General features: G+C 34.5%; 4 protein-coding genes across 6 annotated transcripts; 3 read left to right on the top strand and 1 right to left on the bottom strand.

The window, feature by feature from the left end:
* Positions 1-6,771: 6,771 nt before the first annotated feature.
* LOC137403968 (circularly permutated Ras protein 1-like) lies at positions 6,772-48,523 on the bottom strand. Of its 2 annotated transcripts, none has more exons than XM_068090111.1 (14): positions 48,425-48,523; positions 45,113-45,293; positions 44,187-44,432; positions 43,319-43,492; positions 36,968-37,176; positions 32,213-32,359; positions 30,610-30,761; positions 27,108-27,323; positions 24,783-24,974; positions 23,861-23,979; positions 22,470-22,805; positions 22,192-22,327; positions 21,380-21,563; positions 6,772-7,170 (listed from the first exon to the last, which is right to left on the bottom strand). In XM_068090111.1, exons 2-14 carry the CDS (start codon positions 45,276-45,278, stop codon positions 7,051-7,053), a joined length of 2,397 nt encoding a protein of 798 aa, XP_067946212.1. In that variant the 5' UTR covers positions 45,279-45,293; positions 48,425-48,523; the 3' UTR covers positions 6,772-7,050. The 2 variants fall into 2 exon arrangements, with proteins under 2 accessions (XP_067946212.1, XP_067946213.1); XM_068090112.1 differs by lacking the exon at positions 48,425-48,523 and adding an exon at positions 46,112-46,126.
* A 340-nt stretch (positions 48,524-48,863) lies between these two features.
* LOC137403971 (alanine--glyoxylate aminotransferase-like) lies at positions 48,864-70,997 on the top strand. 2 transcript variants are annotated; one of them, XM_068090115.1, is made up of 11 exons: positions 48,864-48,963; positions 50,998-51,169; positions 52,914-52,992; positions 57,184-57,297; positions 57,485-57,546; positions 61,924-62,024; positions 65,162-65,232; positions 68,619-68,802; positions 69,571-69,736; positions 70,248-70,330; positions 70,587-70,997. In XM_068090115.1, exons 2-11 carry the CDS (start codon positions 51,008-51,010, stop codon positions 70,744-70,746), a joined length of 1,182 nt encoding a protein of 393 aa, XP_067946216.1. In that variant the 5' UTR covers positions 48,864-48,963; positions 50,998-51,007; the 3' UTR covers positions 70,747-70,997. The 2 variants fall into 2 exon arrangements, with proteins under 2 accessions (XP_067946216.1, XP_067946218.1); XM_068090117.1 differs by lacking the exon at positions 48,864-48,963 and adding an exon at positions 49,099-49,117.
* A 4,900-nt stretch (positions 70,998-75,897) lies between these two features.
* LOC137403551 (alanine--glyoxylate aminotransferase-like) lies at positions 75,898-113,432 on the top strand. The gene is made up of 10 exons (XM_068089503.1): positions 75,898-76,018; positions 78,932-79,010; positions 96,125-96,238; positions 96,431-96,492; positions 100,619-100,719; positions 102,647-102,717; positions 111,025-111,208; positions 111,994-112,159; positions 112,670-112,752; positions 113,009-113,432. The coding sequence occupies exons 1-10, from the start codon at positions 75,929-75,931 to the stop codon at positions 113,193-113,195; spliced, it is 1,137 nt and encodes a 378-aa protein (XP_067945604.1). The 5' UTR covers positions 75,898-75,928; the 3' UTR covers positions 113,196-113,432.
* A 3,152-nt stretch (positions 113,433-116,584) lies between these two features.
* LOC137404002 (alanine--glyoxylate aminotransferase-like) lies at positions 116,585-156,137 on the top strand. Its single transcript, XM_068090158.1, has 11 exons — positions 116,585-116,673; positions 118,621-118,792; positions 121,750-121,828; positions 138,845-138,958; positions 139,151-139,212; positions 143,340-143,440; positions 145,347-145,417; positions 153,730-153,913; positions 154,699-154,864; positions 155,375-155,457; positions 155,714-156,137. The coding sequence occupies exons 1-11, from the start codon at positions 116,612-116,614 to the stop codon at positions 155,970-155,972; spliced, it is 1,353 nt and encodes a 450-aa protein (XP_067946259.1). The 5' UTR covers positions 116,585-116,611; the 3' UTR covers positions 155,973-156,137.
* The last annotated feature ends 47,243 nt before the right edge of the window (positions 156,138-203,380 follow it).

Below are 203,380 nucleotides of genomic sequence, written 5' to 3'. Positions count from 1 at the left end.
AACAAAGAAAATAACACATGGAAAAATTATTTGTGATTCAGTAAATCTCTGTAATTGAAAGACTGAACAGCAAACAGCGGATGTTAGAAAATGATTGGGAGTTACTGGAAACAGATGAAATTGATAGTCAAATGATTAGGATAGTCGCATGATATTTAACCATTGTGTTTTGATGTAGCCACGGCTACTCACTACATTTGCAACCTACCCATGACTAATGATGATAGCTGTCTGTACGAGAAAAGAGCTTCAACACTTTTTTTGACACTTTTTATTTTCCTATCTTACTTCACCGCTGATGGAATTCATTCATAACAAACAACCATCCTGACACCCTACTATTTGAAACTGTTTTGTATTTACAACAAACTTTTGGCACCTGCCATGCTAAATAAGACGTGCTGTTTATTTTGCTTAAGGAACGTTTCAGACCAATGTCGGCAATATGGTTGACTTTCCCATCAGGACCATTACCACAGATACCTTGACCCATTGACCTTATCTTGCAAGTAGTATCATTCATATGCATTTGGTGGTCCTTGTGTTTTGCAACCTATTAAATAAAAGAGATGTTTTGGCTAGATAACCTATTATTGTTGCATAACAATTTGGAACTCAATTGGCTGTATAAAGTAGTATGTAAGACAAAGTTTTTCTAAGCAAATGGCCTTCATAGAGAATATTATTGCTAATAAATTTACTTGTGCTCTTTATTGAATTATATGATTTATGAGATGCACTCCACTTTACCTGGAACTGCCTACAAACACTGGGTAAATACATTAACATTTACAAAGACATTTAACTAATGAAAAGATGAATGGATTAGTTATAAAACTTATTATCATATCTGAATAAAACATAGGCAAAATAAACATAATACAATTATATTGTTTGTCAATTAGGGAAAATACATTAGAACCCACTTTTCATAGTAAAAATGGCTCTTGAAAGATTTAACTATGCTCTATACAGCTTATACAGTATTGTTAGCTCAACCTACTGATTTCAATTGTGGTGAAAACAGTTTGCGTATGCACTATGCGACAGTAGTCCTTTCTACAGGAGTGGTAGTAGTAGACTTCTTTTGCCATGAAGTTTTTTGTGGTAGTGATATCACAGTTGAATCATTCCCCAACTGAGCTGTTTCAATTGACCCACCAGTAGCAATTATATTCAAATCATACGGTTTGACTACAGTACACACCCTCTTACAACCAAGTACATGGTTGTGGCAGATGAACAATCTGGTAACAGAATGCAGGAATTTCTATGAAATAATGCATTAACTTCTAGCTTGGTTAATCATTTGAGTATTGACTAAAGGGTAGAGTAAATGAGTTTGCAATTTGTACACCTTGGTTTCTTCAGGTGGTGTGAGATTCTTTACAGCTTGAAAAGCACATGGATTGATATATTGGCTATTGGATATAGAACGCCATCCAGCATTCCGTATTTTCATGAGTAAAAAATGCGAGTTGTCGCGAGGCTGAACGAATACTGGGAATAGACCAAATTCTCAACTGCTATTGATACAATCAAATAGCTGCCGTATTAGAAATTACCAAGATTTGGGTCTACAAGTAGGATTGGCTGATTTGTCGAAATGCTCAGCCTAAGAAAAATTTTTCTTTTGTATTTTTACTCACCACTTGATAGCCAAGTAGGGTAGCTTTAGTAGGACACTGAATTATTAATCACTGAGCCAAAAAATGCTAAAAGTGGTAAGCTACCATAGACCCCATTCTTTGCCACCTGTTGATACAATAATAGTGTGTGGATTATACGTACTACGTAGTAGTACTACTACGGGTACTATACTGTTATGTAGTACTACTACATAACAGTACTACTACATAGCAGACTACGTATAGTCGTACTACTACTACGTAGTGCGACTATACGTATACGTAGTCGTACGTATTAGTATACATCGGCTAGTATACGTATACTATACGTATACTAATCAGACGTAAGAGACACCTGTATATGACCCCAGCATGAGTTCTTCACAAAATAATTCACGTAGTCAACTGCACTACTGCAAGCGAACGGTAACCAATGACAAACTCAGGGCATACAAAATTTTAATCAAAACAAAAAAGCATGACAAACAACTAATTCAACACGTTGTGCTGAAATAATTACATGAAGAAAACTGTCGGATATATAAGGATATATAACTCTCACAACTCGTAGTTGAAAGTTTCAAAAAACGGGTTTCTTGTAGATGTGTAATCAGAAATTATGAAACACAATATCTATGCATGTACACTTGTTATATTTGATATCAGCCATGTACAGATAGACAAAGAGAATAACAAGTTACAGCACCATTGTAAATTTCATAACAGACTGCCACAGTTACAGCATCTACAAATTCAGGAGATGATATGATCACCATTACAAGCCAACTTCTATATTCAACCTACCCAATGTACTATTAGGACATTAAAAACTTAGCCTAAGGATGTTTCAGATAATCACAAAAATATTGTAGTTATAGCCCAGACTATAACAACTTGTGTCATACGATATCAAGATCTCAAGCCCGGACCATAGTAACTTATGTCATACGATATCAAGATCTCAATCCCGAACCATAGTAACTTATGTCGTACGATATCAAGATCTCAAGCCCGAACCATAGTAACTTGTGTCATACGATGTCAAGATCTCAAGCCCGGACCATAGTAACTTGTGTCATACGATGTCAAGATCTCAAGCCCGGACCATAGCAACTTGTGTCATACGATGTCAAGATCTCAAGCCCGGACCATAGTAATTTATGTCATACGATATCAAGATCTCAAGCCCGAACCATAGTAACTTATGTCGTATGATATCAAGATCTCAAGCCCGGACCATAGTAACTTATGTTGTACGATATCAAGATCTCAAGCCCGAACCATAGTAACTTATGTCGTACGATGTCAAGATCTCAAGCCCGAACCATAGTAACTTGTGTTATACGATGTCAAGATCTCAAGCCCGGACCATAGTAACTTGTGTCATACGATGTCAAGATCTCAAGCCCGAACCATAGTAACTTATGTCATACGATATCAAGATCTCAAGCCCGAACCATAGTAACTTATGTCGTACGATATCAAGATCTCAAGCCCGAACCATAGTAACTTGTGTCATACGATGTCAAGATCTCAAGCCCGGACCATAGTAACTTGTGTCATACGATGTCAAGATCTCAAGCCCGGACCATAGCAACTTGTGTCATACGATGTCAAGATCTCAAGCCCGGACCATAGTAATTTATGTCATACGATATCAAGATCTCAAGCCCGAACCATAGTAACTTATGTCGTATGATATCAAGATCTCAAGCCCGGACCATAGTAACTTATGTCGTACGATATCAAGATCTCAAGCCCGAACCATAGTAACTTATGTCGTACGATATCAAGATCTCAAGCCCGAACCATAGTAACTTGTGTTATACGATGTCAAGATCTCAAGCCCGGACCATAGTAACTTGTGTCATACGATGTCAAGATCTCAAGCCCGGACCATAGTAACTTATGTCGTATGATATCAAGATCTCAAGCCCGAACCATAGTAACTTATGTCGTACGATATCAAGATCTCAAGCCCGAACCATAGTAACTTGTGTCATACGCTGTCAAGATCTTAAGCCACGACCATAGTAACTTATGTCGTACGATATCAAGATCTCAAGCCCGAACCATAGTAACTTGTGTTATACGATGTCAAGATCTCAAGCCCGAACCATAGTAATTTGTGTCATACGATGTCAAGATCTCAAGCCCGGACCATAGTAACTTGTGTCATACGATGTCAAGATCTCAAGCCCGGACCATAGCAACTTGTGTCATACGATGTCAAGATCTCAAGCCCGGACCATAGTAATTTATGTCATACGATATCAAGATCTCAAGCCCGAACCATAGTAATTTGTGTCATACGATGTCAAGATCTCAAGCCCGGACCATAGTAACTTGTGTCATACGATGTCAAGATCTCAAGCCCGGACCATAGCAACTTGTGTCATACGATGTCAAGATCTCAAGCCCGGACCATAGTAATTTATGTCATACGATATCAAGATCTCAAGCCCGAACCATAGTAACTTATGTCGTATGATATCAAGATCTCAAGCCCGGACCATAGTTACTTATGTCGTACGATATCAAGATCTCAAGCCCGAACCATAGTAACTTATGTCGTACGATATCAAGATCTCAAGCCCGAACCATAGTAACTTGTGTTATACGATGTCAAGATCTCAAGCCCGGACCATAGTAGCTTATGTCATACGATGTCAAGATCTCAAGCCCGGACCATAGTAACTTGTGTCGTACGATGTCAAGATCTCAAGCCCGAACCATAGTAACTTATGTCGTACGATATCAAGATCTGTGTCTGGTACCAAGCTACACAAGACCTGGGATTATGATTAGAGATTACACATGATGAAATTTCCGCTAACGGAAGATAACAGTCAGAAGTCCCCAATACTAAAAGATTCACAATCACAGACATGAAACATACAGTTTCACTCCTGGACACTAAGGCTATGTCTTAAACAATATAAAATAATGAATATTTTTCACTCATAATCTTCTTTCAATACAGCTTCATCATGGTAGACAGACGTGTCAGCAAAATGAGCCAAAGATTCGATAACCAAAAGAACAAGAGGGTGACTATATTTTATATCTCTTTAATTTTACTTTTTATTCTTATAATTTAATCTAAAGGTAAAACTATTATAACTGTTTCTTATTCTTAAAATAAACATAGGGTTATGGGAGAACCCCTTGACATTCTTTACCTTAGGAAGTTAATTTCCTTTAAAACTGTAGTTCTAAATTGCAGCATCTGGGAAGGTCAACTGTAAGATCTTAGTTACATTAAACAACAAGATAAAATAAATAAAACAGTCAATAAACACGATCAGACTTTATCTAGGAGCTATTAGCAATAACTACTTGAAGCAGCCCATCTGTGTTCAATAAACTAAGCCATTATCAATACGTTGTAGGATAACCGGTAGAATAATCCAGTTTTATCAATCACAAACACAACACACTAAATAAATCTTTGTCTGTTGTTTGTCTGTACAATTATAGCAATAGTTTTGGCAACAGAAAATGTGCTTCATACTGGATTTGAACTCTCAAAAATTGCAGCTGCAATGTTGCATTCCTTGTGAGTTCTTCTCGTGGTTGGATACGGTGTTTGCAACCACAAGGTTGCAAACACGCGCAGTAATATGCATTCTTATCATTCTTGTTATGGTATCTATAGTACCTTTATTGCTAAATGAGGATGCACTTTTATTAATAATTAATATTAAATTTAAAGTTTGTTTGGCTTATTAAGTTTTTTTTAAAGCCATTTTAAAAATCATTATGCCCTACCTATGTTTTCAAATTGTAATTCGAAAATTCTTTTCAAAATTTTGTCGCAGAGACTGGTCTCTGGTTAAACATATTTATCTTATTTTTTTCTATATAAATTTTTGGGCGAATTTAGTTATGATTACCAATGAAGCGACTGACATAACATCGCAGCCAAGCTGCATAGACGGAAGAGAACAACTCCCTTTCAGTGCAGCTGATGCATCAGGTGCAGTGCGTATTGTGACAAGATGTTGTTTAGCTCGCTCCGCTCGACGAGGGACAACTCCACAAAAACAACAGCTTGTCAAGACGGGCTAACCTAATGGCAACAGTTGATGGCGGTCAAACCCAGTTGGCATCAAGTAGCTTTTTGTAAGCTTGGTGGCATTGGTGTCATTTGACAGTAGAAACTAATTTGAAGCTTCAAGACACCAATTTCTTAAATTCTTTGGTCCAATTTATTTTGGAGAGCAAGCTTTACATTTCTGAAAGTCAGTTTGTCACCCTGATGTCCCACAACCTGAAAGTTTGTTTTTCTCTAATAAGTCGTATACATATTCATTTTTGTTGTGTTGTTTAGGAATTCATACACAAACAAGTTTGTAGTCTCACAGGGCAGAAACATATCGGTCTTTATGAACCTATTCATTACAGAATAAGTTCATAAAGATTTTACTTGATTATTATACAAAGAAATTGCCATCAATCTATAATGAACATTAATAAACTGTCTCTCAGGCATTGTTCACACTAGTACCTTGCTAGTTGGGGAGCTATGATAAACTGTTAAGTCTAATAGCTATAAGCTATAGCTACTACACTTGACAAGCTATAGCTATATGCGGAACAATTGTTTTGCTAGTGCTTTTGCCGATGCTTCGAACAGGCAGCGTTTATTATAGTAAATACTATAAATCAATATAATTTATCACGATACAACGTAAATCAATACTACTGTGAGGTGTGAATTCTTACACTTATATAAAGTCATATCATGTATCTATTACATGTATGGTTAGCTTGTTTAACAGCTGAACCATTGTTTCTACTTGGAGTAGTGTCATGAACTTGTGTACCCACCCAGAAACATATGCATGCCAGCGAATAATGTTCTACGCATGCCACCTTTGCTAATTTCTTACATCTTCATGGCACCACCATCACATAAAACTTCAATCTAATAATGAACTTTACAATGTACTAAAGCAACTAAGTCTTTAGTACATAATCTGTAGAGGTATTCGTGTAGTCATCCCAAAATGATGACTGATCAACCTGATCATAAACATTCAAGTACACAACAATTTACATATTTTATAAGTTTTTATTATATATCGAAAAAACTCATATTTCTTGTGCAAAAAAGAACCGCTATCACGCCTATTGTCTAATGTATTTTTACAATAAAGCTAAAAATATCAATCACTTACAAACAGAAAAATTTCAAATTCATTTCAAATGGAATTTCAAATTAGGTAAGATATTTTCATAAGCAACTTAAGATTGTGACATAATGCAACGGAAATATTAATCAAAAATATGAGTAATTATATTGTTATGAGTGATAATCTAACACAATGAAGCCACTACAAAAAAGTTAGACCGCAACCATTAGCAATATTAGCGAAATCATCAGCCACAATATGACAATGGGAGATAACTGCATGCCTCAACTGCTGCTGTTCTTTTTATATTTATAGGCGCCTTTTAGTCTAGCGTAGTAAGCCTGTGCCTGGCTGTCAGTCACCATGTTGGATTGGACCTGTTGTCCTGGAGGTGCCCGGGAAGGCTACAAATAAACAAAGAATCAGGGACACGATGTTCACCGTCACAGCTTTGAAAAAAGAAGGTGTGAACTACGTGATACGAGTCTATTGTGTCTAAGACAATCAATACCCTCAACTCCAAAATCTAAAGCGGTTAAGCATGTGAGCCAGGGTAGTTGGTATTTTGCAGAAAGTTGTAAGTAGGCAATATGGAGTTAAGAGAAGTAACCAAAACAGTAAAAAATTGCAGGAAATAGGTAAGAGTGCTGACAAGTATTTCACAAACCTGCAAAAATGCAAGAAATGCACTTTAAATCCCTAGTTATAATATCATATTGTTATAATATGCCTCAGAAGGTAAATATTTCATAAGTGAGTAAGGTAATTGAGAAATGTGTAACATTTAAGATTTGCCAAATGCTTTCCTTGTAACTTTTGGCAGGAATTCAATAAAGCATACAATATACATGTACTAGCTGTGCCACCCGGCGTTGCCCGTGTAATAGAAGAGTCTTTCGACAGAAAATTGATTTGTATTTAACATATAACAACATTAGCCATTCTAACTTTCAAACTACATATCATGAAAGAAGTGTGTCGTGTAGTTGAAATAAATTAAGAGAGAAATAAAAACAACTGTTAAGGTTTGAAAACTTAGTCAAACGACTGTACCTTTCAAGCTAGTAGCCTGGCATATTGCCAATGGAAACTCTACTAAGCTAGTTAATAAGGTTAGGCTTCCAATGACAGTAAGAATTCCATGAATTTCCATGAAATTCCATGAATTTGAGTCTCTATTGTTGTCAAGCTCAGCTGTTATAATAATAGCTATAGCCGGATTTCCAACCGACAGACGGAATTCCAACACACGAACTTTGAGAAATATATATAGATGACACAAACTTATACAATCTTGCAAATTGAGAGTTGTTATCATGTTAACATGTTTCATGTTTTCATGTTTTCATGACTCCTTTTCATGTTAAATGTACAAAATGCAGAGCTCAAGGCTTGTGCATCTTTTCACTAAAATATGATTGAATTATCAAAAATAGAAAGTCTAACGAACTATAAAAATAAACAAATATAAAAGCTTTAGGCAACTTGAAAAGTGACCTAAACAGATGCGACAGACTGATTAGGCCAGGAGACATGTGGACTAGCAACGCTGACAGGTATGACCACTCCAACCAAACACAGGTAAATAAGGAAGAGTGATGTAATCACTGTGTTTATCTTTTGCAGGATGCTTCATTTTTTGGTAAAGGTAAGCATGGGGGCTTTTGTATTTAAACCAGGTGATAAGAGAATAAATAATTCCTGAACACTGATGGTTATTCACATATACCTATAAATTGTTGTAGTCTTACCACAAGCTAGAGCAAAACGACGAAGACTTTTCCTCCATCCAAGTTTTAATAGTGAACCACACTTGTGACAATCCGAATGGAGAGTGAAAGAAATGCAGTCAGAAAAGATGGGTGTTTTGTCGTCTGGGTTTTTTTTGCCCAGAACAAATGTTTTTAATACCTAAGTAGTGTCATTTAAGGTTGTGACCTTGACACGAATAAAAGGTGTCTCAGAAAGAGCAAGCGTGAGAAATGAAGGAAAATTGAAGACTGGTGGAGACATGGCAAGACAGAGTAAGAGAGAAAAAGAGCCATATACAATATGCGTGAGTTGGTTAACAACCAAAGTAGTACAGTTTATATACATCAGCATGAGCTGAAAAACCAACCTTGCGAAACACACAGAGTCTGAACTGTTAGAAACAAAAGCGGTTTTCCTTTGTATGTAATAACTTCAAATTATACAACAAATAAAAACAAAATACTTGTTACTCCTAGCAAATAAAATTGGGTGAGACGTGTGTTATGTCGTACTGACGGGAAGCACAATAGGCCACAAATACTATACAAACAAACGGACCAACATACGATAGGCTTTTCGCGTCTGCAAACATATGCTGTGAAGTCAAAGCAAAATGTCTATTGTAGAATCTTTTGTAAGACGAAGCTCTGCTGTAGTGGTTGGTTCAGCCAGCACAGATATAAGCTCATGAAGAGAAATGGAGAGAATAATATGATGCTACTAGTGTAAACCCATTAAAAGGGTTAAGTTTGTTGGTGATCCTTTATTCAAAAGCTGTCATAATCTGTAACTTGTTTGTCTCAATTGATCAGTGTGAGTGGATTGCTAACAGTAGTAATACTATTTTGTCAAGAGGTTTTTAACAGTTATTAATAAATTCTCATCACCACGCCATGGTATTATTTTGAAATGAAAAACAATGATCAATAGATGATACTATTTTTATTCGGAAGTAATGCAGTCATACGAACTGCACCCTCAACCAATGTTCAAAGGGTATAACGAGGTGTGATTATGGAATCTGACAATTACCAGGAATAGAAAACTTGTAAAAAGAGATACCGGTAGTGCCATAATAAAAGATTTGATGAATTTTAAATGGCGCCATTAATCTCGATAGAACAGGACAAAAACAGCCAATAGAAAGAAGAGAGTACATGTAATACGAAAGTGACCAACATACGAGGACGGAAGGAAAACTAACAATGGTGGTTTCATTGATACACAAACATGAGACCATAAACACAATGAGCATGAGATTAGAAAACCATGCAACAGAAAAACTGGAAGATAAAAAATATGAGATTAACTGGTAGGGTGCACAAAGTGGTAGGGTATGAACAAAATGAAGAATATGGAACTACATGAATTGCGCAGTCAGTTGTTAGTCGTGAGGTCAATAGGTCATCCAGGTGAGAAAGATTTACCAAACAATAATACGCAACTGACACATGGTGTATGAACTCACCTCGAAAGACCTATTAAGGTTTTGGGTACAATATGGAAGTGTTTGCTGCACATAACCTGTATTTGGGGAGAATGTTTGTTGAGGACGACTTGCAGTCACCTGTGCGCAATGAGAGGAGGAAAAGACGGATTCAATGAGAAATCAAAACCAAGTCAGCAATAGGAGAGAACGGAAAAATGTTTTAGGAAGCGATGGGAACTAAAACAGTCTCAGATCTGATGTTAAATCAGATACAGATGTTACATCAGATACAGATGTTGATGATCAAATGTTGATGATTAGACGTTACATCAGGTACATCAAAATTATTTTCCTCAAGGTAATTATTGCAATGAAATAGGGGATACACCAATAGTAAACACTCTGAACTAAGCAGTACCGTAAAACTTCCATATGAACGCCATGGCATTCTATATTTCAACCCTTTCCCTAGAGTGGTGTTTAATTAGAGGTGGTGTTCAAATAAAGGGTGGCGCTGAATTTTTCGCTTTGCTCATCAAAACTTTTGGTCACTAAATTGAACCCTTGACGGACAAAGCAATGCTAATGCTACCTATATTTTGCATTTTCTTTCGGGAAAAGCAACTTTAATGCCTATCAGGTTCAGCATTTTTACTAAACCATTTTCTACATACGCGTATGTCGAAGTATCAGACAAAGTTGAGCAAGGAACTACCTTGATTATAAAATATTACCGTGGTACCATTATTAATCATTTTGATGGTATCGCTTTTCAAGTTCTAAAGAAAAACCGTTAAGTTAAGGTGTTAGAAAACGGACATAAAAGTTTTAATTTTCAAAGACATTTTTAATGTTTGCAATTTAAAATATGTCATAAAAATGACTACGATTACGCCGTTTGGTGTTCCTGAAAAGTATTTTCATCGTTCATCAAAACGCTTTCAAGTTTTCAAGTAAAATTGTAAACCACATTATGGACGAATCCGAAAACAGTGGATACAATTTAGACCTTAATGACTTCAAATCGGAGTGTAGTTCTGATGATTGAGGCAATCGATCTTCTCAAGTACACATCACTAAAACCATGGCAACCCCTACAGAAATGACAACAGAATTAATTGTTATTGATGTAACGGAGTCATTATTAGTACCATTTTGTGGACATTTCTTTTGATCACTTTCTATTATGGGTTTGTAAAGATCAAAGAATGCCAGAGTGGTGCTCAAATAGAGGTGACACTTAATTAAAGAATAGCGCTGTATTTTTAGCCATCATGTAGTAAAGTTCTATTAAATATGACATTCAAATAAGGTAGCGTTCAAATAGAGGTTATACGATAGATAAGCAGAGAAGAAACTGTCCAGCAGAATCAATAAAAATAATTTGCTCAATAAATGCTTTAAGCATACCGATTAGTAGATACTTTATACGGTGAAATTAAGTCAACATATTTTGCTTCTGGAAAAATATAGCTCATGGACTGCCAAAAGAAATTCATTGTGTAAGTCAATACGTTATGGTTGCTAATCGTACAACGTAGCAGAAAATTGGTAGTTGAAGACTGACAGATGGCAAACAAGAGAGATGAAATTTTTGAACCTATTAGAGATAAGTTCGAAAATTCACTACAACCACACAAAGTGAGCGATAGAAGGGGAGAGGTAATAGAAGTGCTGATAATTTGTTTGATTGTTTTCAATAAAAAAAGGTAGGAAAGCGACATGTAATGAATCAAAGATGTTTTGCGGAGAAACACTCAAATGTGGTGGTATTAACATTGACTATTTGGATGATTAACATACAAGGACTACAGATAGTAGGTTAAATAAATTGGTGCATGTGTTGACTTGACAAAAGTTGACTCAAAACTTCTTTATAGAACTGGAAACTAAGTTTACAAGATGCGTAAATGCAAAATACTTATACGAGCATCACAAGAAGTTATATGATGTTAAAATGATCAACAAATGAAATCATGTTAAGAATCTAAGAAAATTATGTTGAAAGTCAGATGATGCATAAGTGAAAGTGCAACAGTTCCAAATGCTCTCAAGTACGAGCTGTTACGGCAGGCAAACAACTGGCATGATTTGAGCCTGACAGTCGGAGAAGTTATCAGTTGTGTGCCAATTCAGAAAGTTCAATGAATGATAGGAAGTTGAAAACAACAACTTAACAAAACAGACCGCCGAAGAATATGACTCGTACACTCCCTGTAAATCCAAAGAGCTGAACCGAAAAGGCACCAACCGCTAAGCATATAAACATAAATAAACTAACACCTCAGTGTTCGGTTATAAATTCAGCTAGACAGTTGAGACCACTGTAGAGACGAGAACATGTGAGATACATGTGTAGTTGGTAAGAACCGATAAGAACAAAGCAGCCATAAGAAGTCAAGGACTTGCATGGTCGAAATTATACGTACCAAATTATCTGGATAACTGGCAGCACAGAGATACTGACAATGAGACGGCTGTAAACATGCCAACACAAATTACTACACACCAACTCCTCCATCGACTGCTAAACTATATACAGCAAGCCAGTGCTCTCAGGGTAATTCTAGCAAATATATGACATCAAAAATTCAAGTACAGATACAGGTTGACGTGAGATGTCACTAAATAAGAAGTGCTTTCTGATGCAAGTAATCTTGATCGAAGAACAAAACAATCGACGGATACAGCAGTGTGCAGAATAAACTAGACCTCTTTGTTGGAAAACTAAAATTCTCATTTATAAAATTGTTACACATTCAGAATAGAGTCATTAGCCATAAATTATATAATACGGTAATCCTCATTTTGTCCCGATTTCAAATATTTAAACAAAACAACTGTAAAATTCTTTCTGATTGATTATGTAGGCTGAATTCTAAACATTTTAATTTTTAATGGTTGAAGATAGCAATCTGTACAGATATGATCACACCAAATACATTTCTATTTGCTTATTCCAAGTCATATACAAGTGTATGACATATATACATAGGGACACACAGACAAAAACATGGATGCAACAGAAAAGAAATGCTCAGCAGATAACATGAACTGTTTGGAATCCGCCATGTACATGTGATTACTAATTGGAAAGTTTTCATTCTGATAATGGAGTCAAATGATTGAACAATTACAGCTCGAAACACTCAAATAGAAGTTCATCGCTATGGTAGCAGAATAAACTTTCTGCAGTCTCGAAAGCCTACACAAAGACGAGACAAATGAGCATGTGAGATAGACGAAAATTAGAGAACATGAGCTTGTTAGGAGAATGTGACAGTCTCATGACAGTCTAATGACAGTCTAATGACAGTCTAATGACAGTCTCGTGCCAGTCTCGTGCCAGTCTCGTGCCAGTCTCGTGACAGTCTCGTGACAGCCTCGTGACAGTCTCGTGACAGTCTCGTGACAGTCTCGTGACAGTCTCGTGACAGTCTCGTGACAGTCCCGTGACAGTCCCGTGACAGTCTCGTGACAGTCTCGTGACAGTCAAGTGAAAGTCAAATGACAGTCAAGTGACAGTCAAGTGACAGTCAAGTGGCAGTCAAGTGACAGTCAAGTGACAGTCAAGTGACAGTCCCCCGACTGTACTGTGACAATCCTGTGACAGTCATAGATTTTCTGCGATAGACAAGTGAAGACATGATACTTGTAGTAAGTTGGTGTGAAGGCGCTGCATCAGCTGACTGCATCAACAGTGTGCTATGCTCAAGAGGATGTACATGCCCAAGACGTAAGAATCACACTCACCTTAGCTGACTCAATTAGGTAGGACGAACGATGATCAGACTGCAAACATTTGTTTATTTGAATCACAAAAGCTGCAACTAGATTTAACAGAAGAACTACATGTAGCTTCCTAAATGAGTAACTACATGTAGCTTCCTAAATGAGTAACTACATGTAGCTTCCTAAATGAGTAACTACATGTAGCTTCCTAAATGAGTAACTACATGTAGCTTCCTAAATGAGTAACTACATGTAAACTGTAAGACCAAAGTCTAGACAGTGACAAGGCTGCAATCGCTAATGAACGCTTCCTTGGCTTCGTGATAAAAAGTCCATTTTCTATTTACATATAGAGATAATTGCTTGAGCTGGTACAAGCAGTGGTAAAATATCTCGCTATTTTTCATGGGTTCTTACATTCTACCAACACAAGGTAAAGCTGGCAAATCTTATAAAAGTTACTTATTGAAAGAATACCCTTTATATCGACTTTTCGTCCGCAAAAAGAAAAAAAATTAAGTTAAACACATGAAGAGAGATGATACGTGAGAGAAAAGAATAATCACTAGCGGAACTGGTAAAAACCACCCAAAGAGATGAAATAAATACCAATCAGGTGTGTAGATGGTGAAATATCGTTGCAGAAAGAGCAGCACCTAAGATATAATGACCGCCATGTGTAAGCCCAGATATACATGCCTTAAACATCGGAGGTTACGTGATTTGCATCTGACGGTGAAATGCCTGCAAGTGTTTGTCTCTGTATAGTGTAAAGCTGCGGCTTGACTCCTAGCTATTCATCTATACAACGCCAGAAAATTCAAATGATGATACGATAAGATTCGTTAATGTAAACAAATGTTGACAGAATGAACTCCTTTAACTTTTTCAAAAGCACCAAAGAAATCAACAACTTGTTCGCGGTATCCATACCACTTGAGTGTTCCCTCTCATCTATGTTGACAGTTTCTTTACTGTTTACCAGGTCATTGGAACCATCGCTAACTCTGATCGCTAACTCGCTAACTGTAATTAATCCCATCACTTGAAATTTTACTGTTTCAACTTCAGTTGGTTTTAAATTTTGGCAGTTGAAAGGTCACCGGTCAGGAAATAGTACAGTTAAACCTTTTAATTTAAGTTCTTTGACATGGAATGTATAAGTTGAGTAATTACGAGGCTCAACAAAAAACTTCTAGATTTGACCTCTATAATTTTGCACAACATGACAGTATTGTAAGTGAAACTCAAAAACAAAAAACAAAATTTTAGTAAATTTAAACTACATATCGTGTCTGTTAGAGTAAGTTAAGCTTACTTACTCTAACATGAAACCCACCATTACTAAACTTACACTTCTGTCAACATGCTTTTAATATGCCAATAACGATTTTTTTTCTTACATTATTAATTTTAAGCCTAGTTGTTTATATAAATTGATATAATGTAATATAAATAATTACTTTATAGATAATTCAATTAATAATTAATAATAGATAATTAATATAATTAATTAATATTAATCACAGTTCTTTTGCTTCATATGGACTTGGAAAAATACAATGTATTCCTACAATAATATTTTTTTTGACAATTAATATGGCAGATTGTATGACAGATCGTATAGACTATTGTATGACAGATCGTATAGAATAATTGTATGACAGATTTATATATACAAATACAACACATCAACTAGACCCACTCAGTGTGTCGAGGTCTCACGGTATATCGAAACGGAAACAGGTTTTTAAAAGTACAAGAAATGCTTCATCTAGTCACCATCGACAAGCCATATTGCCCAAATACAGATGATACGAATATTGATGGCAGGAAGTCTTGGCTAATGACAGCTATAACAAACATATACATGTACATATGCATGCAATTTGCAAATAAATGGATAGTGAAAACTAGTTTTTAGCATTTTGAAAGCATAACGACCATGCTTGTTAAGCCTGGTTTCCATATGACAGCACAATGATCGTGCGCGGCGTAATGATCGTGCGCAACGCATTGCGTCGGATGCGATGCAGTGTTTCCATAGCGCGCGCGTAGGCGTCATGCTTTTAGGAAAATGTGGGGTTTTCCAGCTAAACGTTTTCGCTTTCGTCATTTCTGATTTACTCTTTCGTATGGGAGACAGAATTCTTCGCGGTATAAACATCATGGTGACACGCAGGCGGAGGCTTCTACTTTTGCTGTACCTCAGGAGAAGGATGCGCCGTAAAATCAACGCACTCAGAAGAATGCCCAGGAAACATGCATTTTGGATACGTGGTTCACTCAAAAAAAGGAAACAGCTTGGCCAGTACCATACTCTTTTTAAAGAGTTGAAGGAAGGAGATCGGGAAACCTTTTTCAGGTGAGTTGCGTGCGTCAGTACGTGTGTGTTTTCTTCTTTTTCATACACGCACGTGATAATAATGATAACGGTAATAATAACATTATCAATGCTGACGTACATACATACTCTAGTATCAGTTAAAAATCTCCGATGTGTTTATTGTTGCTTATCATCGTTGCTCAATTTGAAGATATATGAGAATGACACCTGAGCGATTTGACCACCTGCTCAGCTGTGTCTCACCATATATGAAAGCAAGATTCTGCCGGAGTCGTGAAGTTATCTCCCACGAGGAACGCTTAGCAATTACACTTCGATACCTTGCAACTGGTAAGCTGGAACATGATGCCTTTGATGTATTTGTATTTTATATTTATGTATTTTACTGCTGCCTAACAGACTACAATCGACAAATCTCGGCCATTCATTGTTATACACTTAAAAACATGCTTACCCAGTCTTATTCAATTAATTGTGTTAAAGATAATTGATTACGTTTAGGGCAATGGTATTTGTTGCAGGAGATTCTCAGCAGTCTCAAAGCTTCAACTTCAGAGTTGGACGCGCAACAATTTGCAAGATCGTTCGTGAAGTCTGTCAGGCTCTGTGGGACTCTTTGAAAGATCGCTATTTAAAGGAACCACAGAGCAGAGAGGACTTTACACTGATTGGAGACAAATTCACTTCTGAATGGAATATGCCAAACGTTATAGGAGCATTGGATGGGAAACATGTGGCTATTGAATGTCCTAGTGGAGGTGGCTCATTATATTACAACTATAAACATTTTCATTCCACAGTTCTTATGGCTGTCTGTGATGCCGATTATCGCTTCTTAAGTGTGAGCATCGGTAGTTATGGCAGCGAGAATGATGCTGGAATTTTTAAACACTCATCATTTATACGAAAGTTTGACCATGGAGTACATGATCTTCCTCCACCCACACAGCATGGTCAGTTCTCTATCCCATACTATTTGGTTGGAGATGAAATATTTCCACTTACCAATTGGCTCATGAAGCCATGGCCAGGCAAAAATCTGAGCCAAGAGCAACAAGTGTTTAATTATAGACTCTCAAGAAGTAGAAGAACGATAGAGAATGCATTTGGAATACTGTGTGCACGATGGCGTATATTCCGCCGGCCAATCCGTGCAAAATTGGATTTGGTAGACCTGATTGTCCAGGCTTGTGTTTGCCTCCATAACTACCTGATGCTCACCGATAATGCTAGCTACAAACCAACAGGCTTTGTTGATAGCTACAGCGATACGGGCGACTTGGTCGAAGGCGATTGGAGAAAAGAAGTAACAGAGGGTGGTGGTGCCTTAGGCAGACTCAGACCACGACCCCTCAACCATACATATACTGCAAAGGAGATCAGGGAATGCCTCACAAGATATGTTAACTCGCCAGAAGCAGCACTTCCATGGCAAGTACAGCTTGTCACAAGCACTGGGAAGCGGCAACATGGTGATACTGTGCAATGAGTTCACATTTCTTGTTCACTTAATTCAATCTGCGTGTCAAGTTATTTTTTATTCAATGTTTTTGAACTGTCATGTGACACTATATTATGATGTAAAACAAGTTGAAACAATACACCACAATGAATTCATCACAATACATGAAGTCACCACAATCAGACTAACTCTATTAGGATGTATATACATATTTATATATGTGTGTGTGTATATATATATAAGCGTGTGTGTATATACATATGTGTATATATATATGTATAATAGATATATGTATATATAGATATATGTATATATAGATATATGTATATATAGATATATGTATATATAAATATATGTATATATAGATATATGTATATATAGATATATCTATATATACATATATATAGATATATGTATATATAGATATATGTATATATAGATATATGTATATATAGATATATGTATATATAGATATATGTATATATAGATATATGTATATATATAGATATATGTACATATATATATATATTTATACATATATATTTATACATATATATGTGTACATATATATGTACATATATATTTATATGTATAAATATATATATGTATAAATATATATATATAGTTATATGTACATACATTTACATACATATCTACACATATGTATATTATCACACATAAACATTATATAGAAGCTCTAATATTATATATGCTTCTAAAGCATTTGCATGAACTGGCTAGTTTCTCCACTCCACTGCTGCTGCTCTTGCTGTTGGTACGCAGGCTCCGCAAACTCAGCGTCATCCAAAATTCTCAGGATGTCGAGTTGTGCTCGGCTTTTCACCCGTCCTTTGAGACGTCGAAGCTTTGGCACAATGCTCATAGCAAATAGTTTATCCTCATCTTCCTCTTCTGGTTTTTCAAGAGCCTTCAGGATTTGTTTATCGATCTACAACAATGAACCTCAAATAATACATAAGAAACATAAATAAATAATAAACATATAAAATAAATAAGAAACATAGATGAATGAGTACAATTTAGCAGTAACAGATATTTCAATATGGACTACCTCATCTGCCTCACTCTCCAACTTGCTAGCCTTCGACCATGGTCGTTTTCTAGAAGAGGTATATTTCGGTTTAGCAACTGGACCAGATGACGGAACAGTTGATGGAGCTGATGGTGAAACAGGTGATGGAGCTGGAGCAGATGATGGACCGGGTGATGGAGCAGATGATGGACCGGGTGATGAAGCAGAGGATGGGTCAGGGGATAGAATAGGTGATGGAGCAGATGATTCAGATTGCGCCGATGTCACAACTCCTCTTTGTTTGATGTGCGTGAAGAGCCATCGATATTGCTCATATTCAGAGTCTTCACATATAATGTCTTTTAGTCCAGACCCAGAAGGCCCTGCTCTTGCTCTGACATATCTATGGAAAAGAAAATAGTAACAAGTGACCACAACCATACTTCAAATACATATACTTTTATTTTACTACATTCACTAACTCACTTAGCTGATACACTTCCCTACCGTACGTGAACGCCTTATTTATTATTAGTATTACCAAATAATAATACATATACACAAGTGAAAATGAAACTAATTATTTTGAATCATTGTCACGCTTTTTTCGCATCGATTTTGTTGTCAACAATTCCTAGTAATCACCCAGCATGCCCTGTGCTAGTGTCAACATGTTAGAGTTCATGTCATCATCTTTCACTACGAAATTTTATTAATTTTTTTGGTCTCACCTTCCAATCCTCGTTCGGAACGAACGATAGCATTTCTGGCACATTGCCACCGATGATTTCATTCTCTCTGCCACCTGATTCCACGCATTTAATTTAAGTCTCTGGTTTCGAAAGCACTGGCTAGATTTATCATATATAGCCGGATATTCTTGAATTATTGAGAGCAGTTCAGATGTATTCATTACTGCCCCGCTTTCCTCTCCAATGTCTACGTTTTCCTTCTCCATTTTTACAGCTGTGTATTCCACTACGCTGATTTCTCGTAACCAATATTTCTCGACCGTTTGCATTGTGGGATAGGTTGAAAAGGTCGCGCGGTGTATTGTGGGATATCTCATCGCACGCACCCATCGCAAGGATCCATTCTGTTGGATCTTTGCGATCAGCGTACGCACGTCGCGCGACCGTCGCGCGTTGACGTTTCCATATCACAACTGGCCTACGCACGACGTCGTGCGCCTTGTTGCGAGCCTTGCGATGGCATATGGAAACCAGGCTTTATTTCCGAACACTATTGGATAGGGCTGGAGCGGACAGTGACAGCAGCGGAACAAGTACAAATACTTCCAGTTAGACCTAGAGGGTAACTCTGTGAATGTGTCTGGGGAACTTAAGTTAAAACAGTTTCAGTGGCCGACATAAATAAGACGATACTAAATTATCCAATGAGAATCGACACCTTTAGCCAATATAAAATTCTTAGCTACTAATCTGCATATGATAACCATAGCATTTTATGTATGGGATCTATGAGTGGGTTATACGATATAACTTTTTGCAAACGCCCAGCACGTCTAGAACTAGTTTTTCTAGCAGCCTGGCAGACAATACAATAATATAACGCAATAAAACAAACATGAAAGTTTAACATGAATGTTTTAAAAGTGGTTTGTTTCATCAATTTCGCAAAGTTTCTTCCAAAACCTTTTTAAGAAATCAAAATAGCTCGAGTTCCTTGACTAGAATGAAATACAATTATATGCGTGATTTCATGTAAATATATATGAAACTTGGAATCCAATCTAACTGCGTATAGCCAAATTAGTTCATCGATCAGCCCAGACACTCCCAAACGGAATACCTCTTGACATCTTGTCTAAAATAGCTCGCTAGACACCTTTGTCTAAAATACCTCTCGACATCTTGTCTAAAATACCTCTCGACATCTTGTCTAAAATACCTCTCGACATCTTGTCTAAAATACCTCTCGACATCTTGTCTAAAATACCTCTCGACATCTTGTCTAAAATACCTTTCGACATCTTGTCTAAAATACCTCTCGACACTTTTGTCTAAAATATCTCTGTAGACACTTTTGTCTAAAATATCTCGCTACACACTTTTGTCTAAAATAGCTCGCTACACACCTTTGTCTAAAATAGCTCGCTACACACCTTTGTCTAAAATAGCTCGCTAGACACCTTTGTCTAAAATAGCTCGCTAGACACCTTTGTCTAAAATAGCTCGCTAGACACCTTTGTCTAAAATAGCTCGCTAGACACCTTTGTCTAAAATAGCTCGCTAGACACCTTTGTCTAAAATACCTCGCTAGATACCTTTGTCTAAAATATCTCTGTAGACACCTTGTCTAAAATAGCTCGCAAGACACCTTGTGTAAAATATCTCGCTAGACACCTTTGTCTAAAATATCTCTGTAGACACCTTGTCTAAGATATCTCTCTAGACACCTTGTCTAAAATAGCTCGCTAGACACCTTAGTCTAAAATAGCTCGCTAGACACCTTAGTCTAAAATAGCTCGCTAGACACCTTAGTCTAAAATAGCTCGCTAGACACCTTAGTCTAAAATAGCTCGCTAGACACCTTAGTCTAAAATAGCTCGCTAGACACCTTAGTCTAAAATAGCTCGCTAGACACCTTAGTCTAAAATAGCTCGCTAGACACCTTAGTCTAAAATAGCTCGCTAGAAACCTTAGTCTAAAATATCTCTCTAGACACCTTTGTATAAAATATCTCTGTAGACACCTTTGTCTAAAATATCTCTCTAGACACCATTGTCTAAAATAGCTTTCTAGACATCTTCGTCTAAAATATCTCTCTAGAAAAGACCTTTTGTCTAAAATAGCTCTCTAGACATCTCCCTCTAAAACAATAGCTTGTGGACTGACCATTCCTGCCGAGGCGATGTGGCATGACTGTAGAGTGAAGCTATCAGTTTGTAAGTTACTCGGTCTAGGCATGGCTTTCTTCTTTATCACACGATTCTGCTGAGCGACGAGATCACTGAGGTCATCCAAGTCATTCAAGTACTCTTCTGTTTCTTCAATCTTTGAACCGGGCATATCACCAACTCTGTGACAAGAGTCAAATTTTACTAACTGCAACATTAGCTCAAAGAGATTAATTAATTTTTAAGCAACCTTGGCAACCAACAACAAGCGTGAACTACTGGCCAATATATAACAGTGGGTTGTAACAACCAGGATATTCTTGCATAAGGTAGAAATTGAAATACCGGGAGTTGCATGCTCTCTGCAACAAGAACAACCAAATTCATCAGACAAATCTATATTTGATTGTGATGTCGGCACCGGTGCTAAAACAAACCTAACGACTTCACACACTTTTATGGTTCTTAAAACTCTGAAGCTAGTTTTTGTAAAATTTATCTAGTAGCACGTTTCATTTATCATTTTTTGTTGTCATTAGGTGCAAAAATTGTCACGGTGCCAACTTACTGAAATGCAATATGGCCTCACCACTAAGGCAATTATCAAACCAGATGCGAGCGACCAGACAAACAATCCAAACATGCTAAACTCTCCAACTATTTTACGATGCTATCGTCTGCATGTACCGAACTCATAAGTGAGAAACAGCACCATCTGTGACTGACCACTAACAGTGCAAATATTTGTATCAAGGTAAGGAGGCTTCTTACACCAGGAATATAAGCTAAAGAGGAGCGGTAGATACATACGCTGATCCAACTTGGTAACGCCTAGCCATTTTTTTTTTCGTTTGAATAAATCCTCGGGCCTGCTGTACATCTCCTGAGAGGGCCGCATTGCTGACCATGTTTGAAGTGACACTGGCAACTATGTTCATGTTCATTTCTGCAACAGAAGAAAAACACTACTATAATAATGAGTATATTATATACATGTATTAATATAAAGTACTAGTAACGGAAATACTAAATATGAAACTCCGTCAAAGAGATGATAAAAGAGCTATACTTGTCCGTCACAAACTGACCTGCTTCAGCTGTCGCCCTATCATCTGTCGTTTCTCTTAAGTTGCTTATAACCCGCCGGTACTTGCCACCAGACCTCGTGGTAAACTCCAGCTGAACTTGAAAAGGCAATGAAGCAGCATGATCAGCAGTTACCTCAGAAACGGGTTCAGCTGTTATATTACTTTCTGCTTCATCAGGCTCGGATGCTGCAGCTGGTGCAACTGTTACATTTTCACCTTCTTGACCAGCTGCCGATGTAGGTCCGGCATCACCAGTGCTACCGGCAGCCGTTGCGTTGTCCTCACCACTGTCATTGGCTTGCTGGTCCTCAGCATCGATAGTCATAGGCTGCTCATCTACATAAAACAGTGCACATGCGTTCAGTATTTTTTTGAGGATTAGACAGAACTTGACTAAATCTTATAATTGTTACTTGACATTCCAAACTTGAGCGACTATCTTTTACCACCGTAAATACCTGCTGAGATATCGTTTAACGCACAAATAAAATAATATTGACGTAAGTTAAAAGTCATGAAAAAAACGGATAAAAAGATTTTAACACTGAGGCTTAGTTTTGGATATATGCAAGACCGGTTAGTTCCGGTTATAAACTGGTTAGCTAAGCACAATTGCTTTTGCCCTAAGTATCATCTGAAGCTATAGTTTTTTCACATTGTTTCAAAGACGGGATGTTAGAGGTAAATGAAGAAACAATGATTGCGGTACACCGAGTCTGATAGAGTGTATATTTGGTATAAATAGCAACAAAGTTTTAATGTAAAGCTTTTTTGCTGAAAGAGAAAGCTTTCCAGCTCGTCTATTTTAAGCCTTCATTACTAAGAATGTCAATCTGTGTCATTAGAAAGCAATGTTTTATCAGCAGCCATTGTTTATTTCTCAGTCAATTAGAAGTGCCCTCAGTACTTCAGCGATATCTCAAGAACTAAGCGTGCAATCAATTTGAAACTTCGGAATTATGTCGAAAATGTATTATGTACATAAATTTAATAATAATCTATATATATATTTCTCAAAGTATGTTCGTGTGTCGTATGTCTGTGTGCATTCCGGCTATAGCAATTACTAGAATAACTGCAGCTGGACAACAATGCTGACGCGATGTCATGGAGTACAGTCATTAGAAGCCTAGCAGCTTACTGCAATTTTCCATTGGCAACGTGCCAGGCTAATAGCTTGGAAGTTAGTTGTTTGACAAAGTTTTAAAACCTTTACAGTTTTCATTTTTCTTTTAATTTATTTCAACTACACAAAACGGTAAATGTTGTTATATGTTAAACACAAATCAATTTTCTGTCCAAGGACTTTTTTATTACCCAGGCAACGCTGGGTAGCACAGCTAGTCCTACATAAACTAAGTGCAGACCAAAAAAGCAAATTGAAAACTAACTTTCATTAGACAGGGTTCGAACTCCAAATTCTACGACTATCTCAGTGTCGGCTGAAACATTTCCCATCTCTTTTACTTGGGTACTTTTCTGTTCCGTCGTCTGCAGATCTCTGATATATCTGCAATCGAAACCCAAAAAGATAGACAATCAGTGGATATTTCTAGACGTATTGAGAATCATGAGACAAAGAGCACAATTTTTGAAAGCGTTCTAATTTTTTAATGGTGCTTTGTTAGCAATAAAAACAGCTTCGGTATAAGTTATGTTTTACAAAAAGGATAACTAAGCAAGTTTATTCATAGAGGATTTATATTTCCCAGCAATTCTCTCACACTTTACAAATGTGCCATGATTAGTATGATGGAACTTGCTCGAAAAGATATATTAAAATTGTACAGACTTCATTTGAATAGCCAACAACTTTCCGCTTCAATCATTATTATGACAGTTTCAAGCTTTTCTAACACACTTACTATTTGACTTACCTATAAGTATCTGCTGACAATCAGAAAACTAAAAATGATGTTAAAGATGATTATTTTTTCCTTTTACCGAGTAACAAAAAACATCATTTTCGGAGATGATTACTAATAGTGCCTATAAAAAATTAAAAATAGTGTACATATTGGGACAAAAAAATACTCAGATGGGAGGCAGAATTACTGTTTTTCGGATTCGAAGTTATAAAAAACCTTTACTATAATAAGAGCCATGTCTGTCCATGCTACAAATGTTGGGAAAAACGACTGCATTACATAAGAACCAAGCCAGGATGTTTGAGCTGCCAGCTAAGTGCTACCACCCGCCCACTCGACTACCATTCAACAATGAGCATACTTGTACACATAGCTATTACATATGATTTCTCAGTTCAAACTCAGCTGTGAGTAAATATAATAGACGGGTCTTAAAAATACTCACAGAGAATGGTCCAGTATGATGCTCACTGTCACGTCTGTAGCCACAACCTTGCTAGCTAGAATGTTTCCAAACTGAGTAGCGATATTACGAGGGTCGACGATTTCAACAAAGCCACCAGTTATCTGAGCGACGAGCCCGAGGTGGACGAGTCGACAGTCTGTTCCTTCTAAACTGATCACTGATACCGTAACACTGAAAAGACACAAAAGTTATGCCAGATCATTTGCTAAAACATTAGGTTACTCATATGGATAAAACAGCATTTACGTAGACTGTGAAATAACCCTTTTGTTGTGAAATAGACTTAGAGCCCACTTATGGGTGTAAATCAATGGTTACAAACACCCACTATATAAGCGACCCACTGGCAGCGACCCACTGGCAGCAAGGAGGACTAGCTCAGTGCAATCGTTTATCTGATAGTAAAACAGATAGAGGAGAATATTCACAGAAATGCACAGCCAGTGAGGTTTGTCCTGTATAGCCATGATCAGGTATTGACAACTTCTAATTTACCGACACATGATAACTTCTGTAGAATCCATTTTGTCAAAACTCCTAATACTAACATACACTGTTAACAGTCACGCTGGCAACAGTCATGCTGTCAACAATCAAGCTGTTAACAATCAAGCTGTTAACAATCAAGCTGTTAACAGTCATGCTGGTCACAGCCACACTGATAGTGATAGTTCTAATAATAGCAAACATTCTCTTACATAAACTATGTGTTTCCTCCTTCCTGCTGACAAACTGAAACTGTATTCTGATATACCGGTAGCGCAGCAATAATTTCACTATAATTACAAAATAAGGCGCATAGGTCTTGTCAAGTTCAAGGAACTTTAGATGCCAGTCTATTTGGTTCAAATCAATCAGTTTGCAAATTTCTGATATTTGGCAGAAACATCGTGAATAACATGGCCTTGCCCTGATCAAATGATACTTCAGTGACTATATTGTGTGGGCACACAACTCTTGAAATGTAATTTTTTATCCATATGCATACAACGAGTTTGGCGTGAGTTTGGTGCTAATCTAAGCTTAAACCATAACTGCCACGAACAACTTTTATCGTATTTACTAGGTAAATCAGACACGCTGATTCCGATTTTGTAATCAAAATAAAGATTAGGCCACTAACCTTCAGAGTAATGAAGGATTTTTTATAGCGTTTTAATATCGGTCTCGAAAACAACACGATCGGCATAACAAGCTCCGCCCATAAATACGTGACGTAACCTAGCTTTTTAGGAACAGAAGTTACGTAGGGATGTTTAGACCGATTTAGAATAATAGAGATGGGTGTTTTAAAATCCATTAATATCTAAATCCAGCCTTAAAAATAATATCAGTCTTTTCTGAAAAGTAGATAAGCTATTTAGCATTGCATATTTAAAAAGCGCGATAACAACGCTAACTTGTGATAAAACCGAGCTTTTGAGCTCATTTTTTTGGCTTTCAGCCCATTTAAACATCATGTAACAAGCGGCGAGCAATTTTAAATAGTTTATATACCTTTCATTCAAAACTGAAATTATTTTACAGGCTGGATTTTGATAGTAATGGGTTCTAAGACACCCATCTCTATTATTCTAAATCGGACTAAACATTCCTAACTTCCATTTCTGAAAAAGCTAGGTTTCGACATTTATTCTTTTTGACATTTGAACTATTTAGTTTTATCTCGCGAGCACCTCCTGAGTTAAGAAAACAAAGAATTTCTCATGTTGATGACATTATAGCCAATTCAGATTCAGATTTTAGTAATTACAAATAAATAAATGTGTAACAGATTCACATCATTGACAGTTGACGCGTGCACTTTGTCGCTTTTAAATTTATAGCTTCACAAAGCTTTAGCAAGCCATATAATATAATGAAGCTACATTGAAAATTTTTGCATAGTTATGTTTGCAAAAATGTTGGAAACATAAATAACATAACTTTGAGTGATCTATCTACTACTGACTTGTCTGTCTAATCATACCACGATATTCAGAAGATAGATTTTATTCCAATTTAAATACGTCATTGCCCCAAATTTCAGCATATTCTTCTATCGTTTGAGGTTTGTTTGAAAGCAACTTATACAAACTGCTATCTTTCTGCACTGGGTAGGTTTAAAATGGAAAGAATCACATCAAATAGAAGCTTGATGCCTTCAGCTTATATTGATATTACTTCCAATTGCATCACTTCAATGGAGTAAGTTCATCATCAAGGAAAATAATGAGTCTATGAAACTCTGTAGCCACAGAGCTAAAGCTAGCTTGACTACACCTGTGGTATGACAGGGTCACAAAAGTAATTCAGACGATTTACCTTCTGCTTTTAGCGTAATCACCGAAGCTCTTATAAACCATGCGTGACCTCGATATGTCCTCCTCATCCTGACAATTATCGTTAGGAAGTTCTCCAAATCCCTGGTTAGCGCAACCATCTGTGCATATTATCACTTTCGATCCACTTATGTTGGAGGCTAATGAGATACCAGATAACAAACCAGGGCCAAGCGCTGTGCATCCTCGTATGTCCAAACTGAAACGGTGTTAGGAAAATCATCAACCAAACTTAAGCTCTGCATACACTGGTCAATAATCAATAAGATTTTAGCAAAATCTTGATCAGCCAATATACTTCGAAAAAAAATTGCTACACTGATCGAATAGCGTCAAACTGCACTTTGGTCTTTTTTTGCAACAATTCTAATATTTTGTGCTAAGTTTTGACAGCCCCCTAAACAATACGACAGATGATAGGTTTCATGCAAGTTTGCTGTGCTGGAAAAAACCAGAACTAAGCAACTCTATATATCATTTTATCCACAAGTTGTGAAAAATTTTAAATATGTAATTGAAACGTTATATATTTCAATTTCTTTAGTTTCTTTCAATAAAACCATGACACATGTATCGTGCTGCAACAAAACTTTAATATGACATCGAAATGTTTTGATTCTAAATTTAACATGACATTTAACAGTTGACATGACATATCTTTAGATCGGATACACTTAGAGGGTTTTATGAAGGAAATCTGGGAAAAAATTGAAAAGCTTATTTTGTCAAGCTAACTACTATTTATGTACCGCAAGCCGCGTGGTACGGCGCAGCGTTTGCATAGAGCCACATAGTGAAGCTTTAGTGGGCTTCGCAAAAATATTTCTGATTAGCGAATATATAATTAATAAGCCTATTATATCTGCACTTCAACAAAAGAAAAAATTATCTGCATGCATTGAGCCGATAAAAAATGTTTGCAAATTGTAAAGTTATGACAATTTATATGCGCCTTGCGAAATATTAGGTTTTACTGAAATATGTAACAATGCCACGACAAAAAACATTAATTTCATAGTGCGGGTTAATTCTACAGATAATATTCAATCCTACAGATAATATCGTCCAAAGTCTTCGCTAAAATATTGAGTTTCAAAACTCATCTAGTTCCTGAGACCCAGCCTCTCAAACACTCACCTGCAGGCTAATTGAAAATCTCAAAAAATCAAAGGCATTGCTTGGGCTTAATACAAGCTTTGAAAAAAAATTGTGTTATGTATAAATTAATAAAAACGAGTGTATAAACTATGCAACTTATATTAAAAACATCGCAATAAAAAATTTTGTTTTACCTTCATGGATAAACAAGACTCATGTCTGACCCCCCCAGTGTGCTTTGCCGATGCTCGCACTAGCATTTTACAACAATTTTTAATTCTCTACTAGTGTGCTTTAGCCTGATCTCTACCCAAACCAATCTATGAAAGAGTTTATGTTTATTATCCGACTCACTTTATCAGTATGTTTTAGCCTGAGCTCTACCCAAACCAATATATGAAAGAGTCTATGTTTATTATACCGTACAGGATTAATTTATTTGCCGAGTTATATTTCGCGAAAATTGAAATTTCATGCATATTCGCCGATTAATTTATTCACGGCTGAAAACGGTCACTCTCTAGGAAGAGTTAACTCTATTGCGGATAGCAATAGAGTTAACCATACGCATGCACACATTGCGTGTTTCGTTTTCTATTTAGTTTACAACTACGAGTCGATCGTGCTAAGCTATAAATTTTTTGCTGCGTTCAGAAGTTTTCACGAATACTCATCGATTTTGAGGCCTTTGATGAACCAAAGATTTGTGGTAAGCAATGAGTTTTTTCAAAACCATTTACTAAATTAGTTGAATTTTACTTTGGTTCTTCGGTAAAACGCAATATTTATTTTTTCCATCCCTACCGCTTCGTTATTTGTTTTAGTGTGAAAGAGAGATCTTTCATCATAAACGAAACCAAAATGACTGCAAGGGTGGTAGATGTCATTCTTAGAAGATTACCAATCATTCAGGGAGATCTTGAAAATGAGGTAGAAGTGACTGCAGCTGCTAACGAAGAGAATATATATGTTTTAAAAAAGGAACAAAAACGCCTTTACGAACACAAATCTTTGGCCAACCGGCAGAACTTTGCAATAGTAAGCCACGAGGAGAGTTCTGATGATAACTTCCTTACCAGTCATGTAGTAGCGAGAGAATCGCCTTTAACATCTACCCAAGACCGTGACAGCGACAGGGCTGCTATTACCAAAATAACGAGTCAGAGAGCACCATGACACGCTAGTATTCACTTATCAAGAGTACCAGTTTAATTTTATTGCTAGACAACCGCCATATGGACTAAACTGTTTATATTTACTCCATTCATCGTTTGTAAAATTTTATTTGTATTTGAAATATTTTATTTGTACACTCAAGTTTGTAATAAATTATAATATATCTATACATAAAATAAAATATATAATTTAATCATGTTTGCTGCAGCGATATCAAGGAGTTGTTGTCGATGAAGGGGGTCTAGATTGACTGGTTGCTTCTCTGCCAATATTCCTGCCTTGATGAATATACTACTTGTCTCTAGTTTTCGTAATCAGAGTAGGTTGTTTCATTCTCAATCTGCAGTAAACACAAAAAAAGAAAAAAATATTAATAAGTGTTAAGGAAGTACAAAACAATAGCTGAAGTATTTAATGAAAGCGATCAGCTTTTAAACAAAAGAATTAACTAGTGCAGTTAAATATGGAAAAACGTATCTTCACTGCAAATCAAATACATACCATAATGTCCAAATCAGAATCATGATCGTCCTCAACTTCGGTATTAGAGATTGATGGAGTTTATTTCAATGTAAAAAGACTAGGAGAGATTTTTTGCTATGCTGAAGCCATGCCGAATAACTTGTAAAAACCTTGAATAATTTAGTAAAGTTTGATGCAATGGCAATAAAACTCGAAGCCCGGCGATGATTTTAAAGAAGTTTTGGAACTCTGCTACCTTTAGTACTTCTACTTAGTGGCTATTTTTGCAATGACGCCATTCTGCATATCTTGTGACAACCTTGAATAATTTTGTAAAGAAATGTGATGCATTGGCAATGGTGTTAACTCAAAGCCCAGGCAATGATTTTAAAAATGTTTTGAAACTCAACTACGTTTAGTATTTATATTAAAAACCAGCCTAGCGGCTAGTTTTCAATTTGATGCAGTAGTTATTCTCTCTTGTGATTAAAAATAGAACTAATTATTCACAGAATTTTATAATTCGCGGAGTTGCCTGTTCGCGAAATCGCGAATTTTTATAACCAACAAATATTTTCATCCTGTACGGTATGACTCACTCTATCACTATGCTTTAGCCTGAGATCTATCTAAACCAATATATGAAATAGTCTATGTTTATTATATGACTCACTCTATCAGTATGCTTTAGCCTGAGCTCTACCCAAACCAATCTATGAAGGAGTAAGAGTAATGTTTATATGACTCACTCTACAAGTTTGTTAGTCAGAGCATCAAATGTCTCACTGATAGGTCGAAGAGGGGGAAAATCAGTTGCAACTGCTTTCAAAACTTCCTGACTTGCCATCTCATTCTCTCTGAGAGTTTTCGGGACAGTGGTACCGTCCCCATACACAGTCACCTAAACAATGCAGAATCTAGTCTATTTGCACATGCGCTGTAGTCCACGAGAATATTGATTAACCTCAAGTAAATCAATACATTGTCAATTGAGAGAGAAAAGCAAACATTCCATAATCTGAAATACAATGGCAGCTAAAATCACCATGTTTCTATTGCGCGGATGATGCCAATTTGGAGTTGTGTGCACATTGAGTTACCACTTATAATCTTGTTCCAATGGACGTTCACATGTTGCGGATTAACGCAGGAATTTTGTTAAAAAGAGGAAACTTAAGCCAGAGGTCATAGCGGAGCACTCGTGTCTCAAACTAAACAAAATAGAAATATTCTCGAAAGAAATGGGAACAACTTGACGGGTGAAAAATGTTTAAAATATAATAGCTTGCACAGATTTTCTTGCATATCATGCTCGAAGTCCCAAGTCCACTTTTCGTAAACATAAAACATTAAAAAAAACTTTGTAAATAGCCAAACTTGCTCGACTTGAGTTTTTGGCGCTTCCATCTTGCAGATTGCCTTGTGAATTACCCAAACTTGTGGATTACCGGTGACATGGAAACACAATGAATGAGACTGCAGGGTATAAGAATACATATGTAGTGATCTTCCGTCTAACCGAAAGCCATTACATGAAAGGTCGTGGTTCAGACAGGCATCGAAGATGCCTTCCTGCATGAGTCACTAGGTAGTGAAATATTACATAGTGTCATAGAACAGACAAAGCCAACTCAACTTTTACAGCATATTCAAAGAGCACTCATGATTAAAAACAGTTGAAAGAGTACTTTTCAACATTTCAAGTAAAATATACAAATAATTAAATGTCTACTCATCAACACTACAACAATAAACAATGCAAAGTATCTTAACTCTTTCACTACCGCATCAAAATCTTACCGAATAAATATTCTGCCAGAATTAAACAAATTTTTCGAAAAGCCGATATACCACTAGTAATTAAGCAGTATCTCGAGAATAAATGCAGATATCGTTTTACTGTAAAATGCATCTTATTCAAAACAAAATTTTCTACAAGATAAGTATAAAGTGACTTTCTTCAAAGTTTTATTTGCGTTGAACGAACGCGGTGTGTTTATCCTTGCCATGACGATAACGATCTGGTTTTGATGTTTGGAAAAATAATTAAAAATGGAATCGTTGAACCAAACAATTTTGTTACATTAGATTGTTTGGTTAAATTGGCAACAATTTTAAGGATCTTTCACTGGAGACAAATTTTGATTCGTCTAGCTAATGTGTGGGCTTCGTAAGGAAAAGAAAAGTGAAACCTTATTGATAAGCCGATGCATCGGCTTACGGTAGCGAAAGAGTTAAATAACGCATAACCAGTTCATAACATGCACACTTGGCGAGACAACTCCAACACACAACTAAGGGATGCTCCTTATATACACACTTAGAAAGACAACTCCAAGCAAAGTGACTAACCGCAGATCCAAAACTGATTAGGCCAACTCCGACATTTGGGGTTTCTTCTCGAATTTGTCGAATTTGATGCTCAGCTGCTTTTATGACGGCTTCAAGTCGAGAGACGAAGGTCCTGGTACGAGTGCCAGAGGAAGTCACGATGTCATTCTAGAAAAGGAGGGTACAAGCTAGACCATAATAACATTGGTAAATGCATCCAGTGTCTAGCAGTCAAACCTCAACAACTACATTCGCTTCATATATAAAAAGCGTATTACATTAAACCGATATTCCTTTAAAAATATACTGAATTTTATTTAATTTGTTTTACAACTAGAAAATTTAATATACTTTCAGTAAATACATGCGATGTTCCAACAAATGCATTATAGTATCTATGTGCAAAATAACTGCACAAAAGTAAACTACGTTAGAAACAAAATCAATAAATTAACTAATGATAGGTTTTTATTGTCACTTTGTTTAATATTGAAAACAGGCAAGAAAAGCTGCAGCCTTAGTGATACAGAAACATATATGTCTGTAGGTAGAGATGTGTAACAGAGATTTGAACCTAGTCGATTTTATACAATACTAGCGGTACAACACGGCGTTGCCAGAGTAATAAAAATGTCTTTGGACACAACATTTATTTGTATTTAACATATAACAACATTTACCATTCTAACATTCAAACTACGTATCATGAGAGAAGTGTTTTGTGTCATTGAAATAAAGTAACAGAAAATAAAAACGAATGGTTTTCAAACTTTGTCAAACAACTTTTAAACTTCATATCATGAGGAAATTGTTTTGTGCAGGTCAAATAAATTGGAAAAAAAATAAAACGAATATAAAAAGGTTTAGATGTAAATATGATATAATTAGCAAGTAATGGTTAAATAAGTCTGTTTTGCTACGATTACAATAAAAGATGATTCGGTAATGATACAATTAATACGAACTGAGAAAACAAAATAAAAACCCTGAGTATGTAGTATCTACAATATATATTTCTCAAAGTATGTGGATCTGTGTGTCATTCCGGCTATAGCGCAATAGCAAGATAATGTTGAGGTTCTCCCCACAGAGACAATATAATTGTCCGCGGGAGAACAATTGGCCTTAACCCAAGATATAGTAATTGAACCATACGGAAAAAATTTTTAACGGGGGCATCGGAACGCGTATCCGCAATGGTAAAATAAAATTGGTACAGCGTGCGCTATAGCCGGAATCACAGATCCACATGCTTTGAGAAATATATATATATAGATGAACTTTAAATTAACATATATTGTTTACATTTACAATATTTGATAATTTATTTGTTCCTGCTGCTTCCAAAGATTTCCGGCGTTTACATCTTTGAATGCCTTTTCCTGCCTTTCATACACTAAGTACTAGATTATTATAACAACTTTGTTCATTGCCTCAAAAATTTATTTGAAGATTTTATCAATTTTCGTTAAGTCCAGCCAAAAGTTGAGCCTTATTTTTTATCATTTTACTATATTATATATATTATTTTTTTACTTTTTATTACTAGCCCTAAGCCTTTTTAGGAAATTTGAAAATCAAAAGAAACTATACTGGTGATGTTTAATGCTATGTTGATTACCACAATATGAAGGACGACCGTGTACTTGTCTACAATTTACAAATTTTTTGAGAAACATATGCTGGAAATTACTGTGAACCTTGAGCCAAATATTAGTTCAAGGGTTCACACCGTATTTTAAACATTTTTATATTATTGTAATACTAAGTCGAGATCAGATCATACCTAGCTATAAGAGAGACTACTTTAGATGAGAAGATCATCACCCTGATGTTACAACCAGATGAGGCAGGCTCATATACCCTTATCAGTAGTCCAAACACTCATTAGTGCTAATGAGACAGTCATTTCCTTGGTGAGTCACAAATACTGTTGCTGCCGGATGAATTATTATTCAGTTACACACAAAGAAAAAACGCTGACATCAGAGTAAACAACGTTATTTGCTGATGCTTTTCGTCGTTCAACTTGTAATTACCTCATTTTTGTAAAACCCAAAAATGACGATATCCAGACAATTGTTAGAATGTAATCTGTAATCTGATTGGCCAACATCAAGCACTACTTTTATGTACTGCAATACAAGGCTACTATAAGGCAATGTCGTGAGACTTTGCTTCAACTGGTTTCAGAATGTGTTTAGGTTTTAAATCTAAATATTTGCACATCCAAGAAAAATGTGATTTAGCTAGTCTGTGTGAAAATTGATAGCTTCATTAACTTTGGTCCAATCAAATGCCTTCAGCCAATGAACATGCCTTGTTGATATTGGTACAAGTAGGAAGGACTTATGAGGGGAAACCAAAATATTTCCAGATAAAAAAGAAAAATCCTCTGTACGATGTCAGTTATCCTGCAATTCCATTAATTGCTACGTAAATATTTGGACAGTGCGCAGGAAGAAGGCGGTGCTATCCATTGCCGACATGCATATTTTTAGGAGTTGCTCTATCCTTGTGTACCAAGGATATTGTCTGCAGTAGCTAAAGGTACATACAGGCATTTAAAATCCTCAAAAACAGCTGACCATTGGGCAGTTCCACTAAATGATACCTGAATGTCAACTAAAGCCCTAGTTCTGTACAAATATATGTAAGGTAAATCTGTGAGCATATAAAATTAATTTATGAACAAACACCCTCAAATATATTGGTATGTTGCACATACCCTTAAATGATGTGTTTATTCAGAGTAGGTAAGTCTTCATTTAGAGTTTTATGAAAATGCATCCCTGAATTTTTATGATAAGAATTATTTTAGTATTTATATTAGATATTATATAGTACATACCTATAGAAGACTATTTAAAAAACTGTTTTTAAACAAACTAGCCGAATGCTGGACCTTGTGCGGTGATTAGAAACCAGTTTGTAAACAGTTGCAGGTAATGTAGTTGCCTGCCACTTGCCATTAGCCTGGCACATTGCCAATTACTAATTTGAGTACAGACCTTTTTGTATTGCTAAACTTACTAATAAGAGCCGTGAGAGCAAGCTTTAGCGACGTTGCGTAACGCAGAATGTTATGTGTATTTTAATCTAAATAATGACTCATACGCCTAATGAATTCATTGCATCTCGCGTAGCCCAATTGGTAAGATTATCGCTTGGTGAATGAAAAGATCTAAGATCAAATCTAGTACAAAGTGGATAATTTATTCTTAAATTTTAATTGCTGTAGCTGAACAGACGGAATTACAGACTTTGAGATTTATATATAGGATTGAAAAAATGCCTTTGCATTCAAAATGTTAATACTGGACCAGCGAGGTAAATACATAACATAGAGATTAGTTTGACTCGCATAAATGCCACACACGAAGCACTCTTCTTAATAGCTTGCAAGGAAGTATATATGACTTGCTGTAAAAATTTAAAATGCACAGAAGATGCCAAAATCCTTTGCCAATTTCAAATTCTGCAGATCTAGCCAAGCTGAATACAGATGAAATCCAATTGCTCGCATGAAAGCAGATTTTTAGTAATGTAAGAACCTGGACTAACAGACAAGATAGAGTTTATTTGACAGCTGCTATTCTGTAGTCACTCACCATCCATGGGTCAGTACAATTATATCATAGACTACAGGTGTAGCTACACACGCCGATGAAATAGGTCCTTTGCATAGCTAGCGGGCAATGTCAAGAAAAAAAAGATGCATTTGTGATGGGCTGAAATAGTTGACTCAAGCGCATATACTCTCGATACTGTTGGTTATTTCCTGCGCAATCTAGTCTAATTTGCGATTCCTTTTCAAACATGAAAGCGGGGATTAACACAAACAACCAGTTATATATGGATAAAGGTATTCTCAATCCTGACAGCTACACCAGGGCCACTAGTATAAATTGGAATTGCTTGTAAAACCTTTCAAACAATTTTTTTCATGTTTATATATTAAAGATGAACTTCCAGAGTTTTTGTACATTTTATCTGAAATTATCATCATTTTTCTATCAATTGCGATTGTTTTTGATGTTTCAGGTGATCTGACTGCCAGAATGTTTCAAGATTAAAATCGACAAAACTTGATCACAGTTAAAAAGCTCACAAGAAAAATACGTGCAGAATGACGTCACTAGTTGCTATAGTTGATATCAGCTATTAAAGTTGCAGTGTTACACGGCTTTATTCCGTTCGTCTGTTTCAATTTCAGACATAATAATCGAGATTGCTTGATCTGAGTGTTTTCATTGCGATCAAGTTTTAACAATTTTAATGTTCAAACATCCTGGCAGTCAGATCACCTCGAATAAAACATAGTCGCAAATGATAGAAAAATATCGATACTTTCTGATAAAATCGATTAAAAAATTTAGGGAAAGATCATCTTTGAAATGTTTAGTTTGATTTGAGCCATAACTGAATTATTTTTCTACTGCTGATTTTTATTGTATTCACGTAGCCTTATTTCAACGAGCAAAAATCTAGCTATGAAACAGCTGCACAATAGTTATTACTTTTATAAATAGTCAATAATTTCATAATAGATAATAGATAATAAATACGTTGATCATATTTCAAAAAACGGTAATAAAAATCCAGCAGACACTATGACCTTCACTGCTTCACAAAACCAAGGTTAATGCTGTTTGGTGGGTCAATTTGTCAACGCGTATCGTTCGGTAGTGTCGGTGTGTGTAGCCAGGCCTTTACAAGTGATTAAAAAATAATCAAGCAGACAAACAGTATCTATCATTGACATATTAAACTAACCTCCATAGTGCACCCCATACTGCCACTGATGTCTATGACAAACACAACATTGTGGCGCTCTTCCATCTTCTGCTCTTTACCCTCGGTGGGCGGTGCGAGGAGCTCATAGGTGATATCATCCGTCTCAGGTTTAGTCCAGCCGACTACGTCGACTTCTCGGTTGAATGACCGACAGAAGTCGCACAACCAGTTATTGATGCCTTCTTTAACTGAAAACAGCAAAACTAAGATTAAACCTTCGTACTAAAAGTGCACATATTGACAGCATTTGCTCAGGCAGCATTTGCTCAGGCAGCATTTGCCCAGGCAGCATTTGCTCAGGCACTGTATATACACAATCTTTGTAAACATGACATTTTTACAATCGGCATTTGTACAAATGAGATGTCGTGAGAGGTCATTTTTAAGAAGCCGTCTGTGCAAATGGCATGTCTACCGACGGCTTGTTTCAAACGACATGTGTACAAACGGCATGTGTACAAATGAAAATTTATACCAATAGAAGTGGACCTTGTAGAATGGAAACTTTCCGGATTGATTTTAGATTTAGTAACATTTTTAAACAGATGCCTGTTAGAAAGAACTATCGTCGATATCACCCCACATCAGTATCAGCATCGATCATTGTTGCCACTCAAAACAAAGTTATCTGCTAGATAATAGTACTGCATGGTCATAAATTGAAGTTGTATACATTACTAGCAACATAGTCTTATCACAAAGATAACACCAGATGTTGACGTCGAAACATTGCCAAACGTTAGCTCTAAAAAGGATAGGCTTTTACATAACTAACTAACAGATGTGACTTCTGTTAACGTATCAGTTGCGTCAAATATTTGGCCCAGAGGGAAGTCAAACACAACTTAGCCTTAGATCTATTTCTCTCAATGCTACGATAGTGCATAACCTCCCCCAAACCACACAATAACCATGAATAAATATTCAATTCATATGATTCTACGTCTAAATTTTATGAAAGAAAATGACTTGAAAAAAATCCTGTTTTTATAGAAATTATGAAAAGATTTTCATTCCTTTATATTCTATTTATAATTAAATACAATAGATGCCTAGTTATTGTAGCCCAAAAGTGTTAGAATCGTTACAAAAATCTTAGTCTATAAGTTTTACAGATCTGTCAGATTAACGTACCCTAACCGACTGGTAATATTCACCCTCGCGCATCACCAATCAACGTAAAATCTGACCAGCGCATGTGTACCACAATTGTGTATCCCCTACGTTTTGAGGATATAAAAGCAGCGTTTATTTCTAAAACTCTTGTCGGTCAAATCACCTTCAGAAGATAAACATGTTTTATGTAATATCATACACAACAATTCAATGATAAAGTATTGAGACTCTGCCTCAATTGATTTTAAAATGTGTCTTGCTTTTAAATCCAGATATCTGACCATACAATACAGTACAAATGTTTGAACTCCTTTTTAACTGGGTAAAACATACAAAATTTTATGAACTTTTGATAGCATTTAGCAACTTTGGTTGAATCCAAGGCTTCAGCAAATGAACATGTCTTGTTGATCTTGATAGAAGTAGGAAGCTATTTTGGGAAAACAATCCAACACAATATCAAATAAAAATTCCCCTTGTAAGATTCATTTAAGGTGTAATTTAATCAATCGATGACACGGTGATATTTGGACAGTTTGCAGGAAAAAGGGGGTGTTAGTCAAAGCTGACACGAATATCTTTAGAAGTTGTCCTACCTTTAAGCGTGTACAAAAGAATTGTCGCCTGTAGCTAAAGGTACATATTTGAATTAGTCGAGGACAGTTGACTATTTGGCAGCTCCACCAAATGCTTCACTTATACACATACATGAATAGGATAGATCTATGAGCATATAAAATAGATCTATGAACAAACACCCTCAATTATTTTTGTAGGCTAAACTTAACTTTAACTTGTGTATTTGTTTAGATTAGCTAAAGGCTGGTTCAGACTATAGCGCTGTATGTTCGTTTGTCCTATCGACCATTATTGGTCGATTCTATGCGCTGTAAAGCGGATACATTGTCGCGGCAACGTGGATACTTTGAAAAAGGTGACAGCTGTTAAACATTCCTGATAGGTCGCCGAGCAATGACGACCTGTGAAATGTGTACCAGACCACTTCAGCGATGGTGATTGGCCTTCGGGGATTGCTTGATCCATATTTTATTTTGTGACAGTTGTTGCGGGACCAATATTGTAATGTTTCCGCGATGCATCGTATAATGATAATGCTGTGAACATTTCGCCTATGTAAACACAGATGCATTTCTGATAGTGTGATCATTGTTATTACAGCCGATCCCCCAAAGTATTGTGTGATTTAACACTGAAATACATCGTGTGAAGCAGCCTAAGTATTAATTTAGAATTTTAACATACACCTAATTTTAAAATTTTTGAATTTCATAAAGGCTAACAAAAATATCTAACAGGTTAAACCACAACAGACCAAAGATTGCAGCAATATGATGTAATATCTTCGGTTCACAGCTTTCTTTATGTCTCTATCAAAAACAGAACTAGTCCTGACCCATGCAATCAGTGCTAGTATGAGAGGCTGTCATGAATTACTCTAATCAAAAAGGATGTTATCTGTAGCAGAAGTAATGTTAGATTTGAAGCTGTCATTCAGGAATTTTCAAAATCACTTGTTCTTTGCGTATGCTCGAATACCAATGACTTGCATGCAAGAATGGACATGATTCATGAATGACACTGAAGTGCTCTACTTCCTATTCTGTTTTAGCTACTGATTTAGGTGAGAGACATCCCACATTTGGTGTTTAGCTACTGGTGTTTATCTCACCATTGTTTTAGCTACTGATTTAGGTGAGAGACATCCCACCAATGCATTGGTAGCTACACAGATCAAGGATGCATACAGACGGTTTATCCTTCAACTGGAATCACTATCTTTTTATCATGAGAACAATTCTGCAGTTTTGCTTGCATATTGAGCAATCACCAATGTTTCCTCATTTTTATGAACAAGACCGTGATTGACATTTAATGCTTCTGAAAAGTTCTATCAGAACTAGTCAATGAGATGTGGGTGATACAAAAAGTTTAATTATGGTGAAACCTCTATTTGAACGCCACCTTTATTTAAGTGCCCCCTCTATTTGACCAACACTCTAGGAAAAGGGTTGAAAAATACACTTGATTGCCACTTTGATATTCTTCGATCTTTATGAACCCACAATAACACAAGTGATCAGCAGAAAAATGTCCAAAAATGGTGCTAATAATGACTCGGTAACATCATTAACACTTGTCTTTCATGGTTGCTGTTCGTATCGAAGTCCATTTTTTAACTATAAAGCTTACGGTTATTTTTTGAAAACTTTGAAAGCAACGCCATAGATATGATTAATAACTGCATCTGGCTAATAGTAGTCCCTTGTTTAATGCAGACTTGACACTTTTGTGTGTGAAAATCTTTTTAGCATTTTTGATGAAATCTGTACTTGAGGCTAACATTTTGAATCTAAGTTCATTGCACTTTATTGGCGCCAGAGGTGTATATTCTAAATGTCAACACAGAAAAATTTTTGCTCTGCTAAAAAATTGTTCGGACACTAATATCGACTAGTTCAGCTCTGCAGATAAAGAGTTGAGGTCAGAACCCACTGTGAAAAGTGTTGAACAACCTAGACAAATATAAAATGGTTCCACACGAAAGTAACAATCGGATTGCAACTGGTCGAGCAAACAATGCAAACGTTCTTGTTTGAAAAATTTTAATTTGTGTTTCTACGCGTATTATAATTATGGTTTGTTTAGGCTACTAGTTTTTGAATACATATTTGAAGCATTTGAAAGATTATCATAACTTGTAAACATGCATATTTATAACATATTATTTGATTGCATCATTGCGGTTATATACATTTGGCTTAAAATGGATCGACTCAATCCTCTAGTGCACATAAAAAGCCAGTCAGGGCTGTTAACTGTAGCAAACATCAATGAGTGCAATGAGCTTTTATGTAACACTGTTAAATATTAATATAAAATAAAAATATTTCTTCAAGTTTAGAATGGAATAAAAAATTGAAAGCTCCAACAAACTGAAATGCAGACATAAGATCCTCGTAGGTTACAGCAACAATATTATTATCATTGTAGGTTAACTGCAGCAACAAATAGCAACTGGTGGAGACATGTATTAGCTTGCCGGGTGTATTTATTTAAAGATCTACGACAAGTTGGACGTAAGTTATAGCAGATTTATTGCACATAAAGGGTTAATGTCACTCTGCTCGAAGGCGAGTGCAAAATATAGGCGACATTCGCTTCGGCCGTCAAAGGGTTAAATTTACCTTCCAAAAATTTTGATGAAGTGTTTAAAAATACAATGCCACCCTCTATTCAAATGCACCTTTAATAAAATGCCACTGCAGAGAAGGGTCGAAAATGGCGCTCCTCCATGGTGTTCAAATAGAGGTTTTACGGTATGTGTCAAACCTAGCAGTGCCCGAAAGAAAACTTGGCCACTTCGAAAAACGAAGATGTTGAGTACATTGCACAAATGGGCAAATTTACAGAGGTAATGAACAACTTTACAGAAAATTATTACAAACATGAGGTCGATTCGATGAAAATGGTGGATTGGTTTATAAAAATAATTCTATTATAAGTACAGGATTACAATTTTCTTTGTTTTCAGCATAATCTCTATGCAAGGAAACACGTCTGCCATTGAGATACCAGCATTTGAATGCCTCCAGCATAGAAATATTTAGATTGACCTTCCTGGGATCTTAACCTCGTATATTGATTCGTACCCATGTGTATATAGTGAAAACATTAGCTAATGAAGAATCAACATTACATGTAAAACTATGACATGCTACTGAGTGAATGCATTGAAACTTCTCAGTGGTGCACTTATGATACTAAATAACTTGCTGTGAAAGAACTGCAAAAGTCAGGCACTAGATGCATATAGGAAAATGCTATTCACTCATATATACAACCGATTAATATTTTATGTTTATGGCAACACACAAAAGCGAGATGTAGATGAATAAGCCATACAAAGGATATGACCCCAGCAATGGATAACATAGACTTGCCCATAGTTGCCGTTTCCATGGTGCGCAGACAAGAGGGTTAGAGCATTGAAAATATTTTTATAACTACATTTTACAGATGTGAGTTGAAATCACAGAAACATCATAAAACACGCAAAATGTCTGTGCTCCAGATGTGGAGGTAATTTCATCTTCATGTGTACAATGATAAAAACCAACCTGCACCTATTTGTGTGTCTCTCGGCCTTATGAGATGCAAATGAGCGCGGATGTTAGTCAGTTATGATAATAAATGCGAATAAACAATTACATTTCTAGGTGATGCTCTAGGGAAGACAATGAACATTACTCAGAGCTGCCATCACCGTTTTCATTGCCTGGATGATGCAGATTTGGAGCAGGGCGCACATTGAGTTACCGTGAGATAAGTGTTTCAATAGACATTGGTATGTTACGGATTAATGCGCACGCTTTGTTAAAAAAATAAGGATTTCTACACTAGAGGTCACAGCGACACATTTGGAACTACTCAAACCAAAATATGGACGACTCAAGAGTGAAAAATGTTGAAAGTGGAATAGCTTCGTGAGATTTTCTTGCGCATCATCCACAAGTACCGTTTCCATCTTTCACAAGCATGAAACATTAGATAAAAATTTGCGAGCAGGAAAACTCTTGACTTGCGGAAGTTTGTCATTTCCATGTTGCGGATGACGCAAACTTGTGGATGAATCGTGTCATGAAAACAGTGAATGTTGACAGCCTTGTACAAGGCTACATGGACTGACTATTTGTATAAATGTTCAGCACTGAAACCAACGCGCAAGTCTTTCACAGCAAAATTTCCAACAGTCTCTTGAAAATAACAAAGAATTAGGACACAGCAACATTGTGGAATATACATTGCATCTTAATACAGTCAAAACTGATAAATGAAGCGACATTGAGTCATGCCAATTTGAAATTTTGGCAGAGATAAAGCTGAAAGTCAGTTCAGACTTAGTTACTGTTAGCTGATAAATGTCAATAGAGGCATACAGCATGGTTGAAAAAAAAACCAAAACTTTATTTCCTAAATAAAACAATGTTTTTGCCGAAACAAACAAAATTTTGTTTTGAAAAAAATAACAAATTTCTTTCAAAACAATCTGATTGTTTTTTTAAATCTATTATTATTTAAATCTATGATCTATTGGATGCAAATAAGCATAAATATTGTTTGTACCAACAGCATTTTCTCAGTGTTTGTACCGCCAGCATTTTTGGAAGTACATGTATACAGACCAAGCACTACCTTGAAATTTGCTGAAGGCCGTCACAACACCCTTGCAATCTCTGCATTCCAGTATTTTCTTCCCAACTACTGGGTCCCTTGGAATGACATGTTCACCTACGCTGACAGTAAACAGGTTTGGGTCTGCCTTCCTGATTTTTTTTCGGTGTTTTGGTGCTGCTGGGGCTACTGGGGCTAAGCAAATATAGAACAAACAATAAAGATCATAGTTTTTGGTCTAACATACACTATATTTATTAGTACATGTATATCTACCCGCAGTAAATTTTATCATTTCTACTTACAAAACACAGTTGAATGACTTTTCTATTACTGCCCTATTTATAGATTAAAGTTCAACTTACACAAAGAGTTAGTAGACTTTATCAGAAAGTATCAGTATTTTTCTATCATTTGCAATTGTTTTGATGATCAGTTTTTTATGTTTGAGGTGATCTGACTGCCAGGATGTTTCAAAATCAAAATTGATAAAACTTCATCGTGAATAAAAGCTAAGAAGAAAATCACGTGTGAAGTGATATCACTAGTTCATTGCAAGAGTTGATTCTAGCAAGTGCATTCAAGTGGCAGCGTTACGCGTCTCTATTCTGTTGGTCTCTTTGCAACTATAGATGTCACAATCGCACTTGGCTTAATCTGAGCGTTTTAACCGCGATCAGGTTTTATCAAAATTAATCTTGAAACATCCTGACCATCAGATCCCCTCAAACATCAAAAACAATCGTAAGTGATAGAAAAATACCGCTACTTTTTGATAAAACCTACTAACATTGTGTAAGTTTATATGTAAGGTCCCTTAAGATGTCAAAACATCTTATAAAGTTTTTAGAATACGAAAAAGCTACACGAGACAATGTTGAGGGTTTACCTTTCGGTGGGGGCCCGCAGTCGGATTGATATCGTGAAGGTGAAGATATGCCATCAGATGATAATCGAGGTTGGGGCAAGCAGTCGGATTGATACCGTGAAGGTGAAGATATGCCATCAGATGACAAACGAGGTTGGTACAGACTGTCGGATTGATATCGAGATCCTGCCATACGAGATTTCTTCTTTTTCTTCTTTTCCTTGGACTGATTGCCTCTTGTAAAGACTTTCCTAACCTTTACCAAGGCTAATAAATATAAGAGAATTTTCATGTTAGAACGAGTTAAACACTGCAATATTTATGCTAAAAACATTGCGTGATCAAATGTAGCTGAGAATAAATAATTCGATTTAACTATGCCAAATCTTTGTTTAACTTTACTTGAAGATATTTTCTTTCACTTTAATTCAAGATACTTCATGGTTTGTGTCCTCGTTTCTTACTGGACAGTTACAGGTTCTCAAGTCGTGTCAACTCAATTTGATATGAATAAATTGCATATAACATTTAACAATTAAATACTTTGAGAATATCAATATGCTAATAATGTCAACAATAAAACACCTGGTATCTGTTCTCTTAGCAGCTAAAGGTATTTCGAAAGTTTTCTGTTAAACTATTCGTTTTATTTTAGTGCTGTTGCCCTTTTAAAGAAACCTATCCTTTCCGATCCAACTGCAGCGTGTTCAACAATCCCGGCCAGCTTTGTGTAGCAAGAGTGCTAGATATAGAAACAATGTGCCAAAACACTTAAATAAGGCAGAACGTGAAAGCGGTGGCTGTTGGCAGAGAAAACATCAGCAGAATTTATCTCAAAACAGACTTACAAAATATTTACAGACTTTTTGTTACAGTAATGAGAACTTCATGTGATTACCGATGGAAAGGTGAACTAATAAAGAAGCGTAAACTAATGGACTTCTTACTGTTTTTCACTGAACTCCCCATCCCTGCTGATGCTACAAAGCCAAACCCCTCTTCGTCTGAATCATCGGAATAATCTTCCGCGTCAAAAGATGAATCTGAATCCTCCGACACACTCTCCTCATCAGAGTGGTCATAGCAGTAGACTTTTTTTGAACCGAAATTCATGCTAGATTAGTGTTCCTACAAAGTAAAGCGTAGTATGTAGATTGATAGTAAGTAAAATCTAAGGACACAACGCAAAAATGTTTTTTACATTCTAATGATGCAATGAATGAGGATTTCGGAGACTTTAAGATTCATAGAGTGAACCTATAGTATTTTGTAAAATCATCATTGAAAAGGCTGGCAAAGCATCGATTTCAATTTTTATCCATACCAGTAATCTGGCAGTCAGTGTGCTGTGAGAGATCGTTAGGTGTAGTAACTATACGTACAATTATTCTGGAAAGTAATTAGTGTTGGTTATTTTACTGAAAGTGACACGTTCGAAACCGTCACGATGCAATCTTTTTTCTCTACTTCACTGATGGACACCCCTTTCTTTACATTAGAGATTTTCTCCCAAAGTTTTTAAGTAGACAGTACAAACTTGCACTGTATTTATCGACTGCCCCTAGAGAGCTGTCAGTTCAATTTGTTTGTACTAAGCTTCTATAATCAACTGCAAACAATCGAGATAGCAGCAACGCCCTATCTTTCCAGTAGTGAAATTTACAAGTGATAATTGAGCAACTCGACCTTCTAGACGACACTATTATTCTTAATTTCCAGAATAGATATCTGAGCTCAGGCATTGATTTTCATGTTCACTATGCTAACTCAACGCATTGTGTTAATACAAACATGCAAGTTATAAGTTGTTCTAGCTGTGATATGTGATCTCAATTTTGACCATCTCCGAGGGTTTGAACAAAGGAAGCTGTGCTCACTTCTCATGTTCCATTACAATCAAATTGTAGTTAATAGAATATTGAATTCAGACGCTGTAAGATACTAACTCATATTCGCTGTACTTTTGTGGCAGTGTCACATTCACTGAGTTTCCATGCTTTGAGTAGATTCAGAGATAACCTCTGCCAAAAGATTTTCACCCTAGTGTTTCAACGATTCGGAGTTGCAGTTTATCGATGTACTCTTCAAAACAGAACTTGTTAATGTAGACCCACTTTCGAGTCACATTCACTTTTAAACTCACGCTTCATACACTTGTTGCACCGACTCACCTAGGATACTTGATCAGAACTTTCTTAATTATTAATAAAATATAGTATCCCCCTATATTACAAAATGGCAACAGAATTCACAACCGGCTCTACAATGTTACTTCAAAGGTAGCATGGACGACAAAAACTTTTTTATGCTAGAAAACCTAAGTCTAGGAAGAGGTTGGCAAGGAAGGTTGGCAAGAGTCTAGGAAGGTGTAGTGGGCAGCTGCACAATCAGTAGATTCAGTTATTTAATGAGTGAAGTAATAATATAGATAATAATATAATTATCTCATAATCGTAGTATGAGCAAGCTATTGTTGGCAGTAGTAGTTATAATATACCCGCATGAGAGTGTGATGAAATGTGCTGAACTCCTTTTACCTCCATAGGTAAAACCGAAGCTTAACAACTGGACAGAGCTTAACAGAGTATTATTGATTTAAATCTATCCGTGGCGAGCGTTTCTGTTATGTCGAATAATGGTCTCACTGCAAATGCTTTCATACACATTTGCGAAGGAAAATGGTGTCGAACCTGGTCAGATTTTACTGTTTTTCTGATTTGGAGTAGAAGAAACTCCTTTTGAAGCCTAGAAACCCAGTAAATAGAAACAGCAAACCCTGAAAAGCATACTGCCTACTTACATGAGTATACTTCAATCTTTTAAAAGCAGAATTACTAAACTTTTAAACTAAGGGGACCTATACTAAGTAGCTACTTCGAGTTCATGCTATTGTAAGTCTGTACAAATAAGTATTGTCTATATATAAACAATGAGTTCAGATCCGGTGCGATGCAATATTTTTTGTAGGCCTCAACCCTGGTTCTAACAGAAAAACGTACAGACATGGCCTTTTATTAGAGTAAAGATTTTTACTAGTAGGTTTATTCTGACATGACACTCCAGATTAGTTGACCGCATTATATAGCTCTGAAGGTCATATTAGTGCACCTTCCGTTACATAAATGCATGAGTACTGTATTTTTGTCATAGTTTAAAAAGTTTTCACGCTGGTAGTCATGATTTAGGCTATCTAGGTCTTGGGCACCAGTTTGAAAACTTGCCCTGTCGTCATAAGGTATCTGAAAGAGTAAGGCAAAGTACGTTCATGTTAGGTCCTTGTAACAAATTTGAGTATCTTCGGTAATCATTAACCCAACTGTGCTCAGGCAAATCACTTTTGCTCTGTTACTTTGCAATGTTTTCAATAACAAACAGCCAATTCTGGACTTCACATAATATCAGCTTACTAAAGTTTTGCAGTAACCTACTAGTTAAGTGTTGATGTAATTAAATCGACAGGAGCGCAGGTGAATGCCCACCCCTCCAGAGATCAACATAGAAGCAAGATGAATGCTTTCGGTTCTCTAGCTTTCCTACCATGCACGGTGTGCAATGTTTATTAACGTACAATTCATAACACGCACGCGGTATACACATCTATTGTGATGGTTATGGACTAAATTGTGCAGTTTTGAAACAGTTAATCCAGCACAGTATGCCAATACTTGCAAGTGCAACGTGCCTTTTAATGCTGAAGGAACAGTCATACAGACTAACCGTAATACAGGATAGTCCTAAAGGCTTTATAATAAAATATGAAAATATACAAAAAGTGTATTTACCAGAGGTATCATTAACAATTACAATTCATCAATGTAGTATAGTTCTGAATCAATGAATTTTAAGTGATACCTGCTAACAAAGCGAAAACTGAAATCTAGTACAATGCAGACAATAAAACGATAAAAAATGCACCAAGAACCATATGCGCTAAACCAACCTTTAAATAAACAAGCCATTCACTAATTTCTTGTCTTTTTATGCATGAGAGTTGAGCTAAATAGGTATCTATGATGTTTGAGGGCTTGATTTTTTAATGATTCAAAAGGCATAATTCGAATAACAATCATTTATAACAATCAATTAACAAGTCACTTCTCAAATGCAAGTAATACGTGTTCCACTTTTAGACGACCGCTGAGAATGGCACAACAAATGTCACAAAAGGATAGGAGTAACGTTGACTTGCAAAGTCATAAAATCCAGGCGTGTACCAAACAGACAAATTTATGTTACTAGAAAATTGACAGTCTTACTACCTATTATCTTGCCGTCAGTAACTCGTCTTTTTATCGATTCACGATTTTGCAAAAGTTGTCTTGGGTTGTTGTTTATTTTAGCTCTATATTCAGTTCCGCCATATCGCGTCGATTACGCCGCTTCTGATTGGTCTAATAGTAGGAACTCCAACCATAGGGAAAATCCCAAGTATGTCTTTAGATTTGTAACTTATACACAATAAACTCTGAGTATTAAAGAGGTCATTTACTAAGTACTCAACTATTTGCCGAGGCCCAAACGAGCGCCTACCGACTGACGAGGCTTGTGCTTGAACCGAAAACGTGATTGAAGAAAATGTAGCTGTGACAATTTTACTTTATGCACATCTCGGGCGCTGGCCATCAAGTTTATCAAGAACGAAAATAGGAAATGCTTGTTTTACACATGTTCTGCGCTAATCAGGCGTGAGAGGTCAGCATATATGAATAAAACTTCACTCACGAATGACACTACCAGTGAGACAAACGTATAATCGATTAACCAGTCGAATCGCTTACATATACGCCCATTGACAAGGGTATGTGTTTTAATCATCAATTATGCTTCGCTCAAAAGGTTACTGTGCAACTGTAAAATGTTATTCTTACACGAAATCAAAAGTTAGCTGGCATGTTTATGAGAACACTACAAATTAGTAGAACAAAAATATGTTTTGGCTTGCGCACAATAAGGTAAGTGGTCACCAAAGACAGTGAATGGTTTCATAAAAAACTATCATTAGTTTACTTACCTATGCTCTCTCAGCTACCTTACGAGAAAGAACTCACTGTCAAACTGCAACAGAGACAAAAATAAACAGCTCTTATAACTTATTTTAGCTACCAGAAACTTTAGCTTAAAAGCTGTAAGCTTAGTCAAACTGTTGCATTAATAGCTAATTGTGGTTGGCTATAATACCATGACAAAAAACTTTCAGTGAAGCATGCTATTTTAAAAAGTATGTTCTTTAAATTTCACATTAGAAAAGGACGATAAGTGCTTTTGGCATCAGGACCTTTTATCCTACAGGAATGGCATTATGGCAACTGTGCTGATTGTAGGCATATGCTGTACACGATTTCTGCTCAGTGGGCAGAAAATCTACATTTTTAAGCCTGTTGTTGCTAATCTCTAGCTTACAGCAATGATGCTTTATTTTTTAGATCGATTCCATATTTATGTAATATTTTGTTGTGATTGTTTGCAAAGAATGGCAACTACTTATGCTACATGGATAGAAAGATAAACTACATTGCATTTCAAAAACCACATCAAAAATTTGCAACTTTTTTCTAACCTCAAACTGGTTGGCTGCTTTTAGGGTTCTTTTTAAGAATAAAGCTTAAGATGGTGATATCCTTTATACTATTTGCATTAATATTAATGATATATGTGATGTTTTTTGCAAATTATTACACTGTTGGTTTCTCTAAAGTTCTACCACAACATGGACCCAGGGCTGTTACTAGAATACGTCACACAGTAAAACTAACTGCAACTTTTTTTATTCCTCGTGCCATATTAGTGTATCAGGAATAAATTCGCTGATCCAATAATATTGTCTTGCTATGTTCAAGAAGTTAAAAAAATTAGTGCAAAATTGTCAAATAACTTCAAAGACTTCTCAGCTATTACTGAATGACATTTAGTAAAGGAGCATGATGGTTGAGCACTGAATTTTTTTGATCAATGATTTAATGACATTAGGGTATATGCACTTAAAACAACTAAACTTGAGAAAGTAATTTGAGTTACGATTTGACAACATCTTGTGTTTACAAACTTTTAATTAAACAAGTTCAAAGAACTAAAGGTTATCATTGGCAGAAATAACGAGCTACTTTGGTTTCTGTTGTAATATTTTTAGTAGTTTTTGTAGTAATACTTTTCAAGCTTAGTAGTTCCTAGTTTCAATAATCATTGTAGTTAGTAGTTACTAGTTTCAATGGTCATTGTTGTTAGTAGTTCCTAGTTTCAATAGTCATTATTGTTAGTAGTTGCTAGTTTCAATAGTCATTATTGTTAGTAGTTCCTAGTGTCTATAGTCATTATTGTTAGTAGTTACTAGTTTCAATAGTCATTGTTGTTAGTAGTTACTAGTTTTGAGTCATTGTTGTTAGTAGTTACTAGTTTCAATAGTCATTGTTGTTAGTAGTTACTAGTTTCGATAGTCATTGTTGTTAGTAGTTACTAGTTTCAATAGTCATTGTTGTTAGTAGTTACTAGTTTCGATAGTCATTGTTGTTAGTAATTATTAGTTGTTAGTTACTAATTCTTAGCGTTAGCAGTTTATAATCCTTGCAGTCTTTATTTTTAGTAACTATAAATGAGGTTTGTAATTGTCAGTGGTCTTTAGTATTAATAGTGATTAGTTTTAGTAACTATATGCATTAGTAGTTATCACTCTTATTAATTACTTGTGTCAACAGTTGTTAGTGATAATAGTTACAAGTATCAGTGGCACATACTCTTAGTACTGTTGGCCTGCTAATCTTGGTTAGCTACTTTCGCTAAAGTAACTAACCCAATATAAACATTTGTTGATCAGTTTCTTTGTGTACTTGTACTGCAGTTGCTCCAGGATGCATTACCAGTCGGTCTCAGCTGCTCCAGAAGTCCTTCTTAGACCTATTACGGTGCCGCACAAGGTACTCATGGGGCCGGGACCATCAAGCTCTTCTCCCAGGGTTCTTGCTGCTGGAAGTCTACCCTTGCTTGGACACCTACATAGTGAGTTTGTGCAGGTAAGAAGCTCACTCATTCCATCATCAATGTGTAGCAGCTGGTTGTTGTTGATGTTAAGATACGAACATTGGTGCTTCATCAATCCTGGTACTTCTATGTTTTTTCTTGTTAACTAAGAATAGTGATCAATAAGAAGTTATAATCGATACCTTCATGAGCTAGATGCGACCTATGTTTACAAGGATAAATCTGGTCAAATGCATCTGGTCAATGTGATAAAATTTTGGAAGAAGACAGTTCCAAAATCTTCTTAGTTTTAAGATTACAGATAAATGACCCTTTGCGTCGAATGGGTTAAGTTGCAAACAGTGTTATTCTGAGTCTAGATTAAAATTAAAATAGCTAAAAGTAAATGCTGAATTCAACTGAAATAAGCAAAGATTTTAACAAAAACGAGCTTGGGTGTGGCAGATTCAAAACGCCTTTCATTGCACCATCCATTTCTAGATGTGTGACAGTTTAACCATGGTTTAATATATATACAGAGTAGGCTTTCATTGCGATTGTTTTTATGCTGTTTGTTTTTAAGGTAGAGAAGAACACTGTCTCTTCTGCATAAGCTATTTTACCTGTCGATGACTTGTCGCATTGCTCAGAGGGAAAAAATTTTAAAAAAGGTTTTCCCTCTGAGACTATTTTTAAAAAAAATTTTCAAAAATATTTTCATTGACAGTTTTACGAAACTTATTTTTATAAAATGTAAATTAGTTTATCAACTTGTAAAACGTTGCTGCTTTGCCACAATAACACCAACAACATTTTAAAACCATTATTATCTCAAGCTCATGAGTCTGTAAAGTTATAGACTATTTAGGAACTACATTGCGTTTCTATTTTTTTGTGAAATTCGTTTTGTTAGTTTTATAGGCAAAGTTCTAGGTTGGTTAGTTCTATTGACAAGGTTTAAGAAAAAATAACTCTAGTTAAATAAGCAGTATTTATCCTCATCGTAAGCTAATAGTGAACAATAAACATGTTTATGAATAAACACATTAATTGTATAAAGTCTGAAATCTTGACATCAATATTCCAATTTTTCCTTGAGTCTGTTCTCCGGTGTATCTGCTGTGTTTTAATTCAATGTTCCCGCCATTATTCTAATCACTGATACAAAAACTGAGTGTGTTTCAACATACCTGATGTTTACAACAAAATTACATATTAGCAGCCTAGACTAATATGAATTTACATCCATCATTATTATCTTACAGGTTCTCTATATGTACCAGCATGAGATTGTCAATAATATCTCTCCTAAAACCACCAACTATATATAGATAGGTATTGACTTTATTTACACTAGTAAATGCCTTTCAAAGTAGATCATTAAACAAAAAAGTAAATTATTTGGGTTGAAGAAGAAGTTCTTTTTGAATAACTTTGTTCTATAGTATAAATTGGCAAGTTGTTGGTATCTAGCATAGGGTGAAATGGTCTTTTAGAGAAATAGAAATGTAATGGATGCTCAAACAAATTGGAGATGGAATTTTAGTATTTTAAACAGCAAATATTTAAAATCACTTTTATCATCTCGGCATTAGAGCTTTTAAAAGCCGGTTGTAATTGTCCATATCAAGCATAACCCTAAAGCGTAATTATTCCTTTATCAGATTGCGGTATAAAGTGATACCAACCGTTGTTCATATCGATATGTGTTGAATTAACCGAAGCTCTATTTGCAACTTTGGTAATTGTATATGGCGGTGGAAATTATTCAACTCCTGCCTCTCTGTTTCTCCACAGATAATGGATGAGTGCAAGGCAGGGATACAGTATTTGTTCCAAACTCAGAACAAGATGACACTCGCTGCCACAGCAACTGGTGAGTTGCTCAGAGCCTGTCCAATATGATCTGAAAATTTGTCATGTTTGAACTCGTCTTTAGTCGAAGATGCGTATACTGTATTCTGGTTCACCAGGTCTATCTTTACTCTGCTTAAAATGGCTGGTTTGAATAGCAGAACTATCTGCACCTTCGTGTTCACAATGAAATGAGTATAATTTTAATTCATTCATAGGTTTTTTTGGAGACATAACAGAGTTTTAGCGATATTTAATACAAATCGTAATGCAAGAATCATTTCTCAAATATATAAACTCACAAATATTATTTTTCTTTAACTCCATAAATACCTTTCATCAAAATACTAAATAAAAAAGTTTTAAATTTTCTGTTTTTAACCTTTGCAACTCAGTTTGTAATATTTTACATGAGAAAATAAAATACACTACAAGTACCTGGCATCAACATTATTTTTAAATATATAACTATGGGTATATCTCTATCTCTATGGGTTTTTCTACCTCTAGTAGTCTTAAGTATTAAGTGGGGAATAGACAAATATAAGACAAAATTCTATTTACAATATATAGCTTATTGTTAAACAAATATAAAGTATGTACTATTGGTAAGCCAGATATATGCCCGGGATTCCTTTTATTATCAATCAGATAACCAGCAGGTGGGTGTTTAAGAAGCTGGATCTTAGGAACCAGATGGAATTTTTGAAACCAAATATTTTTATTAACTTTTTAGCATCTGGTATTTTTTACTGAAATCAGCTCAAAACCAGGTATTTTACGCCTTGTGTGTGACTTGCAACAGACATGATAAACAGTCAACTAAAATACGAGCACACGCTTTGAATGTAAATAAAAGAAAACGTTATTGTTGCCATGGTTACAAAAAACTTCTTGAAACGGTCTGTTTCTTAGTCTGTTGTCAAAAGATTGATTGTCTAGTGGCTAATCAAAACAACTTTCAGATTGTCGAAGTTCAGAAACATACTCAGTGAAAGGTTGTTTTCATCTGCAACTAATAAAGAGAGGTATGGATCAGCTATGGAATATAAATCTATTATTGTGACCTACTGCACAGGATACCAAATATTTTTCTATAGGCTCAACATATCTCCAAGCATTTTGCATCTAAAATCACCAAGGATGGTCGTCTGCGACGTTATTAGTTTATTAATAACTAGCAGTAAGCCCAGTGATGCCTGGGATATCTTTTATTATCAATCAGATAGACTGCAGGTGGATGTTTAAGAAGCTGATTCTCAGGAACCAGATGGTGTGTTGAAACCAAATATTTTTAGTGACTTGGCAGAAAGCACAGAGTATATGCGTGTGAAGACCTGACAGAAGGCACAGAGGTGTGCGTAAAAGTTTGGCTAAAATGGCACAAACATGTGGAATTTTTGTATGGAGTATTTGCTTAGAGTGACAGACCCACGCAATAGAAAGTGGGAGTTACTAATATAGATATAGAAACAGCTACCACTCGCTAATATAGCTAATTGTTGAATACACAAATACCATTATTCATAATTAGTTCTGTGAATAAGTAGTCCAGTAAGGTTTCAAGGTTGCATTCTGAACTTCTAGTTTTATGAATCATAAGGCATCTATATTTGTAAGCAGCATATTCACTTTATGTTCATACTTTTAAGAAAAGGGTGAAATATTTCAAGCTTTGAAGTGCGTTTGTTAGTCACAAAAGCTATTAAATATATAGAACACTTTCAGCTCCCCTACGTATACTCTATGTGCTTGTCGTAAAATATTGGAAAAATACGTATCATGGAATGATATGTGCGATAAACATAGAGTTATCCATAAACAGAGAGTTATCCATAACTATAGAGGTATCCATAACTATAGAGTTATCCGTAACTATATAGTTACTTGTAACTGCAGTGCTATAGTTACGGGTAACTATCTTCTACATACTGTTTTCACTGATGCGTTGCAAGTAGTAACTATTCTATAGATTCACGAATGAAACATAGAGTTACCTGTAAAGCATAGAATTATAAATATACATAGAATTATTAATAACTACAGAGTTATCCATACCTATAGAGTTATCCATAACTATATAAACATAGAGTTACCTGTAAAGCATAGAATTATAAATATACATAGAATTATTAATAACTACAGAGTTATCCATACCTATAGAGTTATCCATAACTATAGATTTATCCATAACCATATAGTTATCATAATGATAAAGTTATCCATAATTATAGAGTTATCTTCTATGTGCTGTTTTCACTGATGTCTTGCAAATAGTAACTATTCTATAGAAGATTCACGAATAAAACATAGAGTTATCCATAAAACATAGAATTATCTATATACATAAAGTTATCCATAACTATAGAGTTTTCCATAACTATAGAGTTATCTTCTACATGCTGTTTTCACTGATGTGTTGCAAATAGTAACTATTCTATAAAAGAATCACAAATGAAACAGAGTTACCTGTAAAACATAGAACTATCTATATATATAGAGTAATCAATAACTATAGAGTTATCTTATACTTGCTGCTTTCAGCAATGTGTTTTAACTAGTAGCTACTCTAGCGAAGACTCGCGAATGAATCCAGTGCATAAACTGAATGCATTTGTTATAAGGCAATAGTTCAGTTCCTTAGCCTAAAACATTGAAGTATTCATAAAGATCTCAGGCAACGCTTTTCGCTCATGTACTGCCAAGCATGCACTTATTCATTGTCAAGAGACTCTTTCCTCTTCTCTTACCCCAATGAAGGCCAAACTACTGTTTCTCCTTAAACTATAGATTTAACCATAACTATAGAGTTATAAATAACTATGGAGTTAACCATAACTATAGAGTTATAAATAACTATAGAGTTATCAATAACTATAGAGTTATCCATAACTAGAGAGTTATTCATAACTATAGAGTTATCCATGACTGTAGAATTATCCATTACTATTGAGTTATCCATAACTCTAGAGTTATCCATGACTACAGAGTTATCCATAACTATAGAGTTATTCATAATGACAGATAACTTTATTGTTGGTTTCTCCTTAAACTATGAAGAGTGTGAGATATGAGCCAAAACTTCTAATGAGTATCCCAATTGTGTGCCCCATATGTGTAGATAGAGAATCCAACAGTATTCTAATAGAAATGAGATCACATTGATGTAAAACTGAGGATGTCGGGTTTTGTGGGTTGGAGCTAACAAAGATGCTCATTTAAGGTTATAGTAACATAATCATGCCTGGAACATCTCAGAATGACAGAGAACTATAAACAACTAGGTTATCAAGGTATTTAGATGGCCGTCATTGAGTTGCTGCCTTAGCTGACTCAGTATTGTCAGTCCTTATGTATAGTGAATGATCTCTTTGTGCTTATGTCTTCATCATGAGAATGTCTCCTTGATCTTTATCTTGATGGATGTTGAGATGAAGATGTTTGGCTCATTCAAACATTTTCATAGACGTATATTCATGTCTTTTTCTCCGGATTGTCGACCAATGTGGACCAGGCTTTTCAATATCTTACTGAATTGGTAGCTCTATGAAATAATGCACAGTAGTTCTATGAATTCTATGAAATGATTTTGTATTTTACACAACTACTTACAGCAGATCATGTTTTGTAGTAACAGATCTACAAAATTATAACCGTAATGTCAGATTATAATTAGTAACAATCTACTAATTATAATTTGACAAGTATAATTAGTAGATTGATGACAATATGCTTTGACTATTAAATCATTGATTATACGATCTACATGTTTGTTCAATGGCTATCACTACAACCACAAATATATAAGCCTTTCAAATTCATAACTACTCATTGTGAAGGTTACATGTAGCTATACAACTATACTTAGCTATAAAACTATACTTAGCTATACAACTATACTTAGCTATACAGCGAAAGCTACGAAAAAGATGTTTTGTAGCGTGTTTGCTTTTTCATATCGATACAAAAAGAAGAACCACTTTACTATGTTCTAGAAGTGTGATGTTAAGCTTGTTGTTGGAATATATATGTATATGCCTATATATATTAATTTATTATTAATAATTTACTTTAAATAAAAATGTTTTCTAAATCATTCCACACAATAAAGAAAAGAAAAATAGGGATATTAAATAAAATTTTCACCTTAGCTATGTCACTGATGATATTGCCAAATTACAAATTTTATGGGTACAATATCTTTGTTGTGTAGGACATGGAGCAATGGAGATGGCATGTGGTAACATGGTGGAGCCAGGAGACAAGGTGCTCGTGGCAACTAACGGAATCTGGGGCAGTCGCTTTACTGAGATGGTTCGGCGACACGGTAAACTCTTTGGTTGTTTTTTGAATCTTTTGGTTTTTTGCCTCTCTGAACCATAAAATGGCTGCATCGCAAAGCACAAAGTTACGGTATATATCCATACTATTGTACTCTTTACCATGGCACACTGAGCAATGCATGAATAGGCTAATTTTTGTCTCTGTGAATGATAAGTTCATGTTTGTTTTAGGTGGATGCCCTGTAATCATTGAAAAACAAGGAAAGGCTTTTACACATGATGAAATTGAAAGGGTATGAAAATAACCAAACTTTAGACCACTTACTAACTCCTGTTTGTTCAGATGGTTGTATCTTTAGCAGGATTACATTCACACTTGGTGTGAAACTTCTAGCACTACTCCACTACCTTACTCTACTACTTTTATATAACTGCAAAAAAGTATAAGAATTTGTCAAATTAAAGCATGTAAGTCACTGATACTGAAAAATGGGTTCACCAGCATTCTGATGCGCTGTACAAAGATTATTTACAAGAGCAAAAAATGAGCAAAAAACTCATTTGCATCAAAGAAAATTGTAAATATAAAAAATCGATGTAGATAAATAAAATCTGAATTATTTTGGATTTTTTTTGGAAAAAAAATCATAATTTTTTTCTGATTAAATTTTAAATGTTATGTGATCAAAACGATCTGAGTTAAATTTGCTAAATTGAACCAATTCAAGTTAAAATTTACTTGGAGCTGCGTAGTGCTTTGCTCAAAAGTTTATTCACCATGTGAAACCAATTTTATCCAGTTTTAAGCACATTTAATTGTATAAGTTATATCACCCACTTCGAAACTGCTGCTTTATATTTAGATGCCTGCAATCGCTGTAGAAATCATGAACTGAATTTATAACATATACCCCTAATTCTAAATTTTAATCATAGCCACTTTGTAGCATAACGTCTGGCCTCTTGCTGAGTAGTACAATCAATATAATCAAACCATTGAACTTTAAACTTCATAAAGAATGTTTATTTTTGTATTTAGAGGTCTGAATACATTTATCACACTATATACGCTGGCTCCCTGCAATGGGCATCAAATATGTCTGCTTATCATCTATATTCTACTTTCCCTTGAAGCACTCCAACTCTTATCTTCTCTGTAACTGACCAGCTGGCATCCAAATTACTCCACATTCTTAGTATGCCTGGTCAAAGAGCGAATAACACCACTAGAGATAATCTTAAAATGCAAACTCTCCAACACAAAGAGCCCAGGCTTGCCACATTAGAAATTGGGGGTGTGTTGAGGAGAGATTAGGGGATGATGGGAATATCAGCCTGCTGTCGGTGTTTGTTATGCTTTACTTGACAGCCTGGTGTCACAGGTTAACTGGTTTCCCTTCATTTGCTAATACATATTGTATTTAGTTGACAAGGTCTGGCTTCTAGATTATTTTAAACAATACTGACAGTGATCTGACCTAAGGAGCACAAATTATGTTGAAGTAGATAGGAGTGAGCTGTAACTTTCAGCATGTAATTAACATGCTGAAACATCAGCATTCAACGAAACAAAATTATCTTTTGTTTTTGTAAAATTTATTCTTCAAATGCTTTTCAGGCAATTTATAAGATATTTGTTGAAAAATCAGACAACAGGGATGGCTTGATAGCAAGGTTCTTTGCAGGCAGTTGGAGTCAGCCACCGACCATACTGGCAGTATAACTATGCCTCTTTCCAGCGACTTATCAGTTTAAGTCTAGATCATGTTTTTGGCTTCCCATTGCTAGAATGGAATTGCTGACATACTGCATACTGCTGGCTACCGCATTCTAGTGTGCTACCTCTACACTCCTTGCTCTTAAAGAAATAAACATCTATGATGAAATAAAAACATATCAAAAAATTCCTTATTGCAATACAACTTTCAACATCTTGGTCTTTTTGAGACCAATGCGAAGTCCCGTCCACTTTTCAGTGACATCATCAAATGTAGAAATTGACCAATTATTTGTGATGAATAGCTGCAGCAGTCACGGTGTGAGTTAATTATAAAGCACCTTATATGCGTAAGTACACTCTTTAGTGCTGAAACTATTTTAAAATCTTTACAAATATCACCTTTCATGTGATTGCGAAAAGTTATTTGACGCAGAGTGTGACTAGCTTGTCTTTATTTTTGAATATAACCTTTAATGATCCTATATTGAACTATGGATTGCATGTGAGGCAAACTACACTGATTGTTTTAAAAGTCTATAATGCAATTTGATTTGGAAGATGCGTTACAAGGTCATATAAAAGTTACTTCTTAAATAACGTGATAGTGATAGAAATGATAGTGATAAAAATTATGTTTCCTCCTAGAAATTTGACATTAAAAATTTGTTCAGGGAAATTTGCAAACGCCCTGATTACTTTCCTGGTGTCATCTATTGTTGAGTGCTTTATCTGGAAGTGGCGATTCCATTGAAGAGAGGTGTCCTGTTCAGTTTACGAGTTTGTTCTTGTTACTGTAAAAAAAACTACAAAGTTATTAACCAACTTCCAAAATTAATTTTTAAATTAAGTTAATAATCGAATCTTTTGTAACAGCCAGAGTCAAATATTAATCAAATATTTGCAAAAATATGAGTAGAACCATGTTTTTAGTGTAAAAATATTTTGAAATACAGATTTTTTTTAGTTTTGGTTAGTTACGGAGTTGCCTTCTCAGCTTATTAGACAAAAGATAACTCCATTCTAGGAAAGCAACACCCACCGCATCTATTTGTACATCAATATATAATATTCACTTTTAAAGCTGTCTTGATTCTAGATAAACCTTGAAAGACTCGGCTAGAATTAGCTGTTACTCATCGTTATGAATCATATGTTACAATTCACATGTGTTTTGGGGTTTGGGTTTTTGTTGTGTGTGTAAGAAGAGAAATACAGAGTTAACCAATCAGCTTGTATTATTCATTTTCTGTAAGTTTTTAGTGATGTATTCAATTTCTTATTACTATTAAAACAAAAATTATAACACACCTTCATTTTATATACATACTAGTACCCTGATATATAGTGTACTGTGAGAGATTGTCAGGTGTGCTGATAAAGCACAGATAATAATTAGCTGGACAATTTCCAATCTGCCAGAAGGCGATGATGGGCTCAGGTATCAGTGTGTGGGTTTACCAAGCCGAATGCTGCAAGTGAGAATCCTGTAGGATGCAATCTTTTTTCATAACCCTCAACCTTGGATTCAGGTGGACGGACATTTATTATAGTAAAAAGCTAACTGAATGCCTGGCATTGCACGAGTGATAAAAACTTATTTTATGCTCAGGAAGTTTATTTCATATGTACAACAGTGTATAAAACAGAAACACAACAAAAATATACAACATTTACCATTCTAACTTTTAAATGAAAGTCGTTGTTTATTTTTGTGAGTAGCCAATTCATAATTCAACTATTTAACAGCCCAAGGCATAGCTAAAACGTATTGTTGAAAAACAATACGCATCTAGCTGGAAGTATCACAAATCTCAACTACGTAAAATTCATCTACCAGTTGTTTTTTGTAAAAAAAACTAAAAAGACAGATAGTATTTGACACATTAAAATATTCTCTCAATTACTAGCACCATTTTGAATAGTTACAGTGAACGGTAATGCACTTTGGAGTTATTTTGTCATGCTCATAATCAAATCAGTTTATGTAATTTTTAGACCAGCACCGCTGTCCGTGCTTTGAAAAATATAGGACTAGCTGATATTCGACGTTGTATGGGTAATAAACAACATTTACCATTCTAACTTTTAATTGATGGTGTTTGATTATTTCTGTGTATATCCAGCCAAAGCATAATTCAAATACATATATTTGAAAGCTCGAGACATAGCAAAACACTTCTCACTTACTATGCTACACATTCACACGGTAAAGCAGCTCATAAGCAGTGGCAGATTATGTAGTGGTCATAGACTAAGTTCCATTACCCAATGAACTTACGCAACGTAAGCGAGTAACTTCAGGTAGTCTGATTTTATACTATAATAAGAGCTGTGTCCGTCCATCTGAAGGCAGCAATAGGAAAAAAGGTGGCACCACACAGGAGTCAAACCCATACATTTGACGGATACACTGATATGAAGCCAAGCGCGCTACTACTATGCGTTGCAGCTATCTTGCTACGGTTTTAAATAATTGCGCTTATAATCATTACGCGTCGTGGTCTGTCATCTAATCATGGTCTTCTAGTGTGCTAGTAGTAATCAATAGCATTTTTGCAAGTGCCGAAAGTCTGGGCACATATTTTTCTTTTGCGCCATTAAAGATTACCAGATGTAATAACTATGTCCACAATTATTCTATAGTATGGCAAGATAGCCTTGCAGTGTGATGGTTTGTGCACCTCTTTGCAAAAGTGGCGTTACCAATTTCAATGCAAAGCCATTTTTTGGGGCATATTTTATTTGTATAGCCAGATGGATGGAAGAACGGATGAAAGTTTTTTAATTGGTTGTTTTCCATTTCATTGCCAGTTTTTTATAATTTGTAATTTTACGGGAGGTGAGGCAATGCCACTCTCCTCCATTTGATCTAATATACTGCCGTTGGTGTTGGCGTTGGCGTAACATCCAGTAATCCAACACAGTAAGTACATTGTGTAATCCATTGTAGGCGCTGGCAGTTAACAAGCCTCAACTGATGTTTATCACCCACTCAGAATCCTCATCTGGCCTCCTCCAACCCGTCACCAACCTCGGACACCTTTGTCACAAGTAATATTAGCTAGTCATCTACTGAATATCTACAGTACGTGTGAACTCTAAAAGTCTGATCTAGCACGCTTAAACTTAGCGATGCCCGCTGAAATGAGAAGTTACCGGATTTTAAGTTAATAGCCAGTAATGAGTTGTTAATAAGGTAAACTTAACATGTTAATGTTAACATTAATAGGTTAATGTTTACTGATATTTTTGGCATGTCTTTATGCCCGCAGACTGTTATTTCTGGTTTAACTACTGTTCTTTAAAAGAATGACTTCGTGAACAACTTTTGAAGGCAAACACTAAGGCTTTTTATTGAACTCTAAGAGTGGGGAAATGAACTAGGCTAAATTTTAACATTTGTAAAATGACAAAAATATCTACTGTTTTTATGTAAATTTAGAGTATTATATGTCATACAAAAGGAAGTTGGTAGGAAAGCTGACGTCATGCCTCCTCTATCACAGAGCATTTCTTTTGGGCCATAGCCTCTAAAGATTGATTTACAGCATATACAGTAATACTTCAACTTACGAGTGCTCCAACGTACGAGAAACTTGAGATACGAGCCAGCTTTTAAGCAAGTTTTAGCACTAACATACGAGCCATGTTTGAGATACGAGCACTTGAGTCAGTTGCCAAGTATGCCGGAGGTGTTTTATGAGAACAGCATCACTCTGTATTTTTCAACTGCTCAGGTTATACTGTTGCACCGTGTTTTTTGTGCACAATTTTCTGTGCAGAGTTATGTGAATTAAACGTACTGTGCGTAGACCAAAAGTTTGCCAGTAAAATGAAAGATAATACAAAGAAAAAGCAAATGATAACAATTGATATTAAACGGAAAAATATTGAAAAATATGTGAAATGTGTATGCGTGATTGAGCTAGCTTGGCAATATGACAGAAATACATTCATAATTATCAAACAGAAGGATTATATTCAGGGCATTTAGTTCGCAAAAGGACTAACCATAGTTTCTAAACGGTGCAGCGATCTTCACGACCGCTGATAGCATTGGACAAACAATTGGCCGGTGACAGCGTAACTGAAACGATGCTATGTGAAAAGGCCGGTGCTATCTATCCAAACTGTTTAATAGACATTCGGACAAGCTGGCTAGTGGTCGTGCATTAACCATTTGTGATGACACCTGTGTTCGTCCTAATCGCAACATGTTGCAAGGGCGACAAAGGCAAACGTCCTTAGATAGGTTTATCTTAAAACGGCCGGCTAGTCGTGAAAGCGAAAAAAAAGGAAAAATTTCTCGCTAACCAGCGAGAAACTTCAAACTATGAACGCCGAAGAAATTTTAATTACGTTTAGTTGAAAATGAAAGTTTGCTTTTAGGTTTGCTTCTAAGTTTGTCCTTTAACACTTTGATAAAATCCAAATTTATCAAAGTCAAATGTTGTAACAAAGGATAACTTATATCTCCCTCCCTGGCAAATGCGAGTGTTAACTGCTATAATAATTGTATGTATTTAATTTTACATCTTAATTAATCACATTTCCTTGCATTATTTTTTATTTGTTGCTTTTTGAAAGCATGTAGTACGTAAGGACAACAACCAACATGTTCTTTCTGTTACAATATCTTATTTTGAGTGTTTTATTTGCTTTTTTTAGAGTATGGAAACCAATCAATATATATTTAATTGTTCTATATATAAATGAATTGCTCCAACATGCGAGTAAATTGACATACGAGCTCAGTCTCGGAACGCATTAAGCTCGTAAGTTGAAGTATGACTGTAACAGTCTGTCGGACTGTCACCTCAGCAATTATTCATAGATTATGTGCACCGTAAACTGAGGACTCACTGAGGCAACATGGATATGTCAGACGACAGTTCAAATGCCAAACTTTCCAGATATTTTGCCGAGCATCCACGACCATCTGTGTGATGTGCATCACTTCCTCAATGGTGATTGGCTGTTGCAGCTTGTTTAATCTATACTGTGATGTAATGTGAACCTGTCTTAAACCAAAGGGAGGGCATTAAGGTTCTCAATGAAATTGACAGATAGGTGCAAACAACTCCTCATAGGAGAGCAATGTGCAAATTTTTTCAACGGTGCTTTTTAAATGTGCCTGTTGACTCGTATCATCGAACCATAAAATGGAAGTGTTTAAAGATCATTGCAGAATTCTGGCTAGAACCTAACAAGATACATTAACAACCTATACACTGTACTTGTCGGACTATTAGCCGCTACTTTTTTTTGATGATTTGAGTCATGCGACTTATATAAGGGTGTGGCTGTTCTGTGGCTTTTTCTTTGACAGCTAGGGCGCATTAACCAGAATCTCTAGTTAGTGCGCCCTAGCGGTGAAAGAAAATACGAAACAACCCCAACGGTACTGTTTCGTTAGGCACTAGGTTAAAAAGCGTCGGTTAATAAACGGCGTTCGTTGTAAGCAGCAAAGTAGCAGCCGCGTTAAAAAGCGCTGTCCTGAGTTCTGCGGCCTATACAAAGGTGCGGCCTATGTATTGTTTTATTATCGTTTTTTAGAAAATGAAGCAGATGCGGCTTATATAGGGGTGTGGTTTATAGTTCGAAAAGTATGGCATGTATTTCTCAAATTTTGTGCGTGTCTGTGCGCAACTATGTATGTCCAACTATAACTATTAAAATCTTAGAATAGAAACTTAGCATTCTGATAGATTTGGACTCACGGAAATCGCAACTGCAAGTTTAAAGTCCATGCACTTTACCACTGAGCTATACAAGGCGTATTGATCTAAGGCGTTATCATATACCGTATAGCGTATGCACACACTAAATGACATTGTTTGAAACTATGAATTCTATTAACTCTATGAAACACGATGCTTTTTCGTGCTTAACGGATAGTTGTTTATTGATTTACTGGATTAATTGTCAATTGATCATAATGTTATTGTCACAAGTTTCACGGTGTGTTAGAATAACTAAAAAAATACGAAACTCTAACTGCACCCATTTTTTACCATTTTCGCTCTAATTCGTAAAATAGTTTTTCAGCTTGTGTAAAAGTGTAGAAGAGTATTATTGTATGCTGGAGACTAGCAGGTCATCAATAATGTTCTTATAATCAATAATAATCAATAAGAATACTTAAAGTATACTTTGTTTCTGTTCACCATTGAATCCTTCTTTGACAGGTACAACTGTCTTCTTATAGTAGATTCAGTGGCTAGTGCTGGAGGAGTACCATTGTTCATGGACAAATGGGGTAAGTACGGGCATGGTTCTATGCCTCCCATACTTACAATTGGAATGGCTGGTTTTCACAACTGACATTCACCACTTTGTAGATTCAAGTCTTTTAACTATGTACCAGAAGTTCAAAAGTTCAGATTTTGTTGTAATCGAATCATAGCAAGGTCTTTTGCTCTAATATGAAGTGAAAATGCTAATAAAAAGAAGCAATATTTTGGTGCCCTGAGAAAATAAAAAGAGTTCATATTTAATTTTACTCAGCCTGAAACATAGATTTGTGAATGACTGCGACTTTTAATTTAATTTATATTATTTTAATTTAATTAATTTTATTTATATTTAATTCTACTCAGCCTGAAATATAGATTTTTTGCTAAAATATAGGTTTGTGAATGGCTGCAGCTTTTAATGTCAGTAATCTACCAGTCACTGATGTTTGGCTCTAATTAATGCACATCAGTAACTGTGGTGAACAGTTACTCTTTACAACTCATCCAAGCATCTTAGCATTCAAGCATCTGATTCAAGCATTTGGTTCAAGTATATGATATTAACATCTGTTTAACTGTAGATAATTTTCCTATACTCAATCAAATATTATGCAACATATGTTGTACTTATTAGGAATCTATATTTTCAAAAATACTAAATAGCAGCAAGTTAAACAATATAAGAATGCGTATATGGGAGAGTTGAGGCTCTACTTGAGGTAAATGACTTGTTTTACTTCCTATTAATATTTCAGGCAATATGACAAATAACCGGACTGATTTTTAGCAAATTTTTAAAATGACTAAAAATTTCAGTCATTTTACAAACTGACTGATTTTTCACATTGACTTTAACATATATAAAGCTAACACTTTCCAAAGTCTGTGTTAAGTCAAACTGTTATACAGTGAACTTTGAATATATTGGTATGATTGTTGTTATATTTTAGGTACTAGCGGATAGGGGGCTAAGCACAGCCTCTCCAGTATGTTATGAGAACCTCTGCTATCAGTTTTGTGTGCGCATTAACCCTTCTTACTGGATTATGTGTTATCTTCCTCACCTATCACTAATTCATTTTCTGTTTAACGTAATATAGTCTCTTATTAGCTAATAGGGTAATATAATAATATATTCCCCTACAAGCTATGGAGACTATGGTTGGAGGGGAAAAGCTACCAACTGCTGACCAAGCTACCAACTAATGTAAAAGGTTAATCTCTGTACTGGCTATTCTCAAATTTATGCGAACAGCCTTCAATTAGTTAACACGTTAAAGTCTAGTTTTGCACATAAAAGCAGCTCCACTGATCATATTAACAACTTTCCACCGACTGTTACAAACCTAGAGTTTCACAATTCTCTTTTACCTGGAAATCATTTCGAAGCTTTAAGCTTGTAGAATTCAATGAAAGAACAGAAATAGGAAAGAGTCAGTATTTTTTCCACTCTCTCACAAAATTGATTTTTTATTAAAGGTAACTGAAGAGACATAATTGATTATGTACACCGAGTCTGATAGAGGGTGTATATTTGATATGTACACAGAGTCTGATAGAGTGTATATATTTGTTATGTACACAGAGTCTGATAGAGTGTGTATATTTGATATGTACACAGAGTCTGATAGAGTGTATATATTTGTTATGTACACAGAGTCTGATAGAGTGTGTATATTTGATATGTACACAGAGTCTGATAGAGTGTATATATTTGTTATGTACACAGAGTCTGATAGAGTGTGTATATTTGTTATGTACACAGAGTCTGATAGAGTGTGTATATTTGTTATGTACACCGAGTCTGATAGAGTGTATATATTTGTTATGTACACAGAGTCTGATAGAGTGTGTATATTTGTTATGTACACAGAGTCTGATAGAGTGTGTATATTTGATATGTACACTGAGTCTGATAGAGTGTGTATATTTGTTATGAATAAAAAACACCTAGTTTTAGTATAAAACTCACTTTGTTGAAGAGAAGAAGCTTTTTAGTTTAGTCCATCTTTGAGCTTTTATTACTAAGAATTCTAATCAGTGTGTCATTAATAATTACAGTCCGGCCAACAGCCATTTTTTATTTTTTTTGTCAGTATGAAATGCTGACTCGCTGATTGAAATGCCCTCAGTGTTTTGGTGATATCTAGCAAACTACCAGTCTAATTAACTTGAAGCTTGTGAATTATACTCAAACTTATCACACACAGGGACAAAAACTTCATAATCTCAACTTATCTTGAAATTGAGAAAGCCAAAATTAATATATGCAGCCGAGTTTTCTGAAGCGTCGAATCAGGTACAAAAACAACCCCAAATTATTTCGGGCTTCAAAGAGCTCAATGAGATCTAACAACCAACTTTGATTTTGTATCATTATCTAATTGAGGTGTTGTAAGTGTGAGTTTAACTGTATAAGTAACTTCCAAACCTCTCCACAGGCTGACAGGCTATATGGTTGAAAATCACCACAGTTGGTCTCTGGTTGCAAAACATCAAAGGAACCAAAAACTGGAAAGTGGATTGTGGCTGTTCTTCATAGTTTTTGTGTGTTTTTGACCCGCAGTAGAAGCTTTGCTCCTAACCCTCCTATTACCTGAATCCCTTCATTCCAGTGTTGTTATTTAGCAGTTTATTGCAGTAGTAGCTGAAAGGCTGGTCACGCAGCAAAACTGTAGAATCTACTGTATTAGCAAGCTGAAGGGCTGGTCACACAGCTTTCTTTGCAATGATATCGTTTCAGGGATAAATGACTGAAACAAAATCTGAAAGTAATAGTTATGTCCAAATAGGGTCAGTCAGACACAACTGACCTTCTAGTTTTGCTGAATAATATAATATATTATATTTAACAGTATTAACAAATACATTGTGGTTTTTTTGTTTCCTACGGGTGATTTATTTGCTGAAAAATCAGATTTACTTGATAGCTGCAAGGAAAAATTTAATTTTCTGAGAGGTTACTACTTGATTGTAAGCATATTTTCAGTTTGTTTCTTTACTATAACTTCATCTCATCCTTTAGTTGCTGAAAATGTCTGCATTTTAGTGTGACAACTCCTGAAAAATATACTGTAAAATAAAAATTAATACCTCCTTACAGGAATGTCACTCATTCATTTCCCTATTAGCTTGCTATCTGCTTCTCCAACGTTCTTCTCCAAGTAATCAAATGGATCCTTTTGTGATTTATTCAGACCAAAAGCTGAAATTATGCAGAGTATCTTTGGTGAACACAAATAGTCCTGAACAATCTCTGACATAATCTCTAATGTTTATGTGAACATGTGTCAAGTACCTGCAGACTATTAGCATCTGTAGAAATGACTTGAGGTATCTTGGCACTGTTGGTAAGGTAATTATGAAGAAAGGTACTGAGTAGTTATAATAACTTCTTTTCACTTCTCAGGGATTGATGTGCTGTACACGGGCAGCCAAAAGTGTCTGAGTTCCACTCCAGTTCCCTCTCCAATCTCCTTCAGCGACCGAGCCTATCAGCGTTTCCTCAACAGAAAGTCTAAACCTGTCTCATACTATTTTGATCTAGAAGCACTGGCCAACTATTGGGGGTGTGACGGAGCACCCGTAAGACGGTTAGTCACAGCTCTGACACTCCATGAACTCAATGAGATTTTTTGAGTCCGTTTAGTAGAGTTCCTTATAACCAAGCTATAAAATTACACAAAAATATAATGATGAGCAACCATAAAACCATTAGTCCTTGCTGAATTTGCTGCACTGATCACAATTGTTTTAATATACATGTATAACTTAACCCATAGCATCCAGTATGCCATGCGGCATGGCCAACATAACAATAATTATTTGGCATCATGTGATAGATCTCATTGAGTCAAATATTGCTGGCAGGACTCGTGTGACCACCAAGAAACAGAAACTTTGTTACAATATACCTCTTCATCCATTCATATTGAGTAGATTTTATACCTTCACTTCTAAAGTGTTAGCCTTTAGCTGAGGTTACGCACTCGATTCAAGTTTTTTATAATTTCCCTCATTACCATTTATTAGGCTAAGTTTCATGGAGTAGGAACTTGTAAAAGAGGGCTTTAATGTAGCTGTGGGTCATTTGAAGGTTTGAAAGATGCGTGAAACTGAAGCTTTAAGTTAAAAGCAATATATAATTTATTACTGCTCAAACATGTACAGGAGCCCTTTTTTCTCTCAAACTGACCAAATATCTAAATCTTTTCTTGCGGAGACAAAAGTGGAAATGGTATTTAATAGACTATTAAATTTTATTCTATAAAATTTAAGTTATCTCACAAGATATCTGACATATAACTGATATTATTAGCTTTTCTAGATTCTGGTATCCTTGGTTGAAATAACTGTTACAGCTACCATCACACCGGTGCAATAGCAGCCATGTACTCCTTAAGAGAAAGTCTGGCTGTCTTAGCAGAGGAAGGTCTTGTCAACTCTTGGAAGCGACACGCAGATTGTGCAGAGCGTCTTAGAAATGGAGTACGACGTCTAGGCTTGGAGTTGTTCATCCCTGAACCTGTAATCATTTAATTTTCGTATTCTTCAGCAGCCAACATGAAATTTTACCTTCGCTTTTTATGAAACTATTCTTTGCTGCTTGTTTTATTCTTTTGGATTTTTGAAACTCTGCTGGAGTTGTCAATTAGTTTGTGATAGACATATTTAGAGGATGCTGAGCAAAGATTGGCTTATAATTCTCTACAACATAAAGCCTGTGGTCCATTCTATTATAAACTACAACTCTGGCGGTACCTTGCACCATTAAAGATGGTCCTGTTTAATGACCATATGCATGGTTATTCTATTATGAAGCAAGATGATCGAGTGGTCCAGTTGATAACCCGCTTGGTTGTGAAAAAGAACATCTGAGTTTGTTTCTTGTATCAAGCGATCTTTTCCCGCATGCTCTTAGTATGACTTGAGACGGTTTGATGGATGCGGCTTTCACTATAGTAAAGATTGTAGGAAGCTGTGTCAGTATGATGGGTTAATATGAAGTTACTTTCTAATCTCATTTTATGTGTTTTAGGATCACAGGCTACCAACGATACTAGCGATTGTTGTACCTCCTGGAGTAGATTGGAAAGCCGTTTCTGCACATTTCATGAAAAAGTAAGTGCTGTTCATCAGTCATTTTAAGTTTTGTCAATCAAGATCAAATTTTGTCAATCTTGAAGCATTCTAGCAGTCAGATCACCTCAAACATCAAAAACAATCGCAAACCTTAGGAACATATTTATAATTAAAAAAATTTATTAAATTTTTTGCAAGCTCGTCTTCAAGTCTGACCCACATTAACTAAAACAAATGATAAGTTATAAAGGGAAATGTTTGATTGAGCAAAATGTTCTACGTGTCTATTGAGCAGGTATCGATTGGAAGTGAGCGGAGGTCTCGGTCCAACCGCAGGCAAGATATGGAGGGTAGGACTCATGGGCTACAACGCTACTCTTCAGAATGTAGATAAATTCCTTCAAGTCTTCCAAGAGTCTCTTAAACTACAAGGCTACTCTCCCAGCCGGCTCTAGCAAACACCCAACAAACTCTTATTTCTGACAAATTGAAACGCTCGAAGCTGATAAATTAGTAATAAGTTTGATTTTTATTGTTGCCATTTTGTTTTATTAATAAGGTAGAGAAATGCCGAGTGTAGTTGGTCTATACTTTACTCTGCTTTTGAATGCATCTATTTACATTAGATAAAAGTATTACTTGTGTAAACATTCTGTTCGAAATCAATTTTACAAGTATATTGAATATAGATGATTTTTAATAAAAAATTTCAAGCATTTGCATGAAAATATTTATACCTTCTTTCATACGTGAAATTGGTGTTTGTAACTGATGTAATCAAAGTTGATCAAAGATCAACTTTGATTAAATTACTACCTCAATAGAATATAATAATATTATTAACTTATATTACATTATATAAAAGTATCTTTATTCCTCCTTGAAGTCATATAGCTCACTTGTCGAATACTTGCAATTACAGTGCATCATTGCCATACAATTTTAATTTGTTCCAGTGTCGACATGGTAAGACAAAAATGTCGTCTAGAGGGGTATAAAAACCCATAGTAATTATATAATGCAAACACCCCCAAATGAAAATATTAAAATATATACGTTTTGTGCATATTATAAATTAGCAACACAATACTATGTTAACCTTAGTAACTATAGCTACCTACAATAACTTTAGTGTGTTCAGTGGTTACTAACTGCAATAAAATGTACCATTACAATGTACTAGGTGCAGTACGTATCATGGGGAGCCCTTACTTTTGAGGGAGGTGTATAACACAAATGTTGAAATTAGCTTCAATGAATTTAGCTTACAAAACGCATACTTAAAACTAAGTTTTAGTATGTATTTTAATAACCTAAGCTTCAACTTTTTCATCGGCTAAAATTTTATCACTTGTTTCCGGTTTCGTTTTCATTACAAGTTATAATGGAAAGCAGTAAAATGAGAGAACGAGCATATTATCTATTTCACGCGTTGTGAGAAGGATTTTGGCAAATAGCATATCAGCATATTCGATATTTTGGGATACTCAGCACAAAGACTGTCAAATTTCAATTTCTTGAAAATTTTTGTTGATATTGTATGGCGTAGAAAAATGTCGTATGGTAGGGACGAAGAATCACCATGTTCCACATTGTGAGATGAATAAACTATAACAGGTATTCGTAACTCGGGGGCGCTTTATACTTTGTAACCAGGAAGAAAGACAAGCAATTATGGCATCACTTTTATATGGCTATAAATATTACTAAATTAGCTATTACTAGATGCTTTTTCCACAAGTTGTTCTCTCTTAATGAATGGTTAGCATTCTGATGCCACCGAATGGAACAGAACATTCTAATTCTGCGGTTAAACGATGACTCTCCATTCGAGCCTCCATTGCGGCCGTACAAACTATTTACACTGTACATTACCCTTTTCTATTTCTCATCTTTCCATTGATTCTTTATTAACGTGTAATCTGCTAACTACTACGTTAAATTTCAATTTTTCACTTTTCATTTAGTTTTTGCATATGCACTCCAGCAAATCAACAAATGTTATTTTACCTTAAATTACACTGTGGTAGGTGTTACGTATTTTACCTATCCTTATGCTTACATTTTTGGTATTTCCCATTTCATTTAAAGATAAATCTTTTTATTTAGCATTTGTATGTACCATAAGTCTTTGGATAAAGCTTCAACTATTCAGCTTTCAGCTATTTAGATCTTAGGCCACAGTTTAAAAACTTGTCCTGTCGTCATAAGGTATCTGAAAGAGTAAGGCAAAGTACGTTCATGTTAGGTCCTTGTAACAAATTTGAGTATCTTCGGTAATCATTAACCCAACTGTGCTCAGGCAAATCACTTTTGCTCTGCTACTTTGCAATGTTTTTAATAACAAGCAGCCAATTCTAGACATCACATAATATCAGCTTACTCAAGTTTTGCAGTAACCTACTAGTTAAGTGTTGATGTAATTAAATCGACAGGAGCGCAGGTGAATACCTGCCCCTATAGAGAATAACATAGAAGCAAGGTGAATACCTGCCCTTATAGAGAATAACATAGAAGCAAGGTGAATACCTGCCCCTATAGAGAATAACATAGAAGCAAGGTGAATGCTTTCGGTTATTTAGCTTTCCTACCATGCACGACATGCCATGTTTATTAACCCACAGTTCATAATACGCATGCAGTATACTAATCTATCGTGATGGTTGTGGATTAAATCGTGCAGTTTTAAAACAGTTATTCCAGCACAGTATGCCAATGCTTGCAAGTGCAACGTGCCTTTTGATGCTGAAGCAACAGTCATATAGACTAGCCATAGTAAAGGATAGTCCTAAAGACTTTATAGGCCTAATAAAATATAAAAATATACAGAAAAGCGTATTTACCAGAGGAATCATTAACAATTACAATTCATCAATGTGGTATAGTCCTGAATCAATGAGTCTCAAGTGACACCTGCTAACAAAAAGAAACTGCAAAATGATTTTGCAAAAGTTGTCTTGGGTTGTTGTTTATCTTAGCTCTTTAGATATTCAGTTCTGCCGTATCGCGTCGAGAACGCCGCTTCTGATTGGTCTAATAATAGGAACTCCAACCATGGGGAAAATCCCAAGTATGTCTTGAGATTTTTAACTTCAACGAAATAAACTTAAATAAGTATCAGAGAGATCATTAGCTACACGCCCAACTACTTGCTGAGGCCCAAACGAGCGCCTACCGACTGACGAGGTTTGTGCTTGAACCGAAAACATGATTGAAGAAAATGTAGCTGTGACAATTTTACTTTATGCACATCTCGGGTGCGGGCTATCAAGTTAGTCAAGAACGAAAATATGAAATGCTTGTTTTACACATGTTCTGCGCTAATCAGGCTTGAGAGGTCAGCATATATAAATAAAACTTCACTCTCGAATGACACCACCAATGAGACAAATGTATAATCGCTTTACCAGTTGAATCGCTTACATATACACCCATTGACAAGGGTATGTGTTTTACTCATCAATTATGCCGCGCTCATAAGGTTGCTGTGCAACTTTAAAATGTTATTCTTACACGAAATCAAAAGTTAGCTGGCATGTTTATGAGAACACTACAAATTAGTAGAACAAAAATATGTTTTGGCTTGCGCACAATAAGGTAAGTGGTCACCAAAGACAGTGAATGGTTTCATAAAAAGCTATCATTAGTTTACTTACCTATGCTCTCTCAGCTACCTTACGACGAAATAACTCGCTGTCAAACTGCGATAGAAAAAAACTAATTAGCTCTTATAACTTATTTCAGCTACCAAAAACTTTAGCTTAAAAGCTGTAAGCTTAGTCAAACTGTTGCATTAATAGCTAATTATGGTTGGCTATAATACCATGACAAAACACTTTCAGTGAAGCATACTATTTTAAAAAGTATGTTCTTTAAATTTCAGATTAGAAAAGAACGGTAAGTGCTTTTGGCATCAGGACCTTTTATCTTACAGGAATGGCATTATGGCAACTGTGCTGATTGTAGGCATATGCTGTACACGATTTCTGCTCAGTGGGCAAAAAATTTGCATTTTAAGCCTGTTGTTACTAATCTCTAGCTTACAGCAATTATGCTTTATTTTTTAGATCTATTCCATATTTCTGTAAAATTTGGTTGTGATAGCTTGCAAAGAATGGCAATTACTTATGCTACACGTTAAAAGAGAGAGAAACTACATTGAATTTCAAAAACCATATCAAAAATTTGCAGCTATCTTTCTAACCTCAACTGGTTGGCTGCTTTTAGGGTTCTTTTTAAGAATAAAGCTTAAGATGGTGATAGTCTTTATACTATTTGCATTAATATTAACGATATATGTGATGCTTTTTGCAAATTATTACACTGTTGGGTTCTCTAAAGTTCTGCCACAACATGGGCCCAGGGCTGTTACTAGAATACGTCACACAGTGAAACTAACTGCAACTTTTTTTATTCCTCGTGCCATATTAGTGTATCAGGAATAAATTTGCTGATCTAATAATATTGTCTTGCTATGTTCAAGAAGTTACAAAAATTAGTGCAAAATTATCAAATAACTTCAAAGACTTCTCAGCTATTACTGAATGACATTTAGTAAAGGGGCATGATGGTTGAGCACCGAAAGTTTTTGATCAATGATCTAATGACATTAGGGTATATGCACTTGATACAACTAAACTTGAGAAAGTAATTTGAGTTACGATTTGACAACATCTTGTGTTTACAAACTTTTAATTAAACAAGTTCAAAGAACTAAAGGTTATCATTGGCAGAAATAACAAGCTACTTTGGTTTCTGTAGTAATATTTTTAGTAGTTTTGTAGTAATACTTTTCAAGCTTAGTAGTTCCTAGTTTCAATAGTCATTGTTGTTAGTAGTTACTAGTTTCAATAGTCATTATTGTTAGTAATTCCTAGTTTCAATAGTCATTATTGTTAGTAGTTCCTAGTTTCAATAGTCATTGTTGTTAGTAGTTACTAGTTTCAATAGTCATTATTGTTAGTAGTTCCTAGTGTCAATAGTCATTATTGTTAGTAGTTACTAGTTTAAATAGTCAATGTTGTTAGTAGTTACTAGTTTTGATAGTCATTGTTGTTAGTAGTTACTAGTTTCAATAGTCATTGTTGTTAGTAGTTACTAGTTTCAATAGTCATTGTTGTTAGTAGTTACTAGTTTCAATAGTCATTGTTGTTAGTAGTTACTAGTTTCAGTAGTCATTGCTGTTAGTAATTACTAGTTTCAATAGTCATTGTTGTTAGTAGTTACTAGTAATTATTAGTTGTTAGTTACTAATTGTTAGTGTTAGCAGTTTATAATCGTTGCAGTCTTTATTTTTAGTAACTATCGATGAGGTTTGTAATTGTCAGTGGTCTTTAGTATTAATAGTGATTAGTTTTAGTAACTATATGCATTAGTAGTTATCACTCTTAGTATTTATTTCTGTCAACAGTTGTTAGTGATAACAGTTATAAATATCAGTGACGCATACTTTTAGTATTGTTGGCCTGTTAGTCTTGGTTAGTTACTTTTACTAAAGTAAATAACCCAAAAAGAAATTATTTCTTGATCAGTTTCTTTGTGTACCTGTACTGCAGTTGCTTCAGGTTGCATTACCAGTCGGTCTCAGCTGCTCCAGAAGTCCTTCTTAAGCCTATCACGGTGCCGCACAAGGTACTCATGAGTCCGGGTCCATCAAACTCTTCTCCCAGGGTTCTTGCTGCTGGAAGTCTACCCTTGCTCGGACCCCTACATAGTGAGTTTTTGCAGGTAGGAAGCTCACTCACTCCACCATCAATATATAGCAGCTGGTGGTTGTTGATGTTAAGATATGAACATTTGTGCTTCATAAATCCTGGTGCTTTTATGCTTTCTGTTCTAAACTAAGAATACTGTACTAATCAATAGGAAGTTATTATTGATATCTTCATGTAGTAGCGACCTACATGTATGTTTACAAGGCAAAATAGTTGTATGCATCGGGTCAATGTGATGAATTTTGGAAGAAGACGGTTCCAGAATATTCTTAGTTTTAAGATTACAGATAAGTGGCCATTTGTGTCTAATGGGTTTAAGATGCAAGTGGTGTTAGTCGGAATGTAGTTTAAAAGAAAAAAATAGTTAAAAGTAAATGCTGAATTCGACTGAAACAAGCCAATACTTTTTCAAAATTGAGCTTGGGTGTGGCAAAGTCAAAATGCCTATCATTGGACCATTCATTTTAGAAGTTTCCCTATTTAACCATGGTTTAATGCATATAGTGTGGGCTTTTATTGCAATGATTTTTATGCTGTCAATTTTTAAGGTAGAGACTAACACTGTCTCTTCTGCATGAGCTACATGTATATTACCCGCCTATGACTTGTCGCACTGCTCAAGGGGAAAAATTTTTACGAACGATTTCCATCTGTGATTTTATAAAACTTAATTTTATGAATTGTCAATTAGTTTATAACAACTCCAACAACATTTTAAAACCATTATTATCTCAAGCTCATGAGTCTGTGAAGCTGTCATAAAAAAATTTAGGAATTGCATTGTGTTTCTAATTTTTTGTGAAATTAGTATATGGTGTGTATTCTATTGACAAAATTTAGGAAGATATACCTCTAGTCAATGAACAGTATTAATCTTCATCGTATTTCTCCTTGAGTCTGTTCTGCAGTGTATACGCTGCATTTTAATTCAATCATCCTGCCATAGTTTTTATCACTGATGCAATAACTGAGTGTTTTTTATCTGATGTTTACAATAAAATTACTATGTTACAGGTTCTCTATGTACCAGCATGAGATTGTCAATAATATCTCTCCTAAAATCAGCAACTATATATAGATACCCTAGGACACTTATGTATTCGCCTCATCTAACTTTCGCATTTTCGCGGTGTTATACTCTCGCGAAAATTTCATGTGCGAAACTAAACTTTCATAACAAATGAGCAAAAAAGCGAAACTAAATAGCTTTGTTCATTGATACTGTAGAATTGAATTTTATAACGACATTTATTTTAACGTTTTTAACGACCACTATAGCATCGTTAAAATATAAACCAACAAAATAATTTGACTGTCAAAATAGATTACATTATTAATTTACAATTAATTATGATTATTTTCCCTTTAAGAATAATTTATAATGATAGGAGTTTGATGTCAATGCACACGCATTAGTAGCGTTATCGTATGTTGGGGACATCAATCAATGCAGTGAGCACCGTGTGTTGAAAGAAAATAAGACACACTGACACTCACAGTACTACACAAGCAGCATGGCTCTGGAAAGGTTTGGATTCACCACCGACACCTTTTCAATAACTTGTAATTTTTTGAGATTTGTTTTGTTTTAGGTGATGTGACTGACGAGACGTTTTTAAATTAAAATAGGCAAAACTTGACCACAGTTCAAACGCTCAGAAAAAAGACATCTTTTTCTTTTGAGCGTTTTAACAAAGATCAATTTTGCGGATTTTATTTTAAGTTCATTCGAAGGCTTTTACGCTTTCGATGGGACATGGCCAAGCGGGTGTTTAATAAAACTTAATCTTTTGCAAACCTTTATAAAAGTCGTTAACAAAAATATTTTGCCTCTGATGATGATAATAATGATGCCTAAGAATTACTAGAAGTTGATGTTTGTCTCTATGGCTTGGAATGAAGTGATATTCTACAGCGATAAAAACCGTGTCCATGGCCATTGGGCAAATAACTTTTCGAATAAATGATGTTGAGGTCGAGTTATCTGAAGCAATTTGTCATTGCGTTGGAACTGACCAAACAAATCCGTTCGAGTTAACCTTGTGTTTGAGATGAAATGTTACATTTTATCCGAAGGCGAGTTATCCGAGTTGGACTGTACTTACCGTAAAAAATTCCCAAAAAGTTGGGGCGGCTCAGCCGGCCAGCCGCCCCAGTGAAAACGGGCTTGTTGATAGTCGAAGAAAAAAATGGCAGCAAGCGATCAAATTGCATTATCGACCTTGCCCATACCATTCTACCTGCGGTTCACAATTACAAACTAGTCGCAAATTGAAATTTGTTTTTATCGGTGAACTGAACCTGAGGAATTTAATTATGTTTGTTCCACTGCATTTATTTTCACATCACTATATTTTCACGCTCATCAGAGCTGCGAAATTAAGTTGCTGTGAAATTTTACTCTGTGAGCTACTCACGAAACTAAATACTAGTGAAATATAAGTGTCCTAGGGTAGGTATTAACATTATTTACACTAGTAAATGTCGTTTAAAGCAAATTAGACCATCAGACAGAAAAGTAAATAATGTATACTGAAAATTTTTTTTTGCACAACACTGCTCTATAATGTAAATTGGCAAGGTGTTGGTATCTGGCATAAGGTGTAATGATTTTTTGGGGAAGTAGGAATGTAAGGAATGGTCAGACAGATTAGAGATACGATTTGAATATTTTAAGCAGCAAATATCTAATAACGCATTTAGCTGCTTTGCATTAAAGCCTTAATTTAAAGTCGTATCATAACTGTTTATATCTGGTAGCATGACCCTAAACTATAATTTTTCCTTTATCAGTTTTCGACACAAAGAAATACCAACCATCGTGCATATCGATATGTATTGAAATAACCGAAGCTCTATTTGCAACTTTGCTAATTGTATATGGTCATGGAAATTGTTCAACTCCTGCCTCTCTGTCTCTCCACAGATAATGGATGAGTGCAAGGCAGGGATACAGTATTTGTTCCAAACTCAGAACAAGATGACACTCGCTGCCACAGCAGCTGGTGAGTTGCTCAGAGCCTGTCTAATATTGATCTGAAGATTTGTAAAGTCATCAAGCTTGAACTCCTCTTTAGCTGATGATTGGTATACTGTACTCTGATTCACCAAGTCTATCTTTACTCTGCTTAAAATGGTTGATTTGAATAGCAAAACTATCTGCACCTTCTTGTTCACAATGAAATATGGAGGATTTTAATTCATTCATAGGTTTCTGGAGAAATAACAGAGTTTTAGCGATATTTAATACAAATCGTAATGCAAGAATCATTTCTTGAATATATATATATATATATTATATATATATTATATATATTATATATATAATATAATAATATATATAATAATATTATATATATATTATATATATATTATATATATATTATATATATATTATATATATATATATATATATATACTCACAAATACTGTTTTTCTTCAACTCTATAAATGCCTTTCATCAAAATACTAATTAAAAGGTTTTAACTTTTTCAATTTCAAAGCTGCAGTTCGGTTTGTGACATAATACATGGGAAGATAAAATACACTACACATGTACGTTCCTTGCATCAACATGATTTCCAAATATATAATTATGGGTATAGGATTATTCCTATCTCTAGTAGTCTTAAGTATTTGGTGGGAAATAAAAGATATAATTTTATTATATAATATATATAATAATATAATATATATTATATATATAGTATAATATATAATATATATAATATAATAATATATATAAATATATATTTTATTATGTAATAAAAGCTTAAAAGGCTAACAAATATAAAACAAGCACTATCAGTAAACCTGTGATGCCTAGGATTTCTTTTATTTTCAATAAAATAGTCAGCGGGTGGGTGTTTAATAAGCCGATTCTCAGGAACCAGATGGTGTTTTTGAAACCAAACATTTTTAGTGACCTGCTGGAAGGCACTGAGCACATGTGTGAGAATTTTGGATAAAATGGGACGAAAGTGAGAAATTTCTGTATTGAGTATTTGTGTACAGTAATAGACACACACTATAGAAAGTTGGATTTACTAATTTCCATATAGAAACAGATATCAATCGCTAATACATCTAATTGTTGAATACACAAATGACAATAATCATAATTAGTTTTGTGAATTGGTATTCCAGCAAGATGTCAAGGTTGCATTCGTAACCTCTTGTTGCATGAATCCTAAGGCACCAATATTTGTTAGCAACACATTCACTATACGTTCATGTTGTTAAGAAAAGGGAGAAATATTACAAGCTTTATAGTGCGTTTATTAGCCACAAAAGCTGTTAAGTGTAGGACACTTTCAGGTCTCCTATGCATACTCTAGGTGCTCATCGCAAAATATCAGAAAAATACGTATCATGGAATGAGGTATGCGATAAGCATTGGTTTGGCCCTATATGCATATCCATAAACATAGAGTTATCCATAACTATAGAATTATCTTCTACAAGCTGTTTTTACTGATGGGTTGCAAATAGTAACTATTCTGTAGAAGATTCACGAATGAAATATAAAGTTACCCGTAAAATGAAGAATTATCTGCATAAATAGTTTTCCATAACTATAAAGCTATCTTCTACATGCTGTTTTCACTGATGCTTTGCAAATAGCAACTATTCTATGGAAGATTCAAAAATGAAACATAAAGTAGCCTGTATAACACAGTATCATCTATATACATAGAGTTATCTATAACTATAGAGTTATCCTATACATGCTGCTTTCAGCGATGTGTTTTAAGTAGTAAATACTGTAAAGGACGGAGATTTGTACATATCGATTGTTTATACTTATTACATTCATATTAGTGGTAGAACTTGCCTGACTGTATAGACTTGCCCGAACTTCCCTTGTATTATGTAATCTCATATTTATCATACGTGTGTACTCTAAAGGCGCGGTCACACGAGCACCGAACCGACGTAGGTTCGGTTCGGAGGCTGGTTTGGTTCGTGGCACATGTCACACAGCATCCAAAGTCACTTCGCTTCCTAGATACCATATGTATAGAAGCAGGACACGGTTTCATTAGTAGTTTTTATGTATTTGAGTTAAATATTTCTATTGTACACAAAAAACTTTGAGGAACAATTATAAATTATAATTACACAGCAGATTTTTCAGAAAATCGTTCAGCTGCTCAAAATAAATCACTCGATACAAAGATTTTGCCAACCCTTCCCATCAACATAATTATATTTTTTTATTAACATTTGAATGTTTTTCTATGCTGAGTACATAACAAACAAAAACAGTCTTTATCATAGCACTGTGGTTTTACATAAATAAATCAGTCAACGATACTTCATCAGGATGAATATGACACATTACTTATATTCTACACAAAAGAAAATCACAACCATTACCTTACATTTATGCAAAACTGAAGTGCAACATCCTACATTTATGCAACACAATCACAAGTCCGGTGAACCTTGTCGTAAATTGCTTCGTGTTGTTTATTTAGCAAAATAAAAGTATCGTCCCATTTCTTTTTTAACTTTACTCACACGCACGTAAGGAGAAATGTGACGCGTGCTCGCTAGAATTCTAGAATTTTAACCAGCCAATAAGAGCAAGGGTTTGGCCACAAAATTTCGAGCAGGACCGAAATGGTTCGTTTTGGCCAGAAATGTCTTCGGCCGAACTTTTTACAGCCAAGAACGACATCGTTTTGCGTCATTCAATTCGGTTCGGTGCTCGTGTGACCACGCCTTTATATAACCTGGTGCAATTCTTTTGTGACATAAGTTGAATAGTGGGCGGAGTCATATCGCTATATAAGCCAGAGCAGGAAGTAGTATAGTAGGAGCAGATCTACACACATTTGCACTTAAAGTTGGATTTTGGGTACATTTTAGCCCGAGAACCTCGGAGAATGGTGTTGTCTGATGGAAAGTTTGGGGGGGTAGGTGTGTGAGTGTTGGGAGCTAAGGTTATGAAGTTTGAGAGGAATTGTGGGAAGGATGCGGTGCTGGTCGAGAGGAATTGTGGGAAGGATGACGTGAAGAGGGCGATGGTTTCGGGTTTCGATGCGATGGGTTTGGGGTTCGGGTGTCGACGAGTTGAGCGATCGATCGTCGAATGGTTGGGGTTGGGTTGGCGACCGGTGGGGTGAACGGTGTTATGTCGTTTCAGTTGAATGAACGCTGATGTTGGACGAGTTCGGGCGTGTCTATTCGTGGAATCGGTTAAGTCTCCCTTCGTTATAAAACTCTTTAAAGATGAGTAATAAGAAAGGGGAAAGTCGAATGATTTATTCATTATGAAAAATTTCTTTTGAGAAGACATGAAGAGTCTTTATAGAAAACTAGATGATATAATTCAAATTTCTCCAATACTATTTATTAGTTTTGGATTTTTTTCGGTTAACGGTGAATTTTTACGAAATATAATTCAATTAGAACATAACCCCTCGGATTGTACTTATGGTATAGCTAGTTATGAAATTATTCAAAGGTTGGGAATTACTGAACGACTTGTTCAATGGGCTAATCCATCTTCACGGTTAGCGAGATATTGTGTAGGCAACTCAGCTCGTTCAAGGTTTTGTGGATGGAGAGCATTGCCTATTAAGTTTGTTTGTCATCATCCACAATTTGAAGAAAATAATGGTAGATTTACAGCTCCAATTAATACTTCCACTACTCGATCCACCATCAGAACTACACACACATCCAGAATTCCTACCACCACCACAACTACACTCGCTACCATCATTCTAGCAAGTGGAATCACAACTCTTCCATCATCTGAAAATCTTAAGGAAAATATAACTAATATCCCATTTGTACCAATAGCCTTAAGATTATATAATCCGAATAATGAAGAAAACGCTGATGTTGGACGAGTTCGGGCGTGTCTATTCGTGGAATCGATTAACTGTCCATTCACTATTTATAAGTTAAGAGTTTTATATATGAACATTATATATCATTGAGAAGTTCAACTAGAAGGAATATAAAAATATATAAAATTATGGAAACTATTCATAAGGATAATTCTAAAGTTTACAAATCTTGTGAAGAAGAAAAAGATAATACAGATGGATTAGTTGAAGAGGCTGTATTATTACATAAAAATTTTGATAACATCACTAAATCTACATCAAAACCGCTTCGACAAAGTTTGCTTCAATTTTTTGGAGTGGTTTTAATATTACTTGCAATAACTGTAGCTTCATCTTTGATTGAATATTTTTTTATTCGGATTACAGGAGAAAAGATGAATGCTACTGTGAACTATGTAGAAGTATTTTTTCAAAATCTTATGAATAATGAAAGTGTGATTTTTGAAACATCTCCTCATCATTATAATTAGTTGAAATGAAAACTTCAATGTTAGTAATTATCAAAACATGGAGAAAGACGGACTACAATCAATTGATGTGAGGTTACATTCTCCTTTCACATCTATGATAACAGGACCAACAGGATCAGGAAAAACTCAACTCGTTAAACGGTTGATTGAACAATCTCAATTAATATCTACCCCTTCTCCAATCGAAATTATATATTGCTATGGAATATGCCAGGAAGCTTTTGAGGATATGAAAGGAGTGGAATTTCATGAAGGATTGAAAGATCCGAGTACTTTTCCCAAAGATGGAGAAAATAGATGGATGATCATTGATGATCTAATGGAGGAATTATCATCAAATATCAAGATGGCTAACAATTTGTATACTCGGGAAAGTCACCATCTAAATATTAGTATTTTTACTATTACACAAAACTTATTCTTTGGTAAACTTAGAACAATTTCGTTGAATAGTCACTATTTTTTTATAGGAAAAAACCCCAGGGATTCTACATCAATCACATTTTTAGGAAAACAAGTTTTTACTGGGCAAGTTAAATATTTTCAGGAATCCTACCGAGATGCAACATCTTCACCATATTCCTTCATGAGACTGGACCTCCGACAAGAAACTGATGATACAATGAGAATTATGGGAAATTTCCCTCATGTTGACTCTACGCCTATGATTATTTATAAGCCTAATTAAGCAAACGATTTTGATTGGTATTCCATAATTAAATAAAACAAGTATATATTCCAAGTTCTCTTTAAATAATCACCATACTGCTTCTGTATCTTCCTCTGACTGATTACTATAACATCACTAAAATTATCACATAGATATGGCTGAAACAAAAAGAATTCAACGAAATTTACTAACTTTATTATCTCTAGTTGGAGATTGTATTTCTTCTCAACAATCAATTATTAAAAATGCTAAAACAGATTTAATTTTAGCAATTATTGATTGTGTGAAATTACTCATTAAAAGAAAAGAACGACTAACTGATGCTCAGTATAAAGCTTTGAGTCGACAAAGTACGAACATCGCTCGACTGATTAGTCCTAGAACATCGAATTTGGAAAGGAAACAACTTTTGCAAAAAGGAGGGTTTTTATCGGCTTTACTAGGTCCGATCGCGGGTGCTATACTCCCAGGATTAGTTGAACCATTGCTCGGAGGATTGTTTAAACCACGAAAAAGAAGATAATTAAGTCATCATGGATAATTCTCCACTTTCTAAGAGAATGAAAAAAAACAGAGTAATTCTGCAAATACTGAACAGTCTTACCGATGAACTTGCAAGTTCTGCTTTACCTCATATGAAAGAAGAAGTAATTAGAACATTACTTGAAATTGTTAAAAATATTATATATGGGAATGTACCTTTAACGAAAAATCAATACCATTCTCTGAGTCAACATAAAAAGGAGTTGATGAATATTATCGATGAAAACAAACCGCTTAAATATAAACGAAAGATTTTGCAAAACGGAAGAGGATTATTGAAACGGATTATAAAGCCATCCCTCAACTTGTTTTAATCATTCAGCAGGAAGATGAGCTTTCCTAAGTACACAAAAATTTTTTTTTGGTTTCTGAAGACGAGTACAAAAGGAACCAATTTAAAAGTCAACAGGATTAAAAAATTATCAATGATGGCTATAGTTCGTCACTTCGTTTGAATCCATTAAAAAATCCAAGAGTAAGTAAGGTTAAGGAGACCAGAGATAGGATGCGTCAAATTAATAACGATAACACTATTTCAGACAATAACAAAGTTAATTTGTATGCAGCTGAACTTCAAAATTTTTTAGATGAAATGAATTCAATTCGGAGTTATCCAATTCAACAGTCTCCGACTATTCGAAAACCGATTTCAATGATGTCACAAACACCTTCAGTTCCACAAAATTCAAAAGAAACTCTAAAGAAAGATACACCTGAATTACCCGAAGATAATTCGTCTCAAGACTCTACAGTTTTAAAAGATTCGCCAAAAAAAGAAGACACATTATTACCACCGAAGTTAAACGAAGAAGAACCATCGTCAAATTCTTCTAGATCTTATTCCATTTCTTCAATAGTTGAAGACTTCGGTTCGAAACAAGATCAAATTAAAGCGAAAAAACTTCTGGAAAAATTGGAAAAGTCTGGAAATTATGATTCTTTAACCGGGAAAATAACAGGATCTACAGGAGAGATTAAACCTGAGAACTTACGAAATCTTCTTGAAAGAAAGATTCGAGTTAAAGATAGTTCAATTGTATCTTCTCCCTTTTCTCCAAGTTCATTTGAGAAACAATATAACTTATTTGAAAAAATTATCAAGGAGTCGAACTCGAATTTATCAAATAAATCAAAATCCAATTCGAATAGATCGTCTTCACGAAAACCTTATGTAGGAACAAGAGGAAAATGGACGACTTACTAAATGAATTCTATTATACCCCGGATCTACCATCTTCATTAGGTGGAGCACGAAAACTGATTGAAGCACTTCGGAGAAAAGAAAGCGAACAAGAAGTTAGAGATTGGTTAAGTGGTGAAGATGCTTATACGTTACACAAACAAATAAAAACGAAGTTTAGAAGAAGACCTACAATTGTTGCAGGAGTTGGTGAACAATTACAGGCTGATTTAATGGATGTTAGATCTCATCGAGCTGAAAATGATGGAATTACATTTTTACTTACAATGATTGATGTTTTTTCAAGAAAAGCATGGGTAGAGCCTCTTGTTAACAAATCAGGTATATTGGTAGCAAAAGCCTTAAAAAAGTATTGGATGGAACTAATTGTAGAGTTTTTCAAACAGACAAAGGAAAAGAGTTTAATAATCGAGATGTCAAAAAAGTTTAGGAAGAAAATAAAGTAAAATGGTTTACATCTAAGAATGAGACAATTAAAGCTTCCATCATAGAACGATTCAACAAAACATTACGGATGAAGATGTATAGCTTCATGACATATTCGGATGAACGTAGATATATTGATGTTTTACCACAAATGGTAAAAGCATATAACAATACTATTCACACAACATTAGGAATAAAACCGAATGATGTAAATTATGAAAATCAAGAAAGAATCTGGAATAGGATTTATGAAAATGGAGAATATAGTTCTGACAGTACTCCCAAATTCAATATTGATGATTACGTTCGTATTAGTAAAGCTAGAACAGCTTTCGAAAGAGGTTTCACAATAAATTGGACGGTTGAAGTTTTTCAAATTACAGAAGTACTTGATTTTGAAAGACCGATTATCTATAAATTACGTGATTTGGCAAACGAACCGGTTGATGGAACTTTTTATGAAGATGAACTACAGAAAGTAAAAAAAACCGCATTTTTTCGAATCGAGAAAATTCTCAAATCTCGGAAACGAGGAAGAACAAAGGAAATACTCGTTAAATGGATGGGATATCCTGATTCATTCAATAGCTGGGTCAATGAAAGAGATTTTGTTAAATAAAAGAGGATGATAAGGAATTGAACTTCATTGAAAGAATTGAAAATGTCGGAGTTCGTAACTCTTCCTTCTGATGCTAGTTTTAGTGACTTTCCTAAAAATACTAATTCAAACTTTACAGTTAGACTAGCCAGATATGTAGATTTTACAGAAGGACAATGGGAAGTTGCTCTAAAAGATATATCGTTTTTAAATAATTGGCCAATTGTAGTAGAAGGGATAATAAGCATCACAAAAGCGGAACTTAATGGGAGATTTCGTCGTTTCGACATAAAAATTGGAAATGGAAGATACGAAGATATAGATGAAGTAATTCAACGAGCTCATGATGTTTTAAAATCCTTCAATCTCCATCCAACTATAGAATTCGAATACGACAAAATATCCAACAAATCTATGTTGTATGTAAGAGATTCGAGTGTTCAGGTTTCGTTTTCACAAGATTTCGCAAATATCTTAGGATTAGATCCGAAGATAACTTATAATGTGGGAAAACACGGAAACATCACATCTCCGGATATCAACTATGGATTTACATCATTATACGTATATTCATCAATTGTAAGTAACAGACTCGTTGGAGATGCAAATGTACGATTGTTACGAGTTGTCCCAGTAAGTGGAAAGAAGTTCTCTCGAGTTTATACAGAATTCAGTCAAGCGCATTACGTTGAAGTAGATAAAATTTCTACTGATGTGATAGAGACCCTTATAACAAGTGATGATGGAGAAAAAGTACCATTTGATGGAGGGAAGGTTATACTAACGGTTCATTTCAGAAAGAAACAATGAATTCCATATTAATTCCATATACTCCAGAAGACTCAAAAAACTTTTACATTCAATATTACATGTCTAATCAAACAGGAAATGGCGGATTGACACCATATAAAGGAAAAAGAGTGATGGGAAATGGACGACTATCAGGAATATTTAAAAAATTAGCAAAAGCTGTTGCGCCTCTAGCAAAAAAAACGGCTATCTCATTAGGGAAAAAAGGGTTAGATGCTGCATCCAATTATCTTAATAACATGGTAGAGAGACCAAAAGAAGAAGAAGAAGAAACAGATGAAGTAGTAATTCCAAGAGTTAGAAAACCTGGGAAAAGAAAATTAAATAACCGTAGCAAACCTGCAAAGCGACGGAGAAAAGCCACTCCAAATATTTTTTAAAATTTGAAATGTTTTATATATTATTATCTCAATATTTTTTAGTTCATTTCATTGACATACATCAATAGTGAAAGATGAGTTCTGGAGAGATTGGTTCAACAGGTTTAAAAATATCGGGTTCTCCTTTTACGATAAACGAAAGTTTGGGTATATTTGTTGTTCTGGGCACACATAGTTCGGTGGAGCACGGATATTATAGTGAATTAGGTCCGTCACGACTCAGTGAATATGGACCAATTGAAATTGAAATACCTGGAGATGTAGATCACTATATCGATTTAAGTAATTCATATTTGCAAATCGAAGGAAAAGTAGTCAAGGACGATGGTTCCAATTTAGACAATGCTGTTGCTAACGTAAATGTTGTACCAGGGGATGCGTTTTTTCATTCGCTAATCAAAACAGCAACATTCAAAATTAATGGATCCGTTGTTGAACATTCAAGTTATTATCCTATGAGATCGTTCATAGAAACCCTTCTCAATAATAGCAGAGAAGCAAAACAATACCAATTAAAAGCAGAAGGATGGTTTCAAGATGATAATCTTGCAAAAGATGGTGTGGATTTCGATAATACTGCGACTACAGCAAGAAAGAATCTTATTAGAGGATCAAACACATTTGAGTTTTTTGGACGACTCCATCTTAGCATTTTTCAACAGGAAAGATATCTCATTCCAGGATTGAATTGTATATTAGAACTAGACCGAAGTAAACCAAGTTATTGTTTGATGGCAGCAGCAGCTGCTCCTGGAGGAGGGGGAAAAGTAAAGTTGACGAAATGTGTACTTCATCTTCGAAAATTAAAAATCAACCAAACAATTCAGCTTTTACATAACGAAAAACTACTTAATGGTGTTAATGCAAAGTATCCTCTTTCTCAGGTATACACCAGATCTTATAATGTGAATACTGGATTAACCCATACTCAAATTAAAATTGCTGATAACACACTTAGACCAAATTTAATACTTGTTTCACTTTCATCACACGATGGAGAAAATGGATCATACAATCGTAATCCTTTCAAATTTGGTCATTACGATGTGAGTCATGTAAAACTACAAATTGATGTACTACCTTTTGGAAAACGATATACTCCAAATTTTGAAAATAGAATGTATACTCGACCATATGTACAACTTCTAAATGCAATGGGAAAAGATCTTTCTTCTGAAGGAAGTGGAATTGGACTGACTGAATATGAAACTGGACTTGCAATATACGCTTTCGATTTGACAGGAGATCTCTCATCCGAAGGTTTTCATTTATGGAGACATGTTTCACTAACAATCGATATCGGTTTTCGGGTTGCAACACCAGAAAATGTCTATCTTAATACATATATACAAAAAGATGGAATGATGGAAATCGCTTCTGACTTTAGCGTTCGACTCAGTGGTGGAAGCATATTCTAAGGATGAATACAGCAAATATTTTCGATGTTCTTTCCCAAGATCACATGACTAATAATCATTTTTTTGCTGTCTGTGCAAGAAATGAATTTAAAGAACAATTTTTATCGAATGAAGGAATATATATTTTTAACACACACTATTCTTATCAACCAGGAGAACACTGGATAAGAGTTATTCGAACAAAATCCGAAATTAATTATTTCGATTCAACAGGACGAGATCCTTCAACATATCCAGATGTCGCTCAAATCTTAAAACTTTCTGGAATAAAGTTAATTAAATGGAATGATGTTCTACTCCAAAGATTTCTTTCAACAACATGTGGAGATTACTGTCTTCTCTTTGCAATATTTTGGAGCAGAGGATGTTCAATAGAAGATTTTCTAACAGTTATGCTAAAAATTTCTGAAACAGATACACGAGATCATGTAGTTCGAAAAACTATACTAGATAGATATGATTGGAATGGAAAAATTAGTAAAAGTCTTAATAACGAAGAAAATGAAGGTGTTGACAATGTACATATTCAAGGAACTTCCCAAATTGTTAAATTACTGGAAGAACTGACATAAATTTTTTTCTATATTTTACAATTGAATATACATATATACTTTATATCGAAATAAACTTGGTAACAAATACAACCGAATATTATTTACTTTTTTGATATAAGTTTTATATATTGATATACTCACGCTGAGTTGGAGCTATCCTCAAAATAATCCACATATTAATCCATGTATGCCCCTTTACTAGTTCATCATCTTCATCTATTTACTGGTCGAGAGACTGTTATGGAATGGTTAAGCCAAACCAAACAGGAGAATTCCATAGGTAAACCTAGGAAAACAATCAGGTCGAATGCCAAGGCGCTTGTCCACAAAACAGCCTGAACACAGCGACACTCAACGAACTTAATCGCGAGTAGCCGGCTAACAGAATTCTAGCTGAAGCATACAAGCCTTATGGTATCAACGCTCGATCGACCCAAATTCTCAAGTCTGTATATAAGTAGGCATCAAGAGATGGTTAAGGAGGCAGAATATTCCATCAGATCATGCAACGCTTATATAGTGAATTGAAAAATGATGGGTGTGTCCAAAGGAATTAATGAGGTGAAAATAGTAAACAGATTTTCGCGAAATTGAATTTCGCGAAAGTTGACTATATAATATATATGATGTGAAATTTCCCGAAATCCAATTTCGCGAAATTCACTTTTGCGAAATTCAATTTCGCGAAAGTTGACTATATAATATATATGATGTGAAATTTCGCGAAATCCAGTTTCGCGAAATCCAGTTTCGCGAAATTCACTTTCGCGAAATTGAATTTCGCGAAAGTTGATTATATAATATATATGTGTAATTTCGCGAAATTGTAAGCATAGAGGAATGTTTTGTAATCTATTTATAAATTTTCATTAAACTCACTCAAGCGTTTTACAGACGTTCAACTATATAAAGCAATCGAGAACGAATCATTATTATCATAACACTCTTCATAAGCTAACAGAATTCTGAGAAGGGTAAAATGTCAGAATGGAAATGTACAGATAGTTGTCTTCAAATTTGGGCTACACCATGGGAATATTGTAAACACGAACTACTTTCCTGTACATGTGGACATGTATATGATGGATTAGCACAATGTGTACATTGGTAGGTACATTTTGAAATTTTAAATTCTAAAGTTTTATATGAATATATAATTATTCATTTTATATACATCATCTTTTCTCAATTTTCAATGGTTTTTCAAAAAATTAAACAGGTATCAAGAAGATGGTAAGGAAACTGATGAAAAAAACAACTCGAAAGAAACAAACTCTCAAAATAGTGAAACGGAGTTGCAATTGGATTTACCATTGGATTATCCTATAGACAGATTACCTTCCTGTACATGTGGACAAGACGTATACGATGGCTTAGCTCAATGTATGTTTTGGTAAGTAGATTTTGAGAATTTTAAAACCAAAGATATATAGTTATCCATTTATTTCATCCTTTCTCAATCCTCAATGTTTTATATATTTAAACAGTGATGATGCAAAACAAAAAGAAGTTGATGAGAAAAGCGAGTCAAGCAACACATACTTCTATCTCGATAAGAAAGAATTACAATACTCTGAAGTGACAAGCTCTTCAACTCCACAGAAAACTGGCAATTAGTATTTATAAGAAAGAATTTTTTTGAATGAATATATATGCAAATCAATAGAACCTTTAGAAATAAAATCTTCATCTCCAAAGATGGAGAATTTATATTTTATTGTATATTTTAAGATACTTTTATTAAAATAAAATCAATACAATATTCACATATCATTTTCATTGTGGAATAAAAATTTAGGAAAGCATGAAAATTAGATTACAACTTTAGCAGCAGCATGTGATTATGATAAAAAATTTCGACATCCTGTAATTTGTCTACAGAAAAACTTTCATTTCCATACTCTCTTTCTTTATTACTTGGATTATATAATCTTAAGGCTCTTGGTATGAATAAGATATCAGTTATATTTTCCCTAAGATTTTCAGATGATGTCTGAGTTGTCATTCAGCTCACTGGAATAGTGGTAACGCCCGTAGTTGCAATGTTGGTAGGAATTGTGGAAATGTGTGTAGTTCTGATGGTGGATCTTTCTACAGAAAAACCTTCATTTCCATATTCTCTTTCTTCATTATTCGGATTATATAATCTTAAGGCTATTGGTACAAATGGGATATTAGTTATATTTTCCTTAAGATTTTCAGATGATGGAAGAGTTGTGATTCCACTTGCTAGAATGATGGTAGCGAGTGTAGTTGTGGTGGTAGTAGGAATTGTACTAGCGAGTGTAGTTGTGGTGGTGGTAGGAATTCTGGATGTGTGTGTAGTTCTGATGGTGGATCGAGTAGTGGAAGTATTAATTGGAGCTGTAAATCTACCATTATTTTCTTCTAATTGTGGATGATGACAAACAAACTTAATAGGCAATGCTCTCCATCCACAAAACCTTGAACGAGCTGAGTTGCCTACACAATATCTCGCTAACCGTGAAGATGGATTAGCCCATTGAACAAGTCGTTCAGTAATTCCCAACCTTTGAATAATTTCATAACTAGCTATACCATAAGTACAATCCGAGGGGTTATGTTCTAATTGAATTATATTTCGTAAAAATTCACTGTTAACCGAAAAAAATCCAAAACTAATAAATAGTATTGGAGAAATTTGAATTATATCACCTAGTTTTCTATAAAGACTCTTCATGTCTTCTCAAAAGAAATTTTTCATAATGAATAAATCATTCGACTTTCCCCTTTCTTATTACTCATCTTTAAAGAGTTTTATAATGAAGGGAGACTTAACCGATTCCACGAATAGACACGCCCGAACTCGTCCAACATCAGCGTTCATTCAACTGAAACGACATAACACCGTTCACCCCACTGGTCGCCAACCTAACCCCAACCATTTGACGATCGATCGCTCAACTCGTCGACACCCAAACCCATCGCATCGAAACTCAAAACCATCGCCCTCTTCACGTCATCCTTCCCACAATTCCTCTCGACCAGCACCGCATCCTTCCCACAATTCCTCTCAAACTTCATAACCTTAGCTCCCAACACTCACACACCTACCCCCCCAAACTTTCCATCAGACAACACCATTCTCCGAGGTTCTCGGGCTAAAATGTACCCAAAATCCAACTTTAAGTGCAAATGTGTGTAGATCTGCTCCTACTATACTACTGCAGGAGTTGTACTGGTTTGCTTGATATCACCCGATCATGTGTATGCATGTTTCTAAGCTATCATAAATAAAACTACTATACTCACAGAACTGATTATATTGACACTTGCCTGGTCGGCTCAACAGTTGCAGAAGCAGGCTCATTCTAAACGTCAGATGGAACTGCCAGGGTGGCTCTATAGGGCTAGGGATTGATCCACAGCTTTAACTGGACCTGATCTGGTATGCCATGACATAAGAGATCAGGTCCTAGAGCGAGCTGCTAGTGGATCTAGACTTGCCTGATATAGGGACCAAGAGGGCAGGCCAGATTGGTTTCGGAGTAAGCCTGACTACCAGGTACTTATCGTGGACTGACTTGACAACTCTTGGGCGCGTCAAGCAGGCCTCAGATAAGGCATACCAGTAGCTCAGGTTACGTCTCCCTTGTTAGTGAAGTAAAGCTGACTCAGCTACCGGAGTCAGTCCTTTACAATACTCTAGCAAAATCTCATAAATGAATCCAGTGCATACACTGAACGCATTAGTTCTAAGGCAATAGTTCAGTTCCTTGGCCTAAAAACATTGAAATATTCAGAAAGATTTTAAGCAACACATTTTGCTCATGCATGGCCAAGCATGCACTTATTCATTGTCAAGAGACTCTTTCCTCTTCTCTTACCCCAATGAAGGGAAAACTACAGCTTCTTTTTAAACTATAGAGTTATCCATAACTATAGAGTTATTCATAATGATAGATAGCTCTTTTGTTGGTTTTTCCTTAAACTATAACTAGTCTCAGATCTGAACCAAAACTTCTAACGAGTATCCCAATCAGGTGTCCCATTTGTGTAGATAGAGAATCCAACAAAATTTTAACAAAAATGAGATTAAATTGATATAAAAGTTGTGTTGTAAGTGCCAAATATGTGGAAATGTGATTACAAGCTCTTAAAAGCTCAAAAACGAAAAGCCGCCATAGATTGGAATCTCTTTATTTCGATGACGTAGCAACGAAATTTGGTTATCATCTTGTCACGTATGTTCTCCTGTGAATTGAAAGGCCAATACAAAGCTCAATATGAAACTTATCGTAGTACTAGTTTATGACAAACACTTCGGGTTTTTACGAAGAGCCCGTATCAAATATAGATGCTCGCTACTTTACAGTTTTGTTTCGTCCTGGTCTAATCGGCAAGTCGTAATCGGATCATGTGACCCAATACTTTGCAAATAATTTCTGCAGCACTTTTTGATTATCACAAGTGACCAACAGGCTCGTCATGATTATCAGACAATGATATGTACTCCTTCAAGCTAAGTCTAAAAAATTGAACAAATTTTTACGGTAAGTTATAAGATATCGCTGCTAAAAGTGACAGCATTACGATGACGATAAAACAGACGTGTAAGAACAATAGACATAGTTTTGTTGAATGCGTGAAGTATATTTGTGAAAATATTTTGACGAATAAGGTTGCAAGAAAGTGTAAACAGAAACCATCTCTCACAACTACATCACATTTGAGCCGTTTTGCAAAGGGAATCCAAACTACGGCGGTCTCGTGTTGCTGCGATTTTCTGTTCGTTTTTTAGCTTTTAAGAGCTTGTAATCACCTTTCCACATATTTGGCACCTACAACACAACAGAGTAAGACATGGTGAATCTTTTCATATCAAATAATGGTAGTGGGAATTTTTTTGCAAGTCAACCTTTAAGGCTATGATAACATAATCTTATCTGGAACATATCAGATTGACAAAGAACTACAAACAATTGCATTGAGCCGGCGATGCTCAAGGTTTCTGTCATTTTAATCTAAGTGTTACATGACAACATACCATGAAAACATTCATTGAGGGCAATGAAGATGATGCAGAATTATAGAGTGAGATTCTAGAGCACCATTGCTTCCTGTCATGAAGATTTCCTGTCAAAGGGAAAACCGAGTTTAGTGTTTACAAATATGTTTAGTCATTCAAGTTACTTTTTAAAAAGTTGTTATAAATTTGAAAATCATGTAAAAATCATATCCTTAAATGAGTGTCATTTGAGGATATGCTTTTAAAAGAATTTAAAATCCTTAAATGAAGCTCATTTAAGGCTGTGATAACATAAGCATATCTGGAACATCTCAGAATGACAGAGACCTATAAACAACTGGGTTATCAAGGTATTTAGTTGGCCGTCATCGAGCTGCCGCCTTATTTGACTCAGTATTGCAGTTTTTATGTATAGTGAATGATCTCTTTGTGCTTATCCCTTCATCATGAGAATGTCTCCTTTACCTTGACCTTGATGGATGTTGAGATGAAGATGTTTGGCTCATTCAAACATTTTCATAGACTTATATTCATGTCTTTTTTTCTGGATTGTCGACCAATGTGGACCAGGCTTTTCAATATCTTACGGAGTTTGTAACTCTATGAAATAATGCAAAGTAATTCTATGAATTCCATAAAATGATTTTGTATTTTACACCACTACTTACAGTAGATCAGGTTTGGTTGTAACAGATCTCTCAGTTATAATTAGGAGATTCATGACAATATGCTTTTACTAGTAAATCTGTGATTCTACAATCTACTTGTTGACCTGAATGCTTGTTCAATGGCTATCATTACAACCACAGATATACAAGCCTTCCAAATTCATAACTACTCATGCATTGTGAAGGTTATGTGTAGCTATACAACTATACTTAGCTATACAACTATACTTAGTTATACAGCGAAAGCTACGAAAAAGACGTATTTTAGCATGTTCACTTTGTCATATCAATACAAAAAGAAGAAACACTAAACTATGTTCTAGAAGTCTGTGATGTTGAGCTTGTTGCTGGAATATAAATATATTAATTTATTAGTAATAGTTTACTTTGTATAAAAATGTTTTCCAAATTATGCCACATAATAAAAAAAGAAAAATAGGGATATTAAATAAAATTTCCTCCTTTGCAATGTCACTGCTGATCTTATCAAATTACAAATTTTATTGGTACAATATCTTTTTTGTGTAGGACATGGAGCTATGGAGATGGCATGCAGTAACATGGTGGAGCCAGGAGACAAAGTGCTCGTGGCAACTAATGGACTCTGGGGCAGTCGGTTTACTGAGATGGTTCGGCGACACGGTAAATTATTTGGTTGTTTTTTGTATCTTTTGCTTTTCTCGGTTAGCCTCTCTGGACCATAGTATGGCTGCATTTAAAATGCTAAGTTACATCAAATATCCATACTATTGTACTCTTTACCATGGAACACTGAGCAATGCATGAATAGGCTAATTTGTGTGTCTGGGAATGATAAGTCCATGTTTGTTTTAGGTGGATGCCCTGTAATAATTGAAAAACAAGGAAAGGCTTTTACACCTGATGAAATAGAGAGGGTAAGAAAATGGCCAAACTTGAGACAATTTGAAACAACCTGTTTGTTCAGCAGGTTGTATCTCTAGCAGGGTTTCATTCACACTTGGTGTGAAACTTCTAGCACTACTCCACTAACTTACTCTACTACTTTTATATGACTGTTGAATGCAAGAAATATAAGAACTTGTCGAATTAAAGCATGTAAGTCACTGATACTAAAAAGTGGCTTCACTAGCATTCTGATGTACAATGCACTACACAGACCATTTGCATGAGCAAAAATGGGCAAAAAATTTAACTGCATCAAAGATAATTATAAATATTTAAAAAAATCGACGTAAATCAGGAAAATCTGTTTTCTTTTGGACTTTTTTGAAAAAATCATGATTTATTTTACTGATTAATTTTTGGAATGTTACATAATAAAACTGAGCAGAGTTATATTTGCCAGATCTGAATAAGCCAAGTTTAAAATTTCCTTGGGCCTGCGTAGTACTTTGCTCACAAGTTTATTTACCATGTGAAACCAATTTTATCTAGTTTTAAATATACTTAATTGTATAAGTTACATAAGCTGTAAATATAACACCTAAATATATAGTTTATATTTAGGTGCCTACAACTGCTGTAGGAGTCATTTTCATATTTTATAAAAGCATTCTCCGAATTTATAACAAATACTCCTCATTCTACATTTCGTTCAGAGCCACCTTGTAGCATAGCCTCTGACCTCTCGCTGAGTAGTACAGCACAATCAATATAACAGAACTATTGAACTTTATGAAGTAATATTTATTTTATTTATTTGGAGCTCTGAATAAATTTATCACACTATACAGGCTGGCTCCATGCAATGAGCATCAAATACATGTATGTCTGCTTATCATCTATATTTTACTTTCCCTTGAAGCACTCCAACTTTTATCTTCTCTGTAACTGACCAGCTGGCATCCAAATTACTCCACATTCTTAGTATGTCTGGCCAAAGAGCAAATAACACCACTAAAGATAATACTAAAATGCAAACTCTCCAACACAAAGAGCCCAGGCTTGCCACATAAGAAATTGGGGGTGTGTTATGGAGAGATTAGGGGATGATGGGAATATCAGCCTGCGGTCGGTGTTTGTTATGCTTTATTTGACAGCCCGGTGTCAGAGGTTAACTGGTTTCCCTTCATTTGCTAATACATTTTGTATTTAGTTGATAAGGTCTGGCTTCTAGATTATTCTAAACAATACTGACAGTGATCAGACCTAACGAGCATAAGTTATGTTGAAGTAGATGTGAACTGTAACTTTCAGCATGTAATGATTCAAAGAAACAAAATTATCTTTTTTTTCGTAAAATTTATTCTTCAAATGCCTTTCAGGCGATTTATAAAATATTTCATGAAAAATTAGACAACAGGGATGGCTTGATAGCGAGGTTCTTTGCAGGCAGCTGGAGTCAGGCTCCGGCCATACTTGCAGTATGACTATGCCTCTTTCCAGCGAATTATCAGTTTGAGACTAGATCATGTTTTGACTTTCCGCAGCTAGAATTGAACTGCTGGCATGCTGCTTTGCATTCCAATGTGCTGCTACCTCTACACCCCTTGCTCTTAAAGGAATAAATATTCATGATGAAATAAAACGATATCAAAAAATTCATTAATCCATTACAACTTTCAACATCTTGGTCTTTTTGAGACCAATGCGAAGTCCCGTCCACTTTTCAGTGACATCATCAAATGTAGAAATTGACCAATTATTTATGATGAATAGCTGCAGCAGTCACGGCGTGAGTTAATTATAAAGCACCTTATATGCGTAAGTACACTCTTTAGTGCTGCAACTATTTTAAAATCTTTACAAATATCACCTTTAATGTGATTGCGAAAAGTTATTTGACGCAGAGTGTGACTAGCTTATCTTTATTTTTGAATATAACCTTTAATGATCCTATATTGTACTATGGATTGCATGTGAGACAAACTAAACTGAATGTTGTACAGTCTGCAATATTGCGATTTGATTTGGAAAATGGATTCCAAGATGCGTTACAAGGTCATATAAAAGTTACTTCTTAAATAACAAAGACGAAGAAATTATATTTCGTCCTAAATGATTCGTAAAATTTTGGTTTGAACTAGAAATTTGTGATGGAATTGGGCAAAATTCCTGAGTACTTCCTTGGTATCATCTATTGTTGCAGGGTTTATCCGGATGTGATGATGCCATCGAAGTGAGATGTTCTATTCAGTTCACCATTTTGTTCTTGTTATTGTAAGAATAAAACTATAAAATTATAAAACAACTTCTAAAATTAGTTTTTTAATTGAGTTATTAATCTGAATCTTTGTAACAGCCACCATCAAATATTAATTGGATATTTGCAACAACATGAATAGGATCGTGTATTTAGTGTAAAAATATTTTGAAATACAGATTTGTTAGTTCTAATTAGTTATGGAGTTGTCCTCTCAACTTATTAGACACAGATTTCAGGATGACTCCATTATAGAAAAGTGACACTGTTAAAGACATCACGCCTATTTGAGCATCAATAAATATTAGTCACTTTTTAAGGCTGTCTTTGATTCTACATAAACCCTTGAAAGACTCAGCTAGGCTGTTACTCATCGTTGTGAATCAAATGAAGATTGCAGATTGAACCATAAGTTACAATCTGCATGTGTTTTGGGGTTTGAGTTTTCACTGTGTGTAAGAAGAGAAACACAGAGTTAACCAATCAGCATGTATCATTCATTTTCTGGAAGTTTTTGCGATGTATTCAATTTTTTATTATTATAAAAAAAAATTCACAATTTGCAGTTACTGTACATACTAGTACTCTGGTAGTCTAGTGTACTGTGAGAGATTGCCATGTGTGACGATACAACACAAAGAATAATTACCTGTAAAATTGCTGCCATGCCAGAAGGCAGTGACTGGCTCCAGGTGCTGACATGCCAAAAGGCAGTGATTGGCTCAAGGCGCTGACATGCCAAAAGGCAGTGATTGGCTCAAGGCGCTGACATGCCAGAAGGCAGTGATTGGCTCAGGTATCATTGTGTAGGTCTATCAAGTTGAATTTGGCTAGTGGAAATCCCATATGATGCAATTTTTTTCATAACTCTCAACCTTGGCTTCGGGCGGATGGACACCACATTTATTATAGTAAAAAGCTAGCGGAGTGCGCGGCGTTGCACAGGGGATAAAAAAGTTTTTGCACAGAAAATTTATTTCATATGTACAACAGCAGCATATAAAACAGAAACACCGCAAAAATATACGACATTCACCATTTTAGCTTTTAAATGAAAGTTGTTGTTAATTTTTGAGTGTGTCTAGTGCATAATTCAACTATTTAACAGCTCAGAGCTTAGCTAAAGCGTATTGCTGAATAAGATTTCTTACATACTATGCTACACATTCACATGCTAAAGCAGCTTATATAGCAGATTATGTAGTGGTCATAGACTAAGTTTCATTACCGAATGAACTTACGCAACGTAAGCAAGTAACTTCAGATAGTCTAAATTTATACTATAATAAGAGCTGTGTCCGTCCATCTAAAGGCAGCGATAGGTAAAAAGGTTGCACCACACAGGAGTTGAACCCATACATTTAGCGGATGCACTGATATGAAGCCAAGCGCACTACCATTATGCGTTGCAGCTATCTTGCTACAGCTTTAAATAATTGTACTTATAATCATTACACGTTGTGGTCTGTCATCTAATCATGGTCTTCTAGTGTGCTAGTAGTAATCAATAGCATTTTCGCAAGTGCCGAAAGTCTAGACACATATTTTTCTTTTGCGCCCTTAGATTACCAGGTGTAATAACTATGTTCACAATTATTCCATAGTATGGCAAGATGGCCTTGCAGTGTGATGGTTCGTGCACCTGTTTGCAAAATTGGCGTTACCAATTTTAATGCAAACCCATTTTTGGCGCATATTTCATTTGTATAGCCAGATGGATGAAAGAACGGATGAAAGTTTTTTAATTGGTTGTTTTCCATTTCATTGCCAGTTTTTTATAATTTGTAATCTTACGGGAGGTGAGGCAATGCCACTCTCCTCCATTTGATCTAATATACTGCCGTTGGCGTAGCATCCAGTAATCCAACACAGTAAGTAAATTGTGTAATCCATTGTAGGCACTAGCAGTTAACAAGCCTCAACTGATGTTTATCACCCACTCAGAATCTTCATCTGGCCTCCTCCAACCTGTCTCCAACCTCGGACACCTTTGTCACAAGTAATATTAGCTATTCATCTACTGAATGTCTACAGAACGTGTGAATTCTAAAAGTCTAATCTAGCACGCTTAAACTTAGCCATGCCCGCTGACATGAGAAGTTACCAGATTTTAAGTTGATAGCCATTAATAAGTTAATGTTAATGAGTTAACATTAACATTTTAATTTTAACATTAACATTAATAAGTTAATGTTTACTGATATTTTTGGCATGTCTTTATGCCCGCAGACTGTTATTTCTGGTTAACCTACTGTTCTTTAAAAGAATGACTTCGCAGACAACTTTTGAAGGCAAATAGTAAGGCTTTTTATTGAGCTCTAAGAGTGGGGAAATAAACTAAGCTAAATTTTAACATTTGTAAAATGACAAAAATATCTACTGTTTTTATGTAAATTTAGAGTATTATATATCATACAAAAGGAAGCTGGTAGGAAAGCTGACGTCATGCCTCTTCTATCACAGAGCATTTCTTTTGGGCCATAGCCTCTAAAGATTGATTTACAGCATATAACAGTTTGTCGGACTGTCGCCTCAGCAATTATTCATAGATTATGTGCACCGTAAACTGAGGACTCAACGAGGCAACGGGGATATGTCGGACGACAGTTCAACTGCCAAACTTTCCAGATATTTCACCAAACACCCACGACCATCTGTGTGATGTGCATCACTTCCTCAATGGTGATTGGCTGTTGCAGCTTGTTTAATCTATACTGTGATGCAATGTGAACCTGTCTTAAACCAAAGGGAGGGCATTTAGGTTCTCAATAAAATTGACAGAGAGGTGCAAACAACTCCTCATATGAGAGCAATGTGCAAATCTTTTCAACGGTGCTTTTTAAATGTGCCTGTTGAGTCATATCATTGAACCATAAAATGGAAGTGTTTAAAGCTCATTGTATAATTCTGGTTAGAACCTAACAACATACATTAACAACCTATACACTGTACTTTTCGGACTATTAGCCGCTAATTTTTTCTGATGATTTGAGTCATGCGGCTTATATAAGGGTACGGCTATTCTGTGGCTTTTTCTTTGACAGCTAGGGCGCATTAACCAGAATCTCTGGTTAGTGCGCCCTAGCGGTGAAAAAAAACAACGAAACAACCCTTAATGGTACTGTTCCGTTAGGCACTAGGTTAAAAAGCGTCGGTTAATAAACGGCGTTCGTTGTAAGCAGCAAAGTAGCAGCCGCGTTAAAAAACGCTGTCCTGAGTTCTGCGGCCTATACAAAGGTGCGGTCTATGTATTGTTTTATTATGGTTTTTTGGAAAATGAAGCAGATGCAGCTTATATAGGGGTGCGGTTTATACTCCGAATAGTACAGTATGTATTTCTCAAATTTCGTGCGTGTCTGGGCGTGTCTGTGCGCAACTATGTATGTCCAACTATAACTATTAAAATCTTAGATTTGAAACTTAGCATTCTGATGGATTTGAACTCATTGAAATCGCAACTGCAAGTTTAAAATCCATGCACTTTACCACTGAGCTATACAAGGCGTATTGATCTAAGGCATTATCATATACCGTATAGCGTATGTACACACTAAATGACATATTGTTTGAAACTATGAATTCTATTAACTCTATGAAACACGATGCTTTTTCGTGCTTAATGGATAGTTGTTTATTGATTTACTGAATTAATTGTCAATTGATCATAATGTTATTGTCACAAGTTTCACGGTGTGTTAGAATCAATAAAAATAAATACGAAACTCTAACCGCACCCATTTTTTACCATTTCCGCTCTAATTCGTAAAATAGTTTTGCAGTTTGTGTAAAAGTGTACAAGAGTATTATTGTGTGCTGGACACTAGCAGTCCATCAATAATGTCCTTATAATCAATAATAATCAATAATCAATAAGAATATTCAAAGTATTCTTTGTTTCTGTTCACCATCAAATCTTTCCTTGACAGGTACAACTGTCTTCTTATAGTAGACTCAGTGGCTAGTGCTGGAGGAGTACCATTGTTCATGGACAAATGGGGTAAGTACGGGCATGGTACTATGCCTCCCATACTTACAATTGGAATGGCTGGTTTTCACAACTGACATTCACAACTTTGTAGATTCAAGTCTTTTAACTATGTACCAAAAGTTCAAACGTTCAGTTTTGGTTGTAATCAAATCATAGCAGGGTCTTTTGCTCTAATATGAGTGAAATGTTATTAAAAAGAAACAATATTTAGGTGCCTAGGGAAAACAGAAAGAGTTCATATTTAATTCTACTCAGCCTGAAACATAGATTTGTGAATGGCTGCGACTTTTAATTTATATTATTTTATTTTAATTAATTTAATTTAATTTTTTTATATTAATTTATTTTAATTTAATTAATTTTAATTTATATTTAATTTTACTCAGCCTGAAACATAGATTTGTGAATGGCTGCGACTTTTAATTTAATTTATATTATTTATTTTGAATAATTTAATTAATTTACTTTTTTATAATAATTTATTTGAATTTAATTAATTTTAATTTATATTTAATTTTACTCAGCCTGAAACATAGATTTGTGAATGGCTGCGACTTTTAATTTAATTTATATTTTATTTTGAATAATTTAATTAATTTACTTTTTTATATTAATTTATTTTAATTTAATTAATTTTAATTTATATTTAATTCTACTCAGCCTGAAATATAGATTTTGTACTAAAATATAGGTTAGTGAATGGCTGCAGCTTTTAATGTCAGTAATCTACCAGACACTGATGTTTGGCTCTAATTAATGCACATTAGTAACTGTGGTGAACAGTTACCCTTCACAACTCATCCAAGCTTCTTAACATTCAAGCATTTTGTTCAAGCATCTGGTTCAAGCATCTGGTATTAATATCTGTTTAACAGTAGATAATCTTCATATTCTCAATCAAATATTACACATCATATGTTGTACCCATTAAAATCTATATTTTCAAAAATACTAAGTAGAAGCAAGTTAAACAATACAAGAATACATATATGTGATGCTCTATTTAAAGTTAATGACTTCTTTTACTTCCTATTAATATTTCAAGCAACAAGACATATAAATGGACTGATTTTTAGTATATTTGTAAAATCACCAAAAAATTTCAGCCATTTTACAAACTCACCGATTTTACACATTGACTCTAACATACATGTATATAAAGTTTACACTTTCAAAAGTTATGCATTGAACTCTGAATATATTGGTATGATTGTTGTTGTATTTTAGGTACTAGTGGATAGGGGGCTATGCACAGCCTCGCCTGTATGTTATGAGAACCTCTGCTATCAGTTTTGTGTGCACATTAACACTTGTTACTGCATTGTGTGTTATCTTCCTCACCTTTCACTAATTTATTTTTATGTTTAAAGTGATATAGACTCCTATTAGCTAGGGAGACTATGGTTGGAGTGGAAAGCTGCCAAATGCTAGTGATACAACGCTAATGTCAAGCTCATTAATGTAAAAGGTTCATTTCGGTACTGACTCTTCTCAAATTTTTGCTGACAGCCTTCAATTAGTGAAAGTTTTCTAGTCTGCCTAGTGGTGTACATCAGGCCCGTATTCCCTGGGGTGGCTGGCCGGCTGAGCCGCCCCAACTTATGGGAATTTTTCACGGCTACGTACAGTCAAACTCGGATAACTCGCCCTCGGATAAAATGTAACATTTCATCTCAAACGCAAGGTTAACTCGAACGGATTTGTTTGGTCAGTTCCAGCGCAATGATAAATTGCTTCAGATAACTCGACCTCAAAATCATTTATTCAAAAAGTTGTTTGCCCAACGGCCATGGACACGGTTTTTATCGTTGTGTAATATCACTTTATTCCAAGCCATAGAGACAAACATCAACTTTTAGTAGTTCTTAGGCGTCATTATTATCATCATCAGCGGCAAAATATTCTTGTTAACAACTTTTATAAAGGTTTGCAAAAGATCAAGTTTTATCAAACACCCGCTTGGCCATGTCCCATCGAAAGCGTAAAAGCCTCAGAATGAACTTGAAATAAAATCCTCAAAATTGATCTTTGTTAAAACGCTAAAAAGAAAAAGATGTCATTTTTCTGAGCATTTTAACTGCGGTCATGTTTTGCCTATTTTAATTTAAAAACGTCTGGTCATTCACATCACCTAAAACAAAACAAATCTTAAAACATAGAAAAATGTTGATACTTTCCGATAAAATTTTTTAAAACTTTACACGAGAGGCCCGGCTAAGGCCCTACATGAGAGAAACCTGTTGGGGGCTTACACCGCTTCCCTCTCTACACCCTAGGTGTTCATAACTAGTCGCCTAACATTAGCCGCCCCAACTTGCAACCAGTGAATACAGGCCTGCTTTTCCAAAAGAAAAAGCTGACAGCCTTTTGCTGACAGCCTTCAATTAGTGAAGTTTTCAAGTCTGCCTAGTGGTGTACATAAAAGCAGGTCCACTGCTCCTAAATCATATTAACAAATTTTCACTGACTGTGAAAACACTTAAAGCTCCACAATTCTCTTTTAACTGGATATCATTTTGTAGCTCTAATCTTGTAGAATTCAATGAAAAAAACAGAAATTAGAGGTAGGTAGTCAATAATTTTTCCCGCTTTTTCCTAAAATTGATCTTTTAAAGGTAATTGCAGAAACGTAATTGATTATTTACACCGAGTCTGTTAGAGGGTGTATTTTTTTATGAACTAGTTTTAGTAAAAAACTTGTTTTGTTGAAGAGAAGCTTTTTAGTTTAGCCTATTTTTTGAGATTTTATTACTAAGAAGTTTTATCAGTTGTGTTATTATAATTAATTATAGTCAGTGTGTGATTAAAAACTACCGTCAGGTCAACAACAATTTTTATCCATTTTTATTTTTTGGTCAGCATGAAATGCTGACTTGCTGATTGAAATGCCCTCAGTGTTTTGGCGATACCAGTCTAATTAACTTGAAGCTTGTGAATTATACTCAAACTTATCACACACAGGGACAAAAACTTCATAATCTTAACTTATCTTGAAATTGAGAAAGACAAAATTAAAATATGCAGCCGAGTTTTCTGAAGCGTCGAATCAGGTACAAAAACAACCCCAAATTATTTCGGGCTTCAAAGAGCTCAATGAAATCTAACAACCAACTTTGATTTTGTATCATTATCTAATTGAGGTGTTGTAAGTGTGAGTTTAACTGTATAAGTAACTTTCAAACCTCTCCACAGGCTCACAGGCTATATGGTTGAAAATCACCACAGTTGGTCTCTGGCTGCATAACATCAAAGGAACCAAAAACTGGAAAGTGGATTGTGGCTGTTCTTCATAGTTTTTGTGTGTTTTTGACCCGCAGTAGAAGCTTTGCTCCTAACCCTCCTACCACCTGAATCCCTTCATTCCAGTGTTGTTATTTAGCAGTTTATTACAGTAGGTAGCTGAAAGGCTGGTCACGCAGCAGAACTGTAGAATCTACTGTATTAGCTAGCTGAAGGGTTAGTCACACAGCTTTCTTTGCAATGATATCGTTTCAGGGACAAATGACTGAAACAAAATCTGAAAATAATAGTTATGTCCAAATAGGGTCAGTCAGACACAACTGACCTTCTAGTTTTGCTAAATAATATAATATATTATATTTAACAGTATTAACAAATACATTGTGGCTTTTTTGTTCCCTACTGGTGATTTATTTGCTGAAAAGTTAGATTTACTTGAAAGCTGCAAGGAAAAATTTAATTTTCTGAGAGAGTACTACTTGATTGTAAGCATATTTGCAGTTGGTTTCTTTGCTATATAGCTTCATCTCATCCTTTAGTTGCTGAAAATGTCTGCATTTTAGTGTGACAACTCCTGAAAAACATATACTTTAAAATATAAATTAATACCTACTTACAGGAATGTCACTTCATTCATTTCCCTATTAGCTTGCTATCTGCTTCTCCAACGTTCTTCTCCAATTTTGTTTGTTTGTTTATTTTCATCTATAATATAGCCACAAAAAATAATATGAAGAGTGTTTCTAACAGTATAAAAAGACAAGAGAAATAAAAAAATAAAAAAAAGTCACTCCAGGGAAGGTAATGATGAGGTCCCTGTGCGCAATAGCAAGGCTAATCAAGGCGCGGAACCTGAAAGTAGAGTCAGCAGATGTATGTCTAGTTGGTTTAGTCATCTGGTTGTCTGAGGTAGTGCTTCAGTTCATTTTTGAAAGAATTAGCATTTACAATTTTACGCAGTGTAACCGGTAGTAGATTCCATAGCAATGACTCTTGATAATCCAAACAACATTGACCAGCTTTTGATTTAAACAATGGTATTTTTAGGTTTATGTGTGTTTGACGAGTAGCTAAATGTGTTATCGTCCTGTTATTGTTTGTTTCGTAAAATGTGTTGTGTGCTTTTATCAGTACTTTGTATTTGTATAACTTTTTGATAGTTAAAATTCTATTTAGGTTGAATAGCGGATTAGCAGAAAAATCATAAGCTTTCTTGTTAATTATTCTGAGTAAACGGTTTTGAAAAACTTTAATTTTGTTTAAGTAGCAGTCTGGAGCATTTCCCCATGCCTCAACACAATACGAGAGTTTGGAATTGATGAAGGAACTGTACAGAATTAGCAAAACATCCTTAGAGAGGTACTGAGACAATCGAAAAAACAACCCAGCATAAGGTCTAAAGTCTTTTAACAGTTTGGATATATGATTTCTCCAATTCAGCTGAGGGCCAATAAGTACTCCCAAAAATTTTATATTGTCAGATTTATTTATTGCATGACCTTAATTAGTAGGGATTGTTCAATAAAGTAGTACAAGTTCTGTGGGTTTTTTAATAAAATGTAGCAAGTTTTGTTGAAATTAATTGTTAGTTTATTTTGGTTGCACCAACTCTGAAGGCTTTCTAGGTCTTTATTTATCAAATGCATTTGCTTGTGAAGGTCTTTGGATTAAAAAAAAAGATTAGTATCATCTGCATACAATATTGGTGAAAGTACTTTTAATTGACATGCTAAGTCATTAATATATATTAGAAACAAAGTTGAACCCAATACAGATCCTTGAGGAACACCACATTTTATTGATTGTGGTGTTGAAAGGGTAGTATTTATTTTTGTTCTTTGACTCCGATCTTTTAAGTAGTTTTCTATCCATTTAATAGCTGTTAGTTTGAAACCAATAGACTTCAATTTTAATAACAATATATCATGGTCAATGGTATCAAATGCTTTGCTGAAATCTATAAATATACCAAGAACACAATTTCCCTTGTTAAAAGCTTGGAATGTTTTGTTTGTAAAAGAAATAATTGCATCTCTTGTTCCAATACCTTTTCTAAAACCAAATTGATTAGAGTACAGAATGTTATTGCGTTCAAGATAGTCCATGATTTGGAAATTTATAAGTTTTTCTGTTATTTTGTTAAATATCGGAAGAACTGAGATAGGCCTATAATTTTCACATTTATTTATGTTTCCTTTTTTATACAGAGGGTTAATTTTTGCAATTTTCATACCATCTGGAATAATTTGTGTAGTTATGCTTTCGTTTATGATGCGGGAGAGTATACAGCTTAAAGAATTAGCATTGCGTTTAATAACTTTGCTTGTAATACCATCTAAGCCATTCTTTTCGCTTAAAGAATTTATTGTGTCTGTAATCTCTTGTCTGGTTACTGGATGTAATTCAAAGCTTGGATTGTAATAGGGTAGTCTGTAGCTCAAAATTTCAGTTGGAAGCTTTTTTGCTAGTGAGGGTCCAACGTTAGTAAAATATGTATTTAGTTCATTAGCTATTTCTATATCTGAACATATTAAATTGGAAGCGTTGGAAATAGCTTCAAGTTGGGTTGGCACTCTGCAAACTTTTGATGTTGATTTGTTCAATATTTGTGTGTTAATTACTTTCCAAGTTTCTGAAGCATTGGAGCGATTGTTAAAACTGTCCTTGAAATAAGAAAATTTTGCATTCTTCAATTTGGTTGACAGTTGATTCTTGAATTTGTTGTATTTAAATTTTAATTTTGTATTAAGATGAGACTTAGATAACTAGCGGTAAATATTGTATTTCTTTTTAATTTTATTCAGCAAAGCATTGGTCAGCCAAGGTTTGGTATATTTGAATCTCTTGTTCCCGAAGGACCCAGACCTCTCAAGAGTGCATTTTGCTATCAGATTTTGAAGTGTTTTAATAAAAAGAGTGTAATTTGTGCTGAGACATTCAGAAATGAAAATATTATCTCAATTTGTATTTGTTATATATTGTGCTAATTTATCGTAATAAATATATTGTTTATTTGTGGTTGAAAAGTTACTGATTTGATTGTTAAAATTAGAGTTTTTTGTACTTATGTAAAAAGTAGGTAGATTATCACTTAAATCACATTTAATAGTTCCTGAAAATATGTTGTTTTCCATTGTGTTTGTTAAAATATGATCTAAACAGGAATGCTTTTGCTTTGATAGTCTTGTTGGAATTGTAATAGTGTTTTCAAAATTATATAAGGAAATTATGTTTTTATAGTTTTCACTTGCTTTTTTATCTAGATAATCAATATTGATATCACCTAAAATGAGGTACTTAGACTCTGAGGTAGTTGCAAGAAACTGGTCAATGTCATTTAGAAATAAATCAAGGTCGGAACTAGGCCTATGATAAATTATAATTACTGTAAGGAAATGAACTGAAGCGCCCCCAACCAGTCTAAAAGCGTGTACGTCTGCCCCTCTCATTGTGATATCCACCGTCTCAACAGCCATGCCACACCGCACATAAGCCCCAGCACCACCGCCCCTGGAGTGTCGCTGCGTACCTGAGAAAAAAGTAATTCTGCAATGTAAAATTTGAAGCTTCATTCTCGTAGAACCAAGTTTCAGTAACACATATCACATCAAAACTAGTGTTAATTGTTGAAAGAAAATATTCAAAGTCGGTAAATTTATTCTTTAAACTCTGACAATTAAAGTTCAAGACATGAAAACTATTAGTGGGTAACCGAAGCTGGTTGAAAGAAAATACAGATTGTGGTACACAGTCTACACAAAACTCTGCCATAAATACATATAAGCATCAGTAATAGAAACAAATCATGATTACTGTGAAGCTTCCAAATCACCCAAGTCACTTTGGGTTCTTATCTGAACAGCATCTGATTCAGGAGTTTTACGTAGGTAAATTCTTTGATTGAAAATCCAAATAAAGCGGAAGTTTTTGTTTGTTTTAAATTTTCGAGCTTTCCAGAATAGTTCGTTTTGTTCTCTACTTAAAACTTCGTTGATGTAGATTCTGTTTTTCTCTTGAAATCCTAAGAGTGAAGTATCAATAATATTTTTTCTGTATAATTGAAAAAAATTGTCTCGTTTAGTTGTCTGAATGAATTTAACAAGAATTCTGGGAGTCTGTCTAATCCTATAAATATTGTCAATATCTTGTGTAGGGTTGATGTCATCAAGTTTTGCTACCTTCAAAAGTTTTGAAAAACCTTCCAAGTTCTTGCCACTTTTAAATGGAATTCCGTTCAGCTCTATGGCTTTAGCTATGTTGAGATGTTCGTTAGCTTCAACACGCATTAGCAAATTATTATGTGTGGTTGATTGTTGCATTTTTGTTTTAGCTGATTCGAGTTCACTAACTTTAGATTTGACATTGTTGATCTCTTCTTGAAAATTTTCTAGCGACAATTCATATTCAGCTTGCTTGTTCTCAATTATGTCCAAACGTTTGTGTATTTTGGCGACATCCGATATCAGCTGAGTTAGTTTTAAATCAATAGAAGCAAGAGTGATATGGTCTCCAGAGTGTGAAGCAGATTCTCCACGTTTTGGTCCCATATTGAACAGAAATGTAATGGAAGACTTACCAATTTTAGGGGGTTTCACAGTTAACACCAATTACGCCCCCCTATTGCAGTCCTGTGCTTGAATTCTTTCTCTTGTGTTCTGCAGTTGGTAAATACTGTATTCTGTGAACGCCTTGATAGGGTATATATCAGCGGTCGAGTATGTGTATTGTGTGTTGCGTATATAGAAATATAAGCTCTTTGCTGGCAAATGCTTAATCCTCAGGAGCTCTCAGAAACACTTGTGCACAGCTCAACTGCTAACTGCTCGAAGTAATCAAATGGATCCTCCTGTGATTTATTCAGACCAAAAGCTGAAATGACAAAGAGTATCTTTGGTGAACACAAATAGTCCTGAACAATCTCTGACATGCAAACCTCTAATGTTAGTCTGAAATTGTGTCAAGTACCTGCAGATCCTTAGCTTCTGTAGAAATGACTTGAGGTTTCTTGGCACTGTTGGTGAGGCAACTATGAAGAAGGGTACTGAGTAGTTATAATAACTTGTTCTCACTTCTCAGGAATTGATGTGCTATACACGGGCAGCCAAAAGTGTCTGAGTTCCACTCCAGTTCCCTCTCCAATCTCCTTCAGCGACCGAGCCTATCAGCGGTTCCTTAACAGAAAGTCTAAGCCTGTCTCATACTATTTTGATCTAGAAGCACTGGCCAACTATTGGGGGTGTGACGGAGCACCCGTAAGACGGTTAGTCACAGCTCTGGCACTCCAAGAACTCAATGAGGTTTTTTGAGTCTGTTTAGTAGAGTTCCTTATAACCAAGCTATAAAATTACACAAAACTATGATGATCAACCAAAAAATCATTAGACCTGAGTTCTTGCTGAATTGGCTGCATTTATCGCAACTGTTTTAATATACATGTATAACCTAAGCCAGAGAGCATCCAGTATGCCAGTATTCAGTATGCGGCACAGCCAACAAAAAATTGTCCCCCGGCCTCGGGTGATAGATCTCATTGAGTCAAATATTGCTACAGCACTTGTGTAACCACCAAGAAACAGAAACTTTGTTACAATATACCTCATCATCCATTCATATTGAGTAGATTTTATACCTTCACTTTTAAAGTGTTAGCCTTTAGCTGAGGTTACGCATTCGATTCAAGTTTTTTATAATTTCCCTCATTACCATTTATTAGGCTAAGTTTTATGGAATAGGAGCTTGCAAATGAGGGCTTTAATGTAGCTGTGGGTCATTTGAAGGTTTGAAAAATGCGTGAAACTGAGGCTTCAAGTTAAAAACAATATAGCCTACAATTTATTACTGTTCAAACATGTACAGGAGCCCTTTTTTCTCAAACTGACCAACTATCTAAATCTTTTCTTGCGGAGACAAAATTGGAACTAGTATTTAATAGACTATTACATTTTATTCTATAAAATTTAAGTTATCTCACAAGATATCTGACATATAACTGATATTATTAGCTTTTCTAGATTCTGGTAGCCTTGGTTGAAATAACTGTTTCAGCTACCATCACACCGCAGCAATAGCAGCCATGTACTCCTTAAGAGAAAGTCTGGCTGTCTTAGCAGAGGAAGGTCTTGTCAACTCTTGGAAGCGACATGCAGATTGTGCAGAGCGTCTTAGAAATGGAGTACGACGTCTAGGCTTGGAGTTGTTCATCCCTGAACCTGTAATCATTTAATTTTCGTATTCTTCAGTAGCCAACATGAAATTTTACCTTCGCTCTCTGTGAAACTGCTCTTTGCTGCTTGTTTTATCCTTGTGGATTTTTGAAACTCTGCTAAAGTTGTGAAATAGTTTGCGGTAGACATATTTAGAGGATGCTGAGCAAAGATTGGCTTATAATTCTCCACAACATAAAGCCTGTTGTCCATTTTATTATAGATTAAAACTCTGGCGGTACCTTGCACCATAAAGGATGGTCATGTTTAATGACCATATGCATGGTTATTCTATCATGAAGCAAGATGATCGAGTGGTCCAGTTGATAACCTGCTTGGTTGTGAAAAGGAACATCTGAGTTTGTTTCTTGTGTCAAACGATCTTTATCCGAATGCTCTTAGTATGACTTGAGACGGTTGATGGATGCGGCTTTCACTATAGTAAAGATTATAGCAAGCTGTGTCAGTATGGTGGGTTAATATGAAGTTACTTTCTAATCTTAATTTATGTGTTTCAGGAGCACAGGCTACCAACGGTACTAGCAATTGTTGTACCTCCCGGAGTAGATTGGAAAGCCGTTTCTGCACATCTCGTGAAAAAGTAAGTAGTATTCATCAGTCATTTTAAGTTTTGTCAATCGAGATCAAGTTTTATCAATCTTGAAGCATTCTAGCAGTCAGATCACCTCAAACATCAAAAACAATCGCAAACCTTAGGAAAATATTTATAATTAAAAAAATTTATTAAATTTTTTGCAAGCTCGTTTTCAAGTCTGACCCACATTAACTAAAACAAATGATAGGTTATAAAGGGAAATGTTTGATTGAGCAAAATGTTCTATGTGTCTATTGAGCAGGTATCGATTGGAAGTGAGCGGAGGTCTCGGTCCAACCGCAGGCAAGATATGGAGGGTAGGACTCATGGGCTACAACGCTACTTTTCAGAATGTAGATAAATTCCTTCAAGTTTTCCAAGAGTCTCTTAAACTACAAGGCTACTCTCCCAGCCGTTCTAGCAAACACCCAACAAACTCTTGTTTCTGACAAATTGAAACGCTCGAAGCAGATAAATTAGTAATAAATTTGATTTTTATTGTTGCCATTTTGTTTTATTAATAAGGTAGAGAAATGCTGAGTGTAGTTGGTCTATACTTTACTCTGCTTTTGAATGCATCTATTTACATTAGATAAAATTATTACTTGTGTAAAAATTCTGTTCGAAATCAATTTTACAAGTATATTGAATATAGATGATTTTTAATAAAAAATGTCAAGCATTTTCATGAAAATATTTATACCTTCATTCATACATGAAATTGGTGTTTGTAACTGATGTAATCAAAGTTGATCAAAGACCAACTTTTGATTAAATTACTACCTCAATAGAATGTAATAATATTATTAATGTATATTACATTATATAAAAGTATCTTTATTCCTCCTTGAAGTCATATAGCTCACTTGTCGAATACTTGCAATTACAGTGCATCATCGCCATACAATTTTAATTCATTCCAGTGTCGACATCGTAAGACGAAACTGTAGTATAGAGGGGTATAAAAACCCATAGTAATTATGTAATACAAACACCCCCCAGTAAAAAAATTAAAATATGATATACGTTTTGTGCATATTATAAATTAGCAACATAATAGTATGTTAACCTTAATAACTATAGTTACCTACAGTAACTTTAGTGTATTCAGTGGTTACTATCTGCAGTAACATATGTAACATTACGATGTACTACCTGCAGTGCGTATCGTGTGGAGCCCTTACTTTTGAGGGAGGCGTATAGGACAAACGTTGAAATTAGCTTCAAAGAATTTAGCTTACTAAATACAATAAACTAAGCTTCAACTTTTTCATCGGCTAAAATTTTATCACTTGTTTCCGGTTTCGTTTTCACTACAAGTTATAATGGAAAGCTGTGAAATGAGAGAAAGAGCATATTATTTATTTCACGCGTTGTGAGAAGGATTTTGGCAAATAGCATATCAGCATATTCGATATTTTGGCATACTCAGTCAGCACAAAGACTGTCAAATTTCAATTTTTTGAAAATTTTTGTTGATATTGTATGGCGTAGAAAAATGTTGTATGGTAGGGATGAAGAATCACCATGTTCCACATTGTGAGATGAATAAACTATAACAGGTATTCGTAACTCGGGGGCGCTTTATACTTTGTAACCAGGAAGAAAGACAAGCAATTATGGCATCACTTTTATATGGCTATAAATATTACTAAATTAGCTATTACTAGATGCTTTTTCTACAAGTTGTTCTCTCTTAACGACTGGTTAACATTCTGATGCCACCGAATGGAACAGAACATTCTAATTCTGCGGTTAAACGATGAATCTCCCTTCGAGCCTCTATTGCGTACATACAAACTATTTACACTGTACATCACCCTTTTCTATTTCTCATCTTTCTATTGATTCTTTATTAACAAGTGTAATCTGCTAACTACTACATTAAATTTCAATTTTTCACTTTTCATTCAGTTTTTGCATATGCACTCCAGCAAATCAACAAATGTTATTTTACCTTAAATTACACTGTTGTAGATGTTAAGTATTTTACCTATCCTTTATGCTTACATTTTTTAGCATTTCCTATTTCATTTAACAAATAAATCTTTTTATTCAGCATTTGTATGTACCATAAGTCTTTGGATAAAGCTTCAACTATTCAGCTTTAAGCTATTTAGATCTTGGGCACCAGTTTAAAAACTTGCCCTGTCGTCATAAGGTATCTGAAAGAGTAAGGCAAAGTACGTTCATGTTAGGTCCTTGTAACAAATTTGAGTATCTTCGGTAATCATTAACCCAACTGTGCTCAGGCAAATCACTTTTGCTCTGCTACTTTGCAATGTTTTTAATAACAAGCAGCCAATTCTAGACATCACATAATATCAGCTTACTCAAGTTTTGCAGTAACCTACTAGTTAAGTGTTGATGTAATTAAATCGACAGGAGCGCAGGTGAATACCTGCCCCTATAGAGAATAACATAGAAGCAAGGTGAATACCTGCCCTTATAGAGAATAACATAGAAGCAAGGTGAATGCTTTCGGTTATTTAGCTTTCCTACCATGCACGACATGCCATGTTTATTAACCCACAGTTCATAATACGCATGCAGTATACTAATCTATCGTGATGGCTGTGGACTAAATCGTGCAGTTTTAAAACAGTTATTCCAGCACAGTATGCCAATGCTTGCAAGTGCAACGTGCCTTTTAATGCTGAAGCAACAGTCATATAGACTAGCCATAGTAAATGATAGTCCTAAAGACTTTATAGGCCTAATAAAGTGTGAAAATATACAGAAAAGCGTATTTACCAGAGGTATCATTAACAATTACAATTCATCAATGTAGTATAGTCCTGAATCAATGAGTCTTAAGTGATACCTGCTAACAAAAAGAAACAGAAATCTAGTACAATGCAGACAATAAAACGAAAAAAAATGCACCAAGAACCATATGCGCTAAACCAACCTTTAAATAAACAAGTCATTCACTAATTTTTTGTCTTTTTATGCATGAGAGTTGAGCTAAACAGGTATCTATGATGTTTGAGGACTTGATTTTTTCAATAACTCAAAAGGCATAATTCGAATTACCAATCATTTATAACAATCAATTAACAAGACACCTCTCAAATGCAAGTAATACGTGTACCACTTTTAGACGATCGCTGAGAATGGCACAACAAATGTCACAAAAGGATAGGAGTAACGTTGACTTGCAGTCATAAAATCCTGGTGTGTACCAAACAGAAAAAATTATGTTACTAGAAAATTGACAGTCTTACTACCTATTATCTTGCCGTCAGTAACTCGTCTTTTTATCGATTCATGATTTTGCAAAAGTTGTCTCGGGTTGCTGTTTATCTTAGCTCTTTAGATATTCAGTTCCGCCGTATCGCGTCGAGAACGCCGCTTCTGATTGGTCTAATAATAGGAACTCCAACCATAGGGAAAATCCCAAGTATGTCTTGAGATTTTTAACTTCAACAAAATAAACTCTAAGTATCAGAGAGGTCATTAGCTACGCGCCCAACTATTTGCCGAGGCCCAAACGAGCGCCTACCGACTGACGAGGTTTGTGCTTGAACCGAAAATGTGATTGAAGAAAATGTAGCTGTGACAATTTTACTTTATGCACATCTCGGGCGCTGGCTATCAAGTTTGTCAAGAACGAAAATATGAAACGCTTGTTTTACACATGTTCTGCGCTAATCAGGCTTGAGAGGTCAGCATATATAAATAAAACTTCACTCTCGAATGACACCACCAATGAGACAAATGTATAATCGCTTTACCAGTTGAATCGCTTACATATACACCCATTGACAAGGGTATGTGTTTTACTCATCAATTATGCCGCGCTCATAAGGTTGCTGTGCAACTTTAAAATGTTATTCTTACACGAAATCAAAAGTTAGCTGGTATGTTTATGAGAACGCTACAAAGTAGTAGAACAAAAATATGTTTTGGCTTGCGCACAATAAGGTAAGTGGTCACCAAAGACAGTGAATGGTTTCATAAAAAGCTATCATTAGTTTACTTACCTATGCTCTCTCAGCTACCTTACGACGAAATAACTCGCTGTCAAACTGCGATAAAAAAAAACTAATTAGCTCTTATAACTTATTTCAGCTACCAAAAACTTTAGCTTAAAAGCTGTAAGCTTAGTCAAACTGTTGCATTAATAGCTAATTATGGTTGGCTATAATACCATGACAAAACACTTTCAGTGAAGCATGCTATTTTAAAAAGTATGTTCTTTAAATTTCAGATTAGAAAAGAACGGTAAGTGCTTTTGGCATCAGGACCTTTTATCTTACAGGAATGGCATTATGGCAACTGTGCTGATTGTAGGCATATGCTGTACACGATTTCTGCTCAGTGGGCAAAAAATTTGCATTTTAAGCCTGTTGTTACTAATCTCTAGCTTACAGCAATTATGCTTTATTTTTTAGATCGATTCCATATTTCTGTAAAATTTGGTTGTGATAGCTTGCAAAGAATGGCAATTACTTATGCTACACGTTAAAAGAGAGAGAAACTACATTGAATTTCAAAAACCATATCAAAAATTTGCAGCTATCTTTCTAACCCCAAACTAGTTGGCTGCTTTTAGGGTTCTTTTTAAGAATAAAGCTTAAGATGGTGATAGTCTTTATACTATTTGCATTAATATTAACGATATATGTGATGCTTTTTGCAAATTATTACACTGTTGGGTTCTCTAAAGTTCTGCCACAACATGGGCCCAGGGCTGTTACTAGAATACGTCACACAGTGAAACTAACTGCAACTTTTTTATTCCTCGTGCCATATTAGTGTATCAGGAATAAATTTGCTGATCTAATAATATTGTCTTGCTATGTTCAAGAAGTTACAAAAATTAGTGCAAAATTATCAAATAACTTCAAAGACTTCTCAGCTATTACTGAATGACATTTAGTAAAGGGGCATGATGGTTGAGCACCGAAAGTTTTTGATCAATGATCTAATGACATTAGGGTATATGCACTTGATACAACTAAACTTGAGAAAGTAATTTGAGTTACGATTTGACAACATCTTGTGTTTACAAACTTTTAATTAAACAAGTTCAAAGAACTAAAGGTTATCATTGGCAGAAATAACAAGCTACTTTGGTTTCTGTAGTAATATTTTTAGTAGTTTTGTAGTAATATTTATCAAGCTTAGTAGTTCCTAGTTTCAATAGTCATTGTTGTTAGTAGTTACTAGTTTCAATAGTCATTGTTGTTAGTAGTTCCTAGTTTCAATAGTCATTGTTGTTAGTAGTTACTAGTTTCAATAGTCATTGTTGTTAGTAGTTACTAGTTTCAATAGTAATTATTGTTAGTAGTTACTAGTTTCAATAGTCATTATTGTTAGTAGTTACTAGTTTCAATAGTCATTGTTGTTAGTAGTTACTAGTTTCAATAGTCATTGTTGTTAGTAGTTACTAGTTTCAATAGTCATTATTGTTAGTAGTTACTAGTTTCAATAGTCATTGTTGTTAGTAGTTACTAGTTTCAATAGTCATTGTTGTTAGTAGTTACTAGTTTCAATAGTTATTGTTGTTAGTAGTTACTAGTTTCAACAGTCATTATTGTTAGTAATTATTAGTTGTTAGTTACTAATTTTTTGTGTTAGCAATTTATAATCGTTGCAGTCTTTATTTTTAGTAACTATCGATGAGGTTTGTAATTGTCAGTGGTCTTTAGTATCAATAGTGATTAGTTTTAGTAACTATATGCATTAGTAGTTATTACTCTTAGTATTTATTTGTGTCAACTGTTGTTAGTGATAATAGTTATAAGTATCAGTGACGCATACTCTTAATATTGTTGGCCTGTTAGTCTTGGTTAGTTACTTTTACAAAAGTAAATAACCCAAAAAGAAATTATTTCTTGATCAGTTTTTTGTGTACCTGTACTGCAGTTGCTCCAGGATGCATTACCAGTCGGTCTCAGCTGCTCCAGAAGTCCTTCTTAGGCCTATCACGGTGCCGCACAAGGTACTCATGAGTCCGGGTCCATCAAACTCTTCTCCCAGGGTTCTTGCTGCTGGAAGTCTACCCTTGCTCGGACCCCTACATAGTGAGTTTTTGCAGGTAGGAAGCTCACTCACTCCACCATCAATATATAGCAGCTGGTGGTTGTTGATGTTAAGATATGAACATTTGTGCTTCATAAATCCTGGTGCTTTTATGCTTTCTGTTCTAAACTAAGAATACTGTACTAATCAATAGGAAGTTATTATTGATATCTTCATGTAGTAGCGACCTACATGTATGTTTACAAGGCAAAATAGTTGTATGCATCGGGTCATTGTGATGAATTTTGGAAGAAGACGGTTCCAGAATATTCTTAGTTTTAAGATTACAGATAAGTGGCCATTTGTGTCTAATGGGTTTAAGATGCAAGTGGTGTTAGTCGGAATGTAGTTTAAAAGAAAAAAATAGTTAAAAGTAAATGCTGAATTCGACTGAAACAAGCCAATACTTTTTCAAAAATGAGCTTGGGTGTGGCAAAGTCAAAATGCCTATCATTGGACCATCCATTTTAGAAGTTTCCCTATTTAACCATGGTTTAATGCATATAGTGTGGGCTTTTATTGCAATGATTTTTATGCTGTCAATTTTTAAGGTAGAGACGAACACTGTCTCTTCTGCATGAGCTACATGTATATTACCCGCCTATGACTTGTCGCACTGCTCAAGGGGAAAAATTTTTACGAAAGATTTCCATCTGTGATTTTATAAAACTTAATTTTATGAATTGTCAATTAGTTTATAACAACTCCAACAACATTTTAAAACCATTATTATCTCAAGCTCATGAGTCTGTGAAGCTGTCATAAAAAAATTTAGGAATTGCATTGTGTTTCTAATTTTTTGTGAAATTAGTATATGGTGTGTATTCTATTGACAAAATTTAGGAAGATATACCTCTAGTCAATGAACAGTATTAATCTTCATTGTATTTCTCCTTGAGTCTGTTCTGCAGTGTATACGCTGCATTTTAATTCAATCATCCTGCCATAGTTTTTATCACTGATGCAAAAACTGAGTGTTTTTTTATCTGATGTTTACAATAAAATTACACATTAACAACCCTAAACTAATATGAATTTACATACATGATTACTATGTTACAGGTTCTCTATGTACCAGCATGAGATTGTCAATAATATCTCTCCTAAAACCAGCAACTATATATAGATACCATAGGACACTTATGTATTCGCCTCATCTAACTTTCGCATTTTCACGGTGTTATACTCTCGCGAAAATTTCATGTGCGAAACTAAACTTTCATAACAAATGAGCAAAAAAGCGAAACTAAATAGCTTTGTTCATTGATACTGTAGAATTGAATTTTATAACGACATTTATTTTAAAGTTTTTAACGACCACTATAGCATCGTTAAAATATAAACCAACAAAATAATTTGACTGTCAAAATTTATTACGTTATTACTTTACAATTAATTATGATTATTTTCCCATTAAGAATAATTTATAATGATAGGAATTTGATTTCAATGCACACGCATTAGTAGCGTTATCGTATGTTGGGGACATCAATCAATGCAGTGAGCACCGTGTGTTGAAAAAAATAAGACACACTGACACTCACAGTACTACACAAGCAGCATGGCTCTGGAAAGGTTTGGATTCACCACTGACACCTTTTCAATAACTTGTAATTTTTTGAGATTTGTTTTGTTTTAGGTGATGTGACTGACGAGACGTTTTTAAATTAAAATAGGCAAAACTTGACCACAGTTCAAACGCTCAGAAAAAAGACATCTTTTTCTTTTGAGCGTTTTAACAAAGATCAATTTTGCGGATTTTATTTTAAGTTCATTCGGAGGCTTTTACGCTTTCGATGGGACATGGCCAAGCGGGTGTTTAATAAAACTTAATCTTTTGCAAACCTTTATAAAAGTCGTTAACAAAAATATTTTGCCTCTGATGATGATAATAATGATGCCTAAGAACTACTAGACGTTGATGTTTGTCTCTATGGCTTGGAATGAAGTGATATTCTACAGCGATAAAAACCGTGTCCATGGCCATTGGGCAAATAACTTTTCGAATAAATGATGTTGAGGTCGAGTTATCTGAAGCAATTTGTCATTGCGTTGGAACTGACCAAACAAATCCGTTCGAGTTAACCTTGTGTTTGAGATGAAATGTTACATTTTATCCAAAGGCGAGTTATCCGAGTTGGACTGTACTCACCGTAAAAAATTCCCAAAAAGTTGGGGCGGCTCAGCCGGCCAGCCGCCCCAGTGAAAACGGGCTTGTTGATAGTCGAAGAAAAAAATGGCAGCAAGCGATCAAATTGCATTATCGACCTTGCCCATACCATTCTACCTGCGGTTCACAATTACAAACTAGTCGCAAATTGAAATTTGTTTTTATCGGTGAACTGAACCTGAGGAATTTAATTATGTTTGTTCCACTGCATTTATTTTCACATCACTATATTTTCACGCTCATCAGAGCTGCGAAATTAAGTTGCTGTGAAATTTTACTCTGTGAGCTACTCACGAAACTAAATACTAGTGAAATATAAGTGTCCTAGGGTAGGTATTAACATTATTTACACTAGTAAATGTCGTTTAAAGCAAATTAGACCATCAGACAGAAAAGTAAATAATGTATACTGAAAATTTTTTTTTGCACAACACTGCTCTATAATGTAAATTGGCAAGGTGTTGGTATCTGGCATAAGGTGTAATGATTTTTTGGGGAAGTAGGAATGTAAGGAATGGTCAGACAGATTAGAGATACGATTTGAATATTTTAAGCAGCAAATATCTAATAACGCATTTAGCTGCTTTGCATTAAAGCCTTAATTTAAAGTCGTATCATAACTGTTTATATCTGGTAGCATGACCCTAAACTATAATTTTTCCTTTATCAGTTTTCGACACAAAGAAATACCAACCATCGTGCATATCGATATGTATTGAAATAACCGAAGCTCTATTTGCAACTTTGCTAATTGTATATGGTCATGGAAATTGTTCAACTCCTGCCTCTCTGTCTCTCCACAGATAATGGATGAGTGCAAGGCAGGGATACAGTATTTGTTCCAAACTCAGAACAAGATGACACTCGCTGCCACAGCAGCTGGTGAGTTGCTCAGAGCCTGTCCAATATTGATCTGAAGATTTGTAAAGTCATCAAGCTTGAACTCCTCTTTAGCTGATGATTGGTATACTGTACTCTGATTCACCAAGTCTATCTTTACTCTGCTTAAAATGGTTGATTTGAATAGCAAAACTATCTGCACCTTCTTGTTCACAATGAAATATGGAGGATTTTAATTCATTCATAGGTTTCTGGAGAAATAACAGAGTTTTAGCGATATTTAATACAAATCGTAATGCAAGAATCATTTCTTGAATATATATATATATATATTATATATATTATATATATATTATATATATTATATATATAATATAATAATATATATAATAATATTATATATATATTATATATATATATATACTCACAAATACTGTTTTTCTTCAACTCTATAAATGCCTTTCATCAAAATACTAATTAAAAGGTTTTAACTTTTTCAATTTCAAAGCTGCAGTTCGGTTTGTGACATAATACATGGGAAGATAAAATACACTACACATGTACGTTCCTTGCATCAACATGATTTCCAAATATATAATTATGGGTATAGGATTATTCCTATCTCTAGTAGTCTTAAGTATTTGGTGGGAAATAAAAGATATAATTTTATTATATAATATATATAATAATATAATATATATTATATATATAGTATAATATATAATATATATAATATAATAATATATATAAATATATATTTTATTATGTAATAAAAGCTTAAAAGGCTAACAAATATAAAACAAGCACTATCAGTAAACCTGGTGATGCCTAGGATTTCTTTTATTTTCAATAAAATAGTCAGCGAGCGGGTGTTTAATAAGCCGATTCTCAGGAACCAGATGGTGTTTTTGAAACCAAACATTTTTAGTGACCTGCTGGAAGGCACTGAGCACATGTGTGAGAATTTTGGATAAAATGGGACGAAAGTGAGAAATTTCTGTATTGAGTATTTGTGTACAGTAATAGACACACACTATAGAAAGTTGGATTTACTAATTTCCATATAGAAACAGATATCAATCGCTAATACATCTAATTGTTGAATACACAAATGACAATAATCATAATTAGTTTTGTGAATTGGTATTCCAGCAAGATGTCAAGGTTGCATTCGTAACCTCTTGTTGCATGAATCCTAAGGCACCAATATTTGTTAGCAACACATTCACTATACGTTCATGTTGTTAAGAAAAGGGAGAAATATTACAAGCTTTATAGTGCGTTTATTAGCCACAAAAGCTGTTAAGTGTAGGACACTTTCAGGTCTCCTATGCATACTCTAGGTGCTCATCGCAAAATATCAGAAAAATACGTATCATGGAATGAGGTATGCGATAAGCATTGGTTTGGCCCTATATGCATATCCATAAACATAGAGTTATCCATAACTATAGAATTATCTTCTACAAGCTGTTTTTACTGATGGGTTGCAAATAGTAACTATTCTGTAGAAGATTCACGAATGAAATATAAAGTTACCCGTAAAATGAAGAATTATCTGCATAAATAGTTTTCCATAACTATAAAGCTATCTTCTACATGCTGTTTTCACTGATGCTTTGCAAATAGCAACTATTCTATGGAAGATTCAAAAATGAAACATAAAGTAGCCTGTATAATACAGTATCATCTATATACATAGAGTTATCTATAACTATAGAGTTATCCTATACATGCTGCTTTCAGCGATGTGTTTTAAGTAGTAAATACTGTAAAGGACGGAGATTTGTACATATCGATTGTTTATACTTATTACATTCATATTAGTGGTAGAACTTGCCTGACTGTATAGACTTGCCCGAACTTCCCTTGTATTATGTAATCTCATATTTATCATACGTGTGTACTCTAAAGGCGCGGTCACACGAGCACCGAACCGACGTAGGTTCGGTTCGGAGGCTGGTTTGGTTCGTGGCACATGTCACACAGCATCCAAAGTCACTTCGCTTCCTAGATACCATATGTATAGAAGCAGGACACGGTTTCATTAGTAGTTTTTATGTATTTGAGTTAAATATTTCTATTGTACACAAAAAACTTTGAGGAACAATTATAAATTATAATTACACAGCAGATTTTTCAGAAAATCGTTCAGCTGCTCAAAATAAATCACTCGATACAAAGATTTTGCCAACCCTTCCCATCAACATAATTATATTTTTTTATTAACATTTGAATGTTTTTCTATGCTGAGTACATAACAAACAAAAACAGTCTTTATCATAGCACTGTGGTTTTACATAAATAAATCAGTCAACGATACTTCATCAGGATGAATATGACACATTACTTATATTCTACACAAAAGAAAATCACAACCATTACCTTACATTTATGCAAAACTGAAGTGCAACATCCTACATTTATGCAACACAATCACAAGTCCGGTGAACCTTGTCGTAAATTGCTTCGTGTTGTTTATTTAGCAAAATAAAAGTATCGTCCCATTTCTTTTTTAACTTTACTCACACGCACGTAAGGAGAAATGTGACGCGTGCTCGCTAGAATTCTAGAATTTTAACCAGCCAATAAGAGCAAGGGTTTGGCCACAAAATTTCGAGCAGGACCGAAATGGTTCGTTTTGGCCAGAAATGTCTTCGGCCGAACTTTTTACAGCCAAGAACGACATCGTTTTGCGTCATTCAATTCGGTTCGGTGCTCGTGTGACCACGCCTTTATATAACCTGGTGCAATTCTTTTGTGACATAAGTTGAATAGTGGGCGGAGTCATATCGCTATATAAGCCAGAGCAGGAAGTAGTATAGTAGGAGCAGATCTACACACATTTGCACTTAAAGTTGGATTTTGGGTACATTTTAGCCCGAGAACCTCGGAGAATGGTGTTGTCAGATGAAAAGTTTGGGGGGGGGGGTAGGTGTGTGAGTGTTGGGAGCTAAGGTTATAAAGTTTGAGAGGAATTGTGGGAAGGATGCGGTGCTGGTCGAGAGGAATTGTGGGAAGGATGACGTGAAGAGGGCGATGGTTTCGGGTTTCGATGCGATGGGTTTGGGGTTCGGGTGTCGACGAGTTGAGCGATCGATTGTCGAATGGTTGGGGTTGGGTTGGCGACCGGTGGGGTGAACGGTGTTATGTCGTTTCGGTTGAATGAACGCTGATGTTGGACGAGTTCGGGCGTGTCTATTCGTGGAATCGGTTAAATCTCCCTTCGTTATAAAACTCTTTAAAGATGAGTAATAAGAAAGGAGAAAGTCGAATGATTTATTCATTATGAAAAATTTCTTTTGAGAAGACATGAAGAGTCTTTATAGAAAACTAGATGATATAATTCAAATTTCTCCAATACTATTTATTAGTTTTGGATTTTTTTCGGTTAACGGTGAATTTTTACGAAATATAATTCAATTAGAACATAACCCCTCGGATTGTACTTATGGTATAGCTAGTTATGAAATTATTCAAAGGTTGGGAATTACTGAACGACTTGTTCAATGGGCTAATCCATCTTCACGGTTAGCGAGATATTGTGTAGGCAACTCAGCTCGTTCAAGGTTTTGTGGATGGAGAGCATTGCCTATTAAGTTTGTTTGTCATCATCCACAATTCGAAGAAAATAATGGTAGATTTACAGCTCCAATTAATACTTCCACTACTCGATCCACCATCAGAACTACACACACATCCAGAATTCCTACCACCACCACAACTACACTCGCTAGTACAATTCCTACTACCACCACAACTACACTCACTACCATCATTCTAGCAAGTGGAATCACAACTCTTCCATCATCTGAAAATCTTAAGGAAAATATAACTAATATCCCATTTGTACCAATAGCCTTAAGATTATATAATCCGAATAATGAAGAAAACGCTGATGTTGGACGAGTTCGGGCGTGTCTATTCGTGGAATCGATTAACTGTCCATTCACTATTTATAAGTTAAGAGTTTTATATATGAACATTATATATCATTGAGAAGTTCAACTAGAAGGAATATAAAAATATATAAAATTATGGAAACTATTCATAAGGATAATTCTAAAGTTTACAAATCTTGTGAAGAAGAAAAAGATAATACAGATGGATTAGTTGAAGAGGCTGTATTATTACATAAACATTTTGATAACATCACTAAATCTACATCAAAACCGCTTCGACAAAGTTTGCTTCAATTTTTTGGAGTGGTTTTAATATTACTTGCAATAACTGTAGCTTCATCTTTGATTGAATATTTTTTTATTCGGATTACAGGAGAAAAGATGAAGGCTACTGTGAACTATGTAGAAGTATTTTTTCAAAATCTTATGAATAATGAAAGTGTGATTTTTGAAACATCTCCTCATCATTATAATTAGTTGAAATGAAAACTTCAATGTTAGTAATTATCAAAACATGGAGAAAGACGGACTACAATCAATTGATGTGAGGTTACATTCTCCTTTCACATCTATGATAACAGGACCAACAGGATCAGGAAAAACTCAACTCGTTAAACGGTTGATTGAACAATCTCAATTAATATCTACCCCTTCTCCAATCGAAATTATATATTGCTATGGAATATGGCAGGAAGCTTTTGAGGATATGAAAGGAGTGGAATTTCATGAAGGATTGAAAGATCCGAGTACTTTTCCCAAAGATGGAGAAAATAGATGGATGATCATTGATGATCTAATGGAGGAATTATCATCAAATATCAAGATGGCTAACAATTTGTATACTCGAGAAAGTCACCATCTAAATATTAGTATTTTTACTATTACACAAAACTTATTCTTTGGTAAACTTAGAACAATTTCGTTGAATAGTCACTATTTTTTTATAGGAAAAAACCCCAGGGATTCTACATCAATCACATTTTTAGGAAAACAAGTTTTTCCTGGACAAGTTAAATATTTTCAGGAATCCTACCGAGATGCAACATCTTCACCATATTCCTTCATGAGACTGGACCTCCGACAAGAAACCGATGATACAATGAGAATTATGGGAAATTTCCCTCCTGTTGACTCTACGCCTATGATTATTTATAAGCCTAATTAAGCAAACGATTTTGATTGGTATTCCATAATTAAATAAAACAAGTATATATTCCAAGTTCTCTTTAAATAATCACCATACTGCTTCTGTATCTTCCTCTGACTGATTACTATAACATCACTAAGATTATCACATAGATATGGCTGAAACAAAAAGAATTCAACGAAATTTACTAACTTTATTATCTCTAGTTGGAGATTCTATTTCTTCTCAACAATCGATTATTAAAAATGCTAAAACGGATTTAATTTTAGCAATTATTGATTGTGTGAAATTACTCATTAAAAGAAAAGAACGACTAACTGATGCTCAGTATAAAGCTTTGAGTCGACAAAGTACGAACATCGCTCGACTGATTAGTCCTAGAACATCGAATTTGGAAAAGAAACAACTTTTGCAAAAAGGAGGGTTTTTATCGGCTTTACTAGGTCCGATCGTGGGTGCTATACTCCCAGGATTAGTTGAACCATTGCTCGGAGGATTGTTTAAACCACGAAAAAGAAGATAATTAAGTTATCATGGATAATTCTCCACTTTCTAAGAGAATGAAAAAAAACAGAGTAATTCTGCAAATACTGAACAGTCTTACCGATGAACTTGCAAGTTCTGCTTTACCTCATATGAAAGAAGAAGTAATTAGAACATTACTTGAAATTGTTAAAAATATTATATATGGGAATGTACCTTTAACGAAAAATCAATACCATTCTCTGAGTCAACATAAAAAGGAGTTGATGAATATTATCGATGAAAACAAACCGCTTAAATATAAACGAAATATTTTGCAAAACGGAAGAGGATTATTGAAACGGATTATAAAGCCATCCCTCAACTTGTATTAATCATTCAGCAGGAAGATGAGCTTTCCTAAGTACACAAAAAATTTTTTTTGGTTTCTGAAGACGAGTACAAAAGGAACCAATTTAAAAGTCAACAGGATTCAAAAATTATCAATGATGGCTATAGTTCGTCACTTCGTTTGAATCCATTAGAAAATCCAAGAGTAAGTAAGGTTAAGGAGACCAGAGATAGGATGCGTCAAATTAATAACGATAACACTATTTCAGACTATAACAAAGTTAATTTGTATGCAGCTGAACTTCAAAATTTTTTAGATGAAATGAATTCAATTCGGAGTTATCCAATTCAACAGTCTCCGACTATTCGAAAACCGATTTCAATGATGTCACAAACACCTTCAGTTCCACAAAATTCAAAAGAAACTCTAAAGAAAGATAGACCTGAATTACCCGAAGATAATTCGTCTCAAGACTCTACAGTTTTAAAAGATTCGCCAAAAAAAGAAGACACATTATTACCACCGAAGTTAAACGAAGAAGAACCATCGTCAAATTCTTCTAGATCTTATTCCATTTCTTCAATAGTTGAAGACTTTGGTTCGAAACAAGATCAAACTAAAGCGAAAAAACTTCTGGAAAAATTGGAAAAGTCTGGAAATTATGATTCTTTAACCGGGAAAATAACAGGATCTACAGGAGAGATTAAACCTGAGAACTTACGAAATCTTCTTGAAAGAAAGATTCGAGTTAAAGATAGTTCAATTGTATCTTCTCCCTTTTCTCCAAGTTCATTTGAGAAACAATATAACTTATTTGAAAAAATTATCAAGGAGTCGAACTCGAATTTATCAAATAAATCAAAATCCAATTCGAATAGATCGTCTTCACGAAAACCTTATGTAGGAACAAGAGGAAAATGGACGACTTACTAAATGAATTCTATTATACCCCGGATCTACCATCTTCATTAGGTGGAGCACGAAAACTGATTGAAGCACTTCGGAGAAAAGAAAGCGAACAAGAAGTTAGAGATTGGTTAAGTGGTGAAGAGGCTTATACGTTACACAAACAAATAAAAACGAAGTTTAGAAGAAGACCTACAATTGTTGCAGGAGTTGGTGAACAATTACAGGCTGATTTAATGGATGTTAGATCTCATCGAGCTGAAAATGATGGAATTACATTTTTACTTACAATGATTGATGTTTTTTCAAGAAAAGCATGGGTAGAGCCTCTTGTTAACAAATCAGGTATATTGGTAGCAAAAGCCTTAAAAAAAAGTATTGGATGGAACTAATTATAGAGTTTTTCAAACAGACAAAGGAAAAGAGTTTAATAATCGAGATGTCAAAAAAGTTTTGAAAGAAAATAAAGTAAAATGGTTTACATCTGAGAATGAGACAATTAAAGCTTCCATCATAGAACGATTCAACAAAACATTACGGATGAAGATGTATAGATTCATGACATATTCGGATGAACGTAGATATATTGATGTTTTACCACAAATGGTAAAAGCACACAACATTAGGAATAAAACCGAATGATGTAAATTATGAAAATCAAGAAAGAATCTGGAATAGGATTTATGAAAATGGAGAATATAGTTCTGACAGTACTCCCAAATTCAATATTGATGATTACGTTCGTATTAGTAAAGCTAGAACAGCTTTCGAAAGAGGTTTCACAATAAATTGGACGGTTGAAGTTTTTCAAATTACAGAAGTACTTGATTTTGAAAGACCGATTATCTATAAATTACGTGATTTGGCAAACGAACCGGTTGATGGAACTTTTTATGAAGATGAACTACAGAAAGTTAAAAAAAAACGCATTTTTTCGAATCGAGAAAATTCTCAAATCTCGGAAACGAGGAAGAACAAAGGAAATGCTCGTTAAATGGATGGGATATCCTGATTCATTCAATAGCTGGGTCAATGAAAGAGATTTTGTTAAATAAAAGAGGATGATAAGCAATTGAACTTCATTGAAAGAATTGAAAATGTCGGAGTTCGTAACTCTTCCTTCTGATGCTAGTTTTAGTGACTTTCCTAAAAATACTAATTCAAACTTTACAGTTAGACTAGCCAGATATGTAGATTTTACAGAAGGACAATGGGAAGTTGCTCTAAAAGATATATCGTTTTTAAATAATTGGCCAAATGTAGTAGAAGGGATAATAAGCATCACAAAAGCGGAACTTAATGGGAGATTTCGTCGTTTCGACATAAAAATTGGAAATGGAAGATAGGAAGATATAGATGAAGTAATTCAACGAGCTCATGATGTTCTAAAATCCTTCAATCTCCATCCAACTATAGAATTCGAATACGACAAAATATCCAACAAATCTATGTTGTATGTAAGAGATTCGAGTGTTCAGGTTTCGTTTTCACAAGATTTCGCAAATATCTTAGGATTAGATCCGAAGATAACTTATAATGTGGGAAAACACGGAAACATCACATCTCCGGATATCAACTATGGATTTACATCATTATACGTATATTCATCAATTGTAAGTAACAGACTCGTTGGAGATGCAAATGTACGATTGTTACGAGTTGTCCCAGTAAGTGGAAAGAAGTTCTCTCGAGTTTATACAGAATTCAGTCAAGCGCATTACGTTGAAGTAGATAAAATTTCTACTGATGTGATAGAGACCCTTATAACAAGTGATGATGGAGAAAAAGTACCATTTGATGGAGGGAAGGTTATACTAACGGTTCATTTCAGAAAGAAACAATGAATTCCATATTAATTCCATATACTCCAGAAGACTCAAAAAACTTTTACATTCAATATTACACGTCTAATCAAACAGGAAATGGCAGATTGACACCATATAAAGGAAAAAGAGTGATGGGAAATGGACGACTATCAGGAATATTTAAAAAATTAGCAAAAGCTGTTGCGCCTCTAGCAAAAAAAACGGCTATCTCATTAAGGAAAAAAGGGTTAGATGCTGCATCCAATTATCTTAATAACATGGTAGAGAGACCAAAAGAAGAAGAAGAAGAAACAGATGAAGTAGTAATTCCAAGAGTTAGAAAACCTGGGAAAAGAAAATTAAATAACCGTAGCAAACCTGCAAAGCGACGGAGAAAAGCCACTCCAAATACTTTTTAAAATTTGAAATGTTTTATATATTATCTCAATATTTTTTAGTTCATTTCATTGACATACATCAATAGTGAAAGATGAGTTCTGGAGAGATTGGTTCAACAGGTTTAAAAATATCGGGTTCTCCTTTTACGATAAACGAAAGTTTGGGTATATTTGTTGTTCTGGGCACACATAGTTCGGTGGAGCACGGATATTATAGTGAATTAGGTCCGTCACGACTCAGTGAATATGGACCAATTGAAATTGAAATACCTGGAGATGTAGATCACTATATCGATTTAAGTAATTCATATTTGCAAATCGAAGGAAAAGTAGTCAAGGACGATGGTTCCAATTTAGACAATGCTGTTGCTAACGTAAATGTTGTACCAGGGGATGCGTTTTTTCATTCGCTAATCAAAACAGCAACATTCAAAATTAATGGATCCGTTGTTGAACATTCAAGTTATTATCCTATGAGATCGTTCATAGAAACCCTTCTCAATAATAGCAGAGAAGCAAAACAATACCAATTAAAAGCAGAAGGATGGTTTCAAGATGATAATCTTGCAAAAGATGGTGTGGATTTCGATAATACTGCGACTACAGCAAGAAAGAATCTTATTAGAGGATCAAACACATTTGAGTTTTTTGGACGACTCCATCTTAGCATTTTTCAACAGGAAAGCTATCTCATTCCAGGATTGAATTGTAAATTAGAACTAGACCGAAGTAAACCAAGTTATTGTTTGATGGCAGCAGCAGCTGCTCCTGGAGGAGGGGGAAAAGTAAAGTTGACGAAATGTGTACTTCATCTTCGAAAATTAAAAATCAACCAAACAATTCAGCTTTTACATAACGAAAAACTACTTAATGGTGTTAATGCAAAGTATCCTCTTTCTCAGGTATACACCAGATCTTATAATGTGAATACTGGATTAACCCATACTCAAATTAAAATTGCTGATAACACACCTAGACCAAATTTAATACTTGTTTCACTTTCATCACACGATGGAGAAAATGGATCATACAATCGTAATCCTTTCAAATTTGGTCATTACGATGTGAGTCATGTAGAACTACAAATTGATGGACTACCTTTTGGAAAACGATATACTCCAAATTTTGAAAATAGAATGTATACTCGACCATATGTACAACTTCTAAATGCAATGGGAAAAGATCTTTCTTCTGAAGGAAGTGGAATTGGACTGACTGAATATGAAACTGGACTTGCAATATACGCTTTCGATTTGACAGGAGATCTCTCATCCGAAGGTTTTCATTTAATGAGACATGTTTCACTAACAATCGATATCGGTTTTCGGGCTGCAACACCAGAAAATGTCTATCTTAATACATATATACAAAAAGATGGAATGATGGAAATCGCTTCTGACTTTAGCGTTCGACTCAGTGGTGGAAGCATATTCTAAGGATGAATACAGCAAATATTTTCGATGTTCTTTCCCAAGATCACATGACTAATAATCATTTTTTTGCTGTCTGTGCAAGAACTGAATTTAAAGAACAATTTTTATCGAATGAAGGAATATATATTTTTAACACACACTATTCTTATCAACCAGGAGAACACTGGATAGGAGTTATTCGAACAAAATCCGAAATTAATTATTTCGATTTAACAGGACGAGATCCTTCAACATATCCAGATGTCGCTCAAATCTTAAAACTTTCTGGAATAAAGTTAATTAAATGGAATGATGTTCTACTCCAAGGATTTCTTTCAACAACATGTGGAGATTACTGTCTTCTCTTTGCAATATTTTGGAGCAGAGGATGTTCAATAGAAGATTTTCTAACAGTTATGCTAAAAATTTCTGAAACAGATACACGAGATCATGTAGTTCGAAAAACTATACTAGATAGATATGATTGGAATGGAAAAATTAGTAAAAGTCTTAATAACGAAGAAAATGAAGGTGTTGACAATGTACATATTCAAGGAACTTCCCAAATTGTTAAATTACTAGAAGAACTGACATAAATTTTTTTCTATATTTTACAATTGAATATACATATATACTTTATATCGAAATAAACTTGGTAACAAATACGACCGAATATTATTTACTTTTTTGATATAAGTTTTATATATTGATATACTCACGCTGAGTTGAAGCTATCCTCAAAATAATCCACATATTAATCCATGTATGCCCCTTTACTAGTTCATCATCTTCATCTATTTACTGGTCGAGAGACTGTTATGGAATGGTTAAGCCAAACCAAACAGGAGAATTCCATAGGTAAACCTAGGAAAACAATCGGGTCGAATGCCAAGGCGCTTGTCCACACAACAGCCTGAACACAGCGACACTCAACGAACTTAATCGCGAGTAGCCGGCTAACAGAATTCTAGCTGAAGCATACAAGCCTTATGGTATCAACGCTCGATCGACCCAAATTCTCAAGTCTGTATATAAGTAGGCATCAAGAGATGGTTAAGGAGGCAGAATATTCCATCAGATCATGCAACGCTTATATAGTGAATTGAAAAATGATGGGTGTGTCCAAAGGAATTAATGAGGTGAAAATAGTAAACAGATTTTCGCGAAATTGAATTTCGCGAAAGTTGACTATATAATATATATGATGTGAAATTTCGCGAAATCCAATTTCACGAAATTCACTTTCGCGAAATTCAATTCCGCGAAAGTTGATTATATAATATATATGTGTAATTTCGCGAAATTGTAAGCATAGAGGAATGTTTTGTAATCTATTTATAAATTTTCATTAAACTCACTCAAGCGTTTTACAGACGTTCAACTATATAAAGCAATCGAGAACGAATCATTATTATCATAACACTCTTCATAAGCTAACAGAATTCTGAGAAGGGTAAAATGTCAGAATGGAAATGTACAGATAGTTGTCTTCAAATTTGGGCTACACCATGGGAATATTGTACACACGAACTACTTTCCTGTACATGTGGACATGTATATGATGGATTAGCACAATGTGTACATTGGTAAGTACATTTTGAAATTTTAAATTCTAAAGTTTTATATGAATATATAATTATTCATTTTATATACATCATCTTTTCTCAATTTTCACTGGTTTTTCAAAAAATTAAACAGGTATCAAGAAGATGGTAAGGAAACTGATGAAAAAAACAACTCGAAAGAAACAAACTCTCAAAATAGTGAAACGGAGTTGCAATTGGATTTACCATTGGATTATCCTATAGACAGATTACCTTCCTGTACATGTGGACAAGACGTATACGATGGCTTAGCTCAATGTATATTTTGGTAAGTAGATTTTGAGAATTTTAAAACCAAAGATATATAGTTATCCATTTATTTCATCCTTTCTCAATCCTCAATGTTTTATATATTTAAACAGTGATGATGCAAAACAAAAAGAAGTTGATGAGAAAAGCGAGTCAAGCAACACATACTTCTATCTCGATAAGAAAGAATTACAATATTCTGAAGTGACAAGCTCTTCAACTCCACAGAAAACTGGCAATTAGTATTTATAAGAAAGAATTTTTTTGAATGAATATATATGCAAATCAATAGAACCTTTAGAAATAAAATCTTCATCTCCAAAGATGGAGAATTTATATTTTATTGTATATTTTAAGATACTTTTATTAAAATAGAATCAATACAATATTCACATATCATTTTCATTGTGGAATAAAAATTTAGGAAAGCATGAAAATTAGATTACAACTTTAGCAGCAGCATGTGATTATGATAAAAAATTTCGACATCCTGTAATTTGTCTACAGAAAAACTTTCATTTCCATACTCTCTTTCTTTATTACTTGGATTATATAATCTTAAGGCTCTTGGTATGAATAAGATATCAGTTATATTTTCCTTAAGATTTTCAGATGATGTCTGAGTTGTCATTCAGCTCACTGGAATAGTGGTAACGCCCGTAGTTGCAATGTTGGTAGGAATTGTGGAAATGTGTGTAGTTCTGATGGTGGATCTTTCTACAGAAAAACCTTCATTTCCATATTCTCTTTCTTCATTATTCGGATTATATAATCTTAAGGCTATTGGTACAAATGGGATATTAGTTATATTTTCCTTAAGATTTTCAGATGATGGAAGAGTTGTGATTCCACTTGCTAGAATGATGGTAGCGAGTGTAGTTGTGGTGGTAGTAGGAATTGTACTAGCGAGTGTAGTTGTGGTGGTGGTAGGAATTCTGGATGTGTGTGTAGTTCTGATGGTGGATCGAGTAGTGGAAGTATTAATTGGAGCTGTAAATCTACCATTATTTTCTTCTAATTGTGGATGATGACAAACAAACTTAATAGGCAATGCTCTCCATCCACAAAACCTTGAACGAGCTGAGTTGCCTACACAATATCTCGCTAACCGTGAAGATGGATTAGCCCATTGAACAAGTCGTTCAGTAATTCCCAACCTTTGAATAATTTCATAACTAGCTATACCATAAGTACAATCCGAGGGGTTATGTTCTAATTGAATTATATTTCGTAAAAATTCACCGTTAACCGAAAAAAATCCAAAACTAATAAATAGTATTGGAGAAATTTGAATTATATCACCTAGTTTTCTATAAAGACTCTTCATGTCTTCTCAAAAGAAATTTTTCATAATGAATAAATCATTCGACTTTCCCCTTTCTTATTACTCATCTTTAAAGAGTTTTATAACGAAGGGAGACTTAACCGATTCCACGAATAGACACGCCCGAACTCGTCCAACATCAGCGTTCATTCAACCGAAACGACATAACACCGTTCACCCCACTGGTCGCCAACCCAACCCCAACCATTCGACGATCGATCGCTCAACTCGTCGACACCCAAACCCCAAACCCATCGCATCGAAACCCAAAACCATCGCCCTCTTCACGTCATCCTTCCCACAATTCCTCTCGACCAGCACCGCATCCTTCCCACAATTCCTCTCAAACTTCATAACCTTAGCTCCCAACACTCACACACCTACCCCCCCCAAACTTTCCATCTGACAACACCATTCTCCGAGGTTCTCGGGCTAAAATGTACCCAAAATCCAACTTTAAGTGCAAATGTGTGTAGATCTGCTCCTACTATACTACTGCAGGAGTTGTACTGGTGTGCTTGATATCACCCGATCATGTGTATGCATGTTTCTAAGCTATCATAAATAAAACTACTATACTCACAGAACTGATTATATTGACGCTTGCCTGGTCGGCTCAACAATTGCAGAAGCAGGCTCATTCTAAACGTCAGATGGAACTGCCAGGGTGGCTCTATAGGGCTAGGGATTGATCCACAGCTTTAACTGGACCTGATCTGGTATGCCATGACATAAGAGATCAGGTCCTAGAGCGAGCTGCTAGTGGATCTAGACTTGCCTGATATAGGGACCAAGAGGGCAGGCCAGATTGGTTTCGGAGTAAGCCTGACTACCAGGTACTTATCGTGGACTGACTTGACAACTCTTGGGCGCGTCAAGCAGGCCTCAGATAAGGCATACCAGTAGCTCAGGTTACGTCTCCCTTGTTAGTGAAGTAAAGCTGACTCAGCTTCCGGAGTCAGTCCTTTACAATACTCTAGCAAAATCTCATAAATGAATCCAGTGCATACACTGAACGCATTAGTTCTAAGGCAATAGTTCAGTTCCTTGGCCTAAAAACATTGAAATATTCAGAAAGATTTTAAGCAACACATTTTGCTCATGCATGGCCAAGCATGCACTTATTCATTGTCAAGAGACTCTTTCCTCTTCTCTTACCCCAATGAAGGGAAAACTACAGCTTCTTTTTAAACTATAGAGTTATCCATAACTATAGAGTTATTCATAATGATAGATAGCTCTTTTGTTGGTTTTTCCTTAAACTATAACTAGTCTCAGATCTGAACCAAAACTTCTAACGAGTATCCCAATCAGGTGTCCCATTTGTGTAGATAGAGAATCCAACAAAATTTTAACAAAAATGAGATTAAATTGATATAAAAGTTGTGTTGTAAGTGCCAAATATGTGGAAATGTGATTACAAGCTCTTAAAAGCTCAAAAACGAAAAGCCGCCATAGATTGGAATCTCTTTATTTCGATGACGTAGCAACGAAATTTGGTTATCATCTTGTCACGTATGTTCTCCTGTGAATTGAAAGGCCAATACAAAGCTCAATATGAAACTTATCGTAGTACTAGTTTATGACAAACACTTCGGGTTTTTACGAAGAGCCCGTATCAAATATAGATGCTCGCTACTTTACAGTTTTGTTTCGTCCTGGTCTAATCGGCAAGTCGTAATCGGATCATGTGACCCAATACTTTGCAAATAATTTCTGCAGCACTTTTTGATTATCACAAGTGACCAACAGGCTCGTCATGATTATCAGACAATGATATGTACTCCTTCAAGCTAAGTCTAAAAAATTGAACAAATTTTTACGGTAAGTTATAAGATATCGCTGCTAAAAGTGACAGCATTACGATGACGATAAAACAGACGTGTAAGAACAATAGACATAGTTTTGTTGAATGCGTGAAGTATATTTGTGAAAATATTTTGACGAATAAGGTTGCAAGAAAGTGTAAACAGAAACCATCTCTCACAACTACATCACATTTGAGCCGTTTTGCAAAGGGAATCCAAACTACGGCGGTCTCGTGTTGCTGCGATTTTCTGTTCGTTTTTTAGCTTTTAAGAGCTTGTAATCACCTTTCCACATATTTGGCACCTACAACACAACAGAGTAAGACATGGTGAATCTTTTCATATCAAATAATGGTAGTGGGAATTTTTTTGCAAGTCAACCTTTAAGGCTATGATAACATAATCTTATCTGGAACATATCAGATTGACAAAGAACTACAAACAATTGCGTTGAGCCGGCGATGCTCAAGGTTTCTGTCATTTTAATCCTAAGTGTTACATGACAACATACCATGAAAACATTCATTGAGGGCAATGAAGATGATGCAGAATTATAGAGTGAGATTCTAGAGCACCATTGCTTCCTGTCATGAAGATTTCCTGTCAAAGGGAAAACCGAGTTTAGTGTTTTCAAATATGTTTAGTCATTCTAGTTACTTTTTAAAAAGTTGTTATAAATTTGAAAATCATGTAAAAATCATATCCTTAAATAAGTGTCATTTGAGGATATGCTTTTAAAAGAATTTAAAATCCTTAAATGAAGCTCATTTAAGGCTGTGATAACATAAGCATATCTGGAACATCTCAGAATGACAGAGACCTATAAACAACTGGGTTATCAAGGTATTTAGTTGGCCGTCATCGAGCTGCCGCCTTATTTGACTCAGTATTGCAGTTTTTATGTATAGTGAATGATCTCTTTGTGCTTATCCCTTCATCATGAGAATGTCTCCTTTACCTTGACCTTGATGGATGTTGAGATGAAGATGTTTGGCTCATTCAAACATTTTCATAGACTTATATTCATGTCTTTTTCTCTGGATTGTCGACCAATGTGGACCAGGCTTTTCAATATCTTACGGAGTTTGTAACTCTATGAAATAATGCAAAGTAATTCTATGAATTCCATAAAATGATTTTGTATTTTACACCACTACTTACAGCAGATCAGGTTTGGTTGTAACAGATCTCTCAGTTATAATTAGGAGATTCATGACAATATGCTTTTACTAGTAAATCTGTGATTCTACAATCTACTTGTTGACCTGAATGCTTGTTCAATGGCTATCATTACAACCACAGATATACAAGCCTTCCAAATTCATAACTACTCATGCATTGTGAAGGTTATGTGTAGCTATACAACTATACTTAGCTATACAACTATACTTAGTTATACAGCGAAAGCTACGAAAAAGACGTATTTTAGCATGTTCACTTTGTCATATCAATACAAAAAGAAGAAACACTAAACTATGTTCTAGAAGTCTGTGATGTTGAGCTTGTTGCTGGAATATAAATATATTAATTTATTAGTAATAGTTTACTTTGTATAAAAATGTTTTCCAAATTATGCCACATAATAAAAAAAGAAAAATAGGGATATTAAATAAAATTTCCTCCTTTGCAATGTCACTGCTGATCTTATCAAATTACAAATTTTATTGGTACAATATCTTTTTTGTGTAGGACATGGAGCTATGGAGATGGCATGCAGTAACATGGTGGAGCCAGGAGACAAAGTGCTCGTGGCAACTAATGGACTCTGGGGCAGTCGGTTTACTGAGATGGTTCGGCGACACGGTAAACTCTTTGGTTGTTTTTTGTATCTTTTGCTTTTCTCGGTTAGCCTCTCTGGACCATAGTATGGCTGCATTTAAAATGCTAAGTTACATCAAATATCCATACTATTATACTCTTTACCATGGAACACTGAGCAATGCATGAATAGGCTAATTTGTGTGTCTGGGAATGATAAGTCCATGTTTGTTTTAGGTGGATGCCCTGTAATCATTGAAAAACAAGGAAAGGCTTTTACACCTGATGAAATAGAGAGGGTAAGAAAATGGCCAAACTTGAGACAATTTGAAACAACCTGTTTGTTCAGCAGGTTGTATCTCTAGCAGGGTTTCATTCACACTTGGTGTGAAACTTCTAGCACTACTCCACTAACTTACTCTACTACTTTTATATGACTGTTGAATGCAAGAAATATAAGAACTTGTCGAATTAAAGCATGTAAGTCACTGATACTAAAAAGTGGCTTCACTAGCATTCTGATGTACAATGCACTACACAGACCATTTGCATGAGCAAAAATGGGCAAAAAATTTAACTGCATCAAAGATAATTATAAATATTTAAAAAAATCGACGTAAATCAGGAAAATCTGTTTTCTTTTGGACTTTTTTGAAAAAAATCATGATTTATTTTACTGATTAATTTTTGGAATGTTACATAATAAAACTGAGCAGAGTTATATTTGCCAGATCTGAATAAGCCAAGTTTAAAATTTCCTTGGGCCTGCGTAGTACTTTGCTCACAAGTTTATTTACCATGTGAAACCAATTTTATCTAGTTTTAAATATACTTAATTGTATAAGTTACATAAGCTGTAAATATAACACCTAAATATATAGTTTATATTTAGGTGCCTACAACTGCTGTAGGAGTCATTTTCATATTTTATAAAAGCATTCTCCGAATTTATAACAAATACTCCTCATTCTACATTTCGTTCAGAGCCACCTTGTAGCATAGCCTCTGACCTCTCGCTGAGTAGTACAGTACAATCAATATAACAGAACTATTGAACTTTATGAAGTAATATTTATTTTATTTATTTGGAGCTCTGAATAAATTTATCACACTATACAGGCTGGCTCTATGCAATGAGCATCAAATACATGTATGTCTGCTTATCATCTATATTTTACTTTCCCTTGAAGCACTCCAACTTTTATCTTCTCTGTAACTGACCAGCTGGCATCCAAATTACTCCACATTCTTAGTATGTCTGGCCAAAGAGCAAATAACACCACTAAAGATAATACTAAAATGCAAACTCTCCAACACAAAGAGCCCAGGCTTGCCACATAAGAAATTGGGGGTGTGTTATGGAGAGATTAGGGGATGATGGGAATATCAGCCTGCGGTCGGTGTTTGTTATGCTTTATTTGACAGCCCGGTGTCAGAGGTTAACTGGTTTCCCTTCATTTGCTAATACATTTTGTATTTAGTTGATAAGGTCTGGCTTCTAGATTATTCTAAACAATACTGACAGTGATCAGACCTAACGAGCATAAGTTATGTTGAAGTAGATGTGAACTGTAACTTTCAGCATGTAATGATTCAAAGAAACAAAATTATCTTTTTTTTCGTAAAATTTATTCTTCAAATGCCTTTCAGGCGATTTATAAAATATTTCATGAAAAATTAGACAACAGGGATGGCTTGATAGCGAGGTTCTTTGCAGGCAGCTGGAGTCAGGCTCCGGCCATACTTGCAGTATGACTATGCCTCTTTCCAGCGAATTATCAGTTTGAGACTAGATCATGTTTTGACTTTCCGCAGCTAGAATTGAACTGCTGGCATGCTGCTTTGCATTCCAATGTGCTGCTACCTCTACACCCCTTGCTCTTAAAGGAATAAATATTCATGATGAAATAAAACGATATCAAAAAATTCATTAATCCATTACAACTTTCAACATCTTGGTCTTTTTGAGACCAATGCGAAGTCCCGTCCACTTTTCAGTGACATCATCAAATGTAGAAATTGACCAATTATTTATGATGAATAGCTGCAGCAGTCACGGCGTGAGTTAATTATAAAACACCTTATATGCGTAAGTACACTCTTTAGTGCTGCAACTATTTTAAAATCTTTACAAATATCACCTTTAATGTGATTGCGAAAAGTTATTTGACGCAGAGTGTGACTAGCTTATCTTTATTTTTGAATATAACCTTTAATGATCCTATATTGTACTATGGATTGCATGTGAGACAAACTAAACTGAATGTTGTACAGTCTGCAATATTGTGATTTGATTTGGAAAATGGATTCCAAGATGCGTTACAAGGTCATATAAAAGTTACTTCTTAAATAACAAAGACGAAGAAATTATATTTCGTCCTAAATGATTCGTAAAATTTTGGTTTGACCTAGAAATTTGTGATGGAATTGGGCAAAATTCCTGAGTACTTCCTTGGTATCATCTATTGTTGCAGGGCTTATCCGGATGTGATGATGCCATCGAAGTGAGATGTTCTATTCAGTTCACCATTTTGTTCTTGTTATTGTAAGAATAAAACTATAAAATTATAAAACAACTTCTAAAATTAGTTTTTTAATTGAGTTATTAATCTGAATCTTTGTAACAGCCACCATCAAATATTAATTGGATATTTGCAACAACATGAATAGGATCGTGTATTTAGTGTAAAAATATTTTGAAATACAGATTTGTTAGTTCTAATTAGTTATGGAGTTGTCCTCTCAACTTATTAGACACAGATTTAAGGATGACTCCATTATAGAAAAGTGACACTGTTAAAGACATCACGCCTATTTGAGCATCAATAAATATTAGTCACTTTTTAAGGCTGTCTTTGATTCTACATAAACCCTTGAAAGACTCAGCTAGGCTGTTACTCATCGTTGTGAATCAAATGAAGATTGCAGATTGAACCATAAGTTACAATCTGCATGTGTTTTGGGGTTTGAGTTTTCACTGTGTGTAAGAAGAGAAACACAGAGTTAACCAATCAGCATGTATCATTCATTTTCTGGAAGTTTTTGCGATGTATTCAATTTTTTATTATTATAAAAAAAAATTCACAATTTGCAGTTACTGTACATACTAGTACTCTGGTAGTCTAGTGTACTGTGAGAGATTGCCATGTGTGACGATACAACACAAAGAATAATTACCTGTAAAATTGCTGCCATGCCAGAAGGCAGTGACTGGCTCCAGGTGCTGACATGCCAAAAGGCAGTGATTGGCTCAAGGCGCTGACATGCCAAAAGGCAGTGATTGGCTCAAGGCGCTGACATGCCAGAAGGCAGTGATTGGCTCAGGTATCATTGTGTAGGTCTATCAAGTTGAATTTGGCCAGTGGAAATCCCATATGATGCAATTTTTTTCATAACTCTCAACCTTGGCTTCGGGCGGATGGACACCACATTTATTATAGTAAAAAGCTAGCGGAGTGCGCGGCGTTGCACAGGGGATAAAAAAGTTTTTGCACAGGAAATTTATTTCATATGTACAACAGCAGCATATAAAACAGAAACACCGCAAAAATATACGACATTCACCATTTTAGCTTTTAAATGAAAGTTGTTGTTAATTTTTGAGTGTGTCTAGTGCATAATTCAACTATTTAACAGCTCAGAGCTTAGCTAAAGCGTATTGCTGAATAAGATTTCTTACATACTATGCTACACATTCACATGCTAAAGCAGCTTATATAGCAGATTATGTAGTGGTCATAGACTAAGTTTCATTACCGAATGAACTTACGCAACGTAAGCAAGTAACTTCAGATAGTCTAAATTTATACTATAATAAGAGCTGTGTCCGTCCATCTAAAGGCAGCAATAGGAAAAAAGGTTGCACCACACAGGAGTCAAACCCATACATTTAGCGGATGCACTGATATGAAGCCAAGCGCACTACCATTATGCGTTGCAGCTATCTTGCTACAGCTTTAAATAATTGTACTTATAATCATTACACGTTGTGGTCTGTCATCTAATCATGGTCTTCTAGTGTGCTAGTAGTAATCAATAGCATTTTCGCAAGTGCCGAAAGTCTAGACACATATTTTTCTTTTGCGCCCTTAGATTACCAGGTGTAATAACTATGTTCACAATTATTCCATAGTATGGCAAGATGGCCTTGCAGTGTGATGGTTCGTGCACCTGTTTGCAAAATTGGCGTTACCAATTTTAATGCAAACCCAATTTTGGCGCATATTTCATTTGTATAGCCAGATGGATGAAATAACGGATGAAAGTTTTTTAATTGGTTGTTTTCCATTTCATTGCCAGTTTTTTATAATTTGTAATCTTACGGGAGGTGAGGCAATGCCACTCTCCTCCATTTGATCTAATATACTGCCGTTGGCGTAGCATCCAGTAATCCAACACAGTAAGTAAATTGTGTAATCCATTGTAGGCACTAGCAGTTAACAAGCCTCAACTGATGTTTATCACCCACTCAGAATCTTCATCTGGCCTCCTCCAACCTGTCTCCAACCTCGGACACCTTTGTCACAAGTAATATTAGCTATTCATCTACTGAATGTCTACAGAACGTGTGAATTCTAAAAGTCTAATCTAGCACGCTTAAACTTAGCCATGCCCGCTGACATGAGAAGTTACCAGATTTTAAGTTGATAGCCATTAATAAGTTAATGTTAATGAGTTAACATTAACATTTTAATTTTAACATTAACATTAATAAGTTAATGTTTACTGATATTTTTGGCATGTCTTTATGCCCGCAGACTGTTATTTCTGGTTAACCTACTGTTCTTTAAAAGAATGACTTCGCAGACAACTTTTGAAGGCAAATAGTAAGGCTTTTTATTGAGCTCTAAGAGTGGGGAAATAAACTAAGCTAAATTTTAACATTTGTAAAATGACAAAAATATCTACTGTTTTTATGTAAATTTAGAGTATTATATATCATACAAAAGGAAGCTGGTAGGAAAGCTGACGTCATGCCTCTTCTATCACAGAGCATTTCTTTTGGGCCATAGCCTCTAAAGATTGATTTACAACATATAACAGTTTGTCGGACTGTCGCCTCAGCAATTATTCATAGATTATGTGCACCGTAAGCTGAGGACTCAACGAGGCAACGGGGATATGTCGGACGACAGTTCAACTGCCAAACTTTCCAAATATTTCACCAAACACCCACGACCATCTGTGTGATGTGCATCACTTCCTCAATGGTGATTGGCTGTTGCAGCTTGTTTAATCTATACTGTGATGTAATGTGAACCTGTCTTAAACCAAAGGGAGGGCATTTAGGTTCTCAATGAAATTGACAGAGAGGTGCAAACAACTCCTCATATGAGAGCAATGTGCAAATCTTTTCAACGGTGCTTTTTAAATGTGCCTGTTGAGTCATATCATCGAACCATAAAATGGAAGTGTTTAAAGCTCATTGTATAATTCTGGTTAGAACCTAACAACATACATTAACAACCTATACACTGTACTTTTCGGACTATTAGCCGCTAATTTTTTCTGATGATTTGAGTCATGCGGCTTATATAAGGGTGCGGCTATTCTGTGGCTTTTTCTTTGACAGCTAGGGCGCACTAACCAGAATCTCTGGTTAGTGCGCCCTAGCGGTGAAAGAAAATACGAAACAACCCTTAACGATACTGTTCCGTTAGGCACTAGGTTAAAAAGCGTCGGTTAATAAACGGCGTTCGTTGTAAGCAGCAAAGTAGCAGCCGCCTTAAAAAACGCTGTCCTGAGTTCTGCGGCCAATACAAAGGTGCGGCCTATGTATTGTTTTATTATCGTTTTTTGGAAAATGAAGCAGATGCGGCGTATATAGGGGTGCGGTTTATAGTCCGAAAAGTACGGTATGTATTTCTCAAATTTTGTGCGTAACTATGTATGCCCAACTATAACTATTAAAATCTTAGAATTGGAACTTAGCATTATGATGGATTTGAACTCACGGAAATCGCAACAGCAAGTTTTAAATCTGTGCGCTTTACCACTGAACTATACAAGGCGTATTGATCTAAAGTGTTATCATATACCGTATAGCGTATGCACACACTAAATGACATATTGTTTGAAACTATGAATTCTATTAACTCTATGAAACACGATGCTTTTTCGTGCTTAATGGATAGTTGTTTATTGATTTACTGAATTAATTGTCAATTGATCATAATGTTATTGTCACAAGTTTCACGGTGTGTTAGAATCAATAAAAATAAATACGAAACTCTAACTGCACCCATTTTTTACCATTTCCGCTCTAATTCGTAAAATAGTTTTGCAGTTTGTGTAAAAGTGTACAAGAGTATTATTGTGTGCTGGACACTAGCAGTCCATCAATAATGTCCTTATAATCAATAATAATCAATAATCAATAAGAATATTCAAAGTATTCTTTGTTTCTGTTCACCATCAAATCTTTCCTTGACAGGTACAACTGTCTTCTTATAGTAGACTCAGTGGCTAGTGCTGGAGGAGTACCATTGTTCATGGACAAATGGGGTAAGTACGAGCATGGTACTATGCCTCCCATACTTACAATTGGAATGGCTGGTTTTCACAACTGACATTCACAACTTTGTAGATTCAAGTCTTTTAACTATGTACCAAAAGTTCAAACGTTCAGTTTTGGTTGTAATCAAATCATAGCAGGGTCTTTTGCTCTAATATGAGTGAAATGTTATTAAAAAGAAACAATATTTAGGTGCCTAGGGAAAACAGAAAGAGTTCATATTTAATTCTACTCAGCCTGAAACATAGATTTGTGAATGGCTGCGACTTTTAATTTATATTATTTTATTTTAATTAATTTAATTTAATTTTTTTATATTAATTTATTTTAATTTAATTAATTTTAATTTATATTTAATTTTACTCAGCCTGAAACATAGATTTGTGAATGGCTGCGACTTTTAATTTAATTTATATTATTTATTTTGAATAATTTAATTAATTTACTTTTTTATAATAATTTATTTGAATTTAATTAATTTTAATTTATATTTAATTTTACTCAGCTTGAAACATAGATTTGTGAATGGCTGCGACTTTTAATTTAATTTATATTTTATTTTGAATAATTTAATTAATTTACTTTTTTATATTAATTTATTTTAATTTAATTAATTTTAATTTATATTTAATTCTACTCAGCCTGAAATATAGATTTTGTACTAAAATATAGGTTAGTGAATGGCTGCAGCTTTTAATGTCAGTAATCTACCAGACACTGATGTTTGGCTCTAATTAATGCACATTAGTAACTGTGGTGAACAGTTACCCTTCACAACTCATCCAAGCTTCTTAACATTCAAGCATTTTGTTCAAGCATCTGGTTCAAGCATCTGGTATTAATATCTGTTTAACAGTAGATAATCTTCATATTCTCAATCAAATATTACACATCATATGTTGTACCCATTAAAATCTATATTTTCAAAAATACTAAGTAGAAGCAAGTTAAACAATACAAGAATACATATATGTGATGCTCTATTTAAAGTTAATGACTTCTTTTACTTCCTATTAATATTTCAAGCAACAAGACATATAAATGGACTGATTTTTAGTATATTTGTAAAATCACCAAAAAATTTCAGCCATTTTACAAACTCACCGATTTTACACATTGACTCTAACATACATGTATATAAAGTTTACACTTTCAAAAGTTATGCATTGAACTCTGAATATATTGGTATGATTGTTGTTGTATTTTAGGTACTAGTGGATAGGGGGCTAAGCACAGCCTCGCCTGTATGTTATGAGAACCTCTGCTATCAGTTTTGTGTGCACATTAACACTTGTTACTGCATTGTGTGTTATCTCCCTCACCTTTCACTAATTTATTTTTATGTTTAAAGTGATATAGACTCCTATTAGCTAGGGAGACTATGGTTGGAGTGGAAAGCTGCCAAATGCTAGTGATACAACGCTAATGTCAAGCTCATTAATGTAAAAGGTTCATTTCGGTACTGACTCTTCTCAAATTTTTGCTGACAGCCTTCAATTAGTGAAAGTTTTCTAGTCTGCCTAGTGGTGTACATCAGGCCCGTATTCCCTGGGGTGGCTGGCCGGCTGAGCCGCCCCAACTTATGGGAATTTTTCACGGCTACGTACAGTCAAACTCGGATAACTCGCCCTCGGATAAAATGTAACATTTCATCTCAAACGCAAGGTTAACTCGAACGGATTTGTTTGGTCAGTTCCAACGCAATGATAAATTGCTTCAGATAACTCAACCTCAAAATCATTTATTCGAAAAGTTATTTACCCAACGGCAATGGACACGGTTTTTATCGCTGTAGAATATCACTTCATTCCAAGCCATAGAGACAAACATCAACTTTTAGTAGTTCTTAGGCGTCATTATTATCATCATCAGCGGCAAAATATTCTTGTTAACGACTTTTATAAAGGTTTGCAAAAGATCAAGTTTTATCAAACACCCGCTTGGCCATGTCCCATCGAAAGCGTAAAAGCCTCAGAATGAACTTGAAATAAAATCCTCAAAATTGATCTTTGTTAAAACGCTAAAAAGAAAAAGATGTCTTTTTTCTGAGCATTTTAACTGCGGTCATGTTTTGCCTATTTTAATTTAAAAACGTCTGGTCATTCACATCACCTAAAACAAAACAAATCTTAAAACATAGAAAAATGTTGATACTTTCCGATAAAATTTTTTAAAACTTTACACGAGAGGCCCGGCTAAGGCCCTACATGAGAGAAACCTGTTGGGGGCTTACACCGCTTCCCTCTCTACACCCTAGGTGTTCATAACTAGTCGCCTAACATTAGCCGCCCCAACTTGCAACCAGTGAATACAGGCCTGCTTTTCCAAAAGAAAAAGCTGACAGCCTTTTGCTGACAGCCTTCAATTAGTGAAGTTTTCAAGTCTGCCTAGTGGTGTACATAAAAGCAGGTCCACTGCTCCTAAATCATATTAACAAATTTTCACTGACTGTGAAAACACTTAAAGCTCCACAATTCTCTTTTAACTGGATATCATTTTGTAGCTCTAATCTTGTAGAATTCAATGAAAAAAACAGAAATTAGAGGTAGGTAGTCAATAATTTTTCCCGCTTTTTCCTAAAATTGATCTTTTAAAGGTAATTGCAGAAACGTAATTGATTATTTACACCGAGTCTGTTAGAGGGTGTATTTTTTTATGAACTAGTTTTAGTAAAAAACTTGTTTTGTTGAAGAGAAGCTTTTTAGTTTAGCCTATTTTTTGAGATTTTATTACTAAGAAGTTTTATCAGTTGTGTTATTATAATTAATTATAGTCAGTGTGTGATTAAAAACTACCGTCAGGCCAACAACAATTTTTATCCATTTTTATTTTTTGGTCAGCATGAAATGCTGACTCGCTGATTAAAATGCCCTCAGTGTTTTGGCGATACCAGTCTAATTAACTTGAAGCTTGTGAATTATACTCAAACTTATCACACACAGGGACAAAAACTTCATAATCTTAACTTATCTTGAAATTGAGAAAGACAAAATTAAAATATGCAGCCGAGTTTTCTGAAGCTTCGAATCAGATACAAAAACAACCCCAAATTATTTCGGGCTTCAAAGAGCTCAATGAAATCTAACAACCAACTTTGATTTTGTATCATTATCTAATTGAGGTGTTGTAAGTGTGAGTTTAACTGTATAAGTAACTTTCAAACCTCTCCACAGGCTCACAGGCTATATGGTTGAAAATCACCACAGTTGGTCTCTGGCTGCATAACATCAAAGGAACCAAAAACTGGAAAGTGGATTGTGGCTGTTCTTCATAGTTTTTGTGTGTTTTTGACCCGCAGTAGAAGCTTTGCTCCTAATCCTCCTACCACCTGAATCCCTTCATTCCAGTGTTGTTATTTAGCAGTTTATTACAGTAGGTAGCTGAAAGGCTGGTCACGCAGCAGAACTGTAGAATCTACTGTATTAGCTAGCTGAAGGGTTAGTCACACAGCTTTCTTTGCAATGATATCGTTTCAGGGACAAATGACTGAAACAAAATCTGAAAATAATAGTTATGTCCAAATAGGGTCAGTCAGACACAACTGACCTTCTAGTTTTGCTGAATAATATAATATATTATATTATATTTAACAGTATTAACAAATACATTGTGGCTTTTTTGTTCCCTACTGGTGATTTATTTGCTGAAAAGTTAGATTTACTTGAAAGCTGCAAGGAAAAATTTAATTTTCTGAGAGAGTACTACTTGATTGTAAGCATATTTGCAGTTGGTTTCTTTGCTATATAGCTTCATCTCATCCTTTAGTTGCTGAAAATGTCTGCATTTTAGTGTGACAACTCCTGAAAAACATATACTTTAAAATATAAATTAATACCTACTTACAGGAATGTCACTTCATTCATTTCCCTATTAGCTTGCTATCTGCTTCTCCAACGTTCTTCTCCAATTTTGTTTGTTTGTTTATTTTCATCTATAATATAGCCACAAAAAATAATATGAAGAGTGTTTCTAACAGTATAAAAAGACAAGAGAAATAGAAAAAAAAAAAAATGTCACTCCAGGGAAGGTAATGATGAGGTCCCTGTGCGCAATAGCAAGGCTAATCAAGGCGCGGAACCTGAAAGTAGAGTCAGCAGAAGTATGTCTAGTTGGTTTAGTCATCTGGTTGTCTGAGGTAGTGCTTCAGTTCATTTTTGAAAGAATTAGCATTTACAATTTTACGCAGTGTAACCGGTAGTAGATTCCATAGCAATGACTCTTGATAGTCCAAACAACATTGACCAGCTTTTGATTTAAACAATGGTATTTTTAGGTTTATGTGTGTTTGACGAGTAGCTAAATGTGTTATCGTCCTGTTATTGTTTGTTTCGTAAAATGTGTTGTGTGCTTTTATCAGTACTTTGTATTTGTATAACTTTTTGATAGTTAAAATTCTATTTAGGTTGAATAGCGGATTAGCAGAAAAATCATAAGCTTTCTTGTTAATTATTCTGAGTAAACGGTTTTGAAAAACTTTAATTTTGTTTAAGTAGCAGTCTGGAGCATTTCCCCATGCCTCAACACAATACGAGAGTTTGGAATTGATGAAGGAACTGTACAGAATTAGCAAAACATCCTTAGAGAGGTACTGAGACAATCGAAAAAACAACCCAGCATAAGGTCTAAAGTCTTTTAACAGTTTGGATATATGATTTCTCCAATTCAGCTGAGGGCCAATAAGTACTCCCAAAAATTTTATATTGTCAGATTTATTTATTGCATGACCTTAATTAGTAGGGATTGTTCAATAAAGTGGTAAAAGTTCTGTGGGTTTTTTAATAAAATGTAGCAAGTTTTGTTGAAATTAATTGTTAGTTTATTTTGGTTGCACCAACTCTGAAGGCTTTTTAGGTCTTTATTTATCAAATGCATTTGCTTGTGAAGGTCTTTGGATTCAAAAAAAAGATTAGTATCATCTGCATACAATATTGGTGAAAGTACTTTTAATTGACATGCTAAGTCATTAATATATATTAGAAACAAAGTTGAACCCAATACAGATCCTTGAGGAACACCACATTTTATCGATTGTGGTGTTGAAAGGGTAGTATTTATTTTTGTTCTTTGACTCCGATCTTTTAAGTAGTTTTCTATCCATTTAATAGCTGTTAGTTTGAAACCAATAGACTTCAATTTTAATAACAATATATCATGGTCAATGGTATCAAATGCTTTGCTGAAATCTATAAATATACCAAGAACACAATTTCCCTTGTTAAAAGCTTGGAATGTTTTGTTTGTAAAAGAAATAATTGCATCTCTTGTTCCAATACCTTTTCTAAAACCAAATTGATTAGAGTACAGAATGTTATTGCGTTCAAGATAGTCCATGATTTGGAAATTTATAAGTTTTTCTGTTATTTTGTTAAATATCGGAAGAACTGAGATAGGCCTATAATTTTCACATTTATTTATGTTTCCTTTTTTATACAGAGGGTTAATTTTTGCAATTTTCATACCATCTGGAATAATTTGTGTAGTTATGCTTTCGTTTATGATGCGGGAGAGTATACAGCTTAAAGAATTAGCATTGCGTTTAATAACTTTGCTTGTAATACCATCTAAGCCATTCTTTTCGCTTAAAGAATTTATTGTGTCTGTAATCTCTTGTCTGGTTACTGGATGTAATTCAAAGCTTGGATTGTAATAGGGTAGTCTGTAGCTCAAAATTTCAGTTGGAAGCTTTTTTGCTAGTGAGGGTCCAACGTTAGTAAAATATGTATTTAGTTCATTAGCTATTTCTATATCTGAACATATTAAATTGGAAGCGTTGGAAATAGCTTCAAGTTGGGTTGGCACTCTGCAAACTTTTGATGTTGATTTGTTCAATATTTGTGTGTTAATTACTTTCCAAGTTTCTGAAGCATTGGAGCGATTGTTAAAACTGTCCTTGAAATAAGAAAATTTTGCATTCTTCAATTTGGTTGACAGTTGATTCTTGAATTTGTTGTATTTAAATTTTAATTTTGTATTAAGATGAGACTTAGATAACTAGCGGTAAATATTGTATTTCTTTTTAATTTTATTCAGCAAAGCATTGGTCAGCCAAGGTTTGGTATATTTGAATCTCTTGTTCCCGAAGGACCCAGACCTCTCAAGAGTGCATTTTGCTATCAGATTTTGAAGTGTTTTAATAAAAAGAGTGTAATTTGTGCTGAGACATTCAGAAATGAAAATATTATCTCAATTTGTATTTGTTATATATTGTGCTAATTTATCGTAATAAATATATTGTTTATTTGTGGTTGAAAAGTTACTGATTTGATTGTTAAAATTAGAGTTTTTTGTACTTATGTAAAAAGTAGGTAGATTATCACTTAAATCACATTTAATAGTTCCTGAAAATATGTTGTTTTCCATTGTGTTTGTTAAAATATGATCTAAACAGGAATGCTTTTGCTTTGATAGTCTTGTTGGAATTGTAATAGTGTTTTCAAAATTATATAAGGAAATTATGTTTTTATAGTTTTCACTTGCTTTTTTATCTAGATAATCAATATTGATATCACCTAAAATGAGGTACTTAGACTCTGAGGTAGTTGCAAGAAACTGGTCAATGTCATTTAGAAATAAATCAAGGTCGGAACTAGGCCTATGATAAATTATAATTACTGTAAGGAAATGAACTGAAGCGCCCCCAACCAGTCTAAAAGCGTGTACGTCTGCCCCTCTCATTGTGATATCCACCGTCTCAACAGCCATGCCACACCGCACATAAGCCCCAGCACCACCGCCCCTGGAGTGTCGCTGCGTACCTGAGAAAAAAGTAATTCTGCAATGTAAAATTTGAAGCTTCATTCTCGTAGAACCAAGTTTCAGTAACACATATCACATCAAAACTAGTGTTAATTGTTGAAAGAAAATATTCAAAGTCGGTAAATTTATTCTTTAAACTCTGACAATTAAAGTTCAAGACATGAAAACTATTAGTGGGTAACCGAAGTTGGTTGAAAGAAAATACAGATTGTGGTACACAGTCTACACAAAACTCTGCCATAAATACATATAAGCATCAGTAATAGAAACAAATCATGATTACTGTGAAGCTTCCAAATCACCCAAGTCACTTTGGGTTCTTATCTGAACAGCATCTGATTCAGGAGTTTTACGTAGGTAAATTCTTTGATTGAAAATCCAAATAAAGCGGAAGTTTTTGTTTGTTTTAAATTTTCGAGCTTTCCAGAATAGTTCGTTTTGTTCTCTACTTAAAACTTCGTTGATGTAGATTCTGTTTTTCTCTTGAAATCCTAAGAGTGAAGTATCAATAATATTTTTTCTGTATAATTGAAAAAAATTGTCTCGTTTAGTTGTCTGAATGAATTTAACAAGAATTCTGGGAGTCTGTCTAATCCTATAAATATTGTCAATATCTTGTGTAGGGTTGATGTCATCAAGTTTTGCTACCTTCAAAAGTTTTGAAAAACCTTCCAAGTTCTCGCCACTTTTAAATGGAATTCCGTTCAGCTCTATGGCTTTAGCTATGTTGAGATGTTCGTTAGCTTCAACACGCATTAGCAAATTATTATGTGTGGTTGATTGTTGCATTTTTGTTTTAGCTGATTCGAGTTCACTAACTTTAGATTTGACATTGTTGATCTCTTCTTGAAAATTTTCTAGCGACAATTCATATTCAGCTTGCTTGTTCTCAATTATGTCCAAACGTTTGTGTATTTTGGCGACATCCGATATCAGCTGTGTTAGTTTTAAATCAATAGAAGCAAGAGTGATATGGTCTCCAGAGTGTGAAGCAGATTCTCCACGTTTTGGTCCCATATTGAACAGAAATGTAATGGAAGACTTACCAATTTTAGGGGGTTTCACAGTTAACACCAATTACGCCCCCCTATTGCAGTCCTGTGCTTGAATTCTTTCTCTTGTGTTCTGCAGTTGGTAAATACTGTATTCTGTAAACGCCTTGATAGGGTATATATCAGCGGTCGAGTATGTGTATTGTGTGTTGCGTATATAGAAATATAAGCTCTTTGCTGGCAAATGCTTAATCCTCAGGAGCTCTCAGAAACACTTGTGCACAGCTCAACTGCTAACTGCTCGAAGTAATCAAATGGATCCTCCTGTGATTTATTCAGACCAAAAGCTGAAATGACGAAGAGTATCTTTGGTGAACACAAATAGTCCTGAACAATCTCTGACATGCAAACCTCTAATGTTAGTCTGAAATTGTGTCAAGTACCTGCAGATCCTTAGCTTCTGTAGAAATGACTTGAGGTTTCTTGGCACTGTTGGTGAGGCAACTATGAAGAAGGGTACTGAGTAGTTATAATAACTTGTTCTCACTTCTCAGGAATTGATGTGCTATACACGGGCAGCCAAAAGTGTCTGAGTTCCACTCCAGTTCCCTCTCCAATCTCCTTCAGCGACCGAGCCTATCAGCGGTTCCTTAACAGAAAGTCTAAGCCTGTCTCATACTATTTTGATCTAGAAGCACTGGCCAACTATTGGGGGTGTGACGGAGCACCCGTAAGACGGTTAGTCACAGCTCTGGCACTCCAAGAACTCAATGAGGTTTTTTGAGTCTGTTTAGTAGAGTTCCTTATAACCAAGCTATAAAATTACACAAAACTATGATGATCAACCAAAAAATCATTAGACCTGAGTTCTTGCTGAATTGGCTGCATTTATCGCAACTGTTTTAATATACATGTATAACCTAAGCCAGAGAGCATCCAGTATGCCAGTATTCAGTATGCGGCACAGCCAACAAAAAATTGTCCCCCGGCCTCGGGTGATAGATCTCATTGAGTCAAATATTGCTACAGCACTTGTGTGACCACCAAAAAACAGAAACTTTGTTACAATATACCTCATCATCCATTCATATTGAGTAGATTTTATACCTTCACTTTTAAAGTGTTAGCCTTTAGCTGAGGTTACGCATTCGATTCAAGTTTTTTATAATTTCCCTCATTACCATTTATTAGGCTAAGTTTTATGGAATAGGAGCTTGCAAATGAGGGCTTTAATGTAGCTGTGGGTCATTTGAATGTTTGAAAGATGCGTGAAACTGAGGCTTCAAGTTAAAAACAATATAGCCTACAATTTATTACTGTTCAAACATGTACAGGAGCCCTTTTTTCTCAAACTGACCAACTATCTAAATCTTTTCTTGCAGAGACAAAATTGGAACTAGTATTTAATAGACTATTACATTTTATTCTATAAAATTTAAGTTATCTCACAAGATATCTGACATATAACTGATATTATTAGCTTTTCTAGATTCTGGTAGCCTTGGTTGAAATATCTGTTTCAGCTACCATCACACCGCAGCAATAGCAGCCATGTACTCCTTAAGAGAAAGTCTGGCTGTCTTAGCAGAGGAAGGTCTTGTCAACTCTTGGAAGCGACACGCAGATTGTGCAGAGCGTCTTAGAAATGGAGTACGACGTCTAGGCTTGGAGTTGTTCATCCCTGAACCTGTAATCATTTAATTTTGGTATTCTTCAGCAGCCAACATGAAATTTTACCTTCGGTCTCTGTGAAACTGCTCTTTGCTGCTTGTTTTATCCTTGTGGATTTTTGAAACTCTGCTAAAGTTGTGAAATAGTTTGCGGTAGACATATTTAGAGGATGCTGAGCAAAGATTGGCTTATAATTCTCCACAACATAAAGCCTGTTGTCCATTTTATTATAGATTAAAACTCTGGCGGTACCTTGCACCATAAAGGATGGTCATGTTTAATGACCATATGCATGGTTATTCTATCATGAAGCAAGATGATCGAGTGGTCCAGTTGATAACCTGCTTGGTTGTGAAAAGGAACATCTGAGTTTGTTTCTTGTGTCAAACGATCTTTATCCGAATGCTCTTAGTATGACTTGAGACGGTTGATGGATGCGGCTTTCACTATAGTAAAGATTATAGCAAGCTGTGTCAGTATGGTGGGTTAATATGAAGTTACTTTCTAATCTTAATTTATGTGTTTCAGGAGCACAGGCTACCAACGGTACTAGCAATTGTTGTACCTCCCGGAGTAGATTGGAAAGCCGTTTCTGCACATCTCGTGAAAAAGTAAGTAGTATTCATCAGTCATTTTAAGTTTTGTCAATCGAGATCAAGTTTTATCAATCTTGAAGCATTCTAGCAGTCAGATCACCTCAAACATCAAAAACAATCGCAAACCTTAGGAAAATATTTATAATTAAAAAAATTTATTAAATTTTTTGCAAGCTCGTTTTCAAGTCTGACCCACATTAACTAAAACAAATGATAGGTTATAAAGGGAAATGTTTGATTGAGCAAAATGTTCTATGTGTCTATTGAGCAGGTATCGATTGGAAGTGAGCGGAGGTCTCGGTCCAACCGCAGGCAAGATATGGAGGGTAGGACTCATGGGCTACAATGCTACTTTTCAGAATGTAGATAAATTCCTTCAAGTTTTCCAAGAGTCTCTTAAACTACAAGGCTACTCTCCCAGCCGTTCTAGCAAACACCCAACAAACTCTTGTTTCCGACAAATTGAAACGCTCGAGGCTGATAAATTAGTAATAAATTTGATTTTTATTGTTGCCATTTTGTTTTATTAATAAGGTAGAGAAATGCTGAGTGTAGTTGGTCTATATTTTACTCTGCTTTTGAATGCATCTATTTACATTAGATAAAATTATTACTTGTCTAAAAATTCTGTTCGAAATCAATTTTACAAGTGTATTGAATATAGATGATTTTTAATAAAAAATGTCAAGCATTTTCATGAAAATATTTATACCTTCATTCATACATGAAATTGGTGTTTGTAACTGATGTAATCAAAGTTGATCAACGATCAACTTTGGTTAAATTACTACCTCAATAGAATATAATAATATTATTAATTTATATTACATAATATAAAAGTATCTTTATTCCTCCTTGAAGTCATATAGCTCACTTGTCAAACACTTGCAACTACAGTGCATCATTGCCATACAATTTTAATTCATTCCAGTGTCGACATCGTAAGACGAAACTGTTGTATAGAGGGGTATAAAAACCCATAGTGATTATGTAATGCAAACACCCCCGAGTAAAAAAATTAAAATATTATATACGTTTTGTGCATATTATAAATTAGCAACATAATAATATGTTAACCTTAATAACTATAGTTACCTACAGTAACTTTAGTGTATTCAGTGGTTACTATCTGCAGTAACATGTAAAATTATGATGTACTACTTGCAGTACGTATCGTGTGGAGCCCTTACTTTTGAGGGAGGCGTATAGCAAAAACGTTGAAATTAGCTTCAATGAATTTAGCTTACTAAATACATACTTGAAGCTAAGTTTCAGTATGTATTATACTTTTTTATACTTTATATTATACTTTTATTTCAGTGCATTATACTTTGTAACCAGGAAGCAAGGGCAAGCAATTATGGCATCATTTAATAAAGCTATAAGTAGTATGAAATTAAAATAAATAAATAAAATAAATAGTATGAAATTAGCTATTACTAGATGCTGTTCTACTAGTTGTTCCTTCTTAACGACTGGTTAACATTCTGATGCCTGTGAGTGGAATGAAACATTCTAATTCTGTGGTTGAACGGTGACTCTCCTTTCAAGCCTCCATTGCGTACGTACAAACTATTTACACCTTACTTTACCTTTTTCTATTTCTCATCTTTTGATTGATTCTTTATTAATAAGTGCCAACTACAACATTAAATTTTAATTTTTCATTTAGTTTTTGCATATGCACTGCCGCAAATCAACAAATGTTATTTTACCTTAAACTACACTGTGGTAGGTGTTATGTATTTTACCTATCCTTTATGTTTACATTTTTGGTATTTCTCATTTCATTTAAAGATAAATCTTTCTATTTAGCATTTGTATGTACCATAAGTCTTTGGATAAAGCTTCAAGTATGGCAGGTATTAAGTCCAACAGCCGGTACTGCTGTATATGCTCAAAACAATGTAATGGCTACCATACCTGTAATATCTATACATTCATGCTTATTTTAATAATTCTAAGAATAATGGTATAGTTATTTTTCTTTAGTTTTTTTTTGACAGATTTTAAAACGCCATTGTAACTCTGATTAAGGTTGGTTAGAAATTGAAATTTTTTTTTCTATAAATGTTATGTAAACATATAAATACGTTTTGCATTTTATTGAAGTAAAACTATTTATAATGCATCAATAAACAGTGAAAAGTGAACATTCAATTGAGTAGAAAACAGCCGATAGTTTTGAATTTTAAAAGTACTATAAATACATGAATAAAAGCTCCTAAAATATGGTTTCGTTATAATAAAAGTTGTTTTTATAGCTGATTGAATCTAAGCAACATTTCAAAAAATTTAGAACAAAAGTGGTGGTAAGCTTTGGCAAAATTTTTTTAAATTTTAATAATTTTAAAGCTAAAATGCAATGCAAAGGATAGCAGTAGTTTTTATTGAAAGCAGCAAGGTATGATGTCATTTGGCAGCGGCAAATAGCCAACTGCTAAACATTCTGGTGAGCAAAACACTCACCTGCTACCCGTACTTTATATAGGCTCATTTCATAAAAAGTTTGATAGAGATCTTCAAGAGTATTTCTCTCAAAATCAATAGACATGGAGTTGGAACCCATTAAGGCTTTTCCTCCTTCATGGCGGGTTTCTTAAGTAGTCTCTGCACGGAGAAGTTGCAGACGTACTCGTTAAGCCTCTCCTATGAATAATGAGATTTTGCAACATGAGAATTTCTGATCAGTACCAGAACCATTCGAGACAGAGTGATTAGCTTTGAAAGCATGTTTCACAATCGTCAACTGAACTAAAATGCAGAAAAAATTTGCATTTGAATTTTTGGGAAGCTAAAACTTAACAAAAAATATTTATCGGTTATATATCACATGATGCTGGCGATAAAATTCATTCATTCTAGACTTCTCTTTAGAATGTAAAGGACTCTTAAGCCCTGTGGTAGGTATCACCTGCTTAACTCAGGCATCCTCTGGTCTGTTGCTTCGAACCCCCAACCAAATACTGAAAGAGATGCTCTAGTATATTCGCTCTATTTCAGCTCAAAAGATAATAACAACTATTACAACATGGAGCGTTACAACAATGATGACCAAAATGTTAAAGGTCAATGAGCTCAACTCTGATAACTTTATCTCCAAGAAAGCAGCGTTTACAGAGTAAGATCTTGCTCATAGCAGTGTGGATTTTACTGTTTTGCAGAAAGCCAACCTTGCTAATACTGATATGATCAAAGAAACAAATTACAACTTGTAGTTAGGAAGGCTTCCGAAAAGCTGTGAATCTTTTGTACTGGCTTGGTAATATCCAACTGACTGTTCTGCAGCCTACAGAAACTCTTTGGTTGATATTCAGTCAACACTAAACAAGGAAGCGAGGAGCGATTCATGCAATTAATGCTTGTGTCTCAGATTTAGCTGCTGGTGCAGACGATATGGATGGATTCTGCGATATGCTAGAAGAACCATCGATAGTTCTGAACAGATCAGCATACTGGGAGATCTTAATTTTATGGTTGGTGCTGATTGTGGTAGCTAGCCTGGATAATTTTTTGTGCCATTAAAAATAACAAGATTGGTGAGCATTGTTTGCCACTCTATTGCAAAAAAGCTTGTTGGTCTCCAACATGTATTTCCAGGAAAACCCTACAGAACAATTTCCTGATTTCATTTTTGCTAAAGGACCTGGTATTAGTTAAGCTTAGTAACTACAAGTGTAAAACACAGCAGAGAAGTTTTTAACGCGCAAACATATCAGAGCAACTATTGCACCACAGATGAAAGGTTGGTGATTTCAAAGTTAGATCTCGAGCCAAAACCTCATCTCAACCATCAAAATAATTACATCAAAAGATGGAAACAACACTTGTGAATTTTGCGCAAGAAATGTTGTGCAAGCTATTTCATTTTGAAATAGTTTTAAAATTTCAGTCATTTTTATTATTTGAGCAATTTTGAATGTGCCAGTCTGACCTCTCACTTAAAAATAATTTTATTTTTAGCCCTGTCATACTCTGTATCATGTGAATGTCTATTGAAACAATTATCGCATGATTACTCAACATGTGCACCACTCCGAATCTGCATCATCCATGCCATTAAAATACAGCGACTGAGATGCAAGAGCTGTCACAACAACAACACAGTCAGATTTATATCAGTAAAGAATGGACAATGTCAGCACCAAGTGAACTTTTAGTTTAGATGTTTATAGTTAATGCGGTACAGACAAGGATAGTCCTACTAACTTTACATAATAACATAACCGTGGTACTCATACCAATATTCGAAATTGCCCTCTTGTGATATGCTCATTTAATTGTGGTGATTATCTTTATGACTTTTACAATATTCTAGTTTTTCAAATTGTATATTTTTACCTTGTTTTATATTTCATGTTTTACCTTTTTATTATATTATTTATTAGTTGACCAAGACTGTTTTATTTCATTGCTTTTATTTTTAATTATGGTTTTCATAGCATTGATATGAATCAACATATATTTTTAAAGCATTCCATGGTCTAATGAACTAACTGCTGAAAACAAAAACGGTTTATTAACAGAAGAAAAGATTGTGATACTGTAATAGATGCAGATGACTGGGCTCAGGGCTGAAAATGGCCTACCCGGTCAATAATTTTTTATTGAAAAGACATCAGCTATTTTCTCACTGCATTGACTGAAGCTGGGATTCTGGTTCATAGTGCTAGATCGTTGTCTCATTACAAGTGATAATATTCCTAAGAAACCCATCACATTTCGTTTTTTATCAAGAAATATTCTCAATTAACTCTTTGCTCTCAGGGCTTCTTAATAGAATGTTTGGAAGTCAAGCAACAGTTAATTGCATGTACGCCAAGTTCTCATGAATACTTTTCCGGGCTAATCTAAAACACTAGATTTCTTTTTCAGACATTGCACTGTCAATCCTTTCTAAAAGTGAATAAGCTCATTAACTACTTCAATCATAGGAGAGGTTTTCACATCAAAAGGTCTATAAGATCTTTCCTGACCAACAATGCTTGTCATGATTTTTCTAAACAAATTTTTGTCTATTTGTTGACATTTTATAGGTAAAAACTATTCACTGCATAAATATTTACTTTTTTTAAGTAAATCTCACTAGGTTTATGCCCTTTAGCTACCAAATGTTTAATAGGTGGTCTATGTTAATTTTTGGAGCATGTATATTCATAGTCCATTTTGAAAAACTAAAGAAAGCTTAAAAAAGATTCACATAACCACATAATCACCAACAAAGGATATGAGCCGTCAGTAAAGATGATATAAACTTTAAAAAAATTATGTTTTGACTTACAATGTATCTCACTTAATAATTTTATCCATCTTATTTTTTAACTTACGAGTTGGTTTTGTCTCTGTAGATAGCAGATACCAAATGTGGTTGTAGAGTTCTTATGCTGTCTTAAATAACACTCAACAAAAGCTTAAGGTTTCAAGGAGCGCATGTTATCTAAAATTTTGAAACTTGTGTTCCCTGAGACACACTTCATGAGAATTTCTTTTTACATTAAGTGTGTCTCAGATTATTTCCTAACTATATGTGCATTGAGAAAATGCTCGAGAGACACTTAAAGGTTGACTTGCAACAAAATTCACATTACAGTTATTTGGTATCAAAAGATTCACCATGTCTTACTCTATTGTGTTGTAGGTGCATAATATGTGGAAATGTGATTACAAGCTTTTAAAAGTTCTAAAACAAACAGTTCATTGCAGCCATCACGAAACTGCCCTACAACATAGCAAAATAAAACGTGGTGAATCTTTTGATACCAAATAACTGTAATGTGAATTTTGTTGCAAGTCAACCTTTGTTGTGACAAAAATTCTACAAGCATATCAAATTCATTTAAAGCATTGTGTTTACAGATGGCAGATATTATCTTTCAAACCATTTTGAGCAATCACCATTTTTAGTTTAGCTAGGAACTGAGATTGAGTTCAACTACAAAGCAGCCAAATAAAATATTTCTTACTATACAGTTATACATGTATAGTAACTATACATGTAGTCAACTGCATACATAGTCAACTGCTGAGGCGAAAAATTATTCAATAGATAAAAATCAACTGTTGATTTTTATCTATTGAATAATTTTCCGCCTCAGCAATTGTGTTACTTCTATACTTTCATTTAAAATGCCAAATGAGTGCGAATCTTACGGGCTTTAGATTTTACTCGAATCACAAGATACGCAAGCTAACTGATATCAAAAATATTTACGATACTTTGTATCTTACCTTCTATGACTAGTTGTGTTTCTGCATATTATTTTTGTAACATGATTTACTCATTGCAATCATTTAAAAAAAACATTCTCAGCTGAATGTGAAAGTGTGGCAGTTTAGTAGAAAAAAAACAAATGGTTTTTTTCAAACTTGTTCGGCAAAGATATCAACAATAAAATCTTAGATCAATGTCTATCTATAATTCTAGCTAAAAGCTTAAATTCCCAATACATATAAAAACATAATTTTTCATCATCATTTACCTCATTGCTTTGCTGATGAGCACTCTATAAAAGTTTGAAAAAGAATTTGTGATCAGCTTTGGTTAAAATATCATACAGGCGACTCGAGTTCTGTGATTATTGGTACCGTCTGTATTGTGATCAGTTCTTATTTACGAATGTCATATTTCAGGGTTTGTAGATGTAACTATGATTAAGTCTAACTAGTGTCATGAGAAAATATCTTGAGCAGTATTATAGAACTTCAAGAAAATATTCATTAGAAATGAATGTTTCCAATCATCAGATTATGGCAGGTGCAGATGTTATTTACTGGCTTGCCATTTTTTGTTTCTATCTAATAACAAATCAATTGCCATATATATACATGTATGCTTAATATAATACTATAATACTTACTATAATATATATATATATATATATTTGATAATGCAATTGTTGGCATAAAAAGAACTGACCTTGACCGCAATATAGCAATTGAGCCTTATAAAAAACCAAAATTAGAAGTTCAATAAAACACCAAAAAACATTGCGTTTCATAGAGCTAATAAAATTCATAGAGTTTCAGATAATGCGTCATTTAGCATGTGCATCTGGTATGCGGTATATGGTAACGGCTTTGATTACTATGCCTTATATAGCTCAGTAGTAGAGGGCTTGAAAAAAAACTTGCAGAGAAAAAATTTGCTGAGTTCGAATAAATCAGAACACGGATCTTTAGTTCTAAGATTTTAATAGTTATAGCTGGACGCGCACAATGACAGATACTAAAGACGAACTTTGAGAAATATATAAAAATAAATAATAATAATATAATAATATATATATATATTCATAAAATTCATAAAAGTGCTCTGTATGCGCAAAAACTATTTCACTCTAAAACATTAATTTTGTTTTAGGTAAATTTTAGTTAAAATAGTTTATGGAAGCGCAATTTATTGTGCAAGAACTTTATTTCATGAATTTTGTATATTTGCAGTAATCTAACTGTAACCCAACATAATTGCAGTAATCTAACTGTAACCCACCATAATTGCAATAATCTAACTGTAACCCAACATAATTGCAGTAATCTAACTGTAACCCAACATATTTGCAGTAACCTAACTGTAACCCAACATAATTGCAGTAATCTAACTGTAACCCAACATAATTGCAGTAATCTAACTGCATGTAACTGAACATAATTGTTTGAAACCTTGGCTGTATTTTCCCCAAAAATTTGCAAAATATGATTTAGATTGCTTTAAATGTGAAAACCATAAACAACGCAAAACTTGAGAAATAAAGTTTGCTGTTTAGGGACTTCCCAGCCTTTAAGAGCCCTGAAAATAACCACCTAAGAAATTAAAAGTATTGTTTTTCAAACAGTGATTCCAATCGTTGCTGGATTCAACTGCTTGATAAAATATGAGCTCCATATCTATTCAAGAGATAACTGTTTCATTTATTTTTTCAAATAAGACTCGAACAATCTATTTAAAAATCAAAATAAAGTGAACCAACAATAATGATCTTTGATGATATTATAATTTGTAGCAAAACTACAATAAACTCACAAATTGCTGTTGCAATCTAACATATATTTTAGGTTTTCCCAGATGAAAGAGTTACGAGTACTGATCCTGAGTGACAACAAATTTGCGAAGTTTCCTTCAGTCCTTCAGCACCTACACAAGCTGAATACTCTTAGAATGGATGATAATTCTAAACTTGAGGAAATTGGCAAAGAGATCCTTGAAATTAAAGATTTTGATTATTTTATGTGCTATGACTGTTCAACTTTGGTCGACCCTCCTTACTCTGTCTGTGTAATAACATAGACGATATTAGAGAGCACTTCATGGAACTACAAACTAGTAAAGGCGAAAGCAAAAGTGGCTGATAGTATTGAAGCGGATGTAAAAACGTTAAGGATAATGGTACATCTATATTGCTTGTACTATTCCTATGTTCCGCTTTTCTTATGATAAATGTATATGCATTCAATTCAATCCGTGGATACTGCACTCATGGGTGGATTAGTAGTATAACTTAGTGTGATGCTCTAGCCTTCTTCTATTTAAACTGTTTCTTCAGTTTTGACTAGAAATACAAACTCTGAATAAGAAATGCCCCCTTAAATGTCAACCTGCGGTTTGGTGATGCCGCCCCATGTATGCGTGTTCAGATGACTGCTTGCATCTGCTAACGAAGAGTCGAATGGTATCTTAGGCACTCTTGCATTTCCTCCTGATATAATGTGTTACACTATATTAGTGTTTACTCCGTATTACTTTATCATTTAAAATTGTTATCTAAATAGCAATTATTATATTATTTATAAAAATGGAACCATAATATTAATAATATTTATGTTAATAATTAATTTATAGAGTACAACACTTCGTTAAAAAACCTCCAATTTTTTTCAGATTACAACTAATTTTAGTAAGTATATATTGTTTATATTCCATAAAATATTTTACATACAAGGTTATTAGTTTTTTAAATGTTAATTAATAAAAATTCTATCAGTCACAATAAGAGTTAATAATTTCAATTATTTTATTTGGTAAAAATACACTGTTTAAATGTTATTTAATAAAAAAAATAGACTCGTTGGTCATCGAATACGTATATTGTGGAAAGCTTCTTCGAATAAATTTATTTTTTAATTAAATAATGGATACTGTGTTAATTCCTACACATCAGCTAAACAATAATTTATTTTCTATATGACCGTGTTCATAAATATTAATGGGACATTTAAAGTTATTTGATGCAAATTCTACATACACATTTGTTCCCATTATAAAGTTCTTTGAATTAATTAATGCAGTATTTCCTTGATTTTTAGATAATTTAGAGATTACCGCTTTCAAAATAGAAACTACAGAGCTATGAAGTGCAACATACGTAAATGATGGTAGATCACAAAAGTTGTTTTTGTGTATCAAGTTAGTTCATAAAACTTTTGAGAGTTGGCTGAGTTTTAAAGCATAAGACTTTCAATGAACATTGACGACAGATGCAAGTGGTTTGATTAACTTTGAATTTGGCTTTATCTAATTAAATGTCTTAAACAGCTATCCTGGAAGATATAAACAATGCGACACTACAACCTTTTATGGTGGGACATACCTGAACATGATTTACAAATAACAAGCTACTTAAAGAGCTATGTACATATTATATAGTGTAACTTTAAAACACACGTAATTATACAAGATAAAGGGCATAATACTATTGTTATTGATTATGTAGTACATTGTAATGACAAAATATGGTAAAATAATAAAAATACATGTTTGTACTAAAACTATTGAGTAAAGGAAAAAATGCAGCAGCTATTTACAAAGTAACAGGTTTTACTGGTAGAAACATAGTAGTAAAACTATTTAATGTGTTGCAAGTTTTCTGTAAAAACATACTGTTCACAGTTATATAGACTAGGAAGGATCTTAAAAAGTTAAGACACAACAATTTCAGATCCTGGCTAACCCGACCGTGTGTAATTCTATGAAGATCTTTTGCAATTAAATTGTGAATAAGCTGCGTACCTTTTAGAGTTATCATATTTTCCCATCGCTAGTTCAGATAGCCTTTTTTTACTTCCTCAGGTTTTACTAAAACAACTGTAGCAGTTGAGCTTTCACATGATTGAGCAAAGTTTTCTGCGTTGTTCACAACAGTTTACACATATTGCGATGCACCAATATTTTCAAAATGCCTTCCAAACCATCCACTGGCCCGTTTCCATGAGAGGTAGCAAAAACTTCCCTTTAAAATTATCAAGTTCATGGGCCACCTTAAACCAATGTAGATTAGTAAACATGAAACAGATTTTAAACTGTGCTGCCGAGCCATCTGGAAATATGCGGACGGAAGTTATGCTTTCATTTTCAGATTTTATCATTAATATCAGCCTGTCAACGTACACATAAACTGAATACTTATTATGATTTACTGTAGGTAGTCACTGACAAAAAATGCTACGGATTTCATTTACAGCCCACGTGCAACGGGTTAACAATATAACCTGTTTGTATGCTCAGTGAGCAGCTTTTGTTTCATCTTTGTGATGAAGTGTTTGGTAGTTTTCACTAAAATCATCTTGCACAACTGCATCATTTGGTACCAACGTTCATTTTTATTGTTCATAATGTGAGGCTTGCACATCTTCATTGTAACAGTAAGAAAAGTATCCCCTGCTTCATGAATCAATCGAACAGCTCATCAACTGAACCTTCATGTGTCCTTTTTTGCATCTTTTTGACAACTGTTTCCCGCTGAAACCAAATTACTTGCATGTCCACATTGTCTATGATAACTAAATAAAAATTATTTACTGACTTACGATCACTACACTGAGTATCGAGCGTGTGCACACACACTTTGTTAGTAAGGTAACAAAAAATAGTGCTGGCTAATTTACAACCACTATATAGCCAACTAAGGTTCTTAGTTACCATAAAAACACACGCCAATATATTCACATGTATTGAGCACACACAAACATGATGAGGCATATCATCTATAGGACATACTTGCGCAGGTCTAAGCTCAGCAAACTTGGTTCTACCTCTAGGGTTTGTGTCGTTGTAGTCAGCCTTGTAGAGCTCATGTGTCTCACTGATTTTATTGATAAAAAATTAATGGCACTTCTGAACCATTTCTCCATTGACACACTTACAATATTTCATACCCGGAGCTTGTCGAGATATATCATCTCTTAAATAGAAGGTTTGGGCCTTCTCATCAGTTTCATTAGCAATTGGCTGCCTGAGACGTCTCTCATCAGTGTTTTCTTCTTCAGCTAACTGCACTCTAACATGAAGGGTCAGCATGCACACAGCTTGTCTAGATCTACTAGGACTGTTAGATAGAGCTTTCTGCTTCTTTTGGCAGCTTTACCTTTTGACTGTCTGTTTTTAAAAGCAACAGCTACAATAAAAATGTAGCACATGATAATTATTTATTGTACAAATTCTAAAGTTCTCAACAAAAGCTGCCAAATATAAAAATGTACATATAATATATCATGGATAAATGTAGAAAACATCAGCAAATAATGTAAAATCTACATATTATACAAAAGATTAATTTCAAATTAATGTATAATAATAGTAAGTTAATAAATGTATTTAATGTATAACAGTACTTACAACTTGGTAGTTTTACAGTTAGCACTTTTTTCTTTTCGCTAACGTTTATGCTCTCTCTCTCTCCCTCTCTCTCTCCCTCTCTCTCTCCCTCTCTCTCCCTCTCCCTCTCCCTCTCCCTCTCTCTCTCTCTCTCTCTATCCCTCTCTCTCTCTCACTCTTTCTCTCCCTCTCTCTCTCTCTCTCTCTCTCTCCCTCTCTCTCTCCCTCTCTCTCTGGTCTGGTATTCACGTTTTTCTTCTATAACTTTGTCTGACATGTTTTCCTTTTGCTTTCAGCGATATCTTTTTGAAGCAGCTGCTTGGGCTGATAAAATACTGTCTTAGTGTTGTCGTTAGCTTTTATTTTAAAATTGATATTGCTTTGTACGCTCATTATGAGTCTTGGTCATGTCGTTGCTGAGTCGACTTTACACTGAATACTGATGTAGGTTGTTTCCAATTATGATTTATATTTGATAGCGTTATTGAGTGTAGTTGCTTTTCAATTTTTGAAGTCTAAAGGCTAGTAGAAACACCTCAAAGATGAAGAAAGTCCATGATTGTACTTTAAACGTAATGACACGTCACAAAATCTTGCATGTCTAAACCAGAGGTTCTTAACCAGGTGGAAATTCTTACTTAGGGGAGGTCATCCGGGTTAAAAACTTCCCCTGGGGAATTGTACTATTTTTCTAAAATTCCCCTGGTTGGGAATTTTCCCTGGGGAAATTTTTTATCTATTTCTAGAACTAACACTCTAACTAACAAGCATTCATCTCAAAAACATCCAAGAACCGAATAGCAATGGAGTGCAATACCTTTAACTCATATAGTATGGTGTGTTCAGTCATTTGCAGTGCCCCATCATTCACAACAGCCATTAAATACGGCAGCTGGTAAAAAACTGTATTTTATGAATACTAGGAATACTATTTCTACTTTGCATACACTTTTTTGCTTTATTCACAAATTGAGCTGATTATGTAAACTTAAACATGTTTTTTTGGAAATTTCTACCAGTGCCTTTTATAATGGTTCCTATACATTTAAAATGCAGATATCACAGTGTTTGTTTACATATTACCATATACATATTCAAAGAACCATCAATTAATTAAGATTCAAATTCAATGTTATTTAGGCACAACAAAAACAGTCATGTACAATAATGCTGTTATATATTTGTCATTTAGGCTTTTTATATAAAAAGCTTTTAAGATTAATAACAAAATATTAGAAAAATTGTTTGATGAAAAAGCATTTTTTGATGGATAAGTCTACATGTATATATTGAAAAACTACTATAATAGCTATGTAGGCTGCCTGACATAATCCACTACTGGAGCAACTAAAATTTCATTTGCCATTTTAAATATAGGCTTTAGAGAAAAAGGCTACCCAAACTAAAAAAGTTAATTTTTTATTATTTCTCCACGTGACAGGTTTTGTTTATATTCTGTTAATCTGTTTATTCTGTATAGTATGGTACTTGCTGGTAGTTCATTTAATAATAGTGAAAGTAAAGAGTGAAAGACAAATTTATTGATTTTTACTTCGGCTGCTTAATCTAAAACTCTTAACTGAAGTAAACAAGCAAATCGTTAACTTTGTAGATGCAAATTTCAAATTGACAACGGACACACCCAGCCCCTCCCTAAAACAATGCAACTGCATATTATATGTAGATCTAGATTAACACAGCAACCACCCTAACACTTTAATTCAATTCACTTATATAAGCATGAACAGACGGCTAAACACACTGTTATTGTTGAAAAATTAATTTGACAAAATGAAACAACAAAACTAAGATGCTCTAAACGAGCAACAATAACAAACAAAAATCCCATAAACAACACAAAACAATTATAATTACACTTATTAGAGAGCTATGACAAACTGAAAAACTGTATTTAATTTTTGAATTTATTTTTGTAACTGAAAGATAAGTCAAATGATGCACTTACAGCAATAGATAGTGAGTAAATTGGACATATCATTACTTCACAACAAGATACGTACTGTGTTAGATATAGATAGATATACTGTGTTACGAGCAAACATGCTGAAAACCTGGCTTCCTGACACCCGAGACATTTAAAAGCTTACTGGCCATTCCTCTTATGTAATGGAAACACCACAGAGATTAGTTTCTCCGCTGGTATTGCAAATAATTAAGTCCGGTGATATGTAAATGCAATGCACTGAATCTCATCAGAGCCCTTTATGTTAATAATACCAATATTTCTACTTGTAAGAAAGCTCTGAATGTCTGCACTACTGTTTTACCAATTACTCCACGTTACATCAGCCACAGCATCTTATTTAGAGCTCATCGTCTGACTCTAAAGTCATAATATTTGTATTCTATCTAAATCAATGCAGTGATTTTAAATAGTTATCAAGTTGATAACTTTTTCTTTACGAAAACATATTATATCAGATGAAGTGATTGTGCCAGAGTCTCAATCCTATACTGCTGCTGCTGAGACTCACTTATTGAAGGGCCTTTGCAAAATTCTTCAATTTAGATTTTTTATAACAACCTTTTGTGAAAAGTATTCAAAATGGCTGCTCATAAAAGTTCCTGCTCTGCTTAAAAACTTGTTTGCCGCAAATATCGATTGGTTCGGTAGTTAAGATTTCAGATCAAAAGACAATGTAAAAGGTATTGAATGCCCATAGGTAGTTGAAATACGCCAAAATAAAATCAGCAACCAGATCGCAACTTGTACGAGTAGTAAATACCTGTTTTTGCTGCAAACTGTAGTAACCTTGAATCAGTACCGGGAGTCTATAAACAATATTATTAAATATATTTATGAAGCCGAAATATGCGTTCAAATTTAAATTACTAAATTATATTTGCTAGCTCTGCCAAATTTTAGCAGAGTCTATAAGACCTTATAATGTTGACTTTGTAAAATACTATCAGATTGTAGAGAGATTTCCTAATTGTATCAATGTTTTTTTATTTAGAGAGCTAAGGAATTTTCAAGGTAAGCTGTGGCAGCTGCTATAAAACCACTTCTGAGATTCAAATTACGCTGTGAATTGTCATGACCAGCTGTGCACACTGAACCAATGCACTCAGTACCGAAAGGGTTAAAGGAGCTTTCCACAACAACATTGTATTTGCAAAACTATTTAGTTTCAAACTATGCTTTTAAAAAGTTATTTATTGAAGCCTGCTTCTTTGTGCGAAATGAAGTCATAGGTTCACAGCATTTTAGTTGTTAAATTGTATGAGATTCAAATGGCTGTTATTCAATAGTCTTAAAAGCAATTCATAACAAGGCTAAGAGCTCAAACTCCGACATAAACAAGTACAGTGCACATGAGAACTTGGAAGGAGGAAGTTTTTCATTAGGATTAAAGCCTTTGTACCTAGTAGTCTTACTCTACAGTCTGTAATAGAGTAGACTGTGAAAATATGTTCAAAATGCTGCTTGTGTTGTCAGTAACCTTGCTGCTAATTCTAATATCACATTCAACAGAAGGTAAGTCTGTAAGCAACATTGAATAATGATGTGTAAGATATACACTTGTTTTATAATATATGTAAAAGTGTTTTGACCAAAGCAAATCCTTACTACAAACTTATTCTAATACAGTCATACCTTGACAGCCTAATGAATTCAGAGACTGATTCTGGTATCTCTAATTAGTTTTCTTATATAAAATGACTTAATAAAAGCTAATTTAGTTCTATTTTTTAAAGCATTTTATACAAAAATGGGATATTAATTTGAATATAATTCGTCTTTAATTACGCTAATTCTTACACTCTCACAAAGTAACCAATATGTATCTCATGGTTATATCCGCAATAGACTATACCATTATTATATACAATACTATTTGAATATCTTACTTTTGAGAAAGTTGTAGCGGCTCACAGTGGTGTGAGAGACTTGATGGCAACGCGTTCAGTTTGCTCAATGTTTGTGGCGATAGGTAATATAGACTAAGTTTAGCCTAAGAGAAGTTAGGTTGCTATGTACACATTTAAAAGGTAGTTATTAGCTTGTTTTTGATTGATACTATATTTTTGTTTAGCGTTCACCCTCACTTTTAGCTGGCCTTTTCATAAATTTGTGAAACTGATGAGGAAGACCGAGCAGCATCCCAACTAACCATTTTACATTCCCAGAACGTTCGAGGGATGTTCCTAAAAGTCCAAAAAATGTTTCATTACGACATTGTCACAAGATTATTTGTAGACACATTTCATATAAATACAGTGCACCCTCGAGATACGATGTTAATCTGTTCCAAGGCTGGCATCGTATGGTGGAAAAATCGTATCTCCGGGTATAGAAACCATTGTAATTAGTAAATGAAAAAAAAAGGTAAAAATCGTCCAAAATTTTATAAAAATGCTGTACATATTGAAAATTAGTGACAAAATAGTATGTTAACTTTAGTAACTATAGTTACCTACAGTAGCTGCATTGTATTAAGGGCACCTAGTGATTATAATCTGCAATACTGTAAAATTGTAATCTGTGTACCAAATGCAGATCATACGGTAACAAATTAAGTTCTTACCTTCAAAAGGTACGCATAACATAAACGTTGAATTCACTTCAAATAAATTTAGCTTGCCAAAATGATCCTTAAAACCAAGTTTTAGTATGTATTTTGAACTATTTTAATGAATTTCAACTGCTATCACGAAATTTTATCCTTCGTAAGTTTCTATCTTTACTATCATCATAAAATTTAGCGTGTCTGGTTGAAACCTTTTTCAACCAGAATTCAATAAGAAAGGCTAAGCGATGCAGTTATCGAAAGCAGCCTCTCACACACCTGACCATTTAATGGCTACCGAAAAGAAATTTGAAATTTTATTTACTATATCTTGTTTTAATAATAATTGCAAATGCTGATTGGTTGCGATCATATTCTTTCACAATGTTAATAATACGGGGGCCTTCTTATTTACTACATCCAACTTTGCTGACATAGAAATCATTTTTCCTTTGTTTTGTAACGTTTTTATCGGTCTCAGATTCCATAGCTAACGAATTAAATGTAGATACTTGTAGTTATATACGTATGCTGACTTAAAAGTTTATAGTAAAATATATAATAATGCTACAAATGAATATTTGCTCTCGCTTGTGTATTTTACACAAAATTTTCCACGCAGAATGCTGACATGAGAGAAGTAGATCAGCTTGTCTCTTCTAAACGTTCTGAAAATGTTTTCGACAAACTATATTTTGGTGTTTTTTATTTCGACGTGCGTTATGAGCACACTGACCGCTAAAATTTAACTCGGGCGAAACTTTTCTCAAAATCGTATGGTGAAATAAAATTCGTATAGCGAGGTGAATATATCACAATGTTTGACTTCGTAAAGTGAAAAAATCGTATATCAGGGTAATCATATTTTGAGGGTGCACTGTATAGCAATTCTGGCCAACTGGTGGCTGCATATTAGAGCCTTTTCATATGCTAACATTTTATATTTGTCTTGCATCTGCTGACAAAATTTGCTCAGAACTTGCCTCCTAGCTACAATAACAGTAACAGTTTTTGTACGCTTGGGCACTCGTTTGTTGAGGCATGACTGCGTAAATAAACATCACCGCATATCAACTCATTATTCTGTTTAATTATACCCAACATATATTGACAAAGAATTGCCTGACATTCATCGATTTAACCATGGAAAATTTTCTATCAAAATGAATTTTACTTTTCTCCAAATTATAAAATGTTTTAAAAGATTATAAATTAATGAATTGGCAAACTAATAAAACAATAGCCTAAAACTTTTCCTTAACATAAAAAAGTAAAATAATGTAATATTTTTTAGTTTCAGAGCTCTCACATTTTGCTACTGTACAGCAAACACTAAAACTCAATTTACAAGTTGTCTTTTTCAGCTTATTTTTAATGTTTAAGTTTTTAGCCTAAGTTAAACACTCACAATAATGCTGACAGCTTTTGTTACATAAAAGTAAATTTACATATATATGATGGTGTACGCACTAGTAACTATAAACTGTTTTAGGTTTGTAATAAAAACAACATCCATTCCGATTAACTTCTTACTATTAAACATGAAAAACTTTCTCAAACAAAACTCACATTGCGATAATTTTGAGATTTTGTTTACCTACTTTATTTCAGCAACAATCTACATATAAAAAACGATTGCAAATTTGTTGTTTAGATTCAAGAGGGGAAAGTTCATTAAATATACAACGATCTAAGTTGTTTGTTTTATACATATTAGTCAACTTTAAATGAAAATTTTGTATGTGTATTCATGAGGAACCACACACATCAAAAATTAATAATTAGCTGTCAGTAAATTTACTTATTATTCATTATATTTTGATGCATTGTTTCATACAAATTACCAAATAATTAATCAAAATTTCAAAAAATTGAAATTAACTCAATATCAATAAAGCATGATTTTTTGTTAAAATAGTTTGGTGAACATTTTTTGAATTACAATATATTTAGTGGTAAGACCACTAAAGTGTATTTACTGTCTAATCCAGTACAACTGTTCCAGCTATTCAAATCTAATTAAATTGTCATTATTTACCTTTAGCAAACTCATTTCATGCATTGAACAGAATAGTGCTGGCTATCAGAAATATATATAGTATACTAAAAACCCATTCAATAGGAAACAAATCATGTAGAAATAATAACTTGCTATAGAGAGCAATTTTCTCTGAGGAGTCATAACAGTGACACAAAAAATATGGTTAGCTAATAATAAATTAACAAATTTTTATAAAAAACTTTCCTTTTTCTGAATAAATTTGTGTAACAATTCAAGTGCACAAACGACATGAAAAGTAAATATCTAGACAGAAAACAATTACATCATAACCCACCTTGAAACTTTCAGGCATTCTCAAATTACAAAGTCAAATAAACACTTAATTCATGGCTGTTGATTCTTCAAAAAATTCAATAGAGAAAGTTAAATGACAGCCTCTAGTGTAAATTTGATAGAAAGATTACTATATTAACATATCCCACTCCCATTAAGTTCTTAACAGGTGTTTTAACGCCTGTTCTACTATGTGCTACTATTTGTAAGAGCTTCCTTATATTATTCAAAGTTTTACTGAAATGTTCAATACGTTTAAGATTCAGAGGAAATCGCAAAATAATTTAGTTAAACTCTAGTAACAGTTAAAAAGGTTTAGTGCCCCAGCTGCCAAAAGTACTGCAATATTTAGGTTGGTTGCAATACCCTTAGTATTTGTAGTTTATGTAATTAGATTAGTAATTTAAGATGCTCTACTGCAAAAAGTACTGATGTCATTGCTATAACTTACACAATTTTTAAGTATACGTTAGTAGCAACGACCTTTAATCTGTAATCACCTATACATTTCCTATTATCTGCAAGCGAAATCGCATGCTTCTTCCCAGTACAGAATGGTATTGGCAGGTGTTTTTCAACTTTTTTACAGGTCGCTGGAGTCTCGCGCTATCAAAGAATGCTACACAGAGTGGACCAGCAGGATCTTTTCCAGCTAGTAATGCAGTTGATGAAAACGCACCTACGTATTCACTGATTGCACCTAGCAATTACTGGTGGTCAGTAGACTTGGGTGCAAAGTACAGCATAGGAATCATATGGGTGCAGGTTCCTACTGCATTCGGTGAGTTGAATTAATTCAATTTTGAAAGTAAAACATATCATCATGATCGTATATTTGCTGCACCAAACTGCCTTGCTTCACATAAAAAGATTATTTATTCTATTTAAATGGTAGACATTAACTGAAGAAGTATACATGCTATCAATGGATGAGTGAGAAAACATTAATTTGCTGCTACCTTTTATTTAGCAGATTATTGTTTTATATTGTTTCTAATGCTGTGAAGGTCTTTGCTTTTGTTAACGCTGTCAATTTTATGCAAATGTTGTTGTTAATGTGGTCATATTTTAATAGATGCTTTATTTCCTGTGCACACGAAATGTTTAGATTGAAAAAAAAAAGTTAAATTAGGAAAATAAGGATGTTTGGCCGGTAACATATTTACAGTTGCAATGAAAACCTATGAAAAACTACTTGCCTTTTTTCAAGCTGTATTTTGATTGCAGCTGGAATGAGAGTGATGGAAGTTTGAAACAGTTTCAATAGATTTTAAAATCGATCTGAGTAGTCATTAAATATATTAGCTGAGTTAGTCAATACATTCTTAAACGTGAACAATAAATTTTTAGTTGTACTATATGAGGTTTTTGTGATACGCTGCCAACTTATTAGGTTAGTAGTATAAGGAATTGAATTAGTGTCATTTTTCAAGAACTTGAGTTTGAGTTGGACAATTTGATTAATAATTATTATTTGATTATTTGATTATAATTCAAATACCATGAGCAAAAAAACTTACTGCTGAGATAGCATGAATATGCAACAGCAAGCAAAGGTACAAATTTTAGGTATTTATGTTTTTACTTAAAAGACTAAATTGAGTCTAGCCACACGTCTTTGTATATTAAAATTATTAGCATTAGGTAAAAAGCATAATCAATTAAAATCTTTTATAATATTCAGTGACAAGCATGCGTAGAAGTCTTGCAGAAATAATGTTCTATTATAATAAAAGTACGGCGTTGTAACCATTACATAATGTAAAATAAAACTCATTTAGGACTTTTTTCTTTATATCAATTCCTCATTTTGGGCTTAATAGTCTGTTTCATTGTGATTTCTAAGATGTCATATGTAGTATTGTGTTCCCATACTGTACTGTACTTGATGCTTGTCCAAATGAAAAATAGAATAACATATATGGCATTTTACTTTTGAAGTTTTTGCATGTTAGAACATTTAAAAACTGGTAATAAATATATAATGGTTTTATGGTTTTATTAATACCGAAAATATCATAAAATATAAACAAGAAAAAGCTCTCAGTCTTTAAAGGCTGGTTCAGTTTTGAATAGGTTTAATAGGTAATTATAGTCATAATAACCATAGTATACCCGCGTTTCACCATATTTGTTCTTCTGTCAAGAATAGAAGAATATTTTAAAAGTAGTAAGTATTGCCTAAATTTGTCTCACTACCAACTCTTTACATTGCATCATGTAACTGTTAACAGTTTTTCATAAAATTGTTATGACTATATAATTTACAGGCGGCTTGTTAACTGGTGTGAGCCTTCTTACCTCCAATCAGGTACAGCCAGCAGTTCCCTCCTTATCCTCAAATGACTGGACACAAGTTAACTATAAGGAATCGTATGAACTTGTTGAAGATCATCACTTTGATCCACCAATAGAAAGGCAACATGTTGCTATTATAAACTCTAATCCAGCTGGTTTTGCTCTTGCAGAAGTTGAAGTTTATGGTATGGTGTTTTACTTTGGAAATCTCCAGATCTCTTACGCATTTTAGTTTGTTTTATTTTATATCATCAGTTCAGATGGGTGACACCTCCAAAAACAAATTCTAATCATACAGTAAGCAACTCGAAAAGTCTTGATTTCACATCCATAACCTCAGAATGAATATCTCTAAATGCCGACAGGCGTGTATTCAAGAAGACTTTCTCAACATCCTTTTATTTATTCACGAACTTGTGTTATTGTAACAATTTTTCAGATTGGGTAAAAACAACATAGGCTAGTCTGTACAACTACTTTAAAGTAACTTTTGTTCTTAGCATTTTATGTCAAAGGACAATGTGACAAAAGTAAAAATCTAATTCCTAAATATCACCACAATGTATAAAGGTTATATTATATAATATGTTTCATTATAAGAGCAACGAGTTTTAATGACTGGTATGCCAAATTCATAAATAGGTTTTTTAACGATTCTTTGCTGCGTGTCATGAAAATTACAAAACTTGAAGTGAACATGTAACTGTAGTTATTTTTGTAATAATCCACAGCAAATTAACTGCATTGAAAAGTGTTTTGTAAGTAGTTACTATCCAGATTTATAAACAATTTTTACTGAAGTTTCTAAAACTTTTGATTTGATAAATCAAAAATGTGATTTTTTATTTCAGTTTTTTAAGAACTTGGCAGTTAACAAAATTGTTAGCTACCCTTTTTTGATTGATATTAAATATGCTTTATTTTACTTTATCACATTGAGCAAGTTTTATATATAATACTATGCATGTAATTTAGAAATAGATTCATATTATGTTTAAAGTTTTCTTGTTATTGGTTTTATTAAAGTTTCTATGCAATGGTAAATCAATATTTAAATTGAAGGAAGTTTTTTAGCAAGTTCCTTAGGGTTTTAAGGAATGTTTTTTTCTAAATACTTTACAGTAGAAGTCATGTTTCTGCCATTGGCAGAAAAGATTGGCGGGATTTGCTTGACCGCTCATTGAAATTTTATTCCAGTAGAAGTATTAGAAATGTCCTGGTTGTTTAACTCTACCTGACTTAAAAAAGACTAGTTTTTTTGCTAAATGAAACAAATAATATAATTTTTTAGTTAAAAATTAAAAGCCGTCAATTTGGGCAAAGAAGTATCTAAAGCTGTGGATAGTCAAGTTTTCTTTCCTTTTCGTGTTTTATGTCTCCAAGTTTCTATGTTTCTGTACTATTTGCTGCTTTATTGTTTACAATTTCAGAGTATAACTATGCTAGGGGTAAAACTGCTGATCAATCAACTACCAAGTACTCCTATCCAGCCTCTCGTGCAGTAGATGGAGAACTGAGTAAATATTCCTCAACATGAATAAGAGAAAACAGCTGGTGGAGAGTAAACCTGGGCAGACAAATCTTATTCAGGGCTGCAAGAGTCATTGTTAGAGCTGGTTTGTGTCAAGTTGATGGTTCTTATGCTGACTGTTGTGAGTATTTGGTAATGTGTCCCCAAAAGTTGGAATTAAATGTTAAGCAAATATTTATGCGGTGCAAATATAATTTAGTTACATATTTATTTTAAAACGGGGCTTATTAAATGGAAACTTGAAATTGTTTTAATGTGCCATGAAACGTTTTCAAGTAGGATTTAGTTTTAAGCTTGTATTATATTACATTTTAATACTAACTTGGATGACAACTATTTTAAAAAAACCAAGGCTACTTTTACTCACATATCTTGTTTTCCATTCAAGTATTTTTTCTGTATGTTGGACGTTAGCAAACTTTGCTTAAACAAATAGTAATTGTAACAGCATCAGTATAACATTTATGAAGGCTCATCATATTTAAGATAAAAAATATGCTAAATCTAAACTAAAATTATATTTTAAACAATGAACCCTATTTTATTATTTGATTGGAATGGTTAATTGTCATCTGAAAGTTGGGTTATTACTGATTGGCAATGCAAATTTAGGTACTGATTGTTCTGTATTAAACATAATTTACTCATATTTTACAGAGTTTAAATTTGTTATAGCAAGAAAAACTTTTTAATGAGAATGAGTCTATAAATTCAATCACACACCGTTTAATTTAAAAAGAGTATAATATGGGAGTGTTTGATTTTGAAAAATTAGAAATAGCTTGGTGTGCTAAAAGGTATGCTATGCAAAGGTATGCTACGCAAAGTTATGCTACACAAAGGTATGCTACGCAAAGTTATGCTACACAAAGGTATGCTACACAAAGGTATGCTACATAAAGGTATGCTACACAAAGGTATGTTACACAAAGGTATGCTACACAAAGGTATGCTACACAAAGGTGTGCTACACAAATGTATGCTACACAAAGGTGTGCTACACAAAGGTATGCTACACAAAGGTATGCTACACAAAGGTATGTTACACAAAGGTATGCTACACAAAGGTATGCTACACAAAGGTGTGCTACACAAATGTATGCTACACAAAGGTGTGCTACACAAAGGTATGCTACACAAAGGTGTGCTACACAAAGGTGTGCTACACAAAGGTATGTTACACAAAGGTGTGCTACACAAATGTATGCTACACAAAGGTGTGCTACACAAATGTATGCTACACAAAGGTATGCTACACAAAGGTATGCTACACAAAGGTATGCTACATAAAGGTATGCTACACAAAGGTATGTTACACAAAGGTATGCTACACAAAGGTATGCTACACAAAGGTGTGCTACACAAATGTATGCTACACAAAGGTGTGCTACACAAAGGTATGCTACACAAAGGTATGCTACACAAAGGTATGTTACACAAAGGTATGCTACACAAAGGTATGCTACACAAAGGTGTGCTACACAAATGTATGCTACACAAAGGTGTGCTACACAAAGGTATGCTACACAAAGGTGTGCTACACAAAGGTGTGCTACACAAAGGTATGTTACACAAAGGTGTGCTACACAAATGTATGCTACACAAAGGTGTGCTACACAAATGTATGCTACACAAAGGTATGCTACACAAATGTATGCTACATAAAGGTATGCTACATAAAGGTATGCTACACAAAGGTATGCTACACAAAGGTATGTTACACAAAGGTATGCTACACAAAGGTATGCTACACAAAGGTGTGCTACACAAATGTATGCTACACAAAGGTGTGCTACACAAAGGTATGCTACACAAAGGTGTGCTACACAAAGGTGTGCTACACAAATGTATGCTACACAAAGGTGTGCTACACAAAGGTATGCTACACAAAGGTATGCTACATAAAGGTGTGCTACACAAATGTATGCTACACAAAGGTGTGCAACAAAAAGGTATGCTACACAAAGGTGTGCTACACAAAGGTGTGCTACACAAATGTATGCTACACAAAGGTGTGCTACACAAAGGTATGCTACACAAAGGTGTGCTACACAAAGGTATGCTACACAAAGGTATGCTACACAAAGGTGTGCTACACAAAGGTATGCTACACAAAGGTGTGCTACACAAAGGTATGCTACACAAAGGTATGCTACACAAAGGTGTGCTACACAAAGGTGTGCTACAAAAAGGTATGCTACACAAAGGTGTGCTACACAAAGGTGTGCTACACAAAGGTGTGCTACATAAAGGTATGCTACACAAAGGTGTGCTACACAAAGGTGTGCTACACAAAGGTGTGCTACATAAAGGTATGCTACACAAAGGTATGCTACACAAAGTTATGCTACACAAAGGTATGCTACACAAAGGTGTGCTACACAAATGTATGCTACACAAAGGTATGCTACACAAAGGTATGCTACACAAAGGTGTGCTACACAAAGGTATGCTACACAAAGGTGTGCTACACAAAGGTATGCTACACAAAGGTATGCTACACAAAGGTGTGCTACACAAAGGTGTGCTACAAAAAGGTATGCTACACAAAGGTATGCTACACAAAGGTGTGCTACACAAAGGTGTGCTACACAAAGGTGTGCTACATAAAGGTGTGCTACACAAAGGTGTGCTACATAAAGGTATGCTACACAAAGGTATGCTACACAAAGTTATGCTACACAAAGGTATGCTACACAAAGGTTTGCTACACAAAAGTATGCTACATAAAGGTATGCTACAAAACTAATACTTTGTTACTAATACTAATACTTTCTATAATCTATTCTTTAGTTAGATGTATACAATTTGTGAAATATGGGTGAATTGTCTAATCCATCTTAAAATATTCTGAAACTCACTCTTTTGGCTTTCTAGGAAAGAAAAACTATACTTAACTTGTTAACCTAACGACTGTACAGCAACCGTCATATTGTTGGGTTGTATTGACAGAATTTCTATTTTTTCATCACATTCTTTTGGTTTAGAGTCACTGAATTTCGTTCCGTTTTGTCCGTTTTACTAAAAAGCAAGGACTATGATCTAAGAAACATAAATTTTATATATCTAATATAATTTAAAACAAAAATATATATTTGCTATAACGAGAGTAGTGTCTGTTTGTCCGCCTGTCTGTTGAGAGCCATGGTTAAATGCTGGATAAAATATGGCATTTAAAAAAATCAAACCTACAAAATTCAGTTTGTTTGACCGAAGATCAAATGCCTGCACCAATAAAACGCCTTTGGGTATTTCTGAATTGCTGTGCAGTTGCTTATTATCTGTGCTTTATTGGTCCACCTGAAATTTTGTTAAGGCACAGTATGCAAGGGCAGTAGAATAGATAATAGAAATAACTCTATAAGCCTTTTTTCACCAAATTTAGTTGCTTTTGCTTGTTTTTAGTAAGCAGTGCTCTGTAAATTAAAAGTTAGAAGCAAATTTTGATTAAATTTTTACACAATTTTTGAAAGCTTGTCTACTTTATAATTAATTTAAATAAATATACTTGTAAATACTTCAATTTGTAAATTAACAAACTAATGAACAAAATTGACATATTGTAACACATCATGCAGCTGTATAACTAATCAATGCATGTACAAACATGATTTGTATAATCATTGCAAAAAGATTAACTAAATTTTTGTGTTAGCTTTATTATGGCCAAATCTAATTTGGTTTCTTTTGTTCTTAGCAAGAAGTATTCTGTAAATTAACTGTTTGAGAAAAAAGGTTGGGTAAAAATTTACATTTACCTTATGGAAGCTTTTTCAATTCATAGTTATTTTAGATTGATACACTTGTAAATACATTGCTTTATTAGTTAAGAAATATTGACCAAAAACCTGAAATTCAAAAATATCTGGCTCCTGGACAACTAGTCTAATTTTGTATAGTTAATAAATGTATTTTGTAGCTACTCGGCTCTCTAATGTCCACTTTCTGACTAACCCAACAAACACCAACTCTAATCCTAACAAAGACAGCAGTGATGACTAGAACATCTGCTTTTACAGTGAAGCATCCCTAGGAGAGGAATATACAAGATCATGTGACAGAGGAACTACCAATCCTCTCACTAGACAGTTCAGTATCTTCAGCAGTGCTAACACTCTCATAGAGCTGAGAGAAATAGAAGTCTATGGACACGGTTAGTCACTACAGTTATTACTTGGCAGTCTTACTAGTGTTCCAAAAACTCTTGAATGTACAGTAAAATAAACTGGGTATACAATATAAAAAAATGGTACAAGTATGTTTAAAACTCTGCAGACTGTTTAAAGGAAATTTACAAGGTCTCCAACAGAGATATTTTATTTTTGGTAATGTTGTTTTTCGAAACAGCTAGCAGATAACAAGAAGACAATCACGCGCAATACTAACTTGCCCTACATGCCTAACTTGAATATGTTATCTAGAGATCTCCTCATAGTCATTTGTCCAACTGTTAACCACATCTAGGAAGGCTTTTTTAGCTTTAAGATCTCATATTGTGCCGGTTTATACTTACATGTAGTTTTTATTACTTTTTTTACAAATGTCACACTGATAGTATTAATATCGTTAAATTATATGAATATTTAATCACATTCATTTTGGGATAAAAAATTTTTATTAACGTTAATATTGAATGTTATCACCAATATTTTATCGCTTTCTACATAAATTTGCAGAACTCCCACAACTCAGTGAAGATATAGATATTAAAGAAGAACAAGTGACTATAACATCTATCAGTATATCGTTTCTTCAGTGGAATCAGCTCATGGTAAGCGGTCTGCCACCCACCGAGTAAGAATCCATAAACATTTTCTAAAATATTAGATTCGTAACTTAACAAGTATGTTAGTTCAAAGGTACAATAAGTTTGTTATCACGCATAGGAAAGATATTATGTAATACATAGCAACATACCGCAATTTTGGTGTCTTCTTCTTGTTCAAAAACTAGTTAGCGTAGTAACTTATGTTGACACAATAGCATGGTTAAAAATTAAACTGAGATATGTGAATAACCACTAGAAAGCAGGAGTTTTCAAAGGCACCTAATAACTTTTCAAATTGTTATTCGATGGGAAACTTTGATCTGACTTTTCTCAACAAGAAGCAACTTACTCAATCTGCATTAAAAGGTAATTCATACCTTTAAAGTTTACTTGATGCCATTTTTAATCTTTATTTATTTATTACGGGCAACATATTTTAAATATTTTGCTTTTGTTAGTATTTACTTTTTATTAACTTGCTAGCTGAAATGCCTACAACATGACAGTAAATTCATCAGCTAAAAATAGAGTGAGTAATAAGCATTCACCATGAGAATTTGATTTCATCATGTGAGACTTACTGATCTATCTTAAAAAGAATCAATTCATAGTTGAGAGTTTGGTGATTAAGGAGAAATCTAACGCTAAAAGTATTCTGACATTATTTAGTAAAAAAGACTTTGTTTTAGTTAGTAAAGGTTTAATGGAAGTAAAAAGAAGTTTTTTAACCCAAAACGATTCAAAATTGTGCTTTTCATGTAAAAAAGTCAAAAATCGGAGTAAAAAATAAGAATCAACAATATTCACATCCTCTATAGTCAATGTTTTTATTTTTAGTTCAGTAAAAAGTCATTTCTAATTATTCTAATCTTTTTTGTTTAGCTTCCACCTAGATTCATTCATTCATCATTCGACCTATGCAACCTGTCAAAGCTTACCATTTTTTATAAATATAGAAATTAATCAAACGATCTTTAGATAATCTAATTCCTACTGTCCACTTTTAAAATATGTATATATAACTTCAATTTTTGACATTTTGTAACATTGTGTGCTGCTGATATGAGGTTAATTTGTTGAGGTCTCAGTTAAACTCTAAGTAATAATTTCGATATTATTTTTCACAGGTACAGAGTTACAACAAATGAAAACATTTATACTCAAACTGTAGTACACCAAGCAGGTATACAGAGACTTACTGTGAATTTTACTGGACTTGAACCTGGAGTGCCATATACTTTTAATGTATCATGCTCAGTACAAGGAGTACAATGTCAAGGGAACCAATATTCTACAGTGATATCTACTCAGTGTGATGGTAATAAATTCCGGTTTCAGTTTGTTTATCATTTACTATAGTTTTTCTTCCTAACTAGTAGATACTTTTGAGAGCTTTTATAATTTACATTTTTAAAGCAGTAAGTATAATTACAAGTTATTTGATCTGTAACACAATATCTGTATTGTGTCTGTTTGCTGAACATGTTTCAAATGCAACAAATAGCACAACCTAATAGCAACCTTTTAATAATTACTTTAAAATAAAATTACTTTGCCAATTTGCTTAAAAACTGTAACTATATAAAACGCTCACCTCTAACTCAACTTAAATTTACTCATTACTGTTTAATTCTTTCAGTTCACACCATTTCTACATTGCTCTTTTTATGCATGAACCAAATTTTACATTATTCCTTAATGACAATATTTCAATTGATTTTTTGGCTTACTGCTTATGCTAAATTGTTTCATCAACTGTTGGTTTGATTTCGTGTTAAACATAAAAAAAGTATTTAAAATTTTTTTCCTTTTATATCAATATTTTTGGAAAAAAATTTTTTTTTGTTAGTTTTCCACATCCACATAATACCTCACTTTCTGTAAGAATTCTTTTTTTTAAGCACAATTTAAAAATTCAAATCGGTTATACAGGTCAACAAGAAGTTTGAATCTTATTGTAGTTCCTGATATGCCAAGTTTACTCACTTTCACATCTGCAACAGTTCAGAATATGGAACGACAGAGGTGGAAGTACAGTGCATCATGGGATGTAAGGATACTTTAGTTCTGCAAAAAAGCATTAAACTAGATAATAATTATTTCTACCAATTTTGTTTCAGCCTTATTAACCACCAGTCAAAATTTTATATTGCAGTCACAAGGTAGTTTCTGGTTGCCAAAACTAGTATTGCTTATTATTTAATTCCTGTGTATTTTATATCTAGTTTTCTTAATACACGTAAATATGATAACAATTGATAAGCAGAACTCTTTGTTGTTCACCGATGCCCACCTATAAGTTTTAATAGAGATCAGAACTACACAATGTATGTGCTATAATGCTACAGACATCCATTTTAGCGGGTACATGTTTAGTCTACTGGTTTCAAAGCAGAACTATTAAAGTTCTTTGACTGGTAAATAGTTATTCTAATCACTGATAGTGGGAGATAGCTAATTTACAGCAATGGTATTGCTGGTTATTATTTATTTTTATTGTACAATGTATATATAGTTAAATATATGCAATGTTATCTTTTACTTATGGTAACTGACAGCTACTAATAGTTATTGTTAGGCAATGGTATTATTTACTTCTCTTTTAGGCACCTGCCAGAGCCAACTGTGATGAACAAATTGAGTACAGCTATAAGTTGAACAACGCTGCTTTATCAGAGAAACAAATAGCAAAAAACGCAGTATTCTATCTGGATGGAGATGAAAGCTTTATGTTTAGCGTCAGAGCAGAAAACTCCATTGGAACTTCAGCATTTCAAATTGGAACTGATCACTCGGGAGTCCTGAGTAAGTTTGTACCATGAAAATAATTGGTTTAATAATTTAACTTAAATTTGATGAAGAAAGCACCATAGTTGATGAAGATCTATGTTGACATGTTTTAAACAATTGTTTTTATTTGGAAATTGTTGATAGCAATTTTGACTTAATTGACTTGTCAAATGTACGCTGTAGTTATTAGCTAGTTGTGATGGAATACTTAACAATATACACTTTGAAAAATTATGGCCCTGTAGTTATAAAGCTAGGAATGTGGCGGTTTATGGCATCTGACATCAACAATTTATTCAAGTAACACAAGTCACTCAAATTAAACTGTTTTATTGTTAATTATAACAGTCAAAGATGGCTAAGTTCGTTTAAAATTAACGTATTGTCTCAGTAGTTGGTGTGACAGATTTTAATGATTAGTTGTTACTATCTGTACCAATGATTAGCCAAAATATCTAACTGAAGACATTGTTTAAGATCATCCATAATTAAAAATCTTTGTCTGATGACTCAGTGTTAAACTTATCTCTGTAGAGCCCCAATTTAAATCTAATCAGCTGGATATTACTGCGCTGAACTCTACTTGTATAAGACTGAATTGGACTAAACCAGCTTATCCCGGAGGAACCATAACACGATATGAGGTGTCTTTACGCAAAATTATTAGTTAAAAATTTGCAAGATCATTTTTAACACTGTTTTAAATAATAATGTTCAAAAACATATAACATTCTGTTAACAGCATAAATGTGATGATAGAATATGGCACGGTGCAGGTCTTGCAAGATCAGCAAAACTATGTGAATACCAACCATATACCTCTACACAGTGTCAACTGAGAGCAAGGAACTCTAAAGGCTATGGGAGGTCAGATGTCGTCATGGCAACTACTCACTGTACAAGTAAATATTTTTTATTATATTTCGTTATCTAATATTGAAATGTTATTCGTGAAGTATTTCAAGCTAATATTATTGAAATACTAATAGCTAATCTTAATTTTAAAAAGCATGTTTAGTTAAAACTGCATGCCTGAATGATTTGTAAAATAAGTATGTGTCGTTGAACTTGTTATTAAAATTTGACAGTCAAACCAAATTGTGTATTATGAAAGGCAGTGCTATATCAGTGGAGGTCATAGGTTAAGTGATGGCCATATTGCAAAGATAATAATTTAAAGAGGTGAACCGATGTAAAATTAAACTAGTTTGAAAACTTTTGAATATCCCTCGCAGGTCCTGATATGCCAGGTTTGGTAAGGTTCAATTCTGCTGAAGTAGAAAATATTGGACGCCAGAGATGGAGGTACAATGCATCATGGGAAGTAAGTGTGTCTGATCATTTAAATATATCATTAAACTAGATTTGTAGATGTCTGTTGTGTGTATATTATTATTTATAAACACCTTAAATAGAGAGAATTTTTGGCCTAGTGGTCTAACACATGTAACCCGCCACACACAGGTTGTGGTTTAACTCCCAAAAAAGGTTGCTGGCTGCTGAGCCATTGCATGTGCAACTACAGTCTTTAAACCCGCACAGCTCATGCTAAGCAAACATCATATATAATACTCAAAATACAGCTCATAGATTGCTAATATATATATATATATATATATATATATATATATATATATATATATATATATATATATATATATATATATATATATATGTATATATATACATAATTATATATGTACATGTATATATGTATACATAATTATATATGTACATGTATATATAAATCTCAACATTATTCTGGCAGTCGTCTGCTCAGGTTTGGCAATGAAGTCTTAACGACGAAAAATCACAAATTCCCGACACGGAGAATTTCGCTAATTCTGGAATTTGTGTCAAATTTATAAGCAGACTTGCTATTTGAATGTTAGTAATTTGCGAATTGAATGCTGACATCCAAATAGCTAGTCTACTAACAAAAGTGTACAACCACAAGGCTAAGCGTTTCTTATCGCATCCATCACTCTTACCATATACTTTTTGTCCTTTTCAGGATTGCAAACAATAAGTGATTAAATAATACCACCTCGGGTGGCAATGCCCCAGTTTTGAGAATGTTTTTTAGTCTCATGAGCCTTGCAATATGCGTATGAACTTATTTCAAATTTTTCCGCCCAACAATATCAATAAAGATTTTTACCGAAATTAAAATTTTGCAGTTGGCTTGCAAATTAGAACAAAATAAAAACGCCAATCTTTCCAAAAACGCGTTAAAGAAATATGATGATACGAGATCCAATTACATCCTCTGAAATGCACTAAAATTTCTGTAGGTAACTATAGTTACTGTGATTAACGTATTCTTTTGTTACTAACTTTCAATATGTCTAGTACATATAAAAATTTTAATGATGTTGACCTGGGAGTATTCGCTTAGATAATTACTATGGTTTTTTATATTGCTCTATACAATAGTTCCTCCTTATGACTCCAACACTGAAACAAAATAAATCAATCATGTAACTGTATACCAAGTAGTATTTTATATTGAAATGCTAACAAAACAAACTTTATATATCCATTACTTGCTTATTATTTCACATTTACATTTAAACACCTTTTACAGCTGTTTTATTTTCTTCCTAATTCATTTCAACTGCAAAAAACGTCTTTTTTCATGATATGAAATTTATAAGTTACAGTAATCTAGAAAAGTTTAAAAGTGTTTACAGTCTTTTCGTAATTTGTTTAAATTGCACAAAAAACTTTGCCCATAATATAAAGTTTGAAAGCAAACATGGTAATTGTTGTTATATTCTAAATGAAAATAAAGTTTCTGTGCAAAGGCTTTTTATTACTCCAGCGAAGCAAGGCGTTTAGTTGGTTAAACTGTATTTACTATTAATTGGGTATTTTTGAATTTTATAATGGTAGTTATTCTTGATTATCACCAGTTGCAACTGTATCAGCCATATGTAATAAAAAAAGTTTGTAAACAGATCATATATAGCTCATCAATATTATGGATTCTCTAGCACGGTGCAGTTTACGGTTGACAGCATAACCTTGCCATCGAATAAAAATTTGAAAATTTTTAATTGGCATAATTATTACCTAATACCTTTCTGATTTCAGCTTTGCAAATATTTCTAATAGACATGATTTCATGTAACTCAAGGATCACAGTCTTTTTCTTAAAAGCACTAGATGGTTAAATGTCTCTTAACCTTTAGTTAGACAGTTCAAAATAGGTTTCCAGCAATTGGCCCAAATAGCGCTACATCTTTTCTGTTATACTAATCTTGTACCTGCTCTTGATTATGGAAGCGGAGAGTATTGTCTTCTGACTCAACTCCACATTAGTCGCTTTCCAGAGGCTGATGGAGCCAGTACTACAGGGTCTGCACTGGCAAACACTATTGCTCTAATTAGATGACATAATGGTCATCACACAAGGTAATGATACTCACCTACATCAACAGGAGGTGTTCCAGCAGCTGAAGGGAGCTGGAAACAAACTCAAGCAGGTCAAGTGTAAGCATTTCTAGTCACATATGCTTTCTCTGGGCTATGTGGTCAGTGCTGAATGAGTGGTTATTGCCCTGCCAAAACGAAGGTGTTTGGAAAATGTCTAACCCCTAAAGGGCTCAAAAAGCTGCAAAGCTTCTTGAGCTTCATAAGGGTCAAGAATCTTCACAGCTTCCTGATTATTTTGGGCGTCCTTTTCAAGATGTACCAACAGCTACTATCATCAGTACATCTCGAGCTTTGCTGCCACGTAGCAACTCATACATAGAGTAACAAGAGAAGGCGAAAAGTGGGCATGGGGTGAAAAAAAGCGGATGACCTTTGATGAACTAAAGGAAAGCTTTTCTTTGGCGCTCATCCTGGAATACGCAATCTAAGTCAGCTGTACATATTAGATACTGATGCAAGCGGGTGCAGTGTGGGCTGTGTCATCTCATGTTCAGGATGGAGACAAGCCAGTACTTCAGCAAGACTTTGACACAACATAGATGATTTACTATTTTCCAAGGACAGAGTAGTTGACTGTAGTCAAGGTAGTGAAACACGTCCAGCCATGTCTGTGGGGACGAAAATTTCTACTCTGCACTAGCCACGCTTCACTTTGTTGGTTATGTAAGATAAAAAACCATTCAATCAAATAGTCACATAGCTAGAAGTCTTGGAAGAGTTTAAGTACACTCTAAAATACCAAGCTGAGCTGTGCCACAAAAATGCTAATAGGCTGAGCAGTGAGAATGTAAAATCATTGAGCTGAGGGGTGGCATAACCACTCAAAAGGAGCTTGCTGTCTAAAGAAAAACCTCGCCGAGTAGACTGGAGGGAAATCCAAGAGCTAGGTAAGGAACTGTCAGAACCGCTCATGAGGCAGCCAGTTCTATGAGCTAACTTGTTGCCGCTGTGGCAGCTGAGGAGTTGACTCACAGCCTTAAGGTGACGACAACAAGGAACTGGCCCAGATGCAAGGTGCATGTGGCCACCATGTATCTCGCCCTTTTGCAAAGAGATTACTTGACCAGAGACTAATTGAAGCTAGGAGGTCAGGACCTTTGGCAACAACACATGACTCAGCTGTTTCTTCCAATATGATCGGACAGAGTGCAGGATGCTTTGACACCCCTACATACTCTGCCCTGATATTTTGCAGGTTGCCCACCAGTGGTGAAAGAAATGACCATATGGCTAACCTGCGCTTTGGCCCAATCTGGGGCAGGAAGGACAACCATCCGTCTGCGGCTGATATGGTATTGGCCAGGATTGACAGCCTCGATGGAGAGGCTGGTCAAGAGCTGTGTATATGCCAAGCTGCAAAACACTGTGAGATAAAGGCAGAGGCTGTGCAAGACTTTCCTGGCATAAGGTGGTGATAGACTTGGTAGAGCCATCGCAAACAACAAGAAAGGAGAACTAGTGAATAATGGTGTTAACAGACTATTTTACTCAAGGGCAGGATGCTCTTGCCCTTTTAGAAGCCATGGTAGCAGAAGTAATTAGTATCATATATTAAAGAGCCTTATGCTACATTGGCTTGCCTGAGTAGATTCACACAGATTAAGGGGTGCAATGTAAGTGTTAAATAGTGACTGAACTGAGCCAGCTCCAAGGTTTTAATACAACGCACATCGTCCCATATCTTCCCCAGGCTACTGAAATCATAGGAAACAACAATCAGTCACTAGGAGACATGCTTCTCGCACCACTGCTGACTAGAGGTCAAGAAGAGTAGAGAAATTTTTCTCTAGATTTATGATGGCACACCGAAACATATGCCATTTGGGAATAAAGAAAAAGTCAATACGTTGATGCTCAAGTAAGAGTTGCGACTACCCAACCAATTGGATTACTACTCCCTACTATGGAGGCTCAATCGACTAGCTGGTGGAGTTGCTTCAGAGTTTGGTAGAAGTTTCTTCCAACCTCAGAGAAGATCAGATAGAGAAAACGCAACAGGATAAAGAAGAATCACATTATATAACCAAATGATGTGGCTCTTAAAGTATAACCACTTGAGTACAGCGGCAAATAATATAAATATTTGCTATATATTGGAGTACAATTGCAAAATATATATATTTATCATGGTACTTAAGTGGTGTGATTTTTGTTGAACAGTAAAGGAGCGCTGTAGTTCCTTTTACAAAAATACTTTATTTACATACACTGTAATTGGTTTTTTAAGACAGCTCCATATTAACTCTTTCCTTTTCTAAATAATTTTGACCGTCATTTCCAAATATTCATGTTGTAGACACCTCAAAGAGCCAACTGTGGTGGTGAGTTAGATTACCGTTACAAGCTAAATGAAGGCACTTTAGCAGCTAAACAGAAAGAGCGAGAAGCAGTGTTCTACGTTGATGGAGATGAGAACTTTGTGTTTCAAGTGAGAGCTGAGAACAGTGTTGGTTGGTCTGTGTTTACAACTGAAAGTGGAAAGACTGGTATTCTGAGTAAGTTTAGTACACATTAAGCAAGATTGAGTGTATTTAACTTTCACCTCTCTCTAGCATCATCAAAATTACAAGAAGTGTTTGAAAGTAAATTAAGGTATAATCCAATGAGCGTGACAAATTTATTCACTTCTACCGCTGATCTTATGATAGTTTTATTATGAGTTTTACAGCTTCCATCTCAAGTATTGAAGCACCTTATTAGATGCATAGAAGTATTGAAAAAATGCCTAGCTCTATGTTCTTACTGTTAACTCTATTTTCCTTTTGCTGCAAAAACTTTGCATTACCTCTTTTGTCTTTTTCAAATAACAAAACTTAAAATTTTTTTTTATTGTTGACTGAAGCTGTCTGTAAAAATAGTTCATAACATCTGCATGTTTTCATAACATTAAACCACTAAATATTACATAGAATGTTGTACTAGTTTAGAATCTGAGTGAAAATGATGCAATTTTGGTACAATCTCAAATAACAACAAGTAAGCTAAAATGTGAGTCGAGCTGCATTGTAGCAGCAGTGATTCAGTCACAAAGTTAAACTTGCTCATTTAATAGTTTAATGTGAAAATCTTGCTTTGCTATCAAATTCAAAAATGTATTATAAGATACCTTCTAAAACAATCAGTATATGGTACAAGTAGTATCATAATAGTTTTATACATGTTGAGATGCAAAATCTTTTCTTACTGTTTGAAGTTCCACAGTTCCAATCTAAACAGCCAAATTTAACAGCACTGAACTCTACTTGTGTGGAACTCTCTTGGACTGAACCAAAATATCCTGGAGGAGAAATCACTGAGTACCAGGTATCTCTTTGTCTTTTTATGTATCTGTTTGAGAAACTCCTAGTTACTACATTTGTGAAGTAATTACATCTGATCAGTTGCAACAGTATCATGAACCAATGCTGTGCAACATTTTGACAGTATAAGTGTGATGATGAAAACTGGCAAGACGCCGGAGTCACAAGGTCTAAGGAGGTATGTGGTTACCAACCATATGCCGCAACAAATTGTCAGATAAGAGCTATGAACTCTGCTGGTTGGGGGCATTCACAAAGAGTAACCACTACTACTCACTGCACAAGTAAATTATTTGGTTTAATTAATTCCATATATATTTTGCAAATTATATGATATAAACACTGAATTACAGATATATTTTTTTATGTGGTAATGTTCTATTTGGCCGTTTTAGAACAAAAAACTAAACAATGGTTTATTTGATGAAAAATCTCTTCTCTCACTATTCTCTCAAAATCTTCAATTTTGCTTTTGTGATGAATCAAAAGTTTTCAGAAAATTATAGGTTTTTTGTTTGCTGGAAACACATGATCTTAAGAACCTATATATTTTATAACCATTTTGAACATTTATGTATTCAATATCGAATCAAGAATATTAGGCAACTATTTTAACAGAGCTGTTTTAATGACTTTGAATAGCACTGCTTTATCGAAGGAGCAAACATTCTTATGCACAACACCTTTGCATGTGGATGCAAATAGTTTGCTTTCAGTATCAAGGAAAATAACTTAAAATTGTTTGACCTAAACATGGGCTGCTCAAAATAATTTGCAAGTCACTTTTATTTTACACTCTGTCACTCTTTGTTGTGGTTCTCAGTATAACAAACTACAATTATGTTTATTGCTTAAAGCAACATTCCAAGGTGATCTTGCTCCACACAAAAAATTTAGAGCTTCCTAGAAAAACTGGTTTGCAGACACAAATGTTGACAGAATGAATGATCCAACGTTTGAATCATTATTTTTTTGAACTTGGCTTCCCTGCATGATTTTTGTAATCAGACTTAAAACACAGGCCTATAAAAACAAGTTTGTAATATCTTTACGCAAAACACGTTATGTACTTGTTTGTTTCTTTAAAATATTGGTGGCGCTAGAGTCCATTATTTTTGATAAAAGTTGGTGTTGTGAAATACAGTATTAAACTAAATCTTTTAACTATATGCATATTACTATACCTGCTTTAGTTTGAGGTATAATCTTTGTTTTAAAGTTAAAATATGTTTAGACAACTAAATGTGGCAAAATCTACAAAAATGTGTTGAACTTAAACAAAAGAGCAGTTCAATTAAACTTACATAAAATTAACCCTAAATGCAAATATTTTTCTTTCAAGGTTTTTGGTAGTAGCTGTAAAACTATAGGCATAGCTCACTCTAAACTATTTGGTTGTATATATGATTTACCAAAACCAATAGTTGGTACCAAAACATACATTTTATAATTGCTCATTGCTTCTTTTTTCAATCATAGTAAAAACAAAATATTGTTTTTTGTAAAATCAATTTTTGTAGAACCAGTGTTTACTGAGTCACCTTCTACGGAAGAAAGCTATGATATGGAGAAAAAGAGAAGACAAGTCCAACTCACAGTTAATGTATGTAGGCCCATATAGTAAATATGTTGTGAAAAAATCTTACAGGTTCCTATAGGCCCTACTACGAAGCTTTCTATGTGAAAAATCTCAAAAATAACCCAATGCATTCAAGTTATAATACATATCTGCTTGGCTTATGATTATAGTAGATAACATACAACGAATCATATTTGGGACCCTAATTGACCATTCTCAATAGTCTCCTTCCTATTGGCAGCTCTGATTTCCAATTCGCGTATGAGGAAACAACCAACTGGGTCCATGCTCTATGCCACCAGTCCCTGTGGTGCAAGCACTACACCTCTTCTTGCACAAGCCTTAGTTTGAAAGAATCAAGTGATCCCTTAATTAGCAGTTTGAAAGAATTGAGTGATCCCTTAATTAGTAGGTCTTGCATAGCTCTAGTTGCCCTGGTTCTGTCCTCACCATCTTTTGCCAGCTTTTAAGCTCCCGGCAATGGCATTCCCGGATGTACTGACTTATTGGCTGGCTTTCCGCCTCTTCGGCCTTGGTACGGGACTCTGTCAGTTTGTGAAGTTGTCTTAGCTGCGGGACAAGATACAGACTGCGTTTCCTTCTTTATGTGTGGTGCTTTTTATGTTTTTACACCCCTGGCTGTAGCCTAAGGACAATTTTTTTCTTCCCATGGGTGAGCTTACTCCGGTAGCAGCTTTACCTTTTTTGTGAGCTCTTGGACCAACTGCGCTAATTGGTCAATGACCTCAAGTTTGTGCAGTTTTTCCAGAGATCACCTGGTATTTCATCTATAGATCTGACACAAGAGCTGGTAGGCTGGGGCTCTCTTCCTTGTGTTTGGACATAGTCGTTACTAGCCCTCACAGCCTCTGCTAGTGGGTGGGCACAGCCAGGAACCCTAGAGAGGGTTTACTGGCTTAGTTACAAACTGCATGTTATCTTGATGAGGTTTAGGCAGGTCTCTATAAGCAATGTACACCTCCTTGGCATTTTCTTGAAGAGTTATCTTCTCATCTAAAATAACGGTACTGATCTGACGCTGAGTGAATAGTTCCAACCGCTCCCAAAGTGTGCCAAAAACCGCATCAGGATTGTAGGCCCATTCACAGTTCTCAGCTTGTTCCCTTAGTGACTTTTTTCAGATGCAGCAAATCCACACCTCCTGTTTAATAATTGGCTTCAGCTGAAGCTTGAAATCGAGTGATAAAGTATTTGATGTTTTCATTCCCAGTGTACTGAGAAGCCTTGACTTGATAGGCCAGCTTCTAGAGTCAGGGCCTCAACATCACTTGTTCAAAAGTGTCAACCAACCAGTCCATTCCTAAATCAGGGCTTTTGGTTCGTCAGTTTGCAATGCATCTGCAGAAAATTTCTGAATTGGCATTTACCACTTTGAAGGAGAGTCTCTACAGTGCCTCACTAGCTATTTGACTGTCCCTTTTAAGGCAACTTGTGATGTACTGCCATTCCGCCAACAGTGTCTGCTTAAGCTGCAACTATTAAGGCAGCATCCGCGTACTTCTTGCAGTCGTTTTATGTAGGTTTACTCTGAGGTTTTCTGGCTTTTATCCGCCATCATTTTAAAGCAGGGAAATTTTTTCCAGCTGAAGTTCTGAGGTGGAGCTCGGGAAGAGAATTATTCAAACACAGCTACCATTGTAAAGAAAGCTTGCATGGTTCTTTCACCAGAGCCATTTTCAAACTCTCAAATATACTACCACGAATTTGAGTTACAATATGTATTTGTTTAGTTTATGAGTACACTATATAACAATGTATTTTAATTATTGTATTCTTCATAAGATTTTTTTGTAATAATTTTTAGGGAGCTCTACCAAATTGCGAAGCACTAAATCCTTTGGAGTATAAAACTCCTGACAGGAGTTATTCTACCAACAGAATTATTAGAGACCTGAATGCTACCACCTCCTATAATATAACTATTAAAGCTAGTAACAATCAAGGTTTTAGCGACAAAACCTATATTATTGTTATGACTGGAGAACTTGGTAAGCGGCAAAATTTTGTCATTATATTTGTATCTTGGTTGCATGATGGTGACGCAGATGGATAACAAGCTTTTCTTTTTTTAAAATGGGAGTAACATTGTAATTTGTGATAGAATACTGTGAGCAAGTTCTTTTAAGTTTATTATTTTTCAAAAATTTAAATATGACTGCTGTCAATAAATTAAGTCAAAATGATTTGAGGAAATACTGAATTAAAAACGGCTCATGAAAACTCAGTTATCTTACATATGAGGAGCTTATTTGAGGAAGTGAGATTTCTGTTTACCAATCAGGTTATGTTTTTATATTTGTTAAAGAACCCTGGAGTGAGCCAGTCATTATAGAGAGTTACTCAGTAAATAAGAGCTGTGCTGTTGCTAACTGGGAGGAACCTCTTCAACCTAATGGAATCATTACCAAGTATGAGGTGAGCTTAGTTCTGGTGATATATGAGCAGATGTATCACCATAGACATGAAATGTCATACTAGCTCTTGCAGATGTGCAGATTATTTTTTATCATTGTCTTTGTAATTTAAGATTACTTTAATTTGTTAAATTTTGAAGGTTTAAATAAATTTTGCACTTTGTTACAACAACTTTGACTGATTTATTACAATTTAAACAAAGAGCTTAATTTAGTCACAAATTCAAGAAGCATGTAAATTCTGTAAGATTTATAGATTTGCAGAATTTAAAAAGGCACCTGTTATTGATAACTTTACCATTGCAATTCCTGATTTAATATTTGTTTCACATTTTTATTATTAACAGTATCACTGCGCTAAAGAAGAAGAAAACTACCCACAATGGACTAGTACAATCGACAAAGTCTTAGAGGATTGTAAATATGAGTCAGGAGACTTAATAAAATGCAGAGTAAGAGCATTCACTGCTATTGGTTCTGGCCCAGCTGAAGAGTTCTTTATAAACATAACGTGTAATAGTAAGTTTGAAACTTTTTATCTTGTTTTTTAGCTTATGGCATTATAAAATGTTACCTGCCCTCCGGAGAGCTGCTGTCATGTCAGTGCTGCTTCCTAATCAAATAGCTTAGATTTTTAGAGCAGTTTGTACAGCGATATGTATTAGTTCAACTATGGAGATGTCTGATAGTGTGCTGCTACAATAGCAAACTACCAGCTAGTATTATTTTGAGTTTACTTCAGAATGAGATTGATATAATAAATAATTATTAAATAAAGCAGGAACAGCTTCTAAACTAGATATCAGTTGACAATCTGTTATGAAGTAGTCTACAAAAGGTCTTGCTATGCTATGCAATCATTTGATGAAATTTTTAATTACTAAGGCAGTTAGTACCAAGTTCCCCTAAAGTATATAGGCTGCAGTGTCCAATCAAGCAAGTCAAAATTTGAGAATATCTTGCTCATTTATGAAATCTTATGCGTACCGACTTCAATAACCTTTTTCAATCGTTTTTTTATTGCAATGTATGCAAAAAATTTAAAACTATTACTTGTTTACTCTGGTTTACTTGACAGATCTATCATTTCCTATATTCTCACTGAGCTCTACACCAGTTTCTACTGAACAAACTGCAATACTCATTGATTTGAAGGTAAATCACTTTGTATGAATATCTTTGTACGTATTTAGGAAAATTTTCAGCAACGTTTTTATACCTATTTTCACTTAGTCTGTAGAAGCAACAAGTTTCATAAGCTGAGAGTTTACAGATGCAGACTTTGTATTAATACTTCATAATAATGTCAACTACAATTAATGACACCAATAAAATGCTGAATTTTACTATTACATCATACAATAGCATTTAGGACAGAATACATAGCTCCGATAGATTTAAGCCATCAACTTCGTGAGCTAATAAGTGATCAGAAGTTTAAATAGTCAGTGTTGCTTTGTCAAGCCATGTATTAAAGCTGGCGAGCTTTCAGTAAAAATAGACCTTGTCACATATTAACGAGCAGCTAAGTAAAATGAGATAGCATAAAATAGTAGTGTAAAGCTACTGTAATAATGCTCAAATAACTATGGCAAAGTTCTAATAAAGTTAGTTCTCAACGTAGAATTTCAACTATGAAACATTTTGCAGTCACAGAAGTTTTTGTATGTAGGGAACTGGTAAAACTCAAATTCAAATTTCCTTATTAAAGCGTTACTATAAAAATATGCATTGTTCATTTATTTGATAGAATGCATGGCACTTTAAAAGGTATCCACGCTTCTTGCTAAAGGGATATACGCAGTACTTGACAGTTATTTTTATGTTAAGGTACATTCTCAGAACTGGATTCCGTTTTAAAATACTTTCTAATAATGACAAAGCATTTTCGAATCCTGGCATCAGTTTAATACATTCAATCTATGTTTGTTTGAGAGTGCATGGAGTTGATTCGCATACCTCAGTTTTTCTCTAAATAATCAGTGAAATTACACTAATTTTCCAATGGTGCACTTTGTATAGTTAGGTGCTAGGTGCTAGGTGCTATGGGCTAGGCACTAGGTGCTAGGCGTGTGAATGTGTGCATGTGGGTGTGTGAATCACACAAAATGTTATTAATCTTAATCCAAACTCTATTAATCTTTAGATAATGTGATTGTCTCTACTTTTTTTCTAAAGCGATATCAATCAAAATATATTGGAATGTTGAGCAAAGTTTTTAAGAGCCAGTGCACATAATTTACTGGTTTACTGTTCAGCAATAGATTTCAATTCAAATTGTGTTGTTTAAAGTGATCTGATTTGTTTTTAAGTTTCTTACAATTGATTTGTAGAAGTTAAGTTTTGAAATCTTAAGTTTTTATAAAAATATATTAGAAAAAAATGTGAACGTACTTGTGGCAAAGTTGAATTGCTTTTTTAATTCTGTTAGTTTTGCATACATTAAAATCATGTTAGAATTTGAGTATCTTACTATTAATTATGCTCTAGTTCATATAACTTTATGTATAACTCTATATACAGTATTTAGTAATGATGAATGCAGCAACCAGTTATTTAGATAAAATACATGTTGCTCTTTATTTTTTTTAAAAACTACTTGAACGTGGTTTTTTTTGCATTGCTAGGAGTTTAAAGACCAATGCACATCAATAGAATTCTACTTAATCATCATTACGGACCCTTCAGGAGCACTTTTGTATGTTTCTTCTTGTCATTCAGCTGGTGAAATTACAGTTGGAGGTGCGCTGCCCTTCACCAACTACTCAGTCAAAATTGAAGCTGTTGATGGTGTTGATGTGGCCAACCAACAAACAGAATTTATAGTTACTCCTGAAACAAGTTAGTGACTACTAAATTAATCATGCTAATCTCTATATATGCTTTACTAAACTGCTTGTAATTCAACAACAGTCCGAGCATTCGTACAGTTAAACAAAAGTATTTTTAACAGTATAATGTTATCTAAAGGAAGACTATAAATTATGCATAAGTGACTGAATGAAGATTAATGGACAGCTTTTTTTAGAATACCATTTTCAAACAAGAAAACTTTTTATTTTGCTAAGCATACGTCATTTACTAGAAAAACTATTTTGCGATTCACAATTCTACTGAGCTGCCTTTATGAGATTCAGTGAAAACAGTTATATCTTTTTTGCCTTTATATACAAGTACATAAATCTGAGGGTGTGAAATTGTTTCATTAAATGTTACATTAGTTTGAGTGACATTTATAAAGTGTTGGAACAGAATTACATCAAGAATTTTGGAATAAATTATTAGTTCGAGATGATGGTCAGCCTATATGCACTAGTCAACAAATAAGAAAAAGTTTTGGAAACTGGTTAAGACAATATTGATAGATTGTTTTAAAATGTTCTAATTGGTCAAAATTTGATATTGATAAAAAATCAAATTTTGACTGATCAGAACATTTGAAAACAATCAGTCACATGTTTACTTTTCTTAAAATCATACTTTAATTATAATTAATGAGAATTGAGTTCCTGTATGAATTTATCAATCACAGCAATTTACTTTGCCTTTTCATGTATTTAGCAATAATGTATTTCTGACTGAAATGTTGGTATAAGTTGTGGTATGTAATGCCATACTGCTGTACTGACAAAAAATGATAGGTTTTATGTTTTTGATAAGCAGGGAGAATTTTAGCTAAAATTTTATTTCAATAATACAATCAGCGAATAAACTTACAAAAACATATCAATGGCTGTTTTGTGGATAAATGAAATATTTCAGTTTCTATGAGGCCTCGAAATTTAAAGTGCACCCAAGTGCTACTGATGCTTTTGAAAACAGTTGATGTGTGGTTTCAGAGACACCAGAGGAGCCAATAGTCTCACTGGAGTCTAATTTTAGCTGCATCACAGTCTATGTAGAGAAACCAGAAGTACCCAATGGTGTTATTCTAAACTATGTAGTGAGTATTACTCATTGTTCAACCAGGAGATTTCTAACAGTAATTTTGAAATATGGACTTTTTCAAAGCAAACATAGTTGTTGAATAAGCTTTAGAAGAATTATATGTCATATACTATCAACTACTTTTTGTATTTGTTTACGTATGAAGACATCTTAGTTCTTTCTCACAGTGAAAAACAAAAAAATAAAGTAAAGTTGAAAAGTCACCGTATTCTAAGATTTCAGCAAATATACGCTTTCATCACTTCAGCTCTGCAAAACGTATAGTAAAAAGCTTAATAACCACCAGTAGCAGTAAATCAATTGATCCATATCATATTACATATTATATTAAAAATGTTTATATTTATATATAAAGGGAAAACTGTCTAAAACACTGAGTTATTTATGCAAATACATTCAGCAGAATCATAAAAATAGGAAGTTACATATATTTCCACCCACAGGGGAAACTTCGCTAAACTACTATGTGAGATTTACTTTAACGCTTCTTTATTACAAAGAGCCTTACGGCTTTAACCAAGTGCTAATCTAGCATATGTACAAAAGCATTGAATTTTTTAAACTTATCTTAGTATTAACGGGATATAAAAAAAAACGCTCAAAGTTTTATGATAAATTTTAGTTTTCGACATTTAACTACACTTGATATAACCATGGCTTCAGTTTTTGTGCTAGTAGCAAACAGATAATGGCAGCAACTCTGATTCTACAAGCAAAAACTGCTTATGTTTTACAAGTGCATGTTTAGGTCAATTTTAGTGTATTTAACCTATTGTATTTGTCTTATTTTTATCCAAAAGCTTAGCATTGTTTGTTTATTTTCGGTTTAGGTTTCTTGCAACTACAAACTGTATCAAGAAATGGCAGCTGTTGTTAAACCAAATAAAGATGAATCAGCAACAACGTGGTTTTGTCTTCTTCCGTCAGCAACTCTTATTACATGCAGAAGTGCTGCCAACAACTCCGTAGGGCTGGGAAAAGAGATATTCAATAGAGCTTACACCCAGCTTCACTGTAAGTCCTTATTTATGCTTGAATCAGGGAACATGTCTTATGTGTAGGAGGTTAGAAAGTTATATCTACAAATATGTTATAGCTAATGCTTTTCACGATGCTAGCCACTTTTTTCTTTGTTAAGGTAAGAGAAAATGATATGTAGTAGTTCTGTAAAAATCTGTTTTCAAATTTGATTTCTTATAAAACTCAAAGTTCCATGCCCCAAAACAGTTTAAAGAACTGCTCAAGTTTACAAAATAATTTATTAATGTGACATCAAGCAATGAAAAACCTGCCCTAATCTAGCTTTACTGAAAAAGAGCTGATTCATTCATTGAGCTCTTTGTGTCTTACCTCTACTGTTATTAGTAAACGTCTTTAGAACATACAAGCATTCTCTGCTTCAGTAATTAATAGGATAAATACACCTGAGGATAATGAAATCACCATCAAAGTTTTCACTGTTCTGAGTGTTGTTTGTTTGATCAATAACTATCAACATTGTAGTAATCAACACTGAGCAGTCAGCGCTAGCGGTGATTAATATGGGCAGCAAAGATCAATCTCAGAAAGTCAAAATTAAACGAGTTGAGACAGAAAATGAACAAATTGGGTAAGGATTATTTAGGCAGTATCACTCAGTGTAGAATAATTTTTTTGTACAATAGTTAGTATACCTTATGTAAATTACCGCTCAAATAAACTTCATATCTAATCGATTCACGATCTTTGATGTAAAATATTTAGATCATACCTGGTCCTGATCACGAAGCAGTCAAAAAGAGATACAACTAGAAACATGACAGAGTGTGGATGCACAAAGGAGTCAGCAATTCAAGGCTATATAGACTCTAGAGAGTGCCTCTGTTATGTTACTGCTGAGCTGACTGCAGAAGAAGTAGGAGAGGAGCTGTTGTTTATTATCGGTGATGGAGAAACATATGGAGGGTATCTGAATCCTGAGTTGGAGAGAGATTCTGAATACAATGTGTATCTGGCAGTAAAGGTGGAGACTAATGTAAGTCATCTGTTAAATTTGTACTTATGTCTACCCTCAATTAATAGTTTCTGGTTTAGGTGCTTTTTATCAAATTCCGCTCTGCTTGAGAATAAATAATTTTTCAAATGGCTGTTTATGTTTTTAGGCAGATTTTTGTGGTGCTTTGTGTCTGATTGCTCATTTTGTGGATGTATATGATAGCATTGTTAGGTTTAAGGTAATTGTTGTTTACGTCTTGCTGTTTACATTTAATTAAGTATCTTAAAATAGTTGGCTTTGATTATTAAACGCCGGTTGTTTCTTGTATTACGTATATTCTCATCCTTTTTTTGTTTTTTGTGTGTCTTTGTGTGACTTTCAAACAAAAAAATTTATTAATTACACTTGACATGAAATAATTTCAACCATCCATAATTCAAGCTTGATTAGATAAAGCCCTAACATGTTCAAAACGGCAGATAGACGTATCAGAAGAAGATCGGGAAATCATAACACACCAAAAAGGCACATTTGTCACGTACAAATGAGACGTTTAGCACAACTCCAGCCTGAACTCAGCTGAACTCAAGACTTCAGCACTCAAAGCATCTACTCATAAGCGTGATAAAAATAAACAGCCTTCTAGCAGATCTAGCATTTTTAATCCTTTCAGTGTTTCCGTTTACATTCATTTCAAAGAGATATAAAACAACATATATTGTTATCGGTTTTGCTATTATCTAAGCAGCAAATTCATCAGGAGCAAAAACTTGCATACAAACTAATACTGTATTTTTTGAAGCTATTAGCTAAATTTTGCAAAAGGTTTTTCTGAATTTCTGCATGTCATTTTATTTACAGGAAGGATTTGACCCGCTCATTGAAATTCATCCCAATTACAGTAATTTTAAGGGTAAGCTATTTATATACTTCTAAGTATTCTGCATTTTAAAATCTTTTAAAAAATTATTAAATAGCTTTACTTATAGTTAAATTAATCATGCATTTTGTATACAGTAGAACTTTGTTTCTCAAACGCTTCGGTTTCCGCCCAATTTGGTTTCAACCAAAAACTTAAGATTTATTCGTCTCGGAACTTGAACATAAATTCGGTTGCCGATCAAAGCGGAGCATGCGCATTAGAATTAAACGTTTAAACCGGAAACAGCATGAAAACGATTGTTAACAAAGAGGGACGCAATTTACGCTTCATAAATTCTTTCCAAAAAAGAAGGAACCATCTGGAGAAATTTGCTAGGGAGACAACTCCTCTAGTTGCATTACTCTAAACTGTTTTGGAGGAGGATTCTCCTTCAAATTTGTGAAGTAAACGTGTCATTGTTGTTTATATTTTCTTTTTCACACAATTTTTGATGTAACGGATTTGTTGAATTCTTCTTTCCTTCATTATCAATTTCTGCAA

The sequence above is a fragment of the Watersipora subatra genome, chromosome 9 (genome assembly GCF_963576615.1).
Source record: "Watersipora subatra chromosome 9, tzWatSuba1.1, whole genome shotgun sequence".
In the NCBI taxonomy this organism is placed as follows: Eukaryota; Metazoa; Bryozoa; class Gymnolaemata; order Cheilostomatida; family Watersiporidae; genus Watersipora; species Watersipora subatra.
Note: the sequence above shows the minus strand (reverse complement) of the source record. Positions and strands in the feature narration are given on the sequence as shown.

Bases quoted from the DNA above. Each gene is read 5' to 3' on its own strand.
- LOC137403968 (XM_068090111.1), bottom strand. From the start codon at position 45,278: ATGAATTTCGGTTCAAAAAAAGTCTACTGCTATGACCACTCTGATGAG. The intron at 43,493-44,186 runs GTAAACCCTCAA...ATATTTGCTTAG, and splicing joins CTGCGGGCCCCCACCGAAAG to CCCCAGTAGCCCCAGCAGCA. The intron at 32,360-36,967 runs GTTAGTTTAATA...CTCCTTTTCTAG, and splicing joins GTATGGGGTGCACTATGGAG to AATGACATCGTGACTTCCTC.
- LOC137403971 (XM_068090115.1), top strand. From the start codon at position 51,008: ATGCATTACCAGTCGGTCTCAGCTGCTCCAGAAGTCCTTCTTAGACCT. The intron at 65,233-68,618 runs GTAAGTACGGGC...TTCACTTCTCAG, and splicing joins ATTGTTCATGGACAAATGGG to GGATTGATGTGCTGTACACG. The intron at 68,803-69,570 runs GTTAGTCACAGC...TAACTGTTACAG, and splicing joins GACGGAGCACCCGTAAGACG to CTACCATCACACCGGTGCAA.
- LOC137403551 (XM_068089503.1), top strand. From the start codon at position 75,929: ATGAGTCCGGGTCCATCAAACTCTTCTCCCAGGGTTCTTGCTGCTGGA. The intron at 111,209-111,993 runs GTTAGTCACAGC...TAACTGTTTCAG, and splicing joins GACGGAGCACCCGTAAGACG to CTACCATCACACCGCAGCAA. The intron at 112,753-113,008 runs GTAAGTAGTATT...TCTATTGAGCAG, and splicing joins TCTGCACATCTCGTGAAAAA to GTATCGATTGGAAGTGAGCG.
- LOC137404002 (XM_068090158.1), top strand. From the start codon at position 116,612: ATGTTTATGAGAACGCTACAAAGTAGTAGAACAAAAATATGTTTTGGC. The intron at 138,959-139,150 runs GTAAACTCTTTG...TGTTTGTTTTAG, and splicing joins TGAGATGGTTCGGCGACACG to GTGGATGCCCTGTAATCATT. The intron at 139,213-143,339 runs GTAAGAAAATGG...AATCCATTGTAG, and splicing joins CACCTGATGAAATAGAGAGG to GCACTAGCAGTTAACAAGCC.